Consider the following 263931-nt stretch of genomic DNA (forward strand, 5'->3'; position numbering starts at 1 on the left):
TGCTCCAATGCGGGTTGGTGAAATACACATTGTGCAGAATTTCGATGAAATTAGACACATGCAGGTTTCCTCACGATGTTTTCCTTCACCGAAAAGCACGAGATGAATTATAAACAGAAATTAAGCACATGAAAATTCAGAGGTGCTTGCCCGGGTTTGAACCCACGTTCATCGGTTAAGATTCACGCGTTCTTACCACTGGGCCATCTCGGCTCCATTATATTATTTATTTGTATATAATATTGTATAAGAATAACCACTAACAATATAATATAGCAACTACTTATTATTTCTAACATAAACTCAGTTAAATGTTTATCCTTGGTGTCCACCTGACCAATTTCGGCCACGGTGGCAAGTTTCAAGCGAGATTAGCAAGACACATTACAGTGCACAAGCGTGCGCGCAAACACAGGTGCACCCACTAATCCCCCACTCTCATAATCCGATGGGACGGAAATCATACACTGTCGGAAAGAGTTTAGGCGCAGGACCAACAGCTTCACGTGCTTTTGGAGGCACGAGAGCGTACACACTTCCGACCTCCAGTCTCCGAGCTGCCAATAAGAATCTTTGACGGAAAAACTCAATTATTGTTTTACTGGCCCAACTTCGGGAACTGTGGGCTTATATTTAGCTACTAGACCAACTAGGCATATTATTTTATTTATGAATCCTTTATTGCACACAATTTACAAACATATAAAAGAAGAAGTAGTACATAATGCAAAGGCGGCCTTATCACTTACAGTAATCTCTTCCAGGCAACCTCTGTAAAGAGAAATGTTTGTTTTTTTTTCAGGATCTTTAATCGGGCATAGTGTGCGAACAACTTATACTTAAAATTTATTTATTTATTATATTTTCTAGGCATACATATAACTAGGCATATTATATTATCCGTTTAATTTATATTCATAAATAAACCGTAAGTTTTAAGTTCGAACCAATGTAATCCTAAAGTATTTAACTCCTTGTAAATAAAATGTAATATGAACATTAATCGAACAACAGGTACGGATTTCTAGCTATTATTTACTACAACGAACTACCATAAGATAAGCATAATGTTAATTAATTTATTCCGTTGGGAATCAAATTCGTGTTAATTTACTTATTTTATTTAGTAATAATAGTAGAAGTAAATGTTTAATCTTTACTTATTTTATTTAGTAATAATAGTAGAAGTAAATCTTGAAATATTTAATTATTCTGTATATTTAATTAACAGAATACTATACAATTATTTATATAAGAAAAATTAAAAAGTATACCTAGTCATTACCTTTCCTTTAATTGAGAAAAGAAAAACTCACAATAATTTTCCTCGTCGCCATTTGTAATGTTCACCCTTTAACCGGCTGTAACTCAAGTCGCAATATAGGTATTACAAATTAAATAATACATATTATATTTTATATATCAGCTCTAGCTTATATTTTATATCTCGCATATATATTCTATTTCCCGCGTTCCGCGATGTGTGTCATACGAGATGACGGATGGATAGATACACAGATAATATATATTAATATTATAAACTACTAATTAATACATTATTGTAGATGTGTGAACATGTTATTTTACACATGTTATTATACTCATTTAAAGATTATTTTAGTACAAAAAAAAAACTCATTTTTTTAAATTTACATCTTCCTAATTCAATGTCAGTTGTTTATTTGTCTTTACTCCTCTTGTAGTTGAAATAGCACTTTTTATAAATTGAGAAAAGGCAATGAAACTAAAAGAATAAAAGTCCTATATAAAATTTAATCGCTAATACATACACATCTAATTAAAATAAACATTGTAGATATCTAAACATACGTCAAAGAACATCACGGTAGTATTTTTAAGGATTTTCATTAAAAGTTGAGAAATGCCTCCATGTATAACGTATATAATATACCTATGTGATATAATGAGGTGGAAATCTTGTTTTTTTTTTTTATTATATGCGACAAAATGAAAACTTAAATTTTTGACACCTCTAGTCAAAAACATTTTTATTTTGAAACAGTGATACATATAAAATAACTAAAAAAAGCAATACATAAATCATTCACAATAAAAGTGTTTTGATATAAAATTGCACTGGAACTAAGTAAGCTGCATACAAAATTATGTGTTTACAATACATGTAGCCATTTGGTTTTATATGTTTTGTTAGGGTTTGACAAACATTGTTGTTTAAATAATATACTACCTTTTTAATGATTTTTTTTTTTCAACAACTTATCACCTGTTTATCTACTTAGCTACTCGATTATTTTTACTTTTTTTTTTAATATTAACATTTTCTTAATAATGAATCAATGCAGAAACACCTTATTACACAATAGCATACACAATTGGTACAAGTACAATAGGTACAAACCGTTCGAAACATTTAGGGTTGTTTAACTTGTTAAAATTCCATTAAAGTGGATATTTAAACTTAAACTTTCCGATTGTCATTGTGGCACCGTCATGGCATAACTAACTTAATAAAAAGCAAATAATCTATAACACATAATTATCAAATAGCACTTAAATCCTTGCTATTTTATTTAAAGAAATGGTAACTAAATAATTTTACAAGTGTTAATTATTAGTTATTTGATACATTTGTGATGTTTATAATATATGGCAGCACAATTAATGAACAAATTTTGTAACATTAAAATATTTAAAACTATTACATCAATAATGATTATTATTAATGTAATTGATTTGGACAAAAATAAAAAAATAGTTTAAGAAACAAATATCAGTTTAGAATAATGCTATGTGTTATTAATATTGACCTTTTATAATCACTTAGGAATTTCAAAGTGTTTTACATAATATCCAGTAAAATTAGTTAGAACAAGAGATCAAATATTACAGTAGTTTTCATTGTTTGTTGGTGATTAAATTTTAAGTTTCCCAGAGCATTTTTTTAACATTATTAGATATCCAACTTTCTTTTGGTACTATTCAAAATTAATGAGAGAGCTTTCTTTTTTCTTCTTTCTTAAATAAACCTATCAGACCATATAACGCTGTAGACCAATCTGTCGCTGAAGGTTTTAATTTATCATTTAATCTGCACTTTTTTTTATAATAAAATCAACATAGCCATGGAATTTGCACCATCATCATTATATCTTTAATATACTACTTAAAATAATTATTACGAATAATTTTTTAATTATTGTGTAAATCTCATTACATTTTTGTTTTTACTTATATACTTAAAATGAAAAACAAAAAATCTTTATCATCAAGCCCAAAAACAATTTTTGGCATAATTTCCATTAGTAAATTGTGACAAATTAATTAAATTTTATAATACTTTGCTCATAACACAGACGTTTAAAAAAATATATAAAGCCTTGATGATTTAGAAATGACCAAAAAAATTTATTGTGTATTATGTAACCATAAATTAAAATGGCATTAACTAAATTCTTACTAAACAATTTATATAATAAAAATATAATTACAATAAAGAAGTTTAAAATAATATAACTTATAAAATGATAACTTCAGATCAATATTGATACTGTATACAACTTCAGTTTACAACAAAAAATCATTAATTGCAAAAAAAATCTTGTTCTATTTCTATTAATATATAAAACAGAGGTTCATTTGTTACAATATGTTTTGTATCATTCGTAATTTTTTTTGTAGTTATTTTGGGAAACAATAAATTTCTATAAATTCATAAATAATAGCAATTAACAAATTTAGTATTTTTTTGCAGGTAATGAGTTCTGTCAGTAAGCCAATGATAAATGTTAATTTTAAAAACGTACCTCCGATGTAGATGTCACAAATGTGACATCCCACATTGTTTGTTGATTTAAAAATCAATACTATTTTTGGTCAAAGTTATCTACATCGTTAAGAGCACTTGGATCCTCAATATCTTCCTTGGCATTGTTCTCAAGCACGGGCTCATTAATGGGATTATTAACATTTAAAGCTGAACTGAGTTTTGGTGGTTGAGCTGCTGGAGTCACCTTTGAAGATATAGCTTGGTTTGGAGCACTTTTGGTCGTCATTGAAGACTTCAACCGTGTTATTTCTTTTTCCAGATCTTCAATTCTTTTCTGCCTTTCTTCTAATTGAGCTGTTAACGTTTCCTTTTTTAACCTCAAGGTTTCTAATATAGCCGACTTACTTACTTGTAAGTTTTTTAAAGATTGCAATTCAGTTTTACATAATTCTACATCTCCTAATGTTTGATTCACTTGAATCTCGGATTTTGCTAATTTAGTTTTTAACTCTGAATAATTGCTGCTTAATTTCATTTTTGAACTTTCTAAATCGCTCACTTTCGTATTGTATATGTCTCTTTGTTGCTGGTAGCGTAGTGACTCTTCCATACATGATGTTTGTTGTCTCGAACACTCTTGCAGTTGTCCGCTTAACTCACCAAGCCGAGTTTGTAATTCGGTTTCCATACTCCAACTATTGAGTAGTGAAAGGGTAAGTAAAATACATACGGCAAAAACAATGTACATTGGCCAACGACGCATGTTTTCTATACCCATATTACTTATCCACTACAAAAAAAAATATGCTTGCGTCTCAGTAACAAGCGTATTTAATTTATAAACAGGTTTTATTTCTATTTTTTTCTGTAGTTAATTTAACTTCACCAAGAACGTTTCAACAGATGAACTCGTCAGTCGTCAAGTCGTCAGACGTCAAACGGTCAAATGTCATTGACATTTCAATTCCATCTATGTTGTAAGCACTAAAATAATTTTTAATATTTTACTATTTGAAAATATAAATAATTTCATATCTATTGAAAAATAAATATTAAAATAAACATTTTATGTAACTAATTTAAGCTTCAAATGTATATTTAAAAGTTTGACCACCAAAATAATGTGCGTAGTTGTTATTTTGCTCAATTCTAATACACTAATTATATACAGTTTTGTTTAACTTTATTTTATAAATATTGAGTGATATAGTTTTCAACACTTTAAAGTTTAAACTGTAATATTGATTTAAGATTCTACCCCTAATAAAGTGGCAATATTGTTCGATAGGTCACGTGATCAGGTTGCTATAGACTAAAATCCTTCATCGACTTCTTTGGTTTATAGCCACGAGGTTTTTAGCAATATTTCAATTTATTAGTGAAATAATAAAAAGAGAATTTGTATTCTTTTGGGAAAATGCCACCCAGCAATACATTGCCGCCTAAAGAAAATGCTCTTTTCAAAAGAATTTTGGTAAGTGCAGTTGTAAACATTCAATTCTCTTTCGAGTGGCTTGTCAATCTCGCCTATTATATCCAAATAAAAAATAATACAAATTATATCAAAATTATGTTTGACTATTATCTTGTTGGAAAACAATGGCTTAAATCAATTATCTTTTTTGTTATGACATGACATCAAAAATTTCGTCTAAACAAAAAGATTCTACTGCGCTCTTACAATATTTAAGATGCGTCTTTTAATAAATAGAGGTTACAGTATTTAAATGATAACTCTACCGTTTTCAGCGTTGTTACGAACATAAACAATATAAAAATGGGCTGAAATTTGCAAAGCAAATATTATCAAATCCAAAGTTTGCAGAGCATGGAGGTCAGTATGAATAATTTTATTAATAATCGTCTTAATAATAAATGAAAGCAATTGTTTATGTATATTTTTTATTAGTAAATTTAAATGGTAAAGTATATGTAATAAAAAATATATATAATTTTTTAGAGACTCTAGCTATGAAAGGCTTAACACTAAACTGCCTTGGTCGCAAAGAAGAGGCATATGAGTATGTCCGTCGCGGTCTGCGTAATGATCTTAAGTCGCCAGTGTGCTGGCACGTATATGGACTTCTTCAAAGATCTGATAAGAAATATGATGAGGCAATTAAATGTTATCGTAATGCATTGAAGTGGGAGAAAGAGAATATTCAAATTCTACGTGATCTCTCATTACTTCAAATTCAGATGAGAGATCTGGAAGGTTATAAAGTAAGTTTTTAACATATATTACTTAAAGATAGCTATATACTCTGTTAAAGTATTTCATAGAAATATTAGCAGTATATTATATTTAAGACTTAACAATAATATGTTTAAAGCAATACTGGTTCTGCAATCAAAAACATTTATTTATTTGTATGTGATTTTTAACTATTGTAATAATAATTATATTTCAGGATACTCGATACCAACTATTTATGTTGCGACCTACACAAAGAACGTCATGGATTGGGTTTGCTATGAGCTATCACCTACTAGGAGAATATGAAATGGCTAACAGCATCATTGATGCTTTTAGGACTAATCAGATGAAGGGTTATGACTTTGAACAATCAGAATTGTTATTATATCAGAATATGGTGTTAGCCGAGTCTGGACAGTATGAAAGAGCCCTGCAACACTTGCAAAAATTCCAAAGTCAGATTGTAGACAAGTTATCTGTTAAAGAAACCTCTGGTGAATATTATTTGAAATTAATGAGGTATGTTCTAAAATTTCAAATACTTTATATAACATAATCTAATCTAATTATAATTATAGATTGTAAAATTTAATTTGCTTAAAATATTTTTTGATACTATGTTTTTTATTGAATAAAAAGATATTATTTTTTATGGTCAACTTAAACTTATTCAAAACATTTTATATGTTGTGATTTTGTGTTTTTCTATTACCATTATTGTTAATTATATTTCTTATTTGTTGTTTCTCAGTCATATCTCAGTTACTTTTATGTCATAATGAGTAAGATTACGTATGAGTAGGCCAGATTTAGTGATTTATAATCATATGCTTAAAAACAATTGTATCATATTTATATATCGCTTAACAATCTTAACAGCCTAGATGGCCCAGTGGTTCGAACGGGTGAATCTTAGCCGATAATCGTGGGTTCAAACCCGGGCAAGCACCACTGAATTTTCATGTGCTTAATTTGTGTTTATAATTCATCTCGTGCTTGACGGTGAAGGAAAACATCGTGAAGAAACCTGCATGTGTCTAATTTCATTGAAATCCTGCCACATGTGTATTCTACCAACCCGCATTGGAGCAGCGTGGTGGAATAAGCTCCAAACCTTCTCCTCAAAAGGGAGAGGAGTCCTTAGTCCAGCAGTGGGATATTAACAGGCTGTTACTGTTACTGTAACAATCTAGCAACTATTATCTATGATTGTAGATCATGAAGTTCTGGGTTAGAATAAGCTTAGATAGGTTGTAAGTATTCTTAAAAAGTTGTGTCTCAGAATGGACAAGTTGATATTTAAGCACCTGATATCACGGGGTGTGTTTGATTATTGCCCTATTGGATTGGGTGAGGCAGTTGATAATGCATTCATGTTTGTGCACTATCATAATTTGACGTACACATCTTACTAGTCTACTTTGAGAATGGCTATTATAGGTAAAATTAGTCAGGAGATACTGTAGATAAAATTATTAGTATCACTTATATAAAGATAAATTAGAAATACAGATAAAGTTAAAAAAAAATGTTAAAATCTAATAATTAATAACAATAATCTGACAGTATTTATTTTTTACAGGTTTAAGGAAGCTGAAGAAGTGTATGAAGATTTGCTCAAGAGGAATCCAGAGAATGTGATGTATTATGAGAAATTAGTTGAAGCTAAACAGTTGAGAAATGCTGATGAAAAAGTGGCCTTCTATGATGTTTATAAGTTAGTATGACTTGTTAAGATTAATGCATACAAGAAATATTATATATTTATAGCCTATGAGGTAAATTTCTAGTTTATATCTGCTCCAAATTGCAGCCGATATTGTTTTGTTATGTTATTTTCTGCTGATAATGGAAATCAAGCCAGTGATACTTATAAGTACAAGTTAATTTTGCTTTTAATTAACATTGTAGGCGTAATCAAATTAGTAATACAAACTATTGCAAGTAAATTATTCACTTGTTTTTACAATTATATTTTTTCTTCATTCCAGGTTAGAGTATCCAAAAGCAATAGCACCCCGAAGGCTTCAGCTTACTGAAGCTTACCTGCCTGGTTTCGAGCAGCTTATTGATGAGTATTTGAGGCATGGCCTACATAAAGGCATCCCTCCACTGTTTGTGGACTTGAGGTTAGCCTTGAATAATTAGCTAAGAAGTGGTTATCTTTTTTTTTACGCTGGAAAAACGCATTACGCGTTTCCCACTATAGTGTCCAAGGTGCCGAGTGCGCCCCGAACATCGGAATACCCACTAAAAAACTAGCGGTACCCTTTCCGTTTTAACGAGGAGCGCCAAGGAATTGCTTGGGCATGCTACCGTGACAAAAGTATTAGTTATCTAACTTTAGTTAGCGACTTATATCCCAAAAAAAAAAAAAACAAATTTGCTGTTCCTCCTGGTAGTTATGCTACATACCTAATTAAGAAAAAATAAAATTTCATGCAAATAAATAATTTTTATGTTTATAAAATGAAAGTGTTTTTATATTTAGATATTTAAAATACTGCTGTTTGCACAAATAATAGTTGTAGTTTATGTGATTAATAATATATATGTAGTAATAGTTAAACTAAATAAATAATAATTAAATTTTGCATTATCTGTATAATAGTTTTCATACAATAATTATCATAGATTATATTATAATTTGTAATTCAATATACTTTCTGAAAACAATTTTGTATATCACCCAAGAATAAATGAATACTAATATTATAAATGCAAAAGTAATTAATATCTGAACCGCTGCCCATTAATCCGCATTAGAAAATTAGTTATAAATAAATAAAAGTAAGTTAGTTATTGGCAACACTAGATTTACCGAGCAGTAAAACTGTTAAATAGGGACTGTGTAATGATTTCATGTACATTAGTAACCTACTATAAATCTTTTCAGGTCGTTGTATGAAGACGAAAGCAAAGCAGATACAATAGAGAAATTAATTTTACAATATATAGACAATTTGTCAAAGACTGGTGTGTTTAGTAGTAAGCCAGATGAGGTGAAACAGCCAGCTAGTGCATTGCTATGGGCGTATTATTTTGCGGCACAGCACTTTGATCACAAGCAAGACACAACAAAAGCTCTATTTTACATAGATGCTGCGATTGAACATACACCTACATTGATAGAACTATTTATCGTCAAAGGAAGAATATATAAGGTATATAATACATACTAGATAGTTATATTTTAAGGTTAATATATAGTGTAACTTGTATTATTGAACACATGGTGCCTCAACCACCAGTGAGAGCATTCCCAAGGTGCATGGGTTGCGTCAGGCAGGCGACTGGCCTGCTAAGTAAAAATATGCCTAATTCGTTCCATTTAGATTATTCAATATGAATAATTGGCAAGCGAATGTTTATATTGATGTATATAATGGTTAGACAATTTATGTTTTATTAAAGTAATGATTATTACATAGTTTAAGGTTATTAATTGCGCATTTCATATTACATATAAACTTAGTCTATATTATATTTTATAAAGGATTTACCTTTGCGATTTAAAAAACTTACTGAACAATTTGAGATACAACAAATATTCAATAGAGGATTCAAAGTAGCTTAGAATGTTTCTGTTGTCGTATGCTATGGTGGCTCTGCGCTAATAACTGGAAACTGGTTGGTTTCGGCAGCACGCCGGTGACCCGGTGTCGGCGTACGAGTGGCTGGAGGAGGCGCAGGCCATGGACACGGCGGACCGCTACGTCAACAGCAAGTGTGCGCGCTACATGCTGCGCGCCGGACACGTCAAGCGCGCCGAGGACATGTGCGCCAAGTTCACCAGAGAAGGTAGCTGCCTCGCGTCGACTCCCTTTGGGAATGCTTTGTTGGTGGTTCGTCGCCACCCTCCGGGTCGATGTTGTGCTGAGTACTGTACTAAATCTCATATTTTTTGTTCTTCTGTTGGCGCTATTTTATTGCTCTACAAACCATATGGCAAGCGATGACTGCTATGTTTTAACTGTTTGCTTAAAACAACATTATCTATACATAATATGTCGGAGTGCTCATTTGGAAGCCGGTACAGAGCTGTGGCATTGTCTTGTGATGGTTATTGAAAAAATATATGTCAGTTTAATGAATTTGCCACGGCTATCACTGTATTGGTAACTCTTATTATTATTTAAAATATCAAAATATTTCTTGCATCAGGAATTGTACATTAATTTGTACACAAAAATAATATACAATAGTTTTATCTATATTTGATGAAAATTTTAAGCAAATATAATTTTCAGGTGTACCAGCAACAGAGAACCTAAACGAAATGCAGTGCATGTGGTTCCAGACCGAAGCGGCAGCTGCGTATCAGCGTTTGCAGCAGTGGGGTGAAGCCCTAAAGAAAGCTCATGAAGTCGATAGGGTAAGATCTCACTATAAAATTAATTGTTTGACTACATGATGATACATATAACACTTTATACTAGAACGAGTACCGAGCTAATGATAGGAGTTTAGTTAAGTAATTACAGGCACAAGGGACATAAAATCTTAGTTCCCAAGGTTAGTGGCGCATTGGCTACGTAAGCGATGGTTGACATTTCTTACAATGCCAATGTCAAAGGGCGTTGGTGACCACTTTCCATCAGGTGGCCCATATGCTCGTCCGCCTTCCTATTCAACAAAAAATAAAACGAACGGCGTTTCCCTCAGCACTTCTCGGAAATAATCGAGGACCAGTTCGACTTCCACTCGTACTGCATGCGCAAGATGACGCTGCGCTCGTACGTGGGGCTGCTGCGCCTCGAGGACGTGCTGCGCGCGCACCCGTTCTACTTCCGCTGCGCGCGCGTCGCCATCAGCGTGTACCTGCGCCTCTACCAGCACCCGCTGCAGGACGTGCCGCAGACGCAGGAGCCCGACACAGGTCAGTCGGCCATCTACTCGTTGCCATAATTACAGCGAAGTTGACACCTCAGTCCAAGGAATTGGTTGGACAAAATACTGTTAGGTTTTGTTGGTACATGTTGCGTTGGTATAATTAAAGATGGTCGGTGTGTGCGAAGAGCTATCGGCGTTTTAAATATAAATACTTTAATAACCGGATGAGCCGGTTGGCGTGGTTTGTGGATGCTTGCCTTTCATGCCGAAGGTTGTGGGTTCGATTCCCACCCGTGACAGATATTTGTGTACATGAACATGTCTGTTTGTCCTGAGTCTGGGTGTAATTATCTTTATAAATATGTATTTACAAAAGAAAATTAGTATACGTATAGTAATCACAATACACAATTTCTGTGAAATAGGGGTTCTTTTAGAAACCTGACAAATAATAATATGCTGGGACATTTTTCACACACGGCCATCTGATCCCAAATTAAGCTTGTACAGAGCTTGTACTATTGAAACCAGACTGATATACTACAAATACTATTTTTCTTTTGTAAATACATACTTATATAGATAATTACACCCAGACTCAGGACAAACAGACATGTTCATGCACACAAATATCTGTCCTGGGTGGGAATCGAACCCACAACCTTCGGCGTGAAAGGCAAGCATCCACAAACCACGCCAACCGGCTCGTCAAAGTCAAGCACCCATAATATTGATCTTTAAAACAAATAATTTACATCTGTAACTTATTTCTATGTCAAATTCGGTAACTTCAAAAGTCAAAAAGAAAATCTATGAGAAACTACATACATTATTTAAACTATTACAAAACATTAAAAACAATACCTTGAATGTGACTGTTATAAACTGTTTCACATAAATAGATAATTCTTATAAAATTATCTAAATAATTCTATCTAATAATGCATTCTCATGGAAAATCATGAATCATTAAATTATTTTCTCGCAAGAATTGAATTTTTTAATCCACGAAAGTAATCGCAAAGATAATTTTTGTTCAGCATCATCACTCTTTTTTATTCATAAAAGTCGAAAATATCTTCGAAGAATAAATTTATTATATTTCTAATAACAGTAACAGCCTGTGAATGTCCCACTGCTGGGCTAAAGGCCACCTGTCCTCTTTTTGAGGAGAAGGTTTGGAGCTTATTCCACCACGCTGCTCCAATGCGGGTTGGTAAAATTCACATGTGGCAGAATTTCAGTGAAATTAGACACATGCAGGTTTCCTCACGATGTTTTCCTTCACCGTAAAGCACGAGATGAATTATAATCACAAATTAAGCACATGAAAATTCAGTGGTGCTGGCCCGGGCTTGAACCCACGATCATCGGTTAAGATTCACGCGGTCTTACCACAGAGCCATCTCGGCTTCTAATAATTAATAGTAATATTATTAATTAAATCACTGCAATAAAAAAATAATATAATATTTTTGTCACAAACTGATATCGACGTACGCAAGGCCGCGAATTTAGCTAACTTTACTATAAAATTTAAAATCTAGTAAACTTGTTACAAATGTCATTTACTTTTGTGATGATCCATTACGTCACCATTACAATTTTCGCTGTGCTCTGTGCTAACACAGCACAGTGGAATGGTATTACTTTTCTATGTGTTATTACATATTACCTTTGGTATATCTACAATTCTACAGTCTACGCGTTTCGTCTATCTTATTTTCTGGGTTGTGATTCTTACGTATAACGTAGTGCTCACACTTATTGACTTCATACAAAGCTTTTCAAGCGAGAACATTTCTTAATCTAATGTATTTATTACATACTAAGTACATACATAATACAATAAAAAGTTATTGAGATTTTCTGTCAGAAAATTCTCAGTAGCAGCCCGGACTCTGTAAGCTGGAAGTGTGTACACTCCCGTGCCGGAAAGCACGTAAAGCCTTTGGTCCTGCGCCTGAACTCTTTCCGGTCGTGTCGGATTGCCGTCCCATCGGATTATGAGAGTTAGGGAATAGAGAGTGCACCTGTGTTTGCGCACACACTTGTGCACTATAATATCTCCTGCGTAGTTGGCTAATCTCTCTTGAGATTGGCCGCCGTGGTCGAAATCGGTCTGCAGGACATTATTATTATTACATATATAATTACATAGATTTGATGGAAACTATAATACAAAGTGAAAAATACTACATTTTTAAATTTAATTATCGAAATATGTATATTAAAAATATATGTATATGTGATCGTTGATTTTTTTATTGGACCAGTATGAGGTTTATTTAGAAATTCGAATAGTTGTTCTACCTTATACAGTAATATGAATTGGTACAGAATGTTTGGTTAATAAAATGTTTTTATAGTTTCTAATTTATTAATCGTTTTTACAGCTATTTTATAGCCAAGTAATTAATGTGTTTTATTACGCAATATTTTTAATCACCATTAATAAAACCAGCGTTAGTGATCTCGATGTTTTAATTAACATTTTATTTTATAATATAAGTAAAGATTTTACTTGCGAATAATATAATAATTATTTTATCTACATTTTATAAAATTTATAATTTTTACAAAGTAAAGAATGAAGAAATATTTTGAAGAGAAAAATAATTCATTATAATAAAATTAGAAAGTAATTATGTAATGTCTTTATATATCTAATGGGGTCTTGAAACAAACAATGTTTATTTATTATTAAAATTTTTATTCTTAATTTATTTTTTGTTTAAAGATACGTACAAAATCACAATTGCTTGTTATCGTTTAGTTAAAGTGTGAATTTTATAATAACAATTTGTATTCATCATTACATTTGTAACAACGCTCACAACATGCCCACACGCTACAGTATCACATCTCATGAGTTCAATACTGACATACATTAATAAATTACCTAACGCTAAGCTTGCACCACAGTCACTTAACAATAATTTAATAAATAGTTTTCATAAACTAATCAGCGTTCATTTGTTTCACAACAACAGACGCGGCTCACTGCATTTCTATAATGCCTTAAATATTATGGCAAAACGGGCTGTCCCGCTAGTCTTTTAATATTAATACTAATTACTTAGGACACTTAAACATCACATTTGCTTTGTATTTACACGTTACGTCGATCTCGACGGCTATTTCAGTTCAGACTAGAGCTTTGGTTTCACCGTCCGTAGCCGGGCGATCTGTACCTCTCTCGGGTGGCCTGTGCCGCCTGTGGCGTCAGGAAATACACGTGTGCGCCCTCTCCGGGTAGCCTGTACGACACGTAAGATCCCGGTCTTCCTTCGCCGGCCGTGTTTACCGGCCCTATCCATTCAGCGTTCGGATTTACAGGTGGTAAAGGCCTCCTGTAATTCACGGCGGTGTCTCCGGCTAACGACGGCCTATTCAAGTCATACTGCTCACCAGTATACTGAGGCCGCTGTACTTGCGTTTGTACTCTGTACTGTTGGGCTGTCCGGTAGCCGGGGTTCGGTATTGGTATGAATTCGCTGTCGGGATTTATCTCCGGTCGAGGATGTCTGTCGTTTACTAAAGTGTCGTCCAGTAGTGATGGTGGCTTTTGTGGTTGAACCAGTTGAGCATTGGGTGATCCTTGGTGTAGTGATTCACTGTAAGGATTAACTTTAGGGCGCGGTAGACGATCATTGACTTGTGTATCTTTGTACAACGATGGTGCGTTAGGATTCTGCGAGTCGACGATTTCATAGGCGTATTGAAGGTTTAGATTGTTATCAATTGGTGTTTTTACTGTTTCTAATGGGGGTGTAACGGCTAGACCATTAACATCATGCGTTCCATCTTCTAATTTCTGGCCAAATACATCAAAGGAATTTTTGGTTATATCGTCAAAATACTTTTCATCTTGTTTTGTGTAGTAACCGTTGCTGATCGGATTAGGTGTAGTACTTGGGTGCTTGTTGGTATGTGGAACGGTTTTACCAGTTTGGACTGGAATATGGTTTACATTGTTATTCGGAGCATTGTCTCTGTTGTATAGCGTGTCGTCGTAATCTTCATCTCTCGGTTTAGTTTTTGGATAATATCTTGATGATGTAGGGCTTTCTGTTGTAACTTGTACGTTTTCAACTAAGTACTGTTGGTGATATCCAGGTGAAACGGTAGGAGAAATAGCATTAAATTCGTTTTCAAAATTAAATGGTTTACTGTAACTGACCATAGGCCTAAATGGTTCGGGATCAAGTTTCGGAGCTCTGAATGTTAATTTTTCTTGCCGAGGTTTCGAATCATAGCTGAATTGATACACAGGTCGTGACGATACTGGTTTTTGTTTATTCGCATGGGGCCTATGTGAATGACTTTTTGGTCTCTTTGTTGTATATAATTCGAGGGTTTGTTGAATGTCAGCTATTTGTTGATAAAACGGATCCGGTCGCTGTTTCACTTGTTGTACGAATACCTGAGGTCTAGGTTTTTGTACACTGAAATATTCTTGAGTGAGCGTGCGGGACCCTTGTTTTTGAGGCCATAAGAACAGAGCATCAGCTTGATCAATGGACCCGTACGCAACGTCTACCGATGGAGAGAATCCAGATTGAGCATTCGAATTTTGGTTTTGAACCTGTGATGTTTGACTTGGTACAGTTTTATAGTAATTTCTTCCGTCGAAGTAGGTTTCAGGTGTAGGAGAACTTTTAGGTTGCTCGTCGAAGAAATAGAAGGAAGCGATTGCATCCTCATTTGGTCTACGGTTATATACAGGTTGCAGTTTAGTGGTAGGTTCGTCGTTTTGAGAGTAATAGGCTCTTAATGGTACCGATGTTGATGTTATATCTTTAGCGATATCATTAGGTGCTTTTTGTGGGATTTTGTATATAATGTAGGGTTTTTCAGTAGTTGTAGGAGTTTTCGTATCGTAAATTTGTTCGGGATAATCGTAAAATACTGATACCGAGAGAGGTTTTGATGTTAGTTTTGTCCGTGTTTTGTATACTGGTTTTTCAGTTTTCGGTTTTGTTACAATTTCGTCTGGCAGGTTTTGAACTCTGACAGGGTTTCTAGCTGGTGTTGGTATAACACGTTGCGGCTTTCTCTGTTTTGGAGTTGTGATAATTTCTGTTTCTGGAGTTGTAGGTATATCTGTCATTTTTGTCGACTCCGGTGTCGTTGGTCGTGATTTATATTTGCCTCGGTATACCACAGGTATTGATGAAGGTCGTTTTGTTGTTGTTGTTTTCGATCTAGTGTTTGTTGGTGGAACAGGCCTTGTCTTAATAGCATCTGTAGCTGTTTTCTCTTCAAGAGGGGCAAAGAAATCGGGTGGTGGTGGCAGTATTATTCCAGGTACTAATGGTCCAGCCGGCACACTGCTCTTGTAGTCAGTGTGATAAGAAAAATTGTATGGCGGCGGATAATAAATCGAAGGGTCGTCTTCGTCGTATAGGTCTGTTTGGTTGCTGGGTGGTGGTAGAAATGCTGCGCCCGGAGGAAAGCCTTCTGGAAAAGAGCCGTTTATGGATGCGAAGTAAGGGAATGCTCCTTCGCTCGCATTCCCGGGTAGGAATGGGAACGGAGGACTTGGCAACGGCGCTCCCCCGGAAGTAGAGTTTCTCGTATTATCACTCGGGGCGTAGGACGCTCCCGCTGAGAAAATGAATGGCGGAGAAGATAAAGTGCCTTCGCCTTCTCCTGCAGGGAAGGGTGGGAAAATGGGCGCAGGGATACTGCCGTTCGGTGTAAGGAAGATAAGCGGTCCGTCGTCGGAGAGTCGTACTGGAAAGGGCGGTGGTACTTTAGGTTTCTGTGGTAGTTTTACTTGCCTTCTAGGCGCCTCATAACTATCGATTGGTGGCCAAGGTTTATTTTCAGTTTCTTGTGTACGTTCTGGGAATGAGCCTCCTTTTAAAACTAGTAAATGATCTTCTGCAAGCCATATTTCGTCCTTTTTAAGACCTCCAAGGCTTTGCAGATTATCTTTTGATCGAGTTTCTGAATTAGGTTCGTAGCTCAAAATTCCTGGACGCTTAGGAGCTTTTGAAAATATCTCATTTTGTATCAATCCATATTTTCCTTCGGCCACCTGATCGGATAACGTCTTTTTCTCCTCTTCGTCTTCTTTCATTTTCCCTGTTTCACCCTTTCCTTCGCCGGCGCTTGACATGAGCATGCCGTCGTCCCAGATACCTTGATTCCATCCTACGGTTCCGCCCGACAATTCTGGCACAATAACTCCTGCAAATTTACCACTTTCACTTTTTGAGTCCAAGTTGATAGAATTTTTGGATTTTCCGTATTCATTTTCGGATTTAATTTTCATGTGTCCCCCTATTAAACGTTTAACCATCCGCTGGGACTCAGCGGGTTCGCTGTCGGGTCGTGGGCCGAGGGAGCGTTGATCGCGCACGAACGAGTCGGGCGGCAACACGTAGGTGGGCACAAGGACGCTAGCGTGAACGACGCACGCCCATGCCAGCGCTAGCGTAAGCACTGACGTCGCCCCTCTCACCATCTGAAAGTTTAGAAAACATCACTTCTTAGTTTTATTGCACATTTGACACTTTTATTAATTATCTATCACATGCACAGATAATGAACTCATCTCAGATAATGATTATTTCTTTGTTACTTCGATAAAATCTTTTGTCGGTCATGAGCATAAGCGCACGAAGTGAAAGGAACTTGAAATAAAACGTTCGGACAGTGCTTAAAGAACTGGCGAGTCGCGCGCAACCACCCGCCTTTTATTAATTCGTACGCATTGACCACCACCGAACTAGCTGGCATTGAGAATCAAGCGTTTAATTTGGAAATTAGCGAATAATCACCGCGAGGCAGGAAGGCCGCGGTGCCTGCGACAAAATCGACTGTCATGTTTTAATCTAAGGCTGAATTACTTAATCGACCATTCTTTTGTTTCTGCATGTAACGTTTAATTAGTTTGACGTTGTACGACTTGCTTGTTGATTGAAAACGGTTACGGAATGAAAATGTTTTAAAATGGTCGAAATAATGCTTTTAAATAAATTTTGCGTGCAGAGAATTATTTTGATAAAAGTTAATTCTTATATTAAATACCTATTCAGACAACGAAATATTTAAGTTTTGGTATGTCACGAGGTCTTTAGGGTGTGCCTAGGGCCATGTGAAAGGCGCTCACCTAATTTCATTTTACTTTCGATACGAGACACTTGTTTGTCAATGATTATGACAAAATATAGACCGGAATACGCTCAGTCCAATGGCTTGTGACTTGCGAAATACTGTCGATATTTTAATTATTTTCGATCGTATTCAATGCCATCGTTATTGAATCACAGTAGGTTATCGTGACCTTTATTATTTATTTGTAAGCTATTTTTTGTTTCCATTGTATATTAAATATTAAATGTATGTAAATGACTCTAGAGTCATACGACTCATTGAATTCCGGATTATTATAGAATTTATCAATGTGTGTTCGAAATGAAAACTTTAGTACCGGCTTCTTATGTATCTGAGTCATATCAATGTAAATAATACGACCTTCATTTGATTAAATAATTATGTGTTGATACGTATATTTAAATAATACACAAAAGTACATTTACATCATTAAATTAACAGAGGAATTTCAGTATTGCAATAACCAGCAGTAAGTTGCAAAGTTCAAAGTAAATGTTTTATAAAGTTTGACATTTGCGGGGATCATCTTGAATGTATCCTTTCGTTTGTATCACTAGTTAACCTTCGAAAAACTTGCAATTGTTCCTTGTAAATACTTATACTACATCTTTCCTTAAGTCGACATATATTTTAAAAGATCACTTTTAGACTTTATTGAATGTAAAGTATGCGTAATTATTTAACATGACCGATGGTATCGAAGAAAAACGCGTGACCTTGGCACGCAAGGTGCTTGCTCTTTTTGCGGTCAATAAAAAAACGTGAAATGTTTAAAAATATCTTCAAAACGTTCCTCCTATGTATAAATGTGTGAGTAAAAACTCTAATCAAAGTGTCTATAACGCTGGTCATATAAGATCGCGCTTAAGATAACTGTAATTACTACAATTTACTGAAATGAACACTTAGTCAAACAAATCTCGTATATATATGAATAAATCGCGCAAGATGTGCAAGCTTTCTTAATTCATTTAGTTGTAACAGCGTTGAGAAACTTTGTATCATTGTCGATAATTTGTATTCAGTGCTCGACGACATCAGACAGACTTCTTCGACTTTCCATCGCCTTTGTTTGTCAGCGGACCTTTATTTTATGCTGATTGAAATTTTTACCGTTTTATAACAATTTCTATTCGGCCATTTGCACTCTAAAACAATATTTTGCTCTTTATTCTTATCAATAAACATTACAGCTTATAATTAGTTGTCGTCTAGTTTGTCCCTGTATTCATAACAGGATCTAGGCGATATTCGATAAAGGTTTCAAATAGCAATTTACGTAATTACCTCAATCTAGCCTTCAACATTTAACTTATAGCTACTTGTAATTGTATTGATCTCCTTGGGTTTGCGGAACAGATTAACCCACATATTAGATTTTACATATACGAACTGTTTTTAAATGTCTCTCGTAAGAAAATTTTGCCGCCTATTTATAGCTGTGCTTGCCCCCGGCTACGCTCGTTATAACTTAATTGCACTGACATTTCGAAATAACTAACTCTATATATTTCGTATCACTTAGGACATTTTTTATTTGTTGTAACCTTTTTGAGTATAAAAATGTTATTTATTAAAAGCATTAAAAAGTAATAATTGTTTGTTAATATAATGAAAATTATATATAGCTATAAAAAATGGGATAAAAATATTGCCAATGGGTATATTGAAATTGGAGAGGCTAATACACATTTCGAAACTCAAGCAGGTTAAATCCATTGGCTTACCGCAGTTTTGGCACGTGTCAAGATGTTAATCTTAGTAATCGGTTTAAAGCTTATGAAACCGTTGCGAATGACGGCCTTTTAAACGTTGATTAGCGGGAGTTAAGTTGAACATTGATTTCTCTCTTTCTGACATCATTGATTTGACATTCGGAAGAAGAAGACACACAATTGTTAAAACATTTAAGTAAACCCGTTAGTTAATAAGATAAATTGTAATATAGACTGATAATCGATTCCTTATATGTTAGCAATATTAGCAATACGAAATCTGTTTTCGTTTGTACTTACGGAATTCTTACGAGAAATTAACGCGTTGCGTAATCTTAATTGGCTTTTGTCGGTTCGATATAATTGTCGTAAGATCTACTTATTGTCTCCGCTTTAATGATATAATATTAATTTAAAGAATTGTATTTGTGTATTTATATTATTTACATATTTGTTATTGTTATTATGTTGCTATGGAAAATATTTATAAAATCATTTCCAGACTATACAAAGCAATTCATTGTTAGCCTCTAGGTTTGCTTGAATTGGCAATTCTAATGATACATAATTATCTAGCGCGTGCCTGTTCTTATTTACTGTAATAATATAATGGTAAAAAATTATTATGGCGCTGATAAACAGTAATTTGTGTCTTTTAATAAATACAAATTATGTCTTTTTTCATTTCGCCAATGTTTTTGTATTTGGTGAAACTGTTTTCTATAAAAAATATTTCGATATGCTTTTTACTGTTGACATTATTTTATGTACCTTTATTATTTTATCGTTTGTTTTCTTGTGATTTAATTTTTGTATCATGATATCGACAAATATTAAAGAATGTTACGGCTCGTTCTATAATGGTTATAGTGTTCGGTCAAGGTGAAGCCTTCTTGATAACTCGTTTGGAATAGTTTGTTGCGCCTTTAGAAGCTAACCCGCACATTCTGTCATACTGTAAGATGCTTCTATAATACTGCAAGATGTAGAGATAACTCTGAAATTAAAAGTCTTATCTCGTAACCTTGCGTTTTTAATGTGAGAATTTTTCACGGTGCGACTTATTATTAAGTTTTATTTTAGTGTATCTTAGTGTCTACGAATACGCTGTGGCAATGTGTTATTGTATTTATGTATTTTATTGAGTTTAGCAATATATTTCGAAGTTTGACATTGCGTACATATATTTCGAAGTTTTATTAAAAAAAAAACATTAATACCAGTTTGTCAATTCGTAAAGTTGTTTTGATTTGATTTTTTTTGTAATGTCAACTTCTCCATTTTTAAACGGCGCGCTAAGGTCGTTTTACAAAAAATTGCTCCGGTTCGTAGTCGTGACCGGCGGTAATACAGTTGTGAGTGCGCACGCGCCGCCTCGGGGCCGAGTAGCCAAGTATTTCGAAGTTTTGTCTATGTTCCTGTCATGCGTTTCATTGTTGGCGGATTAATGATTTATAATACCTACGCTATATTTGAAATTTACAAGGTTAATATCGGTATTGTGCAAGCATTCGCCATTTCGCGGTTGCATGCCTGATAAGTAAAAATTATTATTGAATATTTTTATTAGCAGATATTGTACCATTTAGCAGAAATACATTGCGATTGATGTTTTAAATTTATTATAAAGTTCATGACTTGAAATTTCTTAATTATATTATATTAGAACTTTTTAAAAAGCATAACAGCATTTAAGATAAGAAATATGGAGCAAAAACATTTCCATAAAAGTTTTCCTTATTAAGACTTCCTAATATTTTAAGATGACATTAAGATTCTATATAACATGTATTTTATTATAAAAATTACCATAACTGTGTGTGTAAATTACCATATGTGTTTGTAAGCGGTACCCCTTGTAAGTTGTAATGAGTGTTCGCTTTCTTTTCTTTTGTTAGTTTGCGACTTTCTTGATTCTTTGTTTCGTAATTCCTCTGTGGACACATTAGTTATTGTGTGTAATCTTCTATGTAATACTAAGTTGTTTACTCTCATGTCATTTGCCAAGTAATTGCGGTTACGACATCGAAAATTTTCGTATTTTTCACATAATTTAAAAAGAGCTTTAGAAATTGAATGGCGCGGACGTGTCTCCATGACAGTTCTCAATTACGTTTTAACATTTTAAACGTATTTTATTTCTTATATAATCAATTAACCTTATTATTTTTTGTTGCAGGTAAGAATATTTATGTATGCAAGGTGTACGTAAGTAATGGTAGCTCTATCGAGATAGTTTCAATCGGATGGACAAGGGAAGCGCTATGAAGTAAATAGCAATTAGTTGATTTTAAATAGATAAAGACTATTAGTTTTATATTGTTTAATATGAGTTGCTTGTGTAATAAGTTTCAAAATTTTTCCGCCGCTGTGGGCGCTACCTTTTGGTGATTTTCGGAGCGTGGCGGATAATAGGCAACCTTAGATTGCGCCCGAGTCCTTCGCTCGTCGTGCAAGGAAAGCTGCATATTTTAAATGCGAATTTTGTAATTTCGAATAATTATTTCGAATGCTTTTATCTGACCGTAACATAAGCTTATTATTCTCAAGGTGTTATACATTTTTGAATGTTATATATTTCGCGACATACGATTTTGGTAGCCAACGATACGTGAACTCGATGTGAACGACTCTATTGTTATACTACAAAATATATTATTCTTACACATTGTTTTCTTAACAGTTATTGGTATATGTAGTTTAATATCGTGATAAAATGCTCATCACGAAGTATAAGCCGGATTCGTTTTTTATACCAACGTACATGAGAGGTGACGTAATCGTTAATTTGTATACACTGCCTTTATTATTATAGATTCAAATATTAAATAATTTGCACGAGAATATAAACATTGCAAGCTCGACTGATAACCGTTGTCAGTTGTAATTAGCCGATCGTTTTAGACAAACATATCTTAATTATGAACTGAAATGATGTCATTCATATTTTAAATAATATTAAAGAGGTTAAAGTTAGCTTATTGGGTATGACGTGTTTGTTTTGTATCCTGATTCATAGTATGTGACCGTCTAGACGGGGACGGTGTCTTGGCCAGTCAGAAAGGTTAGCCTTTGCAGGTGATTGTTGTGTCATCGTGCATTTAGTACCTTAGCTATGCGACATTCTTTATACGTAGCACTGTATACTTTTCTCAATACCAATCTTATTTTAGCTCGGAACGGTATGCTATGAAACTGGTTTCTCAGCTAATGGCATTTGATGGTAGCCTTCAAAGTTTTAATAGAAGGTGAATAAATATAACATTGAATTTTTCTATGACTAGATAATAATATCCTTTGTTCCTTTGTAATTCGTGCTTGTCGTTTGATTTATTTAAAATTATGCATAGGAATATTCTTCACCTACTTAATAATTTATCGCTTACTTGGTCTCTGATTAGTATTATTTTTATTCGAACGACTTTATTAAAAGCGATCACATTTATCAATCTCGACAAAGTTGATATTTAGTTTGACATTGCGATTAGATCTTTTTTTTACGCTTTGGTAATATTACAATTTCATTCGTCAGCCTCTGAGATATTATAGAACGATAAACACGTTTATTTCGAACATCCGCTTTCGTAAATATTATTATTTTTACACGTTTTAGAATTTGTCTCGGGAAAATTAATATCGATGTATCGAATGCCAGCACTTCCTTCACTTGTCGCTTGACTAATCTGAATCATTTTCACTGTCGGCATTAACGTGTTCGAAACAGTATGTGTCAATTATTAACGGTATTATGTCACCATTACTGCATTCATATAACTTGGTACACTTTCTTAGCTCGTGCTACTTTCATCGCAATTTGTTTATCGATTTACCTTCATTGATGCCATTCATTTAATATAAATTGTTTTTCGATGTACACATTACGTTATATGTTTTTATTCTCATTATTATTATATGCAAATTTATTTTTAAAAACGTTATCGGATTATTAAAATGACATCGTCATACGCATTGCCTGAATTATGTCACGTAATAATTGATGACCCGTCAAATTAGTATTTCTCAGGCGTCTTGTCGTGTCTCGAAATCCCGTTACGCGGATGCTTCAAAATCGTTGGGAGCTTATTTTTTTTATTTATCACACGTTATTTATATTAATTATGTATTCTGTATGTATCGTCGGAAGTTATTTAGTGGTATTCCCCTGTTTTGCGTTAGGTTATTTAATTATGATGATTACGTCGCGAATTCATGGATTTGTCTGTGTTTATTTAATGATACATTCGGTTGTGAATAATATGTTTCGGAATAGAATGGTTACAGAGAGTTTATTTTTCATTCAGTCCTTTATTTTATGACATCAGTATTAATGCTGCGTGGGCCGATTTCTCTAGTACGGAGTGGATCATAACAAGTCTTACGAGATAATATACCGGTATATTATATTTAATATTAACATCACGTTTTATTAATACGAAATAATATCCCAGTATTAGTGTTTGTTCACAGAATATTTAACTACACACGTAACAATTCATCGAAATGCTTTTGTTTACTTTTTCTCACAGGTGTTTCTTTATACGCGGCCGTCATTGACTCTCATGCTTTGGGTCTAGCTGCGAAATTTAAATCTAATATTTATGTCACGGTACTATAGCATTGTTTCTGGAGTTATTGTCAGACCGGCGACGGCGTATACCCCGTGAGATCTAGGTCGAATACCTACCTGGATCACTACACATATTGTTATATGGATATATATATATATATATATTTTATAAACGAACTCGTACTAACATTTGTAAAAAATATATTAATCTTACATTTACTGTTAACGGTTGAGGCTGCGACTTCAAATCGAAAATCACTTGATGTACACTCTTCAGCACATATCACGAGGGTAGTGGTAATGTCACTTCACTTAAATCACTGGCGTTCAGTCACAGGCACATTGTAGACGCAAATGGGTATTTTTTAGCTGTCTCGTTGTGTCGCAGAGTCGTTGAATCGCAGGGTCACAGGCTGTGGTGGGGTGCGCGTGTGTTCGGCTGGTCGCGCAGCGCATGAGTGGCGGCAGTGGTAGGGGCGCGAGCGTAAATACGCCGGTGTAAGCGCGTGCGCATTGCACGCACACTAACACGCAAAGCGACACACACTACGCGACGTGATGCATCCAATTTAATACATATAAATATGATGGGCCAAGTGGCGTTCATCCTACGAAAGTACCACATAATTTATCGATGTTTATTAAGTATGCAACTTACATACATTTACATACATTTTCGATATTTAGATAGATCCGTTAACGTGTGTGTATTCCGCTAGCTGAAAGTAATTTTGTATCTTTCAATTATGACGGATCTTTACAAGTTTCGTTCGGTTTGAAGTTGTTAATTAATTTCATAATTAGTGTGAAAATTTACAAGTTTTGTCAACGTTAGACATTTATCAATGTTGTATTAATTGTGAGCAAAATATCAAACGGAAACGTCATTTGATACTTTTCGATATGTCGTAAGTTCTCTCGCTATATTTCATAAATCACGATTAACCTTTAAAACTTAAGGGCATTTTCGAAGATTTTAAATACAATAAAGCCAACTATTAAATGTATCAAAAACAATATTAGGTACTCATAAACTAATATCAATAATTAAAAATATATTTTATTTCGTTTAAAGTTGCCGATGACCGTATATATTAGATTCTGAACCTGATAAACATATTAGTTTATAACGTATGTCTGTCTATATTCGTTAAATAATATCGAATTAATATCGAAAAAGCTTTCGGTGAGCGGACGTCTTAATCGTGGTGTCATCGACATCGAGGCGTCCTCGGAAGGTCGCCGGATGAGAACGGGATCGAGAACAATCTGATCGTCCATCGAAAACATAGCAATGTTATATTAATAGAATAAACTACCGCTGTTATTATATAGAAGCCAGTCGTATATTGCACGACGTTCTATTCAAATCAATCGTTTTTTTTTTTAATTTAAATTTGGAACGATATTTTATTTTTTATTTAACCTAAGTTCAATCAGAAAATTCATCAAATATATGAATAGTATTTTTATTAAACCGATATTTTTTAACTATTTTTATGAACGTTAAATTATACAATTACAAGGTGTATAAAGTGAAATATTGTAATCTCTATTTGCGGATAATCGAAAACTTTGAAACCCATTAAAGTGACACTTGAATATCAATATAGAAAACGTCAAAAAATTTTGTTCGAATTTTAGTAAACAGTAAAGTATGTATAGCTCAAGAAAGCCTTAACGTAGTGGCGCGTTAACCTAAAAACTAAATTCTTTATTTTTCCTCCGCGATCGGTATTTAATCATATTATTTCTACGAGTGGCATCCCGGATCTTTTTTTGCATCTCGATTGTAGAATGTTTATAATTGTCAAGTTCTCCGAACATATTGTGGTTTCTATATTGTGATGTGTTTATAAATATGTATATATATTCTTAATATAAATACGATATAAATACGATATTTCTTTACGAAACCTTTTCAATTTTATATTTAATATTGTATTTGTTAATTGTTAGTTGCAAATGGAAGGAAAATATCTTATTTTTTTTAATTTCCTTCTATGATATTGATTTGACGTTTCTCTTTTTTTTAATTCTATAAATATAAAATTTTAAAGACATTGCGTATACTTTATATTTTATATACAATAAAAATCAATTATAACTTTTTTAAATATTTTGTTCGACTTGTCGCTACAGTTGCACTGTAATGTATATCAACTTAATGCAAGCTCGTCTGGGTAGGTACCACCCACACATCAGATATTCTACCGCAAAACAGCAGTACTTGGTATTGTTGTGTTCCGGTTTGAAGGGTGAGTGAACCAGTGTAATTACAGGCACAAGGGACATAACATCTTAGTTCCCAAGGGTGGTGGCGCATTGGTGATGTAAGCGATGGTTAACATTTCTTACAATGCCAATGTCTATGGGCGTTGGTGACCACTTACCATCAAGTGGCCCAAATGCTCATCCGCCTTCCTATTCTATATAAAAAAAAGAACCGGCCACGTAATTGAACACTTATAGTCATCGGCATGATTGTTTTTTTTTTCTTAATTTAATTTAAACGATAGTATTTCTTTTGTCCGGTGATGGATCCTCTGGGTTATAAAAAATTAAACCAGTTCTTATTCCCAGAGTTTAATAGATCCGGCTGATGTGGATTTGTGTGTATTTAACAGTTTTTATGTGTTTTTTCGCTATGGTACGCTTTGTTTAGTATATATAAGAAGTGCATGACTACAGTTGATCTTTATGTACGCTCTACGTTTGATACGGAATTGTAACCTTTGGTATAAGTAAATGCGCCCTGAGGTATCGCCCTTTAAAACGTAGATTATCGATGAATCTATGTTTTAAGAAACGAATTACCAGATACAGTCAAAATACTCGAGACAGAACCTTATTTAATTAACCACAGACAGAACCTTATTTAATTTTTATATTATGTAATGAGACTAGTGTTCTTTAAAATCAAAATATCCCCCTGACCGAATTCCGAGCACACGGCAGCCAATCTCATTGGGACCGGCCAATTGTGCAGGTGATAGAATAGTATACAACGCACGAACACATACAATTTCTGTTCTTTCATACATTATCCAAATGACAATCCAACAACGAAAGTTCAACGTACTACTACTAAACAATCATGACAACGAAAAAATATCAAAAACATTTCATATTGCCAAATCCCGATGTGAACTAGACCAATAAAACAGTTTTATTTTTTAAATAAACTTAATAAATACAGTTTTAAAAATATATTATTTTTAATTTATTCAAAAATCTCTATTGACTTTAAAGAAAACATATCATTTCTAAGTAAAATTTGGCGATATTATTTATATAGCTACATTCCACGACATCGTGGCGCTCAATCCATTTTGATCATTTTATAACTGGGACTTCCCATCACATTACACTACAAACTGTATTTTATTGATACCTATGTAAAAAAAAACATTGAAGAAATATATATATGAAATATGTACTGTCGTTTGTGATTCTTTGCATAACATAGTACTACATATTTTATTTGGTAAGTTGTGGTTGATTATTTCTAGTCAATTGCTCTCTTTATACGAAAATATTTACGGTTTAGATTTTGACTGAGTAAATGAAGAGTTCATTTACTCAGTCAAAATCTGTTGATGATCGATGTCTGTACGACATCGATCATAGCACAATAAATAGTATATAACCACAGAATTTATTTAATATGTTTTTATATTTATTTTATAACAAAGTAAACATTTAAGTAACGTGTATATTCCGTCGAATAGTAGCCCTTTCGTATGATAAAAAATAAGCTTGACATATTTACAATGTTTATCGAAATGAAAAATAAGATTCGTCGTATATTCGCAAGGATCGCGGAATGCCAGCAACGGCGCCGCGGAGCGGGCCGGATGCGACCGGCGCGTCGTCTGACCGCTTGAATTATGTAATATTAAATTCATAACGTTTTTTTTTATATTTATTGTAGTATTTTTCCTTTGTTTACGAATTTTATCACACTTTTAATTAAACTTACAATGCTTTTTAAATAAAATTAATACGGTATTATGACGACGGTACACCCGTCTTACACTTTATCGTTACTTGACTATCGATCTTGACTGTTCATTTGTCACCAAAGGTGGCGGTGAAAATGAAAATGAATACCAATAAAAGTTAAAAATCTAAAAATAAAATTACTTCAAACTATAATTAATCGCTTCGTAATAAGTATCATTTATCCTATAATAAAACTAATGTAATAATGTATTTGATACTGTATTTAAATATAGTTATTTATTCATATTTATCTGTGGTCCTTATAATGTATTGACTTGTAAATATTATGTAAAAGATTCCGATATATGTTTTAAATATAGAATCGATCATTTATAATCGACACCGCGAAGGTCGTCGCCGAATAGCTAAAATTGCTTTTTAAAAACATAATTTTAAATGCAATGACCATTTTCTTGGCGCCATCCGTATGTATATCAAAATATCGAGAGATAAACTGTGGCTGTTATTGTTTATAAAATGAGATGTTTTAATAAATGGTATATGCGGTTGTTCTTGAATATTTTTGTATTTTTATATATCTTAATTTTCGACTTTTCTAGTCACATTACTATTAAAAATTTTCGAAATGTTTTTCCATTAATATTATCGGCTGTCTGTCAAGGCAATTTGGGACCGTTCGTTAGTATTTATAAATCCATCAATCGAACAGGTCGATATATTTTATTTATATAGATCAAAATTATATTTAAATTAATTAATGGCGACTCCTTTCGAAATTATTCCTTGACGCCTGCCAGATTTACGACGGTACCACTATTAATTTTAAAAACGGATTTTGTTTTTTTTTTTTTTGTAACAGAATTTCGGCGTCTGAGCGGCGCGAGATTCATCAGATTCCAATGTTTTGTACTTGTTTCGATAACTGGTTCGAGGTACGGAGTTTTGTCTTCCATCAGTTTTGTTTTTTTTTTTTAATATTCGAAAAAAAAGTTAGAAATGCTGAATAAGGAATCGACATTGATATACTTATGTCATATGAATACTTGAATTTATTATAATTTTTTTATTGTAAGTCCTATATAATGTATAATTTAAGAATTATTTTTAATCACAAATTAATTCAGATCATTAAGTAAGTAGTAAGTCTATTACATATATATATATATGATGATGAGTATAGTATATGTTTTTTAAAGTTTATGTGTTTTATGCTATTAGTTGTTATTAGATAGTAATCTCGCGTTTATTAATGATTTTGTTCGCTGTTGGAGATTTTGAAAATTGTAAATAAATTGTTTACAATTTCAGTGGAATCACACATCATTCTTTTCGGACATTCGATTTGTTTGCATTCGTTTCGGTTGCATTGATAGTTTAATAGAAACAGTTTTTTTTGTCTCTACAAATTATAATAACTTCAATTGAATTGTCGGATCGTTTTATGCTCTCCGACATTTCTCATGATCTGTTGCAATTCAGGACCTTGTTCTGATTTAGATTGGTTTTAGCACTTCATTTATGTGAATATTAACATGGTCAGGTGTTGTTTTGTTATGCAATATAAATTAACGCTCCGTGATGAATGGAACCCTTTTAAATAAGTTATCAACCTAACCATAGTAAGTATATGTTTCAACTGTATGTATGTACTGTTTTATTAACAAAGGCACACTGTAAGCATTTAATTTGTATGTTATTTGTTTAATTACAATGAAGTGCTTAGTCAGTTTTATGAAACGGAATGTTAAATTTTATTATTTTATAGTTTTTTTTTATCATAAAGTAAATTAATGTTTATATGAATATATTAATGAATCAAAATTAAAAACTTACATACAAAAAATACCAACACATTTAAATAATGAAGTCTTTAGCAGCATTTAATTGTAAGAACTTAAGCAAAAAGTGAGGCGGCCAATAAAGTTAGTGATAAGAATTTTGAAATCGTACCTGACTTTTAATTCTACAGTCTGCATGGCGTTCATATGAAAATTAACAACGAATACTCATTTTATTATTACGTAAGTAAACATGAGTGTTTAAGTGTACAGGAACACATGCCCTACAATCGCCATGAATGTACGGGTTTTCTCACGATATTTTCCTTCATAGATTAGCATGATATGATAGATTTATTGGCTATTATACTTCGTGACATGACCAGATATACTCAGAATCGATTAAACTCTTTACGTAAACTTGTAGTTTTTAACTGCACGAGGTTTGTACGATCAAATATATATATATATATATATATATATATATATATATATATATATATATATATATATATATATATATATATATATATATATATCAAATATATATATATATATATATACATTTTTTAAGTGAGCTAGATAAAACACTTTTGAATCGTCGGTTCTTAATGCAAAATTGACACCGAAGGTTCAGTAAGATATACTCATTTAATTCAATATTAGTAGTTCTCCACCGTATAAATTACATTCAATATAATTAAATTATTATATAACTTGCATGAAAATCAAGGAATTTTGACTTCACGCTTTTTTATTACTTATATATTTTATTGCTTATTTATTTATAAAACTCACGATGTTTTCTTCATCTCTGAGTACAAGATTAATTATAAGCACAAATTAAGCACATGGAAATTTAGTGGTGCCTGTATGGGCTTAAAACTCTGAATCATCGGCTAAGATTCTCTTCTTTAAATCACTAGGTCATCACGGCCCATATTTTACAAATGTTTTTTCTTTAAATTAAGTACACTTATGTTTATTATTTGACAAAGCTAGATCTGTGGGAGGTATGTCCATATTTATATTAAAATAATCAATTGTACGTTAAATTGTTGTAAATATACTGTATTCCAAATTTGTCATGATCCTGTCTCGAGCTCAGAAGATTTTTTCTCTTTGTAATATCTAAGTTCAAAGAATCTTTATTCTCAAAAAAGACGAACGTCACTTTCATGAGAACAACATGACATGAAGTTAAATATAATAATGGTTGCCATATAGCTAGCTAGGTGCTCAGCTAACGAGAAATAAAGTAAGTTTCTTATGTCATCAGTATTAATTTTCCAAAATGTAGCGTGAGAGCCGATACTTGAACTCGTTAATTGAGCTTACATTACTTACTGAGAGCATGTTTCTTGTGAAACAACGCAGGATATTTTTAAATTTTGAAATAAATTCAACAAGTTCCAGTTGTCACCATCTCGCGTTGCCCTTGCTTATAAGTTAACGCCAAGGTCGTCGTACTGGTGGGATTGCGGATTTCGCTTTAAATTACTCCGCATATAACTACCGACGCGACGTTCATAAATGTTATCGTGTCGTATGTTAGAGGCACACCTCAGAGAAATTCCTCGGGGATTGTGATTTAATGGGATTTCCCTAATCATATGGACGCGATAAGAACAAGTTTCAACATTAACGATCATCAACTGACGACTGAATATTTTTTGCATAGTCTACGAACCATTTTGTATATATACATATATATATATATATATATATATATACATATATATATACATACATATATATATATATATACATATATATATATATATATATATACATATATATATAGGAATTATTGATATCTTAATCAAATCTTACAATGGCTTTTTTTCTATTAGACAACAACGATGAGTATTTTTTGTTAATATTACTATTTTAAGGCGGAGGCATTAATAAGTGTATCGATTTTAAGAATTGAGAAGCTATGTTTTATGTCCTTGTATTTACACTGGCTTATTCATTCACCATTTAATCCGAAACATAACTATACAAAGTATTGCTATTCAGTGCTAGAATAAGTGATTTGTGGGTACGATAAGGTTCTTCCGCCAAGTGTATATATCATTTGGTGCTTAATTTGTACGTATTTTGTTAATTAGATAGCTGTTCTTTTACTAATATATTAATCAAAGACATTTTATTGTTATTGTTTAATTCTAGTCAAATCCATCTAATGCGGATATATGTATAGGAGGATATCGTCCGAGCGATCGTTTAATTTGTAACTGGTAGTTGCCCGCAGGACAAGCTTGTCTAGTGCGGGGCCGCTGGATGTTTTGTTATATTGTTAATCCTTTGTGTTAATAATTTTTTTGAATTAATGACAACATCAACACGTAACAGCTAGGATCGTTATAATGATTTGGATCTGCTTTAATATATTTTGAAAATGACATAAAATTTTAATACGAAACTCTATTGAAGATAAATTAACTAATTTATCCTTTATGTGATCGCTTATTGTTCGCTTATGTATATGTTTCGCCATCGCCTGCCACGTACCAATATATTTAAATTGACTATGATTGAGTATGTACTCGTATGTTTTTATGACTATATTAGAATTTTGATAGTTGAAAATCTTAAGTTATAATAAGATGAGATTCAGTCAAAGAATTTGTTGATAGCTAAACAATATTAGATTATAAAGGCCTTTGATACTTTGTAATACAATAAAGTTTATTTTTTTATTTTTATATTTTTTAAATGTGTTCGTTGAATAGGAAGGCTGTTGTATATTAATATATCAATTATACAATTATACAAACGTTTTGTAAAGTTGTAAAATTACTATCAGTCGATTATGGTTAAATTGTTTCCTGTTATTTTTTTTATATTTCTCGTTCTCTTAATGATTATGTTAGAAATATTTATATACATATTTATTTTATGCAGTTAATATATTACAGTAATTTGCAACTGTCACGAGAATTTATTACGAGTGTATTATTTTGGTTGTAAGTTTGTCGTGGTGTGCGTTAAGCTTTATCTCTGAATCGGTGGGATGTACGCGGATTCAGGTAGCGTTAATGCAGCATGTGGATTTGTATGTAGGTATCGTCGTTCGTAGTCGGACTGTTGCCAGCCGACATTGTTACCGTAAATAAACAGCCTTATCAAGTTCGACTGCAATTTTATATTTCTGTATTCGTAGTTCTTTGCGAATGATGGTTTAATACGAGTGATTTAATTTGTCCGGATTTAATTAAAGTCTGTGTATAGTGACTATGTGGGCTCTGTGATTCATGAAGACCAATTTTTAAAGTTAACAAAGTCTTGACACTAGCTGGATTGTATATAATGGTCATAGTCATGTTTGTTAAAAAATATCCACATTTATTCGAAAAAGCAGGTGATAGAAGCAGGCTTGGATTAAGAGATCCTACTAGGTTATTGATACCACCTTGCCACTGTGCTCTCTTTCAAAAGAATTCCTACATAATGTGCATCAAAATATTTTATAATATACCAAAAAGCTTAAGGTTACCATTAAGGTTATTAAGGTCTAAACTTAAAAAATGGTTGATAGATAAAAAAAATTGCTCTAAAATGAATATTTAAAATATAAGAATGTAATGAATGAATAATTAATGAATTTGAAAGTTGGTAGTAGGTTTTTATAGCTGGAAACAATTAAAAAGGTTTTTTTTTCTTTTTTAATATGTATATAATTTTAACGTCATATATTTTTTTGCTGGTTGGCATTTGCATACCATCTTATGGTGGTTGTAGCGGGATTTTAACCATTGCAACATCAAAAATGAACCTACAACTTTGCATATAAATAATTTGAATTAAAGCAGGTTCCTACTATTGCAGGGGATGTGTTTGTTCTCAGGCTAAAGTATAGTTTTAAAGTAAATAGTTGTTTATTTTTTGCTTTATATGAGTGAATGACTCTGAGGACTCTTATCTGGGCAACTTAGTTTGCTCGTATTGTTTAAATTTGCGTTATTCTATTTGATATTGTAATCACGATTTTGTTTGAATGAAGTTCGATACTTCAATGATTTAGGTATTTTTTTTCAATAAACACAACCGATATGATACTTTAGTATGAAAAATGGATAACAAAATTACTAAATTATGAGTTAAAACTAATTTGTAACATTTCTCCATAAAAATCAGAGATGTATTTACCATAAGAAAAAGGGCTCTTTCTTAGCCCTGTTCGCCCGGGGCAAGTCCCAAAGTGTGTATATTTTACAACATTATAATATTTTTTTTATATCAAACAATGTGTCTGTCCGACGTTTCTTCCAAGGCTGCAATGTTAAAAAAATATCAAAACAGGAGTACAAATGCAACGAATACTCTTGCTACAAATTTAAATATATTTTTACAATAATACAGAATATTAATAAGAAAGCTTGTAGGTAAGTCGTAATTTTTCAATTCTATGGTACGTACTGCTTTTTTTACATTCATCGTGACATTGATAATCCAGGTTAACTGTCAACGTAATTCTCAAAACAGGGTAACCTGTTCTCAAAATTAATTCCATTCCAAAAATAATAAGATAATGTTATGATTTATGATATGATGATTATTACAATTCATCATATTATAAATGATAAATCGGTAATAAATGATAAGTCGCTGCTGTTATACATTTATAATAAGACGAAATAGATCATAGCTTAGTGTTTGATTGAAACATGTATAAAGTGATATTATGCAATGTTATAACTAGTACAGCGAGTTCCTGCGGTTCTTTGATACATAGAAAGTAAGTCGACATAGAAAAGTTTATATTTCCAATTGAAAGGGACCTATTACAATCTCCGCTCCACTTACGGGACTACACTTTATATCGCTACAAATTGTTTCAATAGGCCTCTATTGCAAATGAAAGTGAATTATTTTATCGTATCCCGTTGATTTGAAAGTGACGGATACGAGTGCTATTTATTAGATATAGTTTTTAATGATTGATAGACTCGAGTAAATTTATATTTGTCGATATGATAAGAAATTTTCTTATGTTTTACGTATGAAGTTGAAATGAAATCGATTTTCAACTAATGAAGTGAGGACGCGACGAATATTGATTCGTATTCTTCTAACTAGTCATCGCCCGTATACGTCGGCTCTGTAAGAAATTTTAACAACACCTTAAAACGTCATAGCGCCGCCAACCTTTGGAATTAAGATGTTTTTTTCCCCTGTGCCTGTTGTTACACTGATACAACAACGTTAACACAACGATACCAAGTGTTGCTGTTTGGCGATAGAATATTTAACGAGTGGGTGGTACCAGAAATTTTTGATTAATTGATGCATCTCGGCTTGGTGACAGCTTATTGTTTAGTAAACCGACATATTAATTGTCCAAGGAGGTCGAAAATTTTAACATCATGAAAATTAAAATAATGTTCTACTTGTACACATATAATAATCGTATTTATTATGTATGCACCTACTGTTTAAAATCGTTCATCGTCCCGAATGTACAATATTTCGTAGAAATAAATTTTAACCTTTGACTTTATTTTCTTCAATGAGTTCAACTTTCGTATATTTACTTAATGCTTATCTAAATCATGTGCCTCCTGATGTCACTTGCAAATACTTAATTGTATTATATATTTAAATAATATTTCATATATAATTAACTCGCCTCGATCACATTCAATATGTAAAAGTATTCAAACATATTTATTTATAACGGAAAATATTTTAAATATATGTCCCGATCGTAATTATAAATACATAAATTAAACTTTGAACTATATACCTCATATTATAACCAAATATAAATTGAAAAAAAAAAACTTAATTAAGAACACGACCATGAACCGTTCTCAGATTAATGTTACTATATAACAAATAAATTCAAATGGCAACGTAGTCTCGTGCGAAACGAAATACAAACGAATTCCAATATATTGTAGATAGTTGGTTCGACGCCGGTCAGTATAATCAGATGTTTTTTTTATTTATCTACGTCAATCATCTTATATGCGGGCGCCGACGCGGCTGTATGCTAATTAGGAAGGTAAAATATGCCGAAAAGCGCGGTCATCTCCGCATTCCACGCGGGCCACTAGCATGCGACGCCGGCCGGCAGGAAAACCCACAAAAAACATGCGCGGACGAAATTCTATTTACATCTCTTCAACTTTAACAATACGGTCCAAATCCGAATAAATTCACTTATTATCACCAAAGAACAAATTTTACTATAACACGCAAATTAAATAAAACTTTAACCTAATATATTTAGAGTATAATGGACATTTTTCGAGACGAGCGGCGCCAAAAATTGTAAAAAAATAGAATCCCAGTATGGGTACTGTTACCGATATGGTTAAAAGCGATATCACACTGTTGACATAAACACCGCTAAACCAGATCCGGCCGGTAGGACGGTGGACTCCGATTATATTAGCATACCTAATAATATACATAATAATTTTATTTTATGAGCCGGCAAACAGGCGCCTTCGTAATTTATTAACATATTTAGGTGCAATTTTTTTCTCGCGGAATCTTTTCTAGAAAATATTTAATTTGGTTATAATTTAAAAGGTAATATAACTTATAAGACTAACTGTTAATTGTGTTAATTGCGAATTTAAATTCTAAAACAGCACATATATATAATAATAAAATTTAATGTACGACAATTATTACTTTTTCTTTTTGTATGTTAGCCGTACATCCTTTTGCCTTCTAATTTTAAGCGGTTTATCATTCGTTTAAGAAAACTAAGGTCACTAAGATGGTCAATAACTTTTTTACCTGGGTGAGTTTTACCTTGCGTCTGATTATTCAGACGAAAGCACTGAAAATAGATTATTGTTTTATTTATCTGCCGCGGGCGAAGCTGCGATAGGAAAAGCAAATATTAAGTGTATCTGTTTATAAATATAATATCATTATAAGTCAAAATAAGATAACTCATATACATATTCGTATGACAAATTTTTCAAAGTGATTGAGTTCAGTGCGTCACCGTCGTTCAATGTGTAGCTTTATTCTTTGTTAAAAAATATCTTGGCTGGAGATAGCAGATATTAATAAAGAAATTTCGAATTCACATAGAAATATAATGAATGTAATTGAAGAATTTATAAGATAAGGCATGTATGAATATCAAAATGATCCACCCTACCCCGTTATCTAAGATTTTCCATGAGAATAACATCATAATAAAACGGCCTTCGCAATGACAATGAAACTCCGCTTTCTACTTTCCCGCTTTTTCTCACAAGATGGCGGCCTGGCGAAAAGCGCACGAAAAAGTATTCATTATGATTTCACTGAACATTTAGAATGTAATGTGTCTTTGACATGATCATAAAATGATATATTACATAGTCTTACTGTTTATAAATATTTAATATATCGGCTGATTGACTCGACAAAGTCAATAGAGCCTACACGGGCCATCGTATCCTTATCTATAATCGAATTCTATATATTTTTTAATTATATTAAATAATTAATTTCAATGTTATGCAAAATCATTAATAAATAAGGCATATTTTTAAATACAAAATTATATGAATGATAAAAAAGCGTGAAGTAAGTTTTTGTTAATTTTATGTAGATTATAAAAAAAAATGTATTTAATTACTATACCTATAATATAATTTAATCGATTAAATACTAAATTTCTTGCCGGATCTCCGGTGCCTAAAGATTTCAAAATTAGCTTTACATGAAAAATAATTTTGTAAAATGTCGATTTAAAAGTCTTTCTAAAAGCCTGCTTGAATTTATTATGATTCTGTTTTTTACAAGTATGAGTTCGTTCATATAGTCTTATAGATATAAAAAAATGCGTTTGCGATGGAAACGTTTCGCTCAAATGTAACATATTCGAAACGTTGCGTTGTAATTCGAAATCAAAACCACTGATACTAAAAAAGTTTTATATTCAAATCGGTGAATTTTTCAATCAAGAAATTCGAATGATCATCATTATTCATTTTTTAATTTTCATTTTCTTCATTGTTGAGTTCACGTCGTTATTTCAACACGATACAAAAACATTATTTTTGAACGTTTGAATCATAGGTTTTTGGTTGTACGGTTGTGTAATAAATATAACAATATCGTTAAATCAATTCCGGACATTGACATTTTTTGTGACTCTCTCTCAATCTTTAGAAATAAGTTACTTAATTAATATAAACGGCATGATTAGTTTTAATTAATACTTTTAATAATTTTTAATTCTGATTTCGCCGATAAATTTTTTATTATAATAATGACATTATTTATTATTTAATTTTGAAATTTTTTAAAATTACTGATGATTTTTTGTTACTTTTAATTTGAATTTGATTAGATGAATCTGGAAGTGCTATGTACACTTGTAATTGACATGCATATTAGATATACTATTATTGTTTTATAAAATAATCTTTTCAATGCTTTATATGTATGTTATAAGTGTGCTATTATAAATAAATAAATAGGTTTTTTTTTGATTTACAACAAAAAAAGTAATTTTTGATTGATTTCAACTCCGTTGAATTATGTAATATTTTTTCCTATTTCTCATTTATATGTGTTTGTAGTTACATATTTAATAATTTCTTTAATAGCCTTCTTATGCGACATTTAAAGCTATAAAAATAAGCAAGTGTATAGTTAATGTATAATTATTATATTCGTTATAATTTTTTTTCTTAATATTAACATTACATTAAAAGGTTAAATTTTTATTTACTTTTTTATTACTGACATATAAAGATTGTACAAGCAAAACCAAATATTACGACTTTTAAATTGATTGATTGATTTGATGAGTTTTTAGAAAATTTATAAGAGAAAATTTACAATAGAATCGATTAGCTTCTCATTGTGGAATTATAGAAGTAAATAAACAAAAATAAGAAGAAGAGAAGCTAATAAAAATGTATGAAACATACATGCAGGTCGTAAATATCTCACTATTGCGCAAATGTTCTCTTCATTTAGAGAGGACGATTTAATGCTTATTCTAATACTTTGGATTGCTGAATATTTAGACAAAATTTCTTTCGAATAAGCTAAGCTGGTTTTTTCACGGTTCTTTACCTTTATGACAGTAACAGCCTGTAAATGTCCCAATGCTGGGCTATGCCTCCTCTCCCTTTTTGAGGAGAAGGTTTTTGGAGCTTATTCCACCACGCTGCTCCAATGCGGTTTGGTGGAATACACATGTGGCAGAATTTTGATGAAATTAGACACATGCAGGTTTCCTCAAGATGTTTTCCTTTACCGAAAAGCACGAGATGAATTATAAACAGAAATTAAGCACATGAAAATTCAGAGGTGCTTGCCCGGGTTTGAACCCACGTTCATCGGTTCAGATTCACGCGTTCTTACCACTGGGCTATCTCGACTTATGTTACTGTTACCTTTATGAAGTCGAGATAAATTATCAATACATTTTAGCAAATAAAATAGGATTTGAAGGTTACGTTCTACTGATCTGGACTACGTAATACTAATTCATATTTTAAATCACGAGGAAGATTTTCAGGTGACGTTGCTTCGCTAAAAATATTCGGCTTCTCGGAGGATTTTAATCACTTTATAATATTCATTTTAACCTCTAAACACATTAAATCTGTGATGATGCATACACCCCTGTGCCAAACTAAATATATCGATTTATACTTTGAGTGTTATAGTAGAATCATAATTATATTTATATTTAGAAATCGTATCTTAAAGATTCTTATGAATTTCTTATAAAAAGGTTTCTTATTAATTGTTTATATGTAGTTAAGAAGAGTCCGTATTTGTAATTGGTGTTTTGGAAACAAATCGTTTAAAATAATTTGTGTAACTTACACAAATTATTTTAATTATATGTACGTAACATTAATTGACGAAAAATCCTTATCTACTCACGTAGTTCGGTCAATATTGTATCGGTATCCATATTGTATTTTTGTACGAGATTCATGACTACAGACAAAGGTTTTTATTGATGTGAGTAATTTTTATTTAAAATCATTGGGTGCGACGAGGGTGACATTTGTAGATCGAGTTTCAAATGCGACGTTGTAATATGAAACGTTACTGGTGTAAAGTACTTCTGTCACGTGTAATGTAGGTGCACGTGCTCTTCTATCGTCGGCTCTGATTGATAGAAAAGTAAATATGCTGCGACTATGAGACTGTATAGCCTGCATAGATGCTTAAATCATAAGCCTTGAATACCCTGCTCGAAGTTCTCTGTCCATATGAAGTGTATGTATAATAACAAACAATTGCTTTATTCTTTGTAGCATTAATGAATATTGAACTTTGACCGTGACCATTTGTAATCAATAAATAATATCAAAACGATTTTTAACAAATATATATCAGGTTTTGCTTGCGTATGTTCAAACGTGACTTGGAAATGTATCGATTATTAAATTATTTTTTATTCTAAATTCATTTTTTTCTTAAGTTTACGATAGGTGTTTTTTCATCTAGATTAAAATTACGTAGTCTTCACATATGTCTACGATATTTCAAACAACCAATGAAATGTATAACACTGTAAGTGTGTTAAACGTATATGCAATAGTAGAATTAATAAATTTAACGCCAATTCGTTCACCTCGTCCATTTCTAGTTACGAAATTTAATAACGGTGTAAATTCCTCTATTCCTCCCATACGATGTTACAGTTGGCGTTTCTACACATCATCTAATGGTACGTTACGGCGAATAATCTAGACCACTAGGCATTTCGTATGTCGTTTACGTAATACCATATGTACATATGTGAGCTTGTGTATGAACCGATGTTGTGTTCCGTTTCATTCAATGTTCATTTGTATTCGAGTTACTTTCTAAGATTGATTTTCCGAACAATTTTAATTGTCTATGCAATTGTTGTTGCTCATGTTTCCTTGGAGTCGCTCACAGGGATGTATGTTTTGAACTGTAATAGTTACTTGATATTTTACAAGATTGTAACAAAAGAAACGACGAGAAACTCAGTAGTTATAAACATATACTTTACTCGTGATGAATATATTTGTTTCTAATTTCTATGAAGAATTTAACGTCTTTACATAGTCTTATTTTAATCCTTACTTCAGGTGTTTCTAGTACGATAATTTGCATAGATTTTATCAAATTAATACTTTTATAGTGTTAATGCTGTATGTATTCTTTGTTTTTAATTTTTTTTTTTTTACAATAACACAATGGTTAGAATAGTATACTTGATAGTAAAAGTAGGATAAAGGAACGGAAACAAGCACTACAATCAAAGAACAACCTCAAAGATGAAAGAAGTTTATCAAAGGTTTTCTGTGTTTAGAACAAAAACATAATGTATTTAAAATTAAATAAACACTTAAAAGAAACTCAGTTTACTATAATTACTTATGAGTAGCTTAATGAGTCAGCATAATGAGAAATAAACAAGACAGCGATCAAAGTGCACCGCGAATATTTAAAGTTTAACAAAATTCCATGTAGTTGCAAAAAAAAACATAACATAACATTCATTAGCTTAATGATATCAATGGTAAAACCCGCATCGAGAGGGGATATTCGACAAAATACTTTAAAATTAACACGTACATACGACCGTGATTTGACAAATTATTATTATAAATATTATGTTAGGGAATACCTTTATATATATCATCGTTAATCATAATAAATACAGTTATAGTTTATATAAAGAACGACTTCGTAATATGGAAAGCTTTGTTAACAGACGTAAAACTGTATTGTAGGATTTTTTTAAGAAACCTCTCGTCACTTTAATGAAATCATACAAATATAATTAAAAAAAGGTCATATATTCATATATGTATTTTGATTTGTTACACAAATTTTATATATTGAATATTATATATGTCATTTGTCTCAAACAGTTTAACTGTTAACGAATATAAATAGCTTTATTACATAAATCGTATATGCGGTAATCGCTTATCTTTATAATCAAGTAACGGTTTTAAACGACACTGACCTTTGACTATTAGCTTTACGGTCATAAAACTTGTAAACAGAAACTCTTTTTAATTGGTTTACTATTACATATTTAAATTAAATTTATTATTTTTTATACAATTTTTATTTTATTTTATTGTTATGTAAAATATATTACAAGGCTGCTGAGATTTCTTTGAAGATAATGCTCCCTAACAGTAACTATATCTTCAATTTGAATATTTTAGTTTGTTTAAAACAAAAAAAAATCAACAAAGGAATCAGTTGAATAAACAAAAACCAAGATTATTCTTTTATTTTAATGTATTTTTAAAGTTATTGGATAATAACCATACAACATGAATGTCATTCGCGGGAATAACCAAACAAGAAAATGAAATAGCTTTTAGACAAAAGGTGTGGCGTGTGACCCTCATGTGCGTCTCGGTTGACTAGTTTCTAATCTTAACAATGGCGTAGGAATTCCATCTCGACCTTTTTGTTCCTGCTGTTATATTTCAATATTACCATTTTATTGTTTCGTATAACCAATCTTAAATATACTTATAAAATGATGGTTTTACTATACTCAGCATAAAGGCTATTTTCGAAATGAGAACATTTCGTTCTGATGTTACTGATCGTACTGAGATTCGAGAAGTGGTCTTGCCATTGCGACCATACTTGGTTCATTGGAGACGAATCCAAATATGTCGACTGCAATCATTGTTTCGAAAAATTGCTTTGTTTAAGTCGTTACTTGCGTGGGGGTACAAGTTTTTAAAGGTCTTGTTGTTGTGTTATTTAGTAGGTTTTTTTTAATTATATTGATTTTTATTAAAATCTGATAATTTTTTGCTTTGCCTCTTGTAAAAATAAATTCTTGTGTTTTTGATAATGTCAAAACGAAATGTCACAATCTCGTTCTTGTTTTCAATTAAAAGTATAAAATGAAGTTTTAAAAGAAATCGTATTAATATTTAAGTACAGTTTAGCGAAGGATCGTACATTGAAATGCGATAAAGAATGAAAAATGTCAGTTATATGATTACTCGTAAAGAAACCTCAATTCTCATAATACGGTTGTAAACGGTCGGGTCAGAGATGACTCGGTCAACGGAGCGTGGTGCGCCTTGAACTTGGCGTTTATGATGCCTCGACTCTCGCCGCAGGCAATGGAATCTGTTATCGTAACACATCAGAGGAAATACTGACCTTTGATGCTTCGTCCATTAAAATACTTGAAAAGGTGATTGAGAATGATGAACTTGAACTAGTCAGGAAAGATCGAACTGTGAGATGTGAATCGTGACGTCAATTGACCTTAGGAGTGTTTTTATTAAATTGAAGATAGGTCAGTGGACACAACTCACCTTGTGGATGTTCTTTGAACTTCATTTCAACGGTAAGACGTCTTCAAATCTCGGGTCGTTGTAAATTAAGTTATATACATCATTCGAGATTAATAGATACGTTGACCTCAGTACTTCCTAGCATTTATCTTAATCGTAAAGTCATAGCTAATTATTTGTATCACGTCTGGGAACTGAGATAACACGTACGATGATAAATTGAACTTAAGATAAATTGAGACTTCTACTTATAATAATGTCAGGTTATAATTTACCTGAATTCATCCTACAAGGAAATCTTTCATTTCGACCCTAGGTTTTATTATACGTACCTGTTTATGCCATGGTATTAGTAATGTTTTCTTGTTGGTATTGCTTTGTGATATACATAGTTTAGATTAGATTCCATAGACTTGGTATAAATACTAATGTTTAGCAACTTTGTAATTACCACATCACATTCTGTACGATTTTATGACATTTGTAAAAATGTCAAGTGCAAGTCTAGCACGAAGATAATAACCATAGAAGTTGAATTGAAGTTTTCAATCAACTCGAATTATTAGAAGTTTTTTGATATATCAGCTTATCGCCGTCCACTGCTGGACAAAAGCCTCCCCCAGTTTTTTGATGCCAAATTATAAATCCAGGTATCTTCGTCTATGTTCACAATACGGTCGTGTGCGGTTTAGAATGGGACATAAGGTTTATTGAATATCTTTATTTCCGAAGGTAAATATTAACGATAGTTAGCTAGTAATGATATTCTGTTGCAAGACGTTTTAATTCATAAAACATTTCACCACTCGATTTCGATATACGAATAACTAAACTCGAGCGTTTTATTTATTTTTCTAATGTTCTTTGAGTAGTGGCTTACATAATTATTGCGATAAGAATCTGAAATTGTGTTCATATTATATAGATACAAAGTACATATGACTACTTACTTATATGGTATGTACTTGTCAGGTGTTAAATGGGTTACTCCACTGGAAATAACATACATATATTTATGTAAATCGACGAAATCTTTCTTGTATTATTCGTTTAATATATTCAGTTCCTTGAGTTGACATTTGATTTATAATATTGGAATGTTATGGAGTCGTAAAAGAAATTAGTTCTCTCGTTCGGTGTGATTTATAACTGTTGTTTTATCTTGTGTTAAAATGCAAGGTCACATATTTCCTTGGGTTTTTATCGTATTCATTTATGTATATATATGTATGTGGCATATAGTTTTGTATGAATTTAATTAAATGGAAATGTAGATAGATTGTTTGATCGTAATTAATAACTTTTTAATGTAAGTTGTTGTAATGTTATTCATAAGATTTTATTTTACAAAATTATATTATTAATATTGTTTACATATAAAAAGCGTCAAGAAAATAAATATGTTTTAAAATATGTCGTTATTAAATAAAATTGCGTCGAGGAATGACTACCATATTTGATGCGCAACACACGCTCCGTGAACTTGACCAATTCGGCGGATGCGCGTGCGTACCGGTCGACCAACTCCGAATACGGCGATCAGCGCCGGCGCATATCTGAAATATATCTTAAATATGTTCAAAATGTTATGTTATATTGTCGAATTTTTAAAAGATTATAAAATTAAATATATATATATATATATATATATATATATATATATATATATATATATATATATAAATATATATATAAGTCATGATCGTTAGATTGTATAATATTATATTATATAATCGTTATACCACTAATACACTCAGCCGTCCTTATAATAGTACCAATATATCTGACATCACGTATCGTTCATATCAAAGGTCGTGTCAATAAATTTATTTAACGATATTGACAATAAATTTTCACGTAATTGGGGCCGCGTTTATGATTTCCATTGTATCGCTTTGACGTATGTTCTTGTTTGTTTCGATATTTTGTATTGATTATATTATATTGGTTTTAAATATAAAAAAATGAATTCAAATATTTATGTTCCGATAAAAAAACAAACATTGGAACTGGTTTTTAACCTAACCTAAATATATTGAAAATGGAATTTTGTTGAAAAAAAATCCCTGTTTGAATAACTAATGTTTAGTTATTACACGATATAATATGAAATGTCATGGTGTTAGTAATATTTTCTTGGTGGAAGAGCTTTGTGCAAGGCCGCCTTTTTTATATTTCCGGGAGGGCAAATGAGTACTCCACTTGATGGTAAGTGGTAGTTGAGTCCAAACGCCTGGGCCTAGCCTGCCTGCCTAGCCTGGGTAGGTACAAACCACTCATCATATACCACATATTCTACCGCCAAATAGCGAAATAAAGAAGCGCATAATACTCAGTATTGTTGTGTTCCGGTTTGAAGTATGAGTGAACTAATGTAATTTCAGGCACAAGGGACATAACTTCTTCTTCTTCTTAGTTCCTGAGGCTAGTGACGTTTTAGCGATGTATATTAATATTTGTTAAGGTTCTAATGTCTATCGGCGGCGATGACCACTTATCATCGGGTGGTCCGTTTGCCCGTCCGCCTGTCAATGATGTTTATAGGTATACAGTTGCATCATTATAATTGAAAGTTAGAAAGTCACTAAGGTATATACTTGGTACATATATACTTGCATAGATAGTAGATGTACTAGTCGTACTGCGTAGTTAGCAGTAGTCTTTTTTTGATGTTATTACATTATGATAAAATGTTATTTTACTTTATTATATAATATAAGCAACTTAAACATTACCAATGTTTTCCTGGACAACGTAACATTGCAACAATCTTAAAAAAATATTTTCATTTTTTTTTATGACATAATATTAAACCATCTATTATATGTATATGTATATATCTATACTATAAATCAATTATTATTATCACATTATATACGAAACTTAATATAAAACAATATTCACTTCATATTTTACGCAACGTGTAATTTGTTCTCGTAAATCATTTAGAGCAATGAATACTGATAAGTCTGTGGGTTTATTACATTGTACTACACATTCGAATTCTTGTTACAAACGGCCGGCCAGTCCTAACAAACTTACGCTTAAGTAATTCACTTAAATACTTTATTAAAATAACGCAAGATAAAAATTGCAATTTTTATTAATGCGATGTAAAGCAAAGTTCTATCGCTCAAGAGATCCTCTACAGAGTTTCTTGACGTTTGCCCGATTTCTCAGATGATCATAATCATTTCTTTCATAATTTCATAATTAATATTATAATGTAAGATGAACAAACTTACAAAACAGAAATTTTAGTTAGTCGATACACAAAAAAAATGTTGTGAAATAAAATGCAGCTTTGACGAATTTGAGCAGTTATACAATCAGGCCAGGCATGCTTATTTAATGCATCCATATATTGAATTTGATTCTAATGAAAACTAGTATTAGATATTATAGATTTACAGAAAGATTAAATAATCAGACGGAGAGTGGTTACAATGACGGACATTTGCTTTTTATTAGAAAGAGGTCTAGAAACATTAATTTCGGGCATACGAACTTAATGTCTCTCGACCTTTTTAGTGTCTAGTAGTAGTCTAGTTACGTCCATACTTCTACAGATTCCAATATGGTTTTTAAAGTTCTAATAAAAGTTGAGCCAAAACAAAACCTTCTAGCTATAGTACAAATTGTTCATATTTATTTGCTTTAATAATTAAAATGTATAAAATTCGCTTAATTTTAATGAAATGAACAAAACAATTATATATTTCATAAGAAATGTTGCTAAAATTCTACTCGACTTAAATGTAGATCGGCAATCATTGGTAAATCACTGCTGTTTGTATTTCCGAGATAAATGACAGGTGTGTTGTATGTGTGCCAATGTCGGCTGCGACGTTAATCCGCTATTACTGACATTCACGTTAATTAAACGTTGCCTGTGTCTCCGTTCCCACAACCGACCGAACAGATACAAACGCTCTCACTTGATAATATGATTTCTAATCAAACAACAAAATCAATAATTCATCAAAATATTTTCATTTAACAAGACTTTGAAAAGTAATTACGATCGTCAATACCACTAATTAAATATCTAAACGCAGCTACTTAGTTTTATTATTATTTGTACTCGAGATCCAATAATAACTGATTTCATGCATTTAAATAGTAATTAACTTTGTTTTAATTTAGGTCGGGATTATAATAAAATTGAATCACGTATTAATTTAAGTTACACGATACTAATACATAAAATAAAAAATTGAATGTTATTGACTTCATTTGTGTTTTCAATCAAGATGAATAAACGAATGTCGTAATATTAAGTAAGAGATTAATTGCTGTATTACGTGCAAGTGGATAATTTAGTTGACTAGACCTTTGATAAGTGCTCTAATAAACTTAAAATTGTCTTTGAATGCTTTACCTACGTGATATAAAAAGTTTCAAGGTTTGTGTCGAGTCGTTGACCCAGTAAGACGTTAGAAAACGTGACGGCCGACGTAACGTTACGGTACTGTTCTTAACTAAGAACTATTGTTTCGGGGAAGTGATATAAATACGATTCGATTATTCTGCCTCTATTGATTGTGACTGATGACATATGTATATGTTTAAGTTTACTGGTGATACCACCCACTCATCAGATATTCTACCGCAAAACAGCAGTTATTGGTATTGTTGTGTTCCGGTTTGAAGGGTGAGTGAGCCAGTGTAATTACAGGCACAAGGGACATAACATCTTAGTTCCCGAGGTTGGTGGCGCATTTGTGATGTAAGCGATGGTTAACATTTCTTACAATGCCAATGTCTAAGGGCGTTTGGTGACCACTTACCATCAGGTGGCCCATATGCTCGTCCGCCTTCCTATTCTATAAAAAAAAAAAGTAGAATGTGGCGTGGATATGTACCGGCCGACCTGATGCAACAATTCATATAACTAATTAGTTATATGAATTGTTGTGCCAAAGATTGTAATCTAATTAAGTCAGTATATGATGGATATAGACGAAATAATGTTTTAGATCTGATGTAAGAAAAATGATGTACGATGTGTGGAACAGATCATTTACTATACTCATTGACCCAACTAGAAAGCATCTAGATAAAATATTGTGTATTGTAATATATAACTATTTTTATTTAATTTTTTAGAATTGGTTTTATTATTTAGTATCCGAATAAAGTCTGTGTAAATTTGATATATACATAGTTTTAGTTTGAATGAACAAATTGTATTTAAATACATGAGCTTCCATTAAATATTTAAGTGTACAATTTCTAAGCAGTTTTAATTCTGCGGTTCATTCTCTCGTAATTATACGACGTGGTTTGATTGCAAACGGGCCTTTTTTGGACAAAGGTTGTCGTTTTATCACAAGACTTTTACGAAATAATTGTTGCTAAGTATGGTATGCTTTGATCGCATATCTGGATGAAGTTTTGTTATAAGTTAATAATGGGAATATCATGTCAACTTGTGTAAAGTTACTGCACAGGATACTTTTAACTCTTCATTTTGTAAAATGAGCAAGCAACTTACACATTTTTATATGTAAAGTACTAAGTTAGGTAGGATAAATTGGTATAATCAGGAGCTACTTTACATTAATATTGAAACGTACAATTTAAGAAAAAGTAAATATGATTTTAATTATGCAGCTTTTAATATTTTTTATTTATTTATATAATGTCACTGTTCTTTTAACCACCACTAATTTCCACACGGTTTCACGGCTTACCAAGAAAGGGTGTCGATAAGGTCTCATTGCCATCCCAGAATAACGAAAAATGTGTATATAAATATATATCATACGATTTACATTTTTGTGTAGATAATGTATTTTTATGGAAAAAATTTAATTTTTATGTATATTGTGTACTAACATAATGTATTAAATCTTAAAAATCTAGTACATCAGTGTGGTGCTATACTAGCATCAAAAGGTGGATTTGAACTGGTTTAAAATTCAGTTGGAAAATTTCACCCACACATATTAACATATCGAGTTAAAATAAAAGCTCATAAAAACTAAATGTCATCCGATAATCAACAATTCGCTTACCCGAACCGTCTTTTTAATGTGTCTTATAGGTTACATATTTTATATAGTTTTATTTACTTTTTTTAACCTTTCAAGGCCATCCGAAATACTTTTACTATACAAAAATAAATAAAAGCTCTCCGTATTCACGAGTGCATTCGTTATAAAATGTGATAAATAGTTGTAATTATATTTTTGTAAAGCCGAGATGGCCTAGTGGTTAGAACGCGTGAATCTTAACCGATGATCGTGGATTCAAATCCGGGCAAGCACCACAGAATTTTCATGTGCTTAGTTTGTGTTTATAATTCATCTCGTGCTTGACGGTGAAGGAAAACATCGTGACGAAAACTGCATGTGTCTGATTTCATTGAAATTCTGCCACATGTGTATTCTACCAACCCGCATTGGAGTAGCGTGATGGAATAAGCTCCAAACCTTCTCCTCGAAAGGGACAGGAGGCCTTAGCCCAGTAGTGGGACATTAACAGGCTGTTATTACATTTTTGTAAATGGTCGATGGTAACAGCTACGGTTTTAATTATGTCCCACGTTCTTTGATATGTCAGTTTGAATGCGTATTGCCTTTACGGCTGATTAACGGTGACGTACGATGCGCTTAAAATAAATCCCCCAAGGGCAGTATTATGGTCTTTTAATATTTATAATTATAAAGAGGAGTAAGGTGATGTGACATGTAAATGTTTAAAAAATTAATTATTTAGTACCTTTTGTTTCTGTTTTTGTTTTTGTTCTTTATTTAAATATTTTTGTTTTCTGTTTTTATTTTATTTTTTATTTGTATATTTTGTGTGAATGGTGTGTTCTTCTGTAATCGGTTGTGCATAGTTAGTTTTAAGTTAATGTAAAAAGTGTTTTGAATGTGTGTTATGTACAACAGTTGGAGATCCAAATAAATAAATGAATAAATCTTTACCATGACATTAATGAAATGGCGCATTTCTAAAGTTACATATGTAGTACTTTTGTTAATACCTGACAGGTGCACTCTTAAACAATACCGTTTTTAGTCAGTTTTTAATGATAAAAAAATAAAGTTAGCGGGTAAATTAAAATTACATTTATTTTTTAATATATAATACAATCTAAAATCGTATTCGAATCGGCTTCTATCAGTGCATAAATATATAGTAATAAAATAAATAGCAATTCAATTCTTTTTTATCTTGAAATCAAACTATTATGTTTGACAAATCTTCTATGTTTAACGTAGTCTGAAGACACTTATTTTAAAGAATCATTTTATTACGCTACTAATAAATGATATATTTTCAAACCTTGACTGTACCGATAATATCAGTCACCCTGGACGCATTCCAAAATATAACAAAATTCGAGGAATCGACTTGAGCATTATAACTATTTAAAGATGAACTTTAATGTGTAATGCTCTCAGATTGAATATATAACGATGACTAAGTATAAAACTGAGTGTCACTTCAGTTATAAATGATTATTAGTTAAGCTCGTCTGGTCCATAGCTAAATTATAGTGAATTGGACGTGAATCACGCGAATAGATTGTAGGGTCACACAAGGTTATGAAATTACCTTTTGTCTCGAAGGAGCGTAATAAATAGATGTGGCACGGTGGATGCCTCTCGAACGAAACGTATCTTATTGCTTTATGCCTTTTTTATTATTGCTATTATAACTATCAGCGTATAACACCACCGCTATTATAATATTTAAACGATGTTCGTTACTTAATATAAATATAGTTAATATCATAAAGTTTATATACATTTACTATACAGACAGACAGATCGGCCAATGATAGTATTTCAAAAATGGAACCAGGTTTTAAAACATAAGCTATAACGGTTTTTTTTTATTACGTTGAATTAATTTGGTGAGCTATATTTAATTGAATTATACAGAGCGAATCTCGTACATTCGATTAATTAAAAGAATTCAGGTTGATATATAATGGTCCTAACATTTGTCTATACCAGATGCTCATAGAGCATATATTATTATAAATTTGATATTTATGTTGTTTTTGACATATTTTCAATGGTGTCAATGTATTCATTAAGATAAACGTTTGAATTGAGATATTATTATTGAATATTCTATCTTATATTTAAATCAATCTCTTTTAATTGCATTCATAGATACGACTAAAAGTAGGTTAATTTATTATAAATTGCGGTCTTATGTACCAAAATGTTAATGTTCTAATTTAAAAATGAAATAAGTTTTAATAAGTATAATATTAATATTTATTACTTGTTTGTGTCGATTAAATGATACATTTAGCACGAATGTATCCTTATTATCTCGTTTTATATAAAAAAAAAATGCTTATAGATCATAAAATGTTTTAATATTATTTTTAGTAAGCGCCGCGAGGGCTCAGTTGATGCGCACACAACACGTTCGTGTTATGATTTTCTCACATTAATATTAAATAAGAATGCATTTTATGTACACATAAATACTTATACAATTTTTTTTTATTGTATCTGTTATACCTATTCATTTTTCATAATCAAAATTGTAATCCTATGTGGTCTTATTTTAGTACTAAGTTATAACTGTACAACCATTTATGTAAAGCTGTTTACAAGTAAATAAATAAAATAAAATAGAATACGTGGACCTTAAGGTCGCATTACAAATTCGCGCAAGCAAATTGAAGTTTTCATGTTAATTTGGGTTTATAATTTATTACTGACGGCAAAGGATCAATACGAAGATATGTCTCTGTTGAAACTCTCCCACAACTTTTTCCATCAACTCACTCAGAAGCGGTGTGAATTAACTCCATAACTTCCTCTGTAGGAGAATCGAGGGCTTAGCTCAGCAGTGAGTGATACATTAACGGGCATTTTACTCGAATTATTGGTAATAAGAATGAAGTGCCTTCACAATTTATAATAATGCTTTTAAAATATTTAAACGTAACTTGACCTCAAAATATTTGTTTTCGTGTCACGTTTCAAACCAAACCGCAACTTTTCCACACTGGAATTCACTTTCTTCATGTTACTTTAACACGCTGTTGTCACAGTTAAGATAAAACGATCCTTTTTTTCCCCATCGGCCAAAATATATTTAATGGATTTTGCGTTTCGAATTATTTAACAGCCGTATACCAAGAATAAGTATACATTAACGGTTTATAAAATTTATAAGAATCTTGGTTGAAAAAGAGCTTGATGTATTATTAACGAGGCTGCGCCCGCTTTTAAGGAAGGTCAGTTGTTAGTATATTTCCGTCCTTGGGGTTCCAGTTTGATACGTAAAATTTAATCAAAATCGGTTCAGTGGTTTAGCCGTAAAATCATAATGGACAGAGTTACTTTGCAATTTATAGGTAATATTAGTATAGATGAGTATAATTATGATTGTATGCACGACATATTCCTGCGTTATACTTTGCTTGCGACCCTAAATGGTTCTCGGAAACAGATTGTTGTAACCTTTAAGACCAAGTGTCATAGTGCTTGTTTGTGCGTGTTTTATACTTATTATTTGTGCTATGTGTTATTAAAAATAAATTTTAGTACTATAAAATTCAGTGTTATTTAATGATTGTTTAATTTTGTACATTGACCATTATGTCCGACATCGAGATTTCAATTGTTCGTTATTGACATTTACTTGTATCCTGTTGCCGTTTCAGTTATTAACATTAAGGCGTGGTTCTAATTTCCTTATATCGATGCACGATTTAGGTTTTAAACGAAATGTGATACAAGAACAATACATTTCGTTTCGTCTTTGTTATCACGATTCGGTCTAGTTATTATATTTATAATAAAAAGGCAAATACAGTAACTAATGTTAAGTAATCATTGAGCTTATATGGTTAATTTAAAGTAACATCCTATAAATGGCTCTGAAGGAGAAATTTTGGAGCTTATACCACCACGCTGCTCGATACGAGTTGCGATACGCATGCATCAGAATGTCACCTTACACATAGGCAATACTTTACATTGGACTTTCCTCAGGCCATTAATCAAGCTAAACCAATAAAATCGTACGATTTTTATAGTGTCTTTGCATATAGGTCTTTTTTATTATATTGGAAGGCGGACGAGCAAATGGGCGACCTTATGGTAAGTGGTCACCAACGCCCATAGACGTTGTAAGAAATGTTAACCATCGCTTACAGCGCCCGTGCGCCATCAACCTTGGGAACTATTATGTTATGTCCCTTGTGCCTGTAATTACACTGGCTCACTCACCCTTCAACCCGGAACACAACAATACCAAGTACTGCTGTTTTATGGTAGAATATCTGATGAGTGGGTGGTATCTACCCAGACGAGCTTGCACAAAGTCATACCACCAGTAAAAAAGGTCTATCTGTAAATTACATTTGCATTTTTCATTCGACTGGCTTAATAACTTGGATCAGTGAATTGGCTCGGTTATTGGGCAGGTGTCAATAGTAAAGTATTAAGTGTTTTTTTTAATAAAATATATTTTATCATACATATTACTTAAGCGAATGCAGTTGATTATTATATGATGTAACATTACGGACACGATTTTTTCACTAAATATAGCCTTATTAGCATAATGGTTAACGGATGCATCGGCAACCTTGAAAAACAGCATGTGCCACGTTATAGGTGCATGGTTCGACCACTTTTCTTACATAATTTTTGCTTCTAAGGATTTTCCTTAACATTCATATAAATAATTACGTAAAGTACAGATTTAATAATATCGTCGCTGCTAATTTTCCTCAAATTATACCATACTTAACATAAGATGGAAAGTAAGCTGTCTTCTGTATAAACATTAATACAAACTCTCGTGTCTGATATTTAAAAAAAAAAACAATACGAATGACATATAGATTTAACTGTATATGATTATCGTGATGATTTATGAAAATTAATTCTTACTGAGTTTCTAATCAGTTCTTTTCGGTAGAATCAACATTCCGAAACGATGGTAGTTTTATATTTAACTTGTAAAATGGAAAATCAAAAGTGCTTGTATGATCGTATGCATCTTTTTACGTTAAGTGTGTGATGTTTTTCGATTTGAATGGTAGCCAAGTTATGATATAGACAAAGGCGCATAATATATACGTATATTGAATGATGACGACGAGATTATGTCCTCCTGACTGATTTCGGCCACGACGTCTATTCTCAAGATAGATTGGTCAACTGCGTAGAACAAATTAAAGTGACCCTCAGACCCATAATCCGATAAAACTGCAATCTTCGACAGAAGCCAATATTTTTTTATTATACCGACCTGGGACCTGAAGCCTTATATCGATCTAGCCACTAGACCAACGAGGCAGTCAAGTATTGATTGCCAATCTACCTTCAGGTGGTCAATTTAAATATCACTGCGATTTCGGTAATACAAAAAATTACACGTATTAATGAGTAAACATTAACAGTGTGAATGTTCTAGACTATATAACAAGATATATATGATATGTCTTATGTGACGCATAATCTTTACATGTTTTCAATAGTGGCCAAGTGTTCTTTATAAACTTGTCCGTCCGCTATATGATAGACTTGTTAATGATTTATTAACATATGTATGTCCTATTTTTTTCAATGATAAAATAATCGATACAAAAAATCGCTCGATATACATACAAACGTCAAACATTATCATGTAAGTTGATATTAACAGTGTTCCCGTCGGACCGGTAAGTTATACCTCACATGACCGCTTCGATTCACTTGTCTAATTAAATATAAGAAGGTTTTTGTTTTGCGATTTTATTATATTCTAACAAAATATCCTTTTTTTAAGGAGTTTCTTCTTATAAGCAACTCTGTAGACTCATTTTACAGGATTTAATTGAATTGAACATTTAATTTTATTCTCGAGATATATACGTACTGAGAAAAACAGACAAGGAACTTTTACTCAAATTAAATACTTCGTCAAGTATATACAGGTAAATTGATGCCCCATATATAGATCAACGAATAGGAACCATGCGCTTACGTTTTGTAATTTCATGTATGTATAAATTAATTGTAATATGTATTAATATGTACATTTAAAAAATCTGTATGTAAGTAACATTGGTGCTGTAAGAAATGTTAACCATTTCTTGCATCGCCAATGCATTGCCAACCTTTGTTATAAAGATATTATGTCCCTTGTGGCTGCAGTTACATTAGCTAACTCACCCTTCAAACCGGAACACAACAATATGTTATAAGTGGATGGTACATACCCAGAGGCGGGCTTGCACAAAACCAGGCCAATGAATGTAAATAACTCATTAAATTAGAGAAAAAAATGAATGATGCGCATTAAATACATCAATAAACATAATATGTATATATTTTTATTTTAGCTTTAAAGGGGGCCTTTGTCGGACGACAAGCTGTAGAAGATTAAACACCGCGAGCCGATATTTTACATAAAACATTTAGGACACATTCATAAAGAAAAAAAATAATTATTATAATTATTTGTATAAATAAGAACAGCTGTTTGTATTTGTATAAATAAGAATTGCTAATGTTATAGCAAAGTAACAGTGAAGATTGGATTTTACTCGTAGGTCAGGTAAATTATATTATGTGAAAGTTTCGACTTTCTATCCGATCCGTTTTACGATATAGACTTTAGTTTATAGTTTAAAAGCGTAGATTATATATTTATTAAGTGGTGTAAGAAACGTCATCATCATCTCAAAGTAAGTTACATAAACGAAATGTAACAAATAGGTCAATAGTTGGCTCGTAGAGTGTAGTACACCATTACTGATATGTATATCAGTATATGATATACAAATATGAATTCGATTTCGATCGAAGGTGCAAATTCTCATTTTTAATGAAATATTTTTTATTTAATAAGTACTGAATTTTAATAATTCAATATCAGACAGTTCATATAATGATTGAATTAAAATGTCACAATAGTAGCAAAAAAAAAAAATTACAAATCGATAGAAAAATATCCAAAACAATTGTCATAATCGCATACGACTATTTTTTTTTCAATATACATATTTGAAGATAATTAGCCTTTTATACTGCTTAGAATTGATAAATAACTGGTTAATTATTAAAAAAGAATGCATTAAGTAATGCGATAAACGACATTTTATTACAAAGGCAACTTTTATTACCGCATAAAACAGATTTCCATTTCGAAGTTTACAATTTAAACGATATTCATATATCCAGTATGTTTTTTTTTTACTGTCATGTACTTAGAGTGGAACAATTAACGAGTTACGCAAGAATGTGTCGCGCTCGCAACCGCATACCGGTTTGACGAATGCAGATAGAATCTACGAACTATGTATGGGAGCCGGTTTCAATAGCGAATTTCTTATCCGAGGCACAAACATATATACATACATAGTTTAATATCGTTCATGATCATCTCAGACATTACAACAGCCTAAAGCTGAACTTTGCTTCGTGGGTTTTCTTTCTCTATCTCTTCCCCCAAGAATTTTAAAATGTTATTCAAATGCATCTAACAATATCAAAATAAACTTTATTAAATTAGGCTCTTATAGCGCTTTGGCGCTTTGACAAGATTAATCAAATGTAAAGCTTGACATTCGAACTTGACCTCTGCTTTTACGTCTGTATGGTTGGTATTAGTATGTTTTTTAAAAATAGGATCGGTTTGAAATGTTTACTTATAAAACAACTATTTTTAACGTTTTAGTATTATGATATAGAATTATTACCAATCATAAGCTGTCAAAAGAAAAATAAACTACTTTTACTTTGAGACATTGCACATAGATAGTTGGTTATTATTAAGAAATATTTATATGAAACAACAAAGTTATTCATTCATCATCATCATCATCAACCCTTCGTCGCCCACAGTTGGACATAGGCCTCTTCAATGGCACGCCACTGAGCTCGATCTTCAGCTCTCAGTCTCCATCCGCTGCCAGCCACTTTGCGTATATCGTCCCTTATATTATTATAATAATAAAAACTCGCCATAAAAATATCAAAAAAATATATCCTAAAATCGGCTGACGGGAAAAATATTTACAAAAGTTTATTGCCTTCGTCAACATATGATTTTCATTTAAAATTATGTGGTTTTTAGACTATATTGACCACTTACCATGTTCGTCTTCCAAAACGATATAACGACGACTGTTCCAAAAAATGCTAATCGCTTTTTATTAATTGCTTCTATCGTTGGAATAAGTCATGTAAACTTTATTCTACAACAACAACTAGTAAACTCCGCTTATATAATCATAATTATCTTTGTTTTCAGAACGATTGATATTCTTTTGTTAATAATGATTTCCCGTCGAAAAAAAAAACTAATGATAGTGACGTGATTCTTAAGCATCATAAGTGGCCCTAATCAAATAGTTTAACTTGATTGACGCAATTTATAACGTCTAAGCTCCTATTAATTAATTATCCAATGATATCGTTTTTTTTATGAAAGCTAATTGGTGCTCTATAATTTTTCTACAATAAGAATCATTACTCACTTGACACTTCCTAGAATCGCATCTCTAGATGTCGATGTTATTTTTAATCTGTGTGTGTTTATTAATTACATTGTTATTGTATTCATTGAAAGATTAATAATTTGTCTCATATTACGTATTAATCGGGTAGTTTTATATGAAAAAGCTCCTAAGGAAGCATTCAACCGCACCAGTTGTTTTTTTTTATTAAATTTTGTTCGATTGAGCTGAAATTTCGTACACAGATTTAGTGCTTATGACTGTTAAAACGAATGTACTAAATTTTATACTTCTCTTAACTATACATATAACAAATTTCGACTGCCTCTTTGGTCTAGTGACTTGATGTAAGGCCGCAGATCCGGAGGTCCTAGGTTAAATTCCCAGGTCGGGCCAATAAAAAGTTCTTGGTTTTTCTGTCAGAAAATTCTCAGCAGCAGCCCGGAGTCTGGAAGTGTGTACACTCACGTGCTTGGGAAAGCACGTAAAGCCGTTGGTCTTACACCTGAACTCTTTCTGTTCGTGTCGGATTGCCGTCCCATCGGATTATGACAGTGAGGAAAGAGAGAGTGCATCTGTGTTTGCGCACACACTTGTGCATTATAATATCTCCTGCGTAGTTAGCTAATCTCTCTGGTGATTGGCCGCCGTGGCCGAAATGAGTCTGGAGGACATTATTATTATTATTATACTAAATGTATGTATCATGTATGTTTATGTGGTCACAGCTTTTGAATTTCGCGAGTATCTCGTATATCTAACGTTTGTGTTGCAATTGGTAAGAAGTTCTTTCTATATGTTAACTTTCTTCTTTACAAAAGTCATATATAATAAGATAATATTGTTTCGAGAAATTCGCAACAGGGAACTTTCATTTTCGCATGTTCTTCGTTTTGATTATTCAGTTATCTTTATGAGATTTTATGTATTGTATTTGCTTCTTAATAAAGTTTAGTTATTGTTAAATTATTATATTTATATAAGTAAATAATAAATGTTAAACTTCCATTATATTTTCTGTGCTACGCATTAAGTATAATATAATAATCAGGATATTTATGTGCAACTTAGCTTGTGTCAATATACCTATATGGAAGTGGTCTTTACAATTTTCCTCTTAATTTTTAACAAGAAATGTTTATCCGACTTTGTGTTCGTATTTTGAAATAAGGGAGTTTCCTTCATGTCATTAAATTTCTAATAATAAACAACAACAAATTAAGTACGAGAGCAAGTTAAGAAGTAGGGACGTGGTGATCTTTAGCGTTTTTTTTTAAATAACAAGTTTGATACGTATGCAACTCTTGCATCTCTATTTCGTTAATTCAAAAATAGTTTTCATTCAATTTTTATAATAACTTTGTTTCTGTACTAGAATTGCGTTTCGAGATGAACGTATTTTAATTGGGACGTTACATAACCGTGTGTGATGGTATTTTTCACATTATTATTCTATTGTTATGTTAACTATCGTATGATTTCTTGTGTATACCTTTGGTTATTGTAAAAAAATATAATTCTGTTAAAGCATATACATACATATAATAAGTGGGCGAATGCTTTTAAGGCGTTCTATTTTTAATAACAAAAAATCCCTTCCATAACAAAGGTTATGGATGTTCCATAACATTGTTATTAAAATATAGTTTGTTATTCTCTTTTATAAATATTTTATAAATTAATTTATAATTTTATTACGACAATAGTTTGACTCCTACTGAATGTTAGTCAGGTTTTTTTTTAAAGACACGATCGATGTTAATTTCAGAATATTCTAGTGTTTTAAATATAAACAACATAAGATATCTATTTTTTTAATTATTATATTTTCTGATTAATATACTGTTTTTTTTTAAAGTGTGCTTTTTAATACATGTAATTGTATGTTGTCCATTAAAAAAAACTTGTTTCTTTATATATCAATGTATTCATCAATTCTCAATTTCGTTTCAGGTACGATAACGTTATTTGCTAAACATGACACAGAAATACCGGTAAGTTTTAAATTGTATATTTACATCCTACATCCTATTCACTTTATGCATACGTCAATTGCTAATAAGTATTATTGTTATATTATTTCTAGTAACCGTAATTGCGTTTGACGATTGTTTGAAATAAAAATAATCATCGATTTGCATACATTACTTTTGATTTGTTTTTTTTTTTAATCAAGTATACCTCATTAACTAAGTAAACGATGTTGAAACAGTTGACTGGAACTTCGCTTCGGATCAACTATGTGTCAGTAACGTATATGTAATATATTTTGGGTAAACTACATTTTTTATTTTTATTTTATTATAATTGGGAAATATACAGTACACATCACATACATTATACAACAATTAACTCGTTCACACACCAATCTAGTTTCCACTTAAAACTAATTCATGGATGGCACTAAACAAGCAATTCAATAAATTATAAATAATAATTATGAAGATTCAAACAGTTGACAAATATTATTATTATTGAGACCGATTATTTCCAAAAGTCCTTTAAATATATATTAATTTTCTAATGTAGCTAAACTGGCTTCTAAATAAGTCAATTCATATTGTTTCTACCGAACACTCTTTATAACTAAAGAAAATCTCGTCTAGTATAAAGCTCTTTTATATAAAGGATTGTTTATTCCGTGTTATAGTGGCGTAATAATTGACAATAGATCCTTAGTATAATCGATCGTTTGTAATTATTATTGACTATCATTTAAACAAGGAACTCGAGTTATTTACTTCATTAACGTTATGCAAAACATAAATACACCAAAAAAAAAAAGACTCATCTTAGCCGTACGATTTATGTAGTACGAAAAGGGTAAATATTTTCTATTAAATATATGATCTACCTTTTTATATAACAAACGTGAATAAACCATAATAATATACGATGTTTAGAATTAAGTCATTTAGCAAATATTTTTCCCAATCGGAACAAGGTCTTCTCATATTTGTTTATGATGGCGATATTATTAAAAATATAGGTAGGTAATTATGGTAAAGTTCATTGAAGAGAAACGCCTATTGAAATACGACAGAATGTATTTTAATTTATTAAATAAATGTGCTTTAACATTAGGCATTTAATAATTATTTACAATAATTGTACCTTATTTGTTTATTATTGAGAGTCAAAACGAAATGTTACAAATTATCTTCTCCTTGCACATGTACATGTAAGTAAGTGGAGTTTGCTCTGGTAATCGCAGTCTCGACTACTTAGTACTTGGGAAAAAATAAATAATACGAAACAAATAAAAAAAGCCTATTAATCATTATTCGCAATGAAATCGTTATTAATTGGTGACATATCCTGATTGTAATAGTAAGTCAATTACCTTTTATATGATTTGTTTAATTTATAAAATAATAACAGAGGTACTTGTCATACGAATATCATTTCAGAAAATAATTAAAGCTCGTTGCCAATGTGTGTGATAGAAGTTAATGTTTTTGCGTTAAAAACACTTTAACATACCATACGAAGTTATGACGAAGTTATAGACAAGCTTGAATTTAATTTCGAACTTGAAATGTTACCTGCTACTGGTCTGTACTTCAATTAACATAAGAGTAGAAATATTTTTTTGAAAACTTCTAAAATACATGATAAAAATCGTTATATTCAACCGTGCCTTCCACCTCGTGTTTAGGGGAACGCAGGTATAAAGTAAAAAAGTAGCTCACGTCCGTCCTAGGGTTTCAAGTTTGCTAAATACAAAATTTCATCAAAATCGGTGCAGTAGTTTAGCCGTGAAAGTTAGCTTCTGTCGTATATCTGTTATAATATTGGTAAATATTAGTATAGACCAAAACAGAACAAATATTAGATGGAACAAATACGTCATATTTTTTTGTCCTGTAATGTTTTCCAGTCAATTGAATTGAGTTTGATCAACTCCTATCAACAAGTCTGTTAGAAACAACACGATTTTCGACTTCGATTACAGAAAAACGATACTACTTGATATGCTATTGTGATTCTTACAACCATTAATTACCATTATTATTGCATTCAGTGTCGCATATCAATATGGTTACACTTTTATATTTGCATTAGACGTTGTATTAGTTTTTACGGAATATTCTAGAAAAACTCGCTCGAATACTCGACTGACGGGTTATTTTGCGGTCACTTCGTATGAATGTTTATCAAAGGGTATGCGTCTTATGTAAGTCGATGCAATGCCGTTAAACTTGATTAAACACGCTATCTCATTATAGGATACTGTTATTTATAAATGCATAAGTAATAGGTAAATGTAAACACACACGAAAGGAAAAGTAATTATTTTTTCCTTATGTATCTATCTGTGTGTGTATATATATATCTGTTTTCAAATTATTTTATAGTTTTCGTATTCTCTGTTTTTATTTATTGAGCATATGCACTCTGTTACAATGTAATCTTTTGTTGTTTTTTCTCTTCCTCTTTTTAAGTATATGCATGTCGTTATATATGGAAAAGTTTATTTTTGCAACGGCATAGCGAGAGTAGAATCTTAAATAAGCGAGATCAGGCATCATATCAGGATGCAATCTCTAATAAGATCGTATCTTATCTAAATATAATCACCATTCCATTTGGCAGTCGGCCATCGTTAATGTTAAAATGGAGGAGCCAGCTACTATGCCTTCCGCTTTGGTTGAGAGATATGAAGTCACCTGTAAACTTTTCATCGTTAGTTCAAGTTGGCTTAAAATGATAATTTTAAAGGCGTCTATGGTGGTCTTAAAAATTGCATTTTGGGTTTTTCAATTAGAAACTCGATCGCGTGATTTTAGTTAAAATCGAATATTTTACACTATTTTGTAACATTATATCTATTCAAGGACGTTTCTTTGACAAGAGACGGTCAGTATCTTTCCATAAGGTCTCCATCGAAAATCCGTACTCATAGAACTACGATAAGCTTAGTCATTATTACGAATGATAAAAGATTGCTTGAACATGTCTGCGTGAAGGAATATGTCTGCTTATATTGTGTCGTTAAGAAAACCGGAGAGGCTCATAGCAAAAAATGTTATTAAAAAACACCAAACTGTTGGTTCGATTTTTAAAAAAACTCGTTCAGATACCCAAGATAAATACATGTGTGTCAGGTATTATAAATACTAAAGACATATTTGTTTATTTTTTAAGTTTGTTATTTGTAAGGATTGATTAAAGAACATACATAATTTAATATTTCTTAGTAAGCTTAGGTAATAATGTATCAAAATCTATGACATAGAGGATAACGAAACACGCTCCAGGTGAAGGTTACACACAGTTCAAATAAGTCCAAAGCTCATTGGGATCCGCCTTATTCGTAATGCCGCTGAATAGAACTTTAACTTTAGTAGAACTTAATATTACAATAAAAGTTAAAATATTACTGTGTGACTTACTTATTCACCTATCATGATAGATTAAAATCACTCCAACTCAAGTTGTCGAAATGTAAATAGTACCAGAAAAGGAGACCATTTCAATCTAGATAAATTAATGCATATGGAGTGACGCAAGGCACCGTTTTAGGACCATTACTTTTTTTAATACATTAACGATATGACAAGGCTCATTGTCCTTTTGGCAAGTTATTTTTATTATTTATTTTATTAGGAAAAAAAATAGTTTAGTCTTACATTAAATATATTTTTCGTCTAGCAACACAGTTTCCACTTAAAAAATAGCACACAATATAGAACAGCGCTTAGAGAAAAAAAAAACAATAAGCACAAAAAAATCTAAAATACAATTTCATCAAATAATTTCAATTTATTTCTATGAAATTCCTTAATATACATTTAATACTATATAGCATGGATATTGATTTAGTCGCTAATTACTACGTTCGACCATTAGTGCCTTTTGATTTTTTTTCTACAAACGTCGGTAGTTTCGCCTTTATCGCATGTTAATGAGACACAGTATCTCGTCAACAAGGTATCACCTTCCTCACAAAAAATATATTAAAAAAATTAACATCCGTTCGTAGTGTTTACCTAAATGGTAATCGAATGTCTAACTTGAAACTTACTGGTAATTGATGCATTTTAATAAGTAGGTACATATATGTTGTGTCATATCGGTTCTGTGATTCTAAAGGATTATTACTAGTCATAGTAGCTCCAAATAATTGTTAGTTTTACACGTTTTGTAAAAACGGATAGCGTTTTATTTATTTGTTTTGAGAATGTGAAAACGTGTCGAAAATATAAAAAAAAAATTGGCAATCTTCAATATGAAATTTAAGAAATAATGGTCTAATTCGTTGAAATTATTAAACATAAGGTTGCCATAGTTTAGTAATCACGAAGCGGTTTTGTTCTACGAACATCATGGCTGACTGCTTCGTGATTCTGCGTGCGCATGTTATACGTTACCTATAAATAATTTTATAATTTGATATTGTACCCAATAAAAGGGCTATTAAGATGGTTATTGTATTTTTTCATTATGGAATTATATTTGTAAATATGGGTTGTAAGAATTTCCTTTTTTTTATTTATTTTTTTATTTAAGAGGGGTTTGGTCACCGAGTGATCATGCCACCCCTATAGGAATAACTAAACATAATAAATCAGTTTACAAAATCAACCTATAAATAACAAAAATTAAATAATTTTATGTCTTAATCCTACTTGTACTACTTTATACAACATTCTAGCTAGTATGCTGTTAAAAGCTCCTATATCTAATAAATTATAGGAATTTCCTTGAACCAAAAAATAATTCTGTTTTTTCCAACGTACTTTTGATTTTATCGCGGTCAGAAAGATAGATAGATGGACTGACTAGGTGGGGTGAGTGTGATAAACTATCACGTATGGTAACGTCAATTAAACTAAAGTAAGTTACTAACATAAACGGATCAAACCCTACTAAAAGTTGCTGATAGATATGAGTAACTTCTTAACACACATTAAATTATGAGTCGTAATAATATGATTTAATAAAATTATTAATTAGGTATTAACAATTGATTTAATTTATAATGCAGACATTAATAAATTTTATTTTGTATATTCCGGGAATGTCGGTTACAACGGCTGATCTCAAAGACGAACTAACAACGCATTCCGTATTATAAATCATAGTGTATGAGTGCGCAAACTCAGGTACATTATTTGATATATTATTGGCCGCAATTCGATACGACTGGAAAGAGATCAGACCCGGTACCAACAACATACTGTCTGCGAGGCATTACCAACTTCTTAACTCGGGGCCGCTACTAAAAATTTAATAGTAGAAATATTCGATGACATTAAAAATACATATTTTTATATTTTTAATAGTGTACATACATTTAATTAAAAAAAAAAGAATTGCTTGATATATTGCAATGTTAACCGACGTCGTGACATGCGCCGTGCGAAAAGCGACTGACCTCCAATCTATTCGTGTCAGATTCTTCGGATGTTTGAGCTTGGCTACGATAACTTCGTTGATAACAATTTCAACCATTGAATTCAATTGTATTAATATATATTTATTTAATTTTAACTGACATTTAAACGCGTTTTTAATATTTTTTTATTACTTTCAGTTTTAATATTTTTAAAGCGTATATGAAAGGCGATGACATTAAGGCTGATATATTTTTACAGGTTTTTTTTTTTTTGTAAATTAAATTAAATTCCTTAAAAAATAAAAGATCGTAAAGGTATAAATAATTCTCAGTGATTTTTATGCGGTTTATTTTTAAGAATGTTCTTAAACGTCATGTATCATCTAGAAATGAATTGATTTGTTAAATCATTCACAAGCAATCTCGTCGATTTGTCACAGATCCGTTCAATATTTATTTAAGTTTCTTAATAGTAAAGAGCCGAGATGGCCTAGTGGTAAGAACGCGTGAATCTTAACCGATGATCGTGGGTTCAAACCCGGGCAAGCACCACTGAATTTTCATGTGCTTAATTTGTGTTTATAATTCATCTCGTGCTTAACGGTGAAGGAAAACATCGTGAGGAAACCTGCATGTGTCTAATTTCATTGAAATTCTGCCACATGTGTAATCTACCAACCCGCATTGGAGCAGCGTGGTGGAATAAGCTCCAAACCTTCTCCTCAAAAGGGAGAGGAGGCCTTAGCCCAGCAGTGGGACATTAACAGGCTGTTACTGTAATAGTAAAGACCTTTACAAGTGTTACGCGATTTGTTGAGTTGATATTATAATTCACTTTAAACATATCCGCAAATAATCAAGATTTAGATAAATTTATCAATCAGACCAACCGGATGCGAATGCATAATTATGTACATAGATTGAACAATCTCGACTTTAACTATTACAATATAATATAATACTTATTCGTTTAGTGTTAAAGATATCCGTATACCTCGTTTTATAACGTATAGAAAATGACAACGCTGTTTCACTTGCCAAGAGGATTATCTTATACTGAATGTATCATTCATTTTAAATGTTGCTTCATTATAATATAAATACATTTATATTATTCTCGGGAAATTGTAAGGTTAAGTTGATGAATAAAGAAGTTGTGATCTGAATGGAATCGTTAAAAAAAAACCTGTGATTATAATCGTCGACGTGACTTCAGTTTTGTGGTAAAGGTGACGTTATTAACTATATATGTAAATATTATAAGGGAATGGAATTTAAATACAAAAGCCTTTGGGTACATATTGCAATTTATTATTTAAAACAAAGAAAATATTTGTAAAGGCTGATTTGTTAAAAATGACCTAATCTTTGAAGAGAGATTCTATATGTTGGTATTTCACCGGAGGATCCTTGAGCCAGTGAAATTTTAGATACCAATAACATATTGAACATAAGGATACCATGAAATTTGTTTAGTGAAAATAATGTATACCTGTTGGTATGGGCCGTCTATTGGCAACGGTGACCGTTTACCATCAGATACCCCATTTGCTATTCTGGCATACTATATCAAATAAAAAAAAATTAATAAGATGCATCTTCTATTGTAAATTATAACTTAATATCATTTGATGTGCCATCAATTATTGATATGAGATCTCAATAACAAGCGAGATTTATTAGGCTGCTTATAAATCAATATAGTTAATTTATTGTAATCAAAATTAATTGAAGTGTCGTCAACATTGTAGATCGCCTGCTGTTTCACTAATATTTAATTACATGGAACACGAATTGTAAAATTAACTCAAATAACATTTTTTTATTAAAAAATAACGGCTTAAAACTCTCGAATAGGCTTAGTACATTTTATTTATGTTATCTGGTGTGACTTAGTTTTTTAACTTCCGTTATTCTGTACAAGGAAACGCAATCGATCTTATTGTCGATACGAAAGTGCAATGAAGTAAACATAAAATAAACATACATACATAAAAAAAACACCTGATTACATATTTTAAAAATATTCAGAATTGATTTTATTTAGCAAATTTAAAAAAAAAACGAGATGTGTCGTGGAACATCCGGCTGGAACGAAGTTTCTTTCTTTATATATTATGTTCTTAAATGAAAAAAAAAAATTAAGGAACTCTAATAAAAATGAAATCCATAGTTATAATATTAATAGATAAATATCTAATAATATATAGTTATGTTATAATAAATTTTTGTAGTATGATAAATTCAACATAAACGTATAAATTTATTTGAGATTTCTGCATTATTATGGCTACTTTTATAACATTTTGTTAATCTTAAAGTTTCTTTTACAAGAGAGACCAAACTTTTTGGCCAGCAGTGGACATTATACCTCTTATGTATGAAGTATTAGTTATAGCAAAATCGTTTTTTTTTTCTCCATGAACCAACGAGTCAAAGCTAATAAGTAGCATAATTACAATTTTATTAGTTGATGACTGCGTTGAACTTTGTTATTTCTCGATTATATTACCTTTAATATTAAGCGATAAACATGTTTTGAACTCATATAAAACATCCGCCAAATATCGGCTCGCCGCACTTGACTCGATCCAATGTATTTCTGAGCGATAACGGATTACTACGAAACTTAGACTTTATTTTATTTTATAGACTAGATAGATAACAAGCAAACGGAAAAGACTTGATGGAAAGTGGTCAATGCCGCCCATAGACATTGGTGCTGTAAGAAATATTAACCATCTTTATATCGATAATATGCCACCAACCTTGGAAACTAAGATGTTATGTACCTTGTGCCTGTAGTTACAGTGGCTTACTCATCCTTCAAACTGGAACACGACAATACTATGTATTGCTATTTGGCGGTAGAATCAGTGATGAGTGTTGCCACCTTTCCAACGGGTCCACAAAGCCCTACCAACAATTTTAATAAACACAGTTGCCCGAGTCTTACATCACTCATCTTATGATGTTAGGTATAGCCGCAATATTAACATTGTCTAATTCTCATAAGCCCTCAACGGGTCCACTCACTTTCGCCCAAGCAGCGGCGAAACCAAAACCTCCTCAGCCCCCGAACCACACCCTGATCATCTCTTCAAAAGATCCAAGAGAGACTAGTGACAATGTCATTAGTAAGATCAGGACCGTCCTGGATTTAAAAACAACCGGGCCGAGAGTGCATAGGGTCCGAAAGGCCAAGGATATCTTATTAAGAGCCCGGTCCAAACACACAAACATATCTGGAGTTCCTTTGGCCTACAGTGGTGGTGTTATATATATATTTATTATTAAAATGCAATTGAATTTAATGATTTTGTTTACATGTAAATCAACACTTTTTATCTCACCACATTTACAATTAGCATTACGTTTAATTTTCTTATCTCAGTTTAATTTCAATGAAGTGTATGCAAACGTTTTGTATGAATCATATTGTGTGGGTCGATTTAGTGAGTCCTTTATACTGTTTGAGTCGTTTCTGTGCCAAGGGCGTCAATGTAAACACTTTAATATTATAAGTACATATTATATACATATATATTTAAGGCTTTTTTTATAACATTTAAGCGTCGTACGTTTATTGATTGGAGTGTCTAACTCTGTTTAATGTCGAAAATTAGAATTTACAAAAGAAAAGTAGTATATGTAGTATAACAGTTGTCTGGTTTCCATAGCACAAGCTTTGCTTAGTTTGATATCAGATGACCGTGTACCAGGATATGAATAATGTACCAGGATAAAAAAATAGATCATATTATTTTGTCTTGGGGTGCTCAAAATAATGAACCTTTAAATCGATAAATTGAGCGCTTCTCTTAAATCTAAATTTATTTAGTAAATATATTATATCTCAATGTGCGTAGAGGTATTACGAAACGCAGTTTCGGTCTTCACATTAAGTAGGTATGGTTAAATCTACGTGTTCATATTTACTCAGTCGGAACATTGCCATATATTATATTTTACGATGTGTTTGTTTATAGACATTATTTTATTAATTGATTATTTATTCGTTTAAATTATTTATCGTTTCCTTAATATAGCCCTTAGAACTCATTTATAATTGCCCCTAATAGTTTTATTCATTAAAAACTTTTTATATGTTATTCGAGTGTTGTACGTTTTTTTTTTTTACTTTTAATAAAACGTGTGTACATATGTGAAGCACAAACCTTACTTTTCCAAAACATACAGTCTGTGTTCTACCTACATTGATACCTAATTTGATTACCTACAAGGGTGAATTTTGAATGAATTTATAAAGAATATATAAGAAGAACCGTGAAATATTACTCTAATAAAAAACACTTCCTTTTTTGTTGTATTCTCTTGAACCATAATAATATATTTTCACTAAAATAGATGGCAATCTTCGTGCTTTCAACTTTTGTGATTTCGATTCAACGTAGTTTTAGTTTAGATATATTTTACTAGACTATAAGGAAGACAATAAACACAAAAGAATATATATTAACGCTTTAAATAATGTTATTTTTATACAAAAGTAAACAACATAATAATTTATGTTACCATTCGAGAGGTTCTGATACTTGAACGTTCGTTATTTAAATTATTTTATTGATTTATTATTGTAATAACATTGTTATCATATATATCCGTTATATCCGGGTGCGAGATGGTACTCGCCGTTAAACAAACTTTTGTTATTTATATTTTTATTGAATGAATATAAATTTTTATGTAAGCAAGTTAAAGTTTATGATTAACTATCATTGTTATTGCAAACGTTATTTGATTGTAAAATATACATTATAAATATAATGTTTTGTTTATACATTTCCTCTAACTCTGTTGTTATAAATAAATTTTAAAACGAACGTTTTGATATGTATTAATGGGCGTAGAAGACATTTATTACATCGTAAAATCAAGTGTATAAATGAATGAGTCAATTGTAATTAAATGCGTAAAGTATAAAATAATCCGTGAACAAATATGGTGGACAATTTTAAGCGTTAAAAGTAATAAAAGTCACATCATAAAATGCAAAGCTACGTAAGCAGAAGGATTCGATTACCATGAGGTAGCCCATTTGCTTATCTGTCTTATAAAATGTCATAAATAGAGTCATATAATACGATATGGCAAGATGGAAATGACACCCAACTTTTGTTTATTACTAATAAATTTATACACCAACTTATTCTTTTACTTTTTGAATAACTAATAATTTGACTACACATATATATTATATAATTGACTACATATTATACTGTACTTGTTAATAAAACAGGCTACAATTGTCATCATATCTTACCCTTGCTGCATGGTATATATTTTTTATTAATCAAGTCATTTTATGTTACAGCAAAAAATAGGAATAACTTTTTCTCGTTTATGTAGGAAGTCTCTTCTCTTGTCTCTATTTTTTTGGATATGAATATGCAAATTGTAATGTAAAATTGTATGAATTTGCAAATTGTAATTTAACCATCGATTTCAATCAATATATTTTAACCGACCATTAAATAAAAAATATTTTGTTTGCATATATAATATTGACTTGGTCAAAGTGACTTCTCCTTAAAAGGGAGAGGAGGCCTTAGCCCAGCAGTGGGACATTAACAGGTTGTTACAGTTACTGTTACTGTATATAATATTATTAGTACTAGAAGTTTCGAAGTTAGTTCTTTAATCTCGCTCCAACGATTCGATTCGATGAATTATAATAAATTTTTCGTGTAAATGTATATTATGTCGTGGTATAGGACAAACGTTCTATTAAATTCAAGGAAGGTAAATTATTGTAAAATAAATTTTCGAAGCCTTTGTTTGAAACCACTTACAAAAACGAATACAATTTAGTGTTAATGGATCTGACACACATAATAACAACGGGTGAATTCAAATAAAAAAAGGTTATATTTTAATTTTCGCCTGAACAGGCTGACAGGTTACATCGCTTATATTTATAATACTTATGGAGATTTTCCATATAAAATAAACTCAACCTCGCATCACATTTTTGCTTATGCTACGTATAAATTACAACACGCAATTCAAACATATAGGAAAACCCTTTATTATTATAATTGTTTCAGACAATAACATAGTCTTGTTTACGCGAGGATTTATTATTTCCCACCGACGACGCCCGACACGGGATTCGAACCGTGTCTAATGTCCCATTCATCGGATCAGAAGTTCACAAGCAATTAATACTTCCTTGAACCGAATTAGGTATATGTAGTTCATACTCGATTAACATAATCGTGTTAAGTGTGATGAACGATAGATGGGTTATCGATTCTGATTACAATGACTCGATTATGTCTATCGTGGTTTAATTAAGATGAGAATTATATAACTACTCTAATTAAAATTATTGACATAGATGAATAAAAAAGAATTTAATTGGAGACATTAATGCATGCCGGCCATCTGTTACGTATCAATAAAAACATTAAGTTGGAAAACTTATATATAAAAATACTTATGTACACTAGTCGTTCAATATTAACGTTCGTATCTCATGATGTAATTCCATAACGTTGTTGAACATGAACCTCAGGGTCGTGGGTTCTAAGCCTTATGTTATTAGTCGCATTCTTGAACTTATTATTTTACTAATAGCATTAACAGATTAATGTCAAAGGAAATATAAAAGATATATATTCTCATTGTATTTATAATATTTATGCTAATATTAAAAGGAAAGTCTAATTATGCTATTCATTATTATATGATATACGTGCAGTAATTCTCTAAACGCATTAAATGACGCAGCTAATGTATGCCCTTAAAAGGGGCTGCAATGTTTCACGGCGGAACATATGACATTCCTTTCCGTATTAGTTTATTTTAAACTTAAATACTTTGTTAACCACAAACTATTTAGCGGGGATTTTATCATTGGGATTTTTTTTAATTGGTCGATGATTAATCGGTGGTGCAATCTTTTAACTTATTTTTTCTAGTTACTTACAATGTTGTATGTATTTATTAAAGCTTTAAGTAATTTACGTTTGAATATATAAGTAATATTACATTTCAACGTTTATATTTAATATACCACTTAAACGTTAATAGTGTAAGGTTTTACTCATTCTTAATAATTATTTTGAGATTTTTAGAAAATAATGGTAATATTTTGAAGTCGAGATGGCCCAGTGGTAAGAACGCGTGAATCTTAACCGATGAACGTGGGTTCAAACCCGGGCAAGCACCTCTGAATTTTCATGTGCTTAATTTCTGTTTATAATTCATCTCGTGCTTTTCGGTGAAGGAAAACATCGTGAGGAAACCTGCATGTGTCTAATTTCATCAAAATTCTGCCACATGTGTATTCCACCAACCCGCATTGGAGCAGCGTGGTGGAATAAGCTCCAAACCTTCTCCTCAAATAGGGAGAGGAGGCCTTAGCCCAGCAGTGGGACATTTACAGGCTGTTACTTTACTTTATTTTTAACTAAATTAACACTGGTTGGAAATTATTGAGCGAAAAAAATTACGCGATATATAAAAAAGAAACAAAATACGAAAAGATTGACTCGTTCGATGGTTGCCAGGGTGATTTCAGGAATTTCAATAAAAATTGTAAAATATTAATTAGTAATAAATTATATAACAAGATACGCGTGGAAGAGAATAAAATGTTTATTTATTTATTTATTTATTTATTTATTTATTTATTTATTTATTTATTTATTTATTTATTGGAAATAGTTACACCATCGACTTATCACTAACACATTCACTTAGCTTTAGATACAGGGTATTAAATCTAGGTGAATAAATCATTACAGCTGTAAACAACATTGACCTTAAGATAAGACTATACTAACCTAATTATGTCTTAACTAAAAATTAAAAAAGATAAATAAATTATAGATAATTAAACAAAACATAAAATAAAATTTAAATACAACAACAAAAATCTAAAAGGGTTGAAATAATTAATTTATGAATAAAATGGTTTTTAAAGTAAATGTGAAGGATTGTTTTATTGGGGTATTCTTACAGTTCTAAAATGTAACTTTCAGAAAATATAACAATACCAGCACTACACATCGCGTCTTATCGCCTTCTCTCGCTGAATTGTACATTTTTTATGTACATATATATACATTAGAGCATTTTAGCAACATGTTTGTCTATAATAAAATAAAAAATATGTCCATATTTCGTTTTCATGGTGTTCTAAAAAAAAAATGACACCTTGCACGGGTCGATTGTATGAGGTTGAAAGATTGAACAAAACCTTTGAGTTAAAACGAAACTCAGATAATCCTTTTTTAATGCGCGTCTCTATATAAGAAACGAACGTCTCCTCCAAATTTCAAGTCTCAATGTCTTGTCAATGACATTGCCTTTTATATATTATATTGCAAATTTTGAAATATACACTTAAATTTCAAAATTTTCAATTGAATATACTTATTTTGTTTTTTTTTTTTATGCTATCGCTTTATCGCTATCTGTCTTTGATTACAACGACATATAGGACAGACTACTAAAAACCTAGCTTTTACTCTTTCCGTTATGGCGGTATATCACAGGATGACTAGAACATGTCGTGATGTCCTCTAGCTAGTCTGCCTCTGCAGGTTTCTTCTGCTGAGGACACTATCAACCCTAACTCCTTCCCGGGTTCCTTCAAACGAGGCGTGAAGAGGCATCTTGCGGGCCGGCAAGGCGAAGGCGGCTAGTGCAGAACGTTTTTCCCGTCTGTACTGGCCGTCGTCGCGTTTGGACTCTACTACCACTTACCATCAGGTGGAGTAGAGTCATTTGCCCTCCCGGCGAATATAAAAAAAAAAAAAAAAAACTGGAGCGCATAGCGCATTCTCCTCCGTCCTTATTCATCTTTGATCTTACCAGTGCGGCAGCAGCAATGATGATCTTTAGGGCAATTTACTGGTGGTAGAGCTTTGTGCAAGCTCGTCTGGGCAGGTAACACCCACTCATCAAATATTCTACCGCAAAACAGCTGTACTTGTTCTTGCTGTGTTCCGGTTTGAAGGGTGAGTGAGCCAGTGTAACTACAGGCACAAGGGACATAACATCTTAGTTCCCAAGGTTGGTGGCGCATTGGTGATGTAAGCGATGATTAACATTTCTTACAATGCCAATGTGTATGGGGGCGTTGGTGACCACTTACCATCAGGTGGCTCATATGCTGGTCCGCCTACCTACCTATTCTATAAAAAAAAATTTGGGCAAAGTTAAAGCACCCTATAGGCATTGTGCCCATGATTGCGGTTGTTTAAATAAATAAAACATTGAATTATTAAATAAAATAATAAGTACTTTTACTAACCCTTTATTAGAATAATCGGATATGTTATAATTCAATCAATCAATCAATCAACAGCCAATCGTTGTCCACTGCTGAACATAGGCCTCTCCCAAGGTGCGCCAAAGCTCCCTGTCCTCCGCCTTCCGCATCCAGTTGGTGCCCGCCACCTTCTTAAGGTCGTCGGTCCACCTGGCTGGAGGGCGCCCTACGCTGCGCTTGCCGATTCGCGGTCTCCACTCTAGGACTCGTCTGCTCCAACGGCCATCGGTCCTACGACATACGTGACCAGCCCACTGCCACTTCAGCCTGCTAATTTTGCAAGCTATGTCGGTGACTCCGGTTCTTTTCCGGATAATCTCATTTCTGATCTTATCCTTCAAAGATACTCCGAGCATAGCTCGCTCCATAGCACGCTGAGCGACTTTGAATTTGTGGACTAGTCCCGCAGTTAGTGTCCACGTTTCGGCACCGTATGTCATGGCAGGTAAGACGCATTGGTTGAAGACTTTCGTCTTCAAACATTGCAGTATAGACGACTTGAGGACTTGACGAAGGTTGCCAAATGCTGCCCATCCCAAGCGAATTCTTCGATCGGCTTCCTTCTCGAAGTTGTTCCTACCGATTTGTATAATCTGTCCTAGGTAGGTATATTCACTAACAACTTCGAGAGGTTTGCCCTCGACGTATATCGGTCCCGGCACGACATGCCTATTGAACATGACCTTGGTCTTGTCCAAGTTCATGCCGAGACCGACACACCGGGAAGACTCGCCTAGGCTACGCAGCATTTCGGTGAGTTGTTCCAGCGACTCTGCTATGATGACGATATCGTCGGCAAATCGAAGGTGTGAGATGTACTCGCCGTTTACATTGACTCCATACCTAGTCCAATCCAGCGTTTTGAAAACGTCTTCCAACGCGTTGGTGAACAGTTTCGGGGATATTACATCCCCCTGTCTCACCCCTCTGCGCAATTGGATCGCCTTCGTCTTACAGTCCTGGATGTGGACAGTCATTGTAGCGGCGTTGTACAGACATCTCAGTACCTCGATATATCTCCAATCGATATGACATCTCTGCAATGAGTCGAGCACTGCCCAGGTTTCGATGGAGTCGAAGGCTTTCTCGTAGTCCACAAATGCCATACACAGCGGCTGATTGTACTCTTCGGTCTTCTGCACAATCTGCCGAACAGTATGGATGTGGTCCACGGTGCTGTAGCCTGATCGAAAGCCGGCTTGCTCTGGCGGCTGGAACTCGTCAAGTCGTCTGGCGAGACGGTTCGTGACGACTCTTGAGAACAGCTTATACACGTGACTCAGGAGGGAGATTGGTCTGTAGTTTTTCAAGAGGGTTTTATCACCTTTCTTGAAAAACAGTACCACCTCACTCCCGCTCCACGTTTCCGGGGTCTTGCCATGTTGGATGACGGAATTAAAGAGGCTTGCTAGCTCTTTCAGGACCGGAGTCCCGCCTGCCTTAAGCAACTCTGTTGTGATTCCGTCATCTCCCGGAGATTTGTTGTTTTTAAGCTGTTCTAGAGCCGCCCTAATCTCTCCTTGGTCAACGACCGGGAGCTCCTCGGAGTAATGGCGCATAAGAGGGGCGCGCTGGTCATCAATACTGATTCCCATGGGTTTATCCGATCTTGAAGAGAACAACTGCCCATAAAACCTCTCTACTTCTCCGATAATCTCAGGCCTAGAGGTAACGACCCCACCATTTTCAGTTTTAAGTTTTGTCAGACGCGGCCTCCCAAACTTGCGAGCGAACACTTTCGATCCCCGATTTTGCTCAATCGCAGCCTTGATGGCACGGGTATTGGAGCGTCGGAGATCGCGTCGCGTCAGCGTTTTTATTGTTCGGTTTAAAGCCTTATCTGACAAAAACGATGGTAGTTCTCGTCGTTTTCTCATGAGCTCGAGTGTCTCAGCAGAGAGTTTTGGTGCGTTGTCTCTTCTCTGTGGCGGAAAACACTTGCGGGATGTGTTTTGCAGTATTTTGACCAGCGTGTCGGTTCTCTCATCAATGCTGCTTATGGTTTCCAACGCGGTGAATTGATTTTGAAGTTCCATTTGGAACTTTTCGGAGCCTTGAGCAGCTTGGAGCATGGTAGGTCGGAGAGTAGACCTCATCATTCTCGATCTTTCGGCTTTTAAGTTGATATTTAGAGTGCCTCGAACCAAGCGGTGATCACTTCCGGTATTAAACCTGTTGATCACTATGTTATAATTATTATATCCGTTTACCGATAACTCGTATTCTTAGCAATGTGAACTCTTCTCCTCGAGTATGGTAATTAGAATAATAACAGCTATTACGTGCCCTCATCTTTGTACTTCCGGTTCCTTTATGTTGATCCTCCGCCACGCAATGACGGTCATTTATCACTTAAGAAACATTGCAAATTAGTCATCAATGACCATTAGCGATGATCGTTTCCAATGGTAACCTGTTGTCATTATTTCAATGAGTCAGTTGGACCCCTGTTTGCGTTACGTTTTAGGTGCCGTATGTCACATTCTTTGTCACCATTTTGCTATGCCATGACGTTTCTAATAAAAACCTCTTTCCTCGCATTGCAATGATGTCATTGCGGTTTGGTTTGTGTACGATTATTTATAGCCACAATTGCAAATATCTCGTGTCGTCAGCGTTACGTCGAATTATGTGGGTGTCGAAATATTGTTTTAGCTAAATTATTTTATGCTCTACAATCGCGTACGCTCGGAAACATATATGCTAAATAAATCGGCGTATCAGTAGAGATATTAGGTACTTCCATTTTTATTAAAATTCGTATATTAAGTTTATTATAATTCAAATATAATTTTTATTAGAATTTAACGGCGATCCGTCGATGTCATTCAACCAAGATATATGGGGTCCGTTTGAAGTTCCACCAGAGTGATATAACAACGAAAATTCTGCTATCACTCTCGTCTCTGATTTAGTTCAAATCGAAGACGGCGCTTATGTTATTATTGTAGTACGTTGATCCTTCGCCACACAATGACGGTCATTTATCACTTAAGAAATATTGCAAATTAGTAAAAAAAAAAAAAAGAAACGGCGGTTAGACTGGAAAATGGGTCACCTTATGGTAAATGTTTACCAACACCTATAGATAAGGCATTATAAGAAATAATAACTAGCCCTCACAGCGAAACCACAAACTTGCCACCAACCAACCAACAAAGTTACAGTGTAGTTGTAGTGTACAATTATGGTAATCATTTAAATTAATATCCTTTAGTAAGCATTTTCATGTCATGGTTTAAATAAAAAATAAATCGAAACGATTGCTTTTTTTTCTCCATCAGAGTATCTATAGCCTTATTGTAATTTTTCGCTTTTATTTATAAACATTGCGCGTAACATACGTCACGCCTACGTTTAAAGTTATTAATTCTTCCCTATGAGGTAGTACTTAATTCTAGGCACGCGGCGCCTACGCAGCCACGTCACCGGAGCAACCTTTGGGCATGCGTCTCATATTCGTCACAGCGACTCGTGTGGGTTTTTCTAGACAATGTTTACTCTTCAACGATCAGGTAGCCGAATGCGGCTATAAAATTAATTAGGCGTCAGGTACATTGATAAAAAAAGGTTTGTTTAAATTGGGTAATTCATGGGTTTTTATTATTACGTCGTTCCGTCATTTGTACATGTATAATGAAATTCATGAATCAAATTAAATGTAATATGTAAATATACTGCAATTGCGATTGCAAAAATGTAACACATCATAAAAGTTGAAATTCACTAAAGTATTGTTCAATATTTACTCGTTTGCAATGGTAGTAATGTGGCGATGCTAATTGGCAATTATTACAATCTGCATTAACTATGGAAAACTTTTGACGGTTATAAACCATTTTATGTATGCAAGTGTGCAATCGATTTTAAAGACGTATAGGTGATAAAATGTGTAGCGTATAGCCGTTATATGGCAATAAAGTTTGTGTTAGCATGTGTGAAGCGTTAGTCGTTACAGCTATGTGAAAATACCTCATAGAATTTAGTCTTTGTTTATTTATAAGGTGTTAATCATATGTTAGGGTTCAAGACCGTTCATCGCAATTTTAAAATAGGGACTGTGCTAAATAATAAATTGCCTAAATTGTACGTGAAGCAACAGTTCTGACTGAATTGATAACCTTTGCTTTTTTATGTTGTTGACAAAATATATATTCGATTATTATTATTTGGAAAGATAAATGTGTTATTTGTTTATTTTTAAATGAAACAACAAAGCTTTTAAAACTTGACAAAAATTAATTCATAGAAATTGACATTAGGAAGTATAAATATTTTATAACAACGTCAATATGCCACTCGGGATGTTACGTTCCTCTTACCTGATAATACACAGGCTCACTGGCGCTTCAAACAATAGTACAAATTACAAAGTGTTTCTGTTGCCGTCGGTAATTAAATGGTGAGACGCTGGTACCGACATAAACAAGCTCCTAAAAAAATCGTACGAACTTCACAATGTTTATGTTAGCTAAGTTTTTGCTTGCAATCCTTCGCGTGTTCGGCGGTAAAGGAAAACATCGTGTATATACCTGTACAATACTAAGTATTTAGCGTTAAGTTTGGCTGTAGAATTTCTGATGTTCATGTGGTACCTACCTAGACAAGCTTGCACAAAGCCCCACCACCAAATATTGTTATACATGTTTGCTTTCTAATCTGCAATTGTCTGTTTACAGCCTTTGTTCAGCACTCGAAAGTTTAGGGACTATGGTTTAGTGTAAAACGACCAACGAAGTAAATATCAAATGGTTTTAGTAAGAACAACTTTATTGTTTTTAAATTATATTTTACTCAAATCGATTTAAGTGCAACGTTTGAGCGAAAAAAGTCTGAAAAATAGTTGCACGCGCTGTGTCGTAATCTTTTGTTAATATAGAACAAGGTGTACGGTTAAATTAATTTAGTAAGACGCCCTTTGTGGTTTCACGAAACTGGTCTAAGGTTAGCGTTGCCGCTATTTAACCCTTACAGCCTTTGTTCAGCACTCGAAAGTTTAGGGACTATGATTTAGTGTAAAACGACCAACGAAGTAAATATCAAATGGTTTTAATAAGAACAACTTTATTGTTTTTAAATTATATTTTACTCAAATCGATTTAAGTGCAACGTTTGAGCGAAAAAAGTCTGAAAAATAGTTGCACGCGCTGTGTCGTAATCTTTTGTTAATATAGAACAAGGTGTACGGTTAAATTAATTTAGTAAGACGCCCTTTGTGGTTTCACGAAACTGGTCTAAGGTTAGCGTTGCCGCTATTTAACCCTTCTAAACATTTCTTTTGTTTAATATTTGTTACTTTACTTATTGGTATTGTACATAACTGTATGCACATAATAAAGGCTGCTTTTAAAGATGTGAATTTGTTTTAATGCAACGAAACGTGTTTGACAGCTCATTGAATTTTGTGTCGCAGATTCCATAATCACTATATCAATATTAAATACTATAATATTAATGTCCTCCAGAAAGATTTCGGCCACGGCGGCCAATCTCAAGAGAGATTAGACAACTACGCAGGAGATATTATAGTGCACATTTATTATTTTGTATAAATAATAATTTATTCGATATTTATTGTCAGACGTGACATCTAAATATAATCCTCAATCCTATATCCTGTACCGGAGATATAGTCTCAACAAAGATCCGGGTCGGTCGCGATCGTGCAAACTGCTATTTTGTGTATACATATTGACATGTTGCGGCAACCAGTAGTGGTACGGCGAACATATCAACCTGTCATATAACTATTATTATGGTTTCGTTGTTAAATGTGTAGATAATATTTAATAGAACATAATTAATAATAACTGATAATAATGAGTGAGATTATATTTTATAATTATTTGTGTTCAATTAAGCATCAAAAACACAAAATTCGTGTATTTGTTTTTACATTTGTAAAATGATTGTATATTTCAGATTGCTTCAAAATGGTAGAAAATTCCATGATGCGAAGTGCTTAGAACGCGTGAATCTTATCTGAAGAGAGCAGTTTCGAACTCTGACAGGCCACATTGAGTTTTTATATGCTTAATTTCCTTTAATAATTCATCTCTTTTCATTTATAAATGTGGAATACTGCATTTGAATGCTACTTATTCAGAATCCAATCCTTGAAAAGTTTTACCCTTTTACCTGATCGTTTGCCAAATATTGTTCGTGTGACAGAGATAACGAAACGTGAAATTGGCAAACGTGAAACGTGAGACGAATTATATAGAATATTGAATTTATCCTAACTCACTGCAGACCGACTCATATATACTTTATCCAGTACTATCATATCAGCAGCAATTAAATTTTAATGACATTTATTTCTCAACAATTTATATGATATATTTACTAATAAGAGAAACACATATTTTAAAAGGAGCTGGTGATACGTTATTGATTATTCGGGAACAATTCATTTAATACTAAAATGAGTAAAATATATTCTAGAAGGATTGACTGTTGCGACAAAATTGAATATACAAATGAGCAGTCCATACGTTTCATTTCAATAATAAATGAAAAAGTATATTGTTTTAATTTTTATTAAAAATAATTAATTTAAAAAAACATTTGGAAACACTAGGGCCTTTTAGTGATAGCGCAAAAGCATTTCTATAACATACAACATCGATTTTGTTCGATTCTATTCATTGAAAATCACTTGAATCCGGTTTAGCTGTTTGAAATGACTCTAGTTGTCATGTTTGCGGTTTCTTTGCTATATTTAATAAAAAACGTACTTTTGCATGGACTTAGTGAGTGTATGTCACTAATGTCATTTAAATAAGATTGTGGTTAGCTTAGTAGATGTAGAAGATCAAGGATTTCCGCTATCATTTTAATGACTGATGAATAATCTTATTTTTTTTATTAAAAGTGGACAAGAAATAGAGCTTAATTATTATTTGTATGACAATATGTTTTATATTCTAGTTAAATAATTGATTTGGGGTTACTTCGTCTGTTTATTACGCTTTCACGGCTGAACCACTGAACCGATTTTGATGAAATTTCGTATGAGGCAAGCTTGAACTCCAAGAAAAGAAATGGGCGTTTTAAACGTAATACCTGCGCCCTCTCCCTCATCACGCGGGTGAATTCACGGGCGGCAACTAGTTTTTTTATAAATTCATAAATATACCCAAGCGTATTAATAAAGAAATACTTCCAACACGGTCTTAAAATTTTGTATAACCGTAATGGTATATATATTCGCGATAAAGCAACAATTAAAACATTCTTTACATTTTATTCATTGCAGGATATTATAAAAATGAATGATCTTGGCACATATTTGACGTTTTACACAAGACATTTCAAACCAAAACTTTAATGATTTCAACTTTGTGTCATAATTGACAGGTAACGGTCTCGCTCGTATGCATAGTTGTCTGTAAACACAAAAATTATTCGAGTGTACCTTATGAGAATGAGGTCAATTTGTGAAATACACGTGATAGTACGTGAATATTGTTCAAATTAGTATAAAAATGTATTTAAAAGTCAGTTAGGTATCGCTATGAATAGAATTTATTTTACCTTGAAAGCAACGACTTGAATATTTCTTTATAATAAATTTATCGGACAGTCGATTTTGGGGTTTAATCTGTGCAATTCTGAATAGTTTTCCGCGGTTTATCTTATTGTAAATAAATAATCAGTTGATTGTTAAAAGTTTATAGTTTAAAAATTTAAGTAAAACGCAATGTATAATAAATAGTGTACGAAGTATAACTTATCTTCTACAAACATATCTCTTCCAAAAATCCTTCTGGAATTAGAAAACTACAAAACAAAATTAGTATATTACACTAGTAATACACTAAATAACACAAATGTAAATATATATTATTATGAAGGTTTAATTGTAATAATATATATATTCTTAATAAAAGTCGCTATTTTGAATTGTTTCAGATTTTATTTTGATTTGTTTACAATAAAAAAAGCCGTGTTGGCCCAGTGGTAAGAACGCGTGAATCTTAACGATGATCACCGGGTTCAAGCCCGGGCAAGCACCACTGAATTTTCATGTGCTTAATTTGCTATTATAAATCATCTCGTGCTTGACGGTGAAGAAAAAAATATTGTGTGGAAACCTGTATGTGTCTAATTTCACTGAAATTCTGCCACATGTGTATTCCACCAACCTGCACTGGAGCAGCGCGGTGGAATAAGCTCCAAACCTTCTACTCAAAAAGGGAGAGGAGGCCTTTAGCCCAGCAGTGGGACTTTCATAGGCTGTTACGGTTGTTTACAATCACTTAAGAAGTTAATAGAATAAAAAAACTGCTAATATCATATTCATTTTGTACATAAATCATTGTTTATGACTTTAATAAGTTCTCTTTAATGAACAGTTTGAGTGAAAGTTCAATACTTTGTACGCGAGGAAAGAACACTTTCCCTATTCATGACGTTCGCGCTATATTTAACTTAACCAGCTCTCTTAGAAACCTGTTCGTAGCAGGCTCACGATCAAGGGCAACAGGAACATGATCGTTATTTTAATCTATGTATGTGTAGCAGAGAGATGGAAATAAACGTGATATAAATTAATCTCATGATATGTATTTGTAATGACGCGGAAGATAGTTTATGAAATCGTAATGTTTGAATTGTATAATGTACTAATTTATAGAATGAAATAAGCAGATTCAAAGCTTTTTGCAAATCTACGACGTTAATTAATCTAACTATCGTCAGTTTGGATGTCACAGAGAGTACTTACAAATTCAGAACATTTATTTTATTTTATTTGTACACAATTATAATAATAACCATCACCATAATCACGGGGTTCAAACCCGGGCAAGCACCACTGAATTTTCATGTGCTTAATTTGCTATTATAATTCATCTCGTGCTTGACGGCGAAGGAAAACATCGTGAGGAAACCTGCATGTGTTGAATTTCACTGAAATTCTGCCACATGTGTATTCTATCAACCCGCATTGGAGTAACGTGGTGGAATAAGCTCCAAACTTTCTCCTAAAAAAGGGAGAGGAAGCCTTAGCCCAGCAGTGGGACATGCACAGACTGTTACTGTACTGAAATATCGTAAACACGAAATTGAGTTTTTTTTTGTTACGAAAAACATGCATTTTTTTTATACACATCAGTGGTACTGAATAGGGCGTAGGGTACCAAACACTTCTGCCCACCCTCCTTCGATCCGTGACCGCAAACTGGTTGCTATTGAATAACAACAGAAGACATGGCTTGACACCAGTTAACATTTTAAACATAGATATATAGGAGAACTTTAAACAACACGAACGCATTGCTCGGATAAGTTTACAATTAATGTTATTTTTACTCAAATACTCGTTGTTAGTATCAAAAGCTTTAATTTCGAAGTGATTACATACAAAGTATCAGAAAAACATCGTATCGAATAGATTAATAACATACATATTTAAAATTCCGCCCGAACGTAATATCGATAAATTAATTCCCTAGTTTAATTAAAATGTCCCGGCATTAGCTTACAAAAGCCATTAGCGCGATCGAGTCATTTGTCATAAGGCACAGCCTATAATTAGATTCGATCATATCATCGTGATTGTAAACTGAACTCTCAATATGGACGTAGACATAACACGATGAATCAATTTGTATTAGAATAAATATATAGTTTATATTCATAGTAAACGTACTATAATAACAAGCGTTACTTATTATTATTGTCAATGCTATATATATACATCTATGGAAAACTATAAATTAATAAACGTTCGAAAGGTATGATATATATATGTATATATGTCATTGACAAATAAATTGATTACCAGTTTAAATGAAGAGACGAAACCGAAATCAATCAAAAATACGTACTTTGTTCAAGTAAGCTCTGACAATCCTTGATTCTTTCTTTCTACAGTTTACAAGAATTGACCCAGAGTCTGATATCTCACTAAGCCGAGATGGCCTATGGCTTAATAAATAATAGTAATTAATAATAATACGCGTGAATCTTAACCGATGATCATGGGTTTAAGCTCGGGCAAGCACCACTGAATTTTCATGTGCTTAATTTGTGTAATGAGGGAAATGTTTTTTATTTAGTTATAGAAATAGTAAAAACCTTTTGATTTTCTATGGTTATATGATGAAAGTATCAGATGGTCGTTGTTATTCATAATCCTTAAGAGCAAAAATACTTTTCGTAATTCATGTTTTATTATTCCTAATAGTAATCCATTTAAGGTATTACTCATTACCCAGTTTTCAATTCTCTGCTTAAAGAATGCGTTTGTGCAATCGCGGAAATTGTTCGTTTTGATTGCTCTATGTCGCTAGAATACCTAATATTGCGATACAGTTGGGTGACGGTGTAACGGGAAAGTTTGTTTTGTTAGAAATATTTATCTTACGATACGATATCATTGCGTCCGCCCTTGACCGGAGAAAGTAGACATTTTATAAACTAATAACTATAGATCCTTAACGAAATAATTACCGTGTAAATAAAATGTTTTGTGTGTTATTATATTTTGAAATGTCCTGTCAATGACCTTCCGTTTAAATATGTTGATAATAAATAAAGTTTAAATAGTAAATTTTATCTACTGTTCATTAAAGGGTCTCCATTGCGAGGTATTATATTTAAGGACTGTTATGTTTGCTGTTAAAAATCGCTTGCTATTAGGATCCTTTACATTTTCAAAGAGAGATTTAAATTGCTTTTCCGTTCTAACTGACGTCATGACGTGTTTAAAATAATTGCTATGCAATAATATTGTATACTAGATTTTCTTCCGCGAGTTTGGCAAGTGGTATAGGATATATCCTTGGGGTTTCAAGCTTGCTTCATTCAAAATTTTATCAAAAACGGTTTAGCCGTGAAAGCGTAACAGACATAGTCACTTTCCCGTTTATAATATTAGTATAAATAAAGGAAACGGTTATGTTATGTTGTCTAACGATAAATTTACCTAAATGTAGACACTATAAATATCCAAGGCACATTAACACATATCCGCTAAGATCACGATTTCAAGACATTCAGATATTCGCTGAGTCATAAGCACCCTTTCAAAGTAATGCTCGGTTCAAGGTGCGTTCCTTTGAAAGGTCAGGACAGATAATAATTATGTCAATGCGGAAATATCCGGAAAGATTCTAATAAGCGGAAGTTTTTTTCAATGTTGTAGGACACTGATGGATATGTCACGACTTGTTCATTGTCACATGTTATTCGTTAGGGTAATTAGTTATTGTAGAGTTATTCTATGAAGAAAGATAAAAAAAACGATGTGAAATTCATCCTAGAAAACACGTTTGAAGTGTCGGAATATTCTATACGACATTCGATATTCTATCGCATGGGTCGATAAGAACAAAAGTGTATTTTTGGATAAGGAATGATGAGTGGTATATACCACTATATATAGATGGTACAATTTAAAGGATACGCATCAAAATAACGTATCACCGTAAGTCGATTTACGACACTTGACGAGTGAGATATTAAAATGAGTTCTTAGAATTGCATTGTTGTTGTGTATTTTTTTTTGTGTTATAGGTAGACGGTCGGGCAATTGCGCCACCTGATGGTAAGTGGTCACCACCGGCCAATAGACATTGGAAATATTAACTTTTGGATTACTCGCCCTCACTCACTCAAACGGGGAACGCAACATTCCTACGTGTAATCATTATTTTGTTCTAAATTCAATTTATTTTAAATAATTAAATGAGTGTTTCATCAATCTCAATATATAACAGATAAAAAATACGTAATTTTTTAAATTAAACTTTACTTTTAATCCTTTCTGTTTCCTGTATAGGACATAGTAATCTATTTTATTAAAGTAAATCTCACGATATGATTACACGATATATTATTTAGAGTTTAATGTAATGTTAAAATTACATGTCCGCATTATTTAGCGTACGCTCTCGTCTAAAGGATTAACAATCGTGATCACCACCACCGTTCGTAAAGTAAATTCGAAGCAGAAAAGGTTAATTATATTACATTCTTTGAATATCTAGACATTGTATTTGTTGTTTTATACACTTGATTATACTTGCTATTCGTCATGTAAAGGGCCATGAAATATTTAATAATTAAAATGAAAAGTCAATTTATGACTCGTATTAAAGAGTTCCTCTCGATGGTACTAAATAATTGTATTCTTTTTTAGTTACATCCAAAATATGTATATAATAGTAAAAAAAAACAACCAAGTAATTTTAAAATTAAAGTTTCCATATTACTTAAAAATTAATATAGAAATTGTCTCTCTTTCTCTCTCCTATGGGTATAAGCAAGGTTAGGCTTATTCCACTACGCTGCTGCTCTAAAGCAGCTTAGTGGATAAACATATAGCGGAAATCTATCCAATATATTATGCAGGCTTATTATGCAGGCAAATTAAGCTCAGGAAACTCAAAAATCGTACTGGCTATGATATGAACAAAGAGCTTTATTCATTTGAACATCTCGGCTAGGCCGTTGTTACTGACCGAGTCCAAATGATGACCGAGTCAAAATGGTCCACTGCTGGTCAAAGGCCTCTCTTGTAGATAAGGTTCGGAGTAAATTTTTGTTTAAACCAAATATTCCTACGATTTCGTTTCAACGATGTGAACGTACCTCGTTTCAATTAACACAAACGATATTTATGAAAGCGATTCGTAATCGAGTCGTTATTAACAAAAGAATAGTATCGTTGTCCGCAGGTGGTCTGATTTCGTCATTGTGAATGCTTATCATTAATCTCATAATCTTAATGATTATACGATGTTAAGAAGTAAATGTCTTAAAACATTTTATTTAAGATCAAATAATGAGATTTGATTGCTTCATCGAGTGGTATTTGAACTAAACGCAATCAAAAATATAGATAAGATTTTTTTAAATATTTTCTCGTGAAGTATTAATTTTATATTTGTTGTTTAATTGATTCTAAAATAATTATGTTATTAGCTTTTTATTTAAAGCCGAGATGGCCCAGTGGTAAGAACGCGTGAATCTTAACCGATGATCGTGGGTTCAAACCCGGGCAAGCACCACTGAATTTTCATGTGCTTAATTTGTGATTATAATTCATCTCGTGCTTTACGGTGAAGGAAAAACATCGTGAGGAAACCTGCATGTGTCTAATTTCACTGAAGTTCTGCCACATGTGTATTTCACCAACCCGCATTGGAGCAGCGTGGTGGAATAAGCTCCAAACCTTCTCCTCAAAAAGAGGAGAGGAGGCCTTTAGCCCAGCAGTGGGACATTCACAGGCTGTTACGGTTACGGTAGCTTTTTATTACTAACTTTATTATTAGTTTGATCTTACGAATATTCTATTTATATGTCAGTGATACGATATATTCAAAAAATATATTTTATTCAAAACAATGTTTTTTTTTTATTATATTTTTTTTAATTGGTGTTTTTTGTAAAAATAGAACTGGTAGTTTCTTTATCCAAACTAATATGAAAAAAGTCAATTTTGCATTAATAATAACTACTTAGATTTTCAAGTATTTCAATTCCAAATAAAACATTATATAAGACGCATTCAATTGACTATTATTGAGTCGTGTTATGACATCATTTGTAACATTTAAGATGGTCGTTGAATGCATAGGGCAGGTGTAGTCCGTATCGAATAATTAATTTGTATCGGCGCGTGCGCATGTCGCAATCCATCGAGCGTGATGAACGCAAAATAAAGTCATCAATTTGCTGATAAAAGCGGTCTCATATGCCCGAACGTGCTTCTTGCGTAAGGTTATCTGATAGATATCTAGGGCATGTGTATCAGTCAGTACTTTTTTTTTGACTCGCCGTTGCAGTTGAAAAACAAAGGTCAGTCGATGCTTTGAATATAAACTCGATACTGTTGCTACTGCTCCCTAAATCCGACAACGATTGAATGGAAGCATACTCCGTAAAATAATATAATTACTATAGTATATATTATATCACTTGCACTTCCTTAAAAGCAGGTAGTTACATGATTGAGACAAAAACGCAACCTTACATAATGCCGAGCTATATACCTACTGCTATTCGCGTCTTGATGAGAAAATTCAAAGAAGCCTAGCAGACAGAGAAAGATGACGTTTTATTGGCCGTTGTATTAAAGGGGCAATAGTCATTTTTGTCACCGGCGAGCTGAAATGTCTTTTTTCTATAAAATTTATTGTTTGCAGATGGTAGAAATCTATATAAATCACTCATATAGTCATTACAAGTTGAGCTTTAAGGCTTATTTGGTACGAATGCGCGCCACACGTCAGTGTCGTTTTATTTACCACTTCGTTTTCAATTGCAAAACATTGAAATACTTGAAAAGTAAACCATTTGCCACAATCGTCGCACTCTGAAGCTTTAAAAACAATACAATTACAAATGTCTTTATTAAAAAAGCTTGTAAAAGTGTTATGTGTGACACGTTATATGTAACACAAGATAGGTTAGTTTTCAGTTTCAATTTTATTTATAAATAAAATAAATTAATCTCGATTTCGTAACAACCTGTGAATGTCCCACTTCTGGGCTAAGGCCTCCTCTCCCTTTTTGAGGAGAAGGTTTGGAGCTTATTCCACCACGCTGTTCCAATGCGGGTTGGTGGAATACAGATGTAACAGAATTTCGGTGAAATTAGACACATGCAGGTTTCCACACAATGTTTTTCTTCACCGTAAAGCACGAGATGAAATATAATCACAAATTAAGCACATGAAAATTCAGTGGTGCTTGCCCAGGTTTTGAACCCACGATCATCGATTAAGTTTCACGCGTTCTTACCACTGGGCCATCTCGGCTCCCTCTCGGCATCTCGATTTAAATTGAAATATTTTAGAAATCGTTCGTGTTTACTCCAAAATGGCCTGTCTATTCGCATAGTAAACGGGAAACCTGACAGAGCAAGAACTAGTTTGGTCTAGTTTCGATGTTGCGACAGTAGGGCGTTGTCAGGGCTACTATTGTATATGAAATTCTGATCGGGCTGCGCGCGTTTAATAATATCCGAGCGACTTTTGGGCCTTTGTACTTGTTTAGTATTTTAGAACGACCATTGCTTGCGAATGCCTTATTGCGAAATTGCTGCCTGCACCTGTTTCTCGAAACGTCAGTCTAATCCGAATGTCTAGAGAATAATTTTTCAAGTCGTATAGTAACTCCCTACTTTATAACTAATTTTTGAATGGGATCGAATTAATTTTATTTTAATCTGAGTAGAGTCCGCGTGACGTATTAATAAAGAAGAATAAAATATTTAGATACTTACTCCACCAAGTTCCTCTATTCGAGATTGTGGATTTCAGAGGATTGCCGATACCTGTGTGTCGTTACGATGTTTTCCAATACCATGCCACACGAAATGAGCATATACATAAACCGCAAAATAAGCACATAAAAACTTCTCTTTCTGGAACGTTCTCTTTTCAACCCGCGAACGACTCATTTTGGTTCGCCAGACAAATAACAATTTGCCAATATTTTTTAATAGCCGATTTATTCAATTAAAGCGCTTTATTATTGATATTTTTTGATATAAAATATCATAAACAAAATAAGAAGGCGATAATAATAATATACACGTGTAAATAAATATTGTTTTTAAATCAAAAGGATAATTTATTTATTTGTCAATTATATTTAAGTTATGGGATCGTATTTTACTTGGATTATATTAATATGGCCAAACGAGTCTTTAATTAAACAGGTCACTATTTTTTGTTCACATTCTGTCCTTCTGCTGGATACATTATTTTTATTCTTTATCTGACTATTATTTCTTTAGTTCTGAAACTATAAGGAAGTAATCAGAACCGAAACCGATGATGATAATGTTGATGTTCCCTTGACCGATTTCGGCAACAGCGGCCAGTGTCAAGAGAGAACTAACTGATATAATAATACATATTATAGTGCCCAAGTGTGTGTGCAAACACAGGTGCATTCTCTATTTCTAAACTCTCATAATCCGAAGGGACGGCAATCCGGCACTTCCATCTTCCAGACTCCAGGCTGCTACTGAGAATCTTCGACAGAAGAACCCGATAACTTTTTATCGAAAGGTACCCGGCTCCCTCGGGAGACCGGGTTATGTGGGATTCTTAAACACTAAAACCAGTGCGATAGCCGTCTACGGCACGGATCGGAGAGGCTACGGAATCGTGTCGATATAACGCATCCGCGGTCCCTCCCGTGCTGTGCCCCTCTCGTGGCTCGGCGGAGCTTTCCTCAGGGGGCGAAGGTAATCTCACCCACCCCTTATTCCTCACTAGTGTGGACGGTAGTCCGAGGCCATTTCAGCTGCCGTCCTCTTCAGGGCCGTCTGAAATAGGACACGCAAAACCCCAACCTCTCGCATCCACTGCCCCAGGGTTACGTCCTATCTTTTAAGTCTCGGGCTTTGGGTTTGTTTACGTCTAGCTACTAGACCAACGAGGCAGTCAAATCAGTCAGAGTCAGTCAGGCTTTTAAATAATATAATATAATAACACCCGCTCTGACGCTAATAAAAGTTAACATTTATCATTAAAACATTGAAATGCATATATACGTCTTATTTTATTTGGGAACTTTATTTTAAAACTAAAATATACTTTGAGCAGTTTTGAATCATCATATAATTTCAAATTAATTTTATTGGTAATTATTCGTTTTGAAAAAAAAAAACCGGTATAATTATAGGTATTAAATAAAATAACTTAATCAATATAACATAACAATATTAAATATGCTGGTGTAAGTACCAAGTCCTCAAAAAAGAGGAGGCCTTAGCCCAGCAGTGAGACATGTACATGTTGTTACTTTAATTACTTTATATGTTCCTTAAACGGTAACATAGTTATGCTACGACAATATACGTATTTGACCCTTGCATCCGGTGCAAAGCGCGGCGCACGCCTCAAGCCAGGGCCGCGATTTCATTAGTTTTACGAAACCGGTGAATTAGAGCTGCAATTTGTGTGTGCGACGTGTCTTAGGATTAAGGCACAATGACATTACGTAATACGTCCGCTTTTATTAGTTGTCTTGCTAGTTGTCTTTATTTCATTATTTTTGACTCAAGGGGTGACACGATTTTTCGATAAAATTTATTAAAATATTCAAACACTGACATTTTTATACTTTATAATATATATCGAGTTTCTGATGTCACAAGTCTGGCTCTACATGTGCAGGACATGTGCACAAATAAATTAAATCTTTATTCCTTCATTCTCATTACCTTACGGGACGGCAAATCCGACACGACCGAAAAGAGATCATGCGCATGCCGAACGGACGTGCTTACCGAATCACAGCAGCGTTGAAAACTCCGTGCTGCTATTGAGAATGTCTAAACGGAAAAAGGCATTGACTTTTATCGACTCGGTCCGGGAATTGAACCCAGACTTACGAGATTAAAGAGATATTTTAGTTTTGTATATCTTATAATTTTAAACATAAGCGTTTTTTTTAATTCAATTTCAATGGTTTTATCGTTATGTACCCTACTACTTATCTAACTACAAACTACAATAAGAAGGTGTCGATTAGCTTGAATGCTTAACCCATCCAGAGTTTTATCATCTTCATCACCTGGATTACCAGAGCGGAGATATTCAATAGTGATAAATAAGTGGCATATTCTTAATATTGCAACGATGTTAATATTGTATTGTGTGAAATTCGGTCAAAGATATATTGAAAATAAACTAAAAGTAATTTCGTACAACTGATATAGTTTATCTATGATCTAAGGTATTGATTCAATATAATTTTTCATTTTAAAAGCACTTTCAATTTTATGTAACTCTGTAAACATTATATCGATATTGCCTAAACCAGTATGATTTCATATACGGAATTCTATTGAAGAGTCTAATGTTCCATTTCTGAATGTAATGCAATCTTCATTATTAGATTATCGCATCCGCATGTTTTTTATTATTAAATTTACTAAAACACACTTTGTTAGAATTTGTTCTGTTTTTTTTTTGGCTTTTTCTAAGGTGACACTTCCTGGAAACGATTTTTGTTTCAAAATTCGAGGAATTTTATATTGTATTGAATGATATAATTTTGTTGTTTACTAAGAATATAAATTCGAAGTCGAGATGGCCCAGTGGTAAGAACGCGTGAATCTTAACCGATGAACGTGGGTTCAAACCCGGGCAAGCACCTCTGAATTTTCATGTGCTTAATTTCTGTTATAATTCATCTCGTGCTTTTCGGTGAAGGAAAACGTCGTGAGGAAACCTGCATGTGTCTAATTTCATCGAAATTCTGCCACATGTGTATTCCACCAACCCGCATTGGAGCAGCGTGGTGGAATAAGCTCCAAACCTTCTCCTCAAAAAAGGGAGAGGAGGCCTTAGCCCAGCAGTGGGACATTAACAGGCTGTTACTATATACTATAAGAATATAAATAATAAACGGTTTTCCCGTAATACGTTATTTATGACCGTTTGTCCTACGTGTGCCTAAATTATTTTAAATAATACTAATATTTGCTGGTGGTAGGGCTTTGTGCAAGCTCGTCTGGGTAGGTACCACCCACTCATCACATATTCTACCGCAAAACAGCAATACTTGATATTGTTGTGTTCCGGTTTGAAGGATGAGTTAGCCAATGTAATTACAGGCACAAGTGACATAAAATTTTAGTTCCCAAGGTTGGTGGCGCATTGGCTATGTAAGCGATGGTTGACATTTCTAAGGGCGTTTGGTGGCCACTTACCATCAGGTGGCCCATATGCTCGTCCGCCTTTCTATTCTATAAAAAAATATTTAATGGAAGACACAAGTTAGTGTTACTATAACTATAGTTGTATTAATAAAATTCAAAGATATAGATATAAATAAATCTTTTTATAATGTAATTGGGTTAAAATCGAATGTCTGAACGTCCACAATAATTATATAGGCGGGCCGGATGCAATGCAAATCGGCAGGTGGTAGAATATTGTAGCTCAAGACAAGTCTAGTTCCTAAACAAAACGAGTATTGAGTCTTAAAATAAATCGACATTTATTGAAATGCTAAACTACAAAGGCGTTTTTGTAGTATATTATATTGTTTATATGTATACATTAGTAATAAGGACGTTGTCAGGATCAAAATATATATTTTTTTAATTTGTTTGTAGAAAATTACTTTTTACCCACTATATATATATATATATATGTCTATTTCTCCTACCTACCTATACCTTATGGAGTATACTATACCACCATTTGGAGTAGAGAAATAGACATATATATATATATATATATATATATATATATATATATATATATGTCTTATATATGTCTTATATATATATATATATATATATATATATATATGTCTATTTCTCTACTCCAAATGGTGGTTATACTTTAATAATAATTAAAATATGTTTGAATTACTAACAATTTTTGTACAAGAAATCAATAGCGAGATATCAATCATTATGTTACAAACGGACGAAATCGCTGATAACATCTCGTTTCTAATAAAAATACTCGTTAATACGTACGTGGGGTGTTATGATCTGAATCACGTTGCAAATACTCGCATTTCTCATTAAGCTATGTATCGTTACTTAAACGTGACTCGGTACCGATTTATGAACAATGGTTTACTATTTCGATTGCCGATTTCGACAGGCGTTAATCGAAAACATGACTATAAAAGTAGATTCTGCATATATACATAATTCAAAACGCATCTGTATGTTCGAATATATGTGTAAAATAGATATCTTAGTTTTTAATTTATCAAGAAGGGATGTTTTTTGATATTATACTAAACAATCATAAATCCGAAAGTAAGTTTGTTTATTTATTTGTTCGTTATTAACCCTTTCACCTCTTATAATGTCAGGGTAAAGTAAAGACATAGGGCCCTTTACACTTGCCCTCCCTCACACACGGGCTAAGCCGCGGGCGGAAAGTAGTTGGTTATAAATAATAATAATGTCCTCCAGACCGTTTTTGGCCACGGTGGCCAATCTCAAGAGAGATTAGCCAACTACGCAGGAGATATTATAGTGCACAAGTGTATTCCGTAACTCTCATAATCCGATGTGATGGCAATCCGGCACGACCGGAAAAATACCGGAAAGAGTTCAGGCGCAGAACCAACGGCATTACGTGCTTTCCGAGGCACGGGAGTGTATAGACTTCCAACTTCCAGACTCCGGGCTGCTACTGAGAATTTTCTGACAGAAAAACTCACTAACTTTTTATTGGCCCGACCTGGGAATTGAACCCGCCCCGGTCCTGGGTTTGCGGCCTTCCATGAAGCCACTAGACCAACGAAGCGGTCAATAATAATATTTAAATTCGAAAGTAATTCTGTCTGATTGTTTATTACCGCATCGCGCTCAATCGATCGTAACGAAATGTGACGTTGAGACCGGAATGAAGTCGCGGGAAACAGTTTCGCAAGTTAATATTCTAAGAAGAAATTTTCAAATTGTGAAAAGTGAAATTTTGCGCGCTACAAGAGTTATAATTTGATTTTTTTCAATTGATTGATTCAATGATAAATTTGAATGCAACGTTTTTTTATGTAGCGTTTATGTTTGCGTTGTCGCAAACATTTTTCGTTTTTTTTGGTGAACTGAGTTGCACGCGCTTTGACTTTTTGTACTTTTCAAAATAAGTGGAGTTTTTGGGTATTGTTATTCGATCGCGCGACAACATAACATCGGAGATTGTATGCTGAAACTGCGCATTTTTTATTCGTAATAATTGTGGTTTAAGATGAATTTTAGGATAAAAAATAAATACATTTTATTTAATAAAGACAAATTTGCGAATATGACACTATTGGTGGACACCACATCCCATAGACAATGGTACTATAAGTAATTGCTTATACCATTAGCCCTGTAATTATATTTGCTGACTCACCCTTCAAATTTTAATAGCAAATAGCGATACAAAACATTGCTCTTTCTGGTGAATGAGTGACTAAGTAAGTAAAATAGATTAAACTTTTTAAAAAGTATAAGAAAGTCAGTATTTTTTTATATAAATAATGTTTTTTTTATATGAATGTAGTCGTCTTTTGTTGGGATTGTCTGATTGAATAAACTATTTTGTTTTGCTTTGAAAACAGAGAAACTGTATTTGAAGTTGAGAATATTAAATCTGAATTTGATAAGAAAATACATAATTTTACCACATTAAACAACAAGTTAGCCACAGAAAAAATTATCGTCATCCTAAACATTTTAATAACATTTTATATGTTTTTTTAAATAAACATCCCAAATAAAGGACATAAACTTTACATAAATCCACCTAGTTTTCTTTTTACTATTAAATATTATGAGACTGCCTCGTTGGTCTAGTGACTTGATATAAGGCCGCAGACCCATAGGTCCTGGGTTCAATTGCCAGGTCGGGCCAATAAAAAGTTATTGGGTTTTTCTGTCAGAAAAATTCTCAGTAGCAGCCGGGAGTCTGTAAGTTGGAAGTGTGTACACGCCAGTGTGTGCACGGGAGTGCCTCGGAAAACACGTAAAGCCGTTGGTCCTGCGCCTGAACTCTTTCCGGTCGTGTCGGATTGCCGTCCCATCGGATTATGAGAGTTAGGGAATAGAGAGTGCACCTGTGTTTGCGCACACACTTGTGCACTAATAATATCTCCTGCGTAGTTGGCTAATCTCTCTTGAGTTTGGCCGCCGTGGCCGAAATCGGTCTGGAGGACATTATTATTACGAGACATTGATGCACTTTGAAGAAATATAAATAGAAGCTTCAGATGTACAATGCACTCGCCCGTTAGGTCCTGCCAGCATCTTAATGCAGGGTTGTCTGGAAGAGATCACTACTTGAGTGATAAGACCGCCCTTGCACGCATCATGTTGAGGTCCACAATTTTTTTTTATATAACATCGCTTCTCTTAAACTTTTGTTTTTCGTTTTTTTTTTACTTGTGTTTTTTTTTTTCGTTGTGAGTGTGTAATAAAGTTATTTAATAATAATATATACGAACAACAGAAGCATGGAAATAATTTTAGCTATTGTCATAAGTCGTGATATTCCGAAATTAGCAAATAGTGGTAGTTAATACCACAATGGTCAGTGACTTTAATGAAGCTTCAATCGTTCCATTGTTTTTGCAAAAACATCGGTAACGTAGCGCGTGTCGGCCGGTGCTCGTGTTTGTGTAGGTGTACCATTAAAGCGAAGGAAAAATATACATATTTTTTTAATGATTATATATTTATGAGTTTATTAGTTCATTGAATACGACTACGACATGATCTTGTTTTTTTTTGCATAGAAATATTAGTTTTATTGTTCATTCGTAAACTCTTATGAATCATGGCGATTCATATCTGCTTAGACTAGAACTAATCATATTACGTATATTAATTAGTATATTAGAGTATGAATTATATTCAGTCCTGTTAACTTAATTTCATTTAGGAAGTGCCTTAAGCGTTTCTGCAACATTTAATGTCATATGAGTGATTTTTTTTTTAACTTTAATATGACATTTAGTACGGGTGTTTTTTTAACTCGTCTGAAAATTTTACAAATAAAAAAGTATCTAGTGGTAAAATCTGGGTTTATATGACCAGTTGCAATCTATATTTGTGTAAAGCCGCCATCAGAAAGATAACTCTTGTTAACCGGCTCGCTGTCTTGCCTCTTGCACGTCATATTCGTCTTTTTTTCTTGATGTCTACTACCCATGTTTTCGATTATTGATATAGTTTCTAACTATTTTTTTATAATCGTTTAATAAAATTTCTTCACTGTCCCAAAAACACTTCCTCGTGTGCGGTGTACCATTTTTGTGTCTTTCTTCCTTATATTGTATTCTTGTTTTAGTTGGAATCTAAAGTGATCGATTAGTTGTTCCTTTTGATGAGGCTTGACAATAATCCACCCATCCACTCATCTTGCACTGAATTTAGTCATATCAAGATTATCATGTATAATCATTAAAAGTTGTTGTTTGTTATACTCCCTCTCATGCAGACAGTTCTTCCTTTTTAGGTGGGGATCTTCCACTATTGACTTGTATTTATTTTTTTGATTTTCTAACGACTTCCATTAGACGATCTTTGCATTGAGCGAATTTTCCTTGCGTGGACAGCGCGATGTTCGATTTATTTTATTTTATTTATCGATTTGTTTATTGAATTATTACTATAAGTCGATTGACGTCATTTAGTTAAAACGTGGTATATATGTATACCGTTAACAATTTTTTTAACAACGATGGCATTCTTCACTATTTTTTAATCTAATTATCGCATGAAATCATCATCGTAAACAGACAACATGTAATTATTAACATTTGATTGTTATCTATATAAGTATGTGATTACAAAAGAAAAGTACTATATGTATCATATCAGTTGTCTGGTTTCCATAGTATCCCAAACTAAACGGAGCTTCCGTTTAGTTTGGGATGATCAGATGGTGTGTGAATAATGTCCCAGGATATATTAAAGTAGTAAATAATAGTTTCAATAACAATTAATCAAAATGATTTACCTAACTTTTCATAAAAAAGTTAATGTTTATAATATTATATAAATGACTTGACTAAAACTTTAGATTTTAAAGCAGTCGCGGCCTCGTATGACAATCAAATCATAATTCCACTCGCGCGCAGAACGCTCTACTTCAATCAAAGCCGACCGGATCTGATGTCACTTATGATCACCGTTTGTAATGTACTTTTTGTACTCAACTATTTAGCGCAACGGCTAGGCTAAAGATAGTGGATGCCATTTCCGATGAGAAACATTTATTTATTCATTATTAAATTAGTTTGGTCGTGAATGTGTAAAGTTGTATTACGTGTAGAATATTGTAAGAGCGCATATAACAAGAGAATAGAAAAGTTTAATAGAGAAAGCGCGGAAAATGTGCAAAATAAAATCTTATCTAACACAAAAAGATTGCAAAGGGACACTTTTGGATCTATAACACTGTAATGGTTTCCGCTCCATTTTTTTTCCATTTATTATTAAAATAAAAAAATACGTACATAATTATATTAAATGCAATTTAAAATATCGATGAAACAAATAGACAGTTTTAAATATGTTATTTGTGTTAACGAATAATTTTAGTACTTTTACTGCACACGCTCATTACATGTACACTGACATTTTTATGTACGGCTTTTTTTTTTACAGAACTGAATAAAAATTTAATATAAAAGCAAGAAATCTCCCAAAATTAAAGAAAATTATATCATATATTTAATAAAATAAAGTAGTTTTCGATAGCTACGAATTTAGGTGGTCTAGAAAAAATAAATCAGTTTATCTTAATTAAACAGAAAAAAATAAAAACATCTTTTGGCAAGTTTCTTTTAAATAATCTTTTTTTCAGGAAATGTAACCTTTACGTAGTTTTGAATTATTTATATAAGACGTAAAGTATATGAGATACATATGAATAAAAATATAACAGATTTATACATGTGCTTCTTTTTGTTGCTTAAACGTTGTTTCATTTTAGATAGATCGATTAAACTTTAAAGAATAATAAAATATGGGGTTTTCGATTAATAATATATAATAATAATAATAATGTCCTTCAGACCGATTTGTGGCAGAAAAACCCAATAACTTTTTATTGACCCGACCTGGGAATTGAACTCAGGACCTCCGTCCGGGTCTGCTGCCATACATCAGGCCACTAGACATACATATATATTTTTTAATAAAGGTTTTACCGCTTTTAATACTTGAATTGTAAATATGTACCGTATCTACTATATTTTATGTATTCACATCATATGTTAAGATTGATATTATAAATATCATACATTTATTCTCATCACGTGTTCAATTACATCAGCGTTTATTATAACATTAAAAGATGGTCAGGTCAATAAAAAACATGAATAGCCGAAGGAGAGTGGAGTCAAATCTGGCTAAGCTTTCGAAATTACTTTCTTCGCCTCTTCTGCGGTAAAGAAGAGTGTCATGACAGAAACCTTCACGTATCCTAATGTTCTTCTGTCATATATATAGCCACTAAACCGCGCTGGAGTATTGTGGTGAAGTCAGCTCCAAGTGTTCTTCTACTCAAGGTGTTTTCTACTCAGTATCGGTCATTAATAGGATGTTACTTAATTAACACGACATTTATTTACCGTACCGACGAAGGGAATTACGCGATCGATTCGCTTCACCTTTAATATTCACAATTATCTCAATTATTTGTAATCTTTGATTGTACTCAGGATTTGTATAATGGAATGCAAATTGACAATTATCTTCTGTAATTGTTGTTACACCGGAGGCGGACCTGATCCTTATATCGTGGAAATAAATCTCGTATTTAATGTGTTTCGTTTATGTTACTGTACTTTAGTAATTGATGTATATGTTTTACTGCATGTAGGTACAAATTATCACAAGAAGGTCGCGAGTCGCGGATAATCGGCGGAAGTGTTAAGAAAAAATATATAGTCACTGAAGATTTAAAATAATTATAAATTCGTTTTATTAAATAACAAACAAATTAAACCCAATCTTATATGTCAATACATTTAAGCAATAGAATTGTTTTAAGTATGGTTTAATAGTGGTAGTTTAAATAGTACATCAAAACCAGTATTTTTTTTATAGAATAGGACGGCGGACGAGCATATGGGCCACTTGATGGTAAGTGGTCACCAAACGCCCTTAGACATTGGCATTGTAAGAAATGTCAACCATCGTTTACATAGTCAATGCGCCACCAACCTTGGAAACTAAGATTTTATGTACCCTTTGCTTGTAATTACACTGGCTCTCACCCTACAAACCGAAACACAACAATATCAAGTACTGCCGTTTTGCGGTAGAACATCTGATGAGTGGGTGGTACCTACCCAGACGAGCTTGCACAAAGCCCTACCACCAGTTAAATTATAGAATGAATATAATTTATAGCATGATTGTTTCCTCTTTACAGAAAATCTCGCCCCATCTGAACTAAAGAAACTCAGAAATAAACAGAGGAAAGCGAAACGCAAAGCTGAACAAGAAAGTGCGCTGGCAGCTCAAGTTCAGGTATACATATTGCTTATAAAATAAATTAAATAATAATAAAAAAAGATTGTCGATTCGTATTCAACGAATGGGAAAATATTACTAACAAATTGTTAGTAAAGACAAAGTTGCAATGGAGTTGAATCGGGAACGTTTCGTGACATTTATAAATTAGTAGATCGATCAGGGGGATTGTGAACATAACGCGTCTCCCAAGAAGGAACATTCGAGATTCTTCTTATAATAAACAAGATAATGTATGATGTAAGAATAAGAAAATATACTTAAATAAAAAGCAAATATTTCGCATCTCGTTAAAAAGAATGACTGAGTCTAACTCACTATTGTATTGTATCACAATTACCTTAATCATAAAATAAGATGACTTGATCTCTACTATTTATTCCCAACAAGATAAATTTATTTCTGGTACAGGATAAATGGTTCAGAAAATATTTCTAAAACTTTAAACTTATAAAATTTACAGGTGAAACGCGAACAGCACCATAAAGCGAGACAGCAACAGGAACAAGGCGATCCCGAAGCCCCACAGCTTGACGAGCTCATCCCCGACAAACTTGCTAGAGTAAGTCATATTCATTTAATCGAAAAAAAAGCATTAACAATATTTTATAATATTTACCTCTAAAATATAAAGATTTCATTTTAAATGTATGTAAATCAATTCAAGATAGTACTATGCAAATCAAAAGCGGATTTGATTATTGATTAATATTTTCACAAACAAACTTTAACAACAATAAAAAAAAAAAATCACGTTTTTAAATATAATAATCAGAGACTACATACCACTTAACAATATCAAATTATTAATATGAAACAAAAAATCTTAGTTTTCTGTTAAACTTTTAGCTTACGAAAGACAGACAGTTCCTTACAATCAATTCTCCAGACCGCGCAACGCCATGAGCGCGTTCATTGGCGTTGTGACTTGTGGCCACCGCGCGAATCGCACGTCGCTAGATTTTGCACTTTTAATAATTTTTTTCATTTAGCTTGCTTTTATAAAATAACGAGCTGCAAATTTTTCGTTTTGTAATTTATTTTTTTTAATTAAAGAAATATTGTAGTACATAATATATTAATTAAATTATTTTAAAATACTTTACTTCATTTCTCTTATTTCGATTTACAATTATTAAACTATTACAAAGTTTTCGACGTTGAGGCTTGTAACGTGTGACCCGCTTTTACTTAACAATGAATGTTTTATAAAACATGCTATGAATCTCATGAGAGCGGCCCGAGGCGGCTGTCTGTCTGTCACAAAGATAACGACGTTATGCACTCGTATTTATCGTTTTCTTACCATAGATGAAATATTTAATCGACGTCGCAAATAAGCACGTTCCCCTCGCTTCTGTCGCACCAAATGAATATCTTTAGCTTCTATAGACAAGATCGTTACACGTTTATTGTCGATAGCGTAGTGATCGTATTTATAACTAGCTGTGCCCACGGTTTCACCCGTGTAAAATTTAAAGAAATCACTAAGAGCAGACTTATAATATTTCAGTATATACAACACTTTTAAGTTTTATTTTCGTGTGATATTAGTATTTATTGGTTTTCAAAGTATAAATTTAACAAAACCATGCAAAAATGTATATATGCGGCAACCTTCCTAACCCATAAACTTTAACTTACAAAGTTATATACAAACCGAAAATAAATACGTAACAACCAACTCTACTACCCGTTGTATATATTTGTATAATAATATGTCAAAACTATAAAAAGTACTAAAAACTGTCTATGGTCTTATCTCGATGTCTTTCATAAGAATTAATACATCAAAACGATTTTGCAAATAATGGATTATATTAGGTCCTTACAGATGAAATTATCGTTTTGTACGGGAGGAATATAAAGTCATTTTTTTTTTAAAGTATGATCCGTTGTTATCTATGCACTTTTGCCATCTCATAGGTAGTAGTAGTTCATTGATCCCTTTACTAAAAAAAACCATGGGGGCCAGAATCAATTAACTCTTTGAAGGCGGTTTGGACTGCCGCATCGGAGTTGAATTTTTTTCCTTGTAAGAAGTTTTCCAAATTCCAGAAAAATGGTAATCTGTTGGAGCAAGGTCCGGGGAGTACGGTGAATGTCGCAGACATTCCAATTGTAGCTCATCTAACTTAGTGGTTGTTTGTTGTGCAGTGTGTGTTCTTGCGTTGTCGTGAAGCAGCAGTAGCCTAGAGCGATTGACCAATCTCGGTTGTTTAGCAGCTAGTTCTTCTTTCATGGTTTGCAGTTGCTGACAAAAGATATCTGCCGTAATCGTTTCGGCAGATTTTAAAAAGCTGTAGTGAACGACACCGGCGCTAGTCCACCAAACACTCAAAAGTAACTTTTTCTGAGCCAATTTTCGTTTAGGGCAGGATTTGGCTGGGTCTCCAGGGTTCAGCCATTGCGACGAGCACTTCCGATTATCGTACAGTATCCACTTTTCATCACAAGTAATGATTCGATTTAAAATACCTTCATTATTGTATCGGTTGAGCAAAGGAACACAGCAGTTGACGCATGTTTGCAAGTTCGATTCACTCAATTCATGAGATACCCATCGTTCAAGTTTTTTTACTTTCCCGATTTGCTTCAAGTGGATTAATACAGTTTAATCACTTACTCCGAAGCCTGCAGCTATCTCTGAAGTGCTTTGTGATGGATCCGCTTCCACAATAGTTTTTAATTCTTCATTTTCCACTTTAGTCTCCGGCCGTCCACGGGGTTGGTTCTAAAGGTCGAAATTTTCAGAACGAAAACGTTGAAACCAAAAACGTACCGTGCTTTCTTTTGTGACACCAGCGTCGTACACATCATTAATCCTTCGAGCTGTTTCTGCAGCACTGGTGCCAGGGTAGAACTCGTACTCGTAAATATACCTATATTTCATGTTTTCCATTGTGCGGTAATAAGCGACGCCAAAGAAAAAAATAATGAGGAAAAAACAAATGAATAACTGTTTTCAAAACTCAAATGTAGCAGCTAAATGAATTTATAAATTTGAATTTGGAATTGTTAACCAAAGAGGAGATATTTCAGATCAAAGTGGTCAGTGCGACAAAACGCTAATTTCATATAAAAGGACCTAATATCAGAACACATTTGATTACCATACAAAAGATCAACCTTAAAAGATAGACATATATTTACGCATGTGCAAGTTAACCGACAAATTCCAGCATAAGCTGAACCCTATGTAATATGATTGATCATATAGATCTGAGTTCAACTTACATTGGACGTCTCTAAATCTCTGAAACAGTCTTTTTTTAACTTTGTTTTGTTCCTATAAACTTTCTGTCATCATCATTTTACAGAGTATCATTTATAGGCAGCTAAAGTTTTAGCCAATTCAACTGAATGGTTATTTTATAGCAATTTTATCGAATAAAGGTTCGTCGTGAATCTTTTAATTGACATATCTTAATTATTTATAAACCGATTGGAATAAAACAAACACGTTTTAAGTGAAGTTAGCCACAATACATTAGTGAGAACTCAAATCCTTAAGCCGTTTCTAAGATTAGCGTGCACAAACACAGAAATTCTAGCAATCATTTTTGGTTCTATTGCTTTGATAAAGGCATATCATATATCTTCCGTGTACGGACAACAATTAGTTACAGATTTATTATATGTATAGATTAGACCGACGGGTCCTAGACTGTACAGGGTCTGTAACGTTGAGACTTTTTTACGCCTCCTGTGGCTGAAACATTCTTAGTTCGATATTTTAAAAACGTCGATCAAACAAAACAAATGATATATAACGGTTGTCGTTTTTCAGGCAGAAGATCCGTTAGAGCAAGCATTGAAGTTCCTGCAACCGCTGCGAACCCTCGCCGCCGACAGAATAGACACTCATCTCATGGCCTTCGAAATATACTTTAGGAAAGGTGAGTCCATGAGTCTACTTTCTGTTTAGTCACCTTAGACATCGATAAATAGGAGACCTTAGGATTAAAATATGTACACAACGAATGTTTTGGAACGTAATAAACATTGCTCACAGAAAAGCCGCTCCTGATGCTGCAGAGTATAAAGCGCGCATGGAGACTCGACAGCCAGAACGAACACCTCCACGACTGCCTGCTCCGCTTCCGCACCTGGCTGGACGACAAGCAGGCGGGGCTCCCGGCCGGAGTGTCCGCCGTCATCGACAAGGAGATGCAGCCGGTAGGTCGACGAGCCAGCCGACCGCGCGACAGGAGCCCCCGGCAGTGGTTACAGTAGACCGTCGCGTTGCAGATGTTCAAGGGGCGCAGCGCGCAGACGATGGCGGAGGAGTTCGTGAGCGGCGCGGCGCTGCGCTCGCAACGCGGCGCGCTGTGGGGCGCGCGCGCGCTGCGCCGCCTGCAGCCCGCGCGCCGCGCCGCCGCGCTCGCGCTCGCCACGCGCCTCGACCTGCCGCGCCTGTCCATACAGGTACCCGCCGGCGTTCGTTCAGTCGGTACTCAAACGCGTCTACTCGAAGTCACGATCAACTGAGCGCAAAAACCTTTACAGAGTTCCAAACTAGATAAGACTTAGCTTTACTATAAATTCAAAATTAAATAGTAATTTTGCGTTCCGCTTTTATACAGTCATTATACAGTGTTGTGTTTAGTACTCGCAAATCCATTAATATGAGTGCCTCCCATCCTATTCTCCTTTTACACCTCGGATATCTCGAGAACAAGAGCAACCGAACTAGCCCTATTCGCGGATGATACCGCTATATATACGACGTGCCGTAGCCCCGCCGTCACCAAGACACGACTCCAATCCGCAATCAACACACTAGGTGTGTGGTTCCGGAAATGGAAAATAGAAGTCAATCCCGAGAAAAGTGCAGCAGTGTACTTTTCTCTGACACCGAATCGCCAGAGTCAATAAAACTGTACGCAAAGAAATCCCTTGGCAAACTAAAGCCAAATACCTAGGAGTCACTCTAGATCAGAGAATAACGTTCGACCTCACATCGAACACATTAGAAACAAAGACGCCTTTGTTTTAAGTAGATTGTACCCGATGCTATGCAAGAATAGTAAATTGAGCCTTAGACATAAGGTAACAATATACAAAACTTGCATACGCCCCATACTAACTGCCTGCCCGTGGTATATGCGTAATATCGATTTACATAAAGATTTCAAAATAGAATCAAAAGCCAGACTGTTCAAAGACCTCTCAATAAGATATTTTGATAAAGCGTCGCAACACACTAACCCGCTCATCTCTAAGGCGTGCATGTATAGCCCCTTAGAGCTACCTAAAAGGACCCGTAGGCGACCTAAGCACGTCCTACTCGATCCAGTCGATAGACTCACCGCTGCCAACGTGCACTTGTTAGGGAACACAAACGACACACACCGACCCCGCCGGCGGGGTCGACGACCCTCTTACGTTACGTCCCGTCAACGCTTAGGCGTATGACGGCGCTTATAATGCACACGTCCCTCCCTCCCGATTTCAACGGAGTCCTAAGCCGAGGTCCGGTCTCACAGGAGGCACCCTTAGGACGTCCGTCTCTCTTGAGCCCTGTGTGGCTCCCAACATCCGGCTGAGTTCAACTCGCCCAACCCGCCCGGTGACGCTGTAGAGGCCAGTGAGGCCAACAGTACTATACAATCCGAAATAATAATAATAATATGAGTGCGTTGCCCTTTGTACACAAATGTGATATAACTTAAAATACTTTAATAAGTTTTTATCTTTATAGAATGTATATATTAAAAGATAAACTTGCTACTTGCTCTTTGACGTACACTAAAGAACTCACCAAAGCTTCACCATAATCGGATAAATGGTTTAGGAACGCAAAGGGGACGAATTTACGCATAATCCTTTGAAGGTCTATATTTATATAGACTTTCCTTTATATCACACCAACATAAAGACATATACCATATACAAAAATATGCAGTCTAAACAGCTGTACGAATTAGCGGTCTTATAGCTTAACTGGTGAAACGGGAAGGTAATAATGATAACAATATATCAATAATCGAATATATATTTATAACTTAATACTTTTCTAATTCACAACGGTTATTTTCCGCTGTCATGGCCACATCATCTCATCCGTTATTTCGGTTGCCATAGCAACATTTTCGTACAAAAACGAATGACGTTCCGAAATGAGACGATCGGGTATTGAGTTCTGTTATCACTCGAATGTGACGCCAGTAATGGTTACAGGCGGGCTTGGTGGATAGTAATGCCCGGTTTACATTATTCCAGTCCAGTGATCTAGCGAGATTCCAGTCCAGTGCTGGACTGGATCTGTAATGCCCGGTTTACATTATTCCAGTCCAGCGATCTAGTCCAGTACTGGATTGCTTACCGGAAAAATGTAAACCGGCACTGGAATGAACTGAATCCAATCCAGTTTACATTTTTCCAGTAAGCAATCCAGTACTGGACTAGATCGCTGGACTGGAATAATGTAAACCGGGCATAACGTCTACATTATTCCAGTTATTTAGAAGCCGTTGAAGTGTGAACACTATAGTGACAATGATTTAACTGTAACGGCTTTAACTGTCGTGGCATGGCATGGCATGGCATGGCTTGGCATGGCTTGGATTGGCTTGTCTCGTCTCGGCATGTGGCGTGGCATTATGTAGCATAAGTGGCGTTATGTGGCATAACGCTACACTAGCCAATTGTCCCGGCTTAACACAGAGAGATAAAAACAATGTGTTTTGGATAGGATTTGCGTAAAATCCGTTCTTAGTGAGCGTCTACGTCGGAGTAACTGTGACAAATTTCAAGTCAATCGGGCGGATAGTTTAGGACATCTCGTGATGAATGGTATTTCGCGTATATTGTAACAACCTATCTAGATGACCTACAATTAGTGATAGTATATTTAATTTATTTCGTTTTCTTATAATTGATTTTATTTTCTCATATTTAATTAATAGTTTATTAATAAGTATTTCGTAATATTTTTGTTTTTTTTTTTTTAATATTTTTGTGATGGCAACACTGTTTTACTTAAAAAAAAGGCGGGAGTCATTATAAGGTTGTCACCGTTGAGTACTGTTACAAAACGCTGCCGAGTTGGATAATTGGTTTTATTTAATATAATCAGAATCAACCACGCTGCACATCCGTCTACCGTAATAATACCGTACTGTAACGAGATGTTCAAAGGCTGATATATCATCCATTTTCTTAGTGAATATTAATATAGATAGATAGATAAAAATGTATTACTACAGGACTCAATTATAATAATAACAAGTTTCACGAATAAAGTCATATATATATAATAAAAAGACCACACGTTTTATCACTATCACGGTGACTGTTCTCGAATATACGGCACTAAATCGATCTTATATTTTTGTCACTTAATTTCTACATCATTTAATAAATTTCACACAGTGTTTTGTAGTTTATTTTTGTTTTTATAATAAATACTATGATCTTTTAATGACTGATTATTTGATAGGTGTATCAGAATATAAGAAAATCATTAATTTAGTAATATTGCATACCCTTCCTAAAATCACGGGTACGAATATGCAGGTGCATATTTAAATGTATCTTGCATTGAAAACTTCATTTATTTCAGTTAATTCGTTAAATGTACGTATCTACTACCACTTAAAAGTACTCTAGTAATATAAAATATACTAAAACGTGTGGTGGCGGTTGAAAACCTGAGACATAAGGTGTCATTTATTTAAAAGGATGAATGAACCAAGAACCGATCTCTATGAGACCCAACAAACATCAAAGCCCTCAGAGTTTTAAGTTTACATCAACCCTCAGAAATTCAGTGACGTACTTCCTTAACACACTACTTATTTAAAACTAAATTGTTCATAATGCAATAATTGTCAGGGGATTGGAAGCGTTTGAGACTTACTTTTATAAAGATAATGTTTTATATGTATTGGTTAAAGAAAAGTAAAATATTTCCAGGGCTGCGTCGAAGTGCTGGAGAGTCTCCGCGCAGGCGACTTCGGAGAGTGCGAGAAGGAGACGGAGCAGTACGTGGAAGCGTGCCGCGCCAAGTTCCCGCACGCGCTCGCCTTCAAGCCGGACGCGCTGGACGCGCCGGATGTACCGGAAGTGCCGGACGCGCCGGACGCGCCGCCCGCCGACCTCGCGGCCGACAACTGAGGCGCCTCGCGCGCACCGCACATTGGAGGCGACGGTCGGTCGGAGAGGAAGGAGAAAGAATCTGGCTTCTCGGTCGATATGAACCCTGATGTGCCCCCCGGTCCCGCATCCGGGTCGCCGGTGGCACGTTTGAACTCATCTTTAATAGTAATGTCTCTCATTGAATACTACTAATAAGCTGAAACGGTTTGGGTGTCTTGTCATATCAGTGTCACAAAGACTATAATTGGCCAGTTTGTTATTCGAATACTACTTTACCGAATTTTACTTTTTTACAAAATAATAAGTCATTGGTGTTAGATTTGACGTCTATGAAGCATAATTATTTGTTATTTAAAAATTCGTAGCTTAATAAAATTGAATAGTTAAATTTTTTCGCCGTGGGTTAAAGTTCGTGTATTAGACTATAGATTTGCGACTACAAAAGTAAATTTTATTGACAATCCTTAATGTAAATCTCCAATTAATTACAATACAAAGTATTACTTCTACAATAAAATTGATTTTAATTTAATTATGTAATGAGTCGACATGTTCCTTCTTAGATTTAAGTCCCATTCGATTAAAATTTGCTTAAAAAAGTTTTTTTTTTTTTGTAATAACAAAACAACTTCATTTACGTAAAATTATTTAAGTGTCAAGACTGTAAGAACAAAAAGTATAATATTTTATGACGAGATGATAAAAAAATTGTATTTTTTTTTTTTATTCCATCAACAACCTTGTGTTCATTGATATTCAAATAATGTTTCATATAATTAGGATTTATTTAAAATGGCTGGTTTTTGTAAAAAAGTGTGGCAAATTCTTGAACCTCATGCAATATTAACTAAACTGAGGTTTGCTTTGTAAATAATTCTTATAATTAAGTTTTTATTGTACAATAAACTTAGATTCCCAAAAGTCTTCTGTTAACTTGAAATTTATCGACTGTATGGGTGTAGAATGAAATATGTAATCATTTGATTGACAATGGATAACTGTAATTGCCTTAGGTTTTATTGTTTTTTAATTTCATTGTAGATATGTGTAAAGTTTGGACAATAATTATAATTATTGAATACACGAAAACTTCATAACCACTTTAACATGTGTAGTTTGAAAAGTAAATGGTTTTACCGAGTGAGATGTGTCAGCTATCTTCACTGACTGCGGAACATTAAGGCAAACATATTATGCTATTAAATATTTTAAAAAATATAATCAAGGAAAAAGTTTTTTTATAGTATGTAAAGCCATCCTGTTCTGCCCAAGCACATTAAATTAAATATTTCTTCAGACAACCATGTTGATTTTTGTTTAGGTTGTGATTGGAGTATTTTATACCCTATCATCTTGTAAATAAAATAATAAAATTTTATTTTACAAATTTATTTACACGTCTCTTTTATTTATTTCATTTCCTTACAATGCTATATGTAGTCACAATTTTTAATCTGTATAAAAATATGTCCAACAAACATCACAATTTCTTTTAAAAAGTTATACTAAAGTATATTTATTATATTTAATGTAATTTGTATTTGTACATCATTTCGATGGAGTCATTTTGTTCCAGTCAATTCCTGTAAATTTTATTTCGATTGTGTCATGCTTCGGTATAAATTGCCTGGAACAAAAATATATATTATATTTGTAGTAAGTAAAATTAGTATTGCATTTAGTATAATAGTTTAAATAAAGTTTCATGATGAAAAAGTGTTTTCAGATTCATTGAAATTTGGCATAACATTGCACCCTTATTTGGATTAATCAAAATTAGTTGAATATTTATTGCAATAAAATATTGAGAAGTTTTATTTATTATTTAATATTATAAGCTATAAAACAATATCTTTACCCATATTCTATTACTACCCTAGACTCTGCTCATCACATCGCTAATCTAGGGAACTAAGATGTTATGTCCCATGAGCCTGTAGTTACACTAGTCACACTCAATCACCCTTGAAACCGGAACACAAGAATACTAATGACATTTTTTTATTATTATTAAATTGTATTCCTGTTTGGCGGTTGAATATGTGATGAGTGGGTGGTACCTACCCAGATGGGCTTGTACAAAAACCTACCACTAAGTAAGTATAAGAAGTTATTAATAATCTTCAATGTTGTCTGTTTTCTATATAAGTTTTCTGTCCTCAAAAGTTGTGTCATTTACTTTATGTGTATATTTTTATTTAGAATATGACAAGCTTTAATATGGTATGTAAACCCCTTTTTCTCTTGGGCTTGAATTTCCGAAAATCCCTCCATAGTATTTGCCTATTTAAACAAAAATCCTAGTCTCTAAAGTTAATACTTAACACTATTACTTTAGTTTTTATAAATAGACAAGAAAATTAAATTCGAGCATGTCACGTGGTTGAAATTGCGAAGTAAAACTATAGTACACTAAAACCTCCGAAATCCCCCCGTACCATTTATGTGTATTGATTTAGTCAACTTTTCAGTTAAGCATTACAAAAAAATTAATTCTCATTTATTAGTATAGTAGATTTATATTTAGAATAGACTAGGAACCAATAATGTCGTAATAAAAGTAACAGCTAGTAAGTAATACAGCAGTAAATATTCTACAAAGGGCTCTTAAAGCTTCAATGGAGGTTGGATACACTTCTGGCATAATTTTTTCATTGCACGGCTTGAATGAGATGAATTTGAAATTTGCCTGTGTTTGCATCGACAACACATCACTTGTAAGATTCACGTTTTCTAGCTACTGGTTCAACTCGACTCAAAATAATTTTTTGGACATGTGTTATACAATACAATACATACCAGTAAGTTACACCTGCTGCATCAAACATTTTCTTTGACGCAATATACATCGGCTTGTGTGCTTTTTCATCTGATAAATATATTACTTCAGTGATGCCAGATTGTATAATAATTTTTGCACATTCATTGCATGGGAAGAGGCCCACATATATTGTGCAGTTCTTTAAATCAGCTGAATTTTTATTTAATATTGCATTCATTTCTGCATGACATACTGAAAGAATAAGTTATTTTTCATATAGATACAATAACTAAAATAAATGACATTGTATTTAATTAATTTATTAAATGTCATTTGATAAGTGATTTGATTTATTTTTAGTTGTTTTAACTATTATTAAACACAATATTTTATATTTTTTTATTAGTTTTTACTACTTAACTTACCATAAAGGAATTTACTATCCAAAGGTGATGGTGTATTTTTACCCCATGGAAAATCATCATCACTACACCCAATTGGCAGACCATTATATCTGAAATTGATGTCAAAATATTATATTTAAATTTAACAGATAATAATAATATATCGGTTTATTTGTCGCAAATATTTATATGAGTACATGAAGAATCTAAGACTTTAAAGTGGTGATCTATAATAATATAAATAAAGTCATTTCTGTCTTTTTAAGCACACAAGTTTAAGTTGTAGAAATCTGAATATGCATATATATACCTAACCCTGGTACAAACTTTATTTATATGATGATATTTAAATAAAATATTAAACAAACATCTGTAATATAAATGCTTAATAGAGGGAGCTGGAGAGCTGGTAGACATTTTTGGGTAGGTATTTAAGGCACTGCAAAACATTCGGTAAAAAACTTCTTGTAGTGATACCTGAACACGAGAGTACAAACCTGGGTGACAGGTTAGGGGGCTTCCACAACCCTTAATTTTTTTTTTTGCATTTTGAAATTTCTATAACTGAGAATTAATATTTAAAAAATTTGCAAGATGTGTACAAATTTGTTTTAAAAAATATACTTGAGGCACTTTGCAATTTTTATAGGAATATTTGTGATTAAAACAAGATATCATTAGGTCATTTTGGTGGGACATTTTACCTGCCAGGTGAGTGAGAATGTTCAACATAAGTGTTAGTTAATAACGCTAATAATTCTAATCCATTGATTTTCTTAAGTTCTAACAAGAACACAATGATTTATAATCCCAATGACAAAATTATAAGACTGCATTATTTGGCAAAAATGTGACAATTAGAATTTTAGGTTTTCACAAAAGAAAAAGAAATATTATATAAATAATAAGTTAAAGAACTGCTTCAGATTCTGGAGTTATTAATAGTACACAAATAAAATCATCACCTAATTTCTATAATATGGAGAAAACAGTTAACTAATTGTTTTAAATATTTACCCAATCCCAACAATTTTGTTATCTTTGTTAACCACACAGGCTCCCACTTGGTAACTTGGATCTTTGCTTCGCTTGGCAGCCAAGAATGCTATTGCCATAAAATATTCCCTCCAGTCAATGTAATCCTCACGTTTTTTTTGAATGTTTTCGCTAAAAGATGTAGATAATTTTTGTCAAGTTATGCTTTATCGTATAAATTTTTAAAACATATAATTTCTAATTCAAAAAGTTTAAGTAAATTTACCTATTAAATGATAGGTTTTCGACCTTCTCCGGTAGGTCCATGTTTTTGTTCTTTGGTTGGATATTTTTTCACTTAATCTTTATAGTTTTTACCACGCGGTGCCTTTGCGAACTGTTTAGAATAGACAAATTTCGAGTAAATATTTAAATAGCATGGTCAAATACAAGTGTTTAACGGTTATGTATATTCTTTCATCTTTGGTCGATTACATTTCCATTAATAGATAATACAATAATATATATAATCTTTCCATTGTTTGACTTTTTTTTCTCTTTTTTGGCGTGTATATTGTTTAACTTATTAAATAGTTAGTAATTGACATTGACAATGACAATCTTAATTGGTTTTTTGTCAGGTTAGTTAAATTTCAATGCAATGTATATTCTTATAAAATTATGTAAAGTAAAGTAATATATTTTAACGTAGTATATAAATTTGCATAAAAAATTACTATAATATGTATATAATATTTGTTAGTAGTGTAGCCAGCTTATGAATCTTAACAACTGTCTCGGGGTTTTTTTGATAAAAAGTTCCACTTTGCTCGAACTAAAGCATCCTCCTTAGTGAGATCATGCTCTCCAATGTCGTCCCTCACGACATCGAGCTACCGCTCCTTGGGCCTTCCGCGGGGTCTAGGGCCTTCGACAACAAAGTCCAGGCATCGGTTTCCAAAAATGTCCGGCAGTATGCGGCTAATGCTTTCTGCAGGTCTTTAAACACCATGTAGCCGTATTATCCGTGCAGTGACGGAGAAAGAATACATTTCACTGCCCCTCTCTTTCCCATGGGTGTCGTAAGAGGCGACTAAGGGATATCTGAGCGACCATCTGCTCATCTGGTGGTAGGATGCTAACATCCGCCTGGCTTGTTTCCACCGTACGCATGGTGAAAAACTCGTGAAGTGGCTTGCAGCCGTGTTTCGAGGTCAGCCAGCGTACAGCCAGAGCCCGAGCGAGTATTGCCGCGATGGGTGTTGGTCCAATTGGAGACGGCTGTTGAACCAATGCCGGGGGAAACTGTATTGACCTGCCGGTCAGGGAGACCCGAAGAAACGGCTGTTCCGCTGGCCGCCCGTGGCATAGTACAGGGGCCCGAGCGTGCCTAACCAGCTCGTGAGGCTGCCCCACCAGGCCACGCATAATCTCGGGGTGGACCGTCGTGCCGGTTGGTGACCGGTAGGTGGGGTCCCGGCGGCCACTTCCGGGGGGGTTCGGGGGCCCTTCCGTCCGGCGGGTCAGTGTATTTTTCCTTTTGGCAACCACTTGGAGAAACACGCCTCCACACTTTGCCCATCCCTATCGTGGCAATACATCGCTCGCTTCACGTCTCTTTTCCATTTCATTTTTCCCAAATGGCGCAACAAAACAGAAATAACGGTCGTACAGCGGTGCACACCCCCACCATACCCTCGCTGTTTGAGGTCGAGTTCTCTAACATCCGAGGACTCCACACTAACCTCAACGCTGTCCACCACCATCTCGAGACAGCACGGCCAGCAATGTTGTTTCTCACGGAGACACAAATACTCCGTCCTGCCGATACCAGCTACCTTAATTATCCCGGCTACACGCTTGAAGAATCCTTCAAAGCGAAAGCCGGAGTATGCTTGTTCGTCAGGACGGACGGATGATTTGCTGTCACCGACTGCGCTGCTTGGAGGACCCCTCCTTCTCCATGTTGGTGGTACGTGTGGACCTGGTTCGTCAGAGCCGAGTCTACGTGTGCCTCTACAGATCCCACAATGGTGACTTGGAGACAAGCCGATTATTTGACCATCTTAGTCGGGTGGCAGACGCTGCGCAAGAGCAATTTCCTAACGCGGAATTGGTGTTTTTGGGGGATTTTAATGCTCACCACGAATCCTGGTTGAAATCCCTCAAAACTGACCATGCTGGAAGGACTGCTCATGCTTTTGCTCTCACACATGACTTGACCCAACTGGTTGATCAGCCCACCAGGATCCCAGACATTGATGGGCAAGCACCTTCTCTACTGGACCTTCTGCTGACTTCTCACCCGGTGGAATATCAGGTTGTGGTTCAGGCTCCTCTTGGCTCTTCGGATCACAGCCTTATTTCTACCGGAGTGCCACAGGCCAAGCTGCCGCCACTAGCGGTATGCAAACGTCGCGTTTGGCACTATAAGTCGGCGGATTGGGACGGTATGCGCGATTACTATGCGTCGGTCCCTTGGAAGGAACGTTGCTTCAGTGGGAATGACCCGACAGCTAGTGCCGGTGCTGTTGCTGGCGAGATCATGCTGGGAATGGAATACTACATTCCTAGCTCAGATCTCGTCAGTAGGAGTACGCGTAACCGTTGGTTCACTCGTGAATGTGCCGATGCTGTATCATCTAAGCAGGCGGCATATCGCAAGTGGATCAACGGCTGTATTAGCGGGGCATCTAACATTGACTCACTGAAAGCAAACTATAATAAAAATTCCAAGTCCTGTAGAAAGGCATACACGAGAGCGGATGCACAGCGCATTGTACAGATTGGTCATGACCTTGTTTCGCATCCTAGGGGCTCCCGTAGCTTCTGGCGTCTGACCAAGTCTGTGCAAAACAATTTCTGCCAACCTTCGCTGCCACCGCTCAGAAATCCGGACGGATCGCTAGCTCACAGTCCGCAAGAGCAAGCTGATCTCCTGGCTAAACTCTTTGCCGACAATTCCGTCATCGATGATTGTAGTGCACTGCCACCTACAATACCTGCATGTGGCCATACGATGCCTGACATTAAAATCAGGCAACGTGATGTGCGTGCGGAGCTGCAATCACTTGATGTACGGAAAGCTAGCGGTCCCGATGGAATACCAGCCATAGTGCTGAAGAAGTGCGCAGCGGAGCTGTCTCCTGTGTTAACGCGCCTGTTCCAACTTTCTCTCTCTTCGGGAAGTGTGCCGGAGGCTTGGAGAAGAGCTAATGTGCAAGCGGTTCCCAAAAAAGGGGATCGGTATGACCCGGCAAATTATCCGCCAATAGCTATCACCTCAGTACTTTGTAAGGTGATGGAACGGATTTTAAACAACCAACTGATCCATTACCTAGAGGATCACTGTCTAATTAATGATCGTCAGTACGGGTTTCGACCAAAACGGTCCACAGGTGATCTTCTAGCGTACGTAACACACCTCTGGGGTGAAGCTATCGACAAGCATGGAGAATCGTTGGCTGTCAGCCTCGATATCTCCAAGGCTTTCGACAGGGTCTGGCACAGAAGTCTTCTCTCCAAGCTACCGGCATATGGTCTGCCTGCTCAGCTATGCACCTGGATTGCCAGCTTCCTACACAAGCGTAGCCTTCGTGTTTTAGTAGATGGTTGCGCTTCACAATTCTATGTAGTGAATGCTGGGGTCCCCCAGGGATCTGTGCTATCTCCCACACTCTTTCTTTTGCATATCAATGATATGCTCTCCCTTGGGAACATACATTGCTATGCAGATGATAGTACAGTGCATGGTGGATACCACGGACGCGCAGTGGCTGGGCGGGCGGAAACTGAGGAGAGGCGGGAGAATCTTGTCATTGAACTCGATAGGACGTTAGAGCTCATCGCCAAATGGGGCTCTGATAATCTTGTTGAGTTTAATGCCAAGAAAACACAGGTATGCGCTCTCACGGCGAAAAAGTCAACATTTTCCCCTCTTCCCTCCCTCTGTGGTACTCCGCTGGTGATGCAAAGCAAAATCGCCATGCTGGGGATTGACGTTCGCTGCGACCTTAGTCCAAGGGATTACATCGAGGCTGTTATAAAAACAGCTTCACGGAAACTCGGAGTTCTGAACAAGGTGCGGCGCTTTTTCACGCCACAACAACTGTGCCTGCTGTGCAAAACACAGGTACGGTCTTGCGTGGAATATTGCTCGCACCTTTGGGATGGCTCCGCTAAGTACCTACTTGAGGCCTTGGACCGGTTGCAGCGACGTGCCGTACGCATTATTGGCGACGTAAAGGTCACAAACACCCTTGAACCTTTACAATTGCGTCGTGAGATAGCAGCACTGAGCGCTTTCTATCGACTGTATCACGGCGAGTGCTCTGAGGAATTATTCTCTCTAATTCCTGCTTCCCCCTTCCTTCTTAAGTCCACGCGAGCTGGTTCTCGATGTCACCGCCTAACTGTGACATCAATTCCATCGCGAACAAAGAAATTTGGCAACTCCTTTCTTTGTCGCACTTCCAAAAAATGGAATTCCTTACCAGCTCTCGTGTTCCCCTCCTCTTGCAACCCGGGTTCCTTCAAACGAGGCGTGAAGAGGCATCTTGCGGGCCGGCAAGGCGAAGGGGGCTAGTGCAGAACGTTTTTCCCGTCTGTACTGGCCGTCGTCGCGTTTGGACTCTACTACCACTTACCATCAGGTGGAGTAGAGTCATTTGCCCTCCCGGCGAATATAAAAAAAAAAAAGAAAAAAAGAGTGGCATCTTCTTTTCCCTGTGGGCTTTGGCCAGTATTCTTAGGCCGAAGATGGGGTCTATGGTTCCACAACCTGGGCGAAATTGATTTTCCGAGATAGTTTTCGAGTCAGTTCACCATTAAGCTTTTCGAAGAGCGTCATGGTGTGGCAATTAACCTTAATACCGCGGTAGCTTTGCCTTTATACACTACCGTGTTGTTAAGCAACACCTTAAAGTAGTCGCGCTACCTCTCCTTCACCTTAACTGCGTCGCAAACCAAAATGCCATTTGAGTCCCTGACACAAAGACATTTTGTAATTTCTTGTGTTGCTTTCTCCCTAACCTTTGTTAAACGGAAGATAGTATTTTGGGCCTCGTTTGTCTCGAGCGTATATACAGAGGTGACAACGTCTGGTAACGGGCTTTGGCAACAGCTCGTTTGGTGGTACATTTCACTACTATATACGAGTCCCGGTCTTCAGGAGATTTGGTTTCTTGCCACTTTTTACAATGAACCTTCTTCTCTCGAACTGCCTCCTGCACTGAGCCTTTCCACTATCACGTCTCTTTGTCAAGGGCGCGGCCTCCCTTGCGAAGTGCCAATCACCTGTTTTCTAATGGTGTTCATTGCTAACTGAATCCTAGACCATTGACTATTAACTGTGTCAGTGCTTAAGTTGGAGCTAGCTACGACTTTACAGAAATAATCCTGTTTTGGTCCATTCAACAACGATCGAAATACAGTATTTTTAATATTATTTAGTTTATCTTCTCGTCAATAGATGGCGTTAGATATATTTTACATCGCGCTATAGGAATGTTTTTTTCAAAGTACAATATAAGTTTTTGTAAATTCATAAAGAGAGAACAATTACACTATCTGACCAGCAGTACATACTCGGTGGTTTTATTTTTGAAGTCTCACAGTACCAATACTACCGGGTAACCCCTAAACATATATCAAAGAATAACTAAAAGGGTGAATATGCGTATATATTCTTAATCCTGGTAAAAACTTCATTTATATGATATGATAAATAAAATACATCAAATACAAACATCTATATAAATGCTAATTTACTCAATCCTAACAATTTTGTTATCTTTGTTAACAACACAGGCTCCCACTTGGTAACTTGGATCTTTGCTTGGATAATTGTCTCGGGGTTTTTCTGATAAAAAATTACAGATAGGTAAAAAAATACGAAAAATTCTTTAACAAAATAATAATAAGTACGCTTAATTTTAATTGCAGGTAATTATTTATTAAAAAAATATTGCACTCCAAAAAGGAATTATATACTCGATGCTAATATTGTCGTTGAGCGCCTGTGCTGGATAATCTGGTATGTATATAATTCATAGAACTACAAAGATTTAGTTATATACAGAATTTAAGATTGCCTTAAATATATAATAACAATAATGAATGAGTATTAACAAAGTGCTTACCGTAATTATATTAAGTTCAGAAGTACAAGAGGCCTATCGAAAAATTACATTTTACAAAATTAGGTATTTACGCACGCCATCGACTCGATCGGGCTCTTGAGTTTACGACTCAGCGCTGTCGCTGTGACTATTAATAGTTTTTCTTAAAATATTTTTAATTAAGATAAGCAATTGAATTAAAAAAAAACGTAGTGTAGGAAGCCCTGTGGCAAGGTGGACCGACGATTTAAAAAAAGTGGCAGGTACGGGATGGATGCGAACTGCCTAAGATCGGGATGGTTGGCGTTCTATGGCTTTCATCCAGCAGTGGACGGCAAAAGACTGATATTATATTATAATTCAATAATTAAGGAAGTCCGGCAAATATCTCAAAATCCAATACAACAATTTTTTATTTTGGTAAAATTGTAGTGTTTTTCACTGTGTGATTTGAGTGTGTTTAGTGATTGAGTTTGAGTGCCTTCGAGTTGCTGCCACTAGCTATCCATAAAATATAGTATTGTATTTTTTAAAGATTTTTTTCATTACATTTGTTCAGCACTGTAGTTCAATCGACGAACTCAAAAAAATGCATTCGCGCATTTTACGCAGTTTTACGTAACGTATGTTTTAATTTAGAATTTTGACTTAGTATAAAAAGCTAACGATAAGCCCAAATGAATAAAATTGAGGTTGCTATGATCAATACTAATAACTGTTCTTCGTTTTTCAACAAGTACAAAATTTCAGTCCCTGAGTTTCTCAGAATACGAACACCAAAGTTAAATGTTTAATGAAAAAATGGCGGTTGAAATGTAATAGTGCCCTTAAATAAAAAAATAATAATCTGCCTCTTTGATCTAGACCAATGTGGATGCAATGTCCAAATCTCTACGTGTTCCTAGCATGTTTAATTTTTTTTAATCAATTAACACTTACTTTAGTAAGAAAAAAATATATTTAAAGCTAAGCGGTGGCTAATGCCTTTATTAAAGACGGTGGTTTTTAATATTTTATTTTTATATTTCATACACATGGAATAATAAAATAATATTTAAACCTAACTATGTAAGCGGTAAAAATAATACTTTTTAATTTGTCTATATAATTATTATAATTCTTGATAAAAATAAGAAGATATGTATATCTAACTAAAAATATAAACAAGAAAATAATTTTAATTATATTAATGTCTCAATTGTCGCATAAAATGCAGACCGGTTTTATTGTCTATAAATTCTTGAATAATATGTAAACATCTTAATTGAAATTAACACAAATGACGACACATATGTATTTTTTTGTACTTATATAATATAATTATACGTATATTATACGGTTAGTTAATGGTAAGTTGTACGCAGACTCGTATCGTTCGTAAAGTTTTATACATATTTAATTTATTCATTTATTTCGGCCTACTCGGTAAAATTTGTTTTAAACGCAACACGTTAATCGCGTTAGTATAGTGAATTCACGTGCGTATTTCAAACCAGAACTGACAGTTCTATATTAAAAAAAAAATAGAAAAAACAATTTAAAAAAAATCAAGTGAAGTGAATAAAAATGAACTTAAATGTATTTGTAAATAATTTCCTCGGTTTTATTCAGTCCGTTAGGGATGTTCCCTGGCTGCGCTGGCTGCTCAGATTTCTGGCATTGTCACAGGCAATAGAGCCTGTGGGATGGCCTGCTTCCTTCCCGTTAAAAGGTAATAAACAAAATGTCCGATTAGTAAAGGTAAAGGAATTACAAAAAAAACAGCTCAATTTAGCCTTTAGCTTAGTTGTACTTCCAGGTATTTATGGGTACCTATCTTTTTTCCAAAATTAATTTAGGCGTTAATTATAATTTTGCTTATAAATTGTACGAAATGCATTATTTGATATTGATATTAAGTGTAATTATTTTATTAAGTTGTTTAATAAACAATGTTAAGGAGCGGAACAAAATGATGTAATAGATTTTTCGTATCTTATTTAGCTCTGATTAAGAATAAATCCTTATAATATTTACATTAAGTGAATAAAATATATTTAAAATGAAAAACAAATTAATACAATTTACCTTAGACACGCCCTTAGACATTGGCATTCTAAGAAATGTCAACCATAGCTTACATAGCCAATGCGCCACCAACCTTGGGAACTAAGATTTTATGTCCCTTGTGCCTGTAATTAAACTGGCTCACTCACCCTTCAAACCGGAACACAACAATAACAAGTAATGCTGTTTTGCGGTAGAATATCTGATGAGTGGGTGGTACCTACCCAGACGAGCTTGCACAAAGCCCTATCACCAGCATCATAAGAGTCTTCATTCAATCAGTGAGACAATAAAGAGTTATGACGCTTTACATACCCATATAAAATTGTATTTACGAGCCAGTTTGTGATTGTTGTAAATTTTCCCCAAGAACATGTATGAGATTGAAGTAAACACTTATTTCAATAACATCAACTTTTATTTAAAAGTAGTTCAACATAAATATCATTAAAAAACTCTTAAGCTATGTACATAATTATTATGTTTATTATTATAAGTTCTAGTAAGTATCACTTGAATTAAGTTTTGCTCGTTATTTATAAGTTTGTATTGGATAATCTTTTAGATTGTTCAATACACTATTGACATCCCATTTAAATCGCTTACGTTCATTTTTATTACTAGTTTGAATAAAAAATGATAAAAGGATTTTCGTCACTAACTAAGTCCTACGCTGGCGAAGCCGCAAGTTTTGCTTGTTTTTAATAAATTTAATGTTATTAACCTACAAGTAACAATAAATTAATGATAATATATTTCACGAAGTTATCTTATTACTTTTTTTATAGATGGCGACACATTCGACTTTATAGTTGTTGGCGCTGGTTCTGGCGGTGCCACTGTTGCTGCTAGGTTAAGTGAAATTATACAATGGAAGGTTCTGCTTTTGGAAGCGGGAGGTGATCCCCCCGTCGCTAGTGTGGTAATAAAAATCTTCATTTCCCTAATTATAGATCTATTTATTAAACGTAGCAGATATAAAAATGTAGAAGTTTAAAAAACGTGCTTATGTTTAAAGAGATTTCTTCCCGCATAGAAGGCAACGAAGGCAAAAAGTATTATGATATCAGGATTTGACAGATGTGTTTTATACAAATAGCACTACAATCCAGAATTCAATGTCAAAATTAATCTTTACGTGTATTTTAATTTAAAACAGCTTATAAATTGAATGTTCATTCGTTTATAATATTTAGACTAAATTCTCTTTGCAGATACCGAGTATGTTTGCAGTACTCGCCCACACTGAATATGATTGGGACTATATTGCTCAACTCGATGAAGGAATCGGACAAAGTCATCCCGAAGGGAAAATATTCATGACTCGAGGAAAAATGTTAGGAGGATCATCTTCATCTAACTATGAAATTTATGCTAGGGGTGTACCAGAGGACTACAATGAATGGAGTGAAGTGGCCCCTGGGTGGGACTGGAATACAGTTCTTCATTACTTCAAAAAGCTTGAACGAATGACAGATCCAGTAGTTCTAAGCAATCCTTATAATGCTAAGTTGCATTCAACGTCAGGACCCGTCGCAATATCAAGACCTAAAATGAATCCTGTGTTTGAAAAAATAAGCGAAAGAGTCCTAAGTTCTTATGAAGAAATTGGAATAAAGAGGGTTTTAGAAAATAACGGCCCAGAAATTTTGGGTGCCTCTCGGCCACATTTCACATATGCTGATGGTAGAAGATCGAGTACAGCTGAAGCATATTTAAGGCCAGCACGAGACAGACCCAATTTTTTTGTTACGAAATTCGCCAGAGTTACTAATGTTTTAATAGACCCTATAACCAAAAAAACATATGGTGTTAGCGTCATGCTTAATTCCTTTGAAAAAATCAATGTATACGCAAATATAGAAGTAATTTTATCGGCAGGTGCCATTGACACACCAAAGATTTTAATGCTGTCTGGTATAGGGCCTTCAGAAATATTAAAACCGTTACATATAAACGTTCTTACCGATCTTCCGGTTGGTAAAAATTTGCAAGATCATAGTTTAACTCCGTTAGTTTTCACAGGACAAAGAGGTATCCAAACTGCGATCCAAAATGTATTCATCTCTACTGAGCTCGATTCATATCCAACGCCATTTCAATGCGGTTTTCTCAAAGTAAATTCTTCTCATTATAATGAAACAAGAGAAAAACCAAACATTCAAACCTTCAATATTAACGTCGGAGCCACTGCAGCTCCACTTATATTGTATGGGTGTCGGACAATCACAAACTACGATGAAGATTTTTGCTTTTCAATGAGTAAAGCGAACGTGTACAGTGACAATGATATTACTTCTCTCATTCTTCTACATCCACTATCTAGAGGACAAGTAAAGTTGAGAAGCAATAACCCTTTTGACGCTCCCATTATAGAATTAGGGTATTACAGAAATAAGAAAGACATAAATGTAGCAGTTGAAGCCGTCAAATTTATGATCAGGCTAACCAAGACGTCGTACTATCAAAAAATTGGTAGTAAGGTGGTAAAACTAAAAGTAAAGGGCTGTGCAGGTCTCGAATATGGAACAGATGCATACTGGAGATGTTATGTAGTGAATAGCGTTACTTCAATATATCATCCTGTAGGGACCTGTGCGATGGGTCCGGATGGTGTTGTTGACGAAAGATTAAGAGTTCACAACATTGAAGGTTTACGGATTGTTGATGCTTCGATAATGCCTCTCATTCCTAGCGGTAACACTAACATACCAACAATAATGATCGGTGAAAAAGCTGCTGATATGATTAAAGAAGACTACAATTTCACATAGTTTGCTGTGTGGAAACTGTATTTCACCCACTCATCACATATTCTACCGCCAACAGCAATACTTAGTATTGTTGTGTTTGAGCCAGCTTAACTACAGGTACAAGGGACATAACATCTTATCGTTAGTTCCCAAGCTGGATGACACATTGGCAATGTCAATAATGGTCAATATTAATTACAGCACCAATGTATTTGGGTGGTGTTGACCTCCTACCATAATTGGCTCATTAGCTGGTCAGACAACATACTAAAAAAAAATAGATATCGCGCATGCACGCAATCATTAGCTGAATATTTGGTGCAAACATATGCATAAATGAAATATCGCGTGTTATGTGTTATGTCATAAGTTTTAATGAAAGTTTTTTTTTCGAAGCTGTATAATTTTAAACTGCATTCAATAACCGTAAGAATTAATTTTAATTAATATTTGTATTGTATTAATAAAATTAAGGTACCTATTGTGATGACACTAGTATTTTTAGTTTATTTAAGGTTTAACAAATCAAAATATTCAATACTTTTTTGATTATTTGTTACTTACAATATGTTATTTTACCTGTGTTCTTTGTTCCGCTGAAAATTTAATGAATGTTATATTGTGTGTTATTATTGTCAATTTCTTTTTTTAGTATATTTATAGTATATTTTCTTGTGTCGTAAGTCCATGTTTTGCAGTATCATAAGGTATCTATTAACACCATTAAGTATGTACCTTTAAACGGTAAATAGTTAATGGTGTTTCGACAGTGGCTGTTTTTTTTATTAATTTGTTTCCACCATTTGTGTGCTATACAAACCATATTAATATAAAATGATTGTGATAACGTAAATATAATGTATACATAATTTATTTAATAACATTATACATAATGAAATATATCAATCGCATTTTATTTGACCACTGTCATTTTTATATTTGATTGTGCGATAAAGAATTCTAGGTAATATGCATTAATGATAGGAATTTCATAAAGGTAGGTTATACCAAGTATATCAACATGATGATGACGATGATAACGTCCTCCTTTCCGTTTTCGGCCACGGCGGTCAATCTTGAGAGAGATTAGTCAATTGTGCAGGTCGTATTATAGTGGAAAAGTGTATGCGCAAACACAGGTGCACTATCTATTCCGTTACTCTCATAATCCGATGGGACGGCAATCCGACACGACCGGAAGGTGTTCAGGCGCAGGATCAATGGCTTTACGGAAGAGAAGTTGGAATGTACTTCCAACTTCTCTTCCGGGCTGCTACTGAGAATTTTCGACAGAAAAACCCTATAAATTTTTATGGGCCCAATCTGAGGTTTGATCCCAGGACCACGGGATCTGCGGCCTTTTATCTAGCCAAGTGAAATTAAACTTATGTAATTTAAAGTGTATTACAGTCACAAGTGACATTAAGTGTGGTTTCACAACCAAATATTGATTACTAAATATAAAATTATTGTGTCACAGTAAACTATGTATGTTGTAAAAATAATATAAAGCTACAAATTAAGCTAAATAGATCCTTGATATTGTATGGACTTTAGCAATTATACTGTACCAGTAAAATTTTAACTACACGGCTTTGATAATAACTTAAAAGACAGTATTTTTAGATAGTATGAATAAGTATCATTTGATAACGAGTGACCATTTTTTTATGACAGAAACATATATACCAATATAGCATTGTTATTTTTTTGCGACTGGAATTATAGATTCGCCGTTTGGAATATGTAATTAGAATGGTGAAAAGAGTACTACTAAGAGTTTCTTGCCGGTTCTTCTTGGTTTGATTGTAAAAATCAGAAGCGACGGTAGGTCTAAAATTAATTCAACATTGTAACATGACGATTTAAAGTGCTTTGTTTATGTTTTAACATAAGTGATAAAGTTGAAACCGTATTTTATGAGTCTCGATTGGCTCAGTGATTAGAACAAGTGACTTGCCGAAAATTGCGGGTACAAATCTCTTGGTGGAGTTTGGCTTATGCTTCTATTTATATTTTATCTCGTATTCGGGAGTAAAGGGAAACCTCGTAAGGAAACCACATGTGATTTCAACAACACGCAACAGAGTACTCCAAACCATCACAGGGAGGCTTCCCATAAGACCAACAGTGGGACATTTACAATCTGTTACTTTATATTTAGGGGTCATGATTACCATAACAAAGAAAATATGATAATGTATTGTCCCTTCTGAGTGTTTCTTAATGTCTGAATAATATAAAATATTCATTATTGATGCTTTTGTAAAATACATTTCCTGTTAAAATACTTAAAGGAATGCTAATCTCTTGCTATTTAGCGTAATGTGTATTGACATTTTGTTTTAATCAAAGAGTACCTACATAACTTTTAATTGCAATATTAAGTGACAGGTAATGTTAAATTTCATCAGCTTGTTCGTAATTTGAAATGGATTATGTAGTTTATAGTAGAACTGGTACAATTAGTACAATAACTGGTAATTAGATAATCAATTTAAACAAGGCTAATAGTCATGAGGCGATAACTAGAAAATAATCAGCTTCGATATGCCTGTAATAAAAACAATGGTATCGTTCGTAAATGAATAAAATTAACATAACACGTGATCCAAGAGAATAAAAGGCAATAAAATTGTCCTGACTAATTCTTAAAACAATTACCTAAAGCACTTGACCCTTGAACAGCGCGACCGGACGTAGTCTCTCGTTTCCATGACAATATCTTATGGTCGATGTTATGACGTAATTACCAACATCAAACTTTACTATAATAATAGTTGAGTTTCATTATTTATATCTCAAAAGTGTATTTCTGAAGTGAATGTTTTAATATTTTTACATTTGAATAGCGTATATATATAGCTTGAACTGGCGACTTTTCCAAACCGATGTGACATAGAAACCTTCAATAAAAGAGCGTAATGAATGCGCTGGCATGTGGCCTTGGAAGCTGCCATGTCATCATGAGAGACAAGCTAAGCTTCCTCCAGACGAATGTCAACCACTCCACCGGGGCTCTGAACCTGCTACTGCAGTCCATGGCACAGTGGCAAATCGACCTGGCTGTGGCCTGCGAGCCCTCTTTCATTTCTTCCCTACCTCACTGGGTAGGGGATTTGGATGGCACCGTGGCGATCCTCATTCGGAGCGGAACGGGAGCCCCTCTCAATAAGTGAGAGGCCCTCCCCTTTCACTCATTGAGAGGGGCTCGGGCTACGTAGTAGCGGAGTGGGGAGAGTACATACTTGTGGGAACGTACTTCTCCCCTAACCGGGGTCTGACGGAGTTCGAGGTCATTCTTGACTCTGTCAGAGCGGCGGTGTCCAGGCAGTCACCGAAACCGACAGTGGTTCTCGGTGACTTTAACGCAAAATCACGTGCCTGGGGAATCCCTGCCACGAATCCGCAAGGGAGGGCCGTCCAGGTGTGGGCACTACTCTCCAGCCTGTCTCTACTTAACAAGGGGCAGGTGCGCACCTGCGTGCGGCAGCAGGGAGGGTCCGTGGTGGACATATCGTTCGCCACCCCTGTCGCAGCACGCAGAGTAAGGAAGTGAAGGGTAGAGGCGGACGTGGAGACTCTGTCGGACTATAGATACATCCGATTTAAGATCTCCAACTCCTGCAGGCCTGCGGGACCCCGGAGGGTGCCAACCACGCTCCCGAGGTGGTTTCTTGGCCAGCTAAATCGTGAGCTGGTCAAGGAGGCTGCCATCGTGCAGCGGTAAGGAGGGAGGGCGCCAACGTCAAAGAGATAGTGATACCGCGCCGTCAGGTGTACTGGTGGTCGCCCGAAATAGCAGAGCTGCTGACGACAAACGCTACCGCTGGATCTCCTCCTGCGCCTGGTTGGGGAACTATTTCCTAACACCTTCCTTCCTTCCTTTCCTAACACCTCAGCCTTCGGACACGGCACATCACACCCTGATTGAGTGTGCTGCATGGGGGCCTTAGTGTCATTCCCTGGCGGCCATTGTAGGCGGAGACCTCTCGCTGTCGAGCGTGATAAACGCCATGATCGGTAGCGAAAGGTCATCATGTCGCAGAAGGAGGCCGCTGAGCGGGAGCGTGAGAACAGTGCTTCCGCTGACCCGCTTCGCCGAAGAAGACCGGGGAGAAGACGTCAGCGCTATGCAAACCTTCTCCTCCCGCCGTAAGTGTCGCTGGGGCCAGGGGTCTCTATATCCTAAGAACCTTTGTTGAGTTTAATGCCAAGAAAACACAGGTGTGCGCTCTCACAGCGAAAAAGTCACCATTTTACCCTCATCCCTCCCTCTGTGGCACACCGCTGATGATACAAAGCAAAATCGCCATGCTGGGGATGGACGTTCGCTGCGACCTTAGTCCAAGGGATTACATCGAGGCTATTATAAAAACAGCTTCACGAAAACTCGGAGTTCTGAACAAGGTGCGGCGTTTTTTCACGCCACAACAACTGTGCCTGTTATACAAAACACAGGTACGGTCTTGCGTTGAATATTGCTCGCACCTTTGGGATGGCTCCGCTAAGTACCTAATGGAGGCCTTGGACCGGTTGCAGCGACGTGCAGTACGCATTATTGGCGACGTAAAGGTCACAAACACCCTTGAACCTTTACAATTGCGTCGCGAGATAGCAGCACTGAGCGCTTTCTATCGTCTGTATCACGGTGAGTGCTCTGAGGAATTATTCTCTCTAATTCCTGCTTCCCCCTTCCTTCTTAAGTCCACGCGAGCTGGTTCTCGATGTCACCGCCTAACTGTGACATCAATTCCATCGCGCACAAAGAAATTTGGCAACTCCTTTCTTTGTCGCACTACCAAAAAATGGAATTCCTTACCAGCTCACGTGTTCCCCTCCTCTTACAACCCGGGTTCCTTCAAACGAGGCGTGAAGAGGCATCTTGCGGGCCGGCAAGGCGGGGACGGCTAGTACAGAACATTCTTCCCGACTGTACTGGCCGTCGTCGCGTTTGGACTCTACTACCACTTACCATCAGGTGGAGTAGAGTCATTTGCCATCCCGGGGCATATATAAAAAAAAACCCTTAGAATTTGGAGGCTTGCAGAGGCGGGCCTACCGTCGGGACGTCACGGTAGCATGCGCAAGCGATCCCGTGACGTCCCCCGAAAATACGGTGTGGGTACCGCTGGTTTTTTAGTGGGTATTCCGGCAACATTAGCGTCGGTGAGCCCCACATGCCCTCCCACTTCATGTGGGGAAAACGCGTTAATGCGTTTTTCCAGCGAAAAAAAAATGGCCTGTTGTTTTAAAGGCCGGCAACGCACTTGCAAGTCCTCGGGTTTTGCGAGTGTCCATTAGCACTGGTAGTCACTTTCCATCATGTGAGCCTCCTTCACTGAATATCTCAAGTGAAATTACAATTTAACTAAAATTATTGTATCAAATTGAGACAATATTCCTCTCATTTAATAGGGTAGCAGAACCCGAGGTACTGGTTTCAATTTTGGTTCAATAAAGGTCATGGGGTTGTTCTATAAAAAAATCACGAAAACCACGAAAAAATCACGAAAGACAATTGGTAGTAATTGGATTGAACTCATGCCATGCTGTCGGATTATGGGCATACCTAAGCTCGCAAATAGAGAATGAGTAAGGCTTTAATATTCGAGATATATACATTTTTTGTATATTACCTTAAACACATAATAATAAACTTTACTTTACTCCTTAGGAATTAGTTAAACCGATCACTAGATAAGCAACTTTCTTCATATGCAGATTATATTACTTGTGGTAGGGTATTGTGCAAGCTCGTCTGGGTAGTTACCACCCACTCATCAGATATTCTACCGCAAAACAGCAGTACTTGGTATTGTTGTGTTCCGGTTTAAAGGGTGAGTGAGCCAGTGTAATTACAGGCACAAGGGACATAACATCACAAGGTTGATGGCGCATTGACGATGTGAGTGAAGGTTAACATTTCTTACAATGCCAATGTCTATGGGCGTAGTTGACTACTTAGCATCAGGTGGCCCATATGCTCGTCCACCTACGAATTCTATAAAAAATATATTTATTTGGTAAGTTCTTTGTATACACACATCGTCATAACTTGTTTAATATATGCAATTTATAAGGTTAATGATAGAATATGATTGAAATATTATAATTATGGTTGATATACGATCGTTACCTTGGTTTTCTAGCGTTCGATGTATCTTGATCCGACAAAGACGTAAATGAAATGACGTACTCGTATGCTTCTTGAATTCATGTCATGGTTAACTTAAATTACAAAGGTAATATTTGTTTTAGAAACGACGATTTAAAAGTTTTTATTATAAGCATCAGCTGAAGATACGTAATATTTTTTATTAATAGAGTGATTTTATAAACATTTTTTGTAAAATTTTATTTATGATATTAGACACAAAGTTCGACGAACATGTCGTGAACTCAAGGCGTTGTGATGCTTTAGTCAAAGATTTGAATGTTCTTGGCATTTGGATATATCTTTACAGCGGGTGAACAAAAAGATTTTGGAATTAAATGTTTTTTTTTCCTCATCTAAAAATACGCAAATCTCAAATTATGTAGCCCGAGCTCCGCGGTTAAAGATCCGGTGATGGCTACCAGGTTTTTAACACCTAATTCCAGCTCTGACTTTAGTATTTCACTTCATTAAAATTGGTGTGTAATTGTATAAAAATGTGAAAATATTCCGCTCATTATCAGTGAAATAGTAAAATCACGGCGTTAACAAAACCTCTTCGACATGGCTCCTTCTTAAAGGCGTATTTTGAAATTATTATACATTTCCTTATATAGTGCTCTGTTGCTAAATAGTAGCGGGTTGGGTAATGATGCGTCGATTAAACGCTACTGAGGTTAATGTTCCGAACAGTTAAAAGAAGTCTAACACAAAAATAATATTTATCAGGGTGTTTGTACATTACGAGCCTATTTATTTACATTGTTTTCAACATTCAACCGCTAAACAGCGATAATTAGTATTGTGTTCCGGTTTGAAGAATAAGTCACAGTAACAGGCACAAGTAACATAACGCCTCGGTACCCAAGGTTGGTAGCGCATAGGCATTACATAAAAATATTTCTAACGCAATTGTATTATGAGATAAAAAATAATGATTACATCTAATACTTTATTATAATATAATTAATCTATAAAGAAAACAAAAGCATTTTGTGTTATTTGTTATTTTCGAAACGAGGCCCATATTTTCCCATTACACGAGGCCGGAATTTTTAAAAGCTACACGGCTTATCCACAATCTCATTTGCGTGAGCCGTCGGGTTCCCAGAAATTATTCAATTTAATGCACAATCCGCTATTTTTCGCCCATTATCGCCTTGCCGACTTTAACATAATCCGAGTAATAAATATTCTGAAAATTGATTTGGGATTCACTAAGGACGGTGATATTTTTGGGTGGAAATTATGTTTTAGGTACTATGCGATCCAAATATGTGAACGATCATAAGTGAATGAACCATAAACCAACAAGTTTTAGCCCCTTAGCTTTTTAATCATCATCATCATCACTCTTCTATAACAATGAAAATTAGAAACAAATATTAAAATTATATTTATAACTAATTAAACATTCAAGATATTTTTTATTTGTAAGATAAATTTACTTATTCATTTATCAAATGTTACAATACTCGTATACGCCTACAGTATTGTGTACCAGAAAAATATAATTATGCATACAAAAATATATCTAGATCTTCAATCAAACGAATATTTAAATAGATTAAAATTTTACATTGTAAAAAAAAAAATTTTTTTTGCAAACTGTACTTTTTACGTTCCATTTGACAGGCCCAGTTTATAATATTGACGTAGTGCGAGTTTTTTTACTTATTTGATAGCGGTCACGATAACTGCGGTTTGTAAGGAATGAAAACAGCGCCGTCTAGTGACAATAATCAGGATTCCATATTAATATAGAAACGCTACATGCAGATAGACAGATTGGTCTTGCCGACACGTATACGAAGGTGTGTAAAATCATGAATGAATACTAATTCGTAAATATCTATGTAATAATCAAGAAAAATATAATGGAAATTTCAAAACCGGCTAAATGTACTCTGTATACCTAAGTTAAAAACATTCTACTAAAGGATCATGGCTGCATGTTAATGCAATTAAAAGTATTAATAATACATTACTCATATAAGTTATTATCAGATTATAATACCTGATAATCAATAATAAAATATTTTATAAAATAATACTGTATTTGCAAACATGATATATTGCCAATACTGTTTACGATTGTACAAAGTAATATAAGGTCATTTTGTTTTATTGAGCGTGATATGTAAATAAATTTAACACGATAAAAATTTAGCTGAGCTTGTGTGAGAGCAGTATTGTCAACTAGGCTACGTGTGAATCTTATTTTCATCCCTATGTCTTGTAGGGCATTCAATAAAGATGTGTTTAGTTGTCATACCAAAAAATGAGATTTAGTAAAGGTTGCAGAAGAACATTAACCCACTTTTTAAGCAAATGCGTCAATGTGCCCAGTTGTTGTAAATCTAGAGATCTCGAACGCAATAACTAAGTTGGGTACAAGCTCTGCTTTGTTGCAACTTTTCTAATATTTTTAGAAACAGTTGTGTCATTGTAAATTTTATTAGACGTGTCGCGTTATGTTACCATCCGAATTTTCTAGAATATTCTGTTGTGGGAATATTTCACTTTTGCATATTTTTGAATTTTTCGCTTACACGAAACGCAATAAAGCGTGGCCGGTGGCTGGTGAGCATTCTCAGATGCACGCGGCGCTGCACGGAATACGTAATACTTCTTAAGTAATGTTCATCTCTATGTAGCGCAACTGGTGCGTTTTGGTTCCCGACGAATCGTTCAATTGTTTCCTAAGATTTCTTGGATTTCGACGCCCATGTAAGGTTTTCTTCGACGATTCACATCGATGTTTTTTTTTTATTAAACTTCGAGTTTAAAAAAAAAACATATTAGTCCTAAGAACACATTAATAAAAAAATATTCTAAGTAAATACTTACCCATTAAATTATTTTATTATACATAAAGTAATAATTATCTATTTCGTTAACGTGAATTTAATTAAATATCTTAATATTGATAGCGACACTGTAAAGTAGGCGAGAGTGATTCAGAATGATTACTCTTGAATTGAAGCTGAGAGAAAACTTATTTATTAGTGGTAGCGCTTGACGATTCATAAGTACATATTTGTAAAAGTCTATTTGAATAAAAAATATCTTCCATTTCACAGCTACATAGGTAGTTAGGGTTAGGCACTAATTCGAAAATTGTATATAATTTCCTTCATTTTTCTTAATTTTCGAAAAATTTCTATTTTCCCAATAACGTTATAATTAGTAAAGTAAATAAATATTGATCAATACTATTTTTTTTCAATTTGTTTGTAGGGCTTTCAAAGGCCTTTTCAAAATAAGAGCTAAGCGACCTTAATGAATACTTGATTTTTAAATTTGAGAAAATATCGAAAAATTGTAGTTAAAAATACGTACGTAAAAATTTTATTTAACTACTTTTGATAAATTAGACTTAAAAATGCGACAAAATATGTATGACTCAATGATGTTGGTTAAATTTTTAATGTTAAGCTGTAGATAGTGCAAACATACTTATACTAGATGCAATTCTATGGGACGGCAATCCGACGAGATAGAAATCTAACAGTTTGTGCTACACTTGATACCTATTGGTTTTATATGTTTTCTCAGTCATCTCAGTACAGCTTCAATTTATAAACTACGGTATATTGTAAAGCATAAGTTTTTAATTGGTTAATATTTGAAAGTAAAATAAAATTTGTATTTTATTTTACCACGCACCAATTCGCTTGGGATGAACAAGTTTAACATGCTTCAATAGTCAAGTGTAGCATATAAGTGAGTTGCGAGTGAATGCAATTCGTTTCCTTGCGAAGCAAATCGAATATTTATCAATACGTTAGGGACTAGCTAACACTTGTCGTAGATCAAACGTTACTGCAGAATACGTTTGCATGTAAACGGAACGTAATGCAAGTTAGGATATCCTAACATGGACATATTGTTACTATGAAAGTTACAAGGATAGAGAATTATCAACCATATTCATTAACAAATAAATCAGGCCTGGACATAGAGCCTCCAGGCACTGTGACATGTGAGGTCCCCCCATTTCGAAGCGGTTAGAATAACATTATATTATTATTGGCTGGTGCCTCGTCGGCCTAGGTTCCGAGGGTGAATATTTAGATATAGTATTTAGGCGACTGTATATAAAATAATATAGTATAATGTGAATAATAACGCTGAAAAGATGATGAAAAATATTTATATCATTTAAATGTTTATCTGTTTATAAAAGTATTACGATTTTATTGTTATTAGTATGTTTTATATTATGTGATTCTATTTGAGGTTAATTATTTTTTACGGGCGTAGATTTATTAGATAAGATAAAGATAAACTCTTCTTTAATAAGGAAATAGTCGTCTCTGTTATTGTGCACTGTTCCCTCATTCTCATAATGAGATGGGATGGCAATCCGACACAACTGAAGAGAGTTCAGGCTTAACCAAGTGTGGAGAAAAATCATAGACAATGTTTTGGTCGGTTGTCACAGAAACATCTTTATGAGGATGATTCAGCAAATATTTTATGCAACTCTAGTAACGATGTTTTACTAGACTATTTCAGTTTGTATTTTAGATATTTGTAGTATATTTTGATATGCATTTCACTCTTGGCTAAGTCCCTCGGGTTTGACATGCGACGTGTGGATTTCCCAACGTCACAAATCTATTCGCTATCATATATGTGGTAAAATGAACGAAACGAACATTTTGGTTAAAAATGTATATAAAAGAATATATTCTCTTGTATAGGCATGAGCATTGAGTGAAGTTAGGTGTACAGGTGGGCACGACACCCGCAAGAAAATCTTACTCTCCCCAGAAAATTCAGTCTAAATTTAAATCAAAATTATTTACCAATCAATCAACTGTATTCACTTTAGTCCATGAGAAAATATAATGCAAAGAAATTAAATTAATAAAATATCAATTATTATTAATAAATACAACAATATATATGGACAAGGCATCTTGGGAGTAAAACCGACCCGTATGCCGTGACTGCAAGCGGCATGACGCTTTCTTATGTCGTGCCCACTCTCCGCCGTCACTCACAATTTCTTGTCACATAAAAGGCGCGTATACTAAATAGGTACTTCTTTGTTATGTAATAAGAGTAAGAAAATATAATAATAACTCAAATTGCATATAGTGACCAAGCTAGTAATCTGGGGTTAGTCATAGATTGCAATTTATCATGGAGAGCTCAGGTTAACGAAGTCAGTAAACGTGTCCATTTCTCTCTGCATTCTCTAAAACGTTTGCAGAATTTCCTTCCTTTCAAAACAAAAATTTTACTTGCACAATCCCTTCTTTTTCCTTTCCTGGACTACGCTGATGTTTGCTATCTTGATGCGAATGAAGAGCTACTTGACAAACTAGATAGACTTTAAAATTTGTGCATTCGTTTCATTTACGGTCTGCGCAAATTTGATCACATTTCTCAATATCGACGTCAGTTAAAGTGGCTTCCTATCCGACTTCGCCGGAGCTTGCACATATTATCGCTTCTTTTTAATATATTAAACCATGGTAGCCCTGTTTACCTACATGAGCGTTTTCTGTTTTGTCCTGCTCGTGAAAGACCAGTACGCGCATGTGTGGCGTCGAAAACTCTTGAGGTACCATTTTTTAATACTACTTCCTTTGGTAACTCGTTTTCCGTTGTTGCCGCTCGCCTATGGAACTCTCTTCCAGATAATATTTTCCATAATAATGTTACAATAAGATCGTTTAAAATCAGAGTTAAGCAACACTTTCTTTCCACTTAAGTTTAATTTATTTTATATGTATGTATATATATATATATATTTTGTATCTATGTAAGTTGAATGTATATATATATTATAGATGATGGTATATATTAATATATTTATTTGTATTTAGTGTGTAATATATTCATTTATCGTTAAGTCTACTTGAATTTTATAATATAAAACTAATTGATATTGTACCTACACCATATGTATTACAAATAATCTCCACTAGATTCAGGGTTTCTGGAAGAGATCTCTTGTTAGAGATAAGTTATCCCTTTGTACACATTTTTCATTTATATAATTTTCTGTATACACTGTTGGTACATAAATAAAAAATAAAATAAAATAAATAAAATATATTTATTTTATTAACGAACTCCGTTTTTATTTATTTTATTCCATTTTTATTTATAAGTTTTCTTTTTAATTATTTAAACAACATTTTCGATGTTTTACATCTGCATCTGTACTAAAGTCCTGGCTACGCTGACAAATATAGTTAGCCGTGGTTAATGAAATTTCGTCCTTATTTGTAAAAAAACATTATAAAATATAGCTACTGTGAACAAAAACGCGAAACAAAATTGTAAAATAACCTTGACCAAAATTAACGCCTTTTGACCGGTTTTGAAGGAAGGGCAATGTAAATTATGTAAAACTATAAGTTTATTTATATTGAGGTCTTAAAAAAGTATATACAAATCAAAATTAGGTGCCGCTCCTAATGTGTGAAAAACAAGTTCGTGTGACCTTCATGAAATGGACGTACATCGTTTATATAAGACAAGCACTTGGCCCTCGGCTTCACCCGCGTCATGATCGAAAATTCAGTTAAACGGGATAAAAAGGCCAAAATATGCTATCATTAGCATATTTTATTATTATAGTCATATTTTAGTTGTGAGAAAGCGCGAAGAAGTAACAAATATTAACAACAACAACACACAACCTTTCATTTTTATGATATAAGTGAGTTATATTAAGTTATTATTATTCTATAGTCCAGAGGGTGGATCTACCAGGTATCTGTCCGATAGCTGGTTGGAATCACTACGGGTACGCGACCCCGGACTGCTGTAGCTACTAGTGTCACATTCCTGTATCTTCCGTGATCACAGTATCCTCACCCCTCTCCTTGATATATTACTCCCTTCCTTTGTTTCCTTGCCTTCCGGCATATTGGACGTAATAGAGTAACAACGTCGCTCTCTGCTAGCCGACTTTCTATTTTGAAAGTAGCAGATTGTCGTTCAAATCGTTGTTCCCTACAAACTCTCATCAGTAGCTATAGGAAGCTGTAATAACATCACAGCGGCTACGTTCTTCTTCTTCACGTCGGCTCGTGAAATAAAACCTGATGAGAAGAGGGCTGTGACCCCACAATGGCAAAGACGTCAACACCTAGTTTCTAAAAAAGAAGGAAAAATAATATTAAGCCCGGAGCGGTGCCTCCGTTTAAGCGTAAGCCAGGTGACCTGCGGCCAAACCAGCACCACACGTATTGACTCGTCATTTTTGTGGATCCTGCTGGGGAGGAGGAGAAGTTGGCATGGGTACTGGGCAAGCCCTTGTTGCCATTAAGTTGCCTGGCCCAGGCGTAGCAGCATGCGCGGAGAGGACACTTCGCTCACCTGTCTTACAGGTGGAAAACAACACGGAGAGTGGCAGTCACCGGTTATAAGTCAGCACGAATAGGCGTAAGTGCGGACGCCAGGGGCCACTCTTGATAGTAGGAGGATCCATCGTAGATCCATTGATCAGCTACCGCCTGCTTTAAGTTAGGCAGCCCCCGATCAATAAGGTACTGATCCGCCTCAGCGTTAACTTGTTCCGCCGGGGTGAACGGAACACAAGCCTTATAGCTACACGTTGACGCTGAAACATTAACCACCTGCTCAAAGGAACGCAAAAAATCTCAAAACCCATACCAACGCTGCTTACATGCGCTTTGTGACATGGAATGTCCAAACTATGAGGACAGGTATAGAAGGTATAGAAGTCACCGTCCTGCACAATGACAACACATCTACGCCATTCGACGTACGCTGTCGTGTTCGTCAAGGTGTGTACTGGCCCCCACCTTGTTCGGAATATTCTTCTCGGGGCTTCTGAAGGCTGCTTTTGGAGATGAACAGCAAGGCGTCCACTTACACACGCGAACCGATGGTAGACTGTAAAACATCTCAATGCTCAAGTCCAAACGCCACAGGGAGGACCTATTTGTAGATAGTCTCCTCTTCGCTGACTACGCTGCCTTCGTTGCTCATGACCAAGCTCAAATCCAGAGTCTAATGGACAAATTTGCCAGAGCGTGCAACGTCTTTTCAATGTTTTTTTTTTTTTATAGAGTAGGAAGGTGGACGAGCATATGGGCCACCTGATGGTAAGTGGTCACCAAACGCCCTTAGACATTGGCATTGTAAGAAATGTCAACCAATCGCTTATAGCCAATGCGCCACCAACCTTGGGAACTAAGATTTTATGTCCCTTTTTATTTAATGTCCATAAACTGCAAGAAGACCGTTATTTTAGCGCAAGGATGTTTAGAGCAACCAGTCATCTTGCTTAACGGCGCACTTTTGCAGGTAATTAACAAGTTTTGCTACCTTGGGTCGCAATTGTCGAGCAATCTCTCGCTTGATGCAGAAATCGACTCCCGCATCGACAAAGCAGCCTCTGGGTTCGGGAGGCTCTGTACAAGGACTTGGGATAACAGACACCTAACGGTAAAAACGAAAATGCTTGTTTACCAATCATGTGCCCTAAGCACACTCTCGTATGGAGCGGAAACGTGGACAACGTACGCAAAACAAGAACGCCGACTGAATACATTTCACTTGCGCTGTCTTCGGAACATTCTGGGCATCACATGGCAGGATCGCGTGAAATGTGTCAGTTCTAGGCGAGGCACAGCTGCCTTGAATTTCGGCCATTCTCAAAAAAACGGTTACGGTGGCTGGGACACGTGCATCGAATGGAGCAGACTCATCATCCAATGCAAATACTACTGGAGGTTGCGATGCGAAAAGGTCTGTTTGGCGGCCTATGCTCCGTTAGAAAGATTGCGCTAAGCGTGATATGGTTGCGTTTAACATCCCTAGCAACCGATGGGAGGAACTGGCTGAGGACTGTGCCAAGTGGAGACGCGAGGTCTATCAAAGCATGACGATGCCTGGTTTGAATTATTAAAAGAAAAACGTACTAGGCGTCATGAGCGGGCTTCAAACCCCCGACCATCTGGGGGCGCATACACTTGTCGGTAGTGCGGTCAAGGGATCCTCTCTCGCATTGGTCTCTTCAGTCATGAACGCAAGTGCCTTCGCGATGCTGCTTAAATCATCTGTCAAAGATACAGAAGCCTATATATATAATATTATTCTAGTAATTAGAAATAAATGGACATACTGAATTATTGTAATGCGTCCTTCTATACTGTATTAGGTGTAGTATTTCCATTTGCTAGGACAAAATATTTTTGACATGAAGTACACGTGAACATGCTAAATACAGTCAGTCACCCATGGGTTGAGCAGCAACTGTGCAAGTAATATAAAAAATTGCAACCCTACTTATCTAATTAAACTATAAATAAATATAAAACTAAACAATTTAATGCAAACTTTATTAAGCCGTACAACTAAGTAATAGGTCTCTTTAAAAGTAAAAAGTAATAATCTATAAAATTCAATACACAAATATTACTTAAGAATTTGTGAATGTCCCACTACTGGGCTAAAGGCCTCCGCAGCTCCGCAGTTAAAAATAATAAATCAAAATTACAGCCGAGTTAATAGCAACCTAAAGCTACAAAATATTTAATATTATCAATGTAAATTTTAATAATGAAATTATTGATTAAAACCAAAACAGTCAGACAAAACGACGATAGATCAACAACGCAAATTTGAACGATCCGTTAATGCTAATGTATATGACAGAAGGTCACTCTACTTTGAAAAATCTGGACACCGCGATAAGGAAATTGATGTATTTAGCACATCGCCATCTATGGGCTAATGGCCGAAACATATATAATAACACTAAAAATAGTCACGTTATTATAACTTTTGATAGACTAAACGGAATCTGGAAATGCTTCTTATAATAATTCAGTTATTTCAAACTATAAGAAATAAAAAAAAGTGAAACAAAATAAACAATAAATAAAATAATCATAAAAATATCCAAGTAAAATCTTAAACAATTAATAAGATACATATATATACATCACATGGACTCTTTAAGATAGGATTTGACATATTTCATATACGATATTTCATTAACTCGGCTTCGGTTAAACTATATATATATTATATTGATGAATATATGGATTAAAATTAACGGAAATAATTATTATGCTTCAATTAATCAATTGTTTGAATTGTCTGATACTAAAATTGTTAACCTACTTCGGAGTTAATAGCGTGTTTACAAGTGTAAGCTGTAATTAACGAGGCAGTCAAGATCGTGAGGCTGTCTCTATATGCGGGATTACTTGACACATAGATACTTTAATCTCTGCTTAAAAGGAATACCTTTTGATATTTGTTTGCATATATTTTAAACTGAAGTTTATATATAGGTCAAGAAATATTTATAACATAATTGAAATGTTCAACAGCTGGGCTTTTTGAAGAAGGTTTGGTTTAGTTGTGGTTTATTCCACCACGCTCTCAAATGTGTGTTTGTGGATACACTTGTGTGTTATAGTTGAACACGGCATGAATTATAAACACAAATTAAGTATATGAATATTTTTTGGTACTCGCGCGGACTTGAACCCGCAATTTTCGGTTAAGGTTCACGTGTTCTCACCGCTGGACCATGTTGGCTCTTTATATATAGGTGTTACGATTCTTTACTTTATCGAGTTATTTCAAACATATAACACCATTATTGCCGTCATGACCGTGACGTCATAACGTCATTGCCGTGGTGACAGGAAGGCTTTTTTATTTATTATTATTTGCCCAGAGTAACGGAATTCCGTATCAATGAGGTAATGTTGCTAGTATTCATGCTACTATTCTACGTTATTATCATTTACACAGTATCTAATTTTATTTTAATTTGTGTTAACATATTTATGGTCCCAATATAACTTAAAATTATTAAATTATCAATGAAAATTGTAATAAAATAAATGTATTTGAATTTTTTAGATATTTATAAATTACAACCAAATCAAAAAATATTTAAATCTTTAATATAAATATTAAAAGTACTATGATTTTTTTTTCTAAATTAAAATTGTTTGAAATATAAAACAAATAGTAATGAGACACAAAAAAGCCTTATAATTTCTTATACAATGTTTTTAAATTGAGAACTCGCATTTTAGTGGTAACAAACAACCCTCGGATCGCATACGAATTTTATAAAATATTTAAAAGAAAATTTAAAGAATAAGTAAAAATATTATCAGAGTGAGTAGATTCGTGTTGGAATAAGACCTTGAAGAAGAGTGAGCGTCGTCGTTTTTCAATCACACGCTAAGTGTATTGTTTCGCGAAACCATTTGTCTGGCCTTACGTCCAATTTGAAGAAACGGGAGATTTTCTACACGTGCCCTTTTATAGTGAAATTGTAGACAAAATCAATAGAAAGATCTCAACGTTTCAAGTGTTGGTAGAGTTTTGTTATACACGTAATCTTTCCACTGTGGGATCAAGACTCTCGAGGGAAAGGTGCATATTCCACCACACTGTTCTAGTGTGGTTTGGTGGATAATGTGTCAATTTTTTTACGAGACAAAAGTTTCCTTACTACGTATTACTTTAACGAGATAAATTATAAATACAGATGAAGTGCATATAAACATATCCCCGTATTTAAGTCCGTGATCTTTTAAATTTACATCTTAGTGGGTAAACTCGTTTTACATTAGCGCGTGGGTTTCTACATAATATTTTTTATTCGTATTATAAATTTATTATAAATGGTCAATAAGTAGATATAATTAGTAACTTAACAAATAATAAATAATTATTGTGAACAAATTTTTTAAATTAATATTTACATAAAAGCCCACTGAATTTATTCAGCCAGTTCTTTTTAAAAGGCGGGAGATTTTTGACAGTCAATAAGCAAATGCGTTGATTTGAATTAAACGTTGCTTACAATATGAATTGTATTGTATTGAATATGAATACAATATGAATTCCACCAACCCGCATTGGAGCAGCGTGGTGGAATAAGCTCCAAACCTTCTCCTCAAAAAGGGAGAGGAGGCCTTAGCCCAGCAGTGGGACATTAACAGGCTGTTACTATACAATATGAAGTGATAAATACATTAATTGCTTCATTTCGTTATAATTTTCATGCAATATTTTAATTAATAAAATTACTCACAGTTTATAGTTAAGTGATTCGCTTGTGTGAAATCAATTAAAATTAATTATGATATAATTGGAGCATTAAAATGCACAATCATATAATTGATATTTCTTTTTAAATAAAATGTCCTGGGGCTTTATTTTTTATTTCCAATAAACATAAGACAAAATTAGACAAGTTTATTTATAATCGGTTAAATAAAACTGTCATTATTAATTAGCATGTGACTATAAAAAACGCGGATCGGCAAACGCAGCGTAGGGCGCCCTCCACCAGGTGGACCGATGACCTTAAGGCCTCTGCCTCGAATTTTGCGGGCAGCGGGGCGGCGGCGGCGGCGGCGCGGCAGCGGAGCGGGCAACGCATACCTGTTCTCCAAACTAGCGGGCAGATCGCGCGGCACTATAGCGGTGTAGTGTTGTGTTCGTGGTTGTGTTGTCGAGATATTTGTTTTTATTCGCGAACGAAATGTCTGAAAAACGGCGACATCTTTTTGATTCAAATTTATTCCTAACGCTCGATTTATTGTGGGCAAAAGAAGAAGTGGATCCCTACTATAGGGCAAGGAAAATAAATGGCGAGTTTTATCGAAATTATGAAGAACAGAGACAAAATCCCGACAAATTCTACGACTAATAATTGGTTAATTATTCTTCTATTTTTATGGTTCACATCTTTGCTGTTCCATATGGGTGTCCTCTCAAAGATTGCCGAAATAATTAGCTCTTGCACGTCCGAAGACATTTTGATACGTCACAAAAAAAATGTACAACACTATACCTACAATGCAGACGCGCAACGCGGGCGGTCACCGCTTGACTGGAGTGCACCGCTCGTTGCCCGCCCCCGCGCCGCTCCTGCACCGCTGTATTCGAGGGTCGGTCCATTTGATTATACGCGTAAGATCCTGCCGCTCCCGCGCCGCCGCCGCCGCCGCCCCGCTGCCCGCGAGATTCGAGGCAGAGGCCTAAGAAGGTGGTGGGCGACGACTGGATGCGGAAGGCGGAGGACCGGGAGCTTTGGCGCACCTTGAGAGAGGCCTATGTTCAGCAGTGGACAACGATTGGCTGTTGCTATGATATAAAAAATGTAGATTAAAATATAATTTTCGATAGATGTTTCTGGATAACGAAGGATCATAATGTTTCTTTGGTAAACATTTTCTACACACGGAATTCGAACAGAATTGTGAATAGACAAGCCAGGTCATCTATACCAGTCCATGGCAATATATCCTGGAGGAACCATCGTCGGAATGGGGGCCGACTCGCGTTATTTATGCACGCGCCCTTACGATATCCTGCCCCTTGAAACTGATTGAATTTGCTGGTTTGGATACATTCATAAGATCAGCGTTGAGCGACACGAGTTAAGTAACAAATTGTGAAAGTCCCTACCAAAAAAAGGGTTCCTCTTTCGTTAGTAAGAAGGTTTCGTGATATTTGCGCAACCTCATTTGAGAATGCGTATTAGGTGATTTATATAAGGATATATGTAGTGTTTTTTTAGGGAACTAAGATGTGATGTGACCGGAACACAACAATATGCTATTAATATAATGCTATTTTGCGGTAGAATATCTGATGAGTGGGTGGTACCTACCCAGACGAGATTGGACATAGCCCTACCACCAGTATAGAGTTCTATCCAATGCATACAAGATTAATCACAATGTTATACAATTCCGAGTATGAAAATAAACGCAAATTATCACGTTAAGCTCATAAGTTTCATTTGCACCAGATTTATACCAGTGATTAAGATTATGAGTTAAGTCTTTTATCTAGAAGATATTCTCTGCTCAATTAAAAAAGCAATAAAAGTTTATATGACTTTGTTTTATGTTTACATAGGAATTCTATTATCCGTATTGGACCTAGCTGAATTACTTAAAATAAGTTTTTTAAGCTTTACAAACGCAGGCAATTTTATATACTTTTGACATTATATCCTATTTTTGTAATACAAATATACTATTTTTATAGCATAAATATAATACAAAAAAAAAATAGAAGCAGTTATCATACTAATCTAACTAGTTTTTTTATATTTATTATTATGTTTATGACATAGACGGAATATCCAATAATTTATAAATCGAAATCATGCAGGGCTTTGAAGTTGCGTGTTCTTATACAAAATCCTTTGACCCTTATATGCCCCGCGAGCAAGAAAAAAAAACCACAAGCACTGAAAATATAATCTTTAAATAATATAATATAACAATATATGCAAAAATAATTTATATCCGTACTAAAATGGTTATGTGCCATATATGGATAAGAATGCCTTTTAATTAAATAAATTTTAGATTAATTAATAAATATAGAGTCTTACGAAATGAGGATTAAAATTAGCCTAACTATTGTATTGTATTATATCACAGTTTTATAAAGAAATGTAACGTATATTTCCGCTTCTCTCGACACAATGGTCTCACCTTCGTCTTGTGTTATTCCGTAGTCGTGTATTATTAACCTGAAGTAGAGAGTTGCGTCTTTCCTACCTCGTTACGACATTCCCTCACTCTGAGATAAGTTTCAATTACATTAAGGTTTCTATACCGATGGTGTTGTGTGAACAATAGGTAGGTATTTATATCATAGTTTAATGCTTATTTTTCTTACTTTTAAGTCGCCAAAATTTACTTATATATGGTATACAAATTATAGTGTGTGGTTTGGTTTAGAGTGCGTTTTTTTATTGAATGAAGATAATCTGAAACCTTTGTAGTTCAGATAACGATCTAAAATATATTTTTATGTAAACAATTCTGTCAATTTAACTTATTTGTTCGAACGTGAATTGAATACGTGAAAAATATATTAACAGTTAAAAAATACATTCTAACATTATTAATTTGATGTAATTTTTATTATCCGTTGACTATACGTTGATTATACGTTGTTTATATTAACAAGCAAATATCCTACATAACTTAAACTATAATTTGCTGTTTTTTTTACTTAATACTTAATACTACCTGGAGTATTATTAAGTATTAAGTAAAAAAAACAACAACAGGGGTACAAATAAATGTTATAGGTAGGTGTTTGTTTGTTGTTTCACACCTTAACTAATCAACCGATCATTATAAAATTTTACATAAAAATATAAATATGAAAGGACAAGGTACCTAACACTGGCAAGTAAGTACGTAGTTTTTCTTTTTCACATATTTTAATATATATACAAATAAATTTATATAACCTGTATGAAAATCATCATCTATATAATGTGACAATATATATATATATATATTATAGTGATCACTTACAGCTGTAATTAATCCGTGTATTTGCGATAAGACCAGTCTATCGACAATAATGCAAGGTTTTCACAGATCTTCGAAACTGTTTTTTTTTTTCATTTTTAATATTAATTAAAAGGTAATTATTGTAATTATCTTATGTTCATGAATATGATTCTTAATAAGAAATAAAGTTTCTTTAACCCGAAATGGGATAATATTTTGTTTTATAAATTGTATCTTTTTATTTTATCGTATATACTTTCAAACATATAATTATCTTTGAGTTGATGTGTTCGTAGTGACTTGTCAATGTATCTGTTCCTTAACAGCGATCGTAATGAACCCAGATACTATCATGAGCGATTAAAGATAACATGACCGTATCATGTTTACAAAATACAAGCTCTAAGCACCTATATTCTGAATTATTTATACATAACATAATTATGATTTGACTTGCTATAATAATTGTATTTCTAAGTAAACTATTATGAGTGACTCAATCGAGATCAATATTTTATGTGAATATATAAAACCTTCTTCATGAGAAGTGGTGATGTAAATACTGTTGTTTTCTTTTTATTTATTTATTACTTATTTAACACTTGTTGCAAAACATATAAATAAGATTAGAGAAATATGAAACAATCAAAGAAAAATAAAAATAAATAATTGTGCGCAATGGTCTTATCGCATATCGCGAGCTCTCACAGACAACCTTTGGTGAAAGATCTTCTTTTTATTGTATCATATTAAAGAATCAAAATTATATGAATATATGGGTAGGATATATTAGAATGAGGAGTGAGGCAAAGGCATGTGTTATGGTATAAATTATTGAAAAGTCTCGCAATAAAATCGGGTGTAATCCGAGTGCCGGCGACACGTTGCCAAAATGTGCGAAGTTGTGAATGTACTGCGTGTAACTGCTTGTATTTAGGTATAGTCGAACGAGAAGCGGGTAGCGAATACCAACTAGCGGATAGTAGAAACAATTTATATAAATATTTTTTCATAAAATATTTTCATTTGTCACTTCATAATTTTACAGCAATCATTTAAAACAAATTACTTCTTATTTATTGAATACATTGCATGGAAAAATAGAGAACCTCGATTTAAATGTAATAGAAAACGATTGCGTGTAAAACAAAACGAAATTACAAAGTAATGGTAGCAGTGTCCATCGTTGCCATACTACATATTTTTTTAAATCTCACGATATTTTATACTTGAAGCATCGTCGTAATTAAACTCCTTTGATGGTTTTAAAGCGTAAAGTCCATCGAAAAAAAAAGAATGTAAAGTTCATTAGCTTATTGTGTTGCTTAAACTGAAATCCTACTAATAACCGATAAAACTCAATATTTATTGTATTTCTTAAATATTATTACATAATTAATTATATAGCCTTTATTTTAATAAATAATATACGGAAAACATTATAAACAGTGTACACGCTTGTTTTACATCTTATAAAAAATAATATATCATATTTATTTTTTAATCGCTCAGCGTTTTTTACTTCAGCCCATGCATCTCCATAGTTTTTTCTATAAGCATTTGCTTTACGATCAATACTGAGCACATGACAAACATTTGCTTATGGATATAATCGAGGCAATACCGCTTGGAACGACATGCGTCAGTTCATTACAGGTGGGGGTATTTTATTGGTGTACCGTTTGTTATAAATTAACGCTTCAATCGAAATGAATTTATTCATCGGTGAGTTAAATTTGATTTATAAAATTGTATATGATAAAAATAAATATAGAAACCGTGATTACGGAGGTATTGAATATCGATTTGAAATAGCACGATTGCAATCATTTTAGAAATTTATAAAACTAAACTTAAAAACATTAAAAACACAAATAATAATTAATTTATAATAATCAATAAGATAAGAAATACCATTGTTAAATTAGTCTAAGTAAGTTTAGTATAAATCGTTTCCCGCGAATTCAATTACATTTTTGAATAATCCTATGTCCAAATAAGCAGGACCTAGGCTACCTCAATGTCATCCGGATTGAGGTAACCTAGTTTGTGCGCAGAGTTTCATATTTATAATTAAACTTAATACATTTTTATAATGTTGTAATTTTTCTTATAATTGCTATTAGTATCGGTTATTAACGTCACAATATATCGACTCATTTTAAATGTTATAATTGATAACATGATAACAGCTTATATATAATAGCATGACTGTAATACATATAATGAATTTCATTATATAATGTAAGATAATATATAAAGCAAATTTTGTAACAAACAATAACAATCGATATATTAATAAAAAAATGATCAGAAATGTAGTTTTAAATTGAAATATTATTGTCCAGCTAAAACGTAAAGTTATTACCAGAGGCTGATAAACCTGAAGATTCGTTGCGCTATTCTAAGCTATAATTTTATAATACTTTAAATAACAATACTAATATTCTGACTCAGCAAATATAAATAAAACGTCATTCTTTTCATTCTAATAATATTTTCTTTTCTTTTTTTTATAGTATAGATAGGCGGACGAGCATAAGGGCCACCTTATGGTGTGGTCACCGACGCCCATAGACATTGAAATTGTAAGAAATACTAACCATCGTTTACATGGCCCATGCGCCACTAACCTTGGGAACTGTATGTGGTTAAGATGTTATGTCCCTTTTGCCTGTAATTATACTGGCTCACTCACCCTTCAAATCGGAACAGAACAATACCAAGTACTGCTGTTCGTGGTAGAATATTTCTATAATTAAATATCGCAGTCATTGACAAAGCAAACTGGTTATTCGTGTTAATGCAAGATATATACTTATAAATAATTCATATATACTTCTTGTTAGTACTTTACTGTATAATCCACATTTCTTACTAATAACTTCCTTAATAATTCTCACTTACAAATGACAATTATAACTTGCTTGTGGACTAATTGGTTAAAGACGGCACATAAGCACATAAGGAACTTATAATTATTATAAAATCTTTACATTATAATAGTATATATAATAGAAATAAGAAGAAAAAAATTTTGTTTTTTCCTCGAACAAATAATTGGGTTCAAAAATGATCAAAGCCGGACAAGCGCGAGTTCGATTTTCGTGGAGAGTTACGGAACTAAAAATGTTAAATTACGTACTATACATTATGTAATTATTTTAAATGATAAGTTATGATTTATTTTATGTACCATATCTTAATTTTTAAAAGTTGAACTTAAATAAAATATGACAATCCACAACTCACATAAATCAAATTGTTCACAATTTGTTTCTCAATCAAATCATTATACAGTTAAAGGGGTCTAATCGTAGTGTCTTTAGACCAACAAAAACTATAGTTCCGCAAGAGTGATGTGTCTCAGTTGAAAACTAATTCAAATCGTTTAAAGGCATTTTTAATAGTCTGTCTGAGTGTAATTGTTACGAATAAAACTTCGTCTTATTGTGTCTGGACGATTAATCAAACGGTCCATTAATTTGTTCCCTAAATTATATCAAACTAAAAATAATTATATTTTGTGTTTTAATATCTAATCTAATTAATTTAGGGAATTGTAGCATTGTACCTTCAGTGAGTAGTTAGTTTCATCTAGGAATCCAGTCAAAAAGCCTATAAGCCGCTTACACTGCCGCACCGAGGGGCTCTCAAATTTATTGTCGTGGGGAAAATTTTGCTCGGCGGATCCTTTTAGTATTTGTAATTGGACCATTGTCAGCTTTGAAGTGGCTCGTTTAATTTCTGTAATTGTTCGCTTGTCCTTGTTTTTTGACGTTCGTGTTCATTTGTTTTAATGTAAACAGTTCACGTCAAACGTTTCGATTTTTTTAAACAAACTTGTGAGAATAATATACTGACAGTTAAAGTTGAAGTGATTGACATTCTATTGTTTTAATTATTTTGATTTTCGCCGGCTTTTTTAGGTTTAAGGTCATTCTTTGGAAATCGGTGATGGATTTTGGACAATCAATAATAAAGTATATTATAATGATTCTATTTTAGATAAAGATTTTGATTTTAAATTTAAAGAAATAGATCATTGTCATCTATTCTAGTTAATATATACCTACTTGTAAGGCTTTAAAATAACTGTGATATACATATATACTACACATGGATTTATGTCTTGTAAGAATTTTTGAACGTCCTCCAAAATATTTAAGACGTATAAAACAATGGCTCAACAAAACAAACAGCCGGTATCTCAATAGATACGTCATACAAAGCGGCGGCGAGTCAGCCCAGCGAGGATTATCCGCAAAGATTTATTGTGCCTCAGTCAGCATCCCCGGACCACTCTCCACCAGATTACAAACCTATCCCTTGGCTTGCAGGACTACTTTGAGAGGATATCTTGCTTCTATTGTCAATTGATATTTTGTTACATATTAAAAATAAAAATGCTTTATTATTTATTATTATAATTTATGCTTTATATATTTTATTTTATTTATAAATGGCATTTAAAAGTACTTTATTTTTTGTTATGATGAAAATATGGTTAAAATTGTCTGCGTTTTTTTTTTTCTAGAAAAAATATTTGAGTTCTTAAATAAAAAGGCTTGTATATAATTTATTATCGTTCTAACTAAAACACAATACTTTTACAGTAAAACGCCTCCGATCATTATCAATATCAGAAGTCATTAACCGAAATTAATCGCCTGTGTAAATAAATGAATCGAATGAGACTGTATTGAAAGGAATTAAAATTAAATACATATTTGGTTCGTTTTTCGATTAAATATTTACCAAAGGCAGTATACGGATAATGGACAAATCAAGATTCAAAACTTAAAAATATAAAAATTATGTCGACCAAAAACACAGACTCATCACGATTACTATATTAAAATTCTATTTTTGAAAATTAGACCGTTATCAATATTAAAAATTTGAGGAAAACATAGATTTGCATATTTTGTCTTTGTCTATTTATATATCGATTCTCTTCTAACAGTTCTAACATACTCTGTTCCTGAAGGGACAACTTAAAGAATACAAGAAAATAAATAAAGCAAATTATTCAAATCAAAGACTTTAAGTCATTACGAATGCACAATCACGTCTCTCATATCCAGTTTAGCCATCATTCAAATGTATTAAAAGTTTCATAATATTTTACGTAAACTTCACCGCACAACTATTTTGCCAGTCCGCCATTGTATAACAAATGTAGCGGAAGTTTCGACGTCTACATCCTGTCGCTATAACTGTCGTGAAACGTCACATCCGCTTTGGTATTGTTTACAGGTTCAGTCCTGTGTTGATTGTTGCGAATACCAGAAGTAATCTAACAGAAACTATTCTGTATATACTGTTTAGAAAATACCACCAAAAAAATTGCGTTGTTTTGTGAAAAAGGTCTTTTTAATTACATAATTGTTATTATTGTAGAAATGAATGGTCGTCTTTACTTTTTTTTAAATTGTTTTGTTGTTATTTACTTTTATTTCCGTTTACTATTTTAATAAATGATATGAAGTGGAATCGTGACTTTATTGTGTGATATTTTTGATGCAAAAATGTTTCACATATGACACGTTTTATTTGTTGCTCGTGTAACGAGACTGCTTAAAATAAAAATGAAATCAATAAATCTTTAAATACATAGCTTTTCTGTTCATAAGTGTATATGCCAATTATTTCTTTTTGTGTGTTGTTAAGCGGGATGACTTATATGGTTGGATAATTTGGTATGAATAGTGGTTAACCCTGGATGGTGATCACATCCAGCGGTATTATTTTTATACAAAAAAGAAACTATTACCGTAAATTTCAAATGAAAAAACAACTGGCGTCTCATAGGCAGCCATTGAATAGTATTTTACTCGTATCAGCAACGAGCGATAATCCAAGTATCCAAGTAATCAAATAAAAAGCAATTAAACAAAACGATATCTATACTTTGTCTCTTTTTATTACAACGTGAATAAAAAGTTACTTAAAAATAAATTACAACCCCCAATAATATCTTGAATGGCATATTTTTTTGAATAGTCATTTAAATTCTTAAAGCAAAGTTCCTTTGTAAGAAAACCTGCACGCTGCACGACCATTGTTATGTTAAATTGAATTCAAAATACGGTCCCCTATTTTTGTTCACCTTGTATTGACTGTCCTATACAATACGACTTAGAGAAAATTATTCGAAGCATTTTGCGTTTTATTCTTAGCATATAAGGACGTTAATTGCGTGGGACATTTTCTTATTTACTTGTCTTTTGATGTATAAGGAAGATTGTCATTCTTTTATTTTTTGTGATTGTTTGTCCTGTTTATTAATTTAATAATATAAATATTTTAAGCAGAGTGTACATAAGTATCTTTACTTAGTCCGTTTGTTCCGTAATTGCTTCTGATTGCCTCGTTGGTCTAGTGGCTAGATGAAAGGCCACAGACCCGGAGGTCCTGGATTCAAATACCAGGTTGGGCCAATAAAAGTTATTGGGTTTTTCTTTCGAAAATTCTCAATAGCAGCCCGGAATTTGTGTACATTCCCGTGCCTCGGAAAGCATGTAAAGCCTTTGGTCCTGCGCCTGAACTTTTTCCGGTCGTGTCGAATTACCGTCCCGTCGGATTATGAGAGTTAGGGAATAAAGAGTGCACCTGTGTCTGCGCACACACTTGTGCACTATAATATCTCCTGTGCTGTTGACTAATCTCTCGTGAAATTGTTATTTATGTCCATATGGGTAGGTTCCTTACTTCTCATCCATCAATAATTCTGCGGCACGGCATTCATTTATTCATATGTTACAGTTTAAAGTAAACGAGCTAGTGTAATTTCCAGCCTTTTGCCAGGGACAATACATGTGGTACATAACGGAATATTGGCGATGATTTTACTGTCAATTTAATACCATGTTTAAAAGCCGGTGACTACCACTTACCACGTTGCTTATTCGCTCGTCGGCTATCCTATATTTAATATTAATAATCAAAGAAACAGACTGACAAAGCTTTTGCGTGCCAAGAATAAATATATATATTAATATTTTGTTTATAAATAATTAAAAAATAAATAAGATCGAAGGAGGTCTTTGACCTGTAGTGGATTGTAACTTTTTACATAATAGAGAAAGAGATCATGTCCAGAATATATCTAAAGTGACATACTTGATAATTATCTACGATTAATAACATCTTTTAGTGTACAATTAACAATTAATAATTATCACGATTTACTATTTTCATATGAAAATAATAATAATTTTAAAAAGTATTCAAATCCAGACATCTGGCTTTCATTTTTTTATAATTATCCTTGTTTGTCAAGTGAATTGCTTTATAGTTCATATAATTATGTCGGTAGTTCTATATGTCTCTATGTAATCTATCCTAGACAAAAGGGCGTGTTAATGATATAGTAATCACTAATCACTATTTAAATGTACTCAAGTTGGTAGTTTTATATGGAGGTCGGTCCGTAAATTTGTTGGGGTCTATGTAGCTCATTATTTGTGTATGGATTTATTATAGCTAAAATAATATCCTGGGACATTATCACATACGGCCATCTGATCCCAAATTAAGCAGAGCTTGTGCTATGGAAACCAGACAACTGATATACTACATAAACTACATTACTTTTGTAAAAACATACTTATATAGATAGTTACACACAGACTCAGACAAACAGACATGTTCATGCACACAAATGTCTGTTCTGGGTGGGAATCGAATCCACAACCTTCGGCATGAAAGACAAGTATCTACCAACCCACGCCAATCGGCTCGTCAAACCGGTGTTTCTGACATTATGCTCTTATGTATCCCGGGAAAGAGAACACGGATATTATAAAGAGGGATTTTTTAATTCACGCAACTACTATAATGATTCATAATGCACTCTGTTACTATATGTCGTGTCAGGACGGATGTATTATAGACTCTAACATGTATACAGTTTATATTGCACATTTTATAATGTTATCTTACTTTGTAAATGAAGTCGAAAGAACAATGGTTATATTATAATACATGAATCAAAACTGTTTGTTTGAAACGAAAACATTATAAAAATGAAATAATTTAAGAATAAGCTATAGATAATATAGCCGAGATGGCCCAGTGGTAAGAACGCGTGAATCTTAACCGATGATCGTGGGTTCAAACCCGGGCAAGCACCACTGAATTTTCATGTGCTTAATTTTTGATTATAATTCATCTCGTGCTACTAACTACTAACAGTAAAGTAAAACATCGTGAGCAAACATGCATGTGTCTAATTTCACAGAAATTCTGCCACATGTGTATTATACCAACCCGCAATGGAACAGCGCGGTGGAATAAGCTCTATACCTTCTCCTCAAAAAGGGTGAGGAGGCCTTAGCCTCCAGCAGTGGGACATTCACAGGCTGTTACTTTACTGTAATGTACTGTAGAAATCATTTACAAATTAATTGAAATTTTCAAGTAGTTCCCGTAGTTTTAACTCTTAAATCAACACACCGTACACCGGGTAGCAAAGATTTGCACAAAATCTAGTATTGCTTTTGTATTTCTGTATTCCGGTTTGGACAATCATTACATGCATGAGGAACATAAGTGAAGCTGAAGTGGTTATGGGGTGAAACAAATAAACAATGAAAACAGATTTAATTGGGCATCTGTTTTAATTGTTTACGTTTATTATATTCGTTCAATCCATTTATAAATAAATAAAATATTAAATGAAGGCAATTGTAGCAAGTTTGATTTCAATGGCTAAATATTTAGATTCTTAAAAGAATAATGGGTGTTTACGTTGCATGTGGATGTAATGCATGAGCATGTTCCAATGCTAAGGTCTCTTTTCATCTTGAAAAAAAGGTTTTATCTACAACGCACCGGATTTTCATCAACATCGATCACGAAATGAATTATAAACATAAAATAAGTACACGAAAACTCAGTAGAGCTTGCTCGAGCTTGAAGCCGAAATCTTCGATCTAAATTCGCGTGTTCCAACCACTGACTGACACGGCATGTGGATTGGTGGTAAACTTGGATCTGAAAGTAATTTAAAATTAAGACTTGTGATTCTAGTTCTTACGATTATATTATTATCTGGCCGTCGTTATTTACAACGTTTTAGTAAATATACCGTTGTGAATGCTAGCTCATTATTTTCTACGGCTTTCTAGAATTGTCGCAATTAAGGTGTAGTTTAACTAACTCTTAAGACTGTTAGTCGTATAAGTCCAATCATAAATAACAACGAAGTACTGACTTTCTTAACTCGGCTAACAAAATTCCGTAGGATTATAAATTTAACTTGTTTTGGAAATAAGAAGATATTTAAAAAGAAAGACAAAATATTCGAAGATCGACTTATAATTTAAATTTAATTTCTTAATAAAAACAAAGTTTTCTTTTTTAAATAAAAATTAGAGTTCCAATAACTCCAGACTTCAAGGCTTTAGACAGGCCAATAGAAAGTTATTGGGTTTTGATGTCGAGTAATTCTGAAGGCAGTGTTTACACTCCCGTACCTCGTTTCAAGTCATGTTGGATTTGTCGTCCCACCGGACTATGATAGTGAGGGAATAGAGAGTGGACTCGTGTTTGCACATATTTGAATATTACAATATTTGTTGCGCATGGGTTTTTACCCTTGATAGCCACAGTGACCGAAATAATCAGAATGACTCATCGGGGGTGGGATAAAATATAGGGTGTTTGTGTGTATGGGTGTGCCCAAGATAGAGACAATATGAGTGCATGAACGGAGTTATCCTTTTATCTTATAAAACTTTATCTAATAACTGATTCGTTAGTAAGTAAGTTCGGAACAGATAAAACGAGATATTTAAGTCTCGGAATCTTTATTCTTTAAAGGAATTGTTGCTTAGGTACGTTCAAAAGGGCAAAACATGAAGTAAGCAGACGTGTTCTTGATACTTAGATTCCTAACTACTTTCTAAAGTAAACGCTATTAATGTTTTTGAATAAGGTAAGCTAAAGTTTTTTTTCGATTACCGCAACCAATGATAGTACTGTAATATATATCGTGTTATGTTATTTTAATTTATTATCTGTGTGACTCAATACTGAATTGAGCTTATGGAAAATATATCCATTCATCGCATATTCTACTCAATATTGTTATTTTTAAATTTAAAGGGCAAGTGAGAAGTGCAGACAAAACCTGTCCCTGCGAGCAATGGTGTCGATGCTTCGCAGGGAATCGGCGTCGAGGGCCGTAGCCTCCTTCTGTGAGACCGTCATGGTTCAGAAGGAGACGTCGGAGCGGGAACGGGAAAGGGCCGATCCTGCTCGGCGGAGACGACGACGGTGTCGTCTCGGCCCTAACCCTGGGGCCGTGGATGCGTGAGGTGGGGGCCTCACGTGTCCTATTTCAGACGGCGCTGTGGAGGACGGCAGCCGTGAAGGCCTCGCGCTGCCGTACGCCCCCTGCTGAGAGCTCCACCGAGCCACGAGTGGAGCAAACCACGGGAGAGGCCGCGGATGCGTTATATCAACACGATCCCGCAGCCTCTCCGATCCGTGCTGAGGACGGCCATCGCAGTGGTTTTAGTGGGTAAGAATCCCACATAACCCGGTTCCACCCCCATAGGACCCGGGTACCTTTCTGAAGGTTTCCAATGCGAGAAAAAAAAAGTAGCTAGATGAAAAACCGCAGACACGAAAGTACTTGGGTTCAAACAAACAAGTCATTACTATTATTATTATATTATCAATCAATCAATCAATCAACAGCCAATCGTTGTCCACTGCTGAACATAGTCCTCTCCCAAGGTGCGCCAAAGCTCCCTGTCCTCCGCCTTCCGCATCCAGTTGGTGCCCGCCACCTTCTTAAGGTCGTCGGTCCACCTGGCTGGAGGGCGCCCTACGCTGCGCTTGCCGATTCGCGGTCTCCACTCTAGGACTCGTCTGCTCCAACGGCCATCGGTCCTACGACATACGTGACCAGCCCACTGCCACTTCAGCCTGCTAATTTTGCAAGCTATGTCGGTGACTCCGGTTTTTTTCCGGATAATCTCATTTCTGATCTTATCCTTCAAAGATACTCCGAGCATAGCTCGCTCCATAGCACGCTGAGCGACTTTGAATTTGTGGACTAGTCCCGCAGTTAGTGTCCACGTTTCGGCACCGTATGTCATGGCAGGTAAGACGCATTGGTTGAAGACTTTCAACTTCACTTTTTTCAAACATTGCGGTATAGACGACTTGAGGACTTGACGAAGGCTACCAAATGCTGCCCATCCCAATGCCGATTCTTCGATAGGCTTCCTTCTCGAAGTTGTTCTTACCGACTTGTATTATCTTTCCTAGGTAGGTATATTCACTAACAACTTCGAGAGGTTTCCCCTCGACGTATATCGGTCCCGGCACGACATGCCTATTGAACATGACCTTGGTCTTGTCCAAGTTTATACCGAGACCGACACACCGGGAAGACTCGTCTAGGCTACGCAGCATTTCGGTGAGTTGTTCCAGCGACTCTGCTATGATGACGATATCGTCGGCAAATCGAAGGTGTGAGATGTACTCGCCGTTTACATTGACTCCATACCTAGTCCAATCCAGCGTCTTGAAAACGTCTTCCAACGCGTTGGTGAACAGTTTCGGGGATATTACATCCCCCTGTCTCACCCCTCTGCGCAGTTGGATCGCCTTCGTCTTACAGTCCTGGATGTGGACAGTCATTGTAGCGGCGTTGTACAGACATCTCAGTACCTCGATATATCTCCAATCGATATGACATCTCTGCAATGAGTCAAGCACTGCCCAGGTTTCGATGGAGTCGAAGACTTTCTCGTAGTCCACAAATGCCATACACAGCGGCTGATTGTACTCTTCGGTCTTCTGCACAATCTGCCGAACAGTATGGATGTGGTCCACGGTGCTGTAGCCTGATCGAAAGCCAGCTTGCAAGATATTATATTAGATTAACATTATTATTATATTGTAAAACGAGTGAATCAAAAAAGTAATTTTGCCAAAAATATTTTTCTAAGATTCAAACCAATATAAAACTAAAAATAAATGTCAATAGGATAGACCTTTTAACAAATTACCTATTTCTCTAATATAGCTTTATACAATTACAAATCCATAATTGTATATTTATTATCTTGCAATGTCTTTAATATCGTTATAACGGTCGATGATATTTTAATATTAGTTGGAACAACACACATATATACATTAAGTATGTTCTGTGCTATCGATACTAAATTTAAGTACGCAATACTCGATTTTAATTAGTATTTTTGTAACGCTCGTTCACATAAAACATTTCAACTGTAATTGAGATGTGGAAATGCGTTAATGTGTAGCGCGGAATAGGTAGTAAATTAGAAATGGTACGTACCATCGGCGGAGTATCACGTATAACGTCTAGGCAATGACTGCGTTGTGTATTGGTAAGTTTATAGTTGCAAATCCTAAAATAATAAATGTCATAAAAACCTATGCATATATATTTTAACAATATGATAGTTTGTGTTATATAATAATTTTGTTGACTTGAACTATATAAGATTATTTATATATATTTTCGATAGTAGTTATAATCAGTGGTGTTTAATTTGCTTTTCTAGCCACTAAATTTCTTGCCGGTTCTCGGTATCTTTATTCCGAACCGATGGTAGCTTTACATTTAATATGATCATGTAAAACGATTCAGAATTGATTGTAAAAGTCTCTTTGAATGAAGTAATTGATTTTAATTTTTAATTATCCTAGTAAAAGATAAAAAATACTCCAATGGAACTTCTATTATAACAAGACCTGTGACATTTGTATGACAAATCCATTACACATAGTTGGTAACGTGCTGGAGTCAACGCAGTTTAGTCTTTAGTGCAGCGTAAAAATAGTGCAGTATTTTGTGTGAATTTATATTTATTTTTTCGTAATTAATCGAAACATTATCTAATTAATTTTTGTTTGATTACGTAAATGGTGATAACATATGTCGTTCTATTATTTTTAATATTAGACGTAAGTATGTATAATTTGTATAGTACATATAAGCAACAAATACGTAGATACTAATAATATTATTATACTTTTAGTGGCTGTTTTATTTATCTTTGACTTATCTTATCTTTTAGTTTGAACGGTTTGAGCGACCATCGCAATAAAACCCCATTCGATTCTAAAAATATATAATAAAAAAATAATAAGAATAAACAACAAATGTTGAAAAAGCAATTCTGCTATTATCCTAATCCATACGATAACGTATGTTTATATGTATATATATTGTATGTGTGTACGTGTTTGTAATGTGCAATAAAACCATATAAACTGATTGTCTTATTGTAGATTGTAATATAGATAATGTTTGTTTGTTCGTATCTATCTCTTATTCTTCCGTCATTTTTATGCTTAGTTCTCTAATGACATTTTCTATATATTATTTATTTTATTCATTTATTTATTTAATTTAATAGGAAGCCAACGTTGCATATAATATTATCTTAGTCTAATAAGTAACCTATATATAAAAAGAATAACAAGATATTGTTTGCCCCACTTAAACGCTTACTCAGCACGCATAGTCTTACAGACATTCTTCGTTACACATACTAAGTACATGATAAATTGTTAAATAAATAAAAATATATAATAATTATTATATTTCTAATAACAAATTAATTATTAGTTTTGATTGACATTAGATTGACAGATTTGGTTGGCATAATATTTTGGTATTTTATTTGGATAATATTGCCTTATAATTAATTTAATATATATAATTAATATTATATTATTTATTTAATATATGCCTTATTCTAATAAAATTTTTTTTTTCAATAATTAGATATGAGTTAGAAATGTTAACTGGTGATTTCAATAAGGCAACTTATAAGGGAGTTGACTGTTGTTTGTTGTTTATTTGCATAGTGCAAAAAATATACACGTACTTATGTTGATTTTATTTCCTTTTGGTATGCATTTTGAACGCATACATTTTTACTTTTGGTAATCATTAGCATTTATATATATTTTTTAAATATAAATAGGATATTATTATATCAGTGATAATTCTTAAATTTCATCATCAATTTTGATGTTTAATCTGTTACGCAGTAATTAAAAATATAAAATTTAATGGTAAATAATAAATAACGAACTATTTAGATTTCTTAAATTCATATTACGCAGCTATATTACATTTATTAATAATAATAAATTCTACTGACTATCGAATAAATGTCGTAACTCAAATAATATAAGTACCTACCTAATAACATTTCATATCATGCACACTCGTATTAAAAATAACAAAAGCTCAAACAATTTTAAGGAAATTGGTTATAATTGAAATTTTAATGCCGGTTAGTTATGACATAGGTTCGCCGTGTATTGACCTTGAAAACGTCAGTTGCCGGGCGTGCGCCGTGCTAGCCCATGCTCCATCCGCAGAGAGGGGATAAAACATTCAAAACAAAACAAACCCCAAAATACGATACGCAAACGCGAGTGAAAGCCGTTAATAAATAATAAAACGAAACATTAAATCGACTTCCATGTTAATAATAGTGAATTAAGTGTTGTTTCCAAGAACAAGTTGTTCCAGAAATTATGTTTCGAATTCATTGCGCATGTGTAAACATACCTTACTAAATTAAAAAGTCGTGCTTACGGTGAATCTGCCTGCTGTTCGTTTGGTTGGATTATACAGATACGGAATGTCATGGCGTAATAACAGGTGCGCTTAATGGTATAAGAGCGAAAGTCGTGTAAGCACAGCGTTTGTTTTTAAATCATTCAATAATAAAATATATTGAATTAAACAAAAAAAGTAATACGAATTAAGACAACAACTTCAATAAATGTAACATTATTATAATTATAAAGCTGTAACATTATATGCGTTAAACATTTTTGCTTAGAATTAACGAAATTATCACAACTTTGTAATGTAAACATAACATTATTCTAATATTTCGTTATGTAGGTATTTTGTCTGCGATCTATCTCGATTTAACACGGGTACAAGCGTTTAGTATCATCATATCATTCGTCTTTATAGTTACGTAGTATATTTTAATTTGTATTATTAAATAGGTCATATTTATGAGTTTTTAAATGATTACCTTCTATTGATTATTACTACCTGAGTTAAAAATAGCACAAAATGTATTGGAAATATAAGTAGGTTACGGTAAATAATATCAAGTTGAGTTGTGTGCTCTATGCATCATGGCCTGAATCTCGCGGGTTTTTCGTTTAACCTTGACTGTTCCTAAAATAACGAAGTTCTTTTTTTATTGTATTACGTAGGCAGGCTGGAAAGTGGGCCGCCTGATGGTAAGTGATCACCACCGCTTATTTACATCAGTGCTGTAACAACTATTAATTACTCCTTAAATCGCCAGTGCCAGCAACCTTGGACACCTACCACTAAGACACAGTCTTTGTGTAAGATTCCCAAACCGCTATTCTATCTCCAAGATATAGATTGATATCTTTGTGAACCAAAATCAATTAAGTAACTGACACATACGCTCACGCAAATTACATTTAATTTTGACATATGATTTTTTGCTTTCTTTCAAAAACTAACATCATTTTTTTTAATTTGTACTAAATAATAACGATAATTTATTTAAATTTAGAAAAGTGTTAATCATTATCAAAGTACATATAATACAATTTAAAGCGGTTACTGTATTTAAAATTTTGCACTGTTTGTTTGTATTTTTAGAAATGTTCTTAACTTTATTTTCGTGTTCAACGTTAGATGAATTAGAACAGTACGAATGGCTAGATCGCTTGACTATAAATTATACTATGAGATATTTTTTTATAACTCGTTATTAAAAAAATGTATTTGGTGTTATAACACCAAAATTTACCAGCGTGAACACGGCACGGTACGCTCATCGTTTAGTCGTTAATTTTATAAAAATATTTTAAAAATAGTTAAGTGTTCGACTCCCGGGAATTTTTCGATATTCTTTGTATGGAAAAATAAAACTTCCACTCACAATTTAAAAATTAAGTCTATATATCCTCAAATGTAAAATTCATCATGTACTCGACCATACAAGAGATTTTTAAGTTTAATTTAAGCTTGTTTCACTTGTTTCAGATATAAATATCAAAATTTCATCGTTCATTCAAAAATACCGACAGAAAACTCGTAGAAAGCAAAAATTAACGAAGCTGTTCGAACATGACGCGAAGAAGATGCCTCGGTGCATATCCCTGCGCTTGCGCCTCCTGACGTCATTAAGACAATTACTATCGATAAGATCACTGCTAATTATAACATGTATTAGTTTTACGATATCTTTTATTTGGATCCAGTTGGTAGAAAAGGATAATTTAATTATTGATAATGAAAGTTTAGTTAACGAAGCACTCGAAAATGTCGCCCGCGACCATAGATACGCAGAAGTATACAGGAAAGTGGACAGATTGCAAAAAGATGTTAAATACATACTCCTTTGGACGCCACATAACTTTGCACCGTTTTATTATTTCGGTGACGGTCAAAGAGCGTTTATCGATAAAAACTGTTCAAATATAAACTGCTACGTCACGAGCGATCGAAATTTTTTCCATGGAGACACATCAAAGTTTGATGCAATAGCTTTTAATGGGCGAAATATCGATACTCTTACTAAATCACAATTACCAAAGGTCCGTTCACAACGTCAAAAATTTATATACTTTAACATGGAATCAGCTGATAATTACCCCGTTTGCGATGATATGTTTGATGGCTTCTTCAATTGGACTTCGACATACAGATTAGATTCAGATATACCATACCCTTACATTCAAATAAGAAATTCTAACGGAGAAATTGTTGGCCCACGAGAAAAAATGAACTGGGTTAGGAGCAATACCTTAAATGATGAATACTTACAAACAAAATTACAAAACAAGAGCAAGGCTGTTGCTTGGTTTGTGTCACACTGCTCAAGTAGAAGTGGTAGAAGAGAATATGCTAATCAGTTAAGAAGAGCGCTGCGCGCTCATGGCTTGACGCTTGATATATACGGAGCATGTGGACCACTAAAATGTCCACGAAATCGGAAGAACAGTTGCGATTCCATCTTAGAAAGTGATTATTTTTTCTATCTTTCGTTTGAAAATTCGTTAGCGAAGGATTATGTAACGGAGAAACTTCTAACAGCATTGCAGCACGATTCGGTTCCTATTGTTCTTGGTGGTGCTGATTACTCAAGGTAAGCTCGTCTTCACTATGACAGTTTAGGCAGTCTATTTCATTTTAAAAAATATATCGTAAATTTCCTTAAAGTAGGATGTATGAAGGATTTCATACAAAACGCGATGAATGCACGCAGATACGTGATTGTTAGCTTCACCGCTGCATACGATATTATTTAAGAACACAAATAACAATTCATTATACTAATACTTCATTATATTACTTTAACTACATTAAGTTAAAAAATCATTCTCAAGGAGTCATAATTTTGTATCACTATCACAACATTTGTCTTGCGGTCTCATTATTTGTGTATTTAAAAAAAAATGTTTAACATAATAATATATTATAAATTAAATAAATTATAATAATTATATTACCAATCATGTAATTATTACTATTGTCTTAGTAATTAATTGTTCCTTGTAAGTGAAACAAGTTGAAGCCTTTGTTGGTGGTACTAAACATATAAATAACAAGTTTTATCTATTTTACACCTTAAACTAAATCATCGGATGTCCGGGTTTAGGGATCAGCGTGTGTTGTGACATATAGGCCTCTTCCAGCTGTTTTCATTTATCTTTATTTTTAGAATATCTTGACCAGATTTTCCTTCCAATTTTTTTTAATATCTCTGTCCGCTTTCCTTTTGGTTCCATTTCATGTTATATTTTGTGTACATTTCATCCTGTTTGTCATGTGTCATGTCCTCCATTTCAACTTTTTTTTGTAAACTTATGATCATTTAAATGTGTTTTGTTGGTTGTATTGATTTAATACATGTGAATTTCTTTTACAGATTTCTTCCACCTGGATCTTATTTAAACGCTCGTAGTACAACACCTACTGCCTTGGCAAATATGATAGCTAAGCTTATGTTGAGCAAAGAATACTATCAATTCTTCTTATGGAAGTCTTCCTACACATACTATGATCCGACCGAAACAAATAACGTCTGCGCCGTTTGTGCAGCACTTCACAATAAGGAAATGTTTGAAACACCAAGTGTTTATAGGAAGTTAAGAAGATGGTGGCATCCAAATTATGATGATAGATGCTACACGTGATATATTTTATACATTCTATAATAATTTATAGATTATAGTGTATATACCATCACTGCCAAATCTTTAGGATAAGTTCCTGTTTTAAGTAATTCTTTACTTAGGGCTTTGTGCAAGTCCGTCTGGATAGGTACTATCCACTCATCAGATATTTTATCGTCAGTGTTCCGATTTGAACGGCGACTGAACAAGTTTTACTACATGCACAAGGGACATGATATCTTATTTCCCAAGGTTGGTGACGCATTGGCGATGTGATATCTATATAGATAGTAGGAACCACTTCACTTCAGGTGGTAAATTTGCAAGGCCACCTACCGATTTCATAAAAAAAAAAAATACATAAAAATGCAATTATCAAATTTTTGGGCAGGTAATGGTCACTGATGATCTTAAAATACTAAGAGAGAGTTTGAAGTTCAAATGTTGATACCGATTTTTTTTAAAGATTTGTTATTGGGGACATTATTAAAATTTACTATATAATAAAACGTTCAGATTATCTCCATAGCCTAATCCAATAACAGGAGGATTGAATTCATATGATATCATTGGTCACAAGATCTTGTATAATCTATGGTATTCATTGTTGATTTGTGAAAAAATGGCGTTTTAAATGTCGGCGAAGTTGTTATTGGAAAGTTGGACGTAAAATTAAAATACTTATAAATAATTAACGAAATATGATTGTATTGTAAATAAATATATATTAATGAAGAATTGTTTGTAGTACATAATATAGCAGAGCTATTAGCAAATCCGAGAAGCCGAGATGGCCTAGTGGTAAGAACGCGCGAATCTTAACCGATGATCGTGGGTTCAAACCCGGGCAAGCACCACTGAATTTTCATGTGCTTAATTTGTGTTTATAATTCATCTTGTGCTTAACGGTGAAGGAAAACATCGTGAGGAAACCTGCATGTGTCTAATTTCATTGAAATTCTGCCACATGTGTATTCTACCAACCCGCATTGGAGCAGCGTGGTGGAATAAGCTCCAAACCTTCTCCTCAAAAGGGAGAGGAGGCCTTAGCCCAGCAGTGGGACATTAACAGGCTGTTACTGTACTGTACTGTATTAGCAAATCGCATGGAATATTTAAATGTAAGGTTTGTTTATGTTTACTCCTTTGATTGGAATAGGCTATACTAATATTATAAATACGAAGTTCTCATTTTTGTTTAACACAACAATGGAGCAAGCAATCGATTTGATGTATTGCATAGTGATACTTTATAAGTCGGATAGATTTTATTCCGAAAAATATCATGGGTATAAAAAAAACTAAATTCATGAGTCCAATTTTTTGGTCAGTTTTAAAGCTTAATCTTAAAGACTTATTTTTTTCATTACTTATATTAAGTGTACTTAAATTATTAAGACGTAGCACTAGTTTGTAAATAATTATTTTGTGTGTGTGTGTGTGTGTGTTTTTTAAAGTGGTGAGTCGATTAGTGACAATGGGTGCTAAAAATGAATAGATTTATATAATTATATATGTATGTTATAATACTGTTAAATATTTGTTATTGTGTGATGCTTTATTGTTCTCAATAATAATAATAATATATATTTTTAATTCTAAGCAGTTACATTCATTTCAATTTTGTTTCGTTCCTAGTGTACATTTTCTCGTGTCATTGGCATCAAAGTGCGCATTTTATATAAAAAAAGACATATCATTTATATATTCTACTTTAATCTTTTCTAGACTGTTGAACTGGTTAGTGTAAATATTTCTGTATCTGAAACTTTATAGTTTAAAGTCTAAGATTGTAATTGATTGTCTAATAGTTTGAGTCCAAGTTTGAATTTTCTTTTGTTACAATTTTTTGTTTTAACTAAATTATATTAAACTTATTTTTTTTACACTTTTTTAATTTTGACCGTAAATCTATATGATGTCTGTATATTTATTTTTTTTCGCTGGAAAGACGCGTAAAAGAAGTGCGAAACATACCCCCCGTATGTGGGACTCACCGGCGCTGAGCATGCGCCGGAATACCCACTAAAAAACCAGCGGTACCCACACCGCCTTTTCGAAGGGGCGTCACGGGATCGCTTGCGCATACTACCGTGATGCCCCGACGGTTGGCCAGCCTCTGCAGGCCTCCAAATCCTAGGGGGTTCTCGGGGTACAAAGACCCCCTAACCCCGGCAACACTTACGGCGGGAGGAGAAAATGCGCATAGCGCTGACGTCTTCTCCCCGTTCTTCTTCGGCGAAGCGAGTCAGCGAGGCCCTCTCCTTACGCTCCCGCTCCGTGCTGGTTGGAGACGGTCTCCTTCTGCGACATGACATTTTCGCAGAAGGAGACCGTCTCCAACCAGCACCTCTTGCTACCAAGCATGGCGTTTATCACACTCGGCAGCGAGATGTCTTCACCGACTAAGGCCGCCAGGGACAGGCGCTGAGGTCCCCAAGCGGCACACTCAATCAGGGTGTGACGCGCCGTGTCCGATGGCGCGCCGCACTCGTGGCAGGAGGGAGCGATTTGGGCTAAGGCCTCCTGTCCCTTTTTGAGGAGAAGGTTTGGAGCTTATTCCAGCACGCTGCTCCAATGCGGGTTGGTGGAATACACATGTGGCAGAATTTCAGTGAAATCAAACACATACAGGTTTCCTTTTTTTTTTTTTTTTTTAATAGAATAGGAAGGTGGACGAGCATATGGGCCACCTGATGGTAAGTGGTCACCAAACGCCCCTTAGACATTGGCATTGTAAGAAATGTCAACCATCGCTTATAGCCAATGCGCCACCAACCTTGGGAACTAAGATTTTATGTCCCTTGTGCCTGTAATTACACTGGCTCACTCACCCTTCAAACCGGAACACAACAATATCAAGTATTGCTGTTTTGCGGTAGAATATCTGATGAGTGGGTGGTACCTACCCAGACGAGCTTGCACAAAGCCCTACCACCAGTAGGACATTTCATTTCCTCACGATGTTTGCCTTCACCGTAAAATACGAGATGAATTATAATCACAAATCATGCACATGAAAATTCAGTGGCGCTTGCCCGGCTCTGAACCCACGATAAAAGGTTAAGATTCACGTGGCCTATACTACTGGGCCTTACTTTGAGTGGAAAATTCAACTTTCAAGCCATGTCACGTGGTACTCTAAACGAACTATCTCACTTTATGATCTATTACCATCATCATTCCTGTGGCAGTTTATTCAAATAATACTTAAGATTTTATTAAAAAAAGATCTTATGAAAAATCTAGGAAGTATGCAAATAAAATTTTATACGCATTAATTTTATATTTTTAATATCATAACATTTAAATATGTCTCGCTCTGATGGAATAGATAAATGTTCATATTAATTTATTAAACCAATTATATTTTGTATAAAGCTAATAAGCAACAATTTGTGGTGGTGAACTTTGTGCAAGCCCGTATAAGTATCATTACCCATTCATCTTTAAAAATAGTTAAGTGTTCGACTCCCGGGAATTTTTCGATATTCTTTGTATGGAAAAATAAAACTTCCACTCACAATTTAAAAATTAAGTCTATATATCCTCAAATGTAAAATTCATCATGTACTCGACCATACAAGAGATTTTTAAGTTTAATTTAAGCTTGTTTCACTTGTTTCAGATATAAATATCAAAATTTCATCGTTCATTCAAAAATACCGACAGAAAACTCGTAGAAAGCAAAAATTAACGAAGCTGTTCGAACATGACGCGAAGAAGATGCCTCGGTGCATATCCCTGCGCTTGCGCCTCCTGACGTCATTAAGACAATTACTATCGATAAGATCACTGCTAATTATAACATGTATTAGTTTTACGATATCTTTTATTTGGATCCAGTTGGTAGAAAAGGATAATTTAATTATTGATAATGAAAGTTTAGTTAACGAAGCACTCGAAAATGTCGCCCGCGACCATAGATACGCAGAAGTATACAGGAAAGTGGACAGATTGCAAAAAGATGTTAAATACATACTCCTTTGGACGCCACATAACTTTGCACCGTTTTATTATTTCGGTGACGGTCAAAGAGCGTTTATCGATAAAAACTGTTCAAATATAAACTGCTACGTCACGAGCGATCGAAATTTTTTCCATGGAGACACATCAAAGTTTGATGCAATAGCTTTTAATGGGCGAAATATCGATACTCTTACTAAATCACAATTACCAAAGGTCCGTTCACAACGTCAAAAATTTATATACTTTAACATGGAATCAGCTGATAATTACCCCGTTTGCGATGATATGTTTGATGGCTTCTTCAATTGGACTTCGACATACAGATTAGATTCAGATATACCATACCCTTACATTCAAATAAGAAATTCTAACGGAGAAATTGTTGGCCCACGAGAAAAAATGAACTGGGTTAGGAGCAATACCTTAAATGATGAATACTTACAAACAAAATTACAAAACAAGAGCAAGGCTGTTGCTTGGTTTGTGTCACACTGCTCAAGTAGAAGTGGTAGAAGAGAATATGCTAATCAGTTAAGAAGAGCGCTGCGCGCTCATGGCTTGACGCTTGATATATACGGAGCATGTGGACCACTAAAATGTCCACGAAATCGGAAGAACAGTTGCGATTCCATCTTAGAAAGTGATTATTTTTTCTATCTTTCGTTTGAAAATTCGTTAGCGAAGGATTATGTAACGGAGAAACTTCTAACAGCATTGCAGCACGATTCGGTTCCTATTGTTCTTGGTGGTGCTGATTACTCAAGGTAAGCTCGTCTTCACTATGACAGTTTAGGCAGTCTATTTCATTTTAAAAAATATATCGTAAATTTCCTTAAAGTAGGATGTATGAAGGATTTCATACAAAACGCGATGAATGCACGCAGATACGTGATTGTTAGCTTCACCGCTGCATACGATATTATTTAAGAACACAAATAACAATTCATTATACTAATACTTCATTATATTACTTTAACTACATTAAGTTAAAAAATCATTCTCAAGGAGTCATAATTTTGTATCACTATCACAACATTTGTCTTGCGGTCTCATTATTTGTGTATTTAAAAAAAAATGTTTAACATAATAATATATTATAAATTAAATAAATTATAATAATTATATTACCAATCATGTAATTATTACTATTGTCTTAGTAATTAATTGTTCCTTGTAAGTGAAACAAGTTGAAGCCTTTGTTGGTGGTACTAAACATATAAATAACAAGTTTTATCTATTTTACACCTTAAACTAAATCATCGGATGTCCGGGTTTAGGGATCAGCGTGTGTTGTGACATATAGGCCTCTTCCAGCTGTTTTCATTTATCTTTATTTTTAGAATATCTTGACCAGATTTTCCTTCCAATTTTTTTTAATATCTCTGTCCGCTTTCCTTTTGGTTCCATTTCATGTTATATTTTGTGTACATTTCATCCTGTTTGTCATGTGTCATGTCCTCCATTTCAACTTTTTTTTGTAAACTTATGATCATTTAAATGTGTTTTGTTGGTTGTATTGATTTAATACATGTGAATTTCTTTTACAGATTTCTTCCACCTGGATCTTATTTAAACGCTCGTAGTACAACACCTACTGCCTTGGCAAATATGATAGCTAAGCTTATGTTGAGCAAAGAATACTATCAATTCTTCTTATGGAAGTCTTCCTACACATACTATGATCCGACCGAAACAAATAACGTCTGCGCCGTTTGTGCAGCACTTCACAATAAGGAAATGTTTGAAACACCAAGTGTTTATAGGAAGTTAAGAAGATGGTGGCATCCAAATTATGATGATAGATGCTACACGTGATATATTTTATACATTCTATAATAATTTATAGATTATAGTGTATATACCATCACTGCCAAATCTTTAGGATAAGTTCCTGTTTTAAGTAATTCTTTACTTAGGGCTTTGTGCAAGTCCGTCTGGATAGGTACTATCCACTCATCAGATATTTTATCGTCAGTGTTCCGATTTGAACGGCGACTGAACAAGTTTTACTACATGCACAAGGGACATGATATCTTATTTCCCAAGGTTGGTGACGCATTGGCTTAATTTGTGTTTATAATTCATCTTGTGCTTAACGGTGAAGGAAAACATCGTGAGGAAACCTGCATGTGTCTAATTTCATTGAAATTCTGCCACATGTGTATTCTACCAACCCGCATTGGAGCAGCGTGGTGGAATAAGCTCCAAACCTTCTCCTCAAAAGGGAGAGGAGGCCTTAGCCCAGCAGTGGGACATTAACAGGCTGTTACTGTACTGTACTGTATTAGCAAATCGCATGGAATATTTAAATGTAAGGTTTGTTTATGTTTACTCCTTTGATTGGAATAGGCTATACTAATATTATAAATACGAAGTTCTCATTTTTGTTTAACACAACAATGGAGCAAGCAATCGATTTGATGTATTGCATAGTGATACTTTATAAGTCGGATAGATTTTATTCCGAAAAATATCATGGGTATAAAAAAAACTAAATTCATGAGTCCAATTTTTTGGTCAGTTTTAAAGCTTAATCTTAAAGACTTATTTTTTTCATTACTTATATTAAGTGTACTTAAATTATTAAGACGTAGCACTAGTTTGTAAATAATTATTTTGTGTGTGTGTGTGTGTGTGTTTTTTAAAGTGGTGAGTCGATTAGTGACAATGGGTGCTAAAAATGAATAGATTTATATAATTATATATGTATGTTATAATACTGTTAAATATTTGTTATTGTGTGATGCTTTATTGTTCTCAATAATAATAATAATATATATTTTTAATTCTAAGCAGTTACATTCATTTCAATTTTGTTTCGTTCCTAGTGTACATTTTCTCGTGTCATTGGCATCAAAGTGCGCATTTTATATAAAAAAAGACATATCATTTATATATTCTACTTTAATCTTTTCTAGACTGTTGAACTGGTTAGTGTAAATATTTCTGTATCTGAAACTTTATAGTTTAAAGTCTAAGATTGTAATTGATTGTCTAATAGTTTGAGTCCAAGTTTGAATTTTCTTTTGTTACAATTTTTTGTTTTAACTAAATTATATTAAACTTATTTTTTTTACACTTTTTTAATTTTGACCGTAAATCTATATGATGTCTGTATATTTATTTTTTTTCGCTGGAAAGACGCGTAAAAGAAGTGCGAAACATACCCCCCGTATGTGGGACTCACCGGCGCTGAGCATGCGCCGGAATACCCACTAAAAAACCAGCGGTACCCACACCGCCTTTTCGAAGGGGCGTCACGGGATCGCTTGCGCATACTACCGTGATGCCCCGACGGTTGGCCAGCCTCTGCAGGCCTCCAAATCCTAGGGGGTTCTCGGGGTACAAAGACCCCCTAACCCCGGCAACACTTACGGCGGGAGGAGAAAATGCGCATAGCGCTGACGTCTTCTCCCCGTTCTTCTTCGGCGAAGCGAGTCAGCGAGGCCCTCTCCTTACGCTCCCGCTCCGTGCTGGTTGGAGACGGTCTCCTTCTGCGACATGACATTTTCGCAGAAGGAGACCGTCTCCAACCAGCACCTCTTGCTACCAAGCATGGCGTTTATCACACTCGGCAGCGAGATGTCTTCACCGACTAAGGCCGCCAGGGACAGGCGCTGAGGTCCCCAAGCGGCACACTCAATCAGGGTGTGACGCGCCGTGTCCGATGGCGCGCCGCACTCGTGGCAGGAGGGAGCGATTTGGGCTAAGGCCTCCTGTCCCTTTTTGAGGAGAAGGTTTGGAGCTTATTCCAGCACGCTGCTCCAATGCGGGTTGGTGGAATACACATGTGGCAGAATTTCAGTGAAATCAAACACATACAGGTTTCCTTTTTTTTTTTTTTTTTTAATAGAATAGGAAGGTGGACGAGCATATGGGCCACCTGATGGTAAGTGGTCACCAAACGCCCCTTAGACATTGGCATTGTAAGAAATGTCAACCATCGCTTATAGCCAATGCGCCACCAACCTTGGGAACTAAGATTTTATGTCCCTTGTGCCTGTAATTACACTGGCTCACTCACCCTTCAAACCGGAACACAACAATATCAAGTATTGCTGTTTTGCGGTAGAATATCTGATGAGTGGGTGGTACCTACCCAGACGAGCTTGCACAAAGCCCTACCACCAGTAGGACATTTCATTTCCTCACGATGTTTGCCTTCACCGTAAAATACGAGATGAATTATAATCACAAATCATGCACATGAAAATTCAGTGGCGCTTGCCCGGCTCTGAACCCACGATAAAAGGTTAAGATTCACGTGGCCTATACTACTGGGCCTTACTTTGAGTGGAAAATTCAACTTTCAAGCCATGTCACGTGGTACTCTAAACGAACTATCTCACTTTATGATCTATTACCATCATCATTCCTGTGGCAGTTTATTCAAATAATACTTAAGATTTTATTAAAAAAAGATCTTATGAAAAATCTAGGAAGTATGCAAATAAAATTTTATACGCATTAATTTTATATTTTTAATATCATAACATTTAAATATGTCTCGCTCTGATGGAATAGATAAATGTTCATATTAATTTATTAAACCAATTATATTTTGTATAAAGCTAATAAGCAACAATTTGTGGTGGTGAACTTTGTGCAAGCCCGTATAAGTATCATTACCCATTCATCATATTTTATACCGCCAAGCAGCAATATTTATTGTAGTTGTGTTCCAGTTTGAAGGGTGAGTAAGCCAGTGTAACTACAGGCACAAGGATGTAATATATTAGTTCATAAGGTTAGTGGCGCATTGGCGGTATAAGATATAGTTAATATTTCTTACAATGTCAATGGGCGGTGGATGTGGACTAACCGTCAGGTGGCCCAGTTGGCTATCTATATTAAAAAAAAATATTTTAAGAAATTATTCGTACATAAATAATAAAATATTTTTTTTATATACCGGGAAAGCAAATGAATCCACTGCACCTGATGGTAAGTGGTAGTGGAGTCCAAACTTAGGTTGGTACTTAATATCATTTACATCAAATGTTTTTCTGGCTTAATTTTTACACACAATGTATTACATTCAGGAGGCACCTGATTGTTATATATGTGTGTAGTGTTTAGATTCCCATTATTAAGAAAAAATATATTTATATGACTTAATGTTATCGACAATTGTACAAAAAAACAAGGAAAGTATTACTAAATAATGTTTCTTTTTATGACCATTTTCTGCACCTTTTTTTAACGCTGGAAAAACGTATTACGCGTTTCCCCGACGGGGACAGTAGGGAGGTATGTGGGACCCCCAAGGCGCCGAGTGCACCCCGAACATCGGAATACCCACTAAAAAACCAGCAGTACCCTTTCCGTCTTAATAGGGAGCGCCACGGGATCGCTTGCGCATGCTACCGTGACGATCATTTTCTGCGCCTTATCTTAGTTTTATAAATACATAATTGCATAAATACATAGTTTGTTTTAAGATGTAGCATAATATAATCTGTAATCTTCTTGCTAATATTTACATAAGTAATAGAAACCTAGAAAGTAAATAACATAACAAAATGCCGATACTTTTATGCGTACTAAAATGATATTAAAATTTTATATTACTAAAAACTGAGACTAAGAAACACACATAAAGAGTTTTTTTCGCAAAAATGTAAATCGTGTACGGCTTCTATTTTTATAAACTGAAGAATATGAGGCTATGTGGTACAATGGTACTAATACTACTAAAATCTCAAGATACTTTTAAATACTAAAAAAGTCCAACTGATCACAGATGTCAACGTGGACGTGGAATCTTTTTACTTCCACAGTATTTTTTTCCAGTTTCATTCAGTTAATCATTCAATAGAAGTAACGATTGAATTATAATGTTGAGTCCATAACGTGTCAACATGTCAAAGACATGCGAACATCAACACTTGTGTTTAAAATTCAGTTGATCGCTTCTGCCTGAAAGTAAAATGAAGTTTTTATAAGGTATTAAAAAAATTGAAGATATTTTGACGACAAATATAGATTTAACGACATAAGATCTAAATCTACCTTACAGTTTTTTCATCATCATCATCATCATCATATCAGCCGAAAGACGTCCACTGCTGGACAAAGGCCCCCCCAAGGATTTCCACGTTGGCCGATCTTGCGCTGTTGTGCGCTTGCGATCTTGTTTAAGTTTTTTTTAAATAACTTTAAAATAATTTCATAACGTATTTTAAAAATGTGTAAATGTCTTAAATAAAATTTACATCCTTTTTAATTAAACGGTTGGTTTCATATAAAGATAAAACTAAGTTTTATGTAAGAGTTTGAAGAAGTTTTATAATTAGACAATATTTTTCGAATATTTAAAACTACAGTTCAAAAGTTCCAAAGCTACGTAACTAAATATAATAAATAAAATTCTAAGCTCAGTATTGCTGTTTGGCGGTAGAATGTGTTGCGTGGGTGATACCCAGACAAACTTGCACAAAGCCCTACCACAGATTAAACAAATATTTCAAAATCTACCTGTTCAGACTATTTGTAGTCTTGAACTTGGAATACTAAGATAGTTAAAGTATTATTTTATACAACACAAAAAATATTTACAATAATAAAGTCTATAATTTTAATGTATAGGGACCATTAAAGTATTTAAAAAAGAGAATTAAACCATATTTCCAAATCTGCAAAATAAATACACAATGTATTCTTTCTGATTGTACTCATTTAGAATATCTACATTTATATTAATAAGCAAATCAAACCAAGTCAAAGAATACATGGCTTGAAAAGTTGGCTTATAAGGACACTTTTGAATCGTCATTTTATAGTAATGAATTAAGTGTAAAGCTACCACCGGTTCGAAGTGTAGATTGTATAAAGAAGAACCGGCAAGAAACTCAATAGGTCCTCTTTCTCATCCTTTTAATTACAGAGTCAATCAGATACAATTATATTTATGCAGAATCTGCTTGGAAATCAACAAGTATTTAGCATACAAATCTAAGAAAGAGAATAATTACCGACTTTCTTAACGTTACTTGGGGAATCTACAATTCGAACCGAGCTTTACATTAAATATAACCTTTTAAAATGACGATTTAATAGAGTATTAGACTACTAATATAAATTATATCTTTGATCTTAATTGAATTATTGTTGCATTTTAAAAACATATAATTACTTTTCGACATATGAAAAAGTTACGTAACCAAGATGAGCTAAACAAGACGCAAACGTGCCGGAGAGAGCTTTGAGACAACGAACTACAAAAGCCACTTCGGTCCGAACGTCGTTAACGAAAAAACTTTTAGCCAAGTTAATTAGAAAAGTTTCGCTCGTTTCAACACACACAACTCTTCGGTTACTATCGGTCTGACGTCGAGGTTTTTAGAATTACTACTCGATTTCATGATGATTTTGAACGTGCCTAGATATGTTGCCCCTGCCATCCATTGGTATGATCGCATTGTTTGATATTTTGCCTTATGTTAATGAAAACTATACGATCTATTGTGGGGTGTTATTTTCAAACTAAAACACAACAAAACATTGTATTAATTTAGCAAAATGACTGATGATTTATAACCATAAAATATATTTTACGAATAATCGCATTTTGAAGTATCGATACTAAAACTGTGATAGCTTTGAATGATGCATAATAACGAACGAGAATTCGAATACGCAACCATCGATAGATCAGTTGCTTGGACTACACTATAAGAGAAAAGTTTTTGAAGTCGAAACATAGAACTTTTTGTCGGAGACTCGTGGTTAAGCTTCCAAACGTGTCAAGCATACACATTTTTCACATGATGATAACTTGAATTTCAGGGTAGAAGTTTATTCAAACAATATTGTGATTATACGGTTTTTTTTATAATTTCAAAACACGTTAGATGTCTTACTAAACGCATTGCGAGATCGCATAAAAATGTTATACTAAACTCCGTTCATATATTTAACCTATACATATTGTACGTCAGTAACCAATCGTTTATGAGTTACGAATGAGGACTAAAGAGCCGTTAATATCATATACATCCGAATGAGACGAAGCGTTTTTTACGCCTCGTAGTTACTTCTAGCATTGGTAAGTAAAATGAATCGTTTTATATTGTTTACAATAGCCATCTATATAGTGTAGCCCTGTACATTTTTATTTTTCAATATTTTAATTTTTATTAAAATATTGTATTTATTTTACCTGTTTGTATGTATATCCGTTGAATATAGTGAATTATTGGCATTGAATATATTCTTTGTACATTTCGTATATTGGTTTTTATATTCGTTTCAGATTATATACAAAATTATACTGAAGGAGGATTACCTACGTCATCTACTTTGTAAAACTTATTTGAGAGGCTTCGGTTACCAAACCGTAAGTAAAACACATTGTATTCGTTTAGTCGAGGCATATTATTGTTTGTTATTTGAGTAGTATTTAATCGATTCGTTTAATTCCAGTGTTTGTATCAAAACCGTGCCACGTGAAATATAAGTCATATATTGCCTTATTACTACATATATAAACACTCCCGAGGTGAGTTGATGCATAATTTCGTATTTATTTTATAATTATCGTATTATGCAAAATTCATTATTTTCAATGTACTAGGTGACATGGGTCGAATCCTAATGTGATTCGCCTTGTTTTATTAATTTAAATATAGTTCTTGCTCTCTAATTTTTTTTATTGCTAATAAAGCAATAATTTTCCATGTTTTGACACTTTAAAAGTTAACTTTAATAACCTCAATTGTCTAACTTATTACTTGGTTTTAATATTCTTCTTTTTACCTGTGACTAGGGTATTCTTAGGGCCTTCTTATTGTTTATACAAGATAGGTAGTAAGTAGTTTTTTTCACAGGGAGTGTTTATTTTTTTTTAATTTTATATATACTTTGTATATTACATTACAGAATAATATAATATTGTTCGGTGGACTAAACCGAGGAATTTTTGCGGATTTGGAGCTGTTGAAGGAGAGCTGCTCTGCTGTTTTGTGGAGGAGAGGCTGCTTGTCCAGTGGCCTGCTGTTGCGGCTGGTGCTTTTTGCTGCTTCGCACTGCTTTTATTTATCTATTACTGGTGGTAGGACTTTGTGCAAGCTCGTCTGGGTAGGTACCACCCACTCATCAGATATTCTACCGCAAAACAGCAATACTTGATATTGTTTTGTTCCGGTTTGAAGGGTGAGTGAGCCAGTGTAATTACAGGCACAAGGGACATAAAATCTTAGTTCCCAAGGTTGGTGGCGCATTGGCTATAAGCGATGGTTGACATTTATTACAATGCCAATGTCTAAGGGCGTTTGGTGACCACTTACCATCAGGTAGCCCATATGCTCGTCCACCTTCCTATTCTATTAAAAAAAAATAAAAAAATCGCTCACTCATTGTGACACTGCGTTCACGGTTTGCACTATCCTGCTTATCTATTCAATTAAATGATAATAAAATTAAGTGATAGACTTAATTTTAACCGATGCTAACTCACCTACAGCTAATTCACTAATAATATTTTACTTTATTAATGTACTCTTTATTGACCAAATACTGTCAACGGCCCACCCCCTGATTTTTATGTTGTAAATTTTATAATTAAAATTTTATAATCTTTATGACGTGTTTAATTAATGTAGCGGTCTTGGTGGAACGAATCCCTTACACACTCGTACCTCGTGACAATATACTTTTTCTTTTTATGCATAAAAATTAACATTACGGCCTTAAATGTTTAATTAAAAATAGTTACTGTACATATACCGTGATCGCGTGGAATAGTGGCAAGAATGCTAGCAGCATTTCTTCTTTGAATCGCAATTTTAATTCTCTGGGCGAAAAATGAACCAGCCCTCCTGTCACTAGGGAGGTATTAAGACGGGGTGTAATTTACTGGTGGTAGGGCTTTGTGCAAGCTCGTCTGGGTAGGTACCACCCACTCATCAGATATTCTACCGCAAAAAAGCAATACTTGATATTGTTGTGTTCCGGTTTGAAGGGTGAGTGAGCCAGTGTAATTACAGGCACAAGGGACATAAAATCTTAGTTCCCAAGGTTGGTGGCGCATTGGCTATAAGCGATGGTTGACATTTCTTACAATGCCAATGTCTAAGAGCGTTTGGTGACCACTTACCATCAGGTGGCCCATATGCTCGTCCACCTTCCTATTCTATAAAAAAAAAAAATTTTTTTGATGAATGTTATGTGCAAATAACATTCATCAAAAATATAAATATTTCTCTAAAAATACTCCAATCTTGGTTATGAAGCGAGTGTCTCTTGTACCAGGAATTCATAAACAGTGAGAAGGTCCCACTGAACGCGGATGACTCCAATCTTGGTTATAGAGCATATGTATTTTTAATTATACATATTACTATGTTTATGTAACTTTGTAACTTTGTTTTATTATGTTATGCAGAATACAGTATTTAATTATTCTATTGAATATTTTTTACCGTTTTATAACTCATAATATTATTCTAGAAGAATATTATTAAAATAATAGTATTTCTACATTTCAATATCACCTTAGTCGAAATAAAAAATAATAATTCCTGAATTTGATAGAAATTATATAATCTGAAATCTAACTGAAATCTCACTTTGCAAGTGAGAAAAGAAAGTTCTAGAATAATTAGAGTTGCTTGCTTTTGTGAAAAATAATAATTTTTAATATTAAATTTTGTTAAGCTCTGGTTTAGCTACATTTTTTCGTGGTATCTGCCTGTTAAACATTAAAGCGCTTATCGTAAGCAGCTATCGATACCTATAAAAGCCGCTGTGAGAGTATAACATTTTCGATAAAAATCTCTGGATGCGAACGGGAGTGCCTATCGCACTGTGATGTCATTACGAAGGCCCCAAGGCGCATAAGCGATATACATTCATCTCTGAACATTGGATAAGGTATTTTATCTCAATCCATGGATCCATGTAAGACATTTACTTTATACTATTACTATATTTAATATGTATAACCAAAAAGGTATGTATGCAGGCACGACTCTATTTATCCACATGAAAAGGGGATGTTTTATCTCATTCTAGCAAACGCTTTTCGCCATAGTGTGACAGTGACTGAGTATTTTTTTTATGTAGTTGTATTTTTTAGTTGTGTTGCATTTTAAATAAATAAAATTAATTTTAATCGTCTGAGTAGTTTTATTGAATGTTTCTAAAGTATCGATTTGATGAAGCTTTCAATATCGTGGGCCTTTTTACGATAGCCAAGTCTCAGGTTTGAATAGACTGAAAAATAGTATGATAAAAAAGTTGACGGGCTTGTTTGTCGTGGTTGGTAGATACTTGCCTTTCTCGCCGAAGGTTGTGGATTCGATTCCCACTCAAGACAGACATTTGTGTGCATGAACGTGTCTGTTTGTCCTAAGTCTGGGTGTAATTATCTATATAAGTATGTTTTTACACAAGAATAGTAGTATATGTAGTATATCAGTTGTATGGTTTCCATAGTAAAAACTCTGCTTAGTTTGGGATCAGATGGCCTGTGTTAATAATGATTATTAGTAGTTATTTTAATTTTGCTATTTCTACTTTAACATATTTTTTTTGTGTAAAAATCGGAATTAACTTCGAGTAGACTCCTATAAGCATATTTATATCGGCGTTTTACTAGTATGTTAGAAGCGAAGCGATCCCTAGTTTAGAATATAGATTCTTTTATTACTCTGTTTATTATATAATTTCAATAGATTAATTATTTACAATGAAATCAATAAATCCAACGTATGCAAACACCAATTTCTAATGTTAATGAATAAGTAATATGCCAAATATTGTAAATATAAATTGTACAAGCAGGATTTTTTTTGTAATGTACATTAGTAGTAAGGTATATAGTAGTACTAATGTATAGCTTATTAAATAAACATTCCCTCATCATATATATTATTACCATTCCTTATAGACGACCGAATTATTTACATTAAAGCCTTAATAATAAAAATAGTTACTGTACAACTCGTGACCGTGGGAATGATGGCAAAAAAACTAGCAGCATTTTTCCTTTGAACCGCAATTCCGATCTTCTGGACGAAAATGATATATTTAATAAATATAAATGATAAATAGAATTTAAATGAGATATATAGGAGATAAATATAATAAAATAAACGAATGTCTGTCATGTCACTAAATATCGTTTGTTGACTTCGTAGTTGAATGTTTCGCGATAGTCAATACAAAGAGGATGTAAGTAGATTTGTGGAGCTTCCGCAAACGACACGCGCCGCGGGCTGGCATCATTCAATTACTGGCTCAAGTGACTGTGTAGCCTGGAAAACTGCCTGCCAGTATTACTTAACAAAAGTGCTTGGATAACAAACATGGCCTAGGTTGAATAATATTACTTATTTAAAACGTTTTTTGTTGGTAGCGGATAAAAAAAATGGGATGCAAGGAGTGTATACTATTCATTGTAAGGTTTTAGCTGATCATAAGCAGTATGAAAGGATTTTGTGTCAGTAATTATATTGGTTCATCACCATAAATTGTGTCTTGGAGCGGTTATGACCAGTGGTTAAAAGACGAGAATCTTAATTGATGAATCCAAGTTTAAGCACATGCACCACATAATTAGTGTTTAATTTGTGATTATAATTCATGTCGTGTTCGGCGGTGAAGGTAAACATCGAGTGGAAACCTGAATGTGCCGAAATTCTGTCACGTGAATTCACCCGCATTGGTATCGTGGTGGAGTCAGCTCCTAAATAAGTAATTTTAATCTAATAAATTGTATAATTATTAACTTTTTTAGCTCATATAAAAGTTAATAATTCTATAATTTAAATTTACAAATTACATATATTCGTAATCCAAAAATGTATTATTTTAGTTCATCTAAGAATCAAGAAATGTCTTATATATTTTCTTGGTGTGTATGATGAAATTGCAAAAATATTTTTATAGATTACACATGGTTACACTACTTTCTTTATATATTATATTATATATTAACTTATACCATAGACAATAAACAGGTTTGGTAAAATAAATCCCAAAAGGCTTAACTCCATGTCACCCTCCCAATCAGGCGTGAAGATTTTTATGTTCGTGCTAATTGTTCGAGACGCCAACAGCGGAAACGATAAAAGTTATTAATTGGTTTCCCGCCATCCCCCGGGTCGGAAGTTGTAAATACACCACCACTATTTCCGGTCAATCGGACGACCTTTTTGGAGGAAACGTGAGTGAGCATGTTCAATGATGCTTAGTTGATGTGTTCTTTGTTTTGGCTTTATGTATAAGATTGAATGATTTATATATCCTATTATTAAACAAAAAGTTTTAACAATTGTTATTATATATCTATATCTTAAATCAGTTTCAATATATTTTTTTTTATTTCTAACGGAAAATACCGCTGTAACAGTAAAATACTGTGATACTCAAGGGGTGTAGTTCTACGTGCAAGTGCTTAGCAAGTTTTGATTTAGTCTAAAAAAATATTATTTATACAAGAAACACAAACACAAAAAAAGTTGCGATAGTTAGGGCTAGGACAGTGGGTGTATAACAGCGTATCAGTTTAGGAATTTATACAATCCATGTTTCACACATTAAATGGTAAATTCACAATAAAAAAAAACTATATTAATATTATAAATGCGGAAGTAAGTCTTTCTGTCTGTTACGCTTTCACGGCTAAACTACTAAGTCGATTTTGATGAAATTTAGTATAAAGAAAGCTTGATCCCCAAGGAAAGATATATATATTTTTTTACTAAACACCTAATCTTTCCACTAATTCAATATAAAATATTTTAATGGTATTGGTATTTTGGCTGGTCTGATTTTGATGTTTTTTTACGTGTGTTTGAGTGGTACAACTTCTGGTAGGTGGCGCTACGATCGGGTTTTTAACTTATATCTTATTTCATGTTTAGTGGGTGTTTTCGTCAACAAATTCCTAGTAGCAGGCCGGAATCAGAATGTTGACATTATTACATTCCGCGCCAAAACTTGGTCATATGCGGTTTACATTACTATATTACGGCATTAAGACTAAAAATATGGACTATATCAGTTTTATAAGTATAATGCCATTGTATTTCAGTATTTTTGGTATTTGCATTGGAATTGTTAATTTATTTCACTATTTTTAATAGTTAGATTGACTTACCATCAAAATATTTCGCATTAAAGCAATTTTCGTAAGGATTTCTATTTTTTTTTAAATAAAATACAGCCTATATTACACGCTGATACAGCTTTTAGTGGTTTATTTATCCATTACAAACAAATATACAAATAATGAAATTAATAAATTAACAAATTAATTATAATAATAAAAAAATATAAACAATTTAAAAGGTATAAATATTATATATAAACTAAATAAGTTTCTGAAGAACACTTAAAATAAATGAACAATATTGCCAATAGCTACCATACCAGGGCATCATGAACTCGAGCAATTCGTTTAGTTTCTTTGTTATTTTCTAATAAAAATGCAATTCAATTTTAAATAACGATTCAATATAAGCTTATAAACGATATGTTTGTTCCATTCATACTCCATGCCCCAGTGGTATCTGCTATTTCTTATCAGCTTCCTTATTCCTAATGTTTGTTTTGTCTCAATGGACAAACTGACAGCGACTTTGTATAATTATTTAATTTATTACTCAGAATTCGCTGAAATACATTACTCAAGTTTTGTACTCATCGCAAACAAAAAGCCACTTCAATAATGGTGTCAATATTGGATCAGCAAAACAACTTGTAATGTTTGAAAATAGTTTCTTTTTACTATCTCCTAAATACATACCAAACAATATCTACCAAATATTTTGGAAAGTAAAACATAACGAAATATGTTATCCGTTTCTCATTAACTCATGGATAATTATTTGTATTTTTTATAATAATTATTAGTAAGTAATTTGCCGAATTCACAAAGTGATATCCGTTTTTTTTCTAATCACTTCTAATGAATATTAATTTTCGGAGGCTGCTATATCACCGACGTCGATTGTAAGACTTAATTTGTTTTACGCATTTTCGAATACTTTAATCTTAACATGCGGATTCTATTCCGGGCAAGCACTATTTAATTTTCATGTTCTTAGTTTGTGTTTATATTTTATCTCGTGCTTGGCGGTGAAGGCTCGAGGGAGTCCTTGGCCCAGCAGTGGGATAAACTTTACTGTATTTTCTATACTAAATTAAGTCCAAACTAATTACTATTACACAATCGCTGTTTGAAGGCAAAGATGATACGTATTATGTCTTATCACTTAGACATTTCCTGTATCCGCAATCCTACTTACAGTCACAAGTAATTGCGTTGAACAACATAGGATTACCAACTATATATATTCTTGCAAAAAGATCGCGTAATTTACTAAAAGCATTCCGCTGTTGTAAGACCGTGGATCCGATAAGACGATTTGATCATGTTTCTTTGTTATTCTTAGTAATTATCATTTTATTATACGATTTTCATTAAATTGTGAGAACAAGAATATTTTTTTAGAATTCGGTTGATATCAGTAGGGCGATTCTGTAAGAGCTTACTTCATTACTCACCCGTGAAATAGTGACAGCCGTCTAATGTTGATATACTATTTTGATGTGTGTATTCTAAAAAGGTTATAATTATTATGGTCAATGTCGCATATCGTTTTTTACGGTGAATTTCGAGTTTGTTTCTACAGTATTCCGAAACAGTGGTAGGTTTACATATAATTATAGGAATATTTATAGGCTCTGTTTAAAATAATAAAATCATTGTAATATTACATTTTTTAAACATTGTTTCCGAGATGGCCCAGTGGTTAGAACGCTTGAATTTTAAACTATGATTGCAGGTTAAAGCTTTGGTAAGTACAACTGAATTTTCATGCGGTTATTTTGTTTTTATAATTCTTCTTATGCTCGGCGTTGAATAAAAATATCGCGATCACCTGCATGTGACTAATTTCACTGAAATTCTATCACATATGTACTTACTACATACAACACATTGGAGCAGCGTGTTGGAATATGCTCCAAACTTTCTCATCAAAAGGAAGAGGAGGCATAAGCCCAGCAGTGCGTCATCAGTGCGTTTACAGATTGTAAGCATTACGCTTTTAGAAAATTACAGTCAATTGTTATAGAATCGAATTATAAGTTATATCCATTAGATAATATAATTAAATTTATTTACAAATGCATTGATAGATTATATATAAATATTTTATTAAATAAAAACAAGAATAGACTAAGTAATCGCATTGGATACTCTCTTCAAATGTCGATCGTAAATCGTAGACCTATTGTGTCTTAAAGTTTTGATAGCAAACGGACCAGCTGGTGATCATTTACAGACGACCAGATTGTAGCCCCAGCTTCGCATACGGATTTGTAAACTTTGCGACGCTTAATATATTTTCAGGTGAAATTTACGAAATATATTTTATAAAACATAATTCATGAAGTAGATTTAATTAACATAACTTGTATAGCTCTGGTCCAGTTACGTCAGCCATTACATATGGGCATATCATCTTAGATTCCATGGGCATATCATCTTAGATCGAGTATTAGCATGGGTTTATATTTTTTATGTAGTTAATATCTATGGGCGTCGTTAGACACTTACTCTTTTTTTGTGTAATAACCTTATAACACCTCCATCTAATTTAAATAAATGGTATGAGTAAATTATGGTAAAGTGGTGAATTACTGGGTGCGGTAGGCCTTGTGCAAGTCCTACGGTTACGGTTCGAAGGTTCGTGAGCCAGTTTAGTTACAGACACAAAGCACATCACATATTGCGGTTTAAAAATCCAGATTAAAATATTTATTTTAATAACCTTAATATGATAGTAAAAACGAATTAAGGTTTTTCTTATTTTAAACAATGTTCCGTACTATAGTATTCCACAGTTCCAACTCATCATTATTAAACACTTCAAAATTTGAAACCGATTGATTTCATATGTGTCAACTCATTCGTACGTGATATCGGCCGAATATATTGCGATCAACTAGCGTGTCTAACACACTTAAAAAAATTTTCTGTTTCGTGATTAGTGAGGCCACTGCTGCACCCTTTGTTTTCATCAATGAAGCGTAAAACGTATGATAAAATATAATAGGCGTCTTCTACAATAACTTCAAGACCATACCATGACTGCATTATCATTCTAAATACGTTGACATAATAAATTACGATAATATTTACCTGACTCCAAGTACTCAGAGCGAAACAGATTCTTTGATCCCGCGGTAAGTGAGCGTCGCTACATCAGACGAGTGTCGGAAATCACTGTAATGGATGGGGGGTTAGAATATGTCAGGGTTGTTATTTGTTTATGTAAAAAATAGCAATATTATGTTTATAAAATTATCTTCATTATGTGTTCATACTTTATTTTAATGTATGAATTCAGTGAAATTATTCAAATGGTTTGTTATTAAATTTTATTTTAATATATTTTTGCTGTATGTCGTTATACCATATTAGCAATGAAGAGCAATTAAAAAATTATTATTAAATTAAAGATGCTTTAAAAATATTATGTCAATTACCAGAGTAAAAAAAAAGTTTATTAAATTCTAGTTAAACAATTTATAAGATTATACTAGTATTATGGTGAATATACTTATTTTTATACTGAAAAAAATATATAAACATTCTCAGCCCTATTCCTTGGTTCTGCGGCTAATAGATATCCATTACTGGGCACTTGTCTCTTGAGTCAAGCACGGAATGCCCTTACAAAAAGATTAAGGCCTTCGAGTTACTAAAACGCACTCCATCTTAGTCACTCGCCTTACATTTATTCCTGTTTGTAGGAAGAAATAAGTGGACTTTCTTGATTGTAGAAATCATCAAACATCGTTAAGATGTTAACACGAAGTTAACTTTTAAGAGCAGGAGTTTTTCTTCTTCATTGATTAATTTAATCCTAGAGAACTATTAGTGATAGAGCTTTGTGCAAGCTCGTATGTACCACCCACTCATCAGATATTCTACCGCAAAACAGCAGTACTTGGTATTATTGTGTTCCGGTTTGAAGGGTGAGCGAGCCAGTGTAATTACAGGCACAAGGGACATAACATTTTAGTTCCCAAGGTTGGTGGCGAATTAGCGATGTAAGCGATGGCTAACATTTCTTTGAATGCCAATGTCTATGGGGGGTGGTGACCACATACCATCGGGTGGCCCAATTGCTCGTCCGCCTACCTATTCTATATAAAAAAAAAGTTTATAAAAAAAGTTTCACTTACCATCAGGTGGAGTAGAGTCATTTGCCATCCCGGACATATAAAAAAAAAAAAAACTTGGAAATGTTGCTCGAATTCAAATTTGAATTTTATTAAACAGTTAGTGAGTAGATGAGCACATATTGTGATTAAAACGTTTGTTTCTTAGATATTTGTTTATGACCATGAGTTTTTTTACAAAAAAAAATAACATAACAATTTTGATTAAATAGGACAAACAATTTATTGTTTAATTTATATATAAAGTATGGACATTGTCTACCTGATGGTAATTGATCAGAACACAGTGAGGAACACAACAATACTAATAGAACGACCTTGCACAAAGCCTTACCACCAAGTAGTAAATTGGTCATAGACAATTGAAACATAGCTTGAATCATGTATTAACCCTTCAAACTATAATTTTAATGTAGAAAGTATATATTTATCTTTCTAACAGTCATATTTACTCAATGTTACAAGAGTTGGAAAGTCGATTGTTACGAAAAGCAACTTTTTTGGACGTCCATAAAGTGAATGCTCTGTGTTTACCCCGTACGTTTGTTATGGAAACGAACGAATTGTAATGGAGAATCTATACGTAACATATTCTAAGTTATTTCATACAAGCTTATGGTTAAAATTAATTATATCCTATCGTTAATACGGCCGGTGAATAAAAAAAAATATTATTAAATGGATTTAAATATTCATTTTTTTTATACTTAAAATAAACAGTTTTCTATTAATGAGTCGAATCGAGATAATCTAGAACACTTGATTCATCATTCAATAAATTTTCATGTGTTTTGCGATGGACTTTGTGCAAGGCCATCTGGGTTGGTACCATCCACTTATCAGATATTCTACCGCTAAACAACAATTCCATTGTTGCGTTTCGGTTAGACGGTGAGTGAGCCAGTGTAACTACAGGCACAAGGGACATAACATCTTAGTTCCCAAGGTTGGTGATTTGGTCATGTAAGAAATGGTTAATATTTCTTACATCGCCAGTCTACGACCACTTACCATCGGGTGGCCCATTTTGAACGTCCACCTACCTATAACATAAAAAACCGGTGAAAATCATGAAGAAACCTGTGTATGTCGGATCAAAATCTTTTACGTGTATCCACTAACCTATATTAGAGGCGTTCCTCTATAGAGGTGGAATGCGCTCGAAACCTTTCTCGAAAGGAGAGAATATCTTAACCTTGAAGTGAGATATTTAAGAGCATTACATTACATTTAAAAGACTTTTATTTTAAATATATGTTCGTAACGAGTTCAATGTATAATACCTCTTTAAAGCTCGCTAACAGCTTGTTCAACGTTGGCGTAGGCAAAAATCTCATTTCCTGAGTTACAAGGAGAGAGCTGATAAAGGCGCGCCTCGGTTCGTTTCATTTAACATCGCATGTGTATTAACTTTTAAGTTGAAACGGTTTGTTTGATTAAGCAATTCTTGTCGTTTCTATATAAAACGATTTTAAATGTTTTGAAAATTATGAAGAGTTAAATTTTTATATTTTCTAAATTATTCGTTATTAAATACATTTGTTATTTATTTTTGTTTACTTTAGAAAATACGTTATTGTTTCTAAACGAATAAGAATAATTTTAAACTACACATTTGCTCGAGTTTACAATTCTATAATATTGGTTTTTAGAATAAATGTATAATTTATGGAAATTAAATATATATGATATGTTGTAATAATAATAATAATATAAATAATAAGCCGAGATGGCCCAGTGGTTAGAACGCGTGAATCTTATCCGATGATCGTGGGTTCAAACCCGGGTAAGCACCACTGTATTTTCATGTGCTTAATTTGTGATTATAATTCATCTCGTGCTTAACGGTGAAGGAAAACATCGTGAGGAAACCTGCATGTGCCTAATTTCATTGAAATTCTGCCACATGTGTATTCTACCAACCCGCATTGGAGCAGCGTGGTGGAATAAGCTCCACAACCTTCTCCTCAAAAGGGAGAGGAGGCCTTAGCCCAGCAGTGGGACATTAACAGGCTGTTACTGTACTGTACTGTTACTGTTGTAATAATTATTATCACATTATATGTAACAAAAATAAATTATTTATATACGAGTATAGTATAACAAAAAACATCTTCAAAGGTTTCTTCCAATTTAGGTAATTAATACGTTCCTCTTCCAATTAAGTGATAAACTTGCATTCATTGATAAAATTCTTTTCGCGTCAACCGTCAAAAATAATTAATAAAATCACAAGAAAAAATTACTTCATTATAGCTATAAATTTCTCTTGTTTGCGTTTTATTAAACAATAAAAAAACCGAAAATGCATTTATTTTTAATTATTGATTAATCTATTTTTAAATGTTATTTAAAATAAATAATATATAAATATTGTCTCTTAAGATAGAGCGACTTTTTCAAAGGTCTTCTTATTTTAACTTACAGCATTAGCAGCATTGAATTAACAAACATTAGCGTGAATTGCCTTTTTTATCGTATCAACTAGATTGTTCGGGTCATAAATATATTTCGACTCAAAACAAATTGAACTCCAATCAAATACTGAAGTCTATTCGATAGTACTTAGTCACAATAATATTGGTGGGTGGCGTTCATTTCTCAGCTCTGCTCGTATTGATATTGCTGGATATTACGCGCCGAAAGCTGTTGGCGATTCGAAGACTTAGAATTGTATAGACATGTACCGTTTTTAAATTTGAAAGGGCCCTAATTTTTAAATATAGTTAATTGATTTTGTCATTGGTTAGTATATATAAAGTTCTAGAACGCCTTATATACTTATTCTATATGAATATATCACCATTAATTAAATTTTATAATTTGAAAAACAAATATCTAATTATATAAAGAACCAATCATTCAAATATCCTCGTCTGTCATCTGAAATTGTTTAGATACCTCGTCAGCTTAAATATTAGAAAAAAAAACATAAATTGTAGAAGATTTATTTTGACGGTATCGTTTTTCTATGTTATAGGTAGGCAGGTAATGCATAAAAAGGCGAACCGGCATACGGCACCCATACCATACAAAATCTGCTGAACAGCTGATAACTACCTAGACGGGCCTGCAGAAAGCCGATCTAATAAGTTTCCTTAAAACAAATTAATACACTTTATTTATGCCATGTCTATGCAATGCATAGGTGCACATTATCACGGGGTAATATTTGTTTAATCTGCAGAGGCGGCATCAGCCACCACTGCGACATAATCTAAGCTGAGTATATTTAACACTCGCTTATCGTGCAGCTGCGGTTTCTATCTTTTCTAGCGTGAAATTTTAGTATGTAGATGTTCGGATGTTGAGGAATATTAACTTTGCTTGGTGGGATACATTTTACTTGACTAAAGAGGTGCAAAAGAGTGCATTGCTCGTAGTAAACTGAATTCTAAATAGTAAAGGACACTTGGCCCAGCTATGGGGCATTATGATTAACTATTTACGTACGTATATAGACTTACTAACAGTTTCATTATACGAAATAAATTGGAATTTACGAAATTTATTTTCGAAACAAAACTACATTTTAAGAAAAGTATCTCAATTATGCAGATGAAAAAACAATTACTACAAGTTCACTTATACTCTTGGGAAATTAGCGAAGGCAGTTCGTAGTGCACTAGTTGAAAATATTCCTAAAAATTTTTCCTCGGTAACTTAAAACTTGAATTTCTGTATTCATATGATATTTGATATTCGTAATATTTGTTTATTTTTAGTACTATTTATGTCAAAGAATTATGTATATATATTTTTTTTTCTTTTGAAAAAGTTATTCTTTTGTTTACTTCGTTGACTTATTCTAAAAAACGTCTTGATCGATTTGGATTTGTCATCTCAGCTCAGTTCAGTCCTTGACATAATCTAAGAAATTTTGATTATCCATTGACTCTTTTTTATTTTTTATATATGTTATAAATATGGGTGGTACCTTCCCAGATGGGCTTGCACGAAGCCCTACCACCAGTATACCCTACTTTTTGATTATAGCACAAGATAGAATTACAAGAAAATAAAAAAGACGCGGTAAGTTTATTATTATTTTTTACGTTACTTTTTTCTATTTTCAGTTGAAATTAAATAGTAAATTAACCATTAAACTGTACATATTATGGTATTCATATGAGTTTACAAATATATATATCTGACATATTTATAATCTTGGAGCTCGAGAGTCCTTTCGGGATAGTCTATATACGTTATTAGAAATATATGGTCTCGTCTGTTATTTGATGATGAGAAAGCTTATATGTTAGATAATATATAAATTGATAAATCGCAAGTGTGTTGTCTAGCTAAATCAAGGGCTAAAATTGTTGATTAATATTAACTTTAATTGATTTTTTTTAATCAACTTCCCTAGTTTGTTATTGATAAAACTCGAACATTAGTCGATAGAGTTTTGGTACTCACGCATCTCAGTCACTCTCCCTGCTCGAGCTTAATCATTTTAAAAAATTAAGTACTAGACGTCCATGGATGTTCCACATTTTTGACAAAACAACCTAATACTGTTGAATAGGGAATAAAATAAACTTTCATTTCATAAAAAATAACAAATAAATAACAGATGAGGGTATATTAACGCCGAGATGGCCCAATGGTAAGAACGCGTGAATCTTAACCGATGATCGTGGGTTCAAACCCGGGCAAGCACCACTGAATTTTCATGTTTAATTTGTGATTATAATTCATCTCGTGCTTGACGGGGAAGGTAAACATCGTAAGGAAACCTGTATGTGTCTAATTTCACTGACATTCTGTCACATGTGTATTCCACCAACCCGCATTGGAGCAGCGTGGTGGAATAAGCTCCAAAAACCTTCTCCTCAAAAAGGGAGAAGAGGCCTTAGCCCAGCAGTGGAACATTCACAGCATTCACTGGTATATTAACGACGATTGGGATGGCTCCGCTAAGTACCTAATGGAGGCCTTGGACCGGTTGCAGCGACGTGCAGTACGCATTATTGGCGACGTAAAGGTCACAAATACCCTTGAACCTTTACAATTGCGTCGCGAGATAGCAGCACTGAGCGCTTTCTATCGTCTGTATCACGGCGAGTGCTCTGAGGAATTATTCTCTCTAATTCCTGCTTCCCCCTTCCTTCTTAAGTCCACGCGAGCTGGTTCTCGATGTCACCGCCTAACTGTGACATCAATTCCATCGCGCACAAAGAAATTTGGCAACTCCTTTCTTTGTCGCACTACCAAAAAATGGAATTCCTTACCAGCTCACGTGTTCCCCTCAGAGCCAGTGTAATTACAGGCACAAGGGACATAAAATCTTAGTTCCCAAGGTTGGTGGCGCATTGGATATAAGCGATGGTTGACATTTCTTACAATGCCAATGTCTAAGGGCGTTTGGTGACCACTTACCATCAGGTGGCCCATATGCTCGTCCGTCTTCCTATTTTATAAAAAAAAAAAAATATATTATCTAACGTATGTGAGAACACTTATAGTTGCGTTGCAATATATTTAATTTAATATTAATTAAAATGTAAATTTTAATACAAAGACTTTATTTTCAACTTCAGTATATTTCTAGCATTTTGTAATCCCATTTATTGCATTTTAAACAAAATGTATATTTTCATCAAAAGCTGTTTATGTAACATCTAAAATTAGGCTCATCTAATGGCATTACGAGTGTTCCGTGGAGGGGTAATATAAAATGCCCTACATGGGGCATTATTAAATTGGCAACGCCAGCCTGCAGACATTTTCAGCTCTATTCAGAATCACGAGAAAAATATAACGGGATTACACGCACGTGTCTCCTACCATAAAACTTTATTCTAAAAAACAGAATCAACAGAATTAATATTATTTTTTTAATAAAGAATAATAGCTTTCGAGCAGGTTTCGGTTTTTTTTTCGTTTGTACATACGTAAAAAGGAATTTGATGGATATTTTTTTCATATCTATTGAAATTGGACGTTACCTAAAACGTTAATAGTTATAATGTAAAAATATTTGTACATATATATACGTATAATTATATAGGCGATATGTAGGCGAGGTATGATTTCTTGAAACATTTTATTTTTGCTATAAAATATAAACATATATATTATATGTATTTTTTCATTAAATATATTGAAGAAGTAAAATTGTAGGTATTAAATATATTTTTTACCGTAACGTTAAATAAAGCATCCGTGACTGGAGTGTTTTATATTAAATTTATACCGATAGTACGGGTGTGAATTTCATACAATAATATTTTATAGCTGTAATTTGTAAAATATAAAGTCATGTGGAGATGCTACTTGAAAATCAGCTGAAGCTGTGTTCGCGAACTTTTCATCGGCAATTGTGATGATCGTATTTAACTTTTATTTCTAAGATGTCTTATTATATTAATGTTTACTTTTTCGATAAAACGGACCGGTTGGCGTGGTTGGATACTTTCACGCCGAAGGTTGTGGGTTCGATTCCCGCCCAGGACAGAAATTTGTGTGCATGAACATCTCTGTTTGTCCTGAGTCTGGGTGTAATTATCTATATAAGTATGTATTTACAAAAGAATAATAGTATATGTAGTATATCAATTGTCTGGTTTCCATAATACAAGCTCTGTTTAGTTTGGGATTAGATGGCCGTGGGTGAATAACGCGTATATTGTTACGGTATTTTATTGAAATACTTAATGTTTAATTATATACAATAAAAATATATATCCTGTATTGAAATCATTAAATACAAACACAACGCTTTTTTAAGCACTATATATACCACAAATATATATTTTGCAATTTAATTTTTAAGTTAAATTACGTTTACATAGAAGTCAATGGTCTAAAAAAAATGAAGTTTAAAAAAAAAAACATAGATGACAATTCTTGATATAAAAAAGTTTTACTAATTATGTTATATTGTTTCTATTTTTTCATATTTGTGATAACTTATTACAGTGTAATTTAGAGTAAAAGTAAACGTAAGATAATCGATGTAAAAAAAGTAATACTTCGATAATTTAATAAGGAATTTTAACTTTGATTATACGTCCTTTATTACGCTTTTATGTAAAATAAAATAACGAAATATTACAAATTGTCTTAAAAGAACAATAAAAATGTTCACGAAATTTCATAACGATAACCATTCACATTTATATAGAGGCCGTTCGACGTTCAACTTGTGTTTATTCATTTGTTTATAACTTTATCTTTGTACTGTCGTAAAAGTTCAATCTGAAAATTGCTCTCAGGGCCGCGTAGTAAAAGCTAAGGAACGAGAGAACGCGCAATCAACACAGCAAGATACGAATGAAAAATTTATCAACGGCGAAATGTTTAATTTTGGATTTATACCGCTGTGCCGTTGTGCTGTGCTGTGAATTTTTATACTTTAACACATTTTTTATGAGTATTAAGTAATGAATTATTAAAGTATGATGTTAATTAGGGATCCGTGTTTACTAAAAATTCCGTTATTTCTCGTACTCTTTATTTCATATAAAATAAAATAATAAGTAAATTAATATGATTTTGCGTAATTATTTATTGGAATAGAAAAATGTGGTACCTGATGACCATGATAAAATACGTTGTTTGGTTATTTAGTAAAAAAAGGGTACATTCTTATCAATACAAATAATTTATCATTTAGTAACTTCTATTTATTTTACAATCAACAGCAGACGCAATCCAATATCAATTAAAAAAAAACATTACATTAAATTTTGAAATTATAATTGTAAATTTTCTAATACAGCACACCTGAACATGCGATATCACATCACACAATATATATATATATAAGCCGTTACCATTAATTAATTAATCGCATATATGTTAATATAAACACATTGAAAGAGATAAATCTTCTAGACTTTATATATGTTTTTGAATAATGTATCTCTCAAGATGACTAGAAAGAAGTACATAAGGTTTCCAATAAGACCGTCTGTCGTTTCAAGTGAGGGGTCGAATAAAAAAGTGAAGCCGCATTTGTTGAAAAGGAAGGGCTCTGGCTAGGTTTGCTCTTTGTAAAAATATAGCGGTCGGTTATTTGATATAGCTGAAAGTAGGAGAAATTTAACACAAGTATATAACAAGTATATATTTTTTTACTTTTTTTAATTTTTTTTTATATAATAGGAAAGTCGACGAGTATATGGGCCACCTGATGGTAAGTGTTCACCAATGCCCATAGACATTGACATTGTAAGACATGTTAACCATCGCTTACATCACAAATGCGCTACTAACCTTGGAAACTAAGATGTTATGTCCCTTGTGCCTGTGATTATAAATACGATTATGTATATACGATAGTGTAATCTATTATTTACTATTATATGTGGAAATTAAATTACGATTTGTTATTTTATCATTCATCTATACTTATATTATAAATGCGATTGTAGCCCTGTCTGTTACGCTTCCATGCCTAAACCACAGAACCGATTTTGATGAATTTGATTACGCATAAGTATCGCAGTGTTATTTTATATTGTTATTTATTTCATAATTTTCGTTTTCGCACACAGTGTGTCATCCTATCAGTATAGCAGTGTTATATGTTTTTTATATCATAATAATCGTGTAACTGGTGGTAGAGCTTTGTGCAAGCTCGTCTGGGTAGGTACCACCCACTCATCAGATATTCTACCGCAAAACAAAAATACTTGATATTGTTGTGTTCCGGTTTTAATGGTGAGTGAGCCAGTTTAATTACAGGCACAAGGGACATAACGTCTTAGTTCCTAAGGTTGGTGGCGCATTGGTGATGTAAGCGATGGTTATCATTTCTTACATGCCAATGTCTATGGGTGTTGGTGAAAATTTACCATCAGGTGGCCCATATGCTTGTCCACCTTCCTATACTATAAAAATATATATATACTAGTTTTCGCCCACGGTTTCACCCTCGTACGAGGAGGCGCGGACTCAGGTAATAGGTAAAAGTAGCCTATGTTGGTTCAGTTGCTTAGCCGTGAAAGCATAACAGACAGACAGAGTTACTTTTGCATTTATAACATAACTATATATTATTTTCAATTCATTCAAGGCAGACATTTTATTTTAAAACTACTTCTTGACTAACTTCTCTCAATTTCACACAAATTACCAACCAATGTGACCAACCAGTGTTAAAATTTCACGCTACGAATTTCATTAAATTTTAACCTTTCTCAATGTGTTCAACATTACCACGTACACAAATGCCCATACACTTTGAATATGCTTGAAAAATTAACGGCCTTACTTGTCTAATATTACCTAGTGGCTGTTTAGTCAAACACTGATTTCACATTCGAAATAATATGGGTTTGACATGCCAAAGGATAAAAACCGACACCACATTGTTTAACTAATCAACCGCTACACAACGTTTATAAGTTTAAGTATTATATATTATTTTATTGTATTAATTATCTAATACAACAATAATAAAATTTTGTTGTTGTTAATTTGTAAATGCTTTGTATGTTGTAAGTGTGCTTTTACAAATAAACAAAAAATAAAATAAAAATGATTAAGGCCGTAAATGATAAATTTTAAAACACCCGAGCCAAATAATATATTTTATACAATATGAAATAATTTCAAGTCGGATTTTGTTAATCATCCCCTCGCCGTTGACGCTGTAAATGCTAGTTGAGTCAAAAAAAAAGAATTAAAAGTTTTCAAACTGGAACAAACGGCGCTTATCCATCTAGTCCACGTGCTGTATGCACTTTACTATTACGACTATCCGATATTTTACTCCTCAAATACGCCGACATTTCTCGATAAGTCTAACCGGACCCTATCTGAAAATATCACCGACCCTAATAAAACTTGATAGGCCAACCGCGACAATTGTTTTTATCTACCCTTGGACATCGGCTTGCAAGTAAAAATATCGCTTAGGTAAAATTCCTTAGTCACAACACATTGTAGACTTTTTCAAAACCAAAATAAAAAAATGTTCCTCAAACAAGCATTTAGAATATGCTTTTAAATTAGCACTTACAAATGTATTTTATACTGCCTCGTTAGTCTAGTGGCTAGATATAAAGCAGAACCCTGGTCGGGCCTATATTGGGATTTTCTGTTGAGACCCTCTCAGTAGCAGCCCGGAGTCTGGAAGTTTTTTTTAATTATAATTGGGAAATATACAGTAAACACCACATACAATAATTAACACGATCACACACCAATCAAGTTTCCACTTAAAACTAATTCATAAATGGCAGTAAATAAGCAATTTAGTAATTTATAAATAATAATTATCAAGATTCAAAAAGTTAACAAACACCAAACATGTCCAAGTCATTAAACTTCCTTTTATAATTCTTACAAGAGCGATATATAAATTCATTTTGTTGGTTGGAAGTTAGAAGAGTATGCAATCCCGTGCCTCGAAAAGCAAGTTAAGCTGTTGGTTCTGTGGCTGAACTCTTTTCTAGGCCCATCTCATCTAGGCACAAGGAACTTAACATCAAGTGGCCCATTTGCCCGTCCGCCTACCTAAAACATTAAAAAGCAACATGACAAAATAATAATGATTTTGATATATGCTGGTTACATAAATACGTTAGACATCGACGTTATATTTACAATTGTTTGTTTGTTTTATTCCACCACGCTGCTCCAATGCGGGTTGGTAGAATACACATATGGCAGAATTTCAATGAAATTAGACACATGCAGGTTTCCTCACGTTTTCCTTCACCGTCAAGCACGAGATGAATTATAAACACAAATTGAGCACATGAAAATTCAGTGGTGCTTGCCTGGGGAACACACGATCATTGGTTAAGATTGACGCGTTCTAACTACTAGGCCATCTCGGCTATAACATTAAGCACTGCATTGATATATTACGAATAAGTAGTTTTATATTTATACATATATACATACGTATATTTATGCTTTGTATATGTAACTAACAGTCCAACTGTCCCACTGTTGGAATAGGGCCTTTTCTCCTTTAATATACATATATATCATCACGTTATTCCCATCTAAATACACGTCAGGCAATTTTTTTTTGGAAATTTGAAGGTATCTTTATAATGTTTTTGTTCATTTACACGCGATTTTTATTTTATTTATTGAAATATTTAGACGATCAACTTGTCACTAAATACTTAAAATTAATTCTTTTGAAGTGATACGATTTTAAAGGCGTAAACATTCACCAATATAACAAAAAAAAAACTAAACTAACCTATATAAATCTTTAAAAATCAAATCGTAACTACTAATACAACGGTAGTAATGGTAAAATTGTAATATCGTTAGGTATGTCTTCTGACGGCCTAGCGGCGCGACTTGATCACGTGATGATCATCATAGTGGGACTGGCCCTGTCGAGCTCATCGGCCGGCCAGGCTGGCTTTAAGACACTTCTGATGGACTCTCGCTTGTGGCGGGTATCTCATAAATAATATTTCAGTTGCTCAGTTTTGATTCCTTTATTCTATTTTTGTGTGTAAATTATACGTGTCGAAATACGTTTCATTTATTGTTGTAGTTATTTTGATTTATCTATTTTTAAAAATCTATTTTTATCTTGATTTCTAATAATATTATTAGATATTAAATTATAAAACTAAAATAATGAATTATAGATATAACAATATAAAAAATCAGTGGTGCTTGCCCAGGATTGAACCCCCGATCGTCGGTTAAGATGTATATGTATGTATGTGGTATGAGTAGACAAATTCGGAATCACAAACAAGTAAGAGAGAAGTCGGATAAGGAAGAGCAATTTGCTCATTGATTGTTCCAACACGCGTATCGATGTTTGATTAGCAAACGAACTGGAATCACGGGCGACTGATAAACAATTACGCGAGCTCGGACCTTTAGGCCTTGCATACATTACTAGCGGAAGCGGGGGCGATTAAACTTACTTAACAAAGCTGCAATCATTTAGTATTAACTATATGTACCAAGTTTTGAATTTGTTATGAAATCTATTTGATTATGGTTAGAACACAATAAAAAAAACATAAGTTTTATTTTTCTATGTAATTGTACTTTATGCATAATTAATACTTAAATTACGGTGATGTAAGTTTTGTATAATGACGATTTTGTTTTGTGAGTAATGGTTGTGTAAAGGTCAATCCACGCTATAATATCGATCACACTTCGTTTCCGTTTTGGTGAAATATTCTTAACTAAGAAACAATATATTTATCATAATATTATTCACAGTCAAGTTCCGATCTAATCCCATTCTAGTAACGATAAGCTCCGAAGTAATTTGACTGCTCAATATCGAATTTAAAGTTAGATTGTATAATATGAACATGATCAGAGTTAGCAGACCGAGATCGGAGCAAGAATGAACCGTGATCAACATGGTAGTGCGGACTTTAAATTAAATCTTGCAAATCTCATTATTGCACACAAACGAACACACAAGGAGTAAACTATATATAAAACAAAACAAAACAACAACGGACTTATTCCTATTATATTGTTTTTTTACAGCCAGCATTTGAATAAATTTTTTGAATAAATTAAATTGGTATCAAGAAAGTATATAAAATTACAGTAAACATTAAAATAGGCATATTCAATAATAATAATAAATCTATATACTCTTTAAATACGTACATAAAAGGTAATATGTGTGTACGTAATTTGATATATATGTACCAAGTTTTGAATTTGTTATGAAATCTATTTGGTTATGGTTAAAGAACACAAAAAAAGCAACCTACACATTCAATACCTGAATATACCCATCTGCTGTTGTATCATGATTAAGTAACAGCCTGTAACAAACCTACTACTAATTTGAGGCTTCGCTTCTTGATCAGAAGGCTTATCGCACCACGCCGCTTTAATGCGAAATTCTGAATAGTTTATATAGATGGCCCAGTGGTAAGAACGCTCTTAACCGATGATCGTGGGTTCAAGCCCGGCAAGCACCACTGAATTTTCATGTGCTTAATTTGTGATTTTTTTTTTATACAATAGGAAGGCGGACAAGAATATGGGCCACCTGATGTTAAGTGGTCACCAACGCCCTTGGTTTGGCATTCTAAGAAATGTCAACCATCGCTTACATAGCCAATGCACCACCAACCTTGGGAACTAAGATTTTATGTCCCTTGTGCTGTAATTACACTGGGTCAATCTCCCGCTCCGCTGCCTCCTTCTGCGACATGACATTTTCGCAGAAAGAGACCGTCTCTAACCAGCACCTCTCGCTACCAAGCAAGGCATTTATCACACTCGGCAGCGAGAGGTCTCCGCCAGAGACAGGCGCTGAGGTCCCCAAGCGGCCCACTCCATCAGAGTGTGGCACGCTGTGTCCAAAGGCACACCACACTCATGGCAGGAGGGTGTCACCTCCCGCCTCGCTATCCGGTGCAGGTACTTACCGAAACAATCGTGTCCGGTAAGTACCTGCGTCAGCCTGAATGTGAGTGTGCCGTGACTCCGTTCCACCCAGCGACTCAAGTGGGGGCGGACCGCCTCCACTGTCACTAGGCCTGCTGAGGGGGACCTCAGGTCCTCCTCCCACCTGCGAATCAAGGCTCGCTGGGCTTGGGACCTGACTCGCTCAACCTCCGCTGACCCTAGACGGACGCCGCTTGACCTCGTTTCCACCCGGAACCAGTGCACTTCCGCAAGCACCTCCGCCTGGACTTCCCAGGGCGGATCGCTCGCGAGAAGTGTCGCTGCCGTCCATGATACCGTACGGTACCCACGTATCGCTCTCACCGCTATGACTCTTTGCGACCTCCGCAGAAGAGCTCTTGCACAAAGCCCTACCACAAGTAGTATTTTAATTTATTTCGTGCTTTACGGTGAAGGAAAACATCATGAGGAAACCTGCATGTGTCCAATTTCACTGAAATTCACATGTGTATTCCACCAACCCGCACTGGAGCAGCGTGGTGGAATAAGCTCCAAACCTTCTCCTCAAAAAATGGAGAGGAGGCTTTTAGCCCAGCAGTGGGACATTCACTGGCTGTTACGGATACCATAAAGTTAACTTACAGATAAGTTTTTCATGTAGAATACACCTACATGTTTCAATTGTCAAATACTATTAAAGTATAAAGAGTAACTGAATAAAATCGACCTTCGAGCACGTGACTCGATCGCAAACGTGCCCCGAACACGTCATTGCAACCTAATCTAGTTCTATTGTGACAAAAAGGATATTTTGTTAGGGACTCCATAGAAAAGTAAAATGACAACGTTATGTCTAAAAGGTAAACGAATCTCGTAATCGTATCGTTCAATATACTTACATTTTATACACGCTTAAAGTTTTGAAAGTCTGAAGAGATTTTTGTATAGAATTACGAGTGCTTGATAAAAAAATAAATAAATGGAAACACCGGATACTGCAACATATACATGTCAAGTCGTGTCAGTGCAGTTGCAAATCGTAATATGAAAGTCATATATAGTATATTTTAAGAATAAAATAATATTATTTTTATTATTTATATAGAAGAAATCGCATGTGTGCATTTTCACTGAAATTCTTCCACATGTTTATCCTCCAAAATTTCTCCACGAAAGGGAGCGGAGGCCTTAGCCAAACAGCGGGACAATCACTTACTGTTATTTCCTTATAAAAATATTTTTTCCTTCCATCATCATCATCATCATCAGCCGAAAGACGTCCACTGCTGGACAAAGGCCTCCCCCAAGGATTTCCACGTTGGCCGATCTTGCGCTGCCCGCATCCAACGGCTTCCCGCGACTCGTTCTAAGTCGTCGGTCCACCTTGTAGGGGGCCTGCCCACGCTGCGTCTTCCGGTTCGTGGTCGCCACTCGAGAACCTTTCTGCCCCAGCGGCCGTCGGTTCTGCGAGCAATGTGCCCCGCCCACTGCCACTTCAATTTAGCAATTCTTCGGGCTATGTCGGTTACTTTGGTTCGCCTGCGGATTTCATCATTTCTGATTCGATCTCGCAGAGAAAGTCCGAGCATAGCCCTCTCCATTGCCCTTTGAGTGACCTTGAGCCTTCTTATGAGGCCCATTGTGAGCGACCACGTCTCTGATCCATAAGTCATCACTTATGGATTTTTTTTTTTTTTTTTAGTTTTTCCTTCCAATTGAAAGTATTGTGTAAGAATTAGATAAACAATAGCCTATGTACCCGTTTAGCAAGCTGTAAATAATCCTTTAAAAAAAAAATATTTAAAAAATTCACGTTCTATTTCTGAATTCACTTTATCAACCATATTTTAATTCTCAATATACTTTTGCAACAAAATCGAAAATATACTTTATTCAAGTTCATGTTACTTTTGGATCGTCATTTTACAAGATTGAATTTAATATAAGACTAACGCCGGCTTGTATTGTACATTCTATCGAGAAGAATTTTTAATATTATCTTATATTTTTAACAAAACTTAAACTTAGAGTTTATGGTAAATAACATTTAATAGTAATATAATTGTATAAATAAATTTACAATATTTCAAACGAATATTTCACATTATTTTGAACACCGTCTCGCAGTGGCACAGACGAGGTTTTACGATATTACGCTAGGATTACGTTCGACTAGAGTGCATTCGGTTTTATGATGTTTATTACAGGATAAATTTAGTATTTTATAAATTTTAAGCTACACTTTTGAGTTTTGTATATATATATATATCAATTGAATAGGAATACTAATGTAAATGGTGAAGACTAGCGGCCTTTCTTATAAATGTTATCTAGCGGATGATTAGTTAAACCTTGCCGTCTTCTTTTTTTTAATGTCAAATAAATAAACACAGAAAAGGAAAAATAACGGCCTTATAAACGTTGCTTAGCGGCTGTGTAGTTAAAAACTGATTTATCTCTTTCTTTCGTTATTGATTTGATATTCGAAAGAAGAAGACATTATTGTTTAACTAATCACTCGATAAATAAGTAAGGCCGTCAATAACTAAACAGCTGTAAGTTTCAAATAATTTTCCGTATTAAGTTGGTAATTTTAATTAATATTCCATATTAACTAAGGATATTACAACATAATAAACTTCATCTTTACAAAATGTCTGCCTATCTGTTTATACAGTTAATAAGGAATGTTGATAAGCCAGGGGCGGGCAAATATTTGATTACCCACGCGGTCGCATGTGAACTATGTTAAATTATATTATCTAATAGGCTGTCTTTATTTTGATGAACTATACATACATATGTATATTATGAACACCTCTATATATTTGATTTATGTTGGTTAAATTTACAAGATTTTGTGACGTACACGGTAATAATGCAAGAAACGTTATCTTATCTTATTTAAAATTACCTTTATTACTCGACTACACTTGGTTAGTATTTGATGAGCCTTCACAACAGGACCCCCCAAAAAAACAATTAAACATTGTCAATAGTAAAGTTAAAAAGGAATGTTAAAGATCGAGAGAGGAAGATGAGAAAGAGGGGTAAATATTATTGTAAAAACGATTTTATACATAATACTTTTGAAATGAAACGATATATTTCAGAAGTTTTAAAATAATAATAAATACCTATTATAAAAAAAATATAATAAATAATCCCGCAGAGTTTCATTTGCCAAGTCTTCTCAGGTCTAAGGTTTGTTTTTTCGAACCGGTTTAAAAATTTTGACAATTGATTTTAGTTTTTTCCTTTGAGGCAACAAACTGAGTTCAAGAACTTGATCCCCGATATATACAAGAACACTTTATAGAAGAACCTTTAGTAGAGCCTCAAAATACATCAGTTTAATAGCTGTGTACCCTTTATAATGGTGAGTGAGCCGGAGTAATTACAGTTACATAGGACATTATATTTTAAGCCTCGTGATTCAGGGCCAATTTGTGTAAGAATCTATTGACGGAAGTAATTCTTTACCGTGTCCGTCTAACATCGTAAAATAAATTGAAATAATCACAAATAAGGTACATATACTATTAATAAAATATACTCTTTAAAGTGTGTGTGTGTTTTTTATTTGTATTTTTAAGATTAAAACTAGTTAAAAATTATGAAGATGTCTCATATTGTAAGGTTAAACAAACGAAAGTATATTGAACGAATAATAAAGAACGGAAAATCTTATTGAAAATTCAAAGGCCGTAAGGTCACGTGTGCCCCTCACATAATACCCCCCGTAACACAATACTCGGGGCTAACACTAAACTGCTATAAGTATTGCAAGTGGGTCCGGCATTTGAGGGTTACGTCGCGCATACTAATGGGAACCGGTTCAGGACTAACGCTTTCTTTGAAGGTGAATGGATGAGTTCATATCTGTTTACATTTTGAAGTAAGTACAGTTTGTGAATGTCCTACTTCTGGGCTGAGGCCTCCTCTCCTTTTTTTTGGGGAGAAGCTTTACATTTCTAAGTAATAGTATTTTTTTTAAATAAGCGCTTGAAAAGAAACAGCAAAACGCAGTGGGTTTTTTTTTTTTTTTTTTTTTTTTTTTTTTTTTTTTATTTTATAGAATAGGAAGGTGGACGAGCATATGGGCCACCTGATGGTAAGTGGTCACCAAACGCCCTTAGACATTGGCATTCTAAGAAATGTCAACCATCGCTTATAGCCAATGCGCCACCAACCTTGGGAACTAAGATTTTATGTCCCTTGTGCCTGTAATTACACTGGCTCACTCACCCTTCAAACCGGAACACAACAATATCAAGTATTGCTGTTTTGCGGTAGAATATCTGATGAGTGGGTGGTACCTACCCAGACGAGCTTGCACAAAGCCCTACCACCAGTAACGTTATTAATTTTTTTAATTGAACAACAACAATACCAGTTTATTATTTGTAAAGCGATGCGATCATTCCCAAGGCGAGTTTTCATTTAACAATTTGAAAGATAAGCATAAAGGTTCGTCTATTTCCACACATACACACACATACATCGAATTCTCACGTTGCATGATGTATGCTTACACTCTCTCATCTATCAAAATTTGCAACACACTTGACACAATTGCAGGTTTTTTAGCATGTTTCCCTTCACCAACGAATTCTAGACGAATTAAGAGTATAAACAAAAATTTAGTAGGTACATACCTAACTAGGGGCTTGTTGTAACATTTTTGGGACAAATTAATGTTAAAAGAAAACTATACCATATTACTTAATACTAAAAACATTACTTGCAAGTTTAACTATCAGATTAACGTTATATAAATTAATATTTAAAAATTCGTTAATATTTAAGTATTATTCAACTGGGGCGCATTCAAAACAAAAATGTCACGTGTTACAATTGACCCGTGTTCGGGGCTAGTTGTAACTTTCATGGGGCATGAAGAAACATTCATATGTCATATGTATATTATCGATAGATAATCGATAAATAATTATTAATGAAACAATTAAATTTCCCTAGAAGAACACCAAAAAGCAAGAAACCACGAATACGTTTTTTTTTAATAGATGGTATAAAACGCGAGGCAAATGCGAGGTTCATATAATAAAGCTAACTAATAATTAGGCCAATCTTTTTTGTTCATAAATACGAGTATTCTGGAAAAAAAATAGCGTTACTACTTTATACCTTTCCTTTTTAATTCTAGAAAAACGCATTACGCGTCTCCCCCACGGGAACAGTGTATAGGGAGGGGGGGGCAGTATGTGTGGCTCGCCGTTATCCAAGGCGCCGAGTGCGCCCCGAGCATCGGAATACCCACTAAAAACCCGCGGCATCCTTTCCGTCTTAACGAGGAACGCCACGGGTTCGCTTGCGCGTGCTGCCGTAACGTTACTACTTACAACATGCTCCCCGCTACCTTACATACGTATGAAGCGCATTCAAAACAAAAACACTTTTACAATTTTGAAATGATACAATAAATTTACCGCATCCAATATTCTCGCGTCCTTGTCTCGCGAGTCTTAACTTAGCTACTTTATTTGTGCGAGGTGAGATGGAGTCTCGTTGAAAGAGATAGTTCAACTGTTTGTCAGGCGCGACACGTCTCAACTTTTTAACTTAAGTTTCGTGCCGGTTTTTAGTGATTATCTAAGTTACCAAGTCTGTTAGAACTAAGTTTTTTTTATGAAATTATGTTAAAAATACTCTATTTCATTCTAACTCAATTGTGTGAATTGTAACACCACATTTAACATTGGGCGTATATTAATAATAATATCCTGGGACATTTTTCACACACGGCCATCTGATCCCAAATTAAGCTTGTATAAATCTTGTGCTATGGAAACCAGACAACTGATATACTATATATACTACTTTTCTTTTGTAAATACATACTTATATAGAAAATTACACCCAGACTCAGGACAAACAGACATGTTCATGCACACAAATGCCTGTCCTAGGTGGGAATCGAACCCACAACCTTCGGCGTGAAAAGTCAAGTATCTACCAACCAGGTCAACCGGCTCGTCAATTAATATCTGATATTTATAGTGTAATGTTTATTTAATATGATTCTGTGTTAAATCATTCAACCTTGAATATATTATTATACTATATTAAGGCTTTATCCACTTAAGAAAACAACAGCTGATAGGAAAGATCAAAATTTGTTAAAAAATTTACATTTTTTTCTTATTAAAGTTTTTGTATTATACCATTTTAATAAAAATATAATATGTATATTAATCTCTATATAATTTATTAATATAATTACGTGATTTCTTTATAACCTGTCTTTAAGGCGAATGTTTAACTGTAAAAATGTATAATTTTTTTGTATTAAAAATGATTTTGAAAAACATCTGAATCGTGGTAACAGTTGGTTCACCCCAATATATATATTGTCTCGAATTTATAATTATATAATTGGTTAACCGGAACGCTATGTTTTATTTCATATTTCGATTACCACGTAGCGGTATCAGGTGTGAACCGGAAGTGGTTTTTAGCATTGTTTCAAGCTTGTTAGCAAATTTCAAATTTATTATTAATATTTTATCATTAAAATTACATAATATAAAATCATATATGTCGATTCTTTTTAGATTGAGACATTTTGAATTCGAATTTAAAAATAAATATCATGTCACAGAGATAACTTTCTGAGAAATTGAATATCCGGTAAATATTTTAAATTTGTGGAGTTATTCTGAAAATTCGAAATTGGACGTACGTGTGTGTATGTGACAATATATCACTTTTAGACATTTTTAAAGTTCAATGTCTTATTTAATTTTTTATGATAGGGTTAATCATTAAGTTTGTAATATATATATTAAATAAAGCTATTATAGAATTATTAATTTACTATAATAGAGTTACTAATTGCAACGTAACAAAGGGAAAAATAATTATGAAACGATTCACAAAGGACCGTTGCAAAGTTAAAAAAAAGTTTCGTCTAGTTAGAGTTCATTTACTGTTGCTATAAAGCGATGCAATATAAATGTTAGCAGCGCTATAGTTTTTACTATCCCAGCAGGGTGCCATTTTCAGATTGGTTATTTATGAGTCTGGGTGTGCTCTTCATAAATAAATCCATACACGATACCGGACCAAGGTTATTGCTGTAGTAAACTAGAGAAAGTATACTCGGGTTACTATTATGATTTTTTATGGAATTAAATGTTAACATAATAAAACGTTTAAAGATCGAACGCTTTACGGTAAACGTTGTAAAATATAAAGTGCTGTAGCGCTATAATGTATATGAAATATTTTTTATTAGTTATATTTGCGAAAACATTGTCTACGAGATTATTTTATAATCGACTACATTCTGCTACTAGTTGTAAATTTTCAATTGAAACGAATAATATGAAGCGTGCACAAATGCAATACTATCTAGAATATTCTTCCATCGTTTCTAAGGCTCTTTCAATATTTAATACGCGATATGGCAAATTTCCGAAATTCTCTGTAATAAAAGACGTCGATATTAACATTCGGAGGGTAAAGCCATCCTCGCCCCGAGCTAAGATCTATTTGTTCGTATATAAAATAGTTTTATCTGTATATTATATAAGTCATATTGCTCGAATATCAAGTCACGTTTATATTTTCGTAACGTCTTTTGAATTTAGTATAGTAGTTTTTGATGTTGGAAGTGTATTAATATCATTACCTTAATATACACCATTTTTTACGTATATATGTGATTTGGTATGATAGTATGAGGGCCAAACAAGAGATAGTTGAGTACAGTACAGTACAGTAACAGCCTGTGAATGTCCCACTGCTGGGCTAAGGCTTTCTCTCCTTTTTTTAAGGAGAAGCTTATTTCACTATGCTGCTCCAATGCGGGTTGATGGAATTCAGTGAAATTCGACACATGCAGGTTTTCTCACGATGTTTTCCTTCACCGTCAAGCACGAGATAAATCATAACGCAAATTAAGCAAATGATAATTCAGTGGTGACTGCCCGGGTTTGAATCAACGATCATCGTTTAAGATTCACGTGGGCTGGGCCATCTCGGCTAATCGGATAGTTGAGTGATTTTTTATTTTGTCTTTGTAATCTCCACACACGTGTTGTCCGTCTTTGGTGAACAATTCCATTATACTGATTTTGGTAGTTTGATGTTTTTGTTTGTTGTCTTGTCTTTCTTATGTTGTTGTTAATTTTTAGTGCGATGGATGATCTGGATTCCTAAGCCGGTTTGTATGGTATTTGGCCGGCCTATCCATAATGGGATACTTTTTATTATAAAATAGGAAGGCGGACTGTAGACTGCAGATGGTAAATGGAAACCAGGGTCCATTGACAATGGCGCTGTAAAAAAAATATTAACTATTCCTTACACCGTCCATGCGCCACAAACTTTGAGAATTAATATGTGAACTTCCTTGTGCTCGTAGTTACACTGGCTCACTCACACTTTCAGTTGGAATACAATACTAAGTATTGCTGTTTGGTGGTAGAATATGTGATGACTGGGTGGTACCTACCTTCACGGGCTTGCACAAAGCGCTGCCACCAAGTAAATAATGATTTACTCTCTCTTCGAGTGTGCAATAAAGAAAGTATACTTATATATATAACTATCGAGTTATAACGCTTACCCTTGTCTCTTAGCAATACAAAACTGTTTTATTTAAAAAAAAGTCAATACTGACAACGTAAGACTTGCTATTCATATATACTATCATATGGCTTGAGAAATTCACTTTGCAGCGCTTAAAGCGTGGTCAATATTGACACATTGCTCTTTTCCTCAGCGAGCGAACAAAAGGGAATCGTAACTTTGGTCGAGTTTCGTTCAAACAGCTGCTGGCTGCACATTTTTAGCGCTTTACATTTTTAATGTCAAGGTAAATCGAAATGGAATAATATGAACGTTAACTAATACTAGAACATATTTAATGACTTTTTTATAAATGTTTTATAACTAAAATTTAACATTCAAAATTTTCTGTAACTTTTGTAAGAAGTATACATTGGTACTTGCTAGATTATTACTTAATTATGTCTAGAAGGCTATATATTATATTGTAGTTGATAAGTTACAAACTAATAGGCATAATTATATCATATAATTATTGCATTTATATAAGCCATATGAATATCAACAAATATCAATTATACATATAATGGATTTCTTATCATGTCTAGAATATTGTATGAAAAAAACCGGCATTTAAATAATGTATGGTTTTAACGATTATTTTAAAACCATATAAATATTTTAATTTACTCAATTTACTGTATATTATAATTTTTTAACTTGTTTCTAGTTTAATAAGTCAACAGGATAGAAGTCGGGATGTCAAATAAAAACTTCACAAGTAAGGAAGGCGACGTTGATTTGGGGACCACTGGAGAAATTCTGTGTTGTTCAAAATTATTAGAGGTTAGTAAGCCTGCTGCTTAAGACGCGTAAAATTATTTTGTTATCTGTTACTTCTTGAATGTATGTATAGTTGTTGATGTAAATTTTATTATTGAACAAAAACAATGGAAGAAGAAATATAATTAACTAAATAAAAGTAATGTAATTGTGGTGTTGTTTTACTAGGTGGTAGGGCTTTGTGCAAGCCCGTCTGGGTAGGTACCACCCGCTCGTCACATATTTTACCGCCAAAGAGTACTATTATCGTGGTGTGCTTACTTGAAGAATGAGTGGGCGAGTTTGAACTCGCTACTACAGGCGTAAGGAATATCCTATTTCCTAGTACACTAATCTTAGTGCGCATCGGCGTTGTAAGAGATTATTCATATTTCTTACAGCGTCAGCGGGCGATGGTGACCTTTTCGCAGGTAGAGTACTTGCATATCTACCTACGTTAAATAAAAAATTACACATATTAAATAATTGGTGGACGTGTTATTGAGAAATATTTGACGATTTTTTAATAACACTTTGTTATATGTCAACAAAAAAAAATATATAAATATATAAAATCGTCTTTTCAAATAATCGGTGAACATATACAAAAAGTGAATTTTAAAAGAAAATAATACTCTTCGTATATATAACCTCCTTTTTTGAAGCGGCTTTATATAATAATTATTTCACATTATAACTTTACTTTATACGTGGCATGAACTGAGGTCGTAAGATATAAAAGCAATTATATTGGCCTTGGGTTTTTATTTCTCACATTATAAACGTCGTTTCATACTGGACGCGCCTTATTCTTTACGACTGGACCGATATCGCTGCATTTTATGTTAGTTTTATTGACGGCATGCGTAGCGGTGCTACGGCTTCTACGACACATGGTTATACAAAATTTCAGTTGGTTGCTAATTATTCTATGATACTGATATGTGATACTTTTTCGAAACAATAAATTCAACTAAAACACTCTAATGCTATAACTTAACGATAAAATGTTTTGCTATAATTGGTTTTTAGAAGTTTTAATACATTTAGTAATTAGTTTTCCTTATGTAATACAAAAACGATGTTAGTTGATCGTTTTTCATGAGCTCAAGTGTTTCGACCGAGAATTGCTGCGCTGTCTTTTATCTATGGCGGTAAACATTTGCATGCCGGTTTTTCATCAATATTATATTAACTGTGGTTTTGACCATGTCGAATCGATTTTGAAGTCTGATTTGAACTTTTCAGAATCTTTAGCAGCGCGGATATTTGTTAGCCAGACAGTAGACGTTATTGTTCACGAAGTTGCCATTTAGAGTGCCTCAAACAAGGTCACTCCCGGTATTAAACCTCACTACCAGTATTTAACGACTCTCGAAATGTCTTCGAATATATATTTAGAATACAGTATTTTAAATTTATTCTATCTCATTTGCTCTATTATTGGTGAGTCATGCTTATTTTTAAAGAAAGAACTCATCACGAACAAAGCTTCGAGTAGTTTATCAGCATTTACCGGCTGATTTATGTAATTTGTAATGTCTATTTTATTAATCTTCGGTTTCTTTCTCGTACTCCTTTGATATTGCCGTCAATGCGACACTAATTACGGGATTTATGGTGTTAAGTCCATTGTGCTATAATTAAACTGACTTACGTTCTATTAAAATGAAAAAGAAATTTTTAAATTCTTTTAAAAAAATGAAAATTAAAATGAATAGTGCAGTACGAACAGTAAGGTTGATAGTATAATCATTACTCATTAGGTATTTAAAATATATAAAAACATCCTGGGGTACCCCAGACACATGCACAAAAACCACCAGTGAATTATTTATATAAGATGTGATGGTATAATCACTACAATTTATAAAATAAAGTTCCTTACTACCTCCGTCTGTCCCTCTGAACGCGATAAACCCAAAATTCACGGAACGGATTTTACATATGACACATTTTCACATCTAGTTCTTACCGCGGTGACGCTTGACCCGTTCGTTTTTGCGGAATGTAAAGTAGCTAAATACATTATATAAATATATATATTTTTTAATATATAATATTAATTATATCTGTATCAGCATAATATAATTGTAAAACGATTTACATAAGTTTTTTTTTTCAATGAAATATCAAAGAAACGCAAAATATAAAAACTATGCTCACATAAAAAAAATATCTTAGTATTTTAAAGTAAATAAAACATCACTCATATAAAATACATTGGATTTTAAAAACATACGAAATGTTATCGAACAAGCGCTGCTAATAAACTTCACTGCAGTGCATAGAAGCTGCCGTTGGAGGAAATTGAATATGGAATGTGGGTAGAATGCAAACTGAGCCCCGCTAACCTCACTACTTTCTTGCAGTTATCGATTATTTTACTCGTTTAGAACTTAAAACCTAACATTCTAAAAGACCATCATATTCAAAACAACAAGTCTTGTTTTAGATTATATACAAGTATAAATATATATGTTTTTTAAATTATGTAATGAATTGTAATAAAATGTAATTTAAGAATTAATTCTTGTAATATTTAATTTAATAATTAATATAATTTAAAAGTTAATTTAAGTTAAAATGTTTCCATGTCATAAATATAATATAATAATATAATAAACATAATATAATAAACATGTACATTATGTTTAAAGCAAATAAATTGAATTGAATTGAAATTGAATTAATAACATGCCACATGTCAGTGTGTTCGGAGTAATTCCATACAAAACTGTCTTTGGAAATAGCTTCTATCGTATCGGGTACTCATTTGTTTATTAGACCACCAAACAGTAATTTTTATTATGTTAGCAAAATGGACATGGCACATGGATTCCGTTGTCGGTGGAGCCTTGAAGCCATTTGTTCATCTGCATCCTAAATATACAATTTCAAGAATACCTTACCTTCACACAAAAATGAATCAAATAAATCACGGTGTTTACACCAACAAAAACTTAAAACGTAGAAAAAGCTAATATTTTTGACATTCAGATAGTGTCTTCTTAATAACTAATCTGGTCCAGTAGTATTTTTTTGACGAATGTCGTCTAGCGCCATCTATCAGCAGAGATTGGAAACTGGCTGAATGTCTAACAGAATCACACCGAGTTGGTCTTTTATAGTGACTAAAGTTGAGTAAATAAAATTTAAGCGATGTGGTCGTTTGTAGAACTCGTAACTAACTTGTCCCAGGGTCTATAAAAGTCCTTGGCAGGAGTTAGTACACTTTTATTAGACTTTCTCGTTGATTAGATTTCTATATCCAATTCAGTCTTTGTTGCACGTTTGTGTGTAGTAATTCAATAATATAAAAACCTTAAAATGACTTTTCGATTATTAATTTCGCTCAAACGCGGGCTCGGACAAGGATGATTATTGATTATCTTCGGGAATTCCCTCCAAGTTTATTTTCTTATAAATAAATTGTGAGTATTATTTGTAACTTGTGTATTTATAGCTATTATAACTAAGTATTGCAACTGTGCCATATCCGAAAAAACTAATGTTTAGTTTACTAAAAAGATATTTTTTTATTGCTATTTGTTAAATTATAAAAAAAAATATTATGCAGTCTGTTAATCCCTATAAAGACTCAGACTAAGAGTTTTTCAATTATATAATATAATAATCAATCATTATTATTAGAGATATTATGAGTAAACATTTAAGTTTTTAAGGGCTCGAAAGTGCCTTGGCCTAAATGAGAGCTACAAAATGCCAAACATCGACTTTTTTGGCTTTATAAACGGTCCAATGCTCTTTTGTGTCCAAAACCCAGCAAGGTGAATGTAGAATAGTAAAAGTTGTATTTTTTTTTTATAATCTTTCTATTAAACAAATAGTTTGTTATGACCGCCACCAATTTGTATGAACAGTATTTATTAAGTTGTGAGGTTTGAACCGGATGTACTAACAGGGGAAGTTACTAATACAAGCTCGTAAGAAATTACAGAAGACAAGTCTTTATGTACAAGCAACGTTAAAGAATATTTTCATTACAATATCATGTCGTAATCCGGTCTTATATTTAGAAATAAAAGTTGTTCATTTTGAAAAGTACGGTATGAGTGTAAAAACATACCTATTCATTGAAAGCCCACAAAGGCGTCTGCGGTCAGCCTTTATAAAGTGGACTTTTATATCGGACCCCGCGAAACACGACCTCACCCACTAAAGTATATACACTAAGATATAAAGCTTCTAGATGTCTTTCTATTATAAAATATTAGTATTATTTAAGCCGAGATGGCCTAGTGGTTATAGAACGCGTGAATTTTAACCGATGATCGTGGGTTCAAACCCGGGCAAGTACCACTGAATTTTCATGTGCTTAATTTGTGTTTATAATTCATCTCTTGCTTGACGGTGAAGGAAAACGTCGTGGTGGAATAAGCTCCAAGCCTTCTCCTCAAAAGGGAGAGGAGGCCTTAGCCCAGCAGTGGGACAATAACAGGCTGTTACTGTAGTATTAATTATATTTAAACATACCTAAGCAAAAAAATAACTTTTTTATTTATAGTATTGTTTACAGCATCCCTGCTGTAAACAACACATATATAGAAATTCGACAGCAATAGCGCCTATCTGTTCCGACTTAAAAGAAAAATTTTGTTTATTTCCATTAAAAATACCTGAATCCGGATTGCATTGCTTCCTAGTAAGTCTACACTGAGCAATTCAGACTCAATCACAAGCAAAAAATTATCAAAATCAGTCGAACTGCTTAGAAAGGGTTCAGTAACATACACACGAAGAGAAGAATTATAAGATAGAGATATGGAGATGTATCGTAAAAGTATACATGGACGCAGTATTGCATTTCATTTCATTTCCAGTTTCCTCTCCATTAGTGGCGCTCCCTTGCTATTGCTTTGAACTTATTACTAGGCTTTTTTTTTTTTTATAGAATAGGAAGGCGGACGAGCATATGGGCCACCTGATGGTAAGTGGTCACCAACGCTCTTAGACATTGGCATTGTAAGAAATGTCAACCATCGCTTACATATCCAATGCGCCACCGACCTTGGGAACTAAGATTTTATGTCCCTTGTGCCTGTAATTACACTGACTCACTCACCCTTCAAACCGGAACACAACAATATCAAGTATTGCTGTTTTGCGGTAGAATATCTGATGAGTGGGCGGTACCTACCCAGACGAGCTTGCACAAAGCCCTACCACCAGTAGGCTACGCACTAGATGGTGTTTCGTCATTACGACACTCATGATGCACCATATAGAAGGTCTATATGCACCATATAGACCTTACCTTGTCTCTAGTTGATTAAAAAATAATAGATAATTCGTATTTTCAGGTAAAATAGCACAGCTATAATTATATATTATACATACTGATATGATATTAAAGTTATATATTATAAATATAACGATCACACCCAAAAATACTAGAAGCAGTTAAGAATTATTGAGATAATCCATTTTTCTATTATCGTTTGAAACTAATAATATGAAGCCAAAATGCCAAAAATGGAAAAAAAAACCATAAGGTTATAATGATGCAATTTATTACTCATCCATCTTTAATATATATTATAGGTATTTATACAGTCTTTTTCCTTTTTTAAATAAAATGTAATATTTTTTGTTAATATATTTGTAGCTCAAAGTTTGAGGGGAATCTCTAGATGGCCATTAGTTCTATACTATACAATTGTTTCAGGACAATAATAAACTTAAATACATACTACGTAACTTTATACTGGTTCGTCTAGAAAACCTATATCCATGTAACCTTTCCCCCGGAGATTGAATAAGGCTGGAGTGAAGTCGACTCCGGATTTATGAGGATTCCTCCGCCTGCACTCCTCCCTGATTGCCAGTTTATTTTGTGTCAAAGTGCGTGAGATCTGCGACGAGCCGGGATTAATGGACTGGTTTAAAATGTTACTTTTTAGAAGATTTATCTTCAATACGTAATTTAAAAAAGCGTTGTTATGTACTATATCGTTCTCAAATAATTGATTTCGTGATTCGTTAGCGATAAAATGTTAAATTTTAATATTTGCACACTGTTTCTGATAGAAATTCGCGGACTCACTTTAAAGTTTTAGGTGCCATTCTCGTGATACATAAACTAAGTATTAAATTACTTTAATTTTTGCGTACTTTTTGGGCATAGCGTATTACGAATAATTTTATCTACCCGAGTCGTATTACAAAAGATTAAAAATATGGCTGTAAAAGAAATTACAGAATTATTATTTCTTACTTATTAAATTGTTTTGTTTTTACTACAACTGATCTCATATTTAATATATCCTGGAACAAAACCGAACCCCAATCTTTCGCAGCGTTCGATGACATCGTCAAGCTTCGTAGACGTTTCAATTTATATCGAGAACAAATTTATTGCACGTTGTAGTCTGAACTATATAAAATGAAAGGTTCTCGTATTAAAAGACTCTTTAAACGATGTTAAACTTTAATACTAAACTATCTATAAACCTTACTAATGGACATTTAAAGTGACAATCAAAGTTCAATCGTGAATCATACATATTTCAAACAAGTAAGAAAGTTCCAAGGCGGTCCGGTGTACAAGCCGGGCGATAGTTCGTTCAGGTTCAGGTTCAACTGATCTCATATTTAATATATCCTGGAACAAAACCGAACCCCAATCTTTCGCAGCGTTCGGTGACATCGTCAAGCTTCGTAGACGTTTCAATTTATATCGAGAACAAATTTATTGCACGTTGTAGTCTGAACTATATAAAATGAAAGGTTCTCGTATTAAAAGACTCTTTAAGCGATGTTAAACTTTAATACTAAACTATCTATAAACCTTACTAATGGACATTTAAAGTGACAATCAAAGTTCAATCGTGAATCATACATATTTCAGACAAATAAGAAAGTTCCAAGGCGGTCCGGTGTACAAGCTGGGCGATAGTTCGTTCAGGGGTTTTATTGACTTCATAAAATAAAACGCAGGTAAAACTTGCTTGTAACGCACGGCTGTCGTTTATGAGTTCAGGTCATGAGGTATAGTCGAATTGAATAAAAGTGTTTGATAACTATTGCTGTATATGTATTTAAATGAAATTAAAGTTTGTTTTTTTTTTATATAGAATAGGAAGGCGGACGTGCATATAGGCCACCTGATGTTAAGTGGGCACCAACACCCATAGACATTGGCATTGTTAGAAATGTTAACATTTTACATCACCAATTCGCCACCAACTTTGGGAACTAAGATGTTATGTCCCTTGTACCTGTAATTACACTGGCTCACTCAGCTTTCAAACCGGAACAAAACAATACCAAGTACTGCTGTTTGCGGTAGAATATCTGATGAGTGGGTGGTACCTACCCAGACGAGCTTGCACAAAGCTCTACCACCAGTTTTTATTATATAAACAACTATGATTCCTATTACAGTTTAAAATGCACATAACATTTATTCATATAAAATAGGTAGGCTGACTGGCAATTGGACCACATGCCACACCATACAAATCGTCACTTTAAGAAATATTAATCAACCCTTCGCCAATGCGCCACCAACCTTGGGAACTAAGATGTTATGTCTCTTGTGCCTGTAGTTACACTAGCTCATTCACTCTTTAAACCGGAACAGAACAATTCTTTTTGCTGTTTTTTGGTAAAATATCTAAACAGCTTCTCCAGCATGTAGAAGAAAACACCTTTACAACTGTCAGAAATTATTACTTAATAATTTAGTAATTCAATGTATTTATTAATTTATATTTGATATCATTATGCTTTTTTCTATTCGATTTTATAAAGCATCATACACATGTTTTAAGATAGCGTCTCAAACGGACGCCTGGTATCTAATCTTTGAATAGATGTAGGGGCGAATTTTCATATGGGGGATATTTTTTATATCCCTCAAAAGTGTCGACGAAGGATCGGCCATTTTCCGGTAATTTCGACTGGAAGACATTCAGAGTTATGTGTGATTGTGTAAAGCATTTTACGATGGTTCGAACGAAATAGCTTCGAGACCCTTTTCAGCAATTGATATTCGGAAATTATTGCATGAGACTTAAGGTTTTATTTTATGAAATCTATATTATTTATTTGTTAATGGAAAACTTTGAAATGTTTGAAACTTTGAAAAGAAAATCCGCACTAAAATGTACGGTTTTATTCAGATCTGTAAGGACAGACTAAGTAAGGCTCCAGTGGTACTTTTATAACGCTTTTATTACTCATTTCATTACTACACGACAAATATTTATACTTAAATGGTAAGTTAGCGTTAAATTCTTGTTATTTTAATTTCATATATAAATAAGATTAAACTAGGACATTATGATTTACAGCGAATTAATAATAAAATAAATGGTTTTTACTTTTTATATTTACAGCAATATACAGATACCATTTTTATTTCATTTTTAAAATTAATACCCAATATTCTGATTCTGTATATCACGATGTCGAGTTTTATTAATACTGGTCCAGTTTTAGCGGGTTGATGTGTACAAAGAAGGACAGAGGTACATGCCAACAATGACAGTTAAATGGCATGTAACTGTGAAATTTAGTTCGTAAAACAGTTATTTGCAAAAAGCGTTGTCGTTGAACTGAAAGAATGTTTTGTAAACGTCGCGTAGACTCTTTGTAGCACTGCTTTCTACGTTGGTCTACGAAGGTAGCAAGTGCTACGTAATTATATAAATATTATTAATAATAATATTATGATAAAAGCTGAGATGGTCTAGTGGTAAGAACGCGTGAATCTTAACCGATCATCGTGGGTTCAAACCCGGGCAAGCACTACTGAATATTCATGTGCTTAATTTGTGTTTATAATTCATCTCGTGTTTGACGATAAAGGAAAACATTGTGAGGAAACCTGCATGTGTCTAATTTCATTGAAATTCTGCCACATGTGTATTCTACCAACCCGCATTAAAGCAGAGTGGTGGAATAAGCTCCAAACCAAAAAAAAGGGAGAGGAGGCCTTAGATCAACAGTGGGACATTAACAGGCTGTGATTGACTGACTGATTATTATGATAAAATTAAAGTATTTATTTCACTTAGAACATAAAATTTCTAAATTATAAATGTTTTATTCATTCATTCATTTATATAATAAAATAAAAATATTTTATTTTAGTCATTGATATTCTTGACCATGCTCTACATACCGTAATAAAAAGAAAGTACATTATTAATTTAATTTTGACCGTGACCCGTTTGACGTTCAAAGTTAGTTTTTGTTTAAATAAGTATAAAATGCATAGTAGATAAATGCCACCAGATTTTAAGATCGATGATTCAGCATAATGGCAAAGGAGACGGTCTATAAAATCGCATATTGGGTCGTAGGGCGGATTCGTTACGCCCTCAACAGGATGAATCTTGCGCTATGCCCTACCATTTGATTTATTATCCGTGGAAAAAGTAATTATGGTATTCTTCAGTTTTCTTTGTTGACATTTCACATTTAGGTTTTTTTTATATTGAAGAGAAATACAAACAGTCATTTAGAGACTGTTAACCGTATCGTATCGTATTGTAGTAAGCTTACAATCTGTCTGATTAAAGTTATAGAGCTGTAGAGCTTTGCCTAGCATGGGTATTAGTTTTGATAATTTTCCAAATATGTGAGGGAATCTTAAAGCATAAATATTATTAAGAATAAAATAAATCTATATTTTAAAGATAATTGTAATACCTATATGATTTTATTGATTCTTGTATTAGTCATGTTGTAGAACTACTTTTATTTTTTTCTTTTAAAAGACTTATTATAAAGATTTTTTATTCGTAAAATTATTTAATATTTTTTATGTATTTCTTAATATTATTTTAAGTAAATTATTAAGTTCTTATGAGAAATAAAGATTTTTAACCCCATATCCTGTATATTATAATAACACTCGCTTGCACACCCTTTAAACCAAAACACAGCAATACATTGGACTGTTTTATTGATAGTAAAACTGATGAGCTTTCCAGATTGGCTTCAAAACTCAACCGTTAAAAATGTTTATTTCGATTTACAAAACACACGAGTTCAACTTATTCGTTCCTCGATGTCTCACGCTACACGTCAAACTTTAAAAGCTGCATGTGTTTCAACTTTATTGAGAAATGGCTCTACGAATTGATTCCGACGTGTTCACACCCATTTTAAAATGTACTAAAATGTCTTACGTTTCAAATGTCAAACGAAATTTAACCTAGATTCGATGTCATAAAGTTGAAATTACGTTAGCGCTGTCACAAGACTTTGTCTAAAAAGACGTCGACCATGTTTATAAGTGCTCTTTTTGTGTGTAATGGATTTTTAAGTGAATAAACAAGAAGAAAAGTGGCAATAAACGGTAGTATTACAAGACATGATTACTAAATGATGGACTTATTTTAGATGACTTTGTTGGTTTACGAAAACATTTTTAAATGCAATTCCCGCGACTTTCTATAATATTTGAATTTCGAATATATTTATTGAGTTCTTGATTACTTCTTGAAATCATGGAAGTAAAAAAATCAAATCTATTTTGTGGATTTGTTGCGCATGCTTTAACAACGACTGACTTTATAGTTACAGAAAAACAGATGAATAAAACAAAATTGGGCTTCTTTATATATATGTATATTTATATATACATGGTGAGTGACCACTTAACTACCATTGAGTAATATCATCAAATAAATAAAGCTGATTAATACAATATTCAAAACAAATGAAATATTTACAAAGACGTAAAAGCTAGATGTTAATATTTATCAAATAATTTAGTTTCCAACGAAAGGAGATTTATATAAGGATCGTTTCGGATCTTTTTAGAAAATATTTCGCTGTATTCATATTTAAAAGTGTTAAATATGAAATATATGTTAGTATATTGGTAATGTTATATATTTTTCTTGAGTGCGGAAAATCCGCACTTGGCTATATTTTATAAAATAGAAGCAAGAATAATTTACGAGAAGTGACTTCCCGCCCAATAACATTGGAACGAATCGTTTTAATACTTTTTAAAAGTGGAACTTTTTATTCATTATACAGTATAATATGAGTTGTTTCACACACACACACACACACACAGATAAACATCCAGTAGACAAATAGACAGCATTTAAAATCATTAAAAAAATGTTTTTTTTTATTTGTCATTATATATTTTTGACTTGATAACATAGTATATGTTTTAACTAGCAGATTTAAGCATAATATATGAAATATTATCTGGCTAACATAGTATAATACATGAACCTTATAATATTTACGCCTCAGTGGTTATGAAACTCATCACATTCAATTTATGCTGTTCTATTATTTTAATAAGTTACCTGCTATATTGGTATTTTATTTCACAATAATAGTTAAATATTATATGGTCTATTAATAAAGGTTTCATTTTTGTTCTAATTTATGTGCTTTGTTGCATTATATTTCTAATATTAATAAAAAAATAATTAATTTACATATAATTTTCACTTTAATATATAAAAAACATCATGTTTTACATTGTTTATACAATACTGGATATTTTTAATTTTTAATCGAATTATAAAAGTAAAAAATATATCAAATATCAAGAAATTTATTTGCTGTATATTGGACTGATATGCCTAACGTAGGCGGTCCGCGAGGCGAGATGAAAAATCACAGACGACTTTTTTTATTACACGACCACTAGGGGTGGAACGGGTGTAATTAGGCACAGAAGTGACTAACAGATATATTGCTTTGTATTTTTTTTAAATTATCCGCTAACTCAAATGTTATTTCTATATTTTTTTCTTAGGACCGTACAAGCTTTTGCTTAGGACCGTACAAGTATTAAAAAAAATATAATATATCTGATTCGAATGTTCATCATTTATGACGGCGACAGTACTTTTAAATTATTTAAAGTATTTTGTTCAATGTTACGGCGTCGCTTTAAAGATTTTCGAATGCTTAAAATATGCTTGTTATGATTTTTCACAAAACAAAGTATTAGTGCTGTGAAGATTTCAATCACAAGTGTCGCAGTTAATATAAACTGTACTATAATTATAATATAAACTGTTTAGTTTTCGCGTTGACTCATAGATGGCGTTAGTTGTTAAAAAAACTGCACTACGTGATGCAAAATCACAAGAAATATATAGTATATAATCAAGTCGGCATACTCACTATTAACAATAAATCGTAATAAAATGATTTAATTCTTTTAGTATCTACACACTCGAGATATTACACAAACCAGTGGTATGAAAGTTCTGCACCAAATTGTCTGCAAATGAAAAAAAATGAAAATAACAAGTTATTCGCTAAAATAAATATTGAAAAAAAAACTTATAAATATTGCAATAGTTCATAAAAAAGTACGAAATATAAAAAAAAAAATAATATCATCAGAAAATAAGACGAAGGGCGTGCGGTAAAATCTATAAAAGGTACGGGCGAATATTAATTTTATTTTAATATTTATTTATATTTAATTATTTAAAAAAATATCCTGTGATGAAGCCTAATTTTACCTGAATGAAGTTGTGACATGATTGTCGACAGTTTTTTAAATTCTTTTTATGCCTTTTTTAACTGCTACAAATAAAAGCTCTGCCGATATCGCATACCGTAACAGCCTGTGAATGTCCCACTGCTAGGCTAAAGGCCTCCTCTCCTCTTTTTGAGGAGAAGGTTTGGAGCTTATTCTACCACGCTGCTCTAATGCGGGTTGGTGGAATACACATGTGGGAGAATTTCAGTGAAATTAGACACAAATTAAGCACATGAAAATTCAGTGGTGCTTGCCCGGGTTTGAACCCACGATCATCGGTGAAGGTTCACGCGCTCTTACCACTGGCCCAGTGGTAAGAGCGCGTCTTATCTCGGCTCAATCAACATCGTAACAATCGATATCATATAATAAAGCATATCATATCTTTGATTCGAAAGCTAGCATTAGTAGCCTGAGTACAGTTTCAGTTCATTTATACAACTTTTCTTTTTAGTATCTGAGAAATGTCGCTTTTCAAATGTCATTGAATTGTGGACGTTTTGTGACAAATGTTGTCTTGATGACTATAAATTATTTTGTTTTGTTTTCTTTGTGTGCGTTTTTGCCATCTATATAAAATTTTCAATATACACAATGAATCTTATATAGAAGACGAAAGTGCCATAACGTAAAAGCCCAGTTGAAAGGTAGGATTTTGTGTCTATGGAATGTGAAACGCGTTTATCGTTGAAAATAATTTTATATTTACATTGAGAAATTTTTATTAGATTATATTTCTGGGATATATTATATCTGGTATATCAAGTCTAGAGTGAATAGGCATCTTCTAGGTAAGCGCGCTCCATCTTAGACTGTATCATCACTTTCCATCAGGTGTGATAACAGTCAAGCGCTAGCTTATATACTTAAAAACAAAAATCGATTTTGGGGTCAAAATTACTGTCGAAAAGAGTATAGGTGCTAATATTTACGGTCAAAGTATGGCGCAGTATATACAAAACAAATATATATTTCTATCATATTTGACATAAATACTCACAATACGTCTATTTTATTACCTTTGGTCAAACTCAAACGAGGATATTTCTGCAATAAAACTGACATCGGTTACTTGTCTCAAGAGCTATAACTCCAGTCATCCACACGCGGCTCGACATTCGAAAACGAAAAGCCATTTGATTTGAAATATTTATTTTTTTTTTCCATTTTATAGGGTTTCAGTTAACGCTATAGTTCCACTTCATTCACAATTAAAATTTATTATAGTACAGTATGAAAACTCATATGCTCCTGATTTAATATAAATAGCAATCTATTCTATATGTAAAATTTTATTATTTTTACAGGAGTAAATAAAATATATATGTATATTTAATCTTTTGTTTTGATTAGTAAAAAAAGTAGCTTGTTAAAAGGTATTTTAAATATATTGATATTTTTAAGTTAGTTAAAAATTATAGGAAGTATTAAAAATTATTGCCTATGAAAAAATAAAAAAATAAATTAAGCGACTGTAAAGGTTCCACAGCTAGGCTGAGCTTGGTGGTTATTATATACTTTCACCCGAGATATCGGCTTTCTCGCGAAATTTTCCTTCACCGCCGATCAAGAGATGAAATTTACAAATTAAGCAGATAAAAATTTAGTGACGCATGGCCATGTTTGAGTCAGCACGATTCAATTGCTTTAACAACTTTTATTTTTCCACTGTGTTCAGTGTGGAGAGGTCCAAATAATTCTATATTATCACCCATGGTCACAGAAACCGGATTTTTCCGCAATAAACCTGACATCGGCTACTCGTCTCAAGAGCAATAACTCCAGTCAGCCGCACGCGGCGTGGACACTTGAAAATGAAAATATATAGCCACTCGACTTGAGAACTCGACTCTATTTTAAAGAAGTATGCAATTAATTTTCTTTATATTTTATTTAGTTTCTAATGTCTTTGACTTTGATATTTGAAGGCGCTGAAATTAGTTTACTATTCAATATATTAAGTATCTTATATGAGTCATTATTGAGTTATATTATTTAAAATAATACTGATATTTTAAATACTTTTATTTATTTATTGTGCTGGGTAGTAACAACATCGATTCCGTATTTAAAAAAAATATGAAGTTTTAAAAATGCATAATACATGGATACATAGTGTCCAGCGGTTATAACACATTGATTCAAATCTCGGAAAGCATTTCTGAGTTTCATCTGATAATTTGTTCACGTATTTATAGTTCAATTCGAGCTCCGAGATAAAAGAAAACGTCGTTAGAAACCTTGCCATCAGAAATATGTCGGATGAAAATGTGCCGCATATACTACTCGCGCTGTAGCAAGATGCTGGGTCATTTAAGAGCCGTCAATTTATTTATTTTTATGAGAGAAATGATTTATTTATTATATATCATATAGTTTTCATAAAAATTTGACTCGATATATTTTATATTTTTTAAAAACTCACGCAATCAACTAAATGTTCACATTACCAAATGTTCTAGTTTGTAAAACACGACAAATTCAAAATAATTTATTTTCCTTCGTAAGCACAAAGCGCGGCGCTTATTAAGTTTAATTTTTAATATTCGCGCTCAACCCGCGTAAAATTGCAATCTACCACCGAAACGAGCACAAAAAATATATTTTTAGCGGTATTTATTCATATATTATCTCGTTTAAGAAAGCGTGATATTTTGTTTATAAGATTTTGCCAGTTGACTTTTATATCAGTTAAAACCAATTAAAAATTAAATTCCTTTATTCGATCGAGTAAGTATATTGATTACTCATACACTTACTTATCGTTTGAAGTAAAAACTAACACAATCTTCGAATAGAAAATATCCTGACCTTCAACGAAGTGGAGAAAGTAAGTCATAGACACAAATTACTACAAATATGACACTATATACAGTTATACACAAGACGTATTTACTATTTTTTTTTAAGGATTTAATCGTGAATAAAAAGTGCTGCTAACATTACGACTACAAATTTGAATGAAGATAAATCAGTACAAGTTTATTCCTTCAGCCCATAAAGGCTAATATTACAGTAACAATAACAGCTGGTAAGTATCCCACTGCTGGGCTAAAGTTTTTTCTCATTATTTAAGGAGAAGGTTTGGACTTTAGTCCACATCGCTCCAGATCGCGAGTCGATGGATACACGTAGCAGAATTGCGTTTGCCATATGCAGGTTGCTTTACGATATTTTCCTTCACCGCCAATGTCTTGGTGATTGTGTACTTATATCATTGCCCATTCAAGTGACCCATTGTTTCGTTCGCTGATTATGTTATAAAAAAATACAGCATGCATATTAGATATAACAAGTCACAAGAAATATTACATTACTATATATCATCTGCGACTTTACCCTCGTCTAAGGAGATGGGCCAGGTTTTAGATTTAAAAAAGAGCTTATGTCTTTCCTTGAGGCTTAAACTTGCTTAACACTGAATTTCATCAAAATCGAATCAGTTGCTTAGTCGTGAAAGTGTAACAGACATACAGAGGTACTTTCGCATATTATTAGTAGTGATTTTTTTTGACTATATACATTGAAAGGTAGAATGTGCTAAGTATGGAATAATAGCATACTGACTGTAGTATAGTAAGCACTCAATAGGCGCAGGGATTATTTTAATGTTATAGATTTACTTTTAAATATAATCCCGTTTCTTTAATGATATACAATTAAATAGTTCTTTATTTTCATTCAGTGAACGGCTTCAAAACGTTCTGAGTTGAATGCAAAAAAAAAAAATTGATTCTTTTAATGAAAGAAAAAATTATACAGCAGTAATTTTTTCCGATTCAATTTGCGCGCTTTGAATTAATTTCGCGCTCATTCAGCGTTGCATTAACCAAATGTATTCATGAGGTGTGTACACACGAAAAAGGTATAATTTTTCGCTTATTATTATCAATATATTTCTCATGAAAAGAATATCAGTAAATAATATTAACCTTTATATTTCATCATCTTTGGTTAAGCTAAGGGCTGCAAAGCCTGGTCTTGGGTTTAAATTCTGGACCAATACAAAGTTATTAGTCAAGAAAATTTAAGTAACTGCCCCCAGGTCAGGAAGTTGGCTATGTTAACAAGCTCGTGTCTCGTATAGCACGTAAAGCCTTTGGATGCACCTGAACTATTTGCGTTCATATCGGATTCGCCATTTTATTATGAGAGTGTTAGAATAGCACTCTGCACTCTGCATTTGCCTACTTAAACACTGCTAGTGTTCGCCCCTGGCTTCGGTCGCCTTTGAGGGGAGAGAAGGGACAAGTGAAAAGACAAAGTATGAAAAAAATACTCTTTATTCTTACTTGGGATTCAAGCTTGCTTTGTACATAATTTCATCCAAATTGGTTTACTGGGTTAACCGTGAGCAAGAGACAGACAGACAAAGTTACTTTCGTATTTATAATGTATCAGTATAGATAATGTCTTCTGCACAGTTGGCTCGTGTAGCTTTATGCAAGCTTGTCTGGGTAGGTACCACCCACTTATCAGATATTCTATCACAACAGTACTTGGTATTGTTGTGTTCCGGTTTGAAGGGTGAAGGAGCCAGTGTAATTACAGGCACAAGGGACATAACATCTTAGTTCCCAAGGTTGGTGGCGCATTGGTGATGTAAGCGATGGTTAACATTTCTTACAATACCAATGTCTATGGGCGTTGGTGACTACTTACCATCAGGTGGCCCATATGCTCGTCTATCTTCTTATTCTATAAAAAAAAGGTCGAGAATCGGAGCCGCGGTCAATATCTGTCAAGGGGATTTCATGATAAAACAAAACTAATAACACTGAAAGAAAAGGGTAGAAAGAGCAATTTAAGCACTCTTGATTAACATCTCTAGGGCTATTCCGTATCAAACACTCAAACTCGGATCTCCAGCAGAAATCGGTCGTGACAAACGGAAAACGTCAGAAAGTGATATGCGACCATAATAATCGTAACATTTCAAACATCAAATTAGTATACCACCGTAAGTCAGCTGTCAATATTTCACAGGTGAGTAATGAAGTGAGTGTTAAATCCCGCGTATTGTACTAGAACGCTTAGTAATAACTTAATATTATTCACGATATACTCTTTTATTTATTAAAACAAAGATAGTTTGTTAAAAATCTGAAGCGGAAGTTATGAAATATTGATGGCGTAATGAAATTCTTATCGTGCCTCGTCGCAGATAGTAAAATATTATTTTTATCTGCATTAATGCGAAATCTGTGTATTGTGGTGTTCGGTTGATGGATCGGCTCCTCGGGTGTGCGCATAAGATGAAATGATGGAAGATGATGTATCGTTAGTATTGATTTATTCATATTTTTATTAAAAATATTTATCAAATTTCAAAATATATCAGGTATAAGATGGATTTTATCCAATATGAAAAAATCAGTCAGTTAGTATTCGTTGATTTTCATACTCTTATCCTTTCGATTGTCCACTTTTATATAACAAAACTCGCAATTTTCCTACTGCTGGACGAAGGTCAAGTTCTTTTTTTATGTTATTAATGACATAACATAAAAAAATATATGTTAATAAGTGACAACTTAAAAAAAAACAAATAAAATATAAATTATTCTATATATAACAAAATGAGCAACCAGATCAAACGTGATCATCCCCGTTGGCGCTGTTGAAAATATTAATCATTTCTTACATAACCAGTGTGCAACCAACCTTGGGAACTAAAATGTTATATCCCTTGTGCTTGTAGTTATATTGGCTCATCCTTCAAACGGGTACAAGAATACTAAGTATTGCTGTTTGGCGGTAGAGTATATGATAAATGAGTGGTACATGTTCAGAGGGGCTTCCACAAAACAATAAGAAACCAAAGATATATAAAAATATCTAACAGCTATGTTACATTTTTTTTTTAATTTACCTGTTACCTGTATGTTTAAAAAAACCTATAAATATTAACAGCATTTTCATATATCATATTCAGATAAATAAGGAGGTTGGAGTTTGAAATTACGCATCATTAAATTCGGAATTCTTTATAAAGTTTTCTCTCGTAATACACAAAAGGTCGAAATACCGCTAAGTATGTAACGAGTTACAAAACAAACGCCTTTAATCCCAAAAACCGACAAAATATATTTCAGACTGATGATTAACAGCTCTTCCCGCTTCGTTTTTATTCATTTTTGTTCATTCTATATTCATGTCGACGCTTGCCGAATGTATTCATAGAGTTTTCCCTTCGAAACTTCGTTGGAAATTTTTCAACAATTTCACTTGGAAAAACGGCTCGGATACATTGATTAAGTTAAAGCGGTGATCGTTTAAAACTTTTCAATTGTAGTTAATAATTATAATAACTGTAAAATTTGTTTTAATATTATTCAATTGGTCATTTATATGAATTATTCATAAAATAATATTTAAGCTGTTACTAGAGGTTAAACGTTTTATTTCTATTGTAATGTTTAAATAAAACATACATTAATAATTACCATTTAAAAAAATATTTCAATCCCACTATAGAACGGATTTATATGATATGTGTTTAATAAATAATAATTATAATAAAATAGTTAAATTATATTAATCATGGCAATAAAATACGTCGTGAATATATAAAACCGCTTTTGTTTTTCCTATGAACTCAGTTTAAGTATTTTCTGCTCTTTTGACACGGGGATGATGCAGACACGGCTAATCTGTTGATATTGACACGTCTACTGTGATAATTTGAGGGTTTTTAACTAATAAATGTTTCTTTAAAGAACATATGAAGCTTGTAACATTATCATACAAATGAATGATAATACTGAATTTACTAAAAGAGCCCTTGATAGTAGTCGTGGATATATTAAGCAAATTATTAGTACACTAATTGCCCGCCCATTTATCGCTTCAACAACAACGATGGCGGGAAATCGAACTACCTTTAATAAGAACTCTTAAGAAGGTTTACGCGGACTTAAGACTGCTAAATCCCCTTCTATTCAGTATTATACACTGTTCTGAGCTAAACTAAAAAGCAAAAGACAAGGGAATATTATCATAGTTGTAACACTTAAACAACACAAAAAAAAAACAACTAAACTTATAAACTAACTATTGTTAATGTAAATAATAAAACTTACTATTGTTAATGTAACAAAACAAAGTTTTAACTAGCTACTCGTCGCGGTAGCGTAAAATAAAGGTCATCATATAACGTTTGTACATATAACTATATTAATAATATCCTGGGAAATTTTTCACACACGGCCATCTGATCTCAAATTAAGCTTGTACAAAGCTTGTGCTATGAAAACCATACCACTGATATACTACATATACTACTTTTCTTTTGTAAATACATACTTATATAGATAGTTACACCCAGACTCAGGACAAACAGACATGTTCATGCACACAAATGTCTGTCCTGGGAGGGAATCGAACCCACAACCTTCGGCGTGAAAGGCAAGTGTTCTACCAACCACGCCAACCGGCTCGTCAAATTGCTTTATACATATGACTGTATTGCTTTATAAATATAATTGTATTGCTTTACGCGGCGCACGCTAATAAACCACCTAGTCGGTATGATTTTTTCTAAAATCTTTAACAATCATCGTCATATTTCTAATTTACGTAAAACAATAATTAATTATACACTTCCTTTCAGCACCTAGTCGGCCGGGCGTATGGGCTACCTCATGGTAAGTGGTCACCAACGAAAATATACATAGGCCCTGTAAGAAATATTACCCGTTCCTTACATCACCGATGTACCACCGACCTTGGAAACTAAGATGTTGTGTCCCTTGTGCCTGTAGTTACTCAGACAAATGTATTTCAAATAGTATTGGAATTCAAAGTGAATAAGAAATGTATAGAATTGAAGAACATACACATTTATATAATATTGGTATTTCTTCAATTCATTTCAATCAACTAAATATTTTTTCCATGTATTGTGCCCACACCCACATATTTGCCAACCGGTCTCCTCCTCAAACGTCTAGTTGAGATCGCTGCTAGTGAGGGGGCGAACGGTTGCTAATGTAACGATACATTTGATGATTTAATTTCTTAATTAATCTGAGTGCCATAAATAAATGAGATACAATGTTCAATCTACTCTTCAATAGAATTTATGTACCACTTAGATAATTGCTTATTTGTTTCTGCGTAGAACTCCGAATGGTTTTGTCTTATCTTATTCTTATTAATGATTTTTTTTTAACTGAAAGTAATAATTAATTAGTGGTTTATTATATACATAAAATTTGTACAAACATTTTTATAAAATACAAAATTAAAATAAAAAGAACAAAATACACATTACAAATTTAAAGCAAAAACACGCCGTCTAAAAGATTAATTAATTATTTAAACATTTAATAATATTTGTATATTATATAATCTTAGGTCTATATCATCTACTATAAACTCAGTATTACAACTATTTCAATAGACGATTATTGCAAATTTTCCAGAAATAATTACACACTTGCAAATCGTACATATACTGCAATCCCAGGCCAGTGGAGTTTGGAGTGTGGCGGAGCAAGTTTGAAATGTTTGAATTATTGAATTTACCGGGTCGGGGAAGTACGTCCCGCGGGCCAGCACTTGAGTAACAATATGCCAAAACTATATATAAAATTACAAATCTATCTGTACGATCATGTTTAAAGACTGACAATGACGATATATATGATATGATATGATCAGTTGAATATTTGGACAACGTAATTATTTGGATCAAATTTTAATATTGAAATTTATTAATACAAATTTAAATTTTAGATATATTTTAATTGTCTATTATAGAATGAACTCCTATCCAAAAAAAATAACAGTTTTTTATAGACCTACCAATGGGCAGTTCCATTCTCTCTCTATGATGAAGATTTGGAAGTTATTCTATCTCGCTCTTCAGGTGCGAGTCGTTGGACATACATATGTCAGAATTTTATTTAATAATATTCAAATATCCGTGCGTCTAGGTTAATTATTTTAATACCGTCAAAGAACACCTTTTTATATAAAATGAGTATAGGTATACTTTTAAAACTCAAGACTTGGTTTCTGTTACTTTTATCTGCTCTCGCGAAAGCTGAGTGGCGCGCGATTTATAAGATTAAGCTTGACAAAAAGATACTAAAATTGGATAAAATATTACATTTTCTCTTGAAAATTATTTTATTTTCATTGGCGGAGTCGAATCAGTAGATGATTGATATTGTTACATTCTATTTTTAAAGATTTATACTACAGTAAGATCAAGCATTCTAAATCTAAATAAATTCATATACAGTACATATAGTATTTATTAACTGCCTCGTTGGTCTAGTGGCTTGATATAAGGCCGCAGACCCGGAGGTCCTGGGTTGAATTCCCAGGTCGGGCCAATAAAAAGTTATTGGGTTTTTCTGTCAGAAAATTCTCAGTAGCAGCCCGGAGTGTGGAAGTTGGAAGTGTGTACACTCCCGTGCCTCGGAAAGCACGTAAAGCCGTTGGTCCTGCGCCTGAACTCTTTCCGGTCGTGTCGGATTGCCATCCCATCGGATTATGAGAGTTAGGGAATAGAGAGTGCACCTGTGTTTGCGCACACACTTGTGCACTATAATATCTCCTGCGTAGTTGGCTAATCTCTCTTGAGATTGGTCGCCGTGGCCGAAATCGGTCTGAAGGACATTATAGTATTTATTAGTATTTTTTATGATCTGTTTTACATTAACAGACGTCGATACCGTTCCACAGATTCCATGAAAGTCACATATGTACATGTACTTTTTCATGGAGGCTTTCGATCCACTTTGTTGGGGCTCGTCTTTTATATCGATCAATCAACCGTCAGGACGATTGGTATATACATATGTATATACACAGGCAGGATAATATCTGCCGGGTTTTGCTAGTAATATTCAAATATATTTTTCATATTGAATATATTTCAGTTCCTATACCATTTAATCCGATGGAGTTGAAACTTTGTACAGTTATTATATGGTGTTTAGTCAATCAACAGCCTTTCGCAGTCCACTGTTGAACATAGGCCTCTCCCAAGGAGCGCCAAAGCTACCGGTCCTCCGCTCTCCGCATCCAGTCAGTACCCGCCACCTTCTTAAGGTCATCGGTCCACCTGGTGCACTATTCTGCGTTTGCCGACTCCCTCCACTCTACTCTCGTCTGCTCCAACGGCCATTGGTCATACGACATACGTAACCAGCGCACTGCCTGCTAATTTTGCAAGCTATGTCGGTGACTCCGGTTCTTTTCCGGATAATCCCATTTCTGATCTTATCCTTCAAAGATACTCCGAGCATAGCTCGCTCCATAGCACGCTGAGCGACTTTGAATTTGTGGACTAGTCCCGCAGTTAGTGTCCACGTTTCGGCACCGTATGTTATGGCAGGTAAGACGGTGTATAGTAAATAAGGCGTATTACTAAATAAAAAAATATATGGATGGGAAGAAAGTGGATGTTATTACTTTTTTACCGAAAAATACTGTAAAAATAAGTAATACTGAGTTTCTTGTCGGTTCTTCTGTTTACATTCGGAACCGATAATAACCTTAAATTAAATTTAATTATGTAATAAAGATTCGAAAGTGCTCGCAAGAACCTACTTGAAAAAATTATATTTTGGTTTTTATTTACAAAAGGTAATGATGATTTACGTAAAGCTTACGAAAAATTTGAAGAGGCATTGCAATTAATGAATCAAAATCAATCAAATGTTGAATTTGCTTTTGACATAGAATCGAATTGACTCAGGCATATTAAAAGATAAATTTAAATTATATAAATGCAAAAAATACGCAAATGCTTAGTTTAATTAAGCTGCTTATTTGTTTATTTTATGTTGTGATATTGGGAATATATGCTTAGCGAAAGTTTTGTATATCTGTAATTGGTTTATATATCAAATCTTATTCAATTTTATATAATATATATACTGTTAATATATATTTAAGCAACCCTTATGATTTTATGAATATACATGAATATTAACTTAATGGCATAATCTAGAATACATTTCTCTTTCTGGCACCAGATGGGGTCGTATGTACTGCTGATTTAGCTGTCAAGCGTCATTGCAATCTTCATTATCAGCGAGCACCTTGAATCATTGCTGTGTTTTCTTCAACATATAGTAACTGTTTTGTTGCAATGTAAAACAGTAATAATTAAATGATACATAAAAATGTCGTTGTTTATTATTCAATGCAATGTACAATTGCATTACATTTTTAAAATAAAGACAAATGAAATAGATAAATACGTATTGAGTTTCGTTTGCCTGTTTTCTCTTCCGAAGCATTTGTGGTTTTTCCTTTGTCTATCAATAAGTAAGTGTAATGTTTTAATATTGAAATTTAATTCGAATCGAATCTCTTAAACAATCAATTGAATATTTCAAAAATTAATCAAACATGATAATTTTAAATGAAGACAAGCAGAAATTGTCCCAAGGAACGAGTAGCGAGATAGTGTGAAAATGTAAAAAAAAGACAAAAAATGAGCCTTGAGTCCCGAGTGAATCCGACGGGCGGGAATGAAAATTGGATTTGCGTCTGATTGGATTTTTATTTACTTAAGACAAGAAAAATTCGTTCTCGCGAGTCCACGGCGACGTCTTTATAAATGATTTAGAGATTCGTTCCGGCGTTTCGTTGATTAACGAGCGGGTTATAGATTGGATTGTATCTTTTTAAAGACTCATCTCCTAAAATAGTTCTCGAACTATTCTCACATCATAATAAAAATATCATGTAATACAATTATTTTAAAACATATTTCTATAATGATGTAGTTTTATGTTCATTCCTATATTCATTTGGAGAAGTGGAATAAACAGATAAATGTTGGAAGTATTCTAGTACAAGATTCATCACAATTCACAAGGTCATGATTTGAATAATACTTTTGAGGATTTGTATATATTTATTCGTCTATGTAAATAGTTCTTATGCAAGTTAATGTATTAATTTGCTTTATTTACTTATATTTAATTTCTTTTTTTGTAACAGTGAAAATAGAAATAGAAAAATGACATACCCGTTTCTGTATGTGTGAAATAAAATAATCAAACATTTTCATTTATTATATATACATATAAAATTGACAGAACAAATCAGTTTTATTAATTTATTACAAAGTCACACTGGCTGTCTGTACCGTCTTCGTAGAGGTGAAATAATTATTTTATTTTATTCAAAACACATGCGAATTATAATTTTATGCTGTATATGCTAAAGTTGTAAGTACTTATTTTATTCATCTGAAAAATTGGTTTGCTAGTAGAAATTAGCCATCGAACATAGGGCTCTTCCATGACTGTTTTAGTAAGTACTTACTAATAATTCGTATATGAGCACTAGCCAAGTCAGACCTTAGGTCTAAGTTATAAGAAGAAATGATATTTTAATTTGTTATGAAATATTTTATGTTGTTATAAATAAATTTCAGGACTGACCATTGAACCTGGCAACAATTTAGATCTCACTTCTTTTGTCGTTGAAGTCAACAAACAAGGCATATATATTATTGAGCTTGGCTCTCATTTCACACTTATGTTTTGATAAGTAGACATATTCAGAATAATTATACATAATACCCTATTGGATTCTGTCCAACTATTTAAGCGTAACTACAAAACAAACACACAAACATATAATGTATATTAAATGAATACTAGCAAGATATAAAAATATTGAAATAAATAATTGGATCATATTTAATACATGAAAAGTTCGATTCATTTAATAATATATTTTTAAATTCTCATAAATATCTATGACAGATATTCCGACGGCGAAGATTTTCAACTTTTCAATACATATTTAAATAACAATAGCTGACCGGGCGCGGGGAGTGAAATCGTTTTATATCTAAGGACACGGATATAATAATAATGGAATGGTCGAATTATTCAATAGATATTTATTTACAAATACTACGGTAGAGACTTCATATTTTTTTGTTTTATAGAATAGGAAGGCGGACGAGCATATGGACCTGATGGTAAGTGGTCACCAACGCCCATAGACATTGGCATTGTAAGAAATGTTAGCCATTTGCTGTAGAATATCTGATAAGTGGGTGGTACCTACCCAGACGAGCTTGCACAAAGTTCTACTCCCAGTAAAATGTGTATATTTACGGATTCGTTTTTTTTAGCAGAGTTATTGCGTTAATGTATGGATGAACTTGATTGGAGGACTAAACGAACTGCGAGTAACTGCTGACTGCGGAAAGAAAACAATTATTGTATGAACCCATAGTTTTTTAGAGTAATAATACTTATATATTATACTTAAACATTATTATACAATTATCAAGACCAGCGATCTCTTTATCCATACTGTAATAATATGATGACGATGACGTTTTCCTACCGACCGATTTCGGCTACGGCGGCCAAACTCAAGAGAGATTAGCGTAGAATATATTTTAGTGCACAAATACAGATGCACTCTCTATTCCCTCACTCTCATAATCCATTGGGACGTGAATCCGACACTACCTGAGTAAGTTCAGGACCAACGACTTTACGAGCTTTCCGAGGCACAGGAGTTAACTCACTCCCAACTTTCTGCAGAAACATTAACAGGCTGATACGTTACTTTTCCTTTTTACAAATAACTTGGACTAGTTATTAATTATTTTGCAAAAGTACAAATTGTCATTGTCATTTATTTATTAAAAAATATTTCTTTGCAAATTTTGAAATATCTCGAGTACCCAGAAGTTTTGAGAAAAATATTTCTAATGGTACCAGAAAAATATTAAAGAATGATATACGTCCAGTGGAAATATATCTGTGTCGTCTCACCATAAGCCACGACGGAATGAGAATCCATTTTGGGTTATTTATTGAGTGCCGCAAAATATTTATCTGCGTCGATAATGCCGCGTACGCCGGAAATGAAATCGGCCTTCTTACTAAGCAATTTTTTTATCGAATTGATAAATTATTTCTATGAATAATATGATGAATATTGATCGAACTAAACGAATAACATTCATTTAAGTATTTTTATTTAAAAAAATACCTACTCCTCTTTTGCTAAGGCTTGGAGCTTACTCCAACACGCCCCAATGCTATGGGTTGGTGGATGTGGAAGATTTATCCGATACATAACCTGCATGTATCAGATAAATCTTACGATATTTTTATTCATCGTTGAAATTATGCACATGAAAATTCAATAGTGCTTGTCCGGACTGGAATCCGCGATCTTCAGTTAAGATTTGCGTTTTCTAACCAATGGAATTAGTAATGAACATGCATAATTAATATATAAAGTTTTATTTAATGACCCAAAATAATAGAAATTTTTTATAACAGAAGCAAAGGAAATGCCTATAAGGTCTTCGAAAAAAAAAAGGAATACATCGTCAATTTTTTTTTATCTAAAAATAAAATAATATTTTTAACTAAGCTGCGCTTAGTAGAAAAGCTTTTGATATATTTAAACCCAACGAGAGCATGATATAGATTCCATATCGGCATTCAGCAGGAAATTAATTCGCTATCTATCGCCTATAAAGAGCTTTTATGTTGAACACTATCATTTGATTACTAAATTTCAAAACCTAGTGAAAAACTGTCATTTACGACTTTATTGTAAAATCGTCTTGTAATAAATAAAAAAAACTGTTGGGTTCAAGTTCGTTTACGAATTATCTCATTATTTCAGTTGTCCTTTTATTTTTGAAAATGTATCGTAGTGTCGTATGTATTTTATTAAGGAAACTCTATTTTTTATTACACTTATTTCATAGAGTGATACTAATTTCTGTTTTATAATCAATATAAACTTATGTTAATGTATCTATTTTGACTTTAAAATAGACTAATAGAAACAACAATATCCATTTTCGATTTATCTCAAATAATTCCTTTTACTAGGTTATTAAGTTGATCAGACGCATTGTTTGTTACAGGGAAATGCGATTAGGATTTTTACTCTTTTATTAAAAAGGTGAATATTCTACTTTAATTTTAAAAATGGGTTATAATAAAGCATTTTAATTCAAGTAAATACACATAGCCCTTTTCAACTACGATAGACACTACTACCAAACCGAAGTCTTTAATTATTTCATTAATAAGAAGAAGCATGGCATCAGACTTCACCAGCTTCAAGAGGAGTAAGCAAAATTAACAACTTTGACATTTAATTGACTCGATATAATTGGTCGAGTCGTAATTATCTATAATATACTACTACACACAATGGATTTGCGAAAAAAATGCTTTTTTAATTTATTACAGTACAGTACAGTAACAGCCTGTTATGCCCCACTGGTGGGCTAAGACCTTTTCTCCCTTTTGAGGAGAAGTTTTGGAGCTTATTCCACCACGTTGCTCCAATGCGGGTTGGTAGAATACACATGTTGCAGAATTTCAATGAAATCAGACACATGCAGGTTCCCTCACGATGTTTTACTTCACCGTCAAGCACGAGATGAATTATAAACACAAATTAAGCACATGAAAATTCAGTGGTGCTTGCTTAAACCCACGATCTTCGGTTCCCACTAGACCATCTCAACTCATCAATTTATTATTGGGAGTAAAATTTAAGTAGATATAAGTAATGTGAAATAGTGTTGTAAAAAAAGTAACAGCCTGTAAATGTCCCACTGCTGGGCTAAGGCCTCCTCTCCCTATTTGAGGAGAAGGTTTGGAGCTTATTCCACCACGCTGCTCCAATGCGGGTTGGTGGAATACACATGTGGCAGAATTTCGATGAAATTAGACACATGCAGGTTTCCTCACGATGTTTTCCTTCACCGAAAAGCACGAGATGAATTATAAACAGAAATTAAGCACATGAAAATTCAGAGGTGCTTGCCCGGGTTTGAACTAGATCATCGGTTAAGATTCACGCGTTCTTACCACTGGGCCATCTCGACTTAGTGTTGTGTTATATATAAAATTACATTAATCAAGAACTGTTTATAGTACATAACATAGCAGAGTAGCAAATCGCATGGAATATGTTAATCTAAGATTTGCTTATACTATTATTTGCTATCTATAGGTTACTTTAAGCCAAGGTTTCTTTTAATAAAAGCTTGTACCAAGCCGTGCCAGCATTTGAAATATTATTTCAATAACAACAATTAATATGTAATATTTATATTTTAATATATCTTAAGACATAAACATATTTGTCATTTATATTTATTATAAAAGTAAAGTGGATAACTGAAATGCATGTTTTAAGTTTAAACATTATAATATATTTCAACATTGTTTAAGAAAGAATAATTTTCTACCAGTTAAAAAACATAGCCCAATGCAACTTGTCCTTTATATTTTGACAATTGTCATCGTTACTATAAAATTAAAAAAATAAGAAACATACATTAGTATGTATAATAATCGTAACTGGTACGGTCTGGCACCAATTTTCATAGTTACACAGATGTGCGTTAGAATATGAGTTTTATTACTTTTATAATAAATACTATAAATATATTCGTTATTCAAATTTTAATAAATTAAATATTTTGAAAGTGACTATATAAGTTATTTTCTTAAATATGATACGAAATTACGAACAAAGGCAAAAGGTATTCATTCTAATGTATATAATAAGTTAATGCTTTCAAACAGAATATCTAATATCCTACACCAACCAATAATGGCATTAAACTGTTCAATACATGCAGTTTGTAGGTAATAGATAGCGGTTTCATTTCCGGACGCCCGACTGGACATGTAACGTATGTAATCTGATTACATGGAGTTACTACGTATTAAATTTATCAAGATTGCTTGTATATTGATTATTTTTTAATTATATGGCATGGGTAGGTGGACTGGAAAATGTAGCACCTGCCTTAGCACCTGGCGTAGCACCTTAAGTGGTCACCGCCGTCCATAAAAAAAATATTAATCATTCCTTACATTGCCAATGCGCCACCAACCTTGGGAATGAAAGCGTTATGTCCCTTGTGTCTGTAGTTACATTGGCTCACTCACCATTCAAACCGAAACGCAAGTATGCTGAATATTGCGGCTTAGCGGTTAAATATCTAATGAGTGGGTGGTACCTACCCAGACAGGCTTGCACAAAGCCCTACCACCTATTGTTCAGGGTATCCGAGAAAAATGACGGCTCTTTCATCCGTCTTATGTTTATGTTTGTTACTCAATCACACAAAAACGGACGTACGTACGGATATTAAATTTAGCACAAAAATATTAAGTAGCCAGGATTGATACATATGATATTTTGATACCAGTAATGGCGCGGTTTATTAACTGTTATCTTTCAATGTTAATACTCTACGATACTATCCTACTAGTAATAGAGACTAACTTCTATCCGGGACGTCGTTTAAAGAATTTTTTTTTATTAAGAAATAAAAAAAAATGGAAAAATAATGCACTGGTCTGCACAGTATGTCTCAAAAATCATGGCAAAATGGGAAGAGTGAGGTCATAGCATGCGAGCCGGAGCTCTCCTCAGGGTATATCTAGCCACTAGACCAACGAGACAGTCCAATTGTATTGTGAATGATTCGAATCGATTAATCGAACGAAAAAGTTTTATAATAATGTTTTCATTAGTTTACAAAGTTACAATTTCTTAACAGAACAAAAAAGTAATTACTTTGTTATTATAGCTACAATAGATTTAATTTCTAAAAAAAACACTTAATTAAAACAAGACTTTAAAATATAAAACATTTAGATTAATAGCGTACATGAAAAGCAATTTTTATCCAATCTAATCTCTTTAGCTTGTTAGCGAATGAAATATAACAGTGTTGGGAGAAAATTGAACCAGCGGTTTGAAAGTGGCTCTTAAATTAAGCCACTGATTAAACATGGTCAGTCGACTAAGACCGATTGAAAGGTTGATAGCTTGAGGATATGGCTTATGTATTTGTATGTATAATAATGTTATGTTAGAATATAAAATATTTACAATTAATATATTAATTATGAATGTGTTCGTTGGATAAATAAATATGCAATCGTTATGGTTTTTGATTATTTGAGTGCTGAAATGGCTCAGTGGATAGAACATATAGATTTTGCCGAAACAGATCAAGTGTTCTAATATGGACAAACATTATTAAGTTTTCTTTTGTTATATTGTCTTTATATATATATAGTTATTTTTATAGTATGACTGCCTCGTTGGTCTAGTGGCTTGATATAAGGCCGCAGACCCGGAGGTCCTGAGTTCAATTCCTAGGTCGGGCCAATAAAAAGTTATTGGGTTCTTCTGTCAGAAAAATTCTCAGTAGCAGCCCGGAGTCTGGAAGTTGGAAGTGTGTACACTCCCGTGCCTCGGAAAGCACGTAAAGCCGTTGGTCCTGCGCCTGAACTCTTTCTGGTCGTGTCGGATTGCCGTCCCATCGGATTATGAGAGTTAAGGAATAGAGAGTTAGCATCTGTGTTTGCGCACTATAATATCTCCTGCGTAGTTGGCTAATCTCTCTTGGAGTGGCCGCCGTGGCCGAAATCGGTCTGGAGGACATTGTTTTTATAATTTCATGTCTTATTGTATATTATAATAGTTACTGCTTCTTTCATTCCTACTTGTATATGTACGTTCTGCCAATTTACTGTACTGGTGGTAGGGCTTTGTGCAAGCTCGTCTGGGTTGGTACCACCCACTAATCAGATATTCTACTGTAAACAGTAGTACTTGGTATTGTTGTGTTCCGGTTTGAAGGATGAGTGAGCCAGTTTAATTACAGGCACAAGGGACATAACATCTTATTTCCTAAGGTTGATGGCGCACTTATTTCTTACAATGCCAATGTCTGTGGCCGTTGGTGACCACTTACAATCAGGTCCATATGCTCGTCCGCCTACCTTTAATATAAAAAAAAGGTTAATATAAATATATTTAAATAAACTAAAGTCAAATTCCTTTTCAAATTAAGAATACGTTCTAAAAAAACAGACAACCTTTTAAACGGTATTTTAGTTGCCATGTTCATAGACAGAGCTAATGGATAGTAGAGTTGACAAGAACAACATGAAGTAACTTAAACTCATTTTGCTAAGAGGGCAAGGTTCCGGTTAACTGTTTCGGACTTACTAAGATATAATTTCGTTATATAAATGGATCCAATGTCTTGTTTATGCATGCGGATCTTGTCTGCGACGTTACATAAGCAAATGCAATTTGATTATTGATTATTATTCTGTCATTTATATGTAGTTTAGTAATTGGTATTTGAAGCTAATATTTAAGACTAATATTTCAAATCTTCTACAATATTATATATATAGTACTAATAGTAAGCCGAGATGGCCTAGTGGTTAGAACGCGTCAATCTTAACCGAATCGTGGGTTCAAACCGGGGCAAGCACCGCTGAATTTTCATGTGTTTAATTTGTGATTATAATTCATCTCGTGCTTGACGGTGAAGGAAAACATCGTGAGGAAACCTGCATGTGTCTGATTTCATTGAAATTTTGCCACATATGTATTCTACCAATCCGCATTGGAGCAGCGTTGTGGAATAAGCTCCAAAACTTCTCCTCAAAAGGGAGAAAAGGTCTTAGCCCACCAGTGGGACATTAACAGGCTGTTACTGTATAGTACTAATAAAGGAAGAAATGGTTTTTTTTTGTAATGTTTAACTGAAAAAACTACTAAATCAATTTATATAAAATATATGACAAAAGAAACAGCGGAGGTTTTAGAATATAATATTTTTATATAAGTAGCTGTTCTTTGCAGTTCCACTTAACACTAACGCGACAAGCGTGTATTTAAAAATAAGTAAACAATATTTTCATACTTGTTTTCTGTGTTTTTTTTATAAATTGACGGAGATAATATATTATTGAATATTTTTTGAACATTTGAAACGTGATATATATGTGGAACGAATTTGTGTAATTAAAAACAACGACATAGGTTGTGATAAGGGCTGAAAGGTATACTATTTAGTAAAATTAAGATATTAATTTGTTAAATACGAATTAAGCAATTTAGCTAAAAAATCATTCAACAAGGAGTTCTCGCGCAATGGATTCATGGGTGCTGGGTTGTAGTATTTATCAATTTTAAAAATCAATTGATTTCAAAATGGGACTGATATTAATTGTGATGTTCTATACGAATAAGAAAGCTTAGAGTGTAACATACATTATGGGTTAAATAAATACTTAGTTGATATCTTGTACAGATCCACTAAATACCTACTATAATAATTAAAAATGTTTAAAAAAATTAACAAAATTCCAGTTTAAAAAAAAAAAAAATTAGACTTTTAGTTCTCTTCGTAGAATGTGTATAGACATAAACTTCTTTGTGGTAGGGCTTTGTGCAAGCTCGTCTGGGTAAATACCACCCGCTCATCAGCTAATATACCATCAAACAGCAATACATACTTACGTAGTATTGTTGTGTTCCGGTTGGTGAGTGAGCCATCATTTTAGTTCCCAAGATTAGTGGTGCATTGGCGATGTGAGGAGTGGTTAATATTTGTTACGGCGCCAATGATTATGGGTGGTGGTGACCACCTATCATCAGGTGACCCATTATATAAAAATGCAGATATATATATTTAATGGAATCTACGTAACTTTATACACTTCGGCTTACTATAAATATTCAGAACAACAGATGATTATGAAAAGGCATAAAATATGTATTATTTTTTATTCAACAGTAAAAATAACTTTTTAAAATCAAGTCACATTTCTGAGTTTTACAGCGCCCCTTTTATTTAAAACTCAAAGATAACATTTGCCCTCAACGCAAATGTATGGCGCCGACACGTGAATAACTGTATGTGACGTTATCTAGGTTTCATAAAATGCCTGTGTTTTAGCGTAAATAAAAAAACGTCTCTAACATTTCATACGCCGGCTCACTGTGTACTAGGTCACAAATATCTCATAGTGGTTTATTGTTAGTTTATTCCCATTGTTTAACGCGGAACGTCATCAGTGTTATAATGAACAGTTATGTGAATATGCTTACTTCCCTGTTCAACTAAATAAAAAAATATATACGTCATTTTACAAAAATAGATTACATATAAATTTACGTAGTGTAAATTCTATTAAAAAGATCGATACTCAGTTGTTACTCTTTTCCGACATTAAATGACAGATATTTTAAAATATGTGCACCATAATATTGTTTGAATTTATTTATAAGCTGGCAATATTGAATATTAAAGATGGCGGGGATTGATCAGCTGAGATTGTTTTCCTAGCTCGATAGTAATTGACTTAAGTGTGGTACTTAAAGGAATAAAGAGTTGCAATTGCTTATGAAAGTTTAGAAATTAAGCATATAGTTTTCATTTTTATAACTGAAGTATAATAAAACATTTGAAGAAATCACAATATTTTTTTTTTCTGAGAAATGATAAATATTGTCAATTTATTGTGTAAGTAACATTTGTCGAGTTAAAATATTACTAAAAAGTGATCGCATCGCTTACTATAATAAAATCTTAATGATTTTTAATTAATTTTTATTTTATTTTAAAATAAAACAATAAAATGTGTATAAAAAAATGTTGACTAATGTCATCATTTTTATCAATTTACTTCAGCTTATGTTTTTACAGCTAACGATATAACGGGCGTACATTTTTCTCATGAAGGTACGCCCTAACGAGCATGTAATTGCTAGTAATGAGAGAAATTGATGAAGAATTCGGCTTTATTTTACGTAATAGTACTGTTTTCATCGGTCTTTAAATATTTTTAGCAAACTATTTTTATAAAATAAGTACTTTTATGAAACTTTATTATGATATATGCTCTATAAATTATATAGTGTGAACCAACCACCAAGTAAAATGGATGAATTATAAGCACAGGGGTGCTTGTCAGGGTTTAAACCCACGATCATTAAGATTCACGCGTTCTAACCATTGGACAGGCTTATTAAAAAAATACGTTTAGATTTCAAGTCATATAATATCTCTGATAAAATTAGTTGGTATTTGTATGAATGTCAAAACAGTGTACATTCCACTGCCGAAGCCTTATTATAGAGGGATATCTGTGCCGTAACGCTACGTGCGCTAATTAATGAATATCTCTATATATAGCTAAGTTTCCTCTGATACCTACAAATATCAATAGAAGGATTACTTCGTACTACTATTGAATATTCCGAATACTATTGAGTATTCGCTTTGTATCAATATTATCAGTGATTAATGTTCTTATTTGTCTGGAATAGGTTTTTGCTATAGTGACGGAAAATTGTATATAATCTTATTTGATTATCTTAAAGCTAAAGAAATAAATATTTTTATTCATGTTAATATGCAAACTATATATTATAAATGCAGATATATTATAATAATAATAATAATATCCTGGGAAATTTTTCACACACGGCCATCTGATCCCAAATTAAGCTTGTACAAAGCTTGTGCTATGGAAACCAGGCAACTGATATACTACATATATTACTTTTACTTTTGTAAATACATACTTGTATAGATAATTACACCCAGACTCAGGACAAACATACATGTTCATGCACACAAATGTCTGTCCTGGGTGGGAATCGAACCCACAACCTTCGGCGTGAAAGGCAAGTGTTCTACCAACCACGCCAACCGGCTCAAAATTTATATATTTATAGTAAGATAACTTAGTGTCTTTTGCGTGCATGACGTAACTTAAGTTACTAACTTCATTCAATGTAAAACAACAGCCTCCTCCTGAAGAGATAGTTTTGTTGTTAGTTCAATATATATATATTTGTTGATAGTTCAATGCGAATGGGCGATAAAAATAAATTCATCCATATCATGATAATGCATGCATTTTATACACTAGATTAATTTCCGTACCGGCCACGGTCAAGTTTAAAAAAAAGCTTGATTTATAAATGAAGTTAAACTCTAGTTAATACTTATACTCAAGTTAATTTTCAAGTAATATATCGAGTAAATGAATTAAGAAAGTTCAAACCGAGTTTACAAGCGATAGGAAATAACTAACCGAGAAATTCACATCAACTTTTAGTAGTTTAAAGTTTAACGATCACAATTTATAGAAATTATGTTCGACATTTAACCGTTTACCACCTAGTAAGGTTTTGTGCAAGCCCGTCTGGGTAGGTGCCACCCACTCTTCAGATATTCTGCTATCAAACAGCAATAATTAGTATTTTAGTGCTCCAGTTTGAAGGGTGAGTGAGCCAGTTTAATTACAAGCTCCAGTGAGATAACATCTTTGTTATAAAAGATTGGTGGCACATTGATGATATAAGAAATGGTTAATATTTCTTACATCGACGAGCTGGTTGGCGTAGTTGGTAGATACTTGCCTTTCACGCCGAAGGTTGTGGGTTCGATTCCCACCCAGGACAGACATTTGTGTGCATGAACAAGTCTGTTTGTCCTGAGTTTGGGTGTAATTATCTATATAAGTATGTATTTACAAAAGAAAAGTAGTATATGTAGTATGTCAGTTGTCTGGTTTCCATAGCACAAGCTTTGTATAAGCTTAATTTGGGATCAGATGGCTGTGTGTGAAAAATGTCCCAGGATACTGTTACATGTGGCACATCAACATGGTGAAATTTTCCCCAAACCTTCTTCTCAATAAAAAGGACACCTTGGTTTAACATAATTTATACTTTTTAATTTTTTACAATTTTGTACCGAAAATTGATATATGTTTATGTATGTATTTCGATTAATATAAATATATGTTATATATGTACGTATATGTAACATTTGATTAGAAATCTTTGTACTATTCAGTTCTTTTTAAATTATATATACATAGCTAATATTTTGTCTTCCAGTTCACGTATTACAAAATATCTATGACGGACTTTTATGAAACACTGCATGAATACCGAAGAAGGAGGACTTGAGAAATGTTTCCAGTTAAGGGCCTGAACTGTATTTTAATATGAGTCGTTCAATTCAGCGCAGTTTTATATCAGTTTTAAATATACTGTACAATTATTGACAACATTCTTAAATATATAATTAATCATTAATTAAAAAATGTAATCAGTTATACAATTCTGTGTCTTCTTCTATCTAATGGCATATCAATAATGACAGAAAGAACGAAATCAGTGTTAACTTAACAGCCGCTAAGCAACGTTTATAAGTAAGGTCGTAAAGAGTCATGTCCTTCATGCCCGTAATGACACTGTCTAGTTTAGTTGTTAAGCTGGAATATAGAAGTAAAAAATATTGATGTATAACGAAAGATTGATTATGTGGTACTCACAATAAGGTCCTCCAGACCGATTTCGGCCACGGCGGCCAATCACAAGAGAGATTAGCCAACTGCGCAGGTCATATTATAGTGGACAAGTGTGTGCGCAAACAGAAGTGCACTCTCTATTCCCTAACTCTCATAATCCGATGGGGCGGCAATCCGACAAGACCGGAAAGAGTTTAGGCGCATGACCAACGGCTTTACGTGCTTTCCGAGGCACAGGAATGTACACACTTCCGCCTTACATACTCCGAACTGTCGAAAATACTATTAAGTATGAAAAACCCAATAACTTTTTATTGGCCAGACCCGGGATTTGAACCCAGGACAGCCGGGTCTGCGGCCTTACATCTAGCCACTAGACCAACGAGGTAGTTAGTACTTACAATAGCTGTCCTATAAACAGTCATTTGTCATGTAGAAACACACCACAGTCTTATGTTTTAAAACTAAATATTTCAAATGACTTTACATGATTTACATTTTGAATGACGTAAAGGCTGTGACGTAAAAAAGTTAAGACTTTTTGCGTTAAGACGCATCAGAATCTTTGTTCACCCGAAAATAATATGAGACTACCTGAGACATGACCATAGCTGCTACTTAGCTATGGTCATCCCTGGTCATACTAATCAGAAGTAATCTCGTGACCACGAAATGTATGATCGCGGTTAAAACCCAAAATTGTGTGAAATCGAAAAACTGTCTACTATTAATATTCGTACGATTCGAACTAAACAAAAATAAAACAAATCTATCACAAACAAACAAAAATATCCCAATTATTTCGGTGTAATTATTGAAATAGTTCTTTCAATGGACTTAAAAGAAGCCTGTTTCATTGAGGTTTACTTTGATTGATTGTTAAAGGCGACTTCAGTAAAGCCTTTCGGACTTTTCACTTATCAAAGAATATAAAAAAAATTTTTTAAATTAAAATATTTTAATTATTTCTTTGAGCCAATAATTAAATACAATAATGTATGTAATTAGTCATTCTACATATATGTAATGATTAAAAAACTTATATTGCCGGCTAATATATTTTGTTTGGAAGAAAAATTTTGAATTTAACAACATCAATGAGGTTCTCAATTTGGTTGTACTTTTTTATTTGGAAGGGTACTTTCCTATTTGGTCCCTTATAAGTTCGAAGAAAAAAGACCAATCCTAAGGGTAGAAAAATAAAGAATGTTTTTTTTGCGTCCTCGATATTCATTTGAAGTCAGTTTTGTTTTTTAAATGGATATTTTTTTGTGTCCAATCAAACCACTCAAGTAAACCTTGGATGGACCTACAACGTGGCGCTGTGATAGTCAGGAATTCTTATTTCACCCGTTCGAAGTCGGAACGGGCTGCTAGTAGAGAGCGATATATAAGGCAAGATATAAAAGGCAGAGAGAGATATAAAAGGCAAGGTATTGACTAACTAATTGGCAAAGCACTACTTATACTATTTTACTATAGTTAAATTTACAAAACTGACTGAGAACTGTACTACTATTGTATATAGGTATGCTAGGCAAGCTAAAGTCCATAGGCAGTAAATATATAAACAACACATCTTACAAAGCCAATGTTTATGGACGGTGTGGTGACCACATAACACCATATATTACTTAAATATCATAAGTATTAGAGAAAAATTGTATGTATTGCAATAAGGAATATAAATATTTCCATCAAATTACTGTAAAGATAAAAATTATTAATTTCAGCTAATACTTTTTAATGTTATTCAGTTTGTTTGTTTGTCGTGTAAATTACGAAATATATTCAATTAAGGATACGAAGACGGCGAGAAACATTCCCAGCCTGAGGCTGTAGTATGCTGGGAATATTATTAGAAAAATAGCTATACAATACGAGGAAAAGATTAAGATTAGTCAAATGAAACTTGGAAACGCACTATCTACCTTTACGGGGTAGTCATACGGAATATACGGATATCCAATCAATCGTTAAATGTGTTGGACGCAATTTAGCCACATATGCAGCAGCGTTAATTTCCTAATATATTTTTATTCACATAGATAAATTGATATGTCATTATAAATATAGATTTAACACTTATATAACCAATGAAATAAGTTTAAATAAATAATAAAATAAATGAATATCATATTATAAAAATCATAAAAAATGTTCCAGTGAGCATACAGATGGTTCTATAAGATAATTTAGTTATATTATTAAATATTATTAATATAATGAGCAGTATGTCTGTCCGTTACATGAATTGTTCTTTGCTAAAACCGCTCGAGGCTGAGCAATTACAGAGCATCGGAACTGTAAGCCGTAGTTACTTATAGATGTTTTTCCCTTATTTGTACTCCTTTTGTTCTACGGAACCCGAGTACGGTATCTCAGTTACTAATTGGTCGTTCGAGACTTTATAAAGCGTTGAAGGATTGTAATTTAGTTATAAAGCTGTCTTAAATATATTGTTTATTGTTATAATTTTCGATCCGTTGTTCAAATAACATTTTGTGACACTCGAAATTATTAATTTGGAAGTGAATTAAGTCAATATTCTTTTGTGTAATTTTGATTTACAGAGATATTTTATTTTAAACTAATAACTATAGTTACTAGTTAATGCGTTTCACCCGCGTGTGAGAGAGATGCCAGACACCCTCTGTCCTTTTCTGTACCTCTGAAAAGTATGCAATACAATGATGATCGGTTGAGTAGTTTAGATGTGAAAGCGTAACAAACAAACGAGTAAACAAACTCACCTTTGCACTTATAATATTAGTAAGATTGAGTTTTATTCAGAGCTTTTTTAATCTGGCTAATCCGTTTCGTATAAGTGAAATTAAAGTGTTACTTTAGTGCTCCTGTGCTAATATGTAATTATATGCTTAAGTCTTTTATGTCATGCGTTCCTTAAAATGTATATGAAACTATTATTAATACGTTAATCGGTTTTTCGTAAATAAATGTCACCGCTACTCATTTAATTTGGAATCATTTCATTAGGAATGTTATTTATTTTCATAAAGATGAATATTTAGCGACAAATAAATTGGCAACATTCTTTCATTCATATATATATATTATAGTTGAAGATTTTTTTGTTTGAACGCGGCGATGATTGTAACTGGTCGGTAGTATTGATTGGAACTATAAACTATTTTTTTTTTATTTTTTTTAGATGTAGATAGTTAAATTGACTTACTAATAAATATCGAAATTTTTGATATTGATGTCATTCTAGATTATTACTTATCTCTGGGAATTGAAGATGCTAATTCTCCTTGTCACACATAAATAATATATTTTTTTATTTTGAAATAATAGTATTTAATTAATGTATTTTGATATTGTGACGGCACATGGTACGGCTCTCTCTACTAACCGTGTACTATGTACTTAGTTGCTATATAATATTATAATAATAAGCAGAATATATATAATTTATTAACGAATATCTATGTTTTTATTCATATTCCTACGACGGTCGTGGATGTAGGCACGAATAAATATTAAAAGAGTTTTTGCTTGTCATATGTTTTGTTACAGTTTATATAATGTACAAATGAGATAGCCATCGCCTGAAGCATCCGAAACATCTCCACAAGGGCCCTGCTCGTTTCAGAACACTCATTAGGGTGTACAGTTCACAAGGAATGTAAAACGTTAACGAATCGCCTCCGATCTTCTCGGAAGATGTATAAAATATCCGGTTACAAAATTATTTTTACGTCATTATAAAAATGTTTGAAATAGAATATTCGTTTTATTTACATCTTATTAAATAATATATGAAAACCGTTTGGTTTTTATGTAAAAACATTTCATTGTTTTGGATAAATGTTTTTATTTTTTTGTTTTAAGCTGAATTAACGAATATATAATAATATGTTTTTACGATATTATTGACTTCTAACGAAATAGGATTTTTAAATACCCAAAGAGCTGAGGTACTTACTAAAGAGAATAAGTAGAGCTTGTCCGATGGTTGCGGGTTGTAATCCAGTCAAGCTTCATTGTGTTATCACGTGCTTTATTCCCTTATTTTATATTTATTTATTTCCCTTATTTTATATTTCACGGCATATTTGAAATTGAAGAAAAACGTTGTTGGAAACGTAGTGGAATGAGCTACTATCTAACGGCGTGACCAGCAATGGGACATTAATAACAATTGAGTATATTTAGGTCCTTAGATAAGTCGTTAAGGTAATATTTTAGATTTTTATTGTGTGACAATAAATTAATAAATATATTATTTAATGAACGCGACAAGGAGATATTTTTAAAATATGCTTTTTTTTTGTAATTTTCGTACAATGTCTTTACTAATTTTTCTATTTGATCGATATTTATGTTACGATGTTGTTTATGGTATAAAGCAATGTGTTTATAATAAAATCTCACATGGTGTTATAGAAAAGTACACAAAATATAGAATATTTAGGTATTAACAGCAATTTGTAAATATAATATAAAAATGCGTAATATTTTTAATACCGTAACAGCCTGTGAATGTCCCACTGCTGGGCTAAAGGCCTCCTCTCCTCTTTTTGAGGAGAAGGTTTGGAGCTTATTCCACCACGCTGCTCCAATGCGGGTTGGTAGAATTCACATGTGGCGGAATTTCAGTGAAATTAGACACATGCAGGTTTCCTCACGATGTTTTCCTTCACCGTAAAGCACGAGATGAATTATAATCACAAATTAAGCACATGAAAATTCAGTGGTGCTTGCCCGGGTTTGAACCCACGATCATCGGTTAAGATTCACGCGTTCTTACCACTGGGCCATCTCGGCTTATTTTTAATATTAATCTGTTTTATCATTTTTTCATTTTTATTTATGTCCTGACACTATTACTCTACTTGTGAAACTAAATTAATTTAACCTAAAAAACATATCAATTGTAAAAAATGAATTTGCTATTAAATAAATAAACGTAAACCAAACCGAATAAAAATAACACATATCGCTAGAGGCTAGAAATGAGAGACTATCGGAGAACGAGCGAAACCTTCCGTCGCCGGAAGTGACGTCACGGGATGCACCCCCACCGGAAGCCGGCTAAAAGCCTCCACTTGCATTTATCCAGCAGTTTAGGTCGATAACGCAATATACCATATTATATGGTCTAGAATATACATATATATTTCGACATGCTTTTGTACATATATAGTGATTGTTTGTGATATATAATGAGTATTAATAAAATTGTATCGAAGTTGTGATTATTAATGTCATATTCATTAAAGGGACAAATCCTCAAGATTATATTTTAATATCGTATATCCTAAATTAATACGCCGTTAACGAAATGTCTATTTGTATATCATATGTATACTGGCAAATGGGCCACTGACCATATACAATGGCACTGTAAGAAATATGAACCATACCTTACAACGTACATATTAGTTCTCTCATTTCATCTCTGCTCATCTTGAGAATTAATATAATAATAATATCCTGGGACATTTTTCACACACGGCCATCTGATCCCAAATTAAGCTTGTACAAAGCTTGTGCTATGGAAACCAGACAACTGATATACTACATATACTACTTTTCTTTTTGTAAATACATACTTATATAGATAATTACACCCAGACACAGGACAAACAGACATGTTCATGCACACAAATGTCTGTCCTGGGTGGGAATCGAACCCACAACCTTCGTCGTGAAAGGCAAGTGTTCTACCAACCACGCCAACCGGCTCGTCAAATATGTTATGTCTGATATCTGTATTATGTTCTTTTTGTCTGTTATTATGAACCGGATCAGAAAGCAATAATACAAATAAGTATCAATATAAAAATTTGAAAATACATTTTAAATCCACCATAAATTAATTTTATTAAATAAGCAGCCAAGTAAGAAAATATGCAATTAAATAATTAATTATCCATGTTGGATTGTTCGCTAGTTCCAAGTACTTGAATCGTAATTATACTGGAGAAGGCTTGGAGTTTACTCCACCACGCTGTCCCAGTGCATTTCGCATACATTCGTCGCCGAGCACGAGATAAATTATAAATACAAATTAAACGCATGAAAATTAAGAATCCCCTGGCTTGAACTCGGAATCATCGGTTATGATTCTCGTCTTCTAACTCGGTCGGTTTCGGTTCATAAGTATAAAAAAGAAAACGCAGTCTCCAGTATCTGTTTATTTAATAATGGTGATTAGTAAACCTTAGGACTCTCAGGACTAACATTATTTTTATAATTACTAATACCCTGGATACTAATATATTACATAAAATGCAATTTCGCACTATAAAAGCTTATATTCGCTTAATAAAAAACGGCGAGTAAATTTTTGTTGTTAGTTTATGGTCGGCTTTTATTTTATAGAGGTTTTCTCGTAAAACGAAGGGTTGACGGGTTCGGAAGCATTCGCGCGAGTATGACGTCTGTCTAACGCAATGGGTTTAAAATTCCATACGCTTTTTGAACTTGATTCATTGCTTAGAATGAATTTCATAAGAACCGATTTCAGGCGAGTCGAATTTAGTCGATTTAATCAAAATTATATATAATAAATGAGAAAATTCGATTCAATAGTTTTCCATATTTTGATTTAAAATTACATTTTTTGTTGGTTGATTTGAATGTTGGTCAACTAAAATCGAAGCATGCGAACGCGCTATGCGAAAGAATGGTTTAAAAGTTTTCATGTTTTTTAGATTCTCTACCAGTTTGCTTCGCAAGGTGGATCTTGTTGCCAGTTATTCGTGACATCTAATAAACATAAACAGAAAGTAACATACAGTACATCAATTATATTACATATTATTTGATTTACATAGTGAGAAAATGTTTGATTTAATTATTATAACGATGGAGTAAGTAATTAGCACGCAGTATATAATAATAAATAATACTGTTAATACTTTCAATGTTATTCCTATTGTATAGTTACTTAACAGAATTGTTAGTAGTTATCTATATATAAATAGGCAAAGGTGAAACAATACAGCGCCTTGCTCTTCTGTTACCGTTTTTATTTAAAAAGGTAACAACGTTATTTATCATTTGAGTTAGCGTGAAGAGCAGTTGATAGAAGTAATTGTTAAGTTTGGGGCCAGTTGGCGTGGTTGGTTAATACTTGCTTTTTACGCTGAAAGTTTGTGTGCATGAACATGTCTGTTAGTCCTGAGTCTGAGTGTATTATCTATATAAGTATGTATTTACAAAAGAATATTAGTATATGTAGTATATCAGTTGTCTGGTTTCAGTAGTACAAGCTCTGCTTAGTTTGAGATCAGATGGGCATGTGTGAATAATGTCCCAGGATATTTATATAACAGTTTATCAGCGGCAGTAACAGGAGATATCATCTTTGTTAAGGTTGGTGGTACCTTGGAAATGTAAGGAATTGTAATAAATACAGCGCCAATGTCTGTGGTGACCGCTTACGATCAGATGGCTCAGTTGCACCACTTAACTATTTAATAAATACAACTGATTATAATTGCTTTGTTAGGTCAATAGCCTTGCATACGCAGTGTAAATGAAGTGTTTAATGCATTAGGAGGTGAAAACACTATCTATTCCTAGCTACGATAACATCTCGTTAACGAGGAAGCGCACGCGAACTATGCATCTGTTTTCGCTGTGATTTTCTATTCAAGAATTTCATTTGAAATACTTGTCGTAAAGTTACTTACGTCACTTTCATAATTTGTATCATAAGAATTTATCTTGTCCGTTTACAACATTATTACATTTAAATGTAAAATAAATGTATAATAATATATAATATTATTATCTTTGCTGGCTTTGTGCAAGCTCGTCTGTCTACCCTGGTAATCCCCCTAGAGAATGGAGGCCTGCATAGGTAGGCCGCCCGTCAGAGCGTCATGGTAGCATGAGCAAGCGATCCCATGGCGCTGATTGTTATGATGGATAGGGTACCGCTGGTTTTTTAGTGGGTATTCCGTTGTTCCGCACTCGGCGCCCCACATACGCCCCCACTGTTTCCGTGGGGGAAACGCGTAATGCGTTTTTCCAGCGATATTCCACTCATCAGATATTCTACCACAAAACAGTATTTGTTATTGTTGTGTTCCAGTTTGAAGGCTGAGTGAGCCATTGTAATTACAGGCACAAGGAACATAACATCTTAGTTCCCAAGTTTGGTGGCGCATTGGCGATGGAAGCGATGGTTAACATTTCTTACAATGCTAATGTCTATGGGCGTTGGGGACCAGTTACCATCAGGTGGCCCATATGCTCGTCCGACTACCTATTCTTTATAAAAAAAGACAAAATCTTTTCTGAATAGGCTTTTCTTTATCACGTAAAACTAATAAAAAATTTATACTAGATTGTTGTTTACAATTTATCTCGTGCTTAACGGTGAAGGAAAACATCGTGAGGAATGAATTTTGAAAATTCTGAATGAAATTTGAAATTTTGAAAATTCTGTCATATGAGTAATCTACTAACCCGCATTAAATCAGCGTAGTGGAATAAGCTCCAAACCATCTCCTCAAAAGGGAGAGGAGGCCTTAGCCCAGCAGTGGGACATTAACAGGATGTTACTGTTACTGTAGTGTAGTTCTATCGTATTATGAGAGTGAGGGAATAAAGAGTGCACCTTTGTTTTGCGCACACACTAATACACTTGCACTTTAATGTCTTTTGTGCTGTTAACAAGGTTTTTAGCATACCACATGTAATTAAAGATTATTAAATACTTACATATCATATCATACAAAGTTATAGCATCAACGCTATACGTAATCATGATTCACATGAACCAGGTTCGGTTTAAAAATCAATAGCAATATTCGATACCCGTTATTTAACACTTACTGTGCAATTACTTCGTGAATCTGCTAACAGCCTTAATTAATAGCTTAAAGAGCGTTTGCAATTAAGAATCAAATAAATAAATTCTGATATTTGATTATTGACTGAAGAATATCATTTACATGGATACACATTAACATTTTTTCCAACTTTTTCAACTGAACGGTAATGGTCTTTAGGTCTTTAACCCAGTATTGGCAATAAGCCCTGATAAAGCTCCTCGCTTACTAACCACTTCTCTTATCTCTAGTCAATTTTAAAGCGATTCACATGCTATGTATGTTCACATAAACGTAACTAACTTAAAAACAAGTGTATATAACGCTTAATATTCATTAGGATTAAATTGATATTCTTAATTTGAATGTAGCAGTTGTATAAATGTGCGTGCTATCAGAAATTATACTACAATAATAATTCATTATAAATATAATTTAATATTTTGTTTGTTTTATTTATAATGGGAAACTTATTTTGACTAAACATAAAACAATATTTAATTTACTTATATTTTCTTAAGTATTGTTTCTAAAATAGTAAATTAAAAAAAATTGCTCTGGCACCGACTCATTTAGCGAGGATTGTAAAGTGTGACGTATTTAGTTTTGTAATTCAGGTTGCAATATTTTATACTTCAGCAAAAAAATTATAACACAATTACTTTCACAAAAGAAAAACTACGCTCTTCACTTAGAACGCTCAATCATATTTGAAGTGAAATTTATTTAGCTACGTGCTGTTGATATAGTTTGAATATAATATTAATTAGAATATATATATTTTATGTTAGCGTATAGAAGACCAAAGGGGCCACCTGATGTTAAGCGGACACCCCCGCCCAAAGACATTGGCAATTTAAGAAATATTAACCATTCCTGACAACGTCAATGCGCTACTAACCTTGGGAACTATTTCACTTCAACTCAACAGCGGCAGTATATCTGATGAATGGGTAGTACTTACCCAGACGGGCTTGCACAAAGCCCTACTTAATATATACATAAATATAGTTATATTTATAGCTCAGAGTGAAATTGGGCGCATCAAACCTAAAAATTTTCTACAATTTACGGATTGTAGCCGTATAAAAAATTCAGAGATGACAAATAGCGCAGTCCGGCGACCGAGTACAGAACATCTATCGTCGACCTCGCGAATTTGTAAGATTTTTATATGGAAGTCACGATGCTTCAGAGTGTGAGCAAACATTCGACATTGATTTACATTGGAAAAAAAGAATCGAATACGTTTTCAACTTAAATAACTTTTCGCTATTTATAAAATATAGTAAAAAATATATAATATATATTTTAGTCACTGGTTTTTATAACTTTTGGGTAGCTCGTAATAAAAACAGACGAGTATAAAAAATGCGTTTTCAAAATTAGGATTCAAAAAGAAAATTATAATTGTTAAACCATTAATATATTTACGATTTAACAACAAAGTTAGTAGCCTGTTATCATCTATTATCATTGCCAGCAGCTCAGCTGCCTTTCTGCTTAAAATAAAACTTGGTACCAGTTCATCTCTGGCATAAAACGAAGTATTTATAAATTTACTAACCTTAAGCCTTCACCCCCGTGTGAGGAACATTTGTATACAGGTTAGGTTATATGTTATTCTGTACCTCTGACAATGAGTATGTAACTACTGACGGGCCGGTTGGCGTGGTTGGTAGATACTTAACTTTTACGCCGAAGGTTGTGGATTCGATTCCCAACAAGGACAGACATTTGTGTACATAAACATATCTGTTTGTTCTGAGTCCGAGTGTAATTATCTATATAAGTATGTATTTACAAAAGAGAAGTAGTATATGTATTATATCAGTTGTCTGGTTTCCATAGTACAAGCTCTGCTTAGTTTGGGATCAGATGGCCGTGTGGGAATAATGTCCCAGGATAATATATTAATATAATAATTTCATAATGATCAGTTGAGTACGTAGACGTGAAAACGTCACAGACAAACTCACTTTCACATTTATAGCGTTTGTCAATGTTATCGAGTATTTAAATAAAATCGCTACCGCAAGTCTACTCTGCGCTAAGGTAATACTTTTTCATTTCGCGGCTGTTTTTTCTCTTCTGAGCGAGGACATTTTTTGTGGGTATTTCGAAATATATTACCTCCTCTCCACTCAAGATTTATTTAGAAAGGTGAAAGTGAAGTAGTCTTTGGAGACCTGAGAGATATGAAAAAGTTCGAATGTATTAATTAATTTATCTATTTTATATGTAAACTTTTTTGACCTTTTTTATAATTCCACTAACTTTGTTCTTTTTCTAAAAAAAAAACTTATTTCATAGAGTATTTATCGTTTTATAAATGATGAAAAACAAGCATAGTATGACCAATAAAATAATATGACTTAAAATTATAATGCTATTATCATTTGGGCTATGTTATAACCGCAATATCCTGTATTTGCATAATTGTTTAAAACAAAAACATGTATTATTATGTTATTTTAGTGATAACATAGTAATATTAAAAATGAAGTAGGACACGGAGGATATTATTGTAAGCTAAAAATAATATATTTTTGTAAACTTATATTCGTATTAGCTAGCTTAGCGTACACACCGGTAAACACATTTACACACATTCATCACACTATTACACATAATTATATTATACGTACACGTATAAACACAGATAGATACGTACACAGACACACGCTAGCAAATGGTTACACCTTTTAAACTTTACTAAATATTTTGTCAAATTTTACTATTTTTATTTTAAATTATTAGATAATTTAGCCTTTTGTAACTATATTATGCTGAAAAGGATATCTTTAATAACACAAAGACAGAATAAAGAACTATTGTTATTATTATAAATATAATATTATAAAGTTACCAGATACATGTGTATAATTTACGTATTAGTTTAGTAAAACAGATAAAGCAATTATTAAATGTATAGTCATTTAGCAATTTACGATTATATTAATTTAAAATTGGATTGTAAATTTCAAATGTCGAACTATAAACTAGCCAGTATTAGAAAATGATAAAAATTGAATAAATTATTTTTTATAATTTGAATAAATTGTCTGAATAATATTTATATCATATGCGATGCGAAAAGAGTAAATAGAGAGAATAAAAAAACGTTACGGATACTTAAATTTAGTTTTTTACTATATTCTGTCTTTGTATTAATGAATGTAATATAATAAATAATATGTATATAATTAAACAAAGTATCATATTTTGTTAATTCGGTGACAGCCATTCAGTTCTTTTTTTAATAATGCGCGGGAAAACTATTTTTTATCCTAATCACAAACCAATTATGTCCTGTATTTATTTATCAATTGAAGTACAGAAACACGTGTTTCTAACAGCATATATCAGTGAAGTCAATAGTTTGATTATAATGAAACTAGCGAGATGGTTCATTAATTATACTCGTATTTAAAAAATAACTAACGATAATAAAAAATATAACGTCCGGCATGTACATGATTTGAAAACATGAATAATCAGTTTCATAAAATGAATTTAATGTCGGTTGAGGTGCCATTTTTCAACACAAACTTCCTAAGTCAAGTTTTTTACTGTCTTCGCCAAACGTCTCTGCAACTCTCTTTCAGAAAACATCTTCCTTTATAATCAAACCAAGAAATCTTTTATATACAGTAAAACAAAACACGCTTTCCATTACAATGTAATATAGTATATTTTTAATCGATTTTATATATTCAGTTTTTCTCTTTTAATAAAAAATATATTTTTAGTTTAAAAATATTTCGTATCTAATAATAATGATATAATTATTTATTCAGATCTTAAATCTAAAAAACAATATTCTAACACATTAAACTTAGACTTATTCTAGTATTTGAAACTTATTTAGTTTATTTCCTGCAGATCTGTTTGCTTATTGGAAAAGGCTTTTTTTAACGCTGGAAAAACCCGTTACGCGTTTCCCCCACGGGAACAGTGGGGGTATGTGGGGCTCGCCGGTGCCCAAGGCGCCGAGAGTGCGCCCCGAACATCGGAATACCTACTTAAAAACCAGCGGTACCCTTTCCGTCTTAACAAGGAGCGCCACGGGATCGCTTTCGCATGCTACCGTGACGCTATTGGCAAAGGCCTCGTCCAACCTTTTCCATTCTGACCTTTCTCTAATTTATTTCGTGTCTACATATACAATTACATACGTTACAATTTTCACGGTAAATAATTTCCAACTATTTTAGATTTTTTTGTTACAATACATTAATAAATCATTAGACAAATCTGGTTCCAATATTGATATTATTATGTAAATTTACATTCTATATTCCATGGTGTAACGCAGCCCAAAATCCATGTCCGATGATTCCACACGTGCGATGTGGTTTCGATTGGTTTTCAAATTTGTATAAATCTCACGCATCGATGGTCAGCAGCACAATATGAGTGATTCGGGATAATAAAACCATTAACGCGTTAACGCGGATTCAGGATTTGGAATGATTTGTAGCGATAAATTATCTAATACAATATAATTTAAGGTTTTCTATTAAAATTTTGAAATTAGAACATCAATTTGCTTAAAAAACACTGGTATTATTAAAGTGCTATATTTTTTTTTTAATTTAAAGTTTAGGCATACTGGCCCACATACATTGGCACATCGCCAGTGCGTCACCAACCGTGGGAACTATGCTGTTATGACCCTTGCGTCTGAAGTTAACCTGTCAAAACATGTATTATCATGTTATTTTAGTGATATCTATTATATTCAGTTTATATATATATATATACATATATATTCATATTTCCGGGAGGGCAAATGACTACTCCACCTTATAGTAAGTGGTAGTACAGTCCAAACGCGACGACGGCCAGTACAGTCGGGAAGAATGTTCTGCAATAGCCGCCCCCGCCTTGCCGGCCTGCAAGAAGCCTCTTCACGGCTCGTTTGAGGGAACCCGGGTTGTAAGAGGATATGAATACGTGAGCTGGTATGGAATTCCATTTTTTGGAAGTGCGACAAAGAAAGGAGTTGTATTAGAGTATTGGCCCGACTTAGCATTTGAACCCAGGACCTGAGGGTCTGCCTTATATCTAGCCAGTAGACCAATGAGGCAGCCAACCTATATATATATATATATATATATATATATATATATATATATAAATAAATAAATAAAATAAATAAATAAATATCGTTGTTAAGATTTTAATTATATGATAATATAATCGCTAAATTTGAGACAACAACTTTATACCGTGTTAATCGCCGGTTATATAATGCGTGCCGAAAAGCCGATACGATTATGAGTTGTTTAAAATATATTTATTAATTTAAAAACGTTACATTTTATCAAAATTAAGATACAGTCTGTATTATTTCACCTCTGCTATAACTAAGTACTCATTTTCATATCCATTACATAAGTAATAAAAATTTCCAAAACAATAAGTATTGCTGTTTGGTGCCAAGTCGGATTAACCCAAACCCTACATCCAAGATAAAGATTCAGTCGGTTCTAGATCTTGGAAGAAGTCAGATTGTTTCTTGTCTTACAGGCGTGTTGTAAAATATCAAATATATTCTCTAAACGAAAATCAAAACCTTATTTATTTAAAGATCGAATAAAACTGTTATATTGTGTTAGTATTTATCTATGATTTTGCTGTATATTAATAAATATATATAAGAAGGTCAACCAATCTGGCAAATCGTAGGCAAGTATTGAGCAAATTTATGAAATAGCCAAATTTATTGCGGGGCGTAGCTACTTTCAATCATAAGTAGTTAACAAGAAAAAAATATTGATTTTTTCATTTTACAATAAATACGTACTCTCATTTTCTTTATTCATTTCAAACATATCGTGTTTCCTGATTTTATGTTATTAACATACAAAAGATTATTTATTGAAATTATTAAGATATAAAGATTTTTTAAGTTCTAAGTGATGAATGTAGCAACCTTTAGTTACGAGCTACCTTTACCCGGAATATTAGTATTACCGCGTTGCAGCTCTTTGTCTCAAAGGAAGGTTTGAATACGAAATTTAATTATGCATTTCAAACTTGTCTACAATATTGGGATACCTGTCTAACTGTTATTAATAATTGTTTTAGTTGCTAAGTTGACAGTTGATGACGGAATTCATTAAGCAATTATGTATATCTATATGTATAAAAGAATAACTGACTGACTGACTTATATCAACGTACAGCCAAACTACTGGTAGCTACTCTTTACTACTACGAAAATTTGCATACGGGTTTTACACAGAAGGTTAAGTAAGGAAGTGTTTTTGATAATTTAACATTTAAGGTAATAAATATTCAAATCCTTTATTTTTGAAGAAAGAGAAATGGAAATTGGTATTTAGCAACTCTGAATTATGACGCGAGCGAAGCCGCTAGTAAGGCGCTATTTATATATATAAAGTTCTTCCTCTGCATTTTTGTGGCCGCTCAAAAAATATCCAAACGATTGAAATGAAATTTTGACACAACGTTGCATTTCAATGTGCGTTATCGTAAAATAAAATCTGATAGCACGCAGGCTATGGGTGGTCGGGTAAACGAGGAAGTGTGACTACAGGCACGAGGGACATAACACCTTAGTCCTCAAGGTTGGTAGCGCATTGGCGATGTAAGGAAAGATTAATATTTCTAAAAATGCCAATGTCTATGGGTGGTGGTAACCTCTTACCATAAAGTGGCCCGTTTGTTTGTCCGCCTACCTGTTCTATAAGAAAAAAAAAACGAAGTAACAAATCCACTGACCATGTCAAACATGTGATAATGTGAGGATGTTGTTGTATACAAACATATTAACTTACATTTGGAACGTAATACGAAAGAATTTTAAAAGAAAGTAGAGAGGCAAAATAATCGTCAGAGAACAAGGAATATATTCAGCAAACACTTTAGGAAACATACATTCTGTCCATTCGAACAAATGCACCGTTGTTCGCTTTTATTTATATAATTGTCCGATTACCATTCGTGGTCCAAAATAATTTATACATTCGTAATAATACATAATAAGTATCGGAAAGCGTGCGAGACACTTAATTTGCTGGATGACAATGATCATTGTGACAAAAGGTGCTATTTTTGATGAATATATAGAACAGATAATCAGGGTATAATCATTGAGAATCTTTGACTTGCAATGTGCGGCAAATTGTTGACACAATTGGAAATGACAGCACCGAATACTGTTAAATGACTATCTGTTGTGAACATTCGGTCGTGAACTGCTCAGAGAGCAGTCACCAGAAATGACTTACATTTATGAGAGATCAGCTTACAGATCCAACAACTGAAATAATTTTAACACAATTACACGAAATATTTTAAATACAATTACTCGAAGTCGGATCTTCAAATTCATTCAGAAAACAGATAGACATAAACGAAGGTCCACCTGATTTCTGTAAAAAAAAATCTTTATCATTTACGTTTATTCCACAGCACAAAAGTCTTTTTTAATCGTAATCGTGGTGTTATAGTACTGAAGTAACTGTCAAGCTCAGTTCTTTATTTGTTTACTAAAGACCAATAACAGTCGTTACACTTATACATTGTTACAATAAAAATACATTTATTATCCAAGACGCCTACAACATGCATTTTCAGGGAATAGTATCAATATCTTTACAATATATATTTTTATATCACTTAAATCAAATTATAGTAAAGACCATATTTTTATAACACTAAAATTGTTATCATTTTTATAAAAATACATGATAAATATATTATAAATAACCATTGATATAATATAATAAATAACCACAAACTGTGAGATATTGCAAAATTGAAAGTCAGGTCTCTGCTTACATTTTACTAACATTGGATTATAATCAAAAGTAAATACATATTAAAGTTTCACGAGAGCAAGTCGCGTAACTTAGCAATGCTTCAATATAGCCTCAGCGTTTGGGAGATCTCACAAAATTGCGTAGCAATTTTCTATACTAACTCGTAAATCTTTATAACCATTATTTATTACCATTATTCAAGAGTAGATTAAATCACGCTATTCATAATAGAAAATATTTACTTATATCAAATTAAAATATTGCATTATATCGGCTATAACTATAGTCTAACTTAAACGGGAATTGTCTAGAAGTTTCAAAGCACAAAGGTATAGACAAAGACAGACAATAGACGGAGCAGTATTTAATGTGTCCAATAGTCCAACCTCTTGAAACGCTCCCAATATTACACACATACGAGGCGGAGTACTGGTGCCAACTTATCTTGTTGTTCGAAATCCATATGTTTGCATCTATGTTTTTGAATATATGCTGTATTTGAATTATAGAAATGGTTTGAAATTTATGTTTAAAATACATGACCATTTAATTACTTAATATTTTTGTCTGTAAATTCTAGCAGCAAGTTCTAGCAGTATTCTATTCTAAACATATATATATAATTCCAAAAGGCAGCATTTTGTGACGTCATCATTATTATATTAGTCCGTCTCGGTTCCATAGTTTATTATTATTATTATTCTCGACGTCAATCACTTGCAAGGAAGTTCAGAAAAATCAATCAATTTTACTTCCAGCGACATGGAGACAGAAATCTCTAAACGTCACTGATAAGACAAATTAATATTAAATAATTTTGTCCCCGTTCATCAGAAAAAATATTATTTAATACTAGCACCAAAATTAGCATTGTTAATCTTGGTTTTGTTTACAATCGGTCTGTTTCTCGGTTAGTTGGTTGTTTATCTGTTTTAAAAAGAAATATCAATTTCGTTCTCATTAATATAACGGGTAACGGTTTATATTTTTTGATTTGAGAAATACATTAAGTACAATCATTATCTAATGTACATATTTTTTTATAAAATAGGTTAGGCAACTAGGCCACGCGTCACGGTAACATGCGAAAGCGATCCTGTGGCGCTGGTTTTTTAGTGGATATTCCGATGTTCGGGGCGCACTCGGCGCCTTGGACACCGGTGAGCCCCCACATACCCACTGTTCCCGGGTAGGAAGCGCGTAATGCGTTTTTCCAGCGTTAAAAAAAAGGCAACTGGGCCACCGCCCATAGGCATGGGCACTGTAAGAAATATTAACCATACATCGCCAATGACCAACCTTGAGAGCTATTATGTTCCTTGTGCTTGTCACTGGATCACTCAATCTTCAAAGCAAAACAAGTCAATACTAATTATTGATGTTTGGCGGTAGAATTTGCTTGATACCTACGCAGATGACTCGCACAAAGTTTTATTACGATTTCAAAACAGATTTACACAACAATCATTAATAATAAAAATCATTTGTTTTCAAAGTCAAAAATCCTTATTCAATATAGAAGCGTTACACTTACTTATTGATTGTCATAAATCTACCACCGGTTCGGTTAAAAAAACATCTAAGATAAAACATTGTAGTGAAAAGGTGGGTAGCGCTTAAAAAAATGTGCACTTCATTTTCGTGTTCTGGTAACATAATTGGTTACACGTTTTATGTTATTATATTGAACATGACGAAATCAAATAATATTAATATTATCCTGGGACATTCACACACGGCCATCTGATCCCAAGCTAAGCAGAGCTTGTACTATGGAAACCAGACAATTGATATAGTACATGAACTACTTTTCTTTTGTAAATGCATATTTATATAGATAATTACACCCAAACTCAGCACAAACAGATATGTTCATGCAGACAAATATCTGTACTGGGTGGGAATCGAACCCACAACCTTCAGCGTGAAAGGCAAATATCTACCAACCACGCCAAAAAAAATACTGTCTGTCACACAAATACTACACGATTTTTTTTCAAATCTGAAACAAAGAAAGTAAAAAGTATTTTTTTAATAACAAAATTTTTTTAGACGCAACTTTCATCGAAAACAGAAATTCGTTTCTATACACGTTCCACTGAAGTAAAATAACAAACAGCGATGTTTTCAACGTCCTTTAAATTTAGACAGTCCCGCATATCCTCTATCGAGTCCAGTTTGAGTCCAGCTTAATACAAATTTGCGAAATTCAGGGCGACATGTGACAAACTTTCCAAATAGCAGAGCAGTTCTAACTGCGAAACAATTCAAATACCCGATCAGTAATAGGGTGCAGATGATTCCAATACCTTGAAATGGTGTTTTGGGATTAATCTTTATAATATACTAGCTTTCCTCCCTATAAGTGTAAATTAAGATTTAATCCAGAGATAAACAAACATAATAATTCATGACGAATTAAAATCATATATTCAGGCTGAAAATTAAGGATTATAATTATTATGTTTTTTATAAATCAAAATGTTGTTTACACCTGTAATGATTTATTCACCTAGATTTAATACCCTGTATCTAATGCTAAGTGAATGTGTTAGTGATAAGTCGATGGTGTAACTATTTCCAATAAATAAATAAATAAATAAATAAAATTTATCAAGCCGATTAAGAAGAAAGGAATTACAAAGACGAGACTCACGCACACCTAAATTTTATATGTAAATTTAAACTATAAATATGAATTTATTTTCTTTCATCATATATCTGATAATAATATAGCATGATGAT

At 33.5% G+C, this 263931-nt stretch overlaps 7 protein-coding genes across 32 annotated transcripts; 4 read left to right on the plus strand and 3 right to left on the minus strand.

Annotated features, from left to right (window-relative positions):
- Positions 1-1754: 1754 nt before the first annotated feature.
- LOC126776895 (uncharacterized) lies at positions 1755-4671 on the minus strand. Its single transcript, XM_050499755.1, has one exon. The coding sequence runs from the start codon at positions 4524-4526 to the stop codon at positions 3846-3848; it is 681 nt and encodes a 226-aa protein (XP_050355712.1). The 5' UTR covers positions 4527-4671; the 3' UTR covers positions 1755-3845.
- Positions 4672-5065: 394 nt separating this feature from the next.
- LOC126776761 (N-alpha-acetyltransferase 15, NatA auxiliary subunit) lies at positions 5066-109746 on the plus strand. Its single transcript, XM_050499502.1, has 16 exons — positions 5066-5222; positions 5498-5582; positions 5709-5971; positions 6160-6464; positions 7528-7662; positions 7937-8074; positions 8842-9109; positions 9590-9746; positions 10196-10320; positions 10611-10824; positions 100152-100249; positions 100716-100814; positions 104043-104151; positions 104268-104431; positions 104504-104680; positions 108173-109746. The coding sequence occupies exons 1-16, from the start codon at positions 5166-5168 to the stop codon at positions 108371-108373; spliced, it is 2595 nt and encodes an 864-aa protein (XP_050355459.1). The 5' UTR covers positions 5066-5165; the 3' UTR covers positions 108374-109746.
- LOC126776751 (uncharacterized) lies at positions 13471-24665 on the minus strand. Its single transcript, XM_050499483.1, has 2 exons — positions 24403-24665; positions 13471-17253 (listed from the first exon to the last, which is right to left on the minus strand). The coding sequence occupies exon 2, from the start codon at positions 17251-17253 to the stop codon at positions 13945-13947; it is 3309 nt and encodes a 1102-aa protein (XP_050355440.1). The 5' UTR covers positions 24403-24665; the 3' UTR covers positions 13471-13944.
- LOC126776907 (deoxycytidylate deaminase) lies at positions 109705-113081 on the minus strand. Its single transcript, XM_050499771.1, has 5 exons — positions 112782-113081; positions 112538-112687; positions 111542-111630; positions 111155-111368; positions 109705-109982 (listed from the first exon to the last, which is right to left on the minus strand). The coding sequence occupies exons 1-5, from the start codon at positions 112820-112822 to the stop codon at positions 109904-109906; spliced, it is 573 nt and encodes a 190-aa protein (XP_050355728.1). The 5' UTR covers positions 112823-113081; the 3' UTR covers positions 109705-109903.
- Positions 113082-119969: 6888 nt separating this feature from the next.
- On the plus strand, positions 119970-239133 carry LOC126776791 (ecdysone oxidase-like). 4 transcript variants are annotated; one of them, XR_007669979.1, is made up of 4 exons: positions 119970-120325; positions 121449-121582; positions 121875-123530; positions 239111-239133. XR_007669979.1 is itself a non-coding variant. In XM_050499569.1 (3 exons), exons 1-3 carry the CDS (start codon positions 120181-120183, stop codon positions 123432-123434), a joined length of 1839 nt encoding a protein of 612 aa, XP_050355526.1. In that variant the 5' UTR covers positions 119970-120180; the 3' UTR covers positions 123435-123674. The 4 variants fall into 4 exon arrangements, 1 of the variants encoding a protein (XP_050355526.1); XR_007669980.1 differs by lacking the exon at positions 239111-239133 and adding an exon at positions 224989-225078; XR_007669981.1 differs by lacking the exon at positions 239111-239133 and adding an exon at positions 186162-186182.
- LOC126776666 (uncharacterized) lies at positions 126380-127109 on the plus strand. Its single transcript, XM_050499287.1, has 3 exons — positions 126380-126588; positions 126744-126960; positions 127044-127109. Exons 1-3 carry the CDS (start codon positions 126380-126382, stop codon positions 127107-127109), a joined length of 492 nt encoding a protein of 163 aa, XP_050355244.1.
- Positions 144136-169920, plus strand: LOC126776824 (alpha-(1,3)-fucosyltransferase C-like). 23 transcript variants are annotated; one of them, XM_050499643.1, is made up of 3 exons: positions 144136-144209; positions 166705-167809; positions 168593-169920. In XM_050499643.1, exons 2-3 carry the CDS (start codon positions 166803-166805, stop codon positions 168858-168860), a joined length of 1275 nt encoding a protein of 424 aa, XP_050355600.1. In that variant the 5' UTR covers positions 144136-144209; positions 166705-166802; the 3' UTR covers positions 168861-169920. The 23 variants fall into 23 exon arrangements, with proteins under 23 accessions (XP_050355600.1, XP_050355601.1, XP_050355592.1 ...); XM_050499644.1 differs by lacking the exons at positions 166705-167809; positions 168593-169920 and adding exons at positions 160942-162046; positions 162830-163505; XM_050499635.1 differs by lacking the exons at positions 144136-144209; positions 166705-167809; positions 168593-169920 and adding exons at positions 146471-146603; positions 160942-162046; positions 162830-163505.
- Positions 239134-263931: the final 24798 nt, after the last annotated feature.

Source organism: Nymphalis io, chromosome 21, assembly GCF_905147045.1.
Source record: "Nymphalis io chromosome 21, ilAglIoxx1.1, whole genome shotgun sequence".
NCBI classification, from domain to species: Eukaryota; Metazoa; Arthropoda; class Insecta; order Lepidoptera; family Nymphalidae; genus Nymphalis; species Nymphalis io.

What these genes read in the sequence shown, in the direction of transcription:
- LOC126776895 (XM_050499755.1), bottom strand. Translation starts at nt 4,526, where the DNA reads ATGGGTATAGAAAACATGCGTCGTTGGCCAATGTACATTGTTTTTGCC.
- LOC126776761 (XM_050499502.1), top strand. Translation starts at nt 5,166, where the DNA reads ATGCCACCCAGCAATACATTGCCGCCTAAAGAAAATGCTCTTTTCAAA. An exon ending in TATTATTTGAAATTAATGAG is followed by an intron (nt 6,465 to 7,527) that starts GTATGTTCTAAA and finishes TATTTTTTACAG; the next exon opens with GTTTAAGGAAGCTGAAGAAG. An exon ending in GCCTTCTATGATGTTTATAA is followed by an intron (nt 7,663 to 7,936) that starts GTTAGTATGACT and finishes TCTTCATTCCAG; the next exon opens with GTTAGAGTATCCAAAAGCAA.
- LOC126776751 (XM_050499483.1), bottom strand. Translation starts at nt 17,253, where the DNA reads ATGGTGAGAGGGGCGACGTCAGTGCTTACGCTAGCGCTGGCATGGGCG.
- LOC126776907 (XM_050499771.1), bottom strand. Translation starts at nt 112,822, where the DNA reads ATGGACCTACCGGAGAAGGTCGAAAACCTATCATTTAATAG. An exon ending in GAAAACCTATCATTTAATAG is followed by an intron (nt 112,688 to 112,781) that starts GTAAATTTACTT and finishes TACATCTTTTAG; the next exon opens with CGAAAACATTCAAAAAAAAC. An exon ending in AACAAAATTGTTGGGATTGG is followed by an intron (nt 111,631 to 112,537) that starts GTAAATATTTAA and finishes CATCAATTTCAG; the next exon opens with ATATAATGGTCTGCCAATTG.
- LOC126776791 (XM_050499569.1), top strand. Translation starts at nt 120,181, where the DNA reads ATGAACTTAAATGTATTTGTAAATAATTTCCTCGGTTTTATTCAGTCC. An exon ending in TGCTTCCTTCCCGTTAAAAG is followed by an intron (nt 120,326 to 121,448) that starts GTAATAAACAAA and finishes CTTTTTTTATAG; the next exon opens with ATGGCGACACATTCGACTTT. An exon ending in ATCCCCCCGTCGCTAGTGTG is followed by an intron (nt 121,583 to 121,874) that starts GTAATAAAAATC and finishes TTCTCTTTGCAG; the next exon opens with ATACCGAGTATGTTTGCAGT.
- LOC126776666 (XM_050499287.1), top strand. Translation starts at nt 126,380, where the DNA reads ATGAGAGACAAGCTAAGCTTCCTCCAGACGAATGTCAACCACTCCACC. An exon ending in ACGGGAGCCCCTCTCAATAA is followed by an intron (nt 126,589 to 126,743) that starts GTGAGAGGCCCT and finishes GGCGGTGTCCAG; the next exon opens with GCAGTCACCGAAACCGACAG. An exon ending in CCCCTGTCGCAGCACGCAGA is followed by an intron (nt 126,961 to 127,043) that starts GTAAGGAAGTGA and finishes CAACTCCTGCAG; the next exon opens with GCCTGCGGGACCCCGGAGGG.
- LOC126776824 (XM_050499634.1), top strand. An exon ending in GGTGGTGCTGATTACTCAAG is followed by an intron (nt 162,047 to 168,592) that starts GTAAGCTCGTCT and finishes TTTCTTTTACAG; the next exon opens with ATTTCTTCCACCTGGATCTT.